General features: G+C 40.8%; 7 protein-coding genes, 1 long non-coding RNA gene and 3 pseudogenes across 21 annotated transcripts; 7 read left to right on the top strand and 4 right to left on the bottom strand.

Annotated features, from left to right (window-relative positions):
- Positions 1-20092: 20092 nt before the first annotated feature.
- On the bottom strand, positions 20093-32293 carry LOC131245241 (riboflavin synthase). Of its 5 annotated transcripts, XR_009170809.1 has the most exons (3): positions 31392-32293; positions 20683-20816; positions 20093-20450 (listed from the first exon to the last, which is right to left on the bottom strand). XR_009170809.1 is itself a non-coding variant. In XM_058244554.1 (2 exons), the coding sequence occupies exon 1, from the start codon at positions 32259-32261 to the stop codon at positions 31398-31400; it is 864 nt and encodes a 287-aa protein (XP_058100537.1). In that variant the 5' UTR covers positions 32262-32293; the 3' UTR covers positions 20480-20846; positions 31392-31397. The 5 variants fall into 5 exon arrangements, 4 of the variants coding, with proteins under 4 accessions (XP_058100537.1, XP_058100536.1, XP_058100539.1 ...); XM_058244554.1 differs by lacking the exon at positions 20093-20450 and having other exon boundaries at positions 20480-20846; XM_058244553.1 differs by lacking the exon at positions 20093-20450 and having other exon boundaries at positions 20480-20816.
- A 31346-nt stretch (positions 32294-63639) lies between these two features.
- LOC131245242 (uncharacterized) lies at positions 63640-73236 on the bottom strand. 8 transcript variants are annotated; one of them, XR_009170811.1, is made up of 5 exons: positions 72798-73112; positions 67365-67474; positions 64356-64489; positions 63916-64122; positions 63640-63757 (listed from the first exon to the last, which is right to left on the bottom strand). XR_009170811.1 is itself a non-coding variant. In XM_058244561.1 (3 exons), exons 1-2 carry the CDS (start codon positions 72984-72986, stop codon positions 67400-67402), a joined length of 264 nt encoding a protein of 87 aa, XP_058100544.1. In that variant the 5' UTR covers positions 72987-73112; the 3' UTR covers positions 63640-64122; positions 67365-67399. The 8 variants fall into 8 exon arrangements, 6 of the variants coding, with proteins under 6 accessions (XP_058100544.1, XP_058100545.1, XP_058100542.1 ...); XR_009170810.1 differs by having other exon boundaries at positions 63640-64122; XM_058244561.1 differs by lacking the exon at positions 64356-64489 and having other exon boundaries at positions 63640-64122.
- Positions 73237-75013: 1777 nt separating this feature from the next.
- On the bottom strand, positions 75014-91007 carry LOC131245240 (uncharacterized). Its single transcript, XM_058244551.1, has 8 exons — positions 90533-91007; positions 89215-89355; positions 81413-81505; positions 81190-81316; positions 78508-78617; positions 77703-77783; positions 75699-75784; positions 75014-75623 (listed from the first exon to the last, which is right to left on the bottom strand). Exons 1-8 carry the CDS (start codon positions 90824-90826, stop codon positions 75410-75412), a joined length of 1146 nt encoding a protein of 381 aa, XP_058100534.1. The 5' UTR covers positions 90827-91007; the 3' UTR covers positions 75014-75409.
- An 11282-nt stretch (positions 91008-102289) lies between these two features.
- LOC131245239 (importin subunit beta-1) lies at positions 102290-107665 on the top strand. Its single transcript, XM_058244550.1, has 3 exons — positions 102290-102448; positions 104009-106432; positions 106534-107665. The coding sequence occupies exons 2-3, from the start codon at positions 104016-104018 to the stop codon at positions 106730-106732; spliced, it is 2616 nt and encodes an 871-aa protein (XP_058100533.1). The 5' UTR covers positions 102290-102448; positions 104009-104015; the 3' UTR covers positions 106733-107665.
- Positions 107666-111417: 3752 nt separating this feature from the next.
- Positions 111418-141828, top strand: LOC131245236 (beta-amylase 2, chloroplastic-like). 2 transcript variants are annotated; one of them, XM_058244547.1, is made up of 4 exons: positions 111418-111895; positions 120901-121111; positions 140622-140741; positions 140904-141828. In XM_058244547.1, the coding sequence occupies exons 1-4, from the start codon at positions 111795-111797 to the stop codon at positions 141309-141311; spliced, it is 840 nt and encodes a 279-aa protein (XP_058100530.1). In that variant the 5' UTR covers positions 111418-111794; the 3' UTR covers positions 141312-141828. The 2 variants fall into 2 exon arrangements, with proteins under 2 accessions (XP_058100530.1, XP_058100531.1); XM_058244548.1 differs by lacking the exons at positions 111418-111895; positions 120901-121111 and adding an exon at positions 139707-140420.
- On the top strand, positions 132515-133140 carry LOC131245238 (beta-amylase 1, chloroplastic-like). Its single transcript, XM_058244549.1, has 2 exons — positions 132515-132938; positions 133024-133140. The coding sequence occupies exons 1-2, from the start codon at positions 132591-132593 to the stop codon at positions 133039-133041; spliced, it is 366 nt and encodes a 121-aa protein (XP_058100532.1). The 5' UTR covers positions 132515-132590; the 3' UTR covers positions 133042-133140.
- A 1012-nt stretch (positions 141829-142840) lies between the features above and the next one.
- Positions 142841-150565, top strand: LOC131245234 (beta-amylase 1, chloroplastic-like; annotated as a pseudogene).
- A 1429-nt stretch (positions 150566-151994) lies between these two features.
- On the top strand, positions 151995-162256 carry LOC131245235 (beta-amylase 1, chloroplastic-like; annotated as a pseudogene).
- Positions 162257-173185: 10929 nt separating this feature from the next.
- LOC131245233 (protein S-acyltransferase 18-like) lies at positions 173186-185736 on the top strand (annotated as a pseudogene).
- A 5639-nt stretch (positions 185737-191375) lies between these two features.
- On the top strand, positions 191376-195782 carry LOC131245232 (uncharacterized). Its single transcript, XR_009170807.1, has 2 exons — positions 191376-191925; positions 195393-195782. It is a non-coding gene; the product is annotated as an uncharacterized LOC131245232 (long non-coding RNA).
- Positions 195783-197541: 1759 nt separating this feature from the next.
- Positions 197542-202560, bottom strand: LOC131245231 (probable polygalacturonase). 2 transcript variants are annotated; one of them, XM_058244545.1, is made up of 6 exons: positions 201953-202559; positions 200948-201265; positions 199878-199998; positions 199513-199687; positions 199313-199383; positions 197542-198486 (listed from the first exon to the last, which is right to left on the bottom strand). In XM_058244545.1, the coding sequence occupies exons 1-6, from the start codon at positions 201968-201970 to the stop codon at positions 197798-197800; spliced, it is 1392 nt and encodes a 463-aa protein (XP_058100528.1). In that variant the 5' UTR covers positions 201971-202559; the 3' UTR covers positions 197542-197797. The 2 variants fall into 2 exon arrangements, with proteins under 2 accessions (XP_058100528.1, XP_058100529.1); XM_058244546.1 differs by lacking the exons at positions 199313-199383; positions 199513-199687 and having other exon boundaries at positions 201953-202560.
- Positions 202561-216461: the final 13901 nt, after the last annotated feature.

Genomic DNA, 216461 nt, shown 5'->3' with positions numbered 1-216461 from the left:
TATTAAAATATTATATCATGCACTTGATATTTAAATATTATATATATCACATGCATCTGATATATATCTGAGCATGATATCAGTGTGGGTCCTACATGGGGCTCACCACGTGTACATGTTATGATATAAGTATACTTACATGTTGAAATAAGAGGCCCAGCGCTGGAGTCCATGATGGACGGTCAGGGATTAATGGAGGTCCAGGGCTGTTTGCATGGATGGATGGCCTGGATGCAGTCCACGTACACCATGCTGTACATATATCAGAGGTGGGTCCACACGTGTAGGACCCACCGGTTATATGCATTCACAGAGGCAGTCACATGTACGTGTTATATGTACATGCATATAAAAATTTTTGTTTACAAAAACATCCAGGGCCTAGCGTCCTTTGATGGACGGCCTGGACGAGCCATGACATCAGGGTGGGGCCACATACATGGCCCACCAACTGTGGTAGGGTGAGGTCCACTTGCTGATGCAGGATGCGGCCCACCTGCGCTTGCACAGGGCCCACAAACTAAGACAGTTCATTAGTTTTGGGTGAGGCCCACCTGCATTCGTGCAGGGCCCATGACCAGCCCACCAACATGCAACGTGAAGGCAAACTCCCTGCCGTTGGAGCAGTTTTTCAGGCTTTGTCGCAGCTGGATTCTGGGAACCATTCACGCTCAACTCCGGTCAGTCCTTGAGGCCGGATTGAAGCTATTCAAGGGCAAATCTGAGAGCTCCAACCCGCATGCACTTTCAGCCTCAACAAAATTGAAACAGGGCCTTCTCTTTACTGATTCCAACCCAAGCAATACTGCTATTGCTGGACTGATATTCCCTGAAAGCATGGCCATTGTTTGACCAGTTTTCTCGGCCCGAAACAGGTGCTGCAGATGGGGTGGTTTTCAGCCCGGAACAGAGCCACCGTTCGGCTGAGTTCCAGGCCAGAAACAGGGACCCAGGTACTACTCCTTTTAGCCTGTTCCAGCGCCATTGATTGGCTTGCTTACAGAGCTAGTTTTAAAGCTCTATAGAGAGCTCAAAACAATCTTAAATGAGGTCTGACATGTGGTTTGGAACGGCCATTGTTTGGCTTAACCCAACGCCACTGTTGCTGGACCGAACCCAACCATTGCTTGACTTGGTTGGTCCAGGCAAATGCCTCTTAGCTGAAACTAGGAAAATGAAAGAAAGAAAGAAAAACGTCCCTCCCGGTGATGGTTGCTGCGCACCTTATCTAAGACAAAACAGGGGGTTGGTCTCCCTATTTTCTTTTTCCTCTCCTTCTTTTTGGCGTCCATTCCATGGGCTATAGTGCCCTTTATATAGAAGGAGGGAGAGAGAGGGGAACAGTTGGGATCGTTCTTACCATGGACGGCTGGGATTTGTCTTTCTCAAAGAGGAAGGGCGGTCCCCTCTTCCTTCTTACCACTAGGCTCTTGGTTGGGCGATTTCTTGGCCGGGATGGACGGTGGCATTCAATCTCCCTCCGCCGCTTACCAATGATCAAACGGCTATACCGTTTTGTTCGTGTGGGTCCCATGAAGAGATTGGACGGCTTGAATGGCTCGGAAAGTCGCCGTGGTAGGCCACCTAAGAGCTCAAACATAGTCGGTTTAAACCTCTGTTGATCGGGAGATATTTGTGTTTTGCAAAATGGTCAGTTAAAGCATACATGACCGAGCTAAAGAGTTTGGTGTACTTCGCACCTAAGTGTTCTTTTTGTGTACATGCATTGTATAGGGGCCCGCCGAGATGTCAGTATCGCAATCCATACCGTTCATTCGCATTGGGAACCCTTCATAGGGACCCTGGCCCATTTTGGGTTGATGGTGAGACCCACGTGGGCCATGCCAACCAGATCTTAACCCTTAACGGATGATTATAATTGTTCTGGTGGTCAGATTTACCTCATATCAATCGTCAATAGTTAAAGTGGCCCAATGGGTTGTCTACCTCTTCTATTGCCCATATAATACTCATAATTTTATTTTATTTTATTTATTTTGTTATGTGTATACATGTATTTATATCATTTTTGTATTTATTATTATTATTATTGTCTGCACACTATATATATAATTCATGATGTGGGCCACACTGTAGGTCATTAGGAGTTAGGACTATTATAAACCAATCCAACGATTGGATTTCCTAGTATTTCATTATCGATAACTCTAGGGGTCCTAATGATCATTTGGGTGAAATTTGGGAGTTGAATAGGATGGATCTTCCTACGGGACGTTGTAGATTGATGAATGGTGGACCTTGTGATTTTGATCCCTACATTGGTTTCATACGGTTCGACTGTACTAAATAGATGTATGATGAGATGTCATCACGCTCAAGATTATAAAAATAAGATTTTCATTTATTTAAATACAGTTCAACTTGTGATAGTCAAACGGACAGATTGATCTCAAATCTTATTATGATGTTGTGAGTTGATATAGTCTAAAATCTAAGGGTTAAGATGAATAGATTGAGGGTCGTTGGATAGTGACGTGTAAGGAAAATTATGTGGGTCAATGCATATATGTGAGTTAATTTGGATCTATGTGGTGACACTCGAGTACTGAAAGTACGGAGTGTTACAGAAGGTGAGCAAGGTGGACCCTAGATCGGGGTGGGGCCCAAGGAAATCAAACCTCATAACTCCCTACCTCTTCTCCAAGAGGAAACCCTCCTCTGCGATTGCCCACTCATTCCGTTGATCGTCTAGGTGAGGTCCATCAACCCTTTTTCTTGAAAACCTTGCGATGAGAAGGGATTTACATGGGATTCTAACACACAAATGTGTGCTTTATGGATTCCGGTCGTTCGACCCCAAAACTCCACATTCCTAGGTCATCTTCTAAGTCCTCAAAGACCCGAAGGTGCGGACTATTACCCTTAGGTAGCCTAGCACCAATTATAGTACGAGTCTGATGATTGTGACTGCTTGGATGATGAATTTAGATAATCAAGAGAAACCCTAGGAGTTGTATGTTTGTTAGAATTGTATGAAATTATATGTTTAGATCTCATATGATGTTGTTCATGCCTCTCACATGATTTGGTGTATGGATGATTATATGCTCATGCCTTGTTTGATTTTCCTATATGGTGTTACTTTTTAGTACGTATGATTTCTTCTCTTGTGCATATGATTCCTTAAGATGAAGGAAGTGCTGAACTTCCTCACAAACCCACACAACTCACATGCACTTTGTTTCATGATAATGATGGTTTGTTTGTTAGGAGTAACTGATTCGCATGATTGGGATGCATGAAACATGATTTTGCTATGCTAGCTGATAACCTAGATAGTTGGCATGTTATGGATCACCTCCACACCCTTGGGTTGGTCAGGAACATGAGGAAAGATGGTAGTCCCATCGATATGACTATGCTAAGACTAGTCCCGTGGGTTTGGGCGGGTATATACGAGTGGTAGTAGTTCAACTGCATGGGTCCCTTGTACTCGATGTCGCTCGTCACGTGCTCGCTTGACTCGTGTTGTCTGGCCTACTTACTGACCAATCTTATTTGTTAACCCTATTTACTCACATATGTATGGAACCTGGAACACCCCACAACCATTGTAGCCCATCATTAGACAGATTGAAATCGATCCACTGCCTCATGAGTCGGGCATAGTGGAATAGAAACTGTGTCCGAGCTGTCAGCCTACGCTGGGGTGACGCGCCTCCTCATAGTGACCGCGAGTGATCCCACATTTCAGCACTCCCCGTGTGCTTGAAGTCGATGACAGAGAACTCGGAGGGATCACGGATCGCGGGGTCTTGGCCTTACACGTTGGGGGGTCTTGGCCTCGCAACCAGTTCAGGGTATTGATACGTGAGGTGTATCAGATTTCCTAACCTGTTGTATGAATAGACTAAACTAAGAACTCGACTAACATTCTCATCACATCGCACTAGCTAGTTGGCGACTAGGCAGTCGAGGTCGCTCTGAGGGAGTATTAGTCATACGCGATCGTTAGATAGAGTCGCTCGAGGGAGAGTTGTGGCGAGGGCATGCATCATATCACCCAGCATGCATGCACATTAATAAGATTAGTTAGGTGTTTATGATTGATTGCTTTTCATTAAATTTGTATTATAACTGATGCTTGTTACAACTTAAGACTAATAGCACCCACTGAGTTGATCACTCACTCCCACTCTGGGACGATGTTTTAAAACACCAACCAGACTCTATTGTAGCTACAGGTGTCGAGGAGTACAAGGAGCCTGCCAACGCGAGCTTAGATGAGGAGGACGAGCTGTCCTGCTTTCAGTTGATGGGCGGCTCTCCATCGGCTTGACGAGGGGACTTTAGACCGCTGAGCTGTGGACTCAGCGTTATTCTTTTGGACATACTATTCATTTTACGATTTTGTTGGGCAACGCCATATGCGACCCATTTATATTCTTTTAGACCCGTATATAGTTGATCTCTTTCATTTCAGTAGACTTGAGTGGTTGTGTTTCATGCTCCAAGTAATTTCAATTTTACGCATTTAAACCTGATTAATTATAAAACCATAAAATTGATGATAAGTGATACTCGGGAACTTGGGAGTCGAGTCTATACGCGACCTCCAATTTTCAAGGCGTTACAAAATGGCTTTTCTACTAGGCCGTTGTATAGTCTGATGCCAGGATGAAACAAGCCATGAAGGTGGCTGGAAAACCAAGCCTGATATAGCTAAAACTCTGCCCAATGACAACTGATCATCCTGCTTAGAAATATTCACTGTGGATCGTTGATACTCATTGTGTATCGTCGATATTTATTATGGATCACCGATAATCACCATGGGTCCCTAATCCCATGAAAATGGTTACAACTTCCTTGTTAAACAACTGGATTTCAGCTTAAAAACTACCAAGAAAAGAGGAGCTGTAAAACGACCTGCAGCTTGGGCCACAAACTAGTCCGAAGTTGGGCTCTCTTCAGGCCCTGGGACGAACCAAGAATTTTCGAAAATGGACTGAAAATTCCAGCCGGAGTCAGCCGAAGTGATGGGTCTCCATGGTGGGTCGCACCCTGCAGCAACGGGTGGGCCACACTGCATCATATAAACGGGTGGGCCACTGCATTCAACCTGGGATTCAAATCTCAGTGGGCCACACCATCTCAAGCAGTGGGCCGCACCTGAGATTCAAATCTCAGTGGGCCACAACGTCTTAAACAGTGGCCCGCACCCGATATTCAAATATCAGTGGGCCACACCATCTCAAATAGAGGGCCGCACCTGAGATTCGAATCTCAGTGGGCTACACTACCTCATTTAAATTTCTGTAGGCCACACTGTATTAAGATAGGTGGGCCCCACGTCGAAGCCAAACTATGGGCCTCGCCATAGAGTGTTTTGGGCTGCACTTGAGCCAGCTCAATGGGCCGCAACAGCGGGGCCAAATCAGGCCAGTTAATGGGCCAGGACGAGCCTAGCTCAACTGCTCCCATGGGGCTTTGAATGTGTAGCAATTAGTGGGCCTAGATGTATCAGCCCACTCAGTTTCTGGGCTTGCTTGTATAACATAAACCAGGCCTAATGTAGGCCTTGGCTTGGAACAAATTCCAGGCCCAACCTGGGCCATCAGTGGAACAGAAATCCGATAGGCCTAGTCACTCTAAAGCGGGCCTAAATGATCTTATTTATGGGCCCTTTCCAAACCCCTCAGATTTCCTATATGCATTAAAACCTTAAGAGTTGTTGTCAATGGAACTACTTGCATAACTTGGAGCCACTAACTACACATGAAAATTCAAATCAAGGGCAAGACTACAACGACTCAGGTGATGACTTCTCCCTTGGGCTTTCCATCTCTAAGTTAGCTAAACATAGTTTGCACTAAACTGCTACTATTAATTTAAGGTCCTTATATTCATTACAAAAATCTAATTTATGATACTGTGTTCACACTATATGATAAGCCCACATGCTAGTTAATCCCTGAGAAATGATTTCTACCCACATGTATTAGTAATGCATCGTCCATAGTTATTATTTAAATTCCATGGTGCCTTCCTACATGTTTTAGCATCATCATTTAAAATCATATGTTACTACATGTTACATGGTTGCCTTATCATATAACTCATAACACTATACGTGGAGGATTCCACTATTGTATGTAAGCCACTCATGGGATGTAATTATACTGATCATGTGGGAAAAAAATAGGACCCATGACCTGGTGTCATTTTGATTAAGGGGTCTTATTAAAACATCCCAAGGTGGAGAACCTCATGAGCCGAGGATGATGGTCATGGGACATTATGCTCGAGTTGTCGGCCTACGCTGGGTGATGAGCCCCCCGTAGTGACCATTAAGTTACTCAAACTGGCTAATTATAACTGGAATAATAATGGGTTGGCTAATCATGCATCCATAGCATATTGGCGATGACGGGTAGTTAATTCTGTATGTTGTAGCACGTACCCTTAGGATCGTCGGGGTATCGTTTCGCTAGCTCCTAGACCACTGACTATCGATCTATTATTCCGACTGGATGATCATTCATAGGTCGATGATTGCATGGGTGGCGAGCCCAAGTCCGACTGGATGAGCATCCCCATGTCGATGTGCATTCATACATCCATGCATTTAATAAAACTGCATCTTGCCTGTTTTGAATTATTGCCTTGTTTTCTTTAAATTATGTCTGTTAAGGCGGCGGTGTGTAATCTTGAGGGGAGTTCACACTGAGCTAATCACTCATTCATCAACTATCCAACCGTACATAGTATACAGAGGTAGATGTAGAGGATGTCAGCGCTGGCCTTAATGGCGCGACCACAGAGTTCGAGGAAGGGTACTATGATGACGAACCACAGCAAGAGGCAACAACATATTTCGGGCTAAATCAGTAGTCTCATTATTTAATTTCAGTTGAGCAGTGTCCTAGAAACTTATGAATTTTGTAACTAAGACCCCCAGCTGGGTGGGTCAAATATTTGGGCTTACATGATTATTCATGCTTTATTTTGCTATCGCACTCTGAATTTATACTTCCGCTAGTTCTCTGATTTATAAACTTTCAGGTTTCTGAAGCGAGTCTCATACTTGGGCTTTAAAAACCGGGGCGTTACAGCCAAGGAGCTAAAGAAGAAGTGATATAGGTGGATGATGATAGAATTTCCATCGTTGATCTTCATTTGAGGGCCCACTTATGATGGGACCCATTTTAATGTATGTGTTGTAATCAAATAGGGGCTTATAGTGGCAAGGTCCCTCCATCATGCCATCTCTCTCTGTCTCTCTCTCTCTCTCTCATTTTATGGTGATGTAGAGACCATGTGGCCCACCCTGATACACCCCACCATGAAGTATGTATTCTATATCCATGCCGGCCACCCGTGGGACCCACCTTATCGATGCCTAGCAAGTGGCTGGACGGTCTAGCGTTGCTGGCACCGTCCAGTAGCCCTGGATGAAAGGAAAATACAAATATCAGCTTATTTAGAGCTGAGGTGGGCCACATGTGTGGACCCACCTTGATGTTGTATATCCAACCATCCATTCATCTGGACGTTATTTTAAAAAATAAAAATAATAATAGTAATAATATTATATTATATTATATATATATATATATATATATATATATATATATCATGTGTATATGGTGGACCCCACGTGGGACCCACCTTTTTGGAAGTAGATTGGCTGGACTACCACACAAGCTATATAGCTGTGTAGTGACGTCAGCATATTCCGTGGGACCCACCAGATTGTATGTATTTCAATCCTTGTTGTCCTCTTTAGGACGTGGGACCCACCCACACGTGCCACATGGGTGGGGTGGGCCCACCTTGATGGATGTATTCTAAATCCAGCCGTCCGTCTAGCGTCCAGGTCTGGACGCTGGACCCCTTTTCAAAAAAATATGTATATAATATAATAATAATAATAATATATTATATTTTATATATATGGTGGGCCCCACGTGGGACACAACTTGCTTTATATATTCTGCACCGTCCATCTGGACCGTGCTGTGTGACACCCACCTTGGTGTATGCATTGTATATCCACACCGTCCCTCTGGACAGGTGGTGTGAGGCCACCTTGATGTATATGTTACATCCAAACCGTCCATCCAAACGGCAAGCTCGTCATAAGGCCTAAGACCAAAAAAATAAAAAAATAAAAAAATAAAAAATAATAAAAAATTGAGGCAGATCTATCAGGTGGACCACACTACAGAAAATAGCGAAGAATTGAACACCTACCATTAAAATCCTCAGGGATCACGGAAGTTCTGGATCGATATGATATTTGTTTTTTCTCTTGATTCAAGTCCTTGTGACCATATGAACAGATTGGATGAAAAATAAAAGTTATGGTGGGCCTTGGAAATTTTAAGGGTGGAAATCATTATCTCCACTATTATTTGTGGTATGGTCCAGATGATCTTCCGATGTGATTCATTTTTGGGTAATGTTCTAAAATGATCTGTTAAATAGATGAATGATATAATGGTGTGGCCCATGTGATGTGGCCCACCTTGATGTATTTATGGCCCATCCATGAGGCCCACCTTGATGTATTTATAGCCATCCATGGGGCTCACCTTGATGTATTTGTGGCCCATCCATGAGGCCCACCTTAATGTATTTGTGGCCCATCTATGAGGCCCACACTGATGTATTTCTGGCCCATTCATTAAGGCCCACCTTGATGTGATGCATATTGGACCCGTATGAGAGGCCCATTATGGTGTATTCAGGGCCCATGTATTGCAGCCCATTTGATGTATATGAGGCCTAATGTGATGCATATGTGGCCCACGAGTGAGGCCCATCGTGATGTGTATTAGGCCCATAAGTGAGGCCCATGACGATGTATATTAAGCCCTTGTGTGAGGCCATGGGCCCACTATACGTGTGACTCTATGTGAGCCACTCCTTGGGAGCAATGTTGGTTAAATGTCCACATTAATGGGCAATAATGATTAAATGTTCACATTGTGACCTTCCTTTAGGCCTTGATAGGCCCATTCTCATCATTCTCTTAATGAGTTAACCCAAATTATTGGGCCCCATTGATATTGCATGGTTCATCCTTGCCTTAGACTCCGTGCTACCGGAATTATATATTCACGGCCGAGGGTCGATTTTCATATTATGGTTTAGATTAGTTCTTTATCTATAAACCCCGCCTTGCATGTAGGTTGATTATCGAGGCCAATTGTCGATGTCGATTATCGATGTCGGTTATCGACACCAATTACGAGTATGCTTAGCATATCATCATGATACATGCTCATACGCATTATCTGTATGCTTGATATGAGATGTGATTGACTATTATATATGTCATTGGGCAGGTTGTTATGAGACTCCCTGATAGGCAGAGATTGTCTCACATGAGCGCACGGTATGCGTAGGATTGATGCATGACTGGATTATATGACTCATGTATCTTGCATTGTGTGATGTGATTATTGTACGCCCTAGTGACATCAGGGTCGTAGCTTCCATAGACACATCGTGGATGGCAGGATTGAACACTGAAAATACTGTTATTAGCATCGGAGCGACATAAATGTCCATGGGTGAAAATTCATAAACCTGACGGTACCGGAAGACGCTCCAATGTAGAGACCGAGTGGATACATGAGCGCACGAGGGCCGAATACCAGGAGACTGCATCTCCCACTTTGTCGTGGTCGGTTGGAAGGGGTGTGGCCTTACTTGCCCAGGGTAAGAGGCAATTGCTAGGCTGAGTATGACCAACTCATAAATGGGTCCGCTATCGACGTGTCGGATAGGTATTGGTAGGCTATTAGCTAAGAAGATACTGAGGTTTCTTACGCCCACTTGGACTGCGCACTTGAGGAAGGGACAATGCCATTTGAAGTGTACTAAACCCCGGTGATTATCCACTGAGAACTGTATTAATATATGATGCTCCAGAGATGAGCTGGATTGATATGTGGATTAATATGCTTGAGCTGCATCTTGCACATGACATTGACTATATAAGCCTTATATCGTATGGCTTTGGTGTGGCCGATAACATTCATGCCGTGCATCGCATAGCCTTGGTACGGCTGATTACATTCATGGACTCATCAACATGATTCCGCGTTACTATGATATTGCATTTTGAGCATGCTCATATTGTGCACACACTTACACCACCCTCTAAGCTTTCTATAAGCTTATGCACGATTGATCATGCGGGTGATGTCAGGACACAGCTGTAACTTAGTAAGAGCAGGAGCGTGCAGTCGAGCTTCAGGAGTTTTCGTTATTATTATCATTGTATTTCTCTTTATGCGCATTGTACCTTAAAGGTTTTTATCATAGTGGATTTTGTGATGGTGTCTTAGTTATTGTTCGTGAGTTATGCTTATAGTTATACTTATTACAAATCAAATTCATGTTAGAAATTCTCCTTGTAGGATCCTAGGATTGGAACCTAGTATATGGGTGTCGGGAACCAAGAATGGGATACTATGGAGGCTGTCGACACTGAATTTGGCGATAGAAAATTTTGTGAGCCCGATTTCCGAGTTTAGGGCGTGACACCCTATCAATGTTGAGTTGAGAAAGAAATTCAAAGGGATTTGTTTTTCTATCTTTCTATTTATTCATCGTTACCTTTTTTACTATCTCCTCTCAAATCATTCATTAGTTTGAATGTTGTTTTTCCACCATCCAATTTATATTAGTAGTAAACATAGTTGTTCGACTCCAACTCCCTATATTAATGTAAAAATAACATTGCCGAGAATTGACAAGGTAGGATTTTCAATTTTTCATCAAAAGATAAGTTCCTCGAGTTCACATGTGCCATCAAGTAGAGGGAGTAAGAGATGTTTTTCTTCTCTCTCTTCATTCTTCTCTTCTCCCTCCCTTCTCCACGTTAAATGTCCAACTGAGAAGAGGACCAAGAGAGAATTAAAGTTTTTAATAGATGTATTAGTTATGGTGCTCGTTCTTATAGACTTTGATATTCCCTATACTATCAGTCTGGAAACATTCCTTATTTATATATGTAGATTACCTTCTCCATCCAAAATACAAAATCTGCATCTGTAAACATAAATTCTCATGTGGGTTGCCCAAGGCATCGATAAACTGATGGTTAAAATCTTCATTGCTAACTCACCATTAATTTTCTCACATAAGATGAGCAATTAACTTTATATAGATTTTCTATTCACACTATCAAAGTAATAGAATTTAAGTACTAAGATCCATGAAATATGAGCCTTCCTTAGCTTATCTTCATTGTATCTGTTGATGCAAAAATCCAGTTCACCCTTGCCGAGCTCTGAGCACTCGTGTCGAGCCCTATAAGCATGCATAGGAGAAGGACAAAAGAGACACTGGCTAGAGCAGGGGACCCTCCGATGCCAAAGTCAGGCTAGGAATCTAGGTTTAAGTAGTGTAGCTGGAGATTAGGGTGTCCGATATCGCGTACCTGTTCCTATAGATATGCCTCCTATTTATACCTTTTGTTTGGAATGATTGCGCCCATCATTCTCGGCACGATTACATCCATTAAGCTTGAATGATATGCTAGTGCTAATATTGGTGGTTACCTCGCGATCGTGCACCGGAAATCACTCCTCACATACGTTACTGGAGTTGATTCCTCAAAGTGATCATTGACCATGTTTTCATCTGAGTCGACCCTGAAATCTAAGTCTCACCCGGGATCATCTGAGCTCATGGGTGAGTTGATCCTGGTCGGAGCCAACGGATGGGATGTGTAATGACTTCTTCCGGGTTTTGGGTTAATGTGGAAGCTCTACAAAAAAAACTTGGGAGCCGAACTCTGGTTACTACCGGACCGGATTAGATAAGTTGTCACCGACAAGCCAAGGTTCAGCTCATTGGCCTTTGTCGTCTGTGCAGCTATGGCGAGTCCGCCCAATTGGCCGAGTCGCGCTTTCCTCGATTGGGGTCGGAGGTGTTCTTGCCTAGACGTGTCCACTCAATCAGTTGAACCAAGTCCGCCTCTTCAGAGGTCAGCGCATATTTTCCCAAAATAGTATCAAAACTCACCTACCTTTATAATAATCAAAACAAACTCTCATGATAACCCATAAAATCATAGATAATAAAAAATTAATATATTAATTACACCATCAATAGGTGTAAACCAAGCACATATGATCAACTATATATTTTTATGATAGTCCTCATCATCGTCTTTCCCAGACACATTACCAAAATACTGCATGTAACCTCCCAAACATACCTGCTGTCAGCCCTACCCATGATACCAAAGAGTACGGTTTCAATTCCAGATAACATGGAAAAGAGGTGGGTGTAAATCAATAAGGAAAGGGTGAGTATAAATTCTTTGCAATTCAATGCCTAGGTGTTAGGTAGTGAAATGTGGTGGACCATACATTAGGAAAACGTGTGACACGTTCACATTGCCATTTAACCTCCACTTTCCGGACAGGACGCTACACGTTCGAATTCCGTCTTTTCCCTTTTTCCTAATTTAGAAAGTAAGAATCACATGCCATTAACCTCGACCGTTCATCTGTTGGCCTCCTCCGTAGATTGGGTGAGCCAGAAAGCATAAGGGTTGGTTCTTCCTAACCATTGACTGGATTAATTCCTGCTTACTACAAAGCGGTTGGGTGGCAGTCTAATAAATGGCCTGCATTCAACGGTCGAAAGTCCTATAAAAGGCTAGAATTTTTCGGCTAGTGTGTATTTCGGCAGGTAAACCGTCCACAATGGTGACACCCAAGCAGACATGCCAATGTGGAACATGTGACTTAGATCGAGGTTTCCAGTTGTGGGACCCACAATCTTTAGATATTTTGGCCTAAAAATCACGATGTTTTGTGGACAACAAATGGATGGCTACAAAACATCGGGTGATCTGGACCGTCCATTGGAATGCGACCGTGTCATTGTTAATCGAGCTAAGACCTGAGCACCATCCGAATGCAAACCGTTAACTAAACCATAAAAACTGATTTCTTGCTGAATGTTACGGTTGATAAACAAGCACCAAGAAAATTGCACACGTGGCGTACGAGTAACTTAGATTATACCGTTCATGTAGTGGGCCCTAGTTTAGATTTATCATACACCATAAGTTGTGCTGATACAAGTTTTAAATGGATGATTTGGGGGACATCTAATCTACGGCTGACATGAAAACGAAGCAACTTTTGCACTGACAACTTGTGCAAGATAACGTGCTCGGATTCGAAGGTAAAATTTCATTAGCCATATTTGAGTAGATCGGACGGTGAGGTATGACGTACTTGCAACCATTTCTCATATTAGTATCTCAATACAAGATTCCATACATCCGAGCTGTTCATCATGTGGGCCCCAGTATCTAGATGCTCTGGCACCCGTCGGATCATCAGGTGGGCCACTTTTACAAAATCAATAGGCGGCTAAATGAGCTTGGCCAACTTTCTTTGCACCGTCCGTTTGCTTGTGACAGTGCAGCTGAGTGATGAGTGGTCGGGTTTTATTTTCGTAATCACATCTGTACATTGAATAGGTGTGGCCCACCTGATGAGCGGACTAGAATGATATTTGTGACAAGTCATCTACAATGTGAAGGACACCGTATGAACGGATCTGATGTCCAACGTACGGGCTTTTTTGGCACACATGTGAAGATGCGTGTACAGACTACAAGACTACCGAGATAGTGCTTGTGGCCTTGTGGACGAGAATCACTCGACCATTTTTGTAATTTTGGCAGAGGTCAGGTCTATTTTGGTGTTCCGCACAAGGGGCGGTATTTGATACCCTGAGCAGAGTATGAAGGTTGATACACGAGCACTCAGAAGTGGATGTATTAACTAAATAAAAGTCACCAAATCGTGTCATCCACTCTAGACAGATTATTTTCCCTAGACCAGAAGAGTTAACAATCTTAACCACTGATTCCCGGATTTTTTTATTGGGGCATTATAGTCGTTGGCTATTTTATCATATCTACCGTCTAAAAGATGTTCACCAATCGGCTACGCGAATTATTAGATTAGTGTAAAAAAATAAATAAACTATGATACATCTAAGGTGGATCTAACATATTGGATGGTTTATTTGAGTCAATTACATTTAAGCGTATATAATTCTCTAATGCTTGCGTATTAACGGTCATACCCTAGCAGAGTATCAAATTTTTTTAATTATGCGAATCAGCAACCATAACTTTTTTAATCACCCGCTCCACCACATCTACCAGCTGACGAGTCACGTGTGGCGGACAGCAGACGCTTAGAAATCTCACCGTGTGAATGTTTGCTCAGAACGTGGCACTATGTTTGCCATACACGTGTCAGCACCTCGGAAAAATCGGGCCTCTGAACTCTCTAGAAGACGTTATGGAAATATCGACTGTCGAGGTGCCGCGGCCTTTACTTTTAGAAAAGACATTCCCAGTTCTACCCCTCTGATTTTTAATTTTTATATTTTTATTGTAAAAATAGAGAGAAAATCGGAAAAGGACATTCTCTCTCCCGGCGGGAGGATTGCGTCCTGTCCCCGCCTTAGACAAACTCGGTCCAGGCCATCTATTTTTTAACCTCTCCAAAATGAGGCAGATCCAACTCTCACGTGGACCACACCAGAGGAAGCAGCGATGGTAATGACATCCACCGTTGAAACCTTCTTAGGGCATGTTTATTTGCCATCTGATAAAAAATTCTATCGGTCCTATGAAGTTTCTAATGGTGTACGTTTAACCACCACCGTGTGGTTTACTTTACCCTTTCATCTGCCTCCTTTTTTGGATCATTTAATAAATGGTGGGAAAAAAATGGATGGACGGAGTGGATAAAACCCATACATCAATATGTGGCCCACATAGCCCCTGCCTGGACTGAGTCCGCTCAGGCGGGGCAGGAGAGGACGCAATCCGCATCTCCGGTGCATTGTGGGTAGGTTGGTGATTCCAACGCCACCGACTCAAATCCCTGACCTGACATAAAAGAATGCTGGCCCATCAATTGGGAGCAAGAAAATGGGAAACGGATTGGCTACTCCCCTGCAACCAGCCCCGTGGCTGGTGGTCGACGCTATGTGGGCCCCACCATGATGTATGTGTTTCATCCATATTTAAAGATCATTTTAGGCTTTATCCAAAAAATGAGAAGGATATTAATCTCAGTTGGACCACACCACAGGAAAACAATAGTGATTAGATATCCACCATTAAAATCCTCCCAAGGCTCACTGTACTATTTATTTGACATCCAAACTGTTGATCAGGTCATAAAGGCCTAGATGATGGGAAAAACAAAGATCATCCTGATCCAAAACTTTTCTAGCCCCCAAAAAGTTTTTAATGGTCAATGCTCATTCAACACTATTTCTGGTAACGTGGTCCACATGAGATTGAAATATAACTCATTTTTGGTATCATATGACACATTGGTGGGACATTCGTCACCATTATTATCATCTTATGTAAAAATTGGACCGATCCAAACCTTTGGTAATGTAAGTCATTACAATAAGTCATATCAATAGTTGACATTGATTTTGATTTTTTACCTGGTAAAATTGTGAATCGGCTATAATTTAATATCAGGAAATTATCACTGCGTGGCCCACTTTTTTGACCGATTAGATATTCTAAAGGTATGATTTTTTTTCGGAAAAAGTACGGTAACATACGATACAGCCGCCGTATAAAACTAGAGAGGGAAACAGTAGATAATTCCGAGGGCATTATAGTAATTTCAATTTGAGAAAGGCGTGGTGGAATAACCCCGCTAAGATTCGAATTTACCTTCGCATTTCTATATAATGTTCTGTATAATGAGACCCAACTCCGTTGAAATCTCTCCTCAAAATCTCTTTCCTTTTCTCTATTTTCTCTTTGCAATCTTTCATTCTTCCGATTTCAAGAACCGATATGAAGAAATCCGGAGCGTTGCTGGCTTCCATGGCAGCAGCTTCTGCTACTGCGATCACATCTTCTTCCTTTGATCTAAATTCAAAGATCCAAACCTCTAGCAAGGTAAAACTCAGCGAAATCCATCTCCTTCTTCCTTGTCATTCCGAAGAAATTATTTTTTTAAATTCTTTTTTGGTCAGGAGATCGTAGATCTTCCAAGAGTTGAATTGCTACAGAGCTTCCTCTGCTTTAAATGCTGCTTTTGTCTGATTCTCTTTTTCTATACTTCGATTTTGCAGGAGATTGCTTCATCAGGTAACGATAGGAATCGAGATCGGGATAGCTCGAGGAATTCGTCTTCCCCGGAGAAATTCGCCCCGAGATTCGACGGTCTGAGATTCATCGAGACTCTCGTCACTGCTCATAGATGAGGAAGGCCGTACATATGGAGAGGATTTCTCCAAAAGCGTGTGGGGAAGGTCTTTTTTATATTTAAAGATTGGAAGGAGGAGAAAACGAAAAACAAAAAACAAAAAAACAAGAAACAAATCAGTTTTGATCGAGGAATTGTTAATGTATGTATATGTTCATGTTTACACATTTTCCCCCAATTGTTAAATAATTCTCTCTTAATAATATCATTATTAGTGTTAATTAATTTCCCATTTCTTCTCTTCCTTGCGAGCGAATACTTAAATGACACGTGTCTCGCACGCGTAGTTTAGGTGAAATCTGACACGTGTTGAGTGGAGACTTGGTGGTTATGGACGTGGTAGTTGATTGAGCTCCCTCATTTTTTGAAAGAAGCAAATGCACTACTTACACCCAAATATGGTGTATGAAAGATGATTTACCCGACTCCAATTCAGGGTCATGAGCATGAATCTGGACCGCCCATTCAATAAACTATTTGATGGGCAGGCGATACCTACTGTTGCCATCGCTTGAAGTTTCTGCGGTTGGACTGTAGAAACTGTGGACGTTAATTTATCAGACGACCTAACAACTTGAAAGGCACTTTGCAGTACATACACCGAGTTTCAGTATATAAAAGTAATAGCCAACTGGCCTAAATCTCCGCAATTGTAAGGAACGTGTGAAGCTAGGCCCTGAACGAACAGTGGAACTCTGTGATAGACCTTTTCAAGTTGGCTGCTTTCGCCCAGGTTCGGAGTATCTTATCTACGCAACATCTGGCAACACTGGATCTGACTTATGTCCAAGACCAGGTTGGCTTTTAGTATTTACCCCTTCCTTACTAGCTCCAATAGGGGTATGTGACATTGAACGACCCCCCTCTTTAATAGTTCAATTGGGCCGAATTCAAACATGCTACCAAGACTCGGCCCGTCTGCCCCTCCACATGATGATCTAGACCGTCCATCTCTGAAGACCCCCGCTACTTATCTAGGCTAGATGAGAAAATCACACTCACTGTACGTGCCAAGATCCAGAAAAGCAGTTTCTAACTCAGATTATCTGTAAACAAAGATATTTATTTACCATAAGATCCATTTAAAGTGGGACATGTTATATGAACGGTAGATCATCAAGAGGTAGTAAGGGGAAATGTGGACTAATCGATAAATCATCTTCTTAATCATCCGAATTTTTCTCATACACACGTGTGGCCAACTTGATAAGTGGTTCAGACTATCCTTGGACCAGGGCATCTCACGGTGGGCCCACCTGATGGGCGCTAACAGATCTATCGCACGTGTGCCTTCAATCTCTCCACAAAGAGGGTTGGCCTCTTCATTAAACCACTCTCAGTCAACTCATATGGTCGTTGGACCGGACCGGATCTTGTTTCTTTCCAAATAGCATTCCAATGAGTATTGTTTTAGCTGGGTCAACTTCCACCATTCAATATACTAATCTCCATTTTTAAAAGGTCAGAAAGGCGCCGTGGGGCCCGCCCACTTGCTGATGACGTGCGTGACGCGATCCTGCACCGACGTTAGTGGCGGACCACGCCTGACTCAACATGGGATACTCCAACGGGCCCACACGTGTTCCATATCGCCGATCCCTTGGCTGACATGTTTTCCGTACAAGAGATGACAACCATTTTTATAAACTAATATCATTAAACCCACGAAGGCCTCTGAGACAACACACTCAATCGTGGAATTGATCTGGACAGCCCATCTACTAGGGCCTCTCCAAGGCCCCACGTTACGAAAGCCTTAAGACAGACATCTTACGTCTGTATTTTATTGGGAAGAGTCCAGATCTTATCATGTGACAAGTCGGATAATCATCACAGCCCTCTAATGGACGTCTCTTATGGAGTAGTCATTTGAAACTCAGACAGCGTTTGACGCTTGATACGCAGGCCCTCCTAAATTATAATTATACAGACGGCGACTAAAAAGTGTAACATTCCTAACCTCCTATTCATGGACACTTGTTTGTTGAATCACGACCATTGTATATTTTTCTTTTTTAACCGTCCAATAAATGACCACCTAATCTGATAATCAGGTAATCAAATACGCTTAGCTTTTTATCCATGACACGTCTAAACCGTAATCCATGATGTGGACAGTTTATATCATCATCTATCACAGAATATAGACATTTATCTCTTTCTTAAGAGGGTACACCAGGCCTATAGTTCTGTGCCCGGGCCGTCAATCTGATTGGACCCCTAGATGAGCCATTCCCAAGAATTTTGTCAGATTCGAAGATCTCAGCCATCCCATCAACTTTCCTCTGGGATCATGCAATTCCGCTTTTTTATTAGATGCGCGCAACTTCTCTTAGGAAAATTGATCAGATGCTACTATGCCGCACATTTTTTCCGTCAATATTTCACGTGTGGGACATCGGAGCCGCACAAAATCGATGAACAGTATCATCCTCCACGTGACATATAAATCAGACCCAGATAAGTATCAGTTGGGCCACACCATTGAAATCAACGAACAGCCGATGATCTAACCCAACATACAGTGGGCCCTGTCTAATCAATGGATCAGCCTGATTTTCACGTCAGGAGATCTCCTGTGACGTGGCTTACCTGTTGCGTGGATCGGACGGCCTACATATGAGATATTAACGGGAAAAAGAATGGCTGCTCAGCAGTTCCAGATCACATCTCTTTGGTTAGATTATCTTTTCTTCTTCTTTTTTAAAATATCGATTCTTGTTAGAATATATCGTGGAGCTCCCTGCTACACCATCCTCATCCTGACCATATGCTCGATAGGACCCACCTTACAAGCGGCTCAGACACACCACACAAGTTCCAGGCTATCAGTGCCTTGTCCCACCACTCAAAAAATATATTCCCAAAAAGAGGAAATATCATGGTACAAATTCAAAACGCTTTATCTCCACTTCGCAAGTGGGATACTGGGGCATCTTCCTTTCGGCCTTCTTAAAGAAGTATGGGACTTTTCAGCTTGCATCCAGTCACTCATGGATGACGATGACAATAACCTGCTTGGCTTTCCACCCAAAAAAGAAATTCATGTAATAGATAAATACGAGGAAATAGGCTTGCTGAGCCCCACCAAGGTTTTAAATCAGTGCATCGACTATCGAATTGTTCACCACTGATACCACCCCCATATCCCCTCTATCGAGCTGTTTCAGGTCCGATGGGCAATGCATACCTGTTTCGGATGAAACTTTAAACCTTGGTGCCCATGCAAGCACACTTGCTGGCATGGAACACTTGTGAATATGATCTTTCATCAGGTGGGTCGCACTGTTTAGATTTTCTTTTCGGTTAAAGATTGGGCTGTTTCGCTCCTCAGGTGGGCCACACTAGACAAAACACAACATCACCATCACCATCACCATCATCTAAACCTTATCCAAACTAATTGGAGTCGGCTATACTAATATTGTACCATCATTCCACTCTATTAGGGACCATATCCTCTGTTAATCAATAGTAAGTCAAATCTTTTTCTTACTACTTCCACCAATGTCTATGTAGGCCTTCAACTTGAACCAACTCCTAATGGGTCTGGGATGCACATGACCTAATCATCTAATGTCTACTTTCCCTGACCTTAATTATCTATTGGGGCTACTCCTGTGTTCCCTAGCCAATGCTTGTGGGTGCCAGTGTAGCCCGGTCACTTGGAGAAAACAACCTAACGTGTGCTTGAAATATCATGTCAAGATTCATCGGATGGATAAAAAGTTTCATACACTAGCCCACCTTAGCAAAACTGCTATATTTTTAAGGGAGAACATATAAGGACTAGCCCACCACCCACCGGATAGAAAGCTCAGAGATCACACATGGACAGCAGTGAAACAAAGGTATGACTAAAAACTAAAATAAAAAAGATACGACATGGAGCATCCACAGACACGTAAACATTCAGCAGTTCTTTGGCATAGTAGAAATAGGAGCAATTTCTGATTAGTAATACCTAACAAGAAGGCCATGAGATGGATGTAGATGTAGAAGATGCTAAACTACATTTGTCTTTTGATAGGTGAGCTGGGACTGAACCGAGCAACCTCATGGTTGAGGCGCCGGGCCACACCGGGGCACACTTGCAACTCAACTAGAGGATCAAAGTAGAGGTCCTAGGTTTACATTATTTCAGCACCTCAAAATTTATTGTCTGCACGAAACACAGATAGTCTGTTTTATGGTTAGTTTTACTACATGTATACCCCAACTTTCGGCTTTTATAAATATAGCTGCTGATGTTACATCATTCTGTGAAAAAGATACACATGGGCAGACTCTGGCAAACTAAGGAGAAACGATAAGCATGATGTCGAGCACAGGTTTCTGTCAGTAGCTTTCATCTAAGTGGCTCTTCAAATTTTCTTTGAGAAATGTAAAACTGTAAACATACAGAAAATCATACCAGGTAGTGGGAGGAGAAGGTAACAAGTCAGAGGCTTTGATCCACCCTTACACAGGCAAACACCGTAAGCTGCTGCGTGAATGCAGTATCAGGTTCCCCCTTCATCCCAAGCCAGGCATCTGTTCCTTACAGCCCTACCCAAAAGAGCATTAGCGCCTGCTTGGCTTTTGACACAGATGGTGATCGTTGGATGGTTATATTTGGCCCCCAGTCTCAACCTCAAATACTTTGAGAATATATAATGAAAATTTTTTGAAAATAAATGACTACATCATTAGATCTTTCAACCGATTGATTTTGAGGAATCACTTCCCTAATAAAGAGGATTTCTCTGTATTTCTCTCCATGTGTAAAAACCTGAATGTCATTCAACCATTCATTAAAGTGTGTTTGCAACTATATATACTTTTCTAGAAGCAAAAGGAAACCAAATATAATCATAGCTATTCATTAATTCTAATCCTAACCGTCTATTCAATAAAATACCAAAAGTGCCTAAATTTTGTAAAATCCTGTGATGACCATCTGTTACTTCTGTAAATGGCTCAAAACTTGCTTAATTCATGTGAGGATACATGATCTTGGGCTGCTATGAAAGCTAACTCAATAGGCTTTCAAACAGGACTGATTTCATGTCATTAGAACATCATTTGGTACCTAAAAGGGTCAGGAAAAAAAAAATGGAGACCCAAAATGCTAAGGGTAAACTTGCAGAACAAGTCACTGACTCTCAACTCTTTTTTGTTTTTCTTTCGAAACATTAATATCTAGTTAAATAATAACTTAATGAAATTAAGGACCCCAATACTTTGACCTTATGGACTTGTAGGACCATGGTTTACTCCTGGGTCCTCTAACTGATAGGACCAGCCTGTAGTCCCATAGGTCTCTACTGGACCACAATCAGAAACCCACAAAACTCTCCAGACAGATTGTGGCCCAGATCACTAATCAAATGGATCATAGGGCCGAAATCTTTGATTGAAAACATTGTGTGGTCACTTCACTGGTTGGATAGGCTGTGGATCCCACTTGACAGATTGGACGAATCATGGGCCCAATCCTCGGTTGCATCAGATTTCTAATTTGTGAACAACCTTTGCAACTATCTGAGCATGATCAGTTTGTTGTTCAAGTCCTGATCTTTGAGTAGGCTATTATTTTCTATGGATTACCTTCTTCTTCTTTCTTTCTTTCTTTCTTTTTTCTTTTTTGTTTCTCTCTTTTTCTTTTTCTTTTTTAAAGCAACTGAAATTCTATGGATTACATATCACTGCAGGCAAGAGCCACAAGACAGCAACTGATGCATGTCCAGGACTTGAGCCTAGGATCTCCGCTCCATAGATTGGCTAAATGAACAGTGGAAGAATAAGCTATTCTTGAAGGACTTGAAAGCCATTGCAATTTTTGAATACCATCTTGTTGATCATTACCTGATCGGGGCTAGGGGAACAGATGAACGTTTGCTAATTGTAGTGACTGTCGAATGCAGGCAAGATGACCACAAGCTAGCAAAGGTAGAAGTGATGTTAAATGTGCAGAAACCCTACAGAATTAAATGGGGGCCAGCTTTCAATCTCATGGGAACAATAGCCACGTCCCCACCTTCTTGGTGATGTTAGTAACATCCCCAAACCTTTTAAACGGCACACAGGCTGCCCTATCATCGATCTGAAGAATTCATTCATTCATAAAACTAGGAGCAAGCCATGGTGGAAGAATCAAGCTGATCGGATGATCCTAACCCTTTTTGAATGGAGTTAATTGGTTACAACTGTCCGTTGTTTACGAGCCATAAATCACATGGTTAGAATCATCAAATCAAAGAGTTACTTTAGAATCGTAATAAATCCAAAGTAGGATCTACTGGAAGTTTCAAGATGATGATTGGACCTATTTTGTTTCTCCAGTCAATCTTGACAGTCCATTTTCATGCTATTGATGGGGAAGCTTAGGATCACCTGATTGGAATGATTTTTGACCATGGTCTGCTCCTAGTGGTATGAATGAATGAATGGTTCGGATCAACAATAGGTCACCCAGTGTGCCATTTAAAACATTTGGGGACGTTGCTAACATCCTCTTGAAGGTGGGGACAATGCTAACTAGACCCAATTTGACCCAAAGCCAGCCCTATTTTAACCAGGTCCAAATTGATGGACCTGATTGAACCCTATTTTTAACCAGGTCAAAAGGTGAGACCCAAACCTGACCAGATCCAATTTCCTATGGGTCCAAGAAAGGGGACTTGGGCCCATTAAAATCAGGTCAGATCCATCGGGTACCTGCGGGTCCGGGTACCCATTAACAGCCCTATTTCTGATCTTGGGCATTTAAGAGGTGGGGCCCACATACATTGGAGCCCAAGAGAACAAAGGTTTGGATCAGCAAACCATGTTGCCACTTATACAGAAAAAACCCAAGGAAATTGTGTGGATACTCAGGTTAATTGTCACATGGTTCCACATGCTATAATCAGCCAGTATATTAGTGAATGCTGGCATAGGAACCTAACATCACGTGGTAATGCATGTTGCTGGTGTTGATAAAAATAGATATTTGAGTTGGTGTCACAAGTACTGCATGTGGCTAACATAGACCAATTATTCACCATTGCATAATTTATTGCAATCCATATGATAGACATAGAAGCAAGAGCCGTCCAAGCAGAGCACCATTTCAAATGTTTGCGACCTACCGACCGTCAACTGAAGCTTATTAAACAAACACATACATGGAATACTTGACAGACGGAAATCACAAGCACTTACAAAAAATGGATGCACTAATATAAAAGAAAAGGTATATCAATATTCCTTTTTCCCAAAAAATTTGCACCAAAGCTGTGAAGGAATTGGGCGAACAGGATGATGTGGTCGTTGCTCTCCAACAAAGGGACAAACTCAAGAAAAGCTCGTGTATAGCCATCATAAATCTTTATAGTATTACCACTAGTTAATGATCAAACAAATGTATACTAGTGTAGTTAAAGGCGAGCTAGGTGCACTGCACATGCATCTGGTGATTAGGACATATGCACTTCGCCTGGGCCCTAGGCAAGAAAACAACCCAAGTTCTCCTGGGTGCATTGTTGCAAATCTCCTCCCAGATGGGCACCCAAGTGCAGCACAAGAAAAGGCAGATCAGTAACCTTGCACAGGCACCTCAAATAAGGGGTATTTTATATATTTTAACACCAATTGCAAACAATTAGTAGGAATCATATAAGCAAATATATATATATATATATATATATATATATATATATATATATAAAAGCAAACACTTTTCCCCTTTATTTTGAATCAGAGCTACGGTTTACGGGAAATACCCCTTCTTCAAAAATTCTTCGATTTTCACAAACCAATGAAATCATTTTGACTTCTTTCTTCTACTAGTGTTTTAAGATCATTTAAGTTGGATGAATTGGTGGATTGGTGGAATTGATTAATGGTTTGATGAATAGATGGTTCCATATACAACTTGCTTAAATGCCTTAGTTTTTAGATTTGATTTTCTACAATGAGTATGATTTGATTCCATTTTAATGGTCATAGACTCGTAATCATGGTTTGTTGCATTAGAATAATTTTGATTTTTTTTTTTTTTTTTTTCTGAGAAGTAACTGAAACTTTTATATATATAATAATAATTTATTTTATTTTTTTAAAAAAAGAGCAATACTGAAAAAAGAGAGCTAATCTGCTGAGATAGCAGATCAACTAGAAACCCAAAAAAGACAAATTACAGCTTTGGAGCTTGATAACGGAAGAGCTCCATTCCGTTATAAAGTAGATCGCCCTTTGAACAGTAGAGTCGACCGACTTAGATGTTCCTTCAAAGCATCTACCATTTCTTTCTTCCCACACTGACCACCAAACTGCCAAGAGAGAGATTCTACATATTATGGATCTATACTGTCCACACCTAGTGCCATACCAAGCTTGGAGCATCTAACTGTCTTACATGCATAATTAGTTGTTTGAGCAGATGTGACTTTCAGGGAGTGGTGTCGAACTGTCTTACATGCATAATTAGTTGTTTGAGTACATGTGACTGTCAGGGAGTGGTGTCTAACTGTCTTACATGCATAATTAGTTGTTTGAGTAGATGTGACTTTCAGGGAGTGGTGTCTAACTGTCTTACATGCATAATAACTTCGAAATTAGTTCTATTTCATTGCATTAAAATTAGTTGTGAGTCTAAAATTATTTTTAAAAATCAATATGGATCTATATCTACCATGTATGATATAAAATACATTAAAAAAGAAATTTACGCCCAACTCTGCAAGTGATGCCCAGCACCCCGGGCATCTTTTGAGGAGTAGAACTTCACTTTATTAGAAGGGGGGGGAACTAACAATGCTAATGTGTAACTGTAATGTCCCAGAAGCTAGGTGCAGAAGTTTTCTCCATCTAATGAATGTGTAAAATAATCTACTGGAAAATGTAATTGATGCAATGAGGAATTTTGTGCAAACTGGACTGGAGAAGGTTTTGGGAAAGGAAGAGACATTCTAATACAGGGGCATTTTCACACCGGGCTCGAGTGGGGTAGCCCGTGGGATGTGGGGACACTCGAGGTGGGTGACCCATGTGATTTAGGGCCCACGGGGGAGGTCTCGTGTTTGAGACTCCTCACCGGGGGTGATTAATGTGCATTTCACACCGGGCTCGAGTGGGTTAGCCTGTGGGATGCGGGGACACACTCAGGGTGGGCGGCCCGTGTGAGGTGGGTGGCTAGTGTGAGGCGGTACCCATGTGATTTGGGACCCACGAGGGGGGTTCGGCCGAGGTCCTAACCCATGAGATGTGGGGCCTGGGTTATGACATGAAGGGATTAATTCGCCATACTCTAACAGTTCGAGCTTTTAGAGCAAGTGGTTAATTGTCCTGCATCAAATTGGTATCAGAGCAGGCGGTTTCGTGTTCGAGACTCCTCACCGGGAGTGATTAATGCAGGGGCATTTTCACACCGGGCTCGAGTGGAGTAGCCCGTATGATGCGGGGACACACTCGAGGTGGGTGACCCATTTGATTTAGGGCCCACGGGGGAAGTCTCGTGTTCGAGACTCTTCAACAGGGGTGATTAATGCGCAGGTGGGCGGCCTGTGTGAAGCGGGTGGCTCGTGTTAGGCAGTACCCATGTGATTTGGGGCCTACGAGGGGGGTTCGGCCAAGGTCCTAACCCATGCAATGTGGGGCCTGGGCTATGAGATAAAGGGATTAATTCATCATACTCTAATAGTTCGAGCTTTTAGAGCAAGTGGTTAATTGTCCTGCATCACATTCAGAATGGAGAACACGTTGTGAGACAAAGAATGGAGCATGATACCGTTAGAAGCCTCTTATGGAACCTCTGCCAGAACCCTATGATCAGGCCCACCCATGGTGTCACCATGATCTGGATTTGGCAAACCCAATATTGGCTATGAGTCATGACCCAAAGGGATCCTAAGAGTTTTGTTGCATCACAAAGGAAGCATTTTAGTTAACGGTACATTTGGATGTCCTTGGCAAGGCGAGGAGCTAGGATACCTTTCCATGCGAATTAGGCCTTGAAATGTAAAGGACAGTGATCAACACCTGAAGAAATGACAAAACAATATCTTGCAGAATGTGGTCATGGTTTTCGAGTCCAACCAGACAGTCAGCAAACCATCCATTCTGACTTCTAGCCATTTATTTTAGCCAAATCCAAAGGCACCCTACATAGCATCCATGTGACCACTCAAGTCAACATAACAAAGAATCACTACTCTTTACTTTTGTTAATTTATTTATTTATAAATATACGGAAGAATGACTTTGTCCTCATTTCCACAGCCGTTAAATCTAAATTGCCTGCCAACTTGCTGCTCCCCATGAAATGATATTGAATATCTCCCACCATTTCAGTTGCATCCGTGTATAAGCACTACAGTTGCCTCATCTACAAAATACATTCAAGGAGATTGTGAGCATGAGGTCTGCGATAAGCTTGTTTCTTGATATTCTTAGACTATTTCAAATAGCACTCGTAGCGTAGCCGTAGCACTACATAGTGTAGCTAAATAGCATAAATCCTATGTAATATATGTTATAGCTACGTAGCATGTAGCGTATGATACAATGTCTTTTTTTAAAGTTTTGTTTTTTTTTTTAAATGGTGTAAAACTCACATATATATATAACTTAAAATGTAAAGTTGAAACCAAATCTTTTTATGATTACTTTCATTAAAAATGGTGGTGATCCTTTGTTAAAGTTGGTGTGAAACTCACACACTAAAAAAACCTTTAAGAGTAAAAAGAAAAAGGTTTCGAAAACCCCTCTTAACCTCTAGGATTATTACTACTTTTCATACTTGTGAGTTGTGACTTATGGTTTCAATTAGACATTATTAATTAAAGTGGTTCGCTTTAAAAGTTGTTGATACGATAATTATTTGATTAATGATTTTTTTAATAACTTTATGTATGTGGATTAGCTTTTGATAAATAATAATTAATAACTTTTTGAACATGCTTATACTTGAAAAAATGAATCATTTGTTAGGCATATATATATATATATATATATAGTGTAGCGTGTAGCTCACTTCTATTTTTAATTTTAAAATAGGAAAAGTATGTATGTATATATATATATATATATATATATATATATATATATATATATATATATATATATATATATATATATATATATATATGCATACTTTTCCTATTTTAAAATTAAAAAATAGAAGTGAGCTACACGCTACACTATTTACGCTAGACGCTACAAAGGGCCGAACGCTACGCAACACACTACTGCTACTAAAAACACTATTCTTAGACCCTGCTGGATCTAGTATCTACCTCTTCTTCTTCTTTTATGCCCCCCTCTCAAGGTGCTGATAATTTTATTGAAAAAGCCACAAAGATGCAACCGGATGACAAGCAATCATCCCATAAACATCAAGGAAAGAAACCCCTAAGGATATTCCCTGGATGGCCCCCTTTGAACTTGGCCCCAACCATGGATCTCTTAGCTTCAACAAGATGAAAAGATGAAAAGATTGGCTGTTACATTCCGGCCACACTGCCCACAGCACAGCTGGTACCGTAATTCTCCACAACAGCAGTCTCTTGCCTTTAAGAATTCAATCATTGATTGCGGTATTACCCAATTATCCTCAAAGACGCACCAAATATTCCACACAATTTCTCAGAGGAAGGTTCATATCTATCTACCTAACCATAGTTATCAAACAATGGGCCGGCCCATCTTCAAGAATTCAACAATCTACGAAATCAGCGAAATAAGGAGGTGTTTGTGTGCCCTAGAATGGAGATGGTGCCATTTATGCATATCCCCACATTTGCACTTGGGAATGCAGACTATTGTGAGTATCCATCAAAATTCAGATGGAAGGATGTAGTGAACACTACAACAATCTGCTCCAAAATGTTCCAAAATGAGGACAAGGTGCTTATTGACTCATTTGTTTACTTGTGCGACTCTCCAAGGGAGCTCAAAAAGGCATTTCACCCCATTTACATACAAATTCTCTTCAAGAGAGGGCCCATTTACTCCCATTTCACTTCATTGTCATGCATTTATGCCCATCCAAACACACCTCATATGCCATTTACTTCCGTTTACTCCCAATTCCCTCCATTTACCTCCATTCACTCCCATCCAAACCGCCCCTAAGTTCCTAATGAGAGGTGCTGCTAAGGCAACATTGACAAAGGAGGAAAATGGCAATTTAACTGTTCACTGTGGAATCCCCAGCAGAATGGAGAAAGTTTGTCAAACCGCCTCCAAATGCCTAAATGAGTTCATTTCTTCAAATGGATGAAACAAGCACAATATCCATTCCACTCAACACAACTATAGCAATTTCCAAGTGCACCCTAAACCACTTATCTCAGTATCAATAACATTTATAGCATCATAAGGCCATTTGTACCAGGCAAATAGATGCATGAATGCAAAAATCAGCAGGGGAAAACATACAAAAGAAAAAGAGAACATTCTCACTGTAACAATATAGTTCTGTCAACCATCATGTCAAAATGATAATTTTTGCTAATTGCAGGAAGTGAAATAATCTAATCTGGTGCTAGACACTTGTGTGTGAGATCTCCAGTGGTTTGTAAGGGTCTAGCCTGATGTGTGCCATCAGTCCTACAGCTTTGGGTGTATTGGTCAGGTACCCAACATTTCAACATTTAGTATAAGAGCCGATGCCTATCCCATGTTCAAGTCGGGGATTTGTGGAAAGGGAGATTCAGACCACTGTGAGAGCCACCACAAGGTGGAAAGGGCTACCTGGACATACGCAAACATGAGTGCTGCCGCAGGGTGGGTCGTCAGGGACGTTGGCTGTGTCGTATGGTAGTGTGTTATGATCTCCAATGTTTACAGGCCTAGCTTGATGAGTTCCATCAATGCTTGGGCTTGTGGCCTATTGGTTAGTTTCTTAATGACTTATGGTTAAGTTATCAAGCTATCTATCTCTATAGATGTGGCACAAATCTACATGATCCGGACCATTCATCTTTGGGCCTCCCATGGATGGGTCATACCCAAAAAATCACAACAATCATATGCTCTGAGTTGCGACCAACTTAACATTAAATGCGAACCACTTGACGAACCTTTACTAACCATCCATTTTTAATAATCAAAGTCCTCTAATTGGCAGGTAGGATCATCGAAGCGGTGTGTTTTTTGGTTTATGGTCCATCCTTGGTAGGGCCCAACAAATGAACTGTCCAGATTGTGTGACAAAGATATGAAGACATGCCACTTCATAGTCAATTAAGATGCAAGTTCACAACACTGTACTCTTCCTTTATGAGAAACCCAACATGTATTTATGTTATTTCTTAAGATGCAAAATACCCAACTCATATAGTCTACCTCAAAATTTTAATATATTACAGCAATAGACCTTTGGACATGGGGCTGTTGACCCACAATACCCTCTTTGCTCTCTCCTCTTACTGTTTTTTCTCCTTCTTTTAGTCTGAACTACTTACTAGTGGTAATTATATTGGATGCTTGTCGAATAACTTTTTTTTTTCTGTGATCTGATGGATTACTGATGCAGGGAAGGACGTGTTGAGGTCGAGCACCATCTTCCTCAGGGTAATAACTACTCTGAATCGACGGAGCTTCTCTAGACTCCTCATAGAGATACCTCGAATCCACGAGGCAAAGAAGAAAATAGAAAATAATTTCTAGAAATTCCAAAATAATTGATTGATCCTAAAAAAAAACGAGTTTACAACCCTTTAAATAATGTTATGAACCCTAGGGATAAGTTTCAGAATCAAACTACAACTAAAACTCCCAGAAATCGTGACTTACTATAAATAGTAAACGTACTATTTATAGACGGTCATGATTTCCACTAGACCTCATGGTTTTCGGCCAAAAATAGTAAGTGTCCTATTTGGCTCAACCATGCTATTCTCCTAATTATTCTAAGCACTTTTCATGTTGGACGCAACTCTTAAAGACCAACGGATGAAGAGTTATAATCAAACTAAAACTTACTACAAATAGGAAAAATGGAAATAAAAACGGAAATTCGTCCGTCGATCTGATGGAATCTCGCAAATTCGGTGTGTGCAACCCAGCATAACAGGTTTGGGTAGCTAAAGTAGCTCATCCTACCCCAAAATCATATATGGCACGTCGGATAACTCATTCCAGTTTGCGAGATACGCCTATTTTAAGGTTCTGATGGTCCGGATCACTTCCGCCTCCGATTGGGCCTTTTCTGGTCCATCTTGGCCATGAAATTGTGCGTGACCCGCTCTAAATCAATTACGTAAAAGAAACTCTAAAAGAGGTTTGCTCAAATACATCCAATGCATTGCAATAAGATATTTCGGGACTCTAGCCGTTGGATTTGACTCTCTTTTAATGACCCAAAGCATTCATTTGATAGGGCTCCCCTTGGATGGGGAATGCCCAAAAAACTCTCAGCTTGAATAAATGAACCTTTGATTATACAAAGGTTATGATCTTAAAATCAACGAGCCAAATTATCAAAGGGTTGAAATAATCCAATATAGAGCATTTATTCGTTAAAATCAGTATGTTTTCAAGCAAACCTCATTCTAGCAATACTAGCACACAGGCATAGGCAACGTTGGACCATCCTTATTTTAGGCAAGACACATACACAGTGGGGCCCGCCCACCAAACAACTTGGATCTTGTATGAAACAATGTGAACTGTTCCTACTACAGAGATGAGTGAAACAAGAACCAACTTCAGATTTGCGCCAGCATAATAATATGAGGAAGATATTTATAACCCAAAAAAAAAAAAAAACCTGATAAAAAGAAAGTCTTCAATTACCAGCATTCTATCAAGAGTTCAATTACCTAAATTCTAGTAACCAGCAGTCCATTTGGATGCACAATTGAATTGGATTGCAATTGTTAATAAAAACTGGAAGTACCAAACAGTGATATCCTTTCTTTGCATTCCAATTAGGGGTCCAATCTCCAAATTACAGCTGCATTACATAGACTAAAATCTGAGGGAAACTTGAAACATCAGTTTTTATTTTTTTCCATTTCCTCCTAATTAAACTGAATGTTGGCGGTTCAATTCATACATTTCACATCAAAATAACTTAAATTAAAACAAGAAAAACCAAGTGAAGGGCTCAACCAAACAAAGACAACAAGTCCGAAATTGAGTGAAATTCAATACCTCCGGTCAAGAAGTGTGAATGGAATCGACAAACCCGCTTCTTAGCAATCTCTCGACATACTTCCCAATTATATCTACCTCCAAATTCACCTTCTGCCCAACCTTCTTGAAAGGGATGACCACATTCTGCTGAGTATAAGCTACCAACATGAAATCAAAGCATCCCTCCTCCTCGAAAACATTAACGACGGTCAGACTCGTCCCATCCACCGCAATATACCCCTTTGGGACAATGAATTTCAACAATTCCGGCAGTGTCCTGATCTTCACCCACAAAGAGTCGCCTTCGGGCACGCGCGACATGATCTCACCGGTGCCATCAACGTGCCCCTGGACGAAATGCCCACCCATCCTGGAGGTCGGCTGGAGGGACCGCTCCAAATTGACGAGCGACCCAGGTTCAAGCTCGATCAGGGAGGTCTTGCGGAGTGTCTCGGGGGCGAGGCCGACCATGAAGTCCGACGCTGTGGTGTCGAATTCAGTGACGGTGAGGCACGTGCCATTCACGGCGATGCTGTCTCCGAGCTTAAGGTCGCTGAGGACGGTCTTGGCCGAGATTTTCATCTCGAATCCACCGTCCTCGGCAAAACCCAGTTGCTTGATCTGGCCCATCTCTTCCACGATTCCGGTGAAAAGGGATCTGATGGGGCTGCTGTAATAGGAGCGGTGGAGAGAAGGGGTTTTGGGTTTTAGGGGATCGACGAGATGGAGTGAAATGGATTGAAATCTGGAATTGGGATTGAATGTGAGATGGTTTTTTGTGTGATTTGGAGGGAGATTTGAAATGGAATTTTGTGAATTTGGAAGGAAAATAGAAGCTGTTGGAGTTGATTTTGGGAGGGAGAGAAAGAGATGGGAAGAAACGGCCATTTTTCGAATCCAGCAGTTGGATACAACTGAGGATACTTTATAGAAATCGGATTGCGTACTGAGTTACTCAGTACGCTTTTATCGTACTGAGTAAACTCAGTTTGGCCTACTATGAAAGAATGTGGGTTATCCACGCCGTCCATCCTTTTTTTCAGGTCATTTTAGTGGTTGATTCCACAATAGAAAGTTTGGCCTACTATGAAAGAATGTGGGTTATCCACGCCGTCCATCCTTTTTTTCAGGTCATTTTAGTGGTTGATTCCACAATAGAAAGTACGCACTAATCTTAAGTGGACTACACCAAAGGAAACAGTGGGAGTACTGATTTCCACAGTGATGTTTATTTGTAATCCAACCTTCATAAGATCACACAGACATGGATTAAGGTAAAACACAAATATCCGCTTATACAAAATTTCTGTGGGCCTTAAGAAATTTTCAACGTAAAATTTCAATTCACAATTTTTCCCGTGGTGAGGTCCACTTTGAATTTGGAAATACTTCATTTTTGGGCTTAAGTGCTCAAATTCTCTATTAAAACGGATGGACGGAGTAGATAAAATATATAAATCACAGTGGACCCCATAGAGTTTACTCAGTACGCTAAGCGTACTGAGTTACTCCGTACGCAATCCGCGATACGCCTAACCGTTTGATTGGTTGACCTAATATTGATCGTTGGGATCTTTCAATCCATACCGTTGGACCCGCTGACCCGACTCTGACTGAATGGAGCATGAACTGAGATCTGCCTCATTGTTTAGCTCATATGTTAAAATGATCCAAGAAAAAAGATTAACGGCGTGGATAAACGGATAAATCACGATGGGCCCCACACAGATCTGCCCGTTCCTGGGTTCTTATTCTTACTCCGGGGGTAGACTCTACCACACACCAGCTATATAGCTGCTGTTGGTACATGTCGTGCGAAGACGAGCACTGACGCTCCTCGATCTCCAAGTTGTACGAACGGTTCAAAGTATATCAAAGTTACATGCCCCCACAGTAATGTATTTATTATATCTAAACTGTTCATCTATTTTTAGATATTATTTTAGAGTATTAACCAAAAAATGAATCATATCCAAAGATCATCTGGACCACACCACAAATAACAGGGGAGATAATGATTTTCACCTTTTAAAAATTTATACGACCCACCATAACGTTTATTTTCCATCCAATTTGTTCATAAGGTCAAAAATACCTAGATTAAGAAGCAAAAAAAAAATTCATATTGATCCAAAACTTACGTGACCCCAAAAAGGTTTCAATGATAGAGGTTCAATCTCCCACTGCTTTTTTCAGTGTTGTCTACTTGGTAGTTAGATCTGTCTTATTTTTAGTCTCAAGCCTTAAAACAAGATAGCCAAATGGATAGACGGTTTGGATATGGCACATATGTCATGATAGGACCCACAGAAGTTATTGACGGCAATACAGCAGCTATATAGCTGTGAGGTACACCAGCTAACGCGCATTTACTTCACAGAGGAAACGGGATTGGCTACTCCTGCCACCGGCTAATGGTCGGTGCTCAGTGCTCAGTGGGCCCCACTATGATGTATTTGTTTCATCCATGCTGTCCATCTATTTTTTCAAATCACTTTATAGTATGAGACCAAAAATGAGATATATCCCAATCTCAAGTGGACCACATTACAGGAAACAATGTTGAATGAGAATCGCCTATTAAAAACCTTTTGAGGGCCATAAAAGTTTTGGATCAATCTGATCTTTGTTTTTTCTCTTCATTTGAAGCTTTATGATCTAATCAATAGATTGGACGTCAAATAAACAATACAATGGGCCTCAGGAAGATTTAAATGGTGGATATCCAATCACTATTGTTTTCCTGTGATGTGTTCCACCTAAGATTTATATCCTTATCATTTTTTAGATAAACAACTAAAATGATCAGTAAAAATGGATAAAGGGAATAGATGAAACACATACATCATGGTACAGCCCACATAGCACCAACCACTAGCCAGGGGGCTGGTGGCAGGGGAGTAGCCAAACCCCCTGCTACCAGCCAATGGCTGGTGGTCGGTGCCATGTGGGCCCCGTTATGATGTATGGACACGATGATCTATTTCATAGCCTTACCTATGTCGTGTTGGCAGAGGGTCGTTCCGTGAGTCTGTCAGAAACTTGGACACGACAGTCTTCCTCACGAGAAATTTATGACTGTGGACCCCACCTTTTATCCAGTGGTTTTTATAAGGCAATGGTTTTTATGAGGCAATACAAACTTAACATACGAACTTAGACCTCCTCGTACGGACACCGAATTTGAGGATGAAAATACCCTTCCTTTTCACTGCGTTGCTTTCACTGCCGTTTCTTTGGAAGAGGATTGTGTTACTCAGCGTACGGAGTAAACCATGTGGGGTCCATCATGATTTATGTATTTTATCCACTCCGTCCATCCATTTTACTAGATAATTTTAGGACTTGAGCCTAAAAACGAAGTATATCTAAACCTCAACTGGACCACACTATAGGAAACAGTGTCAATTAAACATTTATCGTTGAAAATTTCTTGGGGGCCATAGAAGTTTTGGATCAAGCTTGTATTTGCGTTTTCCCTTCATCCATGTCTGTGTGATCTTATGAACAGGTTGGATGAGAAATAAACATCACTGTGGGCCCTAGAAAGGTTTCAACAGTGGAAGTCATTATTCCAACTGTTTCCTATGGTATGGTCTACTTGATCTTTGGATATGCTTAAATTTTGGTCTCAACCCCTAAAATAATATGGAAAAACGGATGGACGGCGTGGATAGACCAGATACATTCATGGTGGGCCCAACAGAGTTTACTCAGTACGATAAGAGCATACTGAGTAACTTAATACGCAATCCGATTTTCATTTCTTTCACCCCCTTTCCTGACTTCGTTTTCAGTAAGATAGACAAAAGGCCCATTTTGTTGTGGCCCTTCCTTATTAACATTGGATTGCATCCTCTCCATACATCAGCATTTTGTCATCTTCTGAAAATGGTCAGTCAAGTGAAGAAAGCACGCACCACAGGTATATCTTAAACTCAGTTGGGCCCACATTGAATGTATGTAGTATATCCACGCCGTCCATTCGTTTTTCCATCTAATTTAAAGGGTTGAGCCCCAAATTGAAGCATATCAAAAGATCGAGTGGATCATACCACGGGAAACAGTGGGGATAATGATTTCCATTGTTGAAACCATAGTAGGCCCAATAGGGATGTTTGCTTGTTATCAAACTTGTTCATAAGATCATACAGACATGGATTAATAGAAAACACGATTATAAGCTTGATCCAAAACTTATGTGGCCCCTAAGAAATGATCAACAGTAGAAGTTCAATTCAAAATTATCATGTGGTGTTGTCCATTTGAACATTGGATATGTTTTAGATTTTTGGGCTCAAGCTATGAAATTATCTGTTAAGTTTGCCCAGTTGATTTTCTACTTTACCCCATTCAATTTCATATTTGCCCTGCTTATTCTCTAGTTTGTCCCACTCAATTTTCAATTTGCCCTGCTGAAATTCAAGTGTGCCCCGCTGAATTTCATGTTTGTCCTACCGAATTTAATATTTCCCCCGCTGAAATTCATGTTTGCCCCACTGAATTTCAATTTTGCCCCGTTGAATTTCATGTTTGTCCCGCTGAAATTCAAGTTTTCCCCACTCATTTTCATGTTTGCCCCGCTCAATTTCATGTTTGTATCGCTCAAATTCATGTTTGCCCCGCTGAATTTGTAGCTTCCCTCCCTCAATTTTTATCTTGCCTCGCTGAATTTTTATGCTTCCCTCGCTCCATTTTTAGTTTTGCCTCGCTCAATTTTCATGATTGACTTGTTCAATTTCTAGCTTGCCTCACTTAATTTTTATGCTTGCCTCGCTCAATTTTCATACTTGCCTCACGTAATTCCATGGTAGATAGTGTCGCTGAATTTAGCGAGCATCACATGAATTCATTCGTATCTTTGAAGCCCTGATCCATATAAGCTTACTCTCTCTATTTGTTTATTTAAAAAATTAACACATATCTTACTCTTTATTTCCTTAAGTTTTTTATCATTCTCATCTATTATGAAACGTGAGTATTCGATCCTCTATTATTTAATCGAGTTGTGTATTTAATCCAGTAAGAAATATAAATAACCCATTTTCTGGGGCCCCCTTCCTTATCAGTATTGGATTTCATCCTCCCTGTACATCAGCATTTTGTCTTCTTCTAAAAATAGTCGGTCTAGTGAAGAAAGCACACACCACAGGTATATTTTAAACTTAGTTGGGCCCACATTGAATGTATGTAGTATATCCACACCATCCATGCTTTTTTCCATCTAAATTAAGGGGTTGAGCCCAAATTGAAGCATATTAAAAGATCAAGTGGATCATACCATGGGAAACAATGGGGATAATGATTTCCACCATTAAAACCATAGTAGGCCCAACAGTGATGTTTGTTTGTTATCAAACCTATTCATAAGATCATACATACATGGATTAATAGAAAACAAAATTATAAGCTTAATTCAAAACTTCTATGACCCGTAAGAAATGATCAACAGTAGAAGTTCGATTCAAAATTTTCATGTGATGTGATCCATTTGAACATTGGATACGTTTAGATTTTTATGCTCAAGCCATGAAATTATCTGTTAAGTTTGCCCCACTGATTTTCTTGTTTACCCCGCTAAATTTCATATTTCCCCGCTGAATTTCTAGTTTGTCCCGCTGAATTTCATGTTTACCCTGCTGATTTTTTAGTTTGCCCCACTGAATTTCACGTTTGCCCCGCTCAATTTTTAATTTTTCCCGCTGAATTTCATGTTTCCCTCGCTGAATTTCATGTTTGCCCCACTCAATGTCTAGGTTCCCTCCCTCAATTTCTAGTTTGCCCCGCTGATTTTCTTATTTGCCCCGCTTAATTTCATGTTTGCCCTACTAATTTTCTAGTTTGCCTCGCTTAATTTCATGTTTGCCCCGCTGATTTTCTAGTTTGCCCTACTGAATTTCATATTTGCCCCGCTGAATTTCATACTTGTCTCGCTTAACTTTCAATTTGCCCCGCTCAATTTCATGTTTGCCCCGCTCAATTCCATGTCTGCCCTGCTGAATTTCATGTTTGCCCCGCTAAATTTCATACTTGCCCCTCTCAACTTTCAGTTTGTCCCGCTCAATTTCATGTTTGCCCCACTCAAGACCGTGACAACCTGAGTGAACCTGACCCCATTTCAAGTTGGGCCAGTTGATCCAAACCCAAGTTGTAGTGAGGGGTAGGTTGGGTTGGGTTAAGGGCAACCTGAGCCCAAGATGACTTCTAAAGGACTCAACATATCAGTTGTGAAACCTGAAGAGAAAAATTACAATGATTAGTAAATCAATTGATTTTGTCATTCTTTTGAATTTCAGATGTTCCAATTGTACAACTATATAGTTCCTTGTTTGATCTTTATTTGTCAACACGTCAACAAACAATATCTTCAATAGGATGTATCAGTGATACAAGTGGGCACTAATTTTTAAATAGGGAAGTGGACCCAAATTTACAAATGTCAAGTGAGACTCAACCATGGATAGACTTTCAATTAGTATCAAGTTCAACTTTGGCATTGTAGAAAGTCACATGATCCACTACTTCCCACCTCTTGTGATGAGTGCAATCATACAATTGATGAACTGATCTGCTACTGAGCTGTGTACTTCGTATCTTCTACAAATGTTTAATGTGGCTAACTGCTCAATGTGTGTTTAATGTGGTTAATTGCTCAATCTGTGCAACGTTCTTCAATTTTCTTTTCTAGTTGTTGGTTTCTCTTGTAAGAATACTTGGTTCCTCAAGAATACGCATAGACAATGAGACAGTCCATGCTAAATTGATGTTTGGTTTCTTCTTACGATCAAGTTTGTGAAGTGTTCATGAAAAAGCTTGGAAGTATGCCACATGAATTATGTTCTTTTTCTTTCATTGTTTGTTAAATTCTTTGTTCATATTGTTTTGGGTACATGAGATTTTCATCGTTAATATTTTTTTCTCACCAAAATACACAGTCAAAACTTCCGTATTCTTATCTTTGATTTTTTTTTCCTTCTTTTTTGTTGTGAAGAGTAGCTTTATAGATTGATTAAATGCTCAATTTGTGCAAAACTTGCCAACTAAATGAAGCAATCTTTTTATGAAACAGATTTTTATTGAGTTTGATCTTGTTCCACTAGAAAGTGCTTCCTTCGCAAAGGTTCATGTTGCTCACATGCATGATGGCAAAAAAGTTATTATAAAGGTAATTTTTTGGCATTCTTCCATTTGCATAGGCAATTAGAGCTTCAAACTCTAGATTGGAAATCTCTATGGCATAAATTTCGAATTTTTCATATTAAAGGTTACATTCTCTATGGTGTCCTAATGCTTTATTTGTTTATTTGTTTTTTTCTTTTTATTTTTCCTTTTTTGTTTTGTTTTATTTATTTATTTATTTTTGCATCAAGTGTGAAGAATAAAGTTGATAAAGTAATAGTACTTGTGGGGAAAAAGAGGAGAAAATGACCGTAGACCTATGGCTACAAATTATAACGGTAGCCATAGATTGTCGATAATATTGACCACGATTCAACAATATCGAAGATGAATGTCGAAATATCCAGCAACAAAACTCAAAAAATTGATAAATTTTCAATATTATCGAGAATGATTTGATAGTGTTGTGCATAACTCATTGTTAATATTGATAGCAATGATCGATAGTATCAATGAGTAATAATAAGTAATGACCGTATGCCTATAGCTACGAATTATAACCGTAGTTATAGGTAGTATAGTCAGCCAACCCCAACATTGGGATAAGACATTTAAAGATTTGGCTGCTAGATGGACTACATTACCTATGGCTACGGTTATAATTCGTAGCTTTAGAGGGACGCCAGATTTTACTTAAAAAGTAGGGGCATTTTTCATCTACAGTTTCGGTGTACATACCAGTAGGTCTAAGTTCGTATGTTAAGTTTGTTTTGCTTCCGATAAAAGGTGGGGTTCAAAGTCGTAAATTTCTCGCTCCTCACGTCCACTTAGTCGACATCACCATTTTGAAAATCGCCGACCATCACGGCCAGCAAGCATAGCCACGTAATTCACGTGGGAGAGAAGATGCGGACTACACGTTTAAGTCAGATATTCACACACACACACACACACTAGCAGTGTCGGTAGTTCATCCACAAGCACTCAAAAGTTGCACACGTGCCGTGCATGTGATCTAAGCAGTCCCAACCGTGAGAACTACTGTAGATGGACCGCAGGTCAAGATTTACTGTCTGATTGATCTCATTATTTCAGTCGCTCGATCCGATGGGTCCCATACTTATAGCCTAAATCCAACGGTCAAGTCTGCAGTGAAATGCATCATTCTAGTCGTGTTTTAGAACTCAGTAGCCTTCGAATTTTAACATCCAACCGTTGTGCCTGTTTGGGTGCCACTTCAAGATGAATGCTCCAACGCTCTCAAAGCATTACATTAGTTCACATGAACAGGACAACCAATCGATCTGAACCGTCTGTTAAGTCCAGAACACGTTTAGTTAGCCATGATGCAAAAAATCACACTAATTGGTTGATCTAATCAATCCTTTATTAGGTGTTATTTTCTATGGCCATCCCTTTTCCCAATCCATGGATGGGATGGTTACAATTGCTTAACATAAGGCGATTATTAGAATTATAAAATCGATGATGGGTCCTGAGAATTAAATGAATCAAATTGTTGATGGGAACTACTTTTGTACAAACGATCTTGACCATCCACGTTAAAGCCCTTCGGGCCCACCCATCCGAGTCATCTTTCAGCCGACACCCAACTCATTTAGACTTTTAGACTTGGTTTGGTCTACACCAAATTAAATTGACTAATATGAAATTAGGTGTAATCAACTGGGTCTCATTTTCGGGCCCAAACCTCTCCATGAATGAATCGGGTCTGCTTTTGCCAGGCCTAAAAGTAAGGGGCTGTTAATGAGCTGGTCAGTGGCATTCTTGATTTGGACCTATTTCCTTTTCGACCCAAAACTTTAGAGCGCGAGCCAACAGCAGCCGAAAACAGGTTGCAGCAGGTCTGGGTTGGAACTCAACAGAAAACGTTCTTGAAATCTAGGACCGAGACCATCCCGTTCGTTTTCGGGTCTCAATCAGGACAAAGCCCATTCCAGGGCCCATCAAGTAAAACTGGGCCCCGCCCATTTAAAGCCCATGTACGGTCTGATTTTGAGTGGGACGTCTGTATAGTAGGCCACCATGTGCACGAGGAACTAGCCATCAATTACATAGATGAGCTGCACATTGGCACTAAGGACAGGACCTGACTCGTGTGAGCACGCCCGATTGACCGGCGCTAATTGACGGCTAGGTGGGGTAAACATGCATCAGATCCACTCCGTCCATCAGGTTCCTAACCACGTTCTCGCCATTCATGCTAAAAATTAGTCCAATCCACGTCTTAGGCGGGCCACATAATAGAACACATTGTAAAATCATACCTAAAACCTCTAAATTCGCGTGATGTGGCCCACACGATTCTTGGAATGTACTTTTTTCGGGGGTTCTATTAATCACGTCAAGTGATTGGATCTGATGAGATATGTAAAACGGTGGACCCCACACACAATTTGGATGATTTCAACGGTGAGACTTCATATCTCAACTGTTTCCCATGGTGTAACCCTCCTTACTGTTGACATAGCCTGATCTCTGGGTCCCGATCCAAACACAGGGTAGCATAGCTGATGGACGGAGTGGATCTTATCCACATTAAGTCGTTCCGTCCACGTCACGGAAGTCACGTGTAAACATAAATGATCGAACTCCACTAGCGTGACTTGCCGTAGGCACGCTGGGGATTGTACCACTGCCATGTGGGTTTAACTTTCAGAAGATCCAACCCGTTCATCATGTACAATGTCTCTCTTTTGCCATACGATTCATAAATCACGGTAATGAAAGTCTCAGGTAGACCACATCGTAGGAAACATTTGGGATGGATCGCCACCATTTGCTTATGTAAGGCCCAGCGTGGTATAGATATTTCATTTAATGCATTCATCTAACTTTCCTCATCGGCCTGATTTTTGGGAATAGAGACAAAAAAGAGGGTCTTTTATCTGATGGACGGGGTGGATCTCATGTAAGTAAAGTCCTTCCAAGGATAGGCGCGCTACGCACGCTTCCCGCATACTTACGCAACTCACCTGCGAGTTTTGGAAAATAATTTCAGATCTGTAGTCAACCTCAGCACGAGGAATGAACAGGTACTGAACCCAGTGCAATTAGCTTATTATGCCCTGCTTTTTTTCCTGCCTATGTATAATACGTGTAAGAAATCTGAGCCGTAAAAATTGTTGGACTCATAATAAATGAAGCACAAATGCACTTGACTGATATGATAGAGATATAGCATATATATATATATATATATATATATATATATATACACACACACACACACACATATACATGACCAAGAAAAATGTAAAGGGTCACACATGGTGTCACCCAACAAAATCACAAAGAATAATATGTCAAAAAAAAGAATAAAGTCGAGCCCTCTGCGCAGCGATCCAACGACCCATCTACTGATCCGACGGGGTCCCGCTCATCAACCGGAAGTAAGGGAACTCATCCTCCTCCTCGAGACTCGCATCACCAGGCTCCATGTAATCTGTATCTCCTGCATCTATGAACTGGTCTGGTTGGTGTTTTAAAACACCGTCTCAGAGTGGGAGTGAGTGATCAACTTAGTGCGTGCTATTAGCCTTAAGTTGCAACAAGCATCAATTATAATAAGAATTTAATGAAAAACAATCAATCATAAACATCTATCTAGTCTTGTTAATGTGCATGCATGCAGGATGATATGATGTATGCCCTCACCACAACGCTCCCTCGTGCGACAACATCTAACGATCGCCAATGCCAACACTCCCTCAGTGCGACCTAGACTGCCGAGTCGCCAACCTAGCTAATGCCATGCAATGATGATGTTAACCGGGTTCTTAGTTAAGTCCATTCATCCAGCAGATTTGGGAATCTGATACACCCCACGTATCAAATACCCTGAACTAGTTGCGAGGCCAAGACCCCCCAATGTGTGAGGCCGAGACCCCGCGATCCTTGACCCCGTCGAGTTTCTCCCATCCCCGACTTCAAGCACATGGGGGTGCTGAATGTGGGGTCGCTCGCGGTCACTACGGGGAGGCGCGTCACCCCAGTGTAGGTCGACAGCTCGGACATAGTGTCCCATTCCACCATGCCCGGCTCACGAGGCTGTGGACCAATTCCAAGTGGGTTATTGTTGGGCTACAACGGTTGTAGGGTGTCCTAAGTTCCATACAAGTGTGAGCAAACAGGGTTAACAATCATGGTTGGCCAGACAGTAGGCTAGACCGCACGAGTCCAGGCAAGTGCATGTCGGAACGACATCAGGTGCAAGCAACCCATTTAGTCTAACTACAGTCGCCCACACGCACTCGCACAAATCCATGGGTTTAGCCTCAAGGCGGTCCTACCAACGAGACCGCCTTAACTTTCCCCATTTTCTTGGCCAACCCTAGGGTTTGGATGGTGGTCCACAACATGTTAACGGACAGGGATATCAACTAGCAAAATCATCATCATGTTCTCATACCTCAATCATATAATTCATATTCACCTAATAAGCAAGCTAACAATTTATGAGCAATGGTGCATGAGTGTTGGGTGTGTTGGTGAGGAAGTTGCTCACTTCCTACAACTCATGGAAACAAATTACACATGAAGTAAATAAGGCATGCAAGCTATAGGGCATCATCACGTGAGCAATCATATGAGCAATCCAACAAGTCATCATCAAATTCGCACCAAGTCATGTAAGAAGCAAGAACAACGTCATGTGGGGAAATCAAATAAACATACAATTCCAAACCACTCTAAATAAATATAAATTCCTGGGTTCCTCTATATTCTCTAAATGCATCAAGGAAGCAGTCAAAATCATTAAGCTCATATTGAAATTGGTGTTAGGCCACCTAGGAGTAATAGTCCGCACTTATGGATCGTTGAGATCTTGGAAACGACCTAGGAATGAGGGCTTTTGGGGTCGAATGGCCGGATTCCCTAATACAACCATTTGTATGTTAGAAATCTATGAAATCCCTTCTCATCACAAGGGTTTTAAGGAAAAAAAGGGGTGATGGATCTTACCTAGACGATCAACGGGATGAATGAGCGGTTGTAGAGGAGGGATTCTTCTTGGAGAAGAGGTAGAGAGTTGTGGGGTTTGATTCTTTCGGCCCCACCTCGATCTAGGGTCCACCTTCACTCCCTTCTTCACTCTCCCTCTCTCTTTCTCCTCTTTCTCTTCTCCCTTTTCCCTCTTCTCTCCTTCCTTCTCTAGGGCAAATTCGTATGGGGAGAGGGGTGCCCCAAATGAGGCCCTTATATAGTCTCAGGTTTGGTGTAAATGGCCCTAAGAGATGGGTTTTCACTATACTAGACCTATGAGAAGGTCTTTCTAGCCTCTAGGGCCCACAATGAGGCGTACAAGTTAATATACACCGTAGGATAGCTATCCCTAATGATGATCTATGTATGGATATGATCGGCCCGCCATTTGAATGCGCCGATCGACAGATATGATAAGAAGTCTGTTCAACGGTCGCCGATGGTCGATCGGGGTCGCGGCTATACGGATATGAGCAAGGAAATATCCTTACTCCACGGGTAAAGTTTGATCTCAAACCGACGGTCCGAAATCCTCAACTTTGCATAAGAGTGGACGACTCAATTCACTTAAGTTTCAACCCCTTCCTTTAGGGTATTTGCACTTCTCATGCACTCGTCCTTCAGCTCAAGTTGACCGGTTCTGGACCGTACCCAGGTCCGATTCCCGCGATGGACGTCAAGCCCAATGAGACGGACATTATTCTATAGTTTTAAAACTAGTGGTCCACCAACGAGCGGTCTAGAGCTTATTTGGAGAATCGGGACAGTTCTGGTGGCTCTCTGACCATGAAATTTATAGGATAGGTGCTCCTTGGCCCGATGAAGGGCCATGCAAAATTTGAGAATGATCAGATATGGGGTTTGGTCGTACAGGTCTGATTTGCGATCAACGGTCACCGTGCCACGATCGGGATCCAGATTTTGTGGGCGGGTATAGAAAAATACATTAGACCCTCATCGTAAATTATGAAGAAATCTGATGGCTGAAATGTCTCACATTTCAGTTTTTATTTACACGTGCCAGATTCTAATTTTGGCATTGGTGGGGCGCATCTGGCAAGTGTCAGATTACACTTCTGGGTGACCACTAGGTCCGTGGTCCGCGATGGTCCCCAAGCCCAGTGAGATCTATGCTCCCCTCAATTTTTATAATTTTCTGACCTTCCCATATCCCGGTATAGCCCGCACGGGCTGCTGCCAAGTGTAAATGTCCATTTGGCTTGACGGCCCGCACTAGATTCTATCAAGGCTCGTCTGGTCTATTCAATTGAGTTAATCTTGGTCTAATCTATTTGTGATACTTCACTATGAGTGACTTAAACGAATGGTCCTGCGGCAAATCCTACGAAGACGCCTCAGTACACTGTTCTGGTTGTACGGGACGTTACATGATTAACCGGACTTGTGCGGTTCTTCACTGGTACACCCTCTATAAACTGACATTGAGTGCTAATGGTCATTAAGTAATATTTAAGTTAATTAAATAAAATAAAAATAAAAATAAAAATTGATGGATTTTTAGAAATCCAAAACCGTGAAAATCAAGGATGTTACAGGTACTGAACCCAGTGCAATTAGCTTATTATGCCCCGCTTTTTTTCCTGCCTATGTATAACACGTGTAAGAAATCTGGGCCGTAAAAATTGTTGGACTCATAATAAATATCATTTGATGTGAAAGTCAGTTCAATCCAAGCATCAGGTGGATCACACCGTTCAAATCAATGATAGGTGAACAATTTGACCCAAGATACACGTTTGCATACATGAATAGATCAACCCTGATTTTATTCTCAAGTAATCTCCACGACGAGATCGACCACTTCCAGGGATTGAAGTCCTACAAATGTGTCACGTGCAGTACAGTGAGCTTAAAGTACAGTAGCAGTATCTTATCATTTCTCTTGTTACCGTTAGTTTAGTGGGATCGAATTGGTCGGCATGGATGTCTAAATCAATGAAGTCACACTAATTTGATGTAATATAGAATTAGTAATATAGAAATGGACGGACATTATCTGTCCGTAACCTCCAAAAGCCATTAAATAGGCAACTCCATGCTCCGTAGGATTTGACATTGACAAGTTATGTGATACTAAGTTGTGTTGTAAATATTATCTTGGATACACTAAAAATATTTAAAAAAAATAATTCGCAAATCAAATGTTTCACTAGGCTGAATCACGTATAAATACGCTATCCTTAAAGCGTGATTCGCCCCCTCATCAACTGCTGATGGGTTACAAATTCAGACGATGGAGATCTTCTAAGTATTTTAAAATGAAGCTTATGAATTATATCTGATTTGATAGGAGAGAGGAGTGCATTGAGATGATGAAAACGGACTGGAATGGTCCAGTTTATATAGGCATCAGGTAGTGGATCATTGCTAGGCTGCTATCAATGGTTCATAATGTTTGAAAAATGTTTCTGGCCATTGTCCATTAATCACAGACGTTTCTGGTTGTCGGATCAAAGGATTTAACCGTTGGATCATCATGGTCTGTCCATTTTCAGACCGTTTGACTTTCAAGGCATAGAGCCGTTTTCTGAAATTGCTGAACGTTTCAGATCTGCAAAGTGCACCATCTAGCGCCACTACTGCCTCACTGCCCACAACCGAGCACGAGCGCGCACGCGTGTGTGTGTTCCAGTGCGTGTGTATCACCTCCTCCAAAAGCTCCAAGTAAGATACTCTTCACAACATCTCATATAAACTACAAAAAGAGTTCAACTATTTCTGATGTAGGACAAAACACACACCACACTTTTTTTAATTCAAAATTTTCAAAAAGCATTTTGGAGGGAAAATCCTGAATTTTTAAAAATTTTAAATTTTTCATTTTTTATTTTGAAAAACCATTGATTTTCAACAAGTTGTGTACGACGCTTGATACGCAGGTACTCAGTAATTGTACACGTGGCATAATTAACTCAAACCCAAGATTAGGCATAACTCTAGGAATATATATATATATTTTTAAAATAAGTAGACCATAATCAATCCATGATAGGGCCCACCGAATGTATTCTCCATAATGTTAATCGCACCTATTTTCATCTTAACCATCCATTTCATTGGCTACTTAGCACATGGTTAGAACCATCGCATGGCAGATTCTTCTGTAGTGGCCCATGAAGAGTGCGCTGGATCAATTGAAGGGACCAAATTCAATTGCCCGTCCACGTGTCCATGGATCACTGCAGCTGAATGGATCTTTTATCCTTGAAAATGTTTTGCTTGCATTTCGATCTAAGGTTAGCTGAGGCGAGCAGACCCCTTGCTTGTCCCAGTTGAAACTGATTTTATAAAAGGCCGCGTGAAAGATGACGTGGACTCAGTATAAAGGTTAGATCCAATACATTATAAAAGGCCTCATTAATTTTATAAAGGTAGCCTGCTTCAACATATGTTACAACATTTTAATTTAAAAAATACTTCATTACTCTTTCAACTCTCTTTACGACTATACTCCTCTGCACTGTTTTCATATTTCTGCACTGTTTTCAGATTTCTGCAGGATCCCCCAAGGTGGTTGGGACCCTGACTGTGGAGCCCCCAATGATGTATGTGTCCTAAATCCACACCTTCCAACCATTTTCAAAGCCCATTTTAGGGCATGATTCCAAAATTGAAGCCTGCCCAAACCTTGGTGGACCACATGACAGAAAGCAGTCATAATTGAATCCCCACCGTTAAAAACGTCATGGAGTCCACTGATATGTTTATTTGCTATCCAACCTGTTGATAAGGTCATAAAGACCTATGTGAAAAGACCATACAAATATCATCTTGATCCAAAGATTTTGTAGGCCACAATAAGATTTTAATGGTCAATTACTGTTGTTATAATTCATATGTGATTTGGATCTACTTCATTTTTTACATCATGCCCTAAAATGAGTTTTCAATATAAATGGAGTACATGAATGTTGCCACACAACATCAAGGTGGGTCTGACAGCCAAGGGCCCCACACGTATCCACCAAAGCTGCACCAGAGCCAAATGGTGTAAGGACTTTTGTGGGGCTGATGTTTGTATTTCATCCGCATTGTCTATATTTTTGCATGCTTATTCTAGGGCATGATCCTAAATTAGAAGCATATCCAAAGGTAAGTAAACCCACCATAGAAAATAGTGGCAATAATAACATGCACAATTGAAACTTTCCTAAGGCCAATTGTAAAGTGTTTGACATCTAACCTGTTCATAAGGTTACAAAGGTCTTGACGAAGGAAAGAACAGGAATATTAGCTTGATCTATAAATTTTGTTACCCTTAAGAAGTTTTCGCTGATAGACCATAAATCCCCATTGTTTTTTATGGCATAGTTCGCTTAAGCTTTTGATATATGCTTCAACTCTAAGACCATGTCTTAAATGGTTAGAAAAACAAATAGACAACATGGATGTAAACATATAAATTACATTGAGCCCCATAGAGTCCTTAGACAGTACAGCTATGTGGTGTTGGGTTCACAACCCCCAATCCATTTATGACTTTATTAAGCAACACAATGCATGCTAGAAAATAAAAAGGCATCTTCAGCTCAAACTTAAAATAGAAACTAGGTGAGGGTTGCTTTTGTTTCCATCCATCCTTTCATATTATCATATCTTTAGAGCCAATAACTTTATATGAGGAATTATTGCACCTAATCACTTCCTTCTTGTAGTGTAGAATAAATTAATTTGCGCCACTAACAAGTTTTTAAAGCCAAACTAAATTTGCAACTTTTCAAATCAACTTCAAAACATAAAACACACTCAATTTAGTTAAGGTTATCATGTCAAGAGCCTGCTCTAAAGGGGCCCTTTTAAAGTAAAAAAAGAACAAAGAAAAAAAAGAGAAGTAAAATAATAACCAATTTTAATTTTAATTGTACAAAGATTTTAAATTTTATAAATCTTCTCACCTTCTATCTTGTCTATCACTCACCTCGCAACGCGTCGTGCTATCTTCTACCCTATACAAATTATAAAGAAAGGGTTCAAATGAAAAAACCAGCAGCCCTCCATGCAAGTTTATAGTTGGACGGATTACAACAAAGTTTTTCACAATATGTTAAAATAAACTTCCTTAATTTTTAATTAGCTGATGTCCTAAAGTGAGCTGATAAAATGGATGATCTGTTTAGACCAGACACGTACGAACCTTATTATTTTATGTCTTTTCTTCTTCCCCATTTTATTTTTGTGAAATTGTCAATGTGGTAATTTTAACTTATGTATATTTTTCATTTTCAATAATCATTACCCATTTACTTACAATAAATATTGTAAAACGTTGAAACTAATAGGCCTAAATTCCTTTATCCGTGGGAACTGTATGACCTTCCAAACCTAGGAAATGAACAATGTCAGTATTGCATGGATGGGGTTCATGAAAAGCTCGATCAACACCATTAGATCTTGGCACTGGGTCATTGTTCAGTATACCATTGCATGTAATTATCCACTGCAATTGTGTTGAAAGGCCAGCGTACGGCTCTGGATATTTTTTTTGGGTTTAGTGGTCCTTGGCATTGCCTGAGGGTCCCACCAGTAGGAAGAGAAAAAGATCAGGAAACCGAAAGGGTGTTTCTTTGTGATTGTTAGTTGATAGACGTGTCAGGACGCAAGTGGTTCCTTCCTTCTTTGTCGTTTTGCGTACGGTATACCAGCCCAACTGTCTCCAACTCCGTGCCGGCTGTCCGAGGTAAAAGAACCAAACGACATTTGCGTCCGGACGCGGATTGGATCGCTGAGGACCCAACACCGGCCTGCTAGCTGGTGTCAAAGCTATGTGGGACCCACCATAGTATATTCGTTTTATCCATTCCGTCCATCCATTTTAAAATATCATTTTACCATGGGAGGAAAAAAATGAGGCAGGTTTAAATCTCAGGTGGACTACACCAAAAGAAAAGGTAGGGCCTGAATGCTTACCGTTGAAAATTTCTTGGGGGCACAGAAGTTTTGGATCGAGCTTATACATGTGCTATCCCTTCATCAAGGTCTTCGTGACTTATCAATAGGTTGGATGGCAAATAAACATAACAGTGGGCCCTAGGATATTTTTAATGGTGGACATTCCATCAACACTGTTTTCCTGTGATGTGGCCCACCTGAGATTTTAATCATCCTCATTTTTGGTCTCCTACCGTTAAATGATATGAAAAAAATGGATGGACTTAAAACACATACATCATGGTGGGATCCACAAAGTTTTGACACCAGCTAGCTGGCTGGTGTTCAGTCAGTAGCCAAACGAATGCCATTGCGTTCTTGTTTTTGTTTTCCGGAGTTAGGATCCGTGATCGAACAGAACATTTTTTTTTTTTTTATAATCCTCAACCGCGAGGATATGCACATCAGGCTCGGCGCTTAGTTTCATACAAATGGGTCCATTAGTTCTGTGATCTGGACCATTGGTCTGACAGATCCCAATGTGGATTGATTGGTCCAAACATCTCAAAATTTATATAACCTTGGACAACTGTCTTGGGCTTTTCAGGCAATAAACTAATGATATGAATCAGTGAGCAGTTGGTCCCACTGTAGAAACCAACGGCCGAGAAATGTGCTTTTGCATATCCTGGGTATGATCCACTATTTAGCTCCTCTATCTGCTCTACATTCTAGTTTTGTGGGGCTCACCTTGATGTGCGCGTGCCATTCTCTCCGTCATTATATGACCTCAGGTGGGCCACACCAAAGGGAACATGGGAGACATTGGCGAAGGGGACACAAACACAGAAAATTAGTGTGGGGTCCACCATGTTTTTGTACATGTCATCCCAGTCCAAACCATTCACCAGGGTGAGACACATACCCACAAGCCATTACAAATTTTGAGGGGACACAAATAAGTTAATGCATATAAAAGTCACAGGTGGGACCCACAAAGCTCAAACATATGATGATTATCTTGGGTTCAAATGCATGTGACCATTACCTTAATAATTAGGGTTGTAAATGGGTGTGTGGGACCCAACGGAGGTAGCCCAATTTTAACAGTTCCAAATCCACCTTTAAAAAACATGTACTACTTGACTTGAAACTTAGATGTATTGATCTAAATGATGGCAAAACATGTACTTGAAATGGTTGGATATTGTCAGGGTCTCTCAGGGGATATTTGGATTGTTAGTTACTTAAGATAAACTACTTATTTCACAAGTACCTTGTCTTAATTAGTTTCTTCTTATTAAGAAGATAAGTATGTTTAGCAAACAACATACTTATTAGCTTCTCCTGTCTCTCATGATGCCTCTTTTTAGCAATTTATGAAACGTAGAAAAGATAAACATATTTATTGAAGTGATTATGTATTTTTTAAGTAAAAAATGTTACTTATAACTAATCATAAATCAAACCTACTTATTTGAAATAAGTCACTTATCTTCTACTGTAAATAGGAAAAGTAACTTATTTGGGGGTGTCCAAACGGGTCCTAAATGAGACATGGACCCAACAAAACCCAAACCCAATTAGCACAAGCAAGGGTGCTATATTGCCATATTTTGGAAGACATGAAAACATAAAACTTTTCAAAACTCTAAATTTAAGATTATTGTCTAAATATAATAAACCATATTCAATGCCTAAACATTACCTTATATTTATGTAGTATGAAATTGGCAAAAGACTATCCTCCAATATATGATGTCTCTCCCTAAAGTCAAAGAGTTGAGAAAATAAAAAGTCATGTTACACATTCACTATAGAGTTGGCCGTATGCGCCTAAGAGTTGTCCACTAGCCCAGGATTTTAAAAACAGCAAGCACCCTATCAATGTTGAGTTGAGAAAGAAATTCAAAGGGATTTGCTTTTCTATCTTTCTATTTATTCATCATTACCTTTTTTTACCATCTACTCCCAAATCATTCATTAGTTTGAATGTTATTTTTCCACCGTTCAATTTATATTAGTAGTACTGAACATAGTTGTTCGTCTCCAGCTCCCTACATTAATGTAAAAATAACATTGCCGAGAATTGACAAGGTAAGATTTTCAATTTTTCATGAAAAGATGAGATCCTTGAGTTCACATGTGCCATCAAGTAGAGAGAGTAAGAGATGTTTTTCTTCTCTCTCTTTATCCTTCTCTTCTCCCTCCCTTTTCCACATCAAATGTCTAAGTGAGAAGAGATAGACCAAGAGAGTATTAAAGTTTTTAATAGATGTATTAGTTATGGTGCTCGCTGTTATAGACTTTGATATTTCCTATACTATTAGTTTGGAAACATTCCTTATTTATATATGTAGATTAATTCAATCCCTTCACCATCCAAAATACAAAATCTGCATCTGTAAACAAAAATTCTCATGTGGGTTGCCTAAGGCACTAATAAACTGATGGTTAAAATCTTCAAGGCTAACTCGCCATTAATTTTCTCACATAAGATAACCAATTAACTTTATATAGATTTTCTATTCACACTATCAAAGTAATAGGATTTAAGTACTAAGATCCATGAAATATGAGCCTTCCTTAGCTTATCTTCATTGTATCTGTTGATGCAAAAATCTAGTTCACCTTTGCTGAGCTCCAGGCACTCGCGTTGAGCCCTATAAGCCTGCATAAGAGAAGGACAAAAGAGACACTAACTAGAGCAGGGAACCCTCAGATGCCAAATTTAGGCTAGGAATCTGGTTTTAAGTTGTGTAGCTGGAGATTAGGGTATCAAATATCGCGTACCTGTTCCTGTAAATATGCTTCCTATTTATGCCTTTTGTTTGGAATGATCACGTCCGTCATTCTTGGCACGATTACAGCCATTAAGCTTGAATGATGCCAGTGCTAATATTGGCGGTTATCTCACGATCATGCGTCGGAAACCACTTCTCGCATATGTTACTAAAGTTGATTCCTTAAAGTGATCGTTGACCATGTTCTCATCTGAGCTGACCTTGAAATCTAAGTCTCACTCACAACAATCCGATCTCATGGGTGAGTTGATCCTGGTCGAAGCCAACGGATGGGATGTGTAATGATTCTTTTGGGTTTTGGGTTGATGTAAAAGTTCTACAAAAAATCTTGGGAGTCGAACTCTAGTTACTACCAAACTGGGTTAGATGAGCTGATACCGATAAGTCGAGGTTCAGCTCATCGACCTTTTTCATCTATGCTACTATGGCGAGTCCGCACAATTGGCTGAACCGTGCTTTCCTCAAGGTGTTCCTACCCAGACGTGTCCACTCAATCGGTGGAGCAAGTCCGCCTCTTTAGAGGTCAGCCCATATTTTCCCATAATGGTATCGAAACTCGCCTACCTCTATAATAACCAAAACAAACTCTCATGATAACCCATAAAATCATAGATAATAAAAAATTAATATATTAATTACACCATCAATAGGGGTAAACCAAGCACATATGATCAACTATACATTTTTTATGATAGTCATCATCACCGTCTTTCCAAGACACATTACCCACATACTGCAAGTAACCTCAGCTCCCAAACCTACCTGCTGTCAGCCCTACCCATAATACCAAAGAGAACGGTTTCAATTCCAAATAACATGGAACAGAGGTGGGTGTGAATCAATAAGGAAAGGGTGAGTATAAATTCCTTGCAATTCACCGCCGAGGTGTTAGGTAGTGAAATGTTGTAGGCCATGCATTAGGAAAACGTGGGACACGTTCACATTGCCATTTAACCTCCACTTTCCGGACAGTTCAATTTCAAGTAAGAATCACATGCCTTTAACTTCGACCGTTCATCTGTTGGCCTCTTCCGTTGACTGAGTGAGCCAGAAAGCACGAGGGTTGGTTCTTCCTAACCATTGACTGGATGGATACCTGCTTACTACAAATGAGCGGTTACGTGGCAGTCTAATAAATGGCCTGCATTCAACGGTCGAAAGTCCTTCTATAATAAAAGGCTAGAATTTTTCGGCTGGTGTGTGTTTCGGCAGGTAAACCGTCCGCAATGTCGAACACCCAAGCAGACATGCCAATGTCGGACATGTGACTTAGATCTAGGTTTCCAGTTGTGGGACCCACAATCTTTAGATATTTTGGCCTAAAAATCACAATGTTTTGTGGACAACAATTGGATGGCTACAAAACATCGGGTGATTGGACCGTCCATTGGAATGCGACCGTGTCCTGGAGCTAAGACCTGAACACCATCCAAATGCAAACCGTTAACCAAACCATAAAAACTGATTTCTTGCTGAATGTTACGGTTAATAAGCAAGCACTGAGAAAATTACACACGTGGCGTACGAGTAACTTAGATTGTACCGTTCATGCAGTGGGCCCTAGTTTAGATTTATAATACACCATAAGTTGTGCTGATACAAGTTTTAAATGGATGATTTGGGGGACATCTAATCTACGGCTGATATGAAAACAAATCAACGGTCCCAGAAAAACGAAGAGAGTTTCGTACTGACAAAGATAACGTGCTCGGATTCGAAGGTAAAATTGCATTCGCCGTATTTTAGTAGATCGGACGGTGGGGTATGATGTACTTGCAACCATTTCTCGTATTAGTATCTCAATACAAGATTCCATACATCCGAGCTGTTCATCATGTGGGCCCCAGTATCTAGATGCTCTAGCACCCGTCGGATCATCAGGTGGGCCACGTTTACAAAATCAATATGCGGCTAAATGAGCTTGGCCAACTTTCTTTGCACCGTCCGTTTGCTTGTGACAGTCCGCCTGATGGACGGTTTGTATCCCGTGGGGAGAGGGGCTGGGATCCACAATCGCGTGGAGTTACCAAACCTTGTAGTTGTAGCTATGATAGAGGTTTGTTGGGCTCATATACTCTACACGTGGAACACATGCCACCCCACCATCTGTGGGGCTCACCGTGCATAAGTGGTCCCCTCCAGCAAATGATTCCGAGCACAAATCAGGTGGATCACATCTGTATTGAATAGGTGTGGCCCACTTGATGACTGGACTATCATGGTATTTTTGACAAGTCATTTACAATGTGAAGGCCACCGAATGAACAGATCTGATGTCCGATGTACGAGCTTTTTTGGCACGCATGTGAAGATGCGTGTATAGACTACAGAGATGGTGCCTGTGGCCTTGTGGACGAGCATAACCGGGCCACTTTTGTAATTTTGGCAGACGTTGGGTATGTTCTGGTGTTCTGCACAACAGCACAAAGGTCGGTATTTGATACTCTGCGCAGAGTATGAAGGTTGATACACGAGGACTCAGAAGTGGATGTATTAACTAAATTAAACTCACCAAATCGTGTCATCCACTCTAGACAGATTATTTTCCCTAGACCAGAAGAATTAACAATCTTAACCGCTGTTTCCCGGATTTTTTATTGGGGGATTACAATCGTTGGCTATTTTTTCATATCAACCGTCTAAAAGATGTTCACCAATCGACTGCATGAATTATTAGATTAGTGTCGAAAAAAATTCATAATACATCTAAGGTGGATCTAACATATTGGATGGTTTATTTGAGTCAATTACATTTAGCGTATATAATTCTCTAATGCTTGCGTATTAATGATCATACTCTAGTAGAGTATCAAAATTTTTTTATTATGCGAATCACCAACCACAACTTTTTTAATAACCCACTCCACCACATCTACCAGCTGACGAGTCACGTGTGGCGGACAGCAGACGCTTAGAAATCTCACCGTGCGAATGTTTACTCAGAACGTGGCACTATGTTTGCCATACACGTGTCAGAAGACATTGTGGAAATATCGACTGTCGAGGTACCGCGGCCTTTACTTTTAGACAAGACATTCCCACTTCTACCCCTCAGATTTTTAATTTTTATATTTTTATTGTAAAAATAGAGAGAAATTTCGAAAAGGAAATTCTCCCTCCCTGCAGGAGGATTGCGTCCTGTCCCCGCCTTAGACAAACTCGGTCCAGGCTCTATTTTTTAACCTCTTCAAAACGAGGCAGATCCAACTCTCACGTGGACCACACCAGAGGAAGCATCGGTGGTAATGACATCCACCGTTGAAACCTTCTTAGGGCATGTTTATTTGCCATCCTGATAAAAAATCCTATCGGTCCAATGAAGTTTCTAATGGTGTTCGTTTAACCACCACCGTATGGTTTACGTTACCCTTTCATCTGACTCATTTTTTGGGTCATATAATAAAATGATCTGAAAAAAATGGATGAACAGAGTGGATGAAACCCACACATCAATATGTGGCCCACATAGCCCCTGCCTGGACTGGAAGGACGCAATCTGCATCCGGTGCATCGTGGGGATTTTGGTGATTCCAAGGACGCGGATTGCGTCCTACCTAATCCGTCCGGGCAGCTCTGTGGGGGCCACCGTGATGTAAGTGTTTTATCTATGCTCTTAATCGTTTTTTTTTATCATTTTAAGGTATGAGCCAAATCATTAAGTAGGTTCACAGCTCCAATGGACCACACCAAAAGAAGCTGCAGTGATAATGACAAGCTGCAGTGATAATGACATTCACCGTTGAAACCTTTTTAAGGGCCACCGTGATTTTTTTTACCATACAACCTATTTATAAGGTCATGTAGACGTGGATGAAGCTAAAAAAACAAATGTCAGCTTGATCCGAAACATTTCTGACTCCCAATAAGTTTTTAATGGTGGACGTTCAATCCCCAATTCGTGGACCAAGTAAGCTTTCTTCCTGCCTATTTTTCGGTTCATACATTAAAGTGAACTGGGAAAAATGAAGAACGGCCTGGATAAAACAATTACATCACGGTGGGCCCCACAGAGCACTACCCGGACGGATTACCGTCTGGGCGGGGATAGGACGCAATCCGCGTCCGTGATTCCAATGCCACCGACTCAATTACATCACGGTGGGCCCCACGGAGCACTGCCCGGACGGATTACATAAAAGAATGCTGGCCCATCATTTGGGAGCATGAAATCGGAAACGGATTGGCGACTCCCCTGCAACCAGCATGGAAGGATGAAAATAGGAAACAGATTGGCGACTCCCCTGCAACCAGCCCCGTGGCTGGTGGTCGGTGCTATGTGGGCCTACCATGATGTATGTGTTTCATCCATTCCGTTCATCCATATTTAAAGATCATTTTAGGGAATTATCAAAAAGATTAGAAAGATATTAATCTCAGATAGACCACACCACAGGAAAACAATAGTGATTGGATATACACCATTAAAATTCTCCTAAGGCCCAATGTACTGTTTATTTGACATCCAAACTGTTGATTAGGTCATAAAAGGCCTAGATGATGGGAAAACACAAAGATCATCTTGATCCAAAACTTTTATGGCCTCCAAAAAGTTTTTAATGGTCAACGCTCATTCAACACTGTTTCCTGTAATGTGGTCCACTTGAGATTGGGATATAACTCATTTTTGGTATCATATCATAAAATTATCTGGAAAAATAGATGGACGGCATGGATGAAACACATACGTCGTAGTGGAGCCCAAAGATCACCGACCACCAGCCATTGAGGAGGGGAGTAGCCGCTCCGTTTTCAAGAAAATGGATGGTTGAAAAAGAAATATAAAGCAGTCCACATTGAAAACCCAAAAAAAAAAAAAAAAAGCCTAAGGATTTCACGGCTAGAAAGTTCGAATCTGGAGAATATCTAGCGCACTATCCATTCATGGTGGGCCTGTCATATCAGCGGTTTGGATCACTGTATCATTGGCCCCACTTGTGCGAACCAAAAAAGCATGTACCCCGGCCGAATGGGGTTCTATCTTTGTCCGTGGCTAGTATAAATATCGTTATCTTTCGCAAGATCCTGCGGATGACTGTGTGGCCCACCGTGTATATAGGCCGGACGCGGATTGCGTCCTGCCTGTGCCAGGATGGACTAGTCCTGGCAGAGGAGGGATCTTTGATGTATTTGTTTTATCCATACCGTCCATTCATTTTAACGAAGGAGCCCAAAAAGAGGCGGTACAAGTCTGCAGTGGGCCACACCACAAGAAGCAGTGGTGATAACGACATCACCATTGAAACCTTCTTAAGGCCCACCGTTATGTTTACTTGCCATCCAACCTGATCACGAGGTTACATGGATTTGGGCGAAGGAAAGAAAGATAAGTCAGCTTAATCAAAAACATATGCAGGAGATCCTTACTCTTGATTCGGTGGTAGACTCTTAGGAGTTTTAACACCTGGTCAAGGGTTAAGTTTCCATGCCTCATTAGAAGTTTTCAAGGGTAGGCATAAATCCCTACTTTTTCATGTGATGTGGCCCACTCGAGCCTTGGATCAGCCTACTTTTGAACTCATGCCTTAAAATGATACCTAAAATAGATGGTTTGCGTGATAAAGCGATTGCGTCCGTACAGGCCATTCATCCGAAAATCTGACTGATTGGACGATCCAGCCCATCTATTAGGAGGGCTTTTGCCAGATGAACGAAGACAGCAAATGATTTTAGTTACCCTTTTCATCCATGAAGTCCAGTCAAATTTGTCAAATAAGAAAAGAAATACTCGATCAAAGGCTGCAATTACCTACCTAATCAACGACCCCACTATATAAACTGCTGTGTATCATGTGTACAGACGGAGTGCTTGTCTGCTAGACTACGAGCATAGATATGAGAATTACTAATGAAATCGTGAATCACGGTCCATGTGACATCGTGGCACACGTGTCCAAGATCCTATCCATCCACTAGGTGGACTGCAAGGTAAACATGCTCTGCCCCAAAAATTCAGGATGGTCCAATAATCACGGGCCACATGCGTACATTGAATGTAGCCATGGGTGATTTTCAGGAGTTTCAACACCCGGTCAAGGGTTCTAGTATCCATCGGTGGTGAAAGCCCACTACGGCGTGAGTGTGTGGGGGCTTGTGTGCGTGTGTAAAAAACATAAATTAAAAATCATAATAATAATAATGTAGCCATTGATGATTTTCCATCTAACCATTTTTATAAAAGCTGGGCCCACCTCATAATGAATTCACCGTCCGTCTCAAGTTGTGATTAGATCGCAACACGTACAGGTCCCATTTGGGTACGACTACTCTCCTCACGCTAATGCGTAAGCATTACTGGTTAGATATTAGCAATGAATGACGATCTCATACAGCGGCTGCATCAGAAGTCACGATTCAGCCATTTTTTCCCCTTAACACATCAAATATTTAGAATATCCTTTCCGTTAAAAAGGTGGACCATAGCATAATTAATATCCTCTAAAAAAATAGGATCAATTCACTCTTTTTTTTTAGTCACACCAGTACACTAAGTCACACCATTGGCTGCCATCGATATTGACAATGTTTTCCTTTGTATGATCGGCCTGATTTTCATACCAGGTGATTAAAGCAATGTGGCCAAAATTTTGTACGGACAGGAAATTCTACACATATGACACGTTGGTTGGACATACCTCACCATTATTATCATCTTATGTAAAAATTAGACTTATCCAAACCTTTGGTAATGTAAGTCATTACAATAAGTCATATCAATGGTTGACATTGATTTTGATTTTTTACCCTGATATAATTGTGAATCGGCTAAAATTTAATATCAGGAAATTATCATTGCGTGGCCCACTTTTTTGACGGATTAGATATTCAAAAGATGAGATTTTTTTGGGAGAAAGTAGGGATGTAAGATAACATACGGTACAGCCGCTGTATAAAACGAGAGTGGAGTAGATAATTTCGAGGACATTATAGTAATTTCAATTTGAGAAAGGCGTGGTGGAATAACCCCGTGAAGATTCGAATTTACCTGCGCACGCGTTCTATATAATGTTCCATACAATGAGACCCGACTCCGTTCAAATCTCTCGTCATAAAATCCCTTTCCTTTTCTCTATTTTCTCTTTGCAATCTTTCATTCTTCCGATTTCAAGACCCGATATGAAGAAATCCGGAGCGTTGCTGGCTTCCATGGCAGCAGCTTCTGCTACTGCAATCACTTCTTCTTCCTTTGATCTAAATTCAAAGATCCAAACCTCTAGCAAGGTAAAACTCAGCGAAATCCATCTCCTTTCTCCTTGTAATTCCGAAGAAATCATTTTTCAAATTCTTTTTTTGTCAGGAGATAGTAGATCTTCCAAGAGTTGAATTCCTACAGAGCTTCCTCTGTTTTAAACGCTGCTTTTGTCTGATTCTCTTTTTCTATACTTCGATTGTGCAGGAGATTGCTTCATCAGGTAACGATCGGAATCGAGATCGGGATAGCTCGAGGAATTCGTCTTCCCCGGAGAAATTCGCCCCGAGATTCGACGGTCTGAGATTCATCGAGACTCTCGTCACTGCTCATAAATGAGGAAGGCCGTTCATATGGAGAGGATTTCTCCAAAAGCGTGTGGGGAAGGTGTTTTTTATATTTAGAGATTGGAAGGAAGAGAAAACGAAAAACGAAAAACAAAAAACAAAAAAACAAAAAAACAAAAAAACAAGAAACAAATCAGTTTTGATCGAGGAAGTGTTAATGTATGTATATGTTCATGTTTAGACATTTTCCCCCAATTGTTAAATAATTCTCTCTTAATAATATCATTATTAGTGTTAATTAATTTCCCATTTCTTCTCTTCCTTGCGAGCGAATACTTAACTGACACGTGTCTCGCACACGTGGGTTAAGTGAAAGCTGACACGTGTTGAGTGGAGACTTGGTGGTTATGGACGTGGTAGTTGATTGGGCTCCCCCATTTTTTGAAAGAAGCAGATGCACCACCTTACACCCAAATATGATGTATAAAAGATGATTTACCCGACTCCAATTCAGGGTCATGAGCAAGAATCTGGACCGCCATTCAATAAACTATTTGATGGGCGGGCGATACCTACTGTTGCCATCGCTAGAAGTTTCTGCGTGTGTAAAAATAAAAATAAAAAATAAAATAAAATAAAAACTTGAAAGGCACTATGCAGTATATACACTGAGTTTCAGCATATAAAAGTAATAGCCAACTGGCCTAAAAGCTCCGCAATCTTCTTGTAAGCAACGTGAGAAGCTAGCCCTGAGCGAACAGTGGAACCCTGTGATAGGACATTTCAAGTTGGCTGCTTTCGTCCAGGTTCGGAGCTCCTTATCTACGCAACATCTGGCAACACTGGATCTGACTTATGTCCAAGACCAGGTTGGCTTTTAGTTTTTACCCCTTAGCGCGAACAGGGGTTTGTGACATTGAACGAGCCCCCTCTTTAATAGTTCAATTGGGCCGAATTCCAACATGCTACCAAGACTCGGCCCTTCTGCCCCTCCACATGATGATCTAGACCACCCCCTATTTATCTAGGCCAGATGGAGAAAATCTCACTCACTGTACGTGCCAAGATCCAGAAAAGCAGTTTCTAACTCAGATTATCATTATCTGTAAACAAAGATATTTATTTACCATAAGATTCATTTAAAGTGAGACATGTTATATGAACGGTGGACCATCAAGCGGTAGTAGGGGGGAAATGTGGAGTAATCGATAAATCATTTTCTTAATCATCTGAATTTTTCTCATACACACGTGTGGCCAACTTGATAAGTGGTTCAGACTATCCTTGGACCAGGGCATCTCACGGTGGGGCCCACCTGATGGGCGCTAACAGATCTCTCCACAAAGAGGGTTGGCCTCTTCATTAAACCACTCTCAGTCAACTCATATGGTCGTTGGACCGGACCGGATCTTGTTCCTTTCCAAATAGCATTCCAATGAGTATTGTTTTAGCTGGGTCAACTTCCACCATTCAATATGCTAATCTCCATTTTTAAAAGGTCAGAAAGGTGCCGTGGGGCCGCCCACTTGCTGATGACGTGCGTGACGCGATCCTGCACCGACGTTAGTGGTGGACCACGCCTGACTCAACATGGGATACTCCAACGGGGCCCACACGTGTTCCATATCGCCGATCCCTTGGCTGACATGTTTTCCGTACAAGAGATGACAACCATTTTATAAACTAATATCATTAAACCCACAAAGGCCTCTGAGACAACACACTCAATCGTGGAATTGATCTGGACAGCCCATCTACTAGGCCCTACCTCCAAGGCCCCACGTTACGAAAGCCTTAAGACAGACATCTTACGTTTGTATTTTATTGGGAAGAGTCCAGATCTTATCCTGTGACAAGTCGGATAATCATCACTGCCCTCTAATAGACGTCTCTTATGTAGTAGTCATTTGACACTTAGACAGCGTTTGACGCTTGATACGCAGGCCCTCCTAAATTGTACAGACGGCGACTAAAAAGTGGAACATTCCTAACCTCCTAGTCATGGACACTTGTTTGTTTAATCACGACCATTGTATATTTTTCTTTTTTAAGTGTCCAATAAATGTCCACCAAATCTGATAATCAGGTAATCAAATACGCTTAGCTTTTTATCCATGACACATCTAAAACGTAATCCATGATGTGGACAATTTATATCATCATCCATCACAGAATATCGACATTTATCTCTTTCTTAAGAGGGGACACCAGACCTATAGTTCTGTGCCCGGACCGTTAATCTGATTGGACCCATAGATGAGCCATTCCCAAGAATTTTCTCAGATTCGAAGATCTCAGCCATCCCATCAGCTTTCCTCAGGGATCATGCAATTCCGCTTTTTTATTAGATGCGCGCAACTTCTCTTCGGAAAATTGATCAGATGCTACTGTGCCGCACATTTTTTCCGCCAATATTTCACGTGTGGGACATCAGAGCCGCACGAAATCGATGAACAGTATCATCCTACACCTGACATATAAATCAGACCCAGATAATATCAGGTGGGCCACACCATTGAAATCAACGAACAGCCGATGATCTAACCCTTCATATAGGTTTGCCCTGTCTAATCAATGGATCAGCCTGATTTTCACGTCAGGATATCTCCTGTGACGTGGCTTACCAGTTGCGTGGATCGGACGGCCTACATATGACATATAACGGGAAAAAGAAAGGCTGCTCGGCAGTACCGGATCACATCTCTTGGTTAGATTATCTTTTCTTCTTTTTTAAAATATCGATTCTTGTTAGAATATACCGTGGAGCTCCCTGACCATTCACCCAGTGGGCCACACTGGATGGACCATAATCAAAGCCAACCCTGCCGAAAAGCTGGCGTACAAATACATGCATATAGATAACTCGTCTATACATTGATCCTCACCTTTCATACGTTACGGTCAGCTCTGCTCGGCCCAACAAGTAGATTTCTTGGAAGAAAAAAGCCAGCCGGTCAACTCATCAACTAGGACCACGCATCAACTTGGACAAGTGGCTGCTACTTTTTAAAACGTCCATCAATTCCTTGTATGGATAGCCTGTTGAAAGTGGGCAAGCCTGCCCTATGCTCGATAGGACCCACCGTACAAGCGGCTCAGACACACCATACAAGCTCCAGGCTATCAATGCCTTGTCCCACCACTCAAAAAATATATTCCCAGAAAGAGGAAATATCATGGTACAAATTCAAAACACTTTCTCTCCACTTCGCAAGTGGGATACCGTGGTATCTTCCTTTCCGCCCTCTTAAAGAAGTATGGGACTTTTCAGCTTGCATCAAGTCACTCATGGATGATGATGACAATAAGCTGCTTGGCTTTCCACCCAAAAAAGAAATTCATGTAAATAGATAGATAACGAGGAAATAAGCTGGCTGAGCCCCACAAAGGTTTTAAATCAGTGCATCGAATATCGAATTGTTCACCACTGATACCACCCCCATAACCCCTCCATCGAGCTGTTTCAGGTCCGATGGGCTGATGGGCTATGCATATCTGTTTCGGATGAAACTTTAAACCTTGGTGCCCGACATGGAACACTTGTGAATATGATCTTTCATCAGGTGGGTAGCACTGTTTAGATTTTCTTTTGGGTTAAAGATTGGGCTGTTTCTCCTCGGGTGGGCCACACTATACAAAACACAACATCGCCGTCACCATCACCATCATCTAAACCTTATCCAAACTAATTGGAGTCAGCTATACTAATATTGTACCATCATTCCACTCTATTAAGGACCATATCCTCCGCTAATCAATAGTTAGTCAAATCTTTTTCTTACTACTTCCACCAATGTCTATGTAGGCCTTCAACTTGGAACCAACTACTAATGGGTCTCGGAGCCACGTGACCTAATCATCTAATGTCTACTTTCCCTGACCTTAATTATCTATTGGGGCTACTCCTGAGTTCCCTAGCCAATGCTTGTGGGTGCCAGTGGAGCCCAGTCGCTTAGAGAAAACAACCTAACATGTGCTTGAAATATCACGTCAAGATTCATGCGAAGGATAAAAAGTTTCATGCACTAGCCCACCTTAGCACAACTGCTATATTTTTAAGGGAGAACGTATAAAGACTCGCCCACCACCCACCTGATAGAAAGCTCGGAGCTCACACATGGACAGCAGTAAAACAAAGATATGACTAAAAAATAAAATAAAAAAGATACGCATGGAACATCCACAGACACCTAAACATTCAGCAGTTCTTTGGCGTAGTAGAAATAGGAGCAATTTCCGATTAGTAATACCTAACAAGGAGGCCATGAGATAGATTTATCTGTAGAAGATGCTAAACTGCATTTTCTTTTGATAGGTGAGCTGGGACTGAACCGAGCAACCTCATGGTTGAGGCACCGGGCCACACTTGCAACTCAACTAGAGGATCAAAGTAGAGGTCCTAGGTTTACATTATTTGAGCACCTCAAAATTTATTGTCTGCATGAAACACAGATAGTCTGTTTTATGGTTAGTTTTACTATATGTATACCCCAACTTTCGGCTTTTATAAATATAGCTGCCAATGTTATGTCATTCTCTGAAAAAGATACACATGGGCAGACTCTGGCAAAATAAGGAGAAACGATAAGAATGATGTCGAGCACAGGTTTCTGTCAGTAGCTTTCATCTAAGTGGCTCTTCAAATTTTCTTTGGAGAAACGTAAAACTGTAAAAATACAGAAAATCATACCGGGTAGTGGGAGGAGAAGGTAACAAGTCAGAGGCTTTGATCCACCCTTACACGGGCAAACACTGTAAGCTGCTGCGTGAATGCAGTATCCGGTTCCCCCTTCATCCCAAGCTAGGCATCTGTTCCTTACAGCCCTACCCAAAAAAGCATTAGCGCCTGCTTGGCTTTTGACACAGGATGATGACCCATTGGATGGTTACATTTAGCCCCCAGTCTCAATCTCAAATACTTTGAGAATAGATAATGAAATATTCTTGAAAATAAATTACTACATCATTGGATATTTCAACCGATAGATTTTGAGGAATCACTAACCAAATAAAGAGGATTTCTCTCCATTTGTAAAAACCTCAATTTGTCATTCAACCATTCATGAAAGTGTGTTTGCAACTATATATACTTTTCTAGAAGCAAAAGGAAACCAAATATAATCATTGCTATTCATTAATTCCAACCCTAGCTGTCTATTCAATAAAATACCAAAAGTGCCTAAATTTTGTAAAATCCTGTGATGACCATCTGTTACTTCTGTAAATGGCTCAAAACTCGCTTAATTCATGAGAGGATGCATGATCTTGGGCTACTATGACAGCTAACTCAATAGGCTTTCAAACAGGACCGATTTCAGGTCATTAGAACATCATTTGGTACCTAAAAGGGTCAGGAAAAAAAAATAAAAATGAGACCAAAATACTAAGGGGAAACTTGCAGTCACTGACTCTCAACTCTTTTTTGTTTTTCTTTCCTTTTTCTTTCGAAACATTAATATCTAGTTCAATAATAACTTATGAAATTAAGGACCCCAATACTTTGACCCTATGGACTTTTTTTTTTTTTAAACACACGCACATACACTCACGCCGTAGTGGGATTTCACCACCCATGGATACTTGAACCCTTGACCAGGTGTTGAAACTCCTGAGAGTCTACCACCGGAGCAAGAGTAAGGATCTGACGCTATGGACTTGTAGGACCATGGTTTACTCCTGGGTCCTCTAACTGATAGGACCAGCCTGTAGTCCCATAGGTCTCTACTGGACCACAATCACAGACCCACAAAACTCTCCAGACAGAATGTGGCCCAGATCACTAATCAAACAGATCATAGGGCCAAAATCTTTGATAAAAAAGATTGTGTGGTCACTTCACTGGTTGGATAGACTGTGGATCCCACTTGACAGATTGGACGAATCATGGGCCCAATCCTAGGTTGCATCGGATTTCTAATTTGTGAACAACCTTCGCAACTATCTGAGCATGATCAGTTTGTCGTTCAAGTTCTGATCTTTGAGTAGGCCATTATTTTCTATGGATTACCTTCTTTCTTTCTTTCTTTCTTTCTTTCTTTCTTGTTTATTTCTTTTTTTTTTTTTAAGCAACTGAAATTCTATGGATTACATATCACTGCAGGCAAGAGCCGCAAGACAGCAACTGATGCATGCCAGGACTTGAGCCTAGGATTTCCCCTCCACAGCTTGGCTAAATGAACAGTGGAAGAATAAGCTATTTTTGAATACCATCTCGTTGATCATTACCTGATTGTGGCTAGGGGAACAGATGAACGTTTGCTAATTGGAGTGACTGTTAAATGCAGGCAAGATGACCACAAGCTAGCAAAGGTAGAAGTGATGTTAAAAGTGCAGAAACCATACAGAATTAAATGGGGGCAGCTTTCAATCTCATGGGGACAATAGCAATGTCACCACCTTCTTGGTGATGTTAGCAACGTCCCCAAACTTTTAAACAGCACATAGGCTGCCCTATCATCGATCTGAAGAATTCATTCATTCAAACAACTAGGAGCAAGCCATGGTGCAAGAATCAAGCTGATCGGATGATCCTAATCCTCTTTGAATGGGACTAATTTCTTACAACTGTGTTGTTTACGAGCCATAAATCACATGGTTAGAATCCTCAAATCAAAGAGTTACTTTAGAATCATAATAAATCCAAAGTAGGATCTACTAGAAGCTTCAAGATGATGATTGGACCTATTTTGTTTCTCCAGTCAATCTTAACAGTCCATTTTCATGCCATTGATGAGGAAGCTTAGGATCAACTGATTGGAATGATTTTTGACCATGGTCTGCTCCTAGTGGTATGAATGAATGAACGGTTCGGATCAACAATATGGCACTAAGTGTGCCATTTAAAACATTTGGGGATGTTGCTAACATCCTCATGAAGGTGGGGACATTGCTAACCAGAGCCGATTCGACCCAACCGAACCCTATTTAACCAGGTCCAAATTGATGGACCTGATTGAACCCTATTTTTAACCAGGACAAAAGGTGAGACCCAAACCTGACCAGATCCAATTTCCTATGGGTCCAAGAAAGGGGACTTGGGCCCATTAAAATCAGGTCAGATCCCTATTTAACCAGGTCCAAATTGATGGACCTGATTGAACCCTATTTTTAACCAGGACAAAAGGTGAGACCCAAACCTGACCAGATCCAATTTCCTATGGGTCCAAGAAAGGGGACTTGGGCCCATTAAAATCACGTCAGATCCATCCAGTACCTGCGGGTCCGGGTACCCATTAACAGCCCTATTTCTGATGTTGGGCATTTAAGAAGTAGGGCACACATGCATTGGAGCCCAAGAGAACAAAGGTTTGGATCAGCAAACCATGTTGCCACTTATACAGAAAAAACCCAAGGAAACTGTGTGGATACTCAGGTTAATTGTCACATGGTCCCACACGCTATAATCAGCCAGTATATTAGTGAATGCTGGCATAGGAACCTAACATCACATGGTAATGCATGTTGCTGGTGTTGATAAAAATAGATATTTGAGTTGGTGTCCTAAGTACTGCATGTGGCTAACATAGACCAACTATTCACCATTGCATAATTTATTGCAATCCAAATGACAGGCAAAGAAGCAAGAGATGTTCAAGTGGAGCACCAATTCAAATGTTTGCGACCGACCGGCCATCAACTGAAGCTTATTCAACAAACACATACATGGAATACTTGACAAACGGAAATCACAAGCACTCACCAAGATGGATGCACTAATATAAAAGAAAAGGTATATCAATATTCCTTTTTCCCAAAATTTTTGCACCAAAGCTGCGAAGGAATTGGGCGAACAGGATGATGTGGCCGTTGCTGCAAAAAGAATTCATCATTAGCTCTCCAACAAAGTGACAAACTCAACAAAAGCTCATGTGTATAGCCATCATAAATCTTTATAGTATTACCACTAGTTAATGATCAAACAAATGTATACTAGTGTAGTTAAAGGCGAGCTAGGTGCACTGCACATGCATCTGGTGATTAGGCCATATGCACTTCGCCTGGGCCCTAGGCAAGAAAACAACCCAAGTTCTCTTAGGTGCATTGTTGCAAATCTCTTCCCAGGCAGGCACCCGAGTGCAACACAAGAAAAGGCAGATCAGTACCCTTGCACAGGCACCTCAAATAAGGGGTATTTTATACATTATAACACCAATTGCAAACACTTAGTAGGAATCATATAAGCAAGCACTTTTCCCCCTTTATTTCGGATCAGAGCTAAGGTATATGGGAAATACCCCTCTTCCAAAATTCTTAGATTTTCATAAACTAATGAAATCTTGTTCATGTTGACTTCTTTCTTCTACTAGTGTTTTAAGATCATTTAAGTTGGATGGTTTGGTGGATTGGTGGATTTGATTAATAGTTTGATGAATAGATGGTTCGATATACAACTTGCTTAATTGCCTTAGTTTTTAGATTTGGTTTTCTACAATATGAGTATGATTTGATTCCATTTTAATGGCCATAGACTCGTAATCATCGTTTGTTGAATTAGAATAATTTTGAATTATGATTTGATTCCTGTAATGGTTTTGTAGAACTTAAATGTTTTAACCAGGATGATTAACTGACTCGTTAGAATGTTTGAGTAGATGTGACTTTCAGGGAATGGTGTCTAACTGTCTTACATGCATAATAACTTCGAAATTAGTTATATTTCATTGCATTAACTTTAGTTGTGAATCTAAAATTATTTTAAAAAATCAATATGGATCTATATCTACCATGTATGATATAAAATACATTAAAAAAGAAAATTGCACCCGACTCTGCACGTGATGCCCAGCACCTCAGGCATCTTTTGAGTAGAACTTCACTTTATTAGAAGGGGGATAAAAAACTAACTATGCTAATGTGAACTGTAATGTCCCAGAAGCTAGGTGCAGAAGGTTTCTCCATCTAATGAATGTGTAAAAGCATCTAATAGTGGCTACTAGAAAATGTAATTGATGCAATGAGGAATTTTGGGCAAACTGGACTGCACAAGGTTTTGGGACAGGAAAAGACATACAGAAAGAAGACCACGTTGTGAGACAAAGAGCGGGGCATGATACCATTAGAAGCCTCTTATGGAACCTCTGCCAGAACCCTATGATCAGGCCCACCCATGGTGTCACCATGATCTGGATTTGGTAAACCCAATATTGGCTATGAGCCATGACCCAAAGAGGTCCTAACAGTTTTGCTGCATCACAAAGGAAGCATTTTAGTTGATGGTACATTTGGATGCCCTTGGAAAGGCGAGGAGCCAGGATACCTTTCCACACGAATTAGGCCTTGAAATGTAAAGGACAGTGATCAACACCTGAAGAAATGATAAAACGATATCTTGCAGAATGTGGTCCTGGTTTTCGAGTCCACCCAGACAGTCAGCAAACCATCCATTCCTCCAGTACATCCGTTCTGACTTCTTCTACCCATTTATTTTAGCCAAATCCAAAGGCACCCTACATAGCATCCATGTGACCACTTAACTCAATATAACAAAGAATAACTACTCTTTTCTTTTGTTAATTAATTTATTTATAAATATATAGAAGAATGACTTTGTCTTCATTTCCACAGCCATTAGATCTAAATTGCCTTCCAACTTGCTGCTCCCCATGAAATGATATTGAATATCTCCCACTGTTTCAGCTGCATCCATGTATAAGCACTACAGTAGCCTCACCTAGAAAATCCATTCAGGGAGATTGTGAGCATGAGGTCTGCAATGAGCTTGTTTCTTGATATTCTTAGACTGTTTCAAATAGCGCTCGTAGCGTAGCCGTAGCACTACGTAGTATAGCTAAATAGCATAAATACCATGTAATATACGTTACAGCTACGTAGCATGTAGCATTTGTAGCATACACTACAATGTATTTTTTTTAAGTTTTGTTTTTTAAAAATGGTGTAAAACTCGCATATTAAAATTTAAATAAATAGATAAATAAAAACTTAAAATGTAAAGTTAAAACCAAATCTTTTTATGTTTACTTTCATTTAAAATGGTGGTGATCCTTTGTTAAAGTTAGTATGAAACTCACACACTAAAAAACCTTTAAGACTCAAAAGAAAGAAGTTTCGAAAGAGGGTTTTCAAAAACCCCTCTTAACCTCTGGGATTTTTATTTCTTTTCATACCTGTGAGTTGTGACTTATGGTTTCAATTAGACATTATTAATTAAAGTGGTTTTCTTTGAAAGTTGTTGATGCGATAATTATTTGATTATTGGTTTTTTTAATAACTTTATTTATATAGATTAGCTTTTGATAAAAAATAATTAATGACTTGTTTGAACATGCTTATACTTGAAAAAATTAATCATTTGTTGGGCATTTTTATATTTTTTGCTTTTTTCACACTAATTATCATATTTTTCCTATTTTAAAATTAAAAAATAGAAGTAAGCTACACGCTATGCTATTTATGCTACACGCTACAGAGGGCCAAACGCTATGCAACACACTACTGCTGTTTAAAACACTGTTCTTAGACTTTGCTGAATCTAGTATCTACCTCTTCTTCTTCTTTTTTTTATGCCCCCCTCTCAAGGTGCTGATAATTTTATTGAAAAAGCCAAAAAGATGCAACCGCATGACAAGCAGTCATCCCACAAACATCAAGGAAAGAAACCCCTAAGGTTATTGATGGGGACATCATGCGCACACGCGCACACACACCACCCCACTATGCACGTACGTACACAGAAGGAGGGCCCCGCCATCGATCTGGCTCGACAACAACGTCCAGGGAGGGCCTTCTAGCTAGAAGACGAAGTTTTGGTTCAAAAGGGTGGGCCCGATAGTCAAGAAAAGCCCATCATGGGATCTCATGATCATGGCCCACTCGTCAGATTGATGTCATATTTTAGGTTTTGCTTATTGTTATTATTTAGAACATTATGAACGCTTTGGATTTCTTTGTTTTATTTTTATTTTAGTTTACTTCACTGCCAAGTAATATGTTTTTAAATGGTGCGAGTTTTGGAGTATAGGATTTTCCTTATAAATAGGCACCCATTGTAGTTCTTTTCATTCATTCAAGTTTAATAAAAATTCCTGCTTTATTTTTCTGCTCTCTTTGTGAGTTATGGAAGAATTCAAAAGTGAGTGTTAAGCCCTCCCTTCTTCGAAGGGCTAACTATCTTGGTGTAAAGCCACATTTATCCCCATCCACCCCTATCCTCTTCCATCCATATCTCTCATCTTCTATCATCATTATTGCTTTGAATTTCTCAACGTTTGCAGCTATTCATTCCCTCTACAGCCAGTTTCCAAAATATGGACCTGTAGGAGGGCTAAAACTTTGGCAGAGCACTATGCCTCGACCTTATGTGGGATCGTCGTCAAACTTGGAGGGATTGGAGGTCTCCCCTGGCCGACCAAGGCCTAGGTGTCACTTTGGAGAGGCAGGCTTCCATCACACGTACGGTCAGCCCACCCACGCACATGCGTCAACCCCAGGTCACCATCTGCATGCAGGAGCTTTTCTCTGAGTCAGGTTTTCCTCTTTTCATTCATATTTCCTAAACCCTAGCCTTAGTTTGCATTAGCCCTAATTTATTTGCCCATTTTTTTCACCCTAAAGTTCCTTGAATTGAAATTGGGAAATCTCTTGGATTAGGGACTGATTTTTATGCATGTGTGGTTAATTTCTATTTCCCTTTAACATCGTTTGGTTTATAATTTTTATTGGTCCAGTCCTAGCCTGTGTCGGCCTGGACCCACATAGATTCCCCTTTTTAATTGAATGATTTGGATTGTCATGTGGGATGTGGAATTTGTGTAACTGTTTTTGAATTGGTATGAACTAAGCCTGAATTATTGCATCTCATACTTAAATTTCATGTCCTGCATCAGTTATCCACTGGATGGTCCCCTTTGAACTTGGGCCCAACCATGGATCTCTTAGCTTTAACAAAAACCACACGAGGGAGACTTGCTTTATCGCAAAAAGATGAAAAGATTTGCTGTTACATTCCAGCCACACTGCCCACAGCCCAGCTGGTACCGAAATTCTCCACAACAGCAGTCTGTTGCCTTTAAGAATTCAATCATTGATTGCGGCATTACCCAATTATCCTCAAAGATGCACCAAATGTTCCACACAATTTCTCGGAGGAAGGTTCGTATCTATCTACCTAACCATAGTTATCAAACAAAGGGCCGGTCCATCTTCAAGAATTCAACAATCTAAGAAATCAGTGAAATAAGGGGATGTTTATGAGTGCCCTAGAATGGAGATGGTGTCATTTATGCATATCCCCACATTTGCACTTGGGAATGCGGACTATTTAGTGTATCCATCAAAATTCAGATGGAAGGATGTAGTGAACACTCCAAAAATCTGCTCCAAAATGTTCCAAAATGAGGACAAGGTGATTATTGACTCATTTGCATGTTGGGGTAGACAGGCTATTTGCAGGCATTCCAGACAGGCCACAGATTTATATGACTGATACGAATTTTCATGTGTAACAGCCACAGAGGTCTCAACCAGAAAAATAAATTACATGAACTTTCGTCATTGCCACTTTTAAACAACTAATAATCACCAAAAGAGTTCCCTTCGCCTATGTTGCGGATCAGGATTGCCAGCAGGTGTTGTTCCATGTGGCCCAATATAGAGATGGCCCGGTAACTGGAACCACTCATCCTCTAAGTGCTATTTGGAATGGCATATGGCCTAATCAATTATGCTGAAAGGATGATTTTATCCCTCGATTTGTGGAATTGAATGTGAGCCATTGGAAACTTTCTTTTCGACCCTCCACATTCAGCTACACATATCAACGATCAAAACCATCCATTCAGCCCAATATTCTTACTGCAGCCCATCTAGAGTAGCACCCAGAGCATGGACGGTCCTGATCATCGGACCATTGCTACATGATGCTCGGAATTCTAAGTCCAGGCATAGGAAAAAGTAACTCTTGCCGAAATTCAATTCAATGGAGAATCAAAACGCAGACACAACAATTCAAACGTATCTACAATGGATCTGAACTACGATTAAGTTCTTTGGAGCGAGGACAGACGCATATATACATTCTCAAGCCCTAATTTACGATCAACGGCTGAGATTTTCAGCATGTTTTAAAATTTTCGAATGCAGGAAATGGAGAAGGAGAGAGAGGGGAAGAGCAGACCTCGAGCTCGGCGGATTTCATGGCGATGGGGATGCAGACAAGGAAGATGCCGAACATGGCGATCGCCGTGTTGCGCTTCCAGTGTACGGGCCTGCAGTATGGCCCACCCGTCATGCTCCATACCTTGTTCCTGAAATCTCCGTGGGCCCCATCTGCTGGATGGCCATGATGATGATCACCTCCGCCCATCCTATTCTTCTTCTTTCTTTCGCCTCCTTTCGAATACAGAGAATGAAATAACAGAGAAGAAAACCCTAATTAGATGATGATGAACGGTGGATATTAGGGTTTAGAGGTGGGACAGAGAGCAAGAGCTTTTACCTCCTATCTGCCGTCTCCACAAGGACGAACGATATAAGCTATGGAGGAATCATATGATAGAGAGACCAGATTGCATGTGACTCCGGGCATAGAGATATACCTGTGCCCGGGGCTGTGCGGGGCCCACGGAGATGTTCGTGACAAATCCACTCCGTCCATATGTTTTGAAAGACCACAGTAGGATGGAATTATAAAAATCAGGCAGATCCAAACTCAGTTTAGCCACTACAAACGAAACAGTGGGAAAGAAAACCTCCACCGTTGAAACCTTCCTAGAACTGGAACTGGAACTGACCATGATTTTTATATGCCATCCAAACCGTTAATATGGTCATTACCACTCAGATAGACTGTAGGAACAATATCATCCTGATACGAAACTTCTGTCAACCCAAGGCGTTCAATCCCCACTGTTTCATGTCGTATGGCTCACATGAGTCTTGGATATGCCTGCTTTCTAGATTCCTATCTATTCTGGTCTTTAAAAACAGATGGACGGAGTGGATTTGTCATGGACATCTTGGTGAGCCCCACACAGCCCCCGGCACAGGTATACCTCTAAGCCCACACGCGTGTACAAGTCAGCTAATGTATACGCCAGCACATTTGCCATCGTGGCAGGCAGGTGAAATATCCAAGCCATCCATCAGGTCGAACACACCCTGCAGGCGCTATTTCTCGAATATAGAGGTGGTCGACTTAGTAGATATTCAATGATATTAGAAACAAGTGGACGGGTTAGAAAACTTCGGCCAATTTTTCACAACCGTACGTTTAGTCAGTTAAATATGGTGGACTGACTTGAATCTTGGGAATCTACGTGGTAGCTACCCTTCTGATGGATGGCTTAGAATATTTCACCGATTGAGACCTTGGAACATGTGGTTGCGTGTGCATTAGCGGATATGTACCCAGCAGAAGATCCTATCCATCTAAACTTTGGCCATTCTTTTTTATCAATTGAGGCATCACGTTGTTGTGTTATCGTGTTTTTTGTTTACTGGCAGACCGGTAACGAAAGTTGGGATTATCGCCTCGAGGATATGTTTCAGGCATAGTACATCTACAGTGGAATCTCTCCAGATCAACGGTCTGGATCAGGGTTCTTTCTCATGCCTGGGTGGTAGACGAAAGCATGGGTTCGAGTACCCATTGTGGTGTGAGCGCGTGTGTGTGGGGTGTGATTGCGTGTAAAATAAAAACGGTCTAGATCACTCCTCCACAGCCCCCAGTTTTACCGCCCTAAAGGAGAATTATCCAGTAACGTGGATTGTGGACCCCACTCTGATGTGTTATGCATCCACTCCGTCCATCATGCGTGGAGCCTCAAGTCTGTCCTGGTGTCCAAAAATTACGCTGATCCCGAAAATCTTGTGGGCCACACCAGAGGGAACAGCATGAAATCGTGCCTAAAACCTCTAAATCCACTTGTTGCGGCGCACTGGAGTCTTGGAATGGTCCTACTTTTTGTATTCCCCTTCGTCCTAGTGAGACACGTATGATGAATGGATTGGATGGCATATACACGTCACAGTGTGCCCCACGAACAATCCGGCGGGTTTTATTGATAAGGAATCCCCACCCAACTGTGCCTGTAATATGGCTACCTGGGCAGATTAACATACTGTCCCATCGAATTTGTGGCCCACTATTTGGACGGTGTGGATTGAAACACATGCAGGGCATGCACACCGCAGATCTACACTTAAGTAAGATCAACCAAACTATCACATAAAACCGTCAGCAGATTAGATAAATGAGAATATGAACACTGAACCCCTATTCAACAAGATATCTCACACATGAGCCATGTTGGCACGCGTCCTTGCATTGGGGATGGGCATGTGGGATTAGAAAAACTCCCTCGAACAGTAACATCAAAATCCACAATGAAATCCACAAAGGCGTATGATTGGACCCAATCATATTCCATCAATACAATCAGGGCCATTCATTTGGCGCAGCTACAGTAGATTAATCAAGCACAAACATTACCCCACTAAAAAGAGAGAAGAAATGGTCATTACCTTAATCTCCACATGGAACAAGACTTGTAATTTTCCAAAATGACATTTCTAATGCAAGGCTGGAACGTCTTCAGATTCATTCCCTCTTTTCCTCATGTGGGTTAATGATATTTTGATCACCATTTATCAAAACAAAACCCGAATGGCCCACCCACCATAAAACACATTCTGTCTGATTGAGATTCTATAAGTCATGATGGACGGACCACTTCACTCAATCAAAAAGTTCCGGCAAAAAAAACTGCACCAGCTCCCACTGCCGCCTTAGATATTGTTACTCCTTTCTCTGCGTGTGATAGATCTGCCCATCCGCAGCCGTCGAGCTGTAAGTGCATCTAACAAAGCATCCAATCCATTCTCCACTGTTTCTGCCTGCTTATCCAATCCAAGCGAACTGAAGGCGGGGAGAAGGTGCAGCTCTGAGAGAAGGCCGATGGCAGCTGCTGCCGTACAGGTACGATCCCATGAAGGCTGGGGCCTGTTGTCACAAGTCAAGAAAATGATAACAAGAGAAGAACTGAAGAAGGATGAGTACAAATGCTATGTTTCTCACCGGAGCTTATGCATCACGGACACACCAGGCATTGACAGGGAAATGCAGGGGAGGTCTCTGTCCCCCCATAACAGCTCCGCATGCTCCTGTAGACAAAATGGCAATTTGGACTGTCAATAACTCGTAAGAACCTCACCAATACGACAAAAGCCCGGGACTGATGCAATGCGTTAATCTAGGCTCTTTAAACCATTTGAGACTGTAAAATTCCACCAGGCTCCATGACAACCCACTATGTCGCAACACTCTAGCCTCTGTTTTTGAGATGGCTCTTTTTTTACACTTGGAGAGCACATGGCAGCTGCACTCTGGTTGTCTAGCAGCCCTTTCTACATCTTGGCAGCTTTGACTATGATCCAGGTTGCCCCCTGACTAGGACGTAGTGTTGGCACTTACACTATTTGTTAAAAACCTAACCAATACACGACAAGCCCAGAATAGATGGAACACATTAAGCTAGGCACTTTAAACCGTTTGGGGTCGTAACATAACTCTTGAAGGGCTGTTTATTTCATTTCTACGTAACAATCAACTGCCGTGGTTAACATGAGATTTGAGTCAGATAATACGAGAATTTGAAGGTAATGTCAGCTAGAGTTGAGCCTCATGATCATGGTTTTAGGGCTTGGAAGAGTTGGATGGGACTTGGCTGAGTCAGATCAGAATCGGTCAGACCCTACCCAGTTCAACACCATGAGCCCATTCCAACAATTCACCCCGACTCAGGCGAGTCAGGCCGATTCACCCTAGATCTGGGTGAGTTGTGAATCAACTCGACCCTGGATGAGTCGGATCAAGTTGCCGAGCCTTTTAAGCATGCTCATAATGTCCAAGAAGCCTTCCTAGTAATATGATTCGAACATTAAACTAGGGGTGTGTTTGGATGCTTGTTGAACTGAATTGCACAGTATAGAAGAGAGAAACGAAGTGGGGGTGGTACCAGTTTTGAAAACCAAAGAAAACCAAAACTGCTAATCATGGATATGTGTTTTGTAAGTCAGACTTGAAATGATAGTAATTGCAATATGGAGGTGGGTAGTTCTTCATGACAAATGGATGGTCATAAATTCCTTAATGATTTCATTTTACCAATTCAATCAAACATCTAAACATAATCACTATGAGTATTTTGGTAACACGATTCAAAGGATTCTTTCCATAGAAAACATGGACATGACAGTGCAAGGAAGGTGAAATGTTTGACTGCTGCTGCTACTACAAATTGTAAAAGTCATCACCTTTACAAGTTCAAACATTTTTTCAGGTGCATGGTAGCTGCATGAATTGTGTATTCAGAGCTAGGAAATTGACAAGTTTATAATGCCGCTTTGATAACTGAGTAGAAATTGCAGTCAATGGCTGGATAAACACGATAATGTTAGTGAACAGAACCATACAAGGAAACGCAAAGAATTTTGGTTTGGTATGATATATTAGAAGTGCACTCTAGTGGCACTGGGCTAATGTGGGGCACATGTGATGGGTGACCACCACCCAACCCATCCATCAAAATGCGTTGTCTCAGGTAAGGCCCAAAAATCATCCCGATCCAAAACACAGGTGGGCCACAGCAAAGGGAACAAGGTGGGAGGTGACGCCTACCCTTGATTTTCACCAAGGCTCAGTTGAGGAGCAAAATATCTTGACTTTTCGCCTAACCCTTCATCCCCCTTCGTCCAGACAGATGAAGGGTCTGAATGGCCTGGATTGCATATGCACAATATGGTGAGCCCCCATGCAAATAAAGGGTGAGTGTTCCTTCCCAACTTGTTCCTTGTGTTGTGGCCCACTTTGTTCATGGATTGGCCTCATTTTTTGCCCCAGGATGGTAACAAGAGCTGACGCATCAGATGGACAGTATGAATTGCATGCATACATCAAATGGGGCCTACCACTAGAGCATGCCCCAACATAATAAACTTCGGTATCTAGGAGTGACAAGAAATTCAAAGAGCAGATATATACACATTGTCTGAAAACAGCATTACAAGCCTTGTGATATACCTTCAAACGCCTGAACATTGCAGCAGAATTACTCCACGTACCATCAATCAGAATAAAGTTTAAAGGTTCATCTCCACGTGACTGTGCAGGGAAACCAAAATGAAGGTTACCACCCTGTTAATCTGAAAGAAGAAACCATGATTTTGAAATAAGAAACACCACGCATGCGTGTATGTGTGGCACACTTTTATGTACACAAGTATATGCATTTCATTGCACAAGCACAGACAGGTGCGGCTGGGTCCGGCTCTATTGCTCAGTGGCTGTTTCAACACTGAGATCATGGGATCGAGTGCCCATGTGGAGTGGTTACGTGTGTGAGTGTGTGTGGTGTGGGTGTGGGTGTGTGTGTAGATTAAAAATTAAAAATTTAAAAAAGCACAGACGGGTGCAGCCATATAATTGGATTCTTGTGTTCTTTGTCATGCCTAAAAGATGCAATAGTTTTCCTCTCTTTTTTCTTGAGAAAATGGCCTAATAAAATTCTTCTATTTTACTCCATATGATAAATCCTGAATCCAGCATCTTGTCAAGGTGGAAATATTCTTCACAAGTGCCCCTGAGTAATTGCCCCTTCTCTTTGACATTCACCTTACAAATGAAAAAAGAAAAAAAATAAAATAAAATACAGAGAGTAGTTACTTTTTTCCTGGGAGTTATTTGATACTCTAGAAGCGTATGACGCTTGTTATGCAGGCACTCAAAAATTGTACACGTAGCATACATTAACTAAAATCAAACCAACTAAATTGAGGAACACAGTCATTAAGTGTGGTATTCAAAAACAGTAACATGTAGAACATACCACTGTCGATTCGCATTCTGAATTCGTTAATGATCCATGAGAGCAGATATCCTGCACTGACTTGGTGGATGCAATCTTATTAGGATAAAGGCACCAAACCATGTCTCTTCCTGAAACCGAAGCATCTTAAAAATTACAATAAGGAGCAAGCATCATGGATTTTGAAATAGTTGATAGAAGAATTCCTACACAAAATATATCCCACACGTATACTACAAGTATATAGTACCAGTAGAGGACACCCAGATCCATAGCTCAACTGGCAGACTGAGTGGAGATACCTCGTTTCAACACTTGAGGTCATGGTATCGATCCCTAGTGGGGGTGGCTAACATGGAGTGTGTGTACTGACATGGGTGTGTACTAACAAGCTAACCCGAAATATATATATATATATATATATATATAGACACACACACACACCAGTAGAGGAGTACAGGTGTTGCATCATGTTGATACTGGTGCTCTGTGAGTAATACTGAGAAAGATGTCGTGTGCATGCATCTCAGTTACAGGAACGGAGAAAATTGTGTCATATACATAAAAGGCAAAGTGGTAGTCAAACAGAATCTTTAGGAGAGAAGAACAGAGTCCCCAATCAATATCAATGGTTTAAATACTTAAGGGTGGCAATGGGCCAGGTAGCCCGCCTGACCCACCTTTGGGCTGGGCTCAGGCCTATTAGCTTGGTCCATGGGGTCCATGGACCAAGCTTGGGCCTCGCATGCATGGCCTGATCAATTTTCGAGTTGGGCTCAGGCTCAAGTCATTTTAGCCCGACCCAGCACTACCCGACTTTGTATGTATGCGTTATGTCCGACCAATATGCCATTCAATCCTCAGTTAGAAAACCCATCCCATCTTGAATGTAGACCATTGTTTCATTCCTCTAAAATGTCTATTTCTTTTTGCATGTGTGGCCCACTTGATCAACAGATAAACTAGGAATATTCGAGTGCGAAATAGGGATTTTTATCAATTTTCAGGTTGGGCCAGGTTTGGCCAGCTTGGGCTCAGGCCTTGAGTCTTAAACGTTGGGCCAGGCCTGCACCTAGCCGGGCGCAACCCAAACCCAGCCCATTGCTACCCCTGTAAATACTCCCTCCATTGATAAGGAGTCAACAATGTCATTTGTCTCCTTGTGAATGTTACAGAAGTATATACATTGCACAAGAGTTAGGTAAAGATCCAAAAAAGAAAGTGCGGGAAAGTTCATGCTGTGGAAGCTCCATGGTCCCTGAAATGGAATTTGTACAAGTTAACCATATAAGCTACATGCTTCCTAGGAGGCTGCTGCAAAAGTAGTTTCTCTGTCCTAGAGCTCTCATGTGTTAAATTAGCCTTTCCAAAAGGTTGGATCTTTTGGAATAAAGGAAAAGGAATGAAAAATGACATTTTTAAACATCATCATGCTCAGTTGCCACTGTGCAACAAGGAAATGGTACTTCCAAAGTTTTTAGTTGTGCTGAAACATCTACAAAACAGATACATGTCACAGATAGGCTTTGGACCAAATTCAACTTAGACCACCCCCCCCAAAAAAAAGTGCAGTTAAAGGCAGTAGGTGCGCCCCAGGCTCAAGTGCCCCTGAAACACCTAGGTGCACCAAGGCGTATACCTGAGAATCAATGCTACTACTTTTTTTAGTTTATTTTATCACATAAATATTGCATATTTAGATACATATTGATTTTTTTAATAGTTAGATGCAATTTCCAAAAATAAAATAAAATTGCATCTACTCAAACATTCCATTGAATACACAAAACCCTAGCATTTCTGACACCCCCAAATTCCGAAGTCTACAAACCCTAGTATCATAAAATTCCCAATTCCTCTAAACCCCAAATCCCCTATTTCCAATTTTCCCCTAGTTCCCCCAATTATGGATGCTAATTTCCCAATTTCCTCAAATCTTAACCCTAAATTTCTCAATTTCCCCAACTCCCCATATTCAACCAACCCGAAATCACTAATTTTTCAAAATCCCTAAATCCTCATTTTCCGATGCTCCCAAAATCCCCAATTCATCCTCAATCTCTTGTATGGACATAGAACACAAAAAGAAGCTTAAATTGCTTTCAAGAAGTCCAACATAGTGCCTAGAATGCTAATAGAAGAAAGAAACCAAGACAAAGATCTCACAAGTTATGAAAATTTTAAGACATTTGGGAGAAGATACATTTTCATAAATCAAAGCTTTGAACTATAAGAAATGGAAAAGAAGTGTCCAGAGAGGTTTTATATTTTATAACCCCAACACACACAATCAAACCCTAAGCGTTTCCGCCTTTTATGGTTGCAAAATATCAAAAAATAAAAAATAAAAAAGAGTGAAACTTATTTTGAGGTACCCATAAGGATGGAAACACCCATGCATCTACGCACACGCCCGAGTGGCCCAAAACACCTGGAAGTGCTCTTCGAATGCCTCTAACTACACTGTTTGTTTTTTTTTAAGTGTTGATAAAATACATTGATGGAACTTTGAGCCAATTTAGCAATGGCAAGATAATTTTCAGATAGATTAGATTGTTGATTGAATCATTCATTTGATATTTACTAAAGAATACAGAAACAATTATCATAGAGAACTACTACCTTCGTAAGTTCGTTTATTTTCAACAATTCATGCATTCCAATATGTGAAAAATAAGTAATATAAATAATATTCATCTAAACCTGCAAGCTTCAGTGCATCCCACATGATCTCTTCATGTTCACGAATTCCAAAAAGGCATAAAGATGATGCTTGAATTCCAAATAGTTGCCACAACAACTTTCCAGTATTATTTTGCCGCAGAAAATCCTGTAGGAGTGATGATATCAATTGAAGTAAATCTTTTAAAAGTACATAAACAGGTGTAACTTGAGCATTATATTAAATGGGTAAAGGCACTTGAACCTTTGGGTGCATATACAACCAAAACCGAATCCCGGGCCATAGAGAACATGGTAAAAGTCTGGAACACATGCAATCTTCCAAAGCAAGCCAGCACTGCAAAATGATATAACCTTTAATGTGAAATGTGACATTGGAATTGTAGAGAAACATCTTAGATATTTTTTGTAGAGTAGAAAAAATGTTATTATTTTTTTTTTAAAGCCAGCTGCACTGCAGAAAGGAGTTTTTTTGCCAATTTTCAGAACAAAGTAGGGTGGGAAAATGACTCACCTGTTCGAAAGTACTGTTACAGATAAAAGATATTTTGACTGACAAGAGGTGAAGTAGACCACAAGAAAAGTAGCCAATTGTGATATTTTACCTATAAAGCCATGCCATCACTGTCATAGCCTTGTTCCAACTATATGTGATTGGGGGAAAATGTCATTCCTCTAGCATCTCCCATTTTGACCACACTAAGGGAATAATACAAAGAGGATGATAAGTTTCTTAGTCCAAAAACAAAATAAATACTCTTAACCACCAATCATAAGGGTTTGCTTCTTAAATGATCTCATATCAGCCAGGCCGCACAAGACAATATTTCTATAATAATTGAAAAAACCCCACCAGAACATGAAGGCCATGGGATACGACTAGTGGTACCATCACAATAAAGCTTTAGGTTTAGGGTTTAGGGGCTACATTGATGCTCTCGAAAGTGTAGCGAAGCCATCTACCTTTTATTATGGAAGGCCATGGACTTGGAGCTGAGCTGCCATCCCACGACTCTTCTACTTAAGAGTGTCATTCCGAGTTCAGGATTTTGCAATTCCAAGACTCATCAGGACATAAAATGATTTAGTCTCGACATTTTGTCATTGTCTTTGCTCCTACATCCACTCATGCTTCCAATCACTTCTTGCAAGAAAGACCCAAGATGTTGATGAAAGTAGTAGTGAAACAGGAGAAAAAAATCACTGCTTAGCAAAACCAATCAAAATTCATGTGAATAATTTGTCATCCCCGACAACCTATATTATCTTATTCCTTCCAACCAGATTGTCATAATATTAATGGAATGAGACATGAGCTCATCTCAAATATTTATGTGTAGAGACAGCAACCCCAATTTTGACTAGAAAAGAAGAAGTGTCCAGTTTGCGGAACGCAAGTATCACATCCCAACTACTACTGCCTATGGGGGTGAAACAAATGCAAGTGGATTTTGGTCTGTCTCAAGGCCACAAGTGACACAAACATCACCCAAAACAACATCCCAATCATGACCGCATGCCCTAGAAGGAAGCATGTCATGCGTCAGTGACTGATGCAAGACATGAAATTTAAATATGAGATGCAAGATTTCAAGCTTAGATCATACCAATTTAGAAACAATTACACAAATTCCACATCTCACATGACAGTCCAAACATTCAATTAAAGGGGAATCTATGCGGGTCTAGGCCGACAGAGGCTAGGACTGGACTAATAAAATTATGGACCAAATGATGTCAAAGGAAAATAGAAATCAACCACACATGTATAAGAATCAGTCCCTAATCCAAAGGATTCCCCAATTTCAATTCAAGGAACTCTATGGTGAGAAAATGGACAAATAAATTAAGGATAATGCAATCTAAAGTTAGGGTTTATGAAAAACTGGTATGAGAGGGTAAAATAAGAAGAAAACCTGAACCGGAAGACAGTTCCCGCACGCGAACAGCAACAATGGCCTAGACACATGTGCGTGTGATCACGACCGCACGTGTGTGGGGCCCACTATTCAGAAAAGGGCCACCTTGGCCCTGGTCGGCCAGGGATGGACTCCAAAACCCTCAAATCTCAGCTCGATCCGATGCACGGTTTGTGCGTAATGCTCCGTCAAAGTTTCAACCCTTCTGTAGGGCCAGATTCTGAAATTCTGTTGTGGGGAGGAGAACGGTTGCAACAAAGAACGAATTTGAATCGTGGATGATTGTATGAGATGAGAAGTATGGATGGTAGAAGATGAAGGCGAATCGGGATAGATGTGACTTCGCACCACAGTAGTTAGCCCTTCGAAAAGGGAGGGCTTCGCACCCACTATTGAATTCTTCCACAACTCACGAAGAGAGCAAAAAAATAAAGCAGGAATTTTTATTAAGCTTGAATGAATCAAAAGAACTACAAGGGGTGCCTATTTATGGGGAAAACCCCATACCCCAAAACTCACGCCACGTGCGCAACCTATTACTTGGCGATGAAGTAAACTAAAATAGAAATCAAACAAAGAAATCTAAAGCGTTCATGATGTTCTAAATAACAACAATAAGCAAAACCTAAAATATGAAATCAATCCGACTAGCGGGCCATGATCATGAGATCCCATGATGGGCTTTTCTTGATTATCGGGCGCACTCTTTTGAACCAAAACTCTGCCTTCTAGCATGGGAGCCCTCCCTGGACGTCGTCATCGATCCAGATCGACGGTGGGGCCCTCCTTCGTGCGTACATGCGTAGGGGGCGGCGTACGTGCGCGTGATGTCCCCATCAGTGACGATCTTCACAACTCGGTTAACGTTAAGTTTTAACAGTTGATTTCCAAAATGCGAATCAATCTGAGCCATGATCATGATCATTAGTAGGGTATTGAATATGGACCCTTAGATCACGGATGCATAAGGATGGATGGTGTCTGCATGGAGAGCGTAATTGTGTCCACATGGATATATAAGGCTATTTTGGCCTTTTCCATGATGGGAGGATAAGACCTTTAGAACTGATTGTTTTAGGAGCTTAGCAGAGTCTACCTTCTCGGCAGACTCTCCCTCCTTTTTTATATTTTCTCTTGTTTCTTCTATAATACATCTATCGTTATCTTTCAAAAAAAAAAAAGACCTTTAAAACTAATTTGGCAAGCCCAAATCACAACTTGGACAAATCCATATCAAGGAGAGACAATGAATGGGAATTGAAGATATCTCTCAGTTGGACAATATGATAAACCTTTAGGTCCGTATATAACGCAGCTCTCTCCATTGAAAAACACAAAAACCGTAGAAATTATCCTCCCGTCTTCTCGTTGGAGAATTCATGGTGAACTTCATTTGTTATCACCTAGAGACACCCCAATTTCTTCGATAACACAGATCAACACAGCAGGGTATGTAATCATGTTATTAATTTCTGCTGCTTTATGTCTCATCTTCTTAAGTTGATTGATAGGATACAAGTTAAAATCCTGTGGCCAAAATTACCAACATCATCTAGACTGAATCAAGCATTTCATCTTTTACTTAATTGCAGTGTCTCGAGATGTTTGGTATACAACCCCTGTGATTCTTCCTAATCTTAGAATTCTAGAATGGTATAAGAAACATACGGAAATAGCGATGACCTATAAAACATTGTTATTATATTAAAAGCATGCTCCCAAATGAATGAACACTGATTACCATGAAAATAATGTCATGAGAATATACACATTCGTGCTTGAGCACCAGTTGACCCTCCTACTCGAAATATTTCTTCTACAGTGAATGAATATTGAGGACCATACAACCCGAAATGGTTCCCAAGAAGACTTGGGAGGCATGAATCATTATCATCATCTAAGCCTTATACCAACTAATTGGGGGCAGCTACGTGAATCTTGTTTCGTCATTCCACTCTATCAAGGACCATATCCTCAATTAAACAACAAGCCATCAAATCTCTTCTTATTACCTCCACCCACATCCTTTTGGGCCTTCCCATTGTCCTTTTATAGCCCTCCTTGAACCAACTCACTCCTAAGCGATGCAGTTTTTGGTCTCCAATACACATGGACAAACCACCAAGTCTACTTTCCCTTATCTTCTTACTATTGGGGCTACTCCCAAGTCCCCTCGATTGTGTTCATTGATGATTATACATACATACATTAAAAGTTGTGTGTGTCTTTTATTTAATTTTTTTTTATGATCTTGAACTGCCTGCCCTAGAGGGCCTAGAACCATTTTTGTATTTGTTCCAAACTCCATTAATTATATCCTGAACCTGAGTTTCACTTTTTTATGATCTCGACTACCTGTGAACCATTTTTATTTTTGTTCTAACTCTATCAATTCTATCTTAAACCCGAGTTCCGCATAGGTCCAATCCACTTCTTTTCTATCTTTCCTAACAAACCACTGAAAGAAAGGGGAGGATTGGTCATAGAGAATTTATTGTATGTCTAATCCACTTTTATTCACACCTGGGAGGCATGTGAAATGAAGAAAGAGTATACCAATACACTTCAAAAATCTTTTTTTTTTTTTAAAGAAAAGAAAAAAAGTGGAGGATAACAAAGGAACGGTTAGGCCTGCGTTTTCTAGCCTTATAAGAGTGAGTGACTCAAACTATATAAAATTCAAAGCCTTTAAGGTTTTTTCTTCTTTTTTTTTTTTCCTTCTTTTTTTTGGGGGGGGGGGGGGTTGTCAAAGATGAAGTAAATTTATTAGGGCCAAGCAACCAAAAAAGTGAAACAAAACAACAAACAAGACAAATTAAAACAAATGCAACAAAAGGACAAAGATACAAGCCAAACTCCCTATAAAGGAAAACCGAAATATATATATATATATATATATATATATATATATATATATATATATATATAAAAGGAAAAAAAAAAAAAAAAGAGCTCAGATTGCCCACTCCGAAATATACATCAATATCTGATTGAGAACCCTAACTCCCTAAGCATTGTAGAACTTTGATTTCGAAAGCAATGGTTGTTTCTTTCCAACCAAGTAGCCCACAGCAAAGCCAAACTCCATTTCAAACGGCCTAAACTCCCGCCCCTTCCCTCCTGCCAAACTTTAAAAAGACGATTGATAGAGTTTAGCATCACCCAACAAACACTTGACATTCGAAGAATCCCCGACCACACTATTCTCGAGAATGAGCAGTGAATGAAGAGATGATCGACAAATTCCTCTCCACTCAAGCACATTAGAAACATATTAGGGAGGAACGTCACGTGTTTCTGAAGGTTGTCCATCATTAAAATCCTATTCCTTCCCACCAGCCAAGCAATGGCTGAGATTTTAGGAGGAGCTCTAAAAGACCACATGAAGGCAGTAAAGCGGGTATCTTCCCCTTGAAAGGATCAAGACAAGAAGTATTACAAAGAGAGAATAAAAAATCTACCTGAGCTCCCAAAGCATCAACCAGAAAGTCATCCATTTCCAGTGATATCAAAGTCCTTTGCAAACGACATAAAAGATAGTAAATCATTACATTCAGACTCATTTAGGTCCGTCCTGCAAAGAGATGCCCAAACTCCAAATTCCTCCAAAGAGAAATAGCTCACACTTGAAACATCTACCACCAGGCATAGCTTGGCCAATGTCAAGAATGATTATCTAAGTGTGGCATCACCACACCAGATATCATGCCAAAATCTGACCCTAGATACCTCCCTTATAACAAGAATGAAGCCCCGAAAAACATCTGCAGCCATTCTCGCCACCACCTTCCACAAGAATGATGCGCAATAAAGAGAAGAATCTCTAATTCACCAGCCATTGGGGGAGGTTCCATACTTAGCTATAAAATTTGCCTCCACAAAGCATAATCCTCCACCCCAAAACATTAGATCCATTTACCCAGTAACACTAAATTCATAACCTCCAAGCATCTGATCCCAACCCCCTTTTCATCGGGCCAACAAACATCAGACCACTTCCAAAGATGGAATTTGCCTTTAGAGACACATCCTTACTACCAAAAAAAAAAAAAAGACCTTCTTAGCTTATCAATACACACGATCACCTATTTAGGACACTAGAAAAGAGACATAACAAAGAGGAAGGTTCAAAAGAGAAGATTTAATAAGGGGTCATTTGGCACATTGTATTTGGAGGTAAATGAGTGTATTCCAAATCCAAGTAGCTACTTTTTGCATTTGGTGGCCATGGATTTGGAGGTGAATGGAATCTGAGGTATTTTAAATACACCATTTTGGTGTGTTTTGAAATCTCAGCAAAATGTTGGGATTTCGGTGTAATCCAAATGAAATGCCTTTTTGGGATTCCAATGCATTCCAAATCCAAGCTCCCAAACGAGCCATAAGAGTCAACCTACCCACCAGGGAGAGCAATTTGCTCTTCTAGGGGCTTTGTTTTCTTTCCATCCTCTCCACCACAATGTCCCAAAGGTGGGCCGCGGGTTTACCCAAACTAAGTGGGAGGCCAAGATAAGTGGAGGTAAAAGAGCCTTCACGACAGCTAAAAATGCTAACTAAATGAGATAGAACCTCCTCAGGGGTGTTTATCCCAAGAATCTCACTTTTTTGACAAATTAATATTAATCCCCAACACCACCTCATACCAAATTATTAAGATCCTTAAATTCAATATCATCAACTCCTCAGCCTCATAGAATAAAATTATATCATCCACAAACTGCAAGTGATTAATCGGCTTGAGGGAAATTATCGACTACCCTCTGGATAGTACTTTGCTAAGAGCCTCAGCTATAACCAGAAAAAAGAATGGGGAAACAGGATCCCCTTGTTTAATACCCCGAGTAGATTTAAAGAAACCAAAAGGGGACTCGTTAATTAGGACCGAGAAAGTAGCCAAAGAGACACAATGCCTCATCCAGAGTCTCCATTTCTCCCTGAAGCCCATCCAACCTAACAAATAATCCAGTAAAAACCAATTAACATGATCATATGCCTTCTTGATGTCTAATCTATATAAAACCCCCTGTTTTCCAGACCTATGGCATGAGTCCACATATTAATTGCAATCAGTGCACTATCAGCAATATGCCTGCTTGCAATAAAAGCTCTCCGATAAGACGAGATGACCTTGGGGAGAATAGTCGAGAACCTCTAACTCAAGGCCTTAGCAATGATCTTATAAGGACTTCCCAAAAGACTGGACTCTGCACCATCCACCTTCAAAATAAGGGCTAGGAAAGTGCAACCCAACTCTTTCAAAATATAACCCAAGGCCAAAAAAAAAACCTCCGCAAAAGCCAAGAGATCGAGTTTCACCATCTCCCAAAAAGACTAGAAGAAAGCCAACGGAAAGCCATTAGGACCCAGGGCTTTATCCCTTCCTAAGTCCCAAACTGTTGTCTTAGTCTCATCGAGAAGAATGAGCCATTCCAAACCAAGGGCATCCTCCCAGGAGATAGAATCAAAGACTAGATTATCCAAGGAGGGTCTCTCGCGGCCCTCATCCGAAAGAAGATCAGCATAAAATTCAACAATGGCATTACAAATAAAATCTTTATCATCAAAATTTAAACCATTAACCTTGAGGGAGGAGATAGAATTGACGTGAGCCCGAGCAGGCGGTCACTGGCTGTACCATGGAAGAAACTGGTATTCCTATCTCCCTCCAAAGCCATCAAGGTTGGCCTAAAGACTTGCTCAAAACTCCTTCCCAAGCCCTTAATTGTGGAAGGTGATTTTTTGAATGCAACTATGAGCTTCTGATTTGAGCATCACTGCTTGGATGCACTGTTTCATCAGCAATGAGATTAAGAAGTTGCCTCCATCCCTTCAATTTCTTTTAGGCATGCTTCAAGAGAAGCAATCACCTTTGCGGATGTTCTAGCAAAGACAACACTGCTAGGTTACTGTTTTTCATTGGCAATGCTTATCAACTATCTTAGTGGACGGTTGTATTCTTTTCACTCTTTAATTAATTTTTGTTGCTACTAGGTTGAAAAAAAAATCTAAAACATGACATGGTGGTGTAACTTTTCTTCATGCCCTAACAAAATGAATATAAAAGCATAAAGAAAACAACAGCGACCAAAAACAATGTTGTTTATATTTCATCAGGGTGCATGAGTACCTTCTGGCAAAGGTATCCCCTACTCCCAAGCAAACGGCAAGCTATCTGCCGGGCAGCAAAGAATTGAAGCTTCTTTTCGGAATCAGTTAGAGCCCGGTACGTCGCTCTATGTTTCTTATCCTCTTGAGCCTTAAAATCGCCCTGTAAGGGAAAGTTGCAAGATGTAATGAAGCATTTCATACAGACAATTGCATCATGTTTATACCAGCAAAAATCAGTAGAGAGAGTAGCAGTATAAACAATAACAAATATAACATAATTGAGCATAAAGAAGGGGATTATATATATATATAAGGAAAACAAAAACTGAAATCAGCTAACAAATGCAATCTTAGATGAAATGACAACATCACCACAGGTGGGTCCTGTGCATATTGAAAAATGCATTTGTTCATATTACTATAAAAATTGGAATACTGAATACAAAACAGAAAATTTATCAAAAGCAATCGAGCAGCTGTGATGTGAATTCCACTAGTATAACAAACTAGGAGAATCCTATCAGATATTTTAAGGAATTAAGTAACAAAAAAATCATCTCTTTAATTCTGAAAATCATATATAACTCTGTAATTCTGGTGAACAATTTGTAGGATTTTTTTCCTTTAACCATGAATGATATTCAACAAATGCCGTGTAAGAAATGGCTGCTGGAATCCATACTATACTGTTTTATGCACGTATTCCCAACATTCCAGCAAATCCCAATCCACAAAAGTAAGGGATGAGAACAACCAATTAACCGGAAATTCCTACACCAGTGAATATATTCGATAACCAGCCATCTTATTTAAAAAATAAAAAATAAATAAAATAAAAACATGAATTGAACGTGACTGATTGATCACCGCCCCCAAAACCAGCGAGTTCTTTCCAAATTACATGAAAAACCCAATTCAAAGAAAGTACCAACTATGCAACTTCTCCACATAATAAGATCACAAGATATTCAAATTTTCAAATAAAACAACCAAACAGTCCCCATTTTGTAATACCTGTCAAAACAGCTCTTGGTGTAGGATAATAACATTATGGAGGTGTGATAAGCTGCCCAGGTTTTTTTATTTTTATATAGTTTGTACAAGTGGGCCCACGTTCCAGTCATCCAGACCATTGATACGATCAGTCGCATTGCCGCTGGGCCATGGACCATATATCTCCTACATCGGAAAATCCTAACCCTTCACTAGTGGCCAGATATCTAGCATTAGAATTAAATCCAGAAAATTTTCGGCGAACAGGGCATCGAAGGTGGGGCCCACCATATGAACGGTCTTGATCAGTAGAGAGTGTCCAACAAGCGGAGCAAGAATTCTACCTGGAGCTTCCCTCCAAGGCCTCCAAAGCTCATCTGGGCATCCATGTCTCGTTCCAGGGCCTTCAGATCGTTGATGATGTCGGCCACCAGTGCTGGTATTGGGGAGGAGGTGCCCCAGCCCTGCCATTCTCGGAGGGTGATGGCATCGCCCCCGTCCGTTTCTTTGGGAGGCGATGGAGCACCAGTTCTGGGTGACCCGCGGGCGGTTTTGGCCTGGGAATCCATGCTCCTGTGGTTGCGTATGGGAGGAGGCGAAGGACATCTAAAGCCCAACGCGCGGGCCGTGTATAGCATGCTTTGTTGAGGTTTTTCGCGGGTGCGCGTGCTGTGCAGTTGGCCTGCGATGGTCCCTTTCTTCGATGGGGAAGTGATACTGGCATAGCCGTTCAACTCCAGGCCCCGCCCACGTGCCAGAGCAGCAGCCACGTGGGAGAGTTTAATGCCATTAGCCAGAGGCCCACTTCGATTGAGCCTGGCTCAATGGGGTTATTTGAAATATAGGCTCCGAAACAGGTCATAAGCTCAATGGGGCCCATAGTGATATATGAGCGTCACACATCTACTCCACCATTCAAATCCAAATTTAAGTGCACCACACCACAAGAAAGAATGGGGATTGAATGTTCATAGTTTATCCTATATATGGGTCACAAAAAAAGGTTTTTGATTAGGCTTATATTTGTGATATACCTTCACCCAACTGAGAATCACCTTACGAAGGGGTTGAATGGGATATAAATATGAAGGTGGGTGCAGAAAGGTTTAAAGGTGACTGTGTGCATTACACAATTCATGTGGAAAGGCATGCTTGAGTTATTGGTTTATCTCAATTTTGAGCTCAAGTCCTAGCATGTGCTAGGGAAATTGATAGATGGAGCGGATCTCAAAAAAGTAGGCATTTGGCCCCACCCAGCTTAGGGTCAACAGCTCGCCGTAACAGGAAGGAAGCTGTTTGGGTGGCATAGAGATGTTGCTCTGGACCAAGGGAGTGTATTTGACCAAATATGCATTTGATGGAACTACTTTTAAACATGTTCCATGATGACAACATCTCTAATAGCGACCCACGCGGCTTTGAAGTAGATTGGATCGGACCTCTCTAAACACTAAGGCCTTAACATAGTGGGATTTGACTGGGTCATATGTGGCTCCTTTAAGTAGTGGCAAAAACATATTTGGAAGTGGTCGGTGAAATACCTATTTGACACACTTTTGAACCCCAAACACTAATCTGTTACCACGTAGGTGATTGCCAAGAGATACACCATGTTTGTAGGAAGCAAATTGCATGCTGAGGTTCACCATAATTAATGTATTAATAAATAATTTTAAGCCTTGAGCTTAAAAATGAAGCATATCAAACGCTCAAAAGGACCACACCATAAGAAAAAGTGTGAAGTGAACATCTACTATTGAGAATTTCTTGAGGGCTATAGAAGTTTTGGATCAAACTTATTTTAATGTTTTCCCCTATCCATGTCCGTATAATCTTATGAATAGGTTGCATGACAAATAAGCATCACCATGGAGCCTAGCAAGGTTTCAACAATGGAAATCATTATTCACACTATTTCTTGTGGTATGAACTGCTTGATCTTTGGATATGCTATAATTTTGGGCTCAACCCCTTAAATTATATGGAAAGGCAGACGGACAACATAGATAGAGTACATACATTTATGGTGGGCCCAATTGGGTCTACACAGTATGATAAGCATATTGAATAACTTAGTATGCAATCCGATTTCATGTTTATCAGGTATGCCACCACATAGGTTAGTTGTGTGCACGGCCCATGGTAATTTTTATACTCCATCCAATCCATTCACATACGCGCCTCTCAATGAACAACAAAAATCAACCCGTTCCACATTACTTAAATTTAGAAAATTCCAGCACTATTTTACATTGTTCTCTATGGCCCATCCCACCTAAGTTTTGCGTAAGCTTGCTTTTTAGAATCAAAGCCGAGAACACGGTGGCCCACTCGATGGAGGTGTTGTCCTCTCTAATGCAAAATTCAGTCACATGTAATATCTGTAGGTGTGCTGCAATCGATTGTACAGCTATTCCAACTAAAGAACTTTTGACCTCGTGTTGAAACCCGTGAAGTCTGCCACGAGGCAAGAATTGGAACCTGAAAACCTTGAGACCATGACGATACTCGGGAACTTAGAAATTACTCGGAAATCACATGCGTGGCATGCAGGTAATTTGAAATAAGCCGTTTAAATTATGAGTCGCTGTTAGATGTATCATGAATCAAAATTACTCTTGTTTGATATGTAAAATCAGATTTGGTAGGGACTTATTGGCCGGTTAAAAATGAAAAAAATATCGACACGGCTTCAATGGATGCCCAAGATTCACCGAGGTTGGTGGATCCTTCACTATGGGGCCCGCCGTGACATGTGTTACTTATATCCACGCTGTCCATCCGTTTTAAACGGGTTGGATGGCAAATAAACATTCCAATAGACTCCGATAGGTTTTTAATGGTGGGTATTCAATCACCACTGTTTCCTATGGCGTGGCTCAACTGAGATTTGGATCTGCTTCATTTTTTAAATCATGCCTAAAATGAGTTGTCAACATCGATGGACAGAGTGGATGTACAGTCAGGGATCCACCGACTGGGTATCCACCAAAGCCGCGTCCTAAAAAATAGAACGGTCCTATTTTTTCTAAAAAAATAAAATAAAAAAAGAACGGTCCTATTTTAACGACCAAGTGACCGCCAATCAGAAGTCAGGATTGCTTAATCAATCTGATTTTGGGTCTGTGACTTAGCGACACTGATTCCGCTATTTAGTCGGTTTTACTCCAGTTGGTGGACACCAAGTCTACAGCTAAAATTCTAGAATACCCGCGTGTCAAGCGTCATACTCCGCCAGAGTATCAATTGACTACCCCGTAGAGTACATGGGATCATCATACTCGAGCGGCAGTGACTCGCCCACTTTGACTCGTGTTGCAAACGTGCCAGATCCTGACTGTGCAACTCAATGTCCCATCTTGGATATGTCATATCCCAAAACTTCACATATCAAACGATCATAACCATCCAATTCGTGCCCATCAAATGGATGGTAAAAATTGAACGTGACAACCAAATCAAACTAAATGGCCGACTTGGATCATTAAGAACGTCTATTAGAATTTATTTATTTATTCCTTCTGATTTTTATTTTTTTTTCGCATGCTGTATCTACAACTCACAATTTGGAGGGTTTGTATTTGCCTACATTTATTCCACGTATTCCTTAAATGACTGGAAACGGATTAGGTGCGGCCGGAGCCGTACCCAAGATGGTGCGACCCATGCAGTGGGGCCCACTTTGATATATGTATTCTATATCCACTCCGTCCATCCGTTTCTAAGGATTATATTAGCTTTTTAACCTAAAATTGAAGAAGATCCAAATCTCAGGTAAACCATACCATAGGAAATAATGGTGATTGAATGCCCTACCATTAAAACTTCCTAGCGCCCACCGTGATGCTTCCATAATGTTTATTTTCCATCAAACCTGTTGATAAACTCACATAATCCTGGATGAAGGGGAAAAACAAATATCACATTGGTCTAAAGCTTTCATGGCCCATTAATGGTCAGTCAGCACTGTTTCTTATAGTATGGTCTACCTGAGAATTGGATATGCTTTATTCTGGATTCAAACTCTAAAATGATCCGGAAAAACTGATGAACGGCGTGGATATAGTATGATTTCATCAAGGTGGGCCCCACGTTAAGTGCCGCACCTGATCCGCTCCCTGGGTGTGTAGTCATTATATGAGAGCTTAAGTTGGAGTCCAACCCAAGAAACCCCGGGTAAAAGGAAATATCGTGGAAACTGCTTTAAAAGCCAAAAGCGGTTTGCCAGCCAGGCTCGCCCAAGAGGGACGCCGATAAGCTAGAAGTGACGTCACCAAGTTATTTGAATCCAACCATGATGTATGTGTTGTATCCACACCGTTCATCAATTTTAGAGATATTATTTCAATTCAAAGAATGAAGCAGATCTGGAGTGGACCCCACCATAGAAAACAGTGGGAAAAGTGACGTCCACCGTTGAAATCCTCACCATGACGTTTATTTGAAATCCAACCTGTTAATGTGTTAAAGCAGACGTGAAAGGATGGAAAACATAAATATCAGCTTGATCGAAAACTTTTTGCGGCCTTTAGAAGTTTTTAATGATGGACGTCATTAACCCACTGTTTTCTGTGGTGGGTCCACTCGAGCTTTGGATCTGACACATTCTTTGGATAATGCCTTAATATGATCTCTCTGAATGAATGAACGGTGGATACAAAACATATATCATGGTGGGGCAGTGACGTCACTTCACTAGCTAATCCGCGTCCGCCCAGAGGCTCTGCCAACTAAGGCAATGATCCAATCCGTTTACCCAGGAGTTCCGACTTAGGTGGTCTCCATGAAGAAAAATACTATTCATCAGTGATCTCATCGTCCACATGCAGAAACTTAGAAAGAACGGTTCTGGAAATGCAACTTATCACTCACTTTTGTATGGACGGTGGGGGATCTTTAATCAGAGATACCGTTCTTTTCCAACAAAAACTATGGCGACTTTTGGATGAATGGTCCGGATCATCAATTGTTTTGAATAGCAATTCTCGGAAAGAGGTGAAAAGAATAAAGAGAAAAACTTTGATACTCGGGCGGAGTATGATGCATGATACGCAGGCACTTATAAATTACTTACAAATTGCTTAGTTGGAATTATTTTAATTCAACCTGTACCGTCCCAATTATGGGATCAATTTTAGGTGTACCACAACCCAAAAATTGCGCTTATTTTATTATGCAACTATCGAATTGGTGGACAATTGGACGGTTCAGAATAAAGGACCTATTTTGACAAACAAGTGTCCACCGATCGGAGCATAGAGACCCATCTGATTTTGGTACGGGGACTTAGATACAAAATTTCCACCATTTATCCTGTTAATTTGAGTTCACGATGTCCCGTGTATAATTTCTGAGCACCTGCGTATCAGGCGGCATGTGCAACGGAGTATCAAATAACTCCCCAATAGAAAAATGGACGCGGATTTCCTGGCTGCTAAACCATTTCGCAGGAAGTTCCTGCGCTCAACAGCCAGGTGGGGCCTACCGTCATGTTTATGAGAAATGAACTTGATCCATCCGTTTTACCAGATCACGTTAAATCGGAAGCAGATTGAGTCCTACCCCCAGACGATAATCCGTCCGGCCAAGGCTGTTTGGGCCAGTGATGTAAGTACTTTATCCACGCCGTTCATCGTAGCATTAATAATGACATTCACCGTTGAAACCTTTATAAGGGCCACCGTTATGTTTTTTAACCATCCAACCTATTCATGAGGTCTTGTATACCTGGATGAAGTGAAAATAAAAATATAAATATCAGCTTAATTTGAAACTTATACTTGAAGATTTTTATGGTAAGCGTTCAACCCCCAATTTGTGATCCACCGATAATTTTTTTTCTACTTAATTTTTGGGTTCATATGCTAAAATGATCTGTAAATATGGATGGAAGGCATGGATAAAACCCTTACATTAAGTGGGGCCCACATAGCCCTAGCCGGACGGATTATGGACCGGGCGGGGGTAGGACGCAACCTACTTCCTTTTAAAAAGAACAGTTTAAAAATAAAGCGCATTCAAAACTAAAGCCAGCCGTACAACGTAAATTATATGCGCGCGCGCGTATACACGCGCTCGTGTATTCGCGCGTTGTGGGAAGCGCCCTCAGGAAAGCTGAAACCTCCCCGAATACACTGTTATGTTTAGAAACGGATTGGCTACTCCCCTGCTAGCCCAGCGGCTGGTGGCATGTGGTCTGTGAGCCCCGTCATAATGTATGTGTTTCATTCGTTCTATTTATCTATTTTTAGATATCATTTTAAGGCTTGATCGCAAAATTGAAAGAGATATAAATTTCAGGTAGAAAACAGCACAGGAAAACAATAGTAATCAGATATCCACCATTAAAATCCTCCTAAGGCCTAATGTACCATTTATTTGACATCCAATCTGTTGATTAGGTCATACAAACCTAGATGAAAGGAAAAAATAAAAATAAGCTTGATCCAAAATTTTTATGGCCCACAAAAAAGTTTTTAATGATCAAAATTCATTCAACACTCTTTCCTGTAATGTGGTCCACTTGAGATTTGGATATACCTCATTTTTGGTCTCATACTATAAAATGATCTAGAAAAATATATGGACGGCATGGATGAAACAAATACATCATGGTAGAGCCCACAGAACACCGACCACCAGGCATTGGCTGGTGTGAGGGGAGTACCCAATCCCGAGGCTGATGGTCGGTGCTCTGTGGGCCCCTCCATGATGTACGTGTTTCATCCATTCCGTTCATCCATTTTTAAAGATTATTTTAGTACCTAGATCCCAAAAATTAGAGAGATATAAATCTCATGGAACACACCATAGGAAAACAATAATGATTGGATATCCATCATTACATTCTTCCCAAGACCCACTTTAGTTTTTATCTAACATCCAATCTGTTTATTATGTCATGCAGGCCCAGATGAAGGGGAAAAATAAAGATCAGCTTGATCCAAAACTTTTATTGACCCCAAAAGGTTTTTAATGGTCGTCACTCATTCAACACTTTTCTGTAATGTAGTCCACTTGAGATTGTGATATATGTAATTTTTGGTGCCATACCATAAAATGATCAGGAAAAATAGATGGACAGCATAGATGAAACACATACATCATGGTGGGGCCCACAGAGCACCGACCACCAGCAATCGGCTGGTGGCAGGGGGAGTAGCCAATCCGTTCCCAGCCAATCCGTTTCCGTAATGTTTATATGCCATTGAAAACACAAAAGATACAAAACCTCTCCATCCCCACGAATGTTTCAACGGTGAACTGCCAAATTTTAGTTTTGAATTTGCATGTGCAGAGTGTATTTCTCACTAACAGCACGGTGGGCCCCACCTAGCCTATAAGTGCAGGCAATCCGCGTCCAAATAAAACCAGGAGTTTCAATTAGGACCACACCTTTTACACAAAACCATCTTTCATCTTGGGAATCGTGATAATACATTTTTGTACCAATTCGATTCCAAAATTTTTTAAATGGGTCCAAGTGACTGACCCTTGTATCAATACAACATTGCACGTGACCTAGCATACACTGGTTTTCTATTTTCCTCTTACCTGTCATTTCCCTTGAATATTCAATCCACAACTGTAGCAGAAATCGGAACAATCCACTCACTGGGTGGGACAAAAATACAAGTTAAGCTTATGCGCTGATTTCAATCATGTATCCCCCACAACGAATGGACATTAGTTTTCATTTTTCTTGATATTTATGATACTTTCCACCTTTTGAACGGCTTGGATGTTAGAAAAATTGGTAAGTCAGCCTATAATGAAGACGTCGTATGTTACTCAACATACAACGCTGTACAAGATATTTCTCTTTTTCTGCGTAGGAACCTTTTTATCAAAAAAATAGAACAATTAGAAGAGTTGTTAGGAGCAACCAGCTAGACAGAGTCTCCAGTCCAACTACAGCATAATTGATAACTTGTCTGCTGTATAAAAAATCCAAACCGTCCAAAAGGTTAGTCCCACTGAAATAATCGAATGAAAAAAATATTTCATACTATCCACTCATAACATAGCTAAAAATGTAGAAAATAATGTGCCACCACCGATATAATTTAAGGTACTCGCCTGGCCCACCTGTGAACGGATTAGTCTCATTTTCTCACTAATCGAGCCTCATGTCTGAACCAACCTTTAGTTTGTTTGGAGGTAACACATACATGGCACGTGTGCAATTATGAACGTGCTGTACGGTAGCTTAGTAGTCCAACTAATGCATGTGAGAACACTAATTAGATAGAGAGAAATGCATGGCTGTCTCAGTACTCGGCCTAGGAAACGTGGGACCCAATGGTCTTCGGTTGGGACTCATTCACCCGATGGCTCGGACCGGCTTTCCAAATGGTTTTCATTGATTGGGCCATCCGTGCCGTACATTTCTTTGCATGGTGTCCCGGCGCACTACGGTTCTTTTGATACTCCGGCGGATTGTGATGGATAACACGCAGGCATTTAGAAATCACTTATAAATTGCACGCGTGGCATGCACCTAAGTCAAATTTATACCGTCCAAATTATGGTTCCCGCTTTAGATTTATAACTGATCATCTGCCTATTGAATCGGTGGGCATTCTTAGGTGGACAAAAATGAAAATATCTTATGGCCGTCTTTTCACAAACAAGGGTCCACTATTCATGGGTTAGAGTTGAGCTTTGCTCGGCAAGATATCTCAGCTCAAACTTGGTCCAATTAGGTTAGCAAATGGGCTTGACTCAGTTAGCAACTTGGTCCAGTTCGAGCCAAGTTTAAGTTTTTCGAGTGGGATTTGATTATTTGATTGGGCCACAACTACCAAGTCAATGGTCGGGCAGGGTCCGCTAATTGTACAGACACTAGAGAATAGAGAGATGATGAGAGGAGCATGAGAGAGAATCTTTCGTTGTTGGTTGTTTAGGTAGATGTTGGAGAATATAGAGAGAGTATAAGAGAGTAGTCGTTGATCACCGTTAGAGTACTGGAGAACAGTGAAAAAGAGAGGAGAGGATAGCAGTCGCCGGTCAAGCGTTGGAGAACAATGAGAGAGAGATGAGAGGAGAGGGATTAATGGGGTCTGGGTTGGGCACTATTGCTGAACGACTGAAGTGAGTTAAAGCTTTTAGGATCGGGCGTTCGCGAATGGCTAAAACTAAAGTGAGTTATGATTTTTTTTTTTTTTGAAATATATATATCTAATGAAAAAATTAAGTCGAGTTGAATCAAGCCAAGGTCGAACTTGGTTCAGCTCGTTCTGGGCTCGAAAATTTTCGAGCTCAGTGAAACTACCTCAACTCGGCCGAACACAACTGCGATCAAAGTCCAGCTAAGCTTTTCGAGTGAATTGGAGTGACCAAATTGAGCTAGCTCAGTTCGTTTACATCTCCAATCATTATGCATGTGTTCATTACACATCACCATCTATTTTGACAGATCATTTTAGTAATGAACCCACATCGGAGACGTAACGATGGCTTAAGTGGACCACACAACAAGAAGCGGCGGTGATAGTGCTGCCAACCATCAAAACCTTTATAGGCGTACCGTGGTGTTTATTTTCCATCGTCTTTTCATAAGGTTACACGTATCCGCACAAAGTGAAAACATAAATACTACCTTGATCCAAATTTTCTATGATTCCCAAGAAGCTTTCAACAGTAGGCGATCAATCAACACCGTTTCCAGTGGTGTGGGACACTCAAGCCTTTGATCTTCCTACCTTTTGGGATCTTGTGTTAAAATGATCTGTTAAAATGTATAAACGGCGTGGATTTAAAAAAATATATTAATGTGAGCCCCACGGAGCCCCTTTCAAGGACCGTCCGTCTATAGCTCGTAGCCAGGTCCGGGGGGGGGGGGGGGGGGGGCTTAGTACCTAATCCGGGCCTTTTAAGTCGAGTTTTCGCATGCCACGTGCATGATTTCTGATTTCCTACGTATCAAGCGCCAGACGCTGCCTGAGTATCATAGACGTCCTTTTTCTCAGGTGGGCCCGTACATGTGGTACGCATGCATATCAATTAGGACCGTGCAAAATCGTGGGATCCGTCGTGGATGGAGCATATCCTGAAAGAACGTTGATCAGAACCATGTGATATTGACCGTTGAAAAATGTAGTTTTATCAGTCTATTTTGGAATAATGGAGTAGATGGTTAGGATCACTCGATAAATGCGAATTTCAAATGTGTACGGTGCATGGTTCACCACCGTCTTAGAGATTTCTTGCATAAGCAGAAAGAAAGATAGGATAAATAAAGAATATTAAATTAATAAATAAATGATAAAAGGTAAATGATAACAATAATTACTGGAAATAATGCCTGTCCTTGTAGAGCACACAAAAAGCCTGCTCCCTTGATGAAAAAAAGATCTTATATACGTAGAGTAATGGAGACAAGATCTGACCGTTAATCAGGTGGGAAACACTGCCTGGGTCAGTAGCTCAAAAAATCTAATGATCAGATGAATGGTCCACGAATGCATGCAAAAAGGGGGTAGACATGCAATTATCAAAGTCCTGATCGGATGGCTGTCGTACGCAGCTACTACGATTTTAACGGATGCGATTTCCTGCCAAAGCTTTTCACAGAAAGTTCCTGCGCTAAGATGCTAAGTGGGCCCACCGCGATGTTTGTGAGAAATCCATCCCGACCATCCCTTTTGAGAGATCATTTTAGGACATGTGGCCGAAATAAGGGGATACAAAACCAAAGTGGGCCATATTAGAGGGAACTAAGGGGAAAGAGTTTCCTATAGTTGAAACCTTCCTGCGCCCCACTTTGATGTATATATTCCGTCCAAACTGTTTATAAGGTCATTCCCACCGGGATAAAATGAAAACACAAAATGTTAGTCTCGTACTAAACTTTGTTTACCATGAAAATGTTTCAACAATGCTCACCGAATCCCTACTTTTTCCTCTCGTGGGGTCCTCTTGAATTTTGGATCCAACTCATTTTCAGTCACGTCCTAAAATGATCTCTCAGGGCAGATGGACGGGGTGGATATCTCACAAACATCACGGTGGCCCCCACCTAGCATCCCAGCGCAGGAGCCATTTGCAGGAAATCCGCGTCCGATTTTAACAACAGTGAGCCCCCGAATGGACGGTCCGATCCCGTCATATCGGATTCCTCTACAACACCGGTTTTGCCTAGTGTATAAAACACACAAGCTCTCTATGCCCCACCATATTTTATATACGAAAATCCGTTACTTCCATCAGGAGCTCTCCTCGATGCTAGATCGTGGGGCCAAATATCAGCCATATCCATAACTAAGGTGGGCCACACCACAGAAAACAATGGATATGGGACAACAAACATAGGTTTGTTTGTGGCGCCACCATGTCGCGTGTACATCATCAAAGCCATTCATCGTATGTGACTCATGAAGACAGAGGAAATAAAAAAATCAGCCTGATTAAAACCTTAGTCGAGGCACAACGGTTGAACATAGAGGTTTAGGTTGTACATTGTTTCGTGGCCCATGGCAAACTTCTATTAGGTTGGTATTTTTCATGTACGGTTTAATGAAGTCTTACCGCCTGATCGACGGATTGGATTTCACATAAAACAAGTGGGACCCCAAAGAACTTGGATGTTCAGGTGTTGTAAATCACATATACGGGTGATTCCAATCAAGGACACGGGCTTTCCGTGTCCATGAAGGACTCGGAAGGCTGGCCCTGATAATAATAACGAGAGGGAAGACACTGATACACTGGTAGAGTACAAACATCCGTAGACATGCACACAACTTCTACAGGCATAGCGTATATTTGCGTCCTTAAAATACGTAGAAACTGTGATGCACTTAGATAGCCATTGATTAAAAATCCATATCTACTGATCAATCTTATTCATAAATTTATTAAATATTCTTTCTTTAAATTTGGACCATTGATATTTGTCCACGAAAAATATAAGATAAATGTACACCATATTACTGATTTTTTAAAATTATTTTTTAATAAATGGTTTATAGGGGGAATGTTTAGACGGTTTGGATTGAGTCACATGGATGTCACACGTACAATAAGTTTTTGAGTGTGTATAGATATCTGTACTCTGTCCGCTCATTAAAACTCCTAAAATAAAAATAATAAAGAAATAGATGTAGATCGTAAAATCACAAATCCAGCTCCGCATTCATGTCTTCTTCTACTTATATTTCTCTCTCCTAGGGTTTCCGAGATTCGTCCCCGCGCCTCCTCGCTCCGATCGTCGATCGCTTTTTAGAGATCTCTCCGTCGTTGATTTCTACGAAATCCATGTAAGTACCCCCAACTCCCCTTTTTCCGATCTTTATCGATTCGATTTGCGGATCCCAAACCCTAATCCGTGGTTTCTGATAAGGGATTTGAGTTGGATTTCATTTTATTTAAGGTTTTTAATTTCTCCTGTTCTTGTTCTGTTGATGTAGTTTTGATGCGTCTGTTTTTAGTTTTTTTTTTTTGAAGTTATCGTCAAGTGATTCAAAGCTTGAAATTAGGTTTTTGTTTGTGTTATCGGATGCCCTTATTTTCGATCTTGAATTTTTTTTTTCCCCCACTGAATCTGGATTGTAGTTTCAATGGGAAGAACGATCATGATATTTACGAAGAGGCTGTAATTTCAATCTTAGACTGGCATCTTTGATTATTTTCTTGATCGGAACTTATCGATGCATTAGAAGGGGTATTTGGGATGGATATTTGTGAAAATGTCGAATTTTTATGTATTTAGATCTGTTTTCTTTGTTCTGTTGATGTAGTTTTGACCTTTGATGTTGCTACTGCTTTGAATTGGGGGTTTTCCCCATTTAGTGCTTAGGAATACGGAATTAGTTTCCTTGTCCTTAATGAATGCTTATTTAGTATTCGAAATTAGGGTGCATTTTTTTTCCATTGAATCTTGTTCTGTTTTTTCTATTATGTTGTTTCCCATGGTTCATTTGTTACAGATTGAAAATTTATTCATGTGTCGGGAGTGTTAGTTCAGTTATAGAATTGAGTAAAAAGTCAAGTTTTTGATATATTTAGATCTGCCTTCCTTCTTGACAATCGATTTCCAGTGGTTTCACACGTTTGGTTTACTGTGTTTGTTGGTTTTATAGAAGGGTGTCTTGTTTGGTTCGTGGATTGTTTCTTAGTATGGCTGTTTGATTTGTATAACGATTTTTATCTTACTATAAAATTGATGGCCATTTTACTCCATGGTTTTTTGAATTCATGATTTACCCAGATTGATTGTTCTGTAGAAAAACATCTGTAGAAAAACAATTTGCATGGCCTTTTGTCGTTATCAAATTTCCTTTGTCTCATCTGAAATATGAATGGGTACTTGATTTACTGTATTTTTGTTTGCATAGAAGGAACTTTATGGATTGTTCTGTCTGTGCTTGTATTAGGATTTGCCGACTTTTTTGTTTTTTTGAGAGATTTCTTTGTTCTCTGCTGTTTCTGAACAATTTTTAATTCTGTTGGATTGCTTAGATCTGTCTAATAAGATAAAATATCTATGTTATTTTTGTACAATTGATTTCATACTTAAAGGTGTCTGTAATGCCCTATTATTACTTTGGTTTGGTAAAATTTTTCATGAAATTAGCTTGAATCAATTTCTGGAGGGTTTTCTATTGTTGATTGATTGGCTTCTTTCTAGAATCTGCTCCCAACATCGTTATCAATGATTTTGAGTTTTTAGAATATGGATTCAGAACACTAATACCCTATGTAGGCCATTTGGCCCATACCATGCTTTTGTATGCAGCTTCTTTTCCATATACTATGTGAAACTGTCGTTAGTTGGCTGCTATATGAAAGCCATGTACTTTTTTTGCTGTCTTTTACAGATACATAATGGCAATGGAAGTCACCCAAATTCTTCTGAATGCGCAATCAGTAGATGGTACTGTGCGGAAACATGCAGAAGACAACCTGAAACAGTTTCAGGATCAAAATCTTCCTGGATTTTTGTTATCTCTCTCTGGGGAATTGGCAAATGACGATAAACCTGTGGATAGTCGTAAATTAGCAGGTTTGATCCTCAAGAACACCTTGGATGCCAAGGAGCAGCATAGAAAATTTGAGCTTGTACAGAGATGGTTGTCTCTAGACACAGCCGTGAAGACTCCGGTTAAAGGATGCTTGTTGCAGACCCTTTCTTCTCCTGTGCCAGATGCACGATCTACTGCATCCCAAGTCATTGCGAAGATCGCAGGTATCGAGTTGCCACACAATCAGTGGCCTGAGCTTATAGGATCTCTGTTGGGGAACATACACCAACTTCCAGCTCATGTCAAGCAGGCCACTCTGGAAACTCTTGGGTATTTATGTGAGGAAGTGTCTCCGGATGTTGTTGATCAAGACCATGTGAATAAGATACTTACAGCTGTAGTCCAGGGTATGAACTCTTCTGAAGGAAACACTGATGTCAGGCTCGCTGCCACTCGAGCTCTGTATAATGCCTTGGGATTTGCTCAGGCGAATTTCACAAACGAAATGGAGCGGGACTATATCATGAGAGTTGTTTGCGAGGCAACTCTGTCCCCTGAGGTGAAGATACGGCAAGCAGCATTTGAGTGTTTGGTTTCCATTTCATCTACGTACTATGAGAAGCTTTCACCCTACATTCATGACATATTTAACATCACTGCGAAAGCTGTGAGGGAGGACGAAGAGCCTGTTGCTCTTCAGGCTATTGAGTTTTGGAGCTCAATCTGTGATGAGGAAATCGATATCTTAGAAGAGTACGGAGGTGATTTCAGTGGTGACTCTGAGATTCCGTGTTTTTACTTTATTAAGCAGGCACTCCCTGCTCTAGTTCCTATGCTACTGGAGACGCTCCTTAAACAGGAAGAGGATCAAGATCAGGATGAAGGTGCTTGGAATCTTGCAATGGCTGGGGGAACTTGCTTGGGCTTAGTTGCACGGACGGTCGGGGATGACATTGTCCCCCTTGTGATGCCGTTCATTGAAGAAAACATAACAAAGCCTGATTGGAGGCAGAGAGAGGCAGCCACGTATGCATTTGGTTCAATCTTGGAGGGTCCATCCCCAGATAAGCTTACGCCTATTGTCAATGTTGCTCTTGGATTTATGCTTACAGCCTTGACAAAAGATCCAAATAATCATGTCAAGGACACCACTGCATGGACCCTTGGAAGAATATTTGAGTTCCTTCATGGCTCAACTGTTGAGACCCCCATAATCACCAATGCGAACTGCCAACAGATCCTTATGGTTTTGCTTCAAAGCATGAAGGATGTTCCTAATGTTGCTGAGAAGGCATGTGGGGCTCTCTATTTCCTTGCTCAAGGTTATGAAGACGTGGGTCCATCTTCCCCGTTGTCACCTTTCTTTCAAGACATCATTCAGGCTCTTCTAACTGTGACCCACAGAGAAGATGCTGGAGAATCCCGCCTCCGGACTGCTGCCTATGAGGCTTTGAATGAAGTCGTTAGGTGTTCAACTGATGAGACGGCTCCTACAGTCATGCAACTGGTTCCAGTTATCATGATGGAGCTCAGCCAGACTCTTGAAGCACAGAAGCTGTCATCAGATGAGAGGGAGAAGCAGAATGAATTGCAAGGGCTCCTTTGTGGGTGCTTGCAGGTTATCATACAGAAGTTGGGAGGGGCCGAATCGACCAAGTATGTCTTCATGCAGTATGCAGACCAGATCATGGGTCTCTTTTTGAGGGTTTTTGCTTGCAGAAGTGCCACAGTGCATGAAGAGGCTATGCTTGCCATTGGGGCCCTGGCATATGCAACTGGTGCAGATTTTACAAAGTACATGCAAGAATTCTATCCTTATCTGGAAATGGGCCTCCAAAATTTTGAGGAGTACCAGGTCTGTGCTATTACTGTTGGTGTAGTTGGGGATTTGTGTAGGGCTCTGGAGGAAAAGATACTTCCTTACTGTGATGGAATTATGACACAACTGCTGAAGGATTTGTCAAGTAATCAGCTACATCGGTCTGTGAAGCCTCCTATATTCTCGTGCTTTGGTGACATTGCTCTGGCAATAGGAGAGAACTTCGAGAAGTACTTGACATATGCCATGCCCATGCTCCAGAGTGCTGCAGAGCTATCTGCACATGCATCAGGTGCTGATGATGAGATGACAGAGTACACCAATCTTCTAAGAAATGGAATCCTTGAAGCATACTCTGGTATTTTCCAAGGTTTTAAGAACTCCCCAAAGACTCAGCTACTGATGCCTTATGCACCACACATCCTTCAGTTCTTGGATAGCTTATACATGGAAAAGGACATGTAAGTTCTGTAATGCATGACTATGCTTTTGTCTTGATTCCTGCATGCCCTGTATTGTTTCTGTTATTGACTCCTCCCTTCACTGTTTGTTTTGTTAGCAGGGATGATGTTGTGACTAAGACTGCAATTGGAGTCCTGGGAGATCTTGCTGACACGCTTGGCGGTAATGCTGGTCCTCTGATTAGTCAAGCTGTTGCAAGCAAAGACTTCTTAAATGAATGCTTATCATCAGATGATCATTTGATTAAAGAATCTGCTGATTGGGCTCAGTTGGCTGTCAGTCGAGCAATTTCCGGTTGATGCTACTTGGTCCTGGTAGAAGTCTATGCATGCATTCGAGTGTGTCGAGTTTGGTCCGGGATTGCATTCATGTCTGGGGTCGCCATATTTGCATGAAGGTTCGGGTGGAGTCGGAGGTCGTCACTAACTCTCGTGTCAGCACCATGGAGTCGGGTTTTTTCTCATGAGGAAGTGGGTAGTGATGACCCACCTCTGCTAACTTTGCAGAATGTGGCTCAAGTCCTCCCTTCCAGAAAGGGGGAGGGAGTTGTGTTCTTGTCAGCAACACAGCTGAAGCCACTTTGTCCTTGCCTGCCTAAGTTTCTTTCTCCACCAACCTCTTCATTGGGTCCTGCTCGCCGAGGCGTCAACAGAACCTCATGGGCTGTCTCTCTTTTCAACAGGTAAGCAGTCAATCAATGGTCAGGCATTTCGAGTCAATGACCCCCAAAAAATGCGGCGCGGGCTTTGATTTGTCCAGAGTCGACCGTGGCGCTAAAATCATCCAGCGGCAAATCCACTTTTTCTTTCCTCCCTTTTGCATATTTTTGAAATCTTGTATTGGTCTTGCATTGTTCCAGTTCTGTCTGTCACAGTCGCGTCTCCCTTCTGTATACTCGGTAGTCGTCCCTGGAAGATCTTTCAGGACTTTTGCATTACTCCCATACTTAGGCATTTCATACCCTGCACTAGTCATTTTCCATCATTATAGTTTTTAAGTAGTCAAGTGTTTGATATTGCTGGATCAATTAAATCATGCTTGCCTTATTTCTTGCATTTTTTTTCCATCATCATCTATTTTGCTATGTGTAGTCATTTATCATTACTATTGGTAAAGGCGATATCATCATGAAATGGGTGGGTTTGGAATGAGGCTGTGTATCCTTTGTAATTCTCTCCCTTGTGTTCAGTTTTCAGGTGATATATGAAAATTTTTATGGGTTTTTGAGGCAACCTCAGTTTTTCCTTATTTCCATATATGACATATGGTCTTCAATAAATGGGCTCTTTTCATTATTCTAATTCTTCACCAGCCTAGGTTTTTTTAGTGTTGCTTTCTACATCGAATGAGTTTTTTGCCTTTTCACCTTCTGCTCCACCACGTGATGATCCTGACCATTCATCCAGAAGCTCACATAGTATATGGTTAATGTGGAAAGCATCCTGTTGATGAATTCATCCACCATGCTAATGTGAGATAGAACGTGCTTTTCGTAGTGATGACGTTGGATTTCTGATTACTGATAGGAAGAATCATTGCCATTCCTGCTAAGGTGAGTTAGAGACTGCTTTTTTGTGGGTGGTTGTTTTTATGCATCTTTGCAAATAGATGATGAGGCCCCTGACAAGTGAGATTCTTTCCAGATGAACCTATGCACGGTGTGGGGATGCATAGATGAACCCATCAGTTGTTGGGGCAGAAGGGGCGAACAGACCGGGCTGGCCTCTAAGCAGAAAGCCTTTGCCATCGATGACCAAACTGCATTACCATGTGTTTATAGAGGTCTTGCTAATCTCAGATCCTGTATGGTTTTACCCCGACCCCGGTAGATACCTCCAGAATGGCAGCAAAGAGATCAAGTCTTTGATATTTGACGTGTTGACCAGTTGGGCTGGTGGCCCTGGGAATTAGGCCAGCCCACTCATCAGGTGGGCCACTCTGTCTAGGACAAATGGGCAATGCTACAGAGGATACTTGGTTTAACCATCCATCTTGTTTCATACGCCAGCATGCCTGATGACTGGTCAGGCCCGATTCTTGGAGGAGGGCAGCTGGGCCACCTGATGGGTGGATAGATAGGAGGTGCCAGATGTGTACAACATTAGCACATGCAGGTGCACGTATTGTGGGTTGGCTATACCCGAGAGCAGGATGAGCAAATCCCCATTGATGGCAGTGTCTTTTTTTTTTGGTCAGGAATCGGAGCATCTGGCAATGCACATCGGGTAGTAGGCCATCTCCTCTAAAATCTCTTCCAATAGAATTATTTTCTATTTTATTTCTTATTATGTTGCAGACATGAGGCAGTGAGTTGGGGTACAAATCATGTGTGATCTGAAAGAAAACGGTAAACAGGTACCAATGGTTGGGTCCTCGTCTGGATGTTGGGTTTTCCACAAGTCACCATGATACTGACGCGCACCTCCAGTGGGATGCGTTTTCCAGCTGCAAAAGCTGCAGTATTTCCCCGAAGGGAAGTGGAACGTAATTGCTTGGTCGAGCGATCTGTCTGGTCTGGCAGTGGGGCAACTATGGACGTAGATTGGGTTTGCTTAGCTACGAACGGAATGGGATCACGGGTTTTATCCACACCGTGCATCTATTTTGCCCTATCATTTTAGGGTCTAAGCCCAAAAATGAGGCAGATCCGGGACTCAAGTGGACCACACAGTGGGGATTAAACACACCTACTGTTGAGAAATTCTTCGGGGCCACTCAAGTTGTGGATCAAGCTGATATTTGTGTTTTCCTTCCATCCAAGTCCATGTAACTTTATGAGCAGTTTGGATGGCAATTAACCATCATGGTGGGCCATTGGAATGTTTCAACAGTGGGTGTGGGTGTCATTATCAACGCTGCTTCATGTTTAATGAGCACAAAGATAAGGTTGATCCAAATCTCAAGTGGACCACAAAGTGTTGATTGAATGCCCACCATTAAAAACTTCTTGGGGCCATGACAGTTTTGGATCTGGCTGAATTTATTTATTTATTCTTCTGTATGACCTGGTCAACCGGTTAGATGTCAAATAACCATTATAGTGTCCCCTAGGAGGTTCCCTGGTAGGTTTTTAATGGTGGACATTCAATCACATGGTGTAGCCTTAAAATTATCTTATCTTTCAAATTGGATGGATGGCTTAAATAAAACACATGCATCATGGTGGGTCCACATAGCACTGACCAATAGCCACATGGCCGGTGGCAGCATCACTAGCCAGACCTTGTCAATTCAAAGGAGATCAAAGTTACATGGGCTCCAAAACGATGTATTTATTATATCCACACTATTCATCCACTTTGAAGATCGTTTTATAGCATTAGTTAAAGAAAAATAAAAAATCATACCCAATGCTCAGCTTAACCAAGAAACAAATAACAGTGGTATAATCATTTTCACCTTTAAAACATTTGTAGGGCCACCTTGATGTTTATTTTCCATCTAATCTATTCATAAGGTCACAAAGACATGGATGAAGTGTAAAAGCAAATATGACATTGATCCAAAACTTCTGTGACTCCAAAAGAGTTTCTATGGTAACCGTTCAATCCCACACTTCATTTTGCAGTGTAATCCACTTTATCTTTAGATGTATCTTATTTTTCGGCTCAAGAATTACGACTATCTCTCCATATGGATGGACAGTTTGGATATAACACATACCTAGTAATGAGACCCATAGAACTTGCTGACGTCAACATACCACTAGATCGCTGGTGTGCCGTGTGTGGTACACCAGCCATTCCGCTTTGTAATTTCCTACACAAGTGGCATATTGGCGGGAAAGATGATGCCTTACCACCAGGTGACCCAATGCGACGTAGCTACATGATGTCGGGACTCTATTGTGGCCACGGTGACGTATGTATTTTATCCACGCCGTCCATCCGTTTTTCCATATAATATTAGGGCATGAGCCCAAAATTGAAGCATATCCAGAGCTCACGTGGAACATACTACGGAAAACAGTGGGATAGTGACGTCCACCGTTGAAACATTCCTAGGGCACACATCGATGTTTTTATGTAATCCAACCTGTTCATAAGGTCGAACAGACCTGGATGAGGGGAAAAATCAAATATAAAGTTGATCTGGCTCTTAAGAAGATTTCAACGGTACGCGTTCAACCCCACTCTTTACTGTTGTATGGTCCACTTTAGCTTTATATACGCTTCAGTTTTGGGCTACTACAGTAAAATGATATAGAAAAACGTATGGACGGCGTAGATAAAACACATAAATCACGGTGGGCTCCACGGAGTCCTGACACCCCGTAGCTACGTGGTGTTAATACGCGTAGCTACGTCGTGTTGGGTCACTACCAATGGGCAACGCCCAGGAAGCATGGGTAAAATCATACACCTGGAGGGGTATTTTCATCTTTTTCCATTTCCATTTATTATGCAATGTCGATGTGCTCTCCCCTTCCATCCATCGTTGTGATTAGAGCTGTACACGAGCCGAGTAAACTTGATTACTCACTCGACTCGATTTAAAATTACTCGACTCGACATGAGTTTAATACGCGTTTTGATTACGATTAGAGTACGAGCTGAGTAACACTTGACTTGATACTTGACTCATGTGCTTGACTCGTACTCAACTCGGTACTTGACTTGTACTATGGTGTATTGATTTATTATCAGTAGTTTTTTTAATAAATTGTTAATATATGTTAATATAAAAATTGCTAAAATGTTAATATATGTTAATATAGTTAATATATGTTAAAATTATTAATATATGTTAATACAGTTAATATATGCTAAATTTGTTGCTTGAAAATCCTACTTGAATTAGGCTCAAATTCAGATTTGGACTCGTAAACTCGAACTCAACTTGGCTCGATTTCTGCGCATGATCGGACAAGTAGAGCACCAGCGGGAAATTCAAACTCATGCTCGAGTGGAGCCGAGTACGCGTAGGACAAGGGCAGTGCAAGCCGAGTCAATACTCGGCTCGGCTCGACTCGTGTACAGCTCTAGTTGCGATTCCCTGCACCAGCTCGGCTTGCTCCGGCACGGTCCAACTCGCCCGAGTCAAGACCATTCCCTCCCTCCGCCACCGACTCGCATTCTCTTCACGCATCTATTCTTCCAAGCCCTCCTCCGGCGGGGATGGCTCCGATCCTCCCGATGACGATATTCCCGGCAATTTCCTCCCCGGCTTCCATCCGCAGCCTCACTCCTCCCGCAAGGCGGTGTCCATCTTCGTGACCCTCCCGCCCGACATCTTCAACTCTTTGTGGCCGGTGACGCGGCGACAGCTGTTATCGATTTCGTTGAGATCACAAGCGTCGTGTGGCGTGGAGGGCGTTGTAGTCGAGGTGAGGGATCGTTGAAAGAGATTCTCCCGGAGTTTATGATTGGGCCGGGTATTCTGACGTTGTACAGTTGGCGCAGCAGTATGGGCGTGCTCGCAATGATGGCTTTCCATCAGTACCGGAAACAGCTCGGCGATTGGTATTTCAACATTCTCTTGCTTTCTTGCTTAGAATTTTGGTTCTTGTTCACGAGATTGTGTTTATTGCTTTCTTGAATTATTGTGATGTGGAAGTTGTCTTTACTGTCCAAAATGTGGACCCCGCCATGGAGGGGCATAGCTCAAAGTATCACAGGCACGGACTATTCTAATTGCGCAATTGATGGTCGTTTCCCCATTGTATTTCGATCCTCGTAATTTTTTTCCCTTTCTGTAACCTGTTTGATGGTCACTTATCTGATGGTTAGAAGAATCCGATCAGTATGAAAATTTGGGTTATGCCTCATCATTGATAGTGAGTCTGCCGTTTGGATGGCTTAGATCGAGTGCATGTTGCCTTACTTTGCCGGAGTGTAGTTTAGTTGTTCTTCCTTTTTATTTTTTTTAGTTGTTTTGAAAAAAAAATAATCTGGCGTTGAAATGATCAAGTCTCTCGTCTTGCTGTCTTCTTCCCTCGCTTGCCTACCAAATTGTTAGTGTGAGAAGATAATCCTGCAGCTGAATTCTACCATGCTTGTGCCAGCATTTCAACAGACGTGCAATCTAGATAAAAGATCATATGATATTAGGCTATTCTTGAAATTACTGCCTCATCTTTCACTCTCAGAGAGGTTGATCCGCCTTGTGCTCCAATGCCAGAACAAGAACCCATGGCAATAAGTTTTTGAATTCGGCCTTCCAATTGCAAGGACTGATTACTGTAGAAATGTTCTAACTATCACCCTGGGCCTAAAGAATGGTTACGACCTTTTAATGGCCAAATGGGTTTTACCATGGTCGTATCTATTCTAATAAAACATAAAAAGCAGGAAAATGGGAATATGAGCTGTGGTGGGGCTCATGGAGTATTGGAGTTTGGAAACATTGATTTTTTATTTTTTTATTTTTACTGCAATTTTTTGCTCTTCTGAATTGTTTTTCAGTGAAATAACAAAATTTATTAAAATTTATTTTATTCATCAGCCTTCATTCTTCTTGCAAGAAGTGGCGTTATATTCCATAACATCACACCATTATATTTGAAAACCATCAAACTGAAATAATAGCTATTACCAGGTCTTCAACACGGTGTTATGACCCTGTAACAGCAGGCCGGTGCTAAAGCAGCCGTGAAACAGAATAACATAAAAAAAAGAAAAAAGAAAAAAGAATAGCACAGAACATCTTGCCCAAGGGAGTAGGTGTTTTTCATTGAAAATGGTGCTATAATCCATTCTGTATTGCTGCCATGGTTTTAAAGAAATGGCTTCCATACATAACTCTCTATTTGTTATAAATTAATATGGGTCATTAATCATTATTCAGGAAGCGGATTGCGTCCTGCCCCTGCCTGGACGGACATCGGTCCAGGCAGGGGCTCTGTGGGGTCCTCTGTGATGTATGGGTTTTATCCACGCCGTTCATCCATTTTTCCAAATCATTTTAATATAGTAGGCCAAAAACGAAGTATATCCAATGGTCAAATGGACTACACCACAGGAAGCAACGGTGATGATGATGCCCATTGTTGAAACCTTTGTAGGGCTCACTGTGATGTTTATTTATCTTCCAACCTGTTCATAAGGTCACATAGACTTGGATGAAGGGGAAACACAACTATCACCTTGATCCACAACTTCTGCAGCTCCCAAGAAGTTTTTAATGGTGAGCATTCAATCCCCAATCTGTGGTCCACTTGAGCCTTGGATCTGTCTCATTTTTGGGTTCATACACTAAAATGATCTTTCATAGTGGATGGACAGCTTGGATAAAATCCATACATCACGGTGGACCCCACAAAGCCTTGCCTAGATGGATTATGGTCCGCGTAGGGGCAGGATGCTATCCGCTTCCCATTGCCTCATTTTTGGGTTCATAACCTAAAATGATCTTTCAACGTGGATGGATGGCATAGATAAAATCCATACATCACGGTGGACCCCACAAAGCCCAGCCTGGACGGATTATGGTCCAGGTAGAGGCAGGATGCTATCCGCTTCCCATTATTCAATAGGCATTTCTTTACATTACACAACTGAAAATGATTGTTCCTGAATTAACAACTGTTGTAGTGGCTGCCGTTATGTTTTTTAAAATATTCAGTCATAATTCTGCCATTATTGAGAAACTGACCATCATTTTGAAAATATGGCTGTCACTTAGCAGGTGTTTTATTAACATGATGGAAGGTGATCATTCCCATTACAAGAACCATAATAATGGGTTCGGTGATTTTAATTTTAATTTTTTATAACAACGTTATCAACCCACTTGGGATGTGCTGTAAGAACTCTATTTAGTGGGCCTCACTGATCAACGGTTTGGATTGTCATACAGATGGACTGGATGATTGAGTAGACCAGTGGGCCCCACTTCAGGTGATGCGCTGCGCAGTCTATCTGTGCAGCTCTGCGTACTAGGGCTAGAATGCTATAGCTGTCTTACGCAGACAGCAGTTTGAGCTGAACTAGGATACTACAATGTGGAGCGTGGGAGAGAGAGAGTTGTGATGGGTTTCAAACTCTCTCTCCACAAACTCTATATTAGAGAGCTGGGTCCCCAATCCTACACCACAGCAGAAATTCGAGTCCCATCTTGTGAATTGCAGAAAGGGTGTGAAGGAGAGGAAGATCCTAAGCTCTACAGAAATTCTGGTATTCTGGTATTCTTATCCGGCTTCCATGGTGGCGTCTCATCTAGGTACGCTATCTAAACCCCTGCTCGCCATGTCCCATGCTCAGACAGATCCGTGGGCCTATTCCGCATAAAGGTTTTGTAGCTAATGGCTCAGAACATTTGGTTTGCAAACTTAAGAAGTCCATCTATGGGTTGAAACAGGCATCGCGACAGTGATACCTTAAGTTTCATGAAGTAATTTCTTCATATGGATTTGTAGAAAACACTGCAGATGAATGTATATACATTAAAACCAGTGGGAGTAAGTTCGTTATGATGATTTTGTATGTTGATGACATTCTGTTAGCTAGCAGTGATACCAGGATGTTGAGCGACACCAAGAAATTCTTATCTCAAAGGTTTCAAATGAAAGACCTTGGTGAAGCTTCTTACGTCATCGACATTGAGATTTGCTGTGACAGAACACTTGGACTGCTCAGCTTGTCACAGAGGGCTTATATTACTAGGGTACTCGAAAGGTATGGCATGCAAAATTGTGCTTCAGGAAAGTCGCCCATTGTGAATGACGACAAATTTGGTTTATTTCAGTGTCTAAAGAATGATTTAGAAAAGAATCGAATGAAAGAATTTCCGTACGCAGTATGCTCAAGTCTGTACGCGACCGGACATTGCCTTTGTCACTGGAATGTTGGGAAGATATCTATCTAATCCAGGAATGCAACATTGGATAGCTGCAAAGAAAGCATTATGGTATCTTCAGAGAAAGAAAGACTTCAGACTCACATACAGAAGGTCTGATCAATTGGAATTGATCGGATATTCAGATGCAGACTTCGCAGGCTGCGTTGATACTAAGAAGTCTACTTCAGGATACATCTTCATGATGGTGGGAGGAGCTGTGTCATGGAAAAGCATGAAACTATCTACCACAGTCTCATCCACTATGGAAGCTGAATTTATTGCCTGCCATGAGGCATCTAATCAGGCACTATGGTTACAGAGTTTCTTCTCAGGTTTGCGGGTACTGGAGCATATCCCGAAACCATTGAGAATATTTTGCGATAATTCGACTGCTATTTCCTTCTCTAGTAACAACAAGCATTCGTCAAGGTCGAGGCACATCGACATCAAGTATCTTGTTGTAAAAGAAAGGGTTCAGAATCATCAAGTGTCCGTGGAATTCATCGACACTAAGCAGATGATTGCAGATCCGCTCACTAAAGGGCTCCCTATCATGCCATTTCAGGAGCATGTAACATCCATGGGAGTCATTGATCCCACAGATGTTTTCAGTTAGTGGGAGTTGAGCGTACTTTGATTTTCACAGACACTTAGAGATCTCGTTTTATACAGTTTGTTAGGATGATTTTGATATAAAGATTTATTTCTACTTCTCTATATATATGCGCAAATTTTGAGTAAGTAGAACTATAGTCGTGTCTCGTTAGAGACATGTAAAAGCTTCAAGACCTCTTAAGGATAGACACATAACATCACACTAAAGTGTGTAATCCTTATACCACATTTCCTAGTTCGTGATCTATGTCGTTAAGATTGCAAGTATTTGTAATCGCGCTTAGACTCACTTCGCCTAAATTAAATGTTGTGATGACTGCCGCGTTTCGATACTGACTATCTTGATGGACCAGATTGAATAGCATTACTCATACTGTCCAACTGTTTTCATTGGTTAACCATTTGAATATTTTCTTAAAAGATCAAAACTTGTTTTCAAAATAATTCTATATGACTATCATCAACGTTGCTCAATGAGGCCCAAGTGGGAGAATGTAAGAACTCTATTTAGTGGGCCTCACTGATCAACGGTCTGGATTGTCATACAGATGGACTGGATGATTGAGTAGACTAGTGGGCCCCACTTCAGGTGATGCGTTGCGTAGTCTATCTGTGCAGCTCTGCGTACTAGGGCTAGAATGCTATAGCTGTCTTACGCAGACAGCAGTTTGAGCTGAACTAGGATACTACAATGTGGAGCGTGGGAGAGAGAGAGTTGTGATGGGTTTCAAACTCTCTCTCCACAAACTCTATATTAGAGAGCTGGGTCCCCGATCCTACACCACGGCAGAAATTCGAGTCCCATCTTGTGAATTGCAGAAAGGGTGTGAAGGAGAGGAAGATCCTAAGCTCTACAGAAATTCTGGTATTCTTATCCGGCTTCCATGGTGGCGTCTCATCTAGGTGCGCTATCTAAACCCTTGCTCGCCATGTCCCATGCACAGACAGATCCTTGGGCCTATTCCGCATAAAGATTAAGTCCCACATGTGCCACATTCATATCCTTGAATCTTAGGGCAAAACCACATTTTTTTTTTCTTTTTTCTCTGATTGGGTGCAACCTTAGGTGCAAGATCCTTCTAACTAGGCATCACCCATGCTTCCCTGCTTTGGACTCTTGCTCCCACTCCCACTCTTGCTTCCTATTTATTTATATTTGTTTGCATTTTGAAGAAGAAGCTTCCCCACTCCTGCACCTGAATTTGTTGCTGCTTTGCTTCATGCTTCATGCAACTATAGGTGCAACGCCAGATTTGATATTTCACAACTTAGAAATGCTCAAAGAAAAAGGAATATCAAGAAGAGTCAGGTCAAATATTTTGTTTTACCTAGCCAATAAGGACATAAATATTGTAGCTTTAGATCCATGAGAAAAAGGGCCCTAATCACCCATCCTTGTATATTGGAAGCTCAATTCCTTTCTGATTTTTAATTGATTCTTTTTTGTTGCTTGCTCAAACAACCAACAAAACGAGGAATCTCAAAAGGAGCAAATGGCTTGTGATGCTAGAAGAATCCTCACATATTTCCATAACAACCAGCACCTCCAGATCTTGGAAACCAAAAAGACCATGAGGTTCCACCTCCAAACTTGAGGCCTTTGGCCCGTCTAAATGCTATAGTTACTTTATTTCTTCTGAGGAACTTTGTCTAACCTTTATACAAATGTCTGTTAGGCATGTGCTTAAATGAATGGATGCACCTTCTCTCCACACCTATCAGTTTTTGACAGAATATGTAGCAACCAAATAAGGCCCCTGTCCCTAAAATTCTTATGAACTCATTAGTATGTAATCATGATTTAATTGTTTCTGCACAAAGTTTGAAAAATGAGATATTTTATGTGATAATGAATAATGATACATTCTTTGCACAAACCAGTAAAGGCAATTGCCAGGCATTTGCTGTCCCTTAGAAGATGGGACATTCCCTTGTGGTAGAAAGGTGTGGGACCTTATACCAGTGAGTTGTTTGGAGCTATGATCCACACCTGTAGGGTAGCTTATTCAACTGTGGAGATGTGATTGCACTCAGCAGGCTTGTGAATGCAAGACTTATGTTCATGTTTTAGCTTGCTGCATCCATGGGATGGTCCTTGTTGATGTGTGTAAAAAACAGATGGCTGTGGGATCACTCATCCCTTTCGATTAATGTGTTCCATATGCCAGCGGGTTGCTTGCAGCCATCATTGATGCCTGTCGGATAGCTTGTTGAACTATGTGTGGAGAGGTGATGGCCGGCTTGTGAGTGCTAGATTCATTTTGTTATTTATTGTAGCTTGCTGCACCCATTGGACTTGTGCTAAGAGCTTTGTGCAATGTCTTTTAGTTCATGTGAAGTGGCATTTCATGGTAAGGAACCGGAGATTTTTATGCTGAAACACAATGCAAATTTGCTGGACTCATCCTTGAAACATTTGAGTTACTTAATCTGATGCATGTCTTGAATATCACAACGGATGGTGATGGATGTGATTCTGCGATAGTGGTCAATTATCTGTTTATTTGCTTGTATAAAGGATGCAATGCAAGGAGGTCTGAGAACCTGATCTTTACTCCATTCCCAATGATATTGCTCCCTTCTGTCCCTTTTTTTTTTGGCATTTCTCAGGGCCTTTTGTGTTTGTCATCTGGAGAATAAAGGCCAAATTTCTTAGCTGTAGCCAAGCTAGTGTACACATTATGTCGATGTTTAAGATTTTATACAGGACAAAACCCTTGCTGACAACATTGAGTTACCTCCCTTCAACTTTTGGAAATTGCTCCTTCCCCTGATCTCATTGTGGACTTTGCCTTATCAACCAAGCTTGCACTTGTATCTAGAATAGAGCCTTGTATGGCATCCAAAGCACCAATGTGCAGTTATAAGTATCTAATCACAACCTACTTCTGCTGGACTTCTCTGTTCCACTTTCCAATTTGTCAGATTGCATATTCATCATCTCAAGAATTACCACCATCTTCATAATTTGAAGCTTCTCTGTGGTTAACATGATTAGCAGTCGGGTTGCAAAACTTGGGGGATTATCCTCAACAAATTTATTATATGAACCTCAACAGAACCTCGACAAAAGGGAAATTTTATGGGATGGCTATAAGACCTGCCATGCTTTATGGCAAAATGCTGGGCTGTTAAGGAACAACATGTTCATACTTCATAGGATGAGTGTAGCTGAAATGAGGATGTTGAGATTGGATTAGTGGCAAAACAAGGACAGAATTAGAAATGAATGCATTCGAGGGAATTTAGGAGTAGCACCAATAGGTGATAATATGAAGGAACATAGAATTTAGATGGTTTGGTCATGTGCATCAGAGACTAAGAACTACACAAATTAGGAGTGAATTGGTACAAGTTAAAGGCTCTAAAAGGGCAAGGGAAAGGTCCAAAAAGATGTGGGTGGGGGTAAGTGAGAATAGACTTGAAGCCCTTTGGTCTATAACTGAAGTTATGGCCAGTGGTAGAGTGGAATGATGTAATAGGATTCATCTAGTGGACCCCAATTAGTGGGGATAAGGCTATGATGATGATGATGCTTCCTGACTCTCCAACAACTCTGGCATCTAACTAATCCCTTCCTGAGGTAGAACTCTCTCACCATTCTGCCATTAGAGAGGTTCATCACCCAATTCCCCATCTTTCCTCAGACTGCGGTATCTGGAAGACACCTTTTCTGCCTGCATTTTACCACATATTCTAATGAATTGTCCCAATTTTCCTCGATATCATTAGAAGCTCTACATCCCAGCACCATAATTGAAGGCAATGGAACCACTGCCATACCCATTTCTTCATTATGCATAAGCCTTTTAATAGGACTGCAATTTTCTCTCAAGTCCATAGTATCACTCTGCTATCCTCCCATAGAACTGAGTTCAGTAAAAGTCTCTAGGTCTTCCAAACCGATGCTTAGAAAAATTCAAAATCTCTGCCTGGTGAACCTTGCAAAATAACAGGTCAAACAGAGATCCTGCGGGATATGCACCACTACAGAGTTGTTTTTGTGTCTCCCACTGGTTCGCTTTGACTGCTCATATAGCCAGCTTTTGCCACATGCAACCTACACTATTATCTCCACAGCAATATCTTCCATCAAGTAAGCTGCATTAGCCTTTTCCATTATAATGTTTCCAGTTTTGACCTCCAACCCATCCGTGCTATAATAGCACACCCCACCCCACCCACCCACCCCCCGAATTTTTATCACTTAATGTTGTACCAATGTGAGCAGGTGGTTTTGAATCGCTTTCTTCACTGCTTTGAAAATGTTTGCTTGAATCTTTATGGCACTCGTTGATTTATTTTGCCATTTTAGTATTTGTTTTTTGTTTACTCCTTGCCTTTCTTTCTAGTAATTTTTGTGCTGTTCTTGGGTCTCCGTCCCTGTTGGTTCTTATCTTTTATGTTTTGCTGTTTCCTTCTTTTTGCTTGTTCTGTCACGAAAATGTTCTTTGGTGCTCCCTAGGGACACCGTACCATTTATAGTAGGGTTTATTGAATAAAAGAGACCAGAAGTAAAACAATCTTTGGTAGCTTCTGAGGTTTTAGGTCCTTTGATTGGTCGAAATGCTTAGAACATTTTTTAATTTGGGGCCTGTGGCTACACATCTCCAGGTCTCGTCTTTTTGTGAAAGAAAAGAATCTGATATTTTCTGCTTTTACTCTGACTTAAAAACAAACTGCAAGCGACAAGAGACCTGGTGATGTGGAGCTGGGCTGCTGGTTGAGGCCTTTTGTGGAATTTTAATCCTTTTTGAGTTGTGACAACCAAACATGCGCTAATGTTGTTATTGTTTTTATCCTATACCTTTTGGTGCATTATTGATTTCCTCAATCATATGAGTTTAGATTGTTTATTGAATTATGATGCCTTGAGTTCTTTCTCCATTTGATGTTATCATTGTTTTTTCTTTGTCTGCATTATTTATCCATCTTAAGCATGAGTGGTTGTTTATGGGTTATGGATTTTTCTTCATTTTTTTTTTCTCTTCCTTTGAAATCTTTTGATATGATGTATTGGGACTGAGGGATTCCACAAACCACCAGCCCCCCCTTTCCACTTCCTACATCAAAGGATCCTTCTTCTTCAATGGGTGCTTGAAGAGATGGACAAGGAACCGGATTTGGCTCATTTGGACAGGTTTGGAATAAGAAACCAGGAATACATATCCCTGGGATGCATTGAAGTGCCCATTCTTAGAGGTCGATCTCCTATTAAAGTCTATTTGGATTTTATGATGAATTTTCGAAACACTTTCAGAGAGTATCTTGGAGTGGTCATAACAGTAAGATGTTATCCGTCAACTCATCAGATTCTGCATTTTGGGTGCACAAATGGGTTGCAAACCATTTCAAATGTAGGCTTCACCAGCGATTGTTACTTTAGTTTGCAAGGCATTCAAGTTGGGATGGGTCCTGCTGGTGAACTGAGATATCCTTCTCGCCCTTCCGAGAAGTTGTCCTGGTCATGGCGGCACTCGTGGGAAATTGGAGAGTTTCGGTGCTATGATAAGGTAGCCAAGTGGATTCGTCTGCATTTGGATTCCCGTCCACTAATCTACTGTTCTTGTGCATTGAAGAACTATTTTGTTAATATTCTCATTTATTCAAATCATGTCTTCTACACCTTGCTTTGCATCGATCTTGTTTCTTCTTTCACATGTCGGTACATGATTGCTTCGTTGAATGCCTGTGCACAAAATGTTGGGATGCCTGAGTGGGGAAATGCGGATCCTCTCGATGCTGATAGCCTGACGCACGCTCCAGAAGATACAAGCTTCTTCCGAAGTGATGATGGTACTTGGAACACACCCTATGGTCATTTCTTTCTTGAATGGTATGCTAGAATGCTGCTTCAACATGGAGAGAGGCTTTCCATGGCTGCAGTGGCCATCTTCTTTGGTACTGGTGTAAAGATTTCAGCAAAAGTAGCTGGCATTCACTGGCACTACAGCACGAGCTTGTTAGACAGACTGAAATATACCTTGTATAGCTAGCATACCTTATATAGTTGGTTTTCCATAGGTAGATGATTCTGATTTTATTTCTTTCCTTGTATAGATACTGTAATCTCTATATATTCAACCCCTTTGGGTTGTCTCAAATACACAAAAGCTTTCAGCTCCTCTCGGTTTACATGGTATCAAAGCATCACTGATCCAAATCCGGCACCACCTGTCAAATCCGACCACCCCTGCGTCGTCCGGCCACCCCTGTTGCGTCGTCCGATCATCCCTCTGCTCGTCCAGCGCCATCTGCTGCTCGTCCCGCGGCCCCTATTGAAGATTCGACCACCCCTGCATCGTCCGACCGTCCCCTGTTGAAGATCCGACCACCCCTGCGCGTCCGACCGTCCCCTGTTGAAGATCCGACCACCCTGTGTCGTCCGACCGTCCCCTGTTGAAGATCCGACCACCCTCTGCCCGTCTGACCACCCGTCCGACCACCACTGCTCGTCCAGCGTCGCCCCTCTGCTCATCCAGCGTCGCCCGGTCACCTCATCCAGATCTGTTGCTCGTTCTCTTAAAGTTCCAGCAACCTCATCCAGATCTGTTGCTCCCATCCAGATCTGTTGACAATCTGTTGCTGTTGCTGCTGCGTCGCCGGATCTACATTTTCCAGATCCAGAGGTCCTGTTGCTGTTCCTATTCCGCCAAGATCCAGATACTGCTACCCGTTGGATATCTCCGGCTGTACGGTACACCTAAAACATTCTTCTGCTGCAACTCTTTGCGTGCTTTATATTAATTCCGATCAATGGACAAGAACTCATCACGTACAGAGGCCCCAAGGTGTAGTTTTGATGGTACCAACTATTCACTATGGGCCATCCATTTTCAGAACTTCCTGAAGGGTCGTGGTTTGTGGGGACTAATTGATGGATCTGTTACTATTCCCACTTTCACGGATGCCTATAAATTGGCTGATTGGGAAATGAACAATGGACGGATTATTACTTGGATTCTCGATTCGGTCGATCGGTCCATTGCTGTTGGCCTCACACCTCATCGCACAGCTAAGGCAATGTGGGACCATCTTCAGACAATTTATCAACAAAGTAATGCGGCCCGGTCATATCGTCTGGAACAGGATCTCGTTAATCTTACTCAGGGTGACGACAGTATTCAATTATTTTATTCTAAAATTGTCACAATTTGGACTGAGATGGCCTTGATGGATCCAATATTTCCTAATGACTTTAGGATTTTCCAAACTATGCGTGAGAGTGCGCAAGTTCGCCAATTTCTTATGAAACTGCGTCCTGAATTCGAGCATTGTCGAGCTGCTCTCTTGAACCGTAGCCCTACTCCTTCATTGAATTCGGTTATTAATGATCTATTGCCTGAGGAACAACGACTGAAAGTTTTATTACTTCCTTCCTCGACTCCGGGATCATCTGATATGGTGCTTGCTGTGTCCACCACTACACCAACACGTGGCTCCTCTCTTTTAACCTGTCGCGGCTGCAACAAGGTGGGTCATGTTGTCGCTCAATGCAAAGAATGGTGCGCTTATTGTCGACGAACTGGTCATGGTATTCAAGACTGTCGTACACGTGCATATGCATCTTCTTCTGTCCGTGGACGTGGTGGTCGTGGCCGTGGCCGTGGTCGTGCTCTTTCTGCTACTACTGCCACTATTTCTTCTGAGCCGACTGTTACTGATTCTCCATCTACTGTTTCTGCTGAAGGTCTTTCATCTCCGTTGACTCCTGTGATGCTCCAGCAAATCGTTCAGGCCCTTTCTGCGGCCGGTATGTCAGGTATATCCCCATCTTCTACATGGTTCTTCGATTCGGGTGCTTCCAATCATATGATCGGTGCTGTATCCCATCTTCGTGACATTCGTCCCTACACCGGCAATCAGGCTATTTCTACTGCGGATGGCACTAGACTACCTATTCAGTCTGTTGGATCATTGACTTTCTCTCCTTCTGCTCATCGCCAGTTCACCCTTCGTGATGTGTTTCATGTCCCTAACCTCTCCTCCAATTTAATTTCAGTTGGTCAACTCACATCAAATAACTGCTTAGTCATATTTCTTCCCAACTGTTGTTTTGTGCAGGATCTGGCGACGGGGAAGGTACTTGGGAGGGGTAGGCGGCATGGTCGTCTGTACGTGCTGGATTTTGATCCATCTGTCACTCCGGCTCGTTGTTTCTTTTCTCCTTCTTCATCAGATATTTCTTTGGTAAATAAATTGTGGAAACTATGACACTTTCGCCTGGGTCATCCACATTCCGATCGGTTACTTCAGTTAATTTCGTCTGGCATGTTAGGGAATATTTCTCTTAATAAAAATGATTTGGATTATTCTTGTTCTTCCTGTTGTCTTTCAAAAAGTAAGTGTGTTCCATTTTCCCTAAGTACTACAAAATCATCTTCTATGTTTGAACTTGTGCATACGGATGTCTGGGGTCCTTCACCAATTATGTCTCTCTCTGGGTTACGATACTATGTTATATTCATTGATGATTTCACACGTTACACTTGGATTTACTTTCTGCAATCGAAGTCACAGGTTTTTGAAAAATTCAAGTTATTTCACTCTATGGTGAAGACTCAATTTCGGGTTTCAGGTCAAACTCTCCGCTCTGACTCAGGGGGGGAATATCTCTCAACTGATTTTCGTACATTTCTTCAAGGGCATGAAATTATTCATCAAACCACCTGTTCTGATACTCCACAACAGAACGAGGTGGCTGAAAGAAAAAATCGTCATATTGTTGAAACTGCCAACACCCTGATGACAGCTATGAGTGTTCCTTGTTCTTTCTAGGCTGAAGCAATGTTACATTCCGTCTACTTGATTAACCGGATGCCAACCAAAGTTCTGAACAGTAAATCTCCTTACTCTGTTCTCACTGGCTTACCTCCTGCATATTCCACATTTCGTGTTTTTGGTTGTATCTGTTATGTTCACTTGGCTTCACGTGAACGTAACAAACTATCTCCAAAATCAGTCAAATATATGTACTTGGGATTTGGGGAAACTCAGAAGGGTTTTCGATGTTATGATCCGGTTTCTCGTCGTGTTCGGGTTTCACGACATGTTGTTTTTCTTAAGCACATTGCTTTTCATTCATCTCTTCCTCCTCCGCACACTCCAAACTCTCCCGGTCTAACTGCCTTTCCAGAAATTCCGTTTGCCTCAAGTACTCTCCCTCGTCCGTTGCAGGTTTACTCACGTCGACCACGTATAGATCCACCACCTATTACTCAACCCGAACCTACTGTACCCGTTGCTGATCCCGAACTTACCTCGATCCGTCGTTCCGCTCGTGAACATCGAGCGCCTGATCGGTTGATTTGCTCTATGTCTGCCATGAATGCTACTCTGGATACCGTTTCTATTCCTCCTTCATACTCTCAGGAAGCCACTCATGATTGTTGGAAGAAGGTTATGGCAGAAGAACTTGCAGCATTGGAAGATAATCATACGTGAGACATTGTCACTCGACCTGCTGACCAACAGCTAATTTGTAGCAAATAGATTTATTCGGTCAAACTCAAGTCTGATGGATCATTGGATCGATACAAGGCTCGACTTGTCGCTCAGGGATACAAACAGGAATACGGAATTGATTATGATGAGACTTTCGCTCCCGTGTCCAAGATGAAAACTGTTCGTACCCTTCTGGCTATATCTTCTGTTCGCTCATGGCCACTCGCTCAGATGGATGTGAAAAATGCCTTTCTTCATGGAGATCTTCAAGAAACCGTGTATTTGAAACCTCCTCCTGGCTCCTTAATCCCTGACAATAAGGTATGTTGCCTAAAGAAAGCCCTGTACGGCCTCAAACAGGCACCTCGGGCATGGTTCCAACGTTTTCACGATGTTGTTACGGGTGCTGGCTTTACTCAAAGTGGTCATGACCCATCCTTATTTTTGCGCATCACTGCTCACGGAATTGTCATTGTTCTGGTCTATGTTGACAACCTCCTACTGACTGGTAGCGATACTGCTGGTATCTCGGCTTTAAAGGAAGTTCTGCAATCCTCCTTCAAGATGAAAGACCTCGGCCATCTTACATACTTTCTTGGGCTTGAAATTTAACGTTCTAAACGTGGGATCCTGGTCAGCCAGCGTAAATATGCCAAGGATCTTCTCGCTTTGGCATCATTGACAGATCAGAAAACAGTTCAGACTCCCTTAGAACTTAACATTCATTATGGCCGTGACGATGGTGATTTACTTGCACAGCCTGACTTATATCGTCGTTTGGTTGGGAGTCTGGTTTACTTAACTATGACTCGCCTGATATTGCCTATGCTGTCCAAGTCGTCAGTCAGTTTGTATCTGCTCCTCGGACTCTTCATATGACTACGGTGTTACGCATCATACGGTACCTACGTGGGACTCTAGATCGATCACTGTTCTTCTCCTCCACGGCGACTCTGGACCTTTGTGCTTATTCGGATGCTGATTGGGCTGGTTGCGCTCTCACACGAAGATCTACCACTGGCTACTGTGTTTTTCTCTGCACTTCTCTCATCTCTTGGAAGTGTAAGAAGCAGGCCACTGTTTCCAAATCAAGCACAGAAGCCGAGTATCGAGCGATGTCTGCTGCGTGTAGTGAGCTTGTTTGGTTACGTGGACTTCTTTCCGACTTCGGCATTCCTGTGCAGAATCCTACTCCACTCCATGTTGATAATCTCAGTGCCATTCAGATTGCCTCTAACCCGGTTTTTCATGAACAGACGAAGCATATTGAAGTTAATTGTCACTTTATCCGTGAGAAATTTCAGTTTGGGCTCATTTCTCTACCACATGTTGCATCCCATGATCAGATTGCAAACATTTTCACCAAGTCCCTAACTTCTGCACGTCACTCATTTCTCGTTGGCAAACTATTACTTGTTGATGACCCGCATTAGTTTGAGGGGGGATGTTAGACAGACTGAAATATATCTTGTATAGCTAGCATACCTTATATAGTTGGTTTTCCATAGGTAGATGATTCTGATTTTATTTCTTTCCATGTATAGATACTGTAATCTCTATATATTCAACCCTTTTGGGTTGTCTCAAATACATAAAAGCTTTCAGCTCCTCTCGGTTTACAGAGCTCTCATCCATTTGAGTTAACAGCCGGCTATTACAATACTTTGACTAGAGATGGCTACTTCCCAATCACTCGCATGCTCAGTAGGTACAACATGACCTTGTGCTGCACGTGCTTTGACATGCGAGATGAGGATGAGTTGAAGATTGACCAGAGCAGCAGCCCAGAAGGGTTCGTCAGACAAGGCATATCTACCTCTAGGAAGAGCAAGATACCTCTCATGGGTGAGAACTCCACAAAGAGGTGCGATGATACATCATTGGAGCCGATTGTGAAGAACTCGAAGCTTTACATGGATGGCATGCCCACAAAGTCTCTCTCTTTCAACTTTTTGAGGATGGATGGACACATGTTTGAGTCTGATAATTGGAGCTGCTTTGTTCAGTTTGTTATGCAGATGTCGGATGGAAGGACTTTTCAGGCCAAGTTAGGTTTCGGAGGGAGGGAATCACACCGATCTTCAGATGCTGAGTTAGGAGCTGAGGAAGTGCGAATAGATTTTGCATGTTACTGAAATGCCTCCTGTCTCTCAGTCTATACACTGTAACATGAGCTGTGTATTCTTTGTACCGGCGCTGAGAAATAATCTGAAATTACATTTCAATACAATTCTTTTGTGAGATTTTTTTACAGCGGCAGAGTTGCAGGGAAAATGCATGCAGAGGTTGAGGTCCCTTTCTTTCCAGTGTTCTTGGTTTTGAGGTTTGCTACAAAGTGGCCCATAACTTGACTCAACCTCTATCCAGGCCGTCCATTTCAAAATTCATCACCCTAATTAATAACAAACTTCCGGCTTTATCAGCTCTGTGTTGAGTTTTCAAAACGTAATGTAAAATTAAATTTCTTTGAAGTCCATATTTTATATGTTAACTTTAAAGATATCTGTTTAGATATTATCATATTTAAATCTAAATAAAAATTCTACAACTAGAATTAATTATAGTTCGCATGTACCTTTGGTTGAGAAGCTTGTCTACCAGATGCGGAGAGGAAAGGAGATGAGCCAACACGCCACTACTTAGAGCGGGACCAGGCAACACACTGAGAGTTGTCTAAAGGTGTTCTCTCTTCTTCTCTCATTCTGTTAGTCACTTCTCTTCCTCTAGGTGGCGATGATGTGTTAGGGGTAATGGACACCTAACTGCTATTTTCCAATCCCTGGCCTTTCTGGGCTCATTGGTTTCATAACCTTTCTGAAGTAGTAAATATTGTTATTATTATCATCCACGGGTCCCACTCTGGATGGGTATGGCCAAATTTCTACGGGATTTGGATGGTTTAGCTGCTAGATTGGTGGGCCATCAAATGGATGGATGAAAATAAAATAAATAAATCAAACGGTTAGGATCATTTTTTCAAAGAGTAAGCACCATGATCTGGATCATCAGGATTGGTGGACGGTATTCCACATGTATAGTCATCGTGTATGGTCCAATATCGTACCTAGTGTTGGAAATGGACCTAGTCTTGGCCAGCTCGATGTCAGCCAGTGGCTGACCCGATTACTAATCAGGCCTAAAAGTCCGTATTGGCCCGGCCCATTTATCTGCGGGCCTTTAATTTTAGGCCCAACACCACCCATTAACAGTGTAAATGTGGGTATTCTCATGTTCGAGTCCAGCTCCAACCCTTCCATTTGCTGGGCTTAAAAAACAGGCTAACAAGAATCCAGTGGGCCTATGTAACAGGCGTAACACTGACCCTTGGGCGAGGGATTACAGAAAAACTCTTAGATTGGATTTCAACCCTTCGATTATGCAGAGGTGATGTAGAGCGGGTCGCGGACAGTTTCATGGCCAAGATGGATCAGAAAAGGCCCGGTCGACGACAAAAGTGATCCGGACCGTCGGAGCTTAGACCAAGTGTATCTCACAATCCGGAATGAGTTATCAGGCGTAAAATATATGATTTTGGGGTAGAACGAGCTACTTTATCCAACCAACCCTGCTACGCCGGGTTGCACAAGCCAGATTTGCGAAATACCCTTGGATCCACGGTCGTTTCCTTATTTTAATTCCGTTTTTACTATAAATAATAAGTTTTAGTTTGATTATAACTCTTCATCCGTTGGGCTTTAGGAGTTGTGTCCAACATGAAAAGGGCTTAGAATAATTGGGAGAACAGCTTGGTGAAGCCAAATAGGACACTTATGATTTTTGGCAGAAAACCTTGCGCACTAGTAGACATCATGACCATCTATAAATAGTAAGTTTACTGCGAATTCTATGAGTTTTAGTTGTAGTTTTCTTCTGATTTCTCTCCCATTGCTTGCTACCCCTATTTAAATTAATCAATTTTGAATTTTATAGAATTTATTTTCTATTTTGCTTGCTTTCTTTCTCGTGGCCTCTGTGAGGAGTCCAGAGAAGTTCCATAGATTCGGAATAGTTATCATTGAGGGAGACGGTGATCGAACTCATCACGTTCATCCCTGCGTCAAAAGGTGACTGTGGCCATCCATGTTCAAATGAAAGAGCTAAATTATCGAAGGATTGAATTAATCTATTAGAGAGCTTTAGTTTGTTATCTGTCCACTACAAAAAAAAAAGAAAAAAAAGTGAGTCTAATCATGTAAATGATTTGGATGATTGGAAGATACCTAGATTTAAAGGCTGAAGTCCCCATGTATCCTATTATAATAATAGATTGGAATGTGTTCTAGCAGACCTCGAAGCTCAGGGGAGAGAAAAATGGAATAAAAATAGGGGGGAGGGAGGTGCTCGGTTTTTGGTGTAAATTTTAAAATGCAATATTTTTTCAATAGCATCCTAACTTAAGCTATGCTATAGATATATGGAATGGATGTCACACGGTCATTACAACACCCTAACTTAACTCGATGCTATGGGTGTATGGAGTTGATGTCACGCTGTCATTACATAAGATAATTTTTCCTAACATAAGTTCATATGGTGTGGCCTGTATAAGTTTTGGATCAAGATAATTTTTCCTATATTGCTCCAGGTGTGTTACGCCTGATTGACAGGTTTAATGAAAGAAGCACAACATGCTCGCCCCTAAGAAACTATAGTTGGCATCCCATCACTATTGTTCCTCCTCGAGTGGCACAATTGAGTTGTTTATCTGGTGATTTTTTTTCTCCTGAGCTTATATTAGAGGATAGAATAGGGCGCATGAAGTGGATTTTACATATACAAGTGGTGGGCACCATAGAGTTGTAGGAGTTGTTTAGATGGGATTAAATGAGAGGAATTATGAGTAAATGTAGTAAGAAATGTATTTGGTGTTGATCGAGTGCCTTTAATCCTAGTGCCAAAAGCAGAATTTTTTATTCAATCGACAAAGGTATCGATTTAATCAACAATGTGCACAAGTTTTATGTAAATGTGGGTTTTGTTTCTAATCAAGTACAGGATGAATAAATACCTTTTAATTATGTGATTAGGGTTAAGATGAATAACACCCAGATCCATAGTTCAACTGGCAGACTGAGTAGAGATACCTCGTTTCAACACTTGAGGTCTTGGTATCGATCCCTAGCGGGGGTGGCTAACATGGAGTGTGTGTACTGACATGGGTGTGTACTTAACAAGCTAACCTAAAAAAAGGAAAAAAAAAAAGGGTTAAGATGAATAAAGTTTGAGAGCTAAAGAGAGTTTTGAAGGGGATAGCTAAGGTTTCCATATACAAGTTGTTCTATCTATTGTATTCTTCTGATCATAGTGGATTGATTGTCGCTTTGTGTTATGTTTTTTTCCCGCAAGAGTTTTCCACGTGATTTTTTTTTTTTTTTTTTTTGTATTATTTGTGTTAAGCTTGTTCTTTTTCGTTTTTTTATTACGTGTTTGATTCATTCTGATGTTGCTGTACGGCTGTTAAGGGGTTTCAATGCCCAACAAGTAGGTATTAGAACATAGGTTGGGTTATAAAATTGAATCTTGAAACATGGTATCAAGGAGATCGAATGTGAAGTTTAAGATAGAGAGGTTCACAAGTAAAAATAATTTTCAACTATGGAGGTCTCTCCTAGTTTAGCAAGGGCTGCAACATGCACTCCTTGGGATGGTTTGTTAAGTTCACTCTCTGGATGTTTTTAGACGTGATCGATTCGATCAGCAAAGGTATCAATTCGATCGACACAGGTGTCAATTCGATTGACAAAGGTGTTGATTCAATTGACAGTCAGATCGACATTGGGCGCAAATTTTGTATAAGTACATGTTTTGTTTCTAATCGGATATAATATGTATAAATACCTTTTTGAAATCTTTCGATATGATATATTGGCACTGAGGGAAGCTCGGTAGGAAGAACTAGGGATTAGCCCTTTTTGCTGCTCTGTGGGTTATTTGGAGAGAAAGGAATAACTGTTGCTTTTGTAACAATAGTCTTTCCTCATTAGGGGTGTTAGATTGGGTAAAGTTGTACTTGAGGGATTGGGTGCCCTAAGGTCCTTTTTTCCTGAGAGGTTTTCCAGCCCATGGGCTGTTGTTCCTGTTGTATTTTAGTCTTAATTTTTTAGGTTTTTTTTTTTTTAAAAATTTCTTCTGATTCTCTTTGTTTTCTAATTGTAGGTTTTTCTTTTCTCGTGTAGTTTGGTTTGCTTTTCTCTCTGCCTAATAAATTGCTTCATCTTTAATAAAAAAAGATGTATTGGAACTGAGTTTTTTTTTTCTCCATTTTGTCTACTTCCTATGTCAAAGGATCCCTCTTCCTCAATGGGTGCTTGAAGAGACGGACAAGGAACCAGATTTGGTTCATTCAGACAGGTTTGGAAAAAGAAACCAGGAATACATATCCCTGAGATGGGATGAGGTGCCCATTCTTAGAGGTCGATCTCCTATTCAAGCCTATTCGGGTTTTATGAGAAATTTTTGAGACACTTTCAGAGAGTATCTTGGAGTTGTCATAACAGTAAGATGTTTTTGGTTGACTCATAAGATTCTGGATTTCAGGTGTATACATGGGTTGTAAACCATTTCAAATGTAGCCGAATGTAGCCTGTACCAGAGAGTTACTTTATTTTACACGGCATTCAAGTTGGGATGGGTCCTACTGGTGAACTGAGATATCCTTCTCGCCCTTCCGAAAAGCTATCCTAGGCACGGCGGCACTTGCGGCAAGCTGGAGAGTTTCAATGCTATGATAAGGTATGCAAGGATTTGACTGCATTTGGATTCCTGCCCACTAATCTACTGTTCCTGTGCTTTGAAGAACTCTTTTGTCCATCTTCTCCTTTTCTTCTCATTTATTCAAATCATTTCTTCTACACAACGCTTTGTATCGATCTCCTTTCTTCTTTCACATGTCAGTACATGATTGCTTCGCTGAATGCCCATGCACAAAATGTTGGGAAGCCTGAGTGGGGAAATGCGGATCCTCTTAGTGCTGATTGCCGGACGCACGATCCAGGCTTCTTCAGAAGCAATGATGGTACTTGGAACACACCCTATGGTCAGTTCTTTATCAAGTGGTATTCTGGGATGCTGCTTCAACATGGGGAGAGGCTCTCCATGGCAGCACCGACCATCTTCTTGGGTACTGGTGTTAAGATTTCAGCAAAAGTGGCTGCCATTCACTGGCACTACACTACGCGCTCTCATCTGTCTGAATTAACAGCTGGCTATAACAATACATTGATCAATGATGGCTACCTCTGCATGCTCGGCAGGTAGAACATGACCTTGTGCTGCAAATGCTTCGACCTCTAAGACAAAGATGAGATAAAGATTGACCGGATGAGCAAACCCGAAGTGTTTGTCAGACAAGTTATGTCTACCACTAGGAATAGCGAGATACCGCTCATGGGCGAGAACTCCACAAGGTGGTATGGTGATATATCGTTGGAGCAGATTGTGAAGAACTCGAAGCTTTACATGGATGGAATGCCCAAGAAATCTCTCTCTTTCAACTTTGTGAGGATGGATAAAAACATGTTTGAGCCTGATAATTGGAGCTGCTTTGTTCGGTTTGTTAAGCGGATGTTAGACGCCAGCACTTTTCAGGCCAAGTTAGGTTTGGGAGGGAGGGACTCACTCCGATCTTCAGATGTTGTGTTAGGAGTTGAGGAAGTGCAAACATATGAAGTGGGAATAGATTTTGCATATTACTGAAATGCCTTCCGTCTCTTGTTTATACACTGTAACATGAGCTATGTATTTTTTGTAACAGCACCGAGAAATCATCTGAAATTCCATTTCAATACAATTCTATAGTGAGATTTTCGACAGTCACAGACTGAGACTCGTGTGGAAAATGCAAGCAGAGGTTGAGGTTTCTTTCTTTCCAGTGTTTTTGGTTTTGAGGTTTGCCGCAAGAAGGTGGCCCACCTGTTGCCCCTCCCGCCCCACCGTGCTATGATCCAAGCCAATCTACTTTGAAGCCTTTGATTTAGATGGTTCATCCAAAAATCTATGTATTCTTTGTTTGCTTATTCTTTTTTATTTTTTATTATTGTTTGATTTGTTCTGAGATTTCTTTTGCACCTGTTGAGGGATTTCAATGCCTAATATTTAAATGGAAGTAAATGGCGGTAACTAGAATGGAGAGTAAATGAGGCTGATTTAAAATCCTAAGAAAGAGTAGAGATTTAAAAGTAATTGGTGTAAAACGCCTTTTTAAGTGTCGCTATGCTCCTAATTCACCATACACTTAGCACATTGATGATGCTTCAAAACAATCAAATTATCACCCGCATCACGAAAATCACACCGATAGAATGATCTAAACTGTCTAAGATTGAATGAACGGTAAAAATTGTTGGCAAGTTGCTTGTGATCCTTGCATTTACAGCCTACCCAAGGTTTGGAATTTTCTCATCTTTGGCCAAAGTCTATATTTCAATGGGCTTATCATAGTCATTTTCTCAAATATCATATATAAATACTAATTTGAAATATTAAAGTTGATTTGAGATATTACACATGTTCTTATCAACATTGAAGAGTTCAAAAGCATTCCATTTCCTGCCCTTTACTCCAACTCAAATATAACTTTAGATTCCATTTAAATTAGAGTATAATTGAAAAATGAATTTCATTTTAACTATATTTACAACCTCCCAACCCAGCCTTTACGAGGATTCCGGTTCTTATCTTGGGATGCATCAGTATTAGCATGGGTTTCGTGGGACCCAACAACGTAATGTACATGTTTTATCCACGTTGTCCCTCCATTTTAACATATCAGATGAAAATGGAGGCAAATCCTACACTATTGGAAAGTGTGAGGACTAAACACTTGAAGGGCATATAAGTTATAGAATAAGATGATATTTGTATTTTCCCTTCATCCAGGTCTACGTGACCTTGTGAACAGGTTGGATGACAAATAAGCATCACGGTGGGCCCTAGGAAGGTTTCAACGGTGGCGTCAAGATCAACACAACTTCCTATGATGTGGCCCACTTGAGCCTTGGATCTGCCTCCTTTTTGGGATCATGCCTCAATACAATCCGTTAAAATGGATGGACAGTGTGGATAAAACAAATACATCACAATGGGTCCCACAAAGCCCCTGCCAGGACCAAGTCCATCCTGGCAGGGGTAGAACGCAATCCTCTTCCCTCCTTTTCTCCCTGTCTAGCTAGCTGGTGGCGCAAAATCATACACTATGAAGGGTATTCTCGTCCTTTTCCCATTTCCACTGATGTCATCTCCCTCCCATTTCCTCTTTAAAATCTCCTCTCTCTCTCTCTCTCTCTCTCTCTCTCTCTCTCTCTCTCTCTCTCTCTCCGATGCAATGTTGATCTGCTCTCCCCCTCCATGCAGCATCGCGATTCCCTACACCCGAACGACTCGCTCCAACCTAGTTCGACTCGCCCTAGTCACGACCGTTCCCTCCCTCCACCAAGGACCCACCTTCTCTTCCCGCATCTACTCTTCCAAGCCCTCCTTCGGTGCAGATGGCTCAGATCCTTCCATTAACGGTTTTCCCAACTAGTTCATGCACGACTTCCATCCATAGCCTCACTCCTCCCACAAGGCGGTTGCCGTCTTCGTGACCCTTCCGCCCGACACCTATAGCTCGTCGTGGCTGGTGACTCAACGCCAAATGATAATATTTTCGTTGAGAGCATTGGCGTTTTCTGGCATGGAGGGCGTCATAGTCGAGGTCTGGTGGGGGATCGTTGAAAGAGATGCTCTCGGAGTTAATGATTGGGCCGAGTATTTGGACATTGTTCAGTTGGCGTTGCGGTTTGGGCTGAAGGTGCTCACAATCATGGCTTTCCATCAGTGTGGAGTGTGGTGCAGCGATCCCTGCTTGTAAGTATTCGAACATTCTCCTAATTTCTTGCTTGGAATTCTGGTTCTTGTTGTGTTTATTGCTTTCTTGAATTATTATGCTGTGGAAGTTGTCTTTACTATCCAAAATGTGGGCCCCACCATGGACGACGGATAGCACAGGAACAGATGATTCTAATTGCACAATTGATGGTCGTTTGCCCATTGAATTTTGAAACTTGGAAATTTTGTTCTTTCTGATATCTGTTTAATAGTCATTTAACTGATGGTTAGAAGAATCCGATCAGGATGAAATTTTGGGCTATGCCCCATCATCGACATTGAGTCCGCTGTTTGGATGGCTTGGATTGAGTGCATGTTGCCTTACTTTACCAAAGTGTAGTATGGTTGTTCTTTCTTGTAATTTTCTTTGTTGTTTAGAAGTAAAAATAAAATCCGATGTTGAAACAATAAAGAATTTCTCATCTTAGCGGTTCGTTGAAGGATGATTTGATGGGTTTGGTTGAAGATTCCTTCCTTTTTAGCCGTTTGCCTTCTGAAATGGGCTATACTTTATTGCCTTAATTCCAAAACTGGAGGGTATTGAGAATCTCAAAGACTTAAGACCTACAAGCTTAATCAATAGTCCTTACAGGATCCTAGCAAAGGTCTTATGTCAAAGACTGAGGAATGCTCTTCCGATATCATCTCCCCTTTTTCATGGTGCTTTTGTTTTCAGGAGAGATTCTAGATAGCATGTTGATTGCAAGGTGGGGGAAAAGGCTTATGACCATGAGGAATGATGTTTTTTGGATAACATGATGGTTTGGATAGGTCTTGGGGCTAAATGGAAGGGTTTGATTTATTTATGTGTTTCTTTTGCGAAGTTCTTTGTTTTAATCAATGGGTCTCTTTTGTTTTCTTTAGAGCTTCCCGAGGCCTTAGACATGGGGACCCTTTATCTCCTTTTCTATTTGTTCATGTTGTGGAGGCTCTCAGCCGCATGCTTTCCAAGAGCCAAGAGGCGGGTCTTTTCCAAGGTTTTAAGGTTGAAAATTTCCTCCAGTGTATCAGTTACCTTCAGTTTGTAGATGATTCCTTGCTTCTTTTTTTGAGTGAGGCCAAGGATTTTATGGTTGATTTTTTTTTTTATTTTTTAATATGACTATAGGGTGGTTCCAAGTTATTTCAGGTCTGAAGGTTAACATTGCAAAAAGTGAATTCTTCAGAATCAATTTGTTTAGAGATGTCACTGTTTCTCTGACAAATCCTTTGCTTGTGGTGTTGGCTCTCTTCCTACCATGTATTTAGCCTTCCTTCTTTGTGTGGGAAAACCAACCTTGCACCTGTGGGACAAAATCATAGAGCATATGGAAAGAAAGGCTTTGATAGCTGACAACCGGCCAACACACCAAAAGCTCCAGAGCTATTGGGGGAGCACCAATTTATCCCAATATTATGGCTCTCCGAGGCAAATCTGGGTGAGTCCTCCCCGTGGGCAACCCACGCGTCGCACGGTTCCCCGAATCGCATGGTTCCACAATGGGTCCCACCCCGTGGCAAGTCACACCAAGATGCCCCCGCATCATCCACTCACATCAGTGAGGAGACTTGATCCCTGGGCTCCCGCTCTGATAGCACTTTGATGGCAGACAACCGGCTAACGCAACAAAAGCTTCAGATCTGTTGGGGGAGCACCAATTTATCCATATATTCTGGCTCTCTTAGGCAAACCTAGGCGAGTCCTCCCCGTGGGCAACCCCTGCATTGCACAAGTCCCCGAATCGCATAGTCCCACAATGGGTCCCATCTCGTGGCCATCCTGCATCAAGTTTTCCCTTGGAAGAGCAAGTTACTTTCTCTAGGAGGTAGGATTACTCTCATTAAGGCCTCGCTCTTGAACCTGCCCTAATATTATATGTCTTTGTTCCCTTGCCCTGAGTCGGTCATTGATTGTATGGATAAACTTTTGGAGAGACTTTTTGTGGCAATGGGGGCTCCTCCTCTAAAAAGTTTCCCTTAGCAAACTATTAGGAGGTTTGCTCCCCCTATGTGGAGGGAGGGGTTGGGCTAAGGTGTCTTGATTTGGTTAATGAGGCTCTCTTAGGTAAATGGCAGTGGAGTTTGCTTTGGAGAATTCCAACTTATGGAGGTCTGTTATTGCAGCAAAATATGGTCCAACCCCAGGTGGTTGGGAGACAAAACCTTCCTCTCTCTCTCTCTATCGGTCTTCTTTTCTGTGGAAAGGAATTGTTAAATTGGCCCTAAAAGTCTTTTCAGAACTTAGGTTTGCTCTAGGTAATAATGAACAAATTGGATTTTGGGAGGACCCCTGGTGTGGGACCTCTTCCCTTGGGTCTTCCTTCCTGCCTTTAGCTTCCCTAAGCTCTGGAAAGGATATTTTAGTGGTGGATTGTTTCTTGGGGGACTGGAGAAGACGGTATTTGGGTCCTTTTGCTTTGGAGGAATATTTTCGATGAGGAATTCCTGCATCTCACATCTCTTCTTTCTTGATTGCAGGGTTTATTCCCTTCTGCTGGAGAGGAAGATGTTCCTACTAAGAATCTGGAGAGCTCAGGAGCCTTTTCAATCCCTTTTTATCAACATCTCGTTTCATTTGATCAACCCCCCCACCTACCCACACACACACGCACACATGCATGCGCGCGCGCGCGCACACACACACTTACTTGCAGCTTTCACCTGATTTGTTGGGAAAACCCGTGTTCTCACCATAGATAACCTTCAGGAAAGGGGTATGGTTTTGCCCAATGCCTGCAGTCTGTCTCCAAGATGAAGAATTCGTTAATTATCTCTTCATCCATTGTTGTTTTTCCTCGGAGAGTTGGAGTTGTGTGTTACAGATGGCTGGGAGTTCCTAGGTGATGCCAACGTTTGTTGAAGGTCTTTTTCGATTGTGGCATGCGGAAGATGGAGGTCTCTTAGGCAAGAAGAAGTGGCACATCATTTTTCTTGTTGTTCTTTGGTCTATTTGGCTTGAGGGAAATAAACGTTGCTTCTCGAATATGAGAGCTTCTGTTGCCAGAGTGTACAACAAAGTCCTTTGTTTAGGATTGGGTGCCTTGAGTTGTTGGGGGTTTTCTTGGGGTTGGCTAGTGGTGGGTCTGGCTGTTGTATAGTTTTATTTTATTTTTTTCTTTACTATTTTTCTTTTGTTATTCTCTTTGCTTCTTGTGTTTTGTTTTGTTTTTGTTGTTTGTTTGTTTGTTTTTTTTCTTTTCTATGGTTTAAGAATATTTCTTTAAAAAAAAAAATCACCTTTTAAAAAATCGACTTTTATTCATTTCAAAATAAATTATAGGTGTTTGATGCCTCATTTGTTCTAGTGAATTGTCCCAAATTTCCCTGATAATATTAGAAGCTCTACAGTCCAGCATTAGAATTGAAGGCGATGGAGCCATACCCATTTCTTCATTATGCATAAGCCTTTTAATAGGAACACAATTTTCTCTTAAGTTCATAGTATCACTCTACCATCCTACCATAGAACTGAACTCAATAAAAGCCCCTAGGTCTTCCAAAACCATGCTTGGAAAAAATTCAAAATCTCTTATTGGTGAACCTTGCAAAATAACATGACAAACAGAGATCCTGTGGGATATGCATCTCTAGGGAGTTCTTTCTGTGCCTCCCACAGGTTCTTTTTGAACTGCACATGTAGCCAGCCTTTGCCACATGCAACCTTCATTATTGTCTCCATGGTGATATCTTCCATCAAGTGAGCTGCAACCTTTTCCATCATAATGTTTCAGGTTTTGATCTCCAACCCATCCATGCTATAATAGTCTAATAAAATCCCCCTCTACCTACTAACACCATTTTTTTTTTTTATCGACCATTTTTATCACTTCATGTTGTACCAATGTGAGCAAGTGGTTTTGAGTTGTTTCATTGTGGAATTGCTTTCTTCGCTACTTTGAATGTTCACAATGTTTGCTTGAGTCCTTATGGTGCTCATTGATTTATTTTGTCATTTTAGTGTTGTTTTTTTTTTACTCCTTGCCCTTCTTTGTGGTAATTTTTGTGATGTTCTTGGGTCTCTATCGCATGTGGTTGTTATCTTTAGAGTTTTGCTGTTTCCTTCTTTATATTTTTTTCCAAGCTGTCAGAGTTGAGAGAATTCTATTTGTTCTGTCATGTAAATGTTCTTTAGTGCTCCTTTAGGACACCATATCATCGGTCATTGGGTTTATTGAATAAAAGAGATTAGAAGTGAAAAAATCTTTGGTAGCTTGAGGTTTTAGGTCATTTTATTGGCCCCCATGTTTAAAACACATTTTAATTTTGTCCCAAGGTCCTTTGTATGTAGTTGTATCTCAAAATCCTTTTGGAATCAAACAAGGCCTGACTATTTGGTGCCTGTGGCTCGGCATCACCAGGTCTCGTCTTTTTGTGCAAGACAAGAATCTGATATTTTCTGTTTTTAATCTGACTTAAAAGGTACCTGCAGCTGCAAGTGACAAGAGACCTGGTGACTTGGAGCTGGGGTTCTGGTTGTGACCTGTGAGGCCCTGTTGTGGAATTTTAGTGCCTTTTTGAGTCGCAACAACACAAACATGCACTAAAGTTGTTATTGTTTTTATGTTGTACCTTTTGGTGCTTTATTGATTTCCTCAATCATATGAGTTCAGATTGTTTATTGGATTATGATTCCTTGAGTTCTTTCTCCATTTGATGTTGTTGGTCTTTTGTCCGCTTTATTTATCCATCTAAAGCACAAGTGTTGTTTATGGGTTATGGATTGTTCTTCAGTGGTTTTTTTTTGAATTCTTTCGGTATGATATATTGGCACTTAGGGAAGCTCAGTAGGAAGAACTGGAGATTAGCCCTTCTTGCTGCTCTGTGGGTTATTTGGAGAGAAAGGAATAACCGTTGCTTTTGTAACAAGATTCTTTCCTCATTAGGGGTGTTAGATTGGGTAAAGTTGTACTTGAGGGATTGGGTGCCTTAAGGTCCTTTTTTCTTGAGAGGTTTTCCAGCCCATGGGCTGTTGTTCCTGTTGTATTTTAGTTTTAGATTTTTAGTTTTTTTTTTTTATTCTTCTGATTCTCTTTGTTTTCTAGTTGTCGGTTTTTCTTTTCCTGTGTAGTTTGGTTTGCTTTTCGCTCTGCCTAATAAATTGCTCCATCTTTAATAAAAAAAGATGTATTGGCACTGAGTTTTTTTCTCTCCCTTTTATCTACTTCCTATGTCAAAGGATCTCTCTTCCTCAATGGGTGCTTGAAGAGATGGGCAAGGAACCAGATCTGGCTCATTCAGATAGGTTTGGAATAAGAAACCAGGAATACATATCCCTGGGATGTGATGAGGTGCCCATTCTTAGAGGTTGATCTCCTATTCAAGCCTATTCGGATTTTATGAGGAATATTTGAGACACTTTCAAAGAGTATCTTGGAGTTGTCATAACAGTATGATGTTTTTGGTTGACTCATAAGATTCTGGATTTCAGGTGTATACATGGGTAGTAAACCATTTCAAATGTAGCCGAATGTAGCCTGTACCAGAGATTGTTACTTTATTTTATAGGGCATTCAAGTTGGGATGGGTCCTGCTGGTGAACTGAGATATCCTTCTCGCCCTTCCGAAAAGCTATCCTGGGCACGGCGGCACTTGCGGCAAGCTGGAGAGTTTCAATGCTATGATAAGGTATGCAAGGATTTGACTGCATTTGGATTCCTGCCCACTAATCTACTGTTCCTGTGCTTTGAAGAACTCTTTTGTCCATCTTCTCCTTTTCTTCTCATTTATTCAAATCATTTCTTCTACACAACGCTTTGTATCGATCTCCTTTCTTCTTTCACATGTCAGTACATGATTGCTTCGCTGAATGCCCATGTACAAAATGTTGGGAAGCCTGAGAAGGGAAATGTGGATCCTCTTGGTGCTGATTGCCGGACACATGATCCAGGCTTCTTCAGAAGTGATGATGGTACTTGGAACACACCCTATGGTCAGTTCTTTATCAAGTGGTATTCTGGGATGCTGCTTCAACATGGGGAGAGGCTCTCCATGGCTGCAGCGACCATCTTCTTGGGTACTGGTGTTAAGATTTCCGTAAAAGTGGCTGCCATTCACTGGCACTACACTACACGCTCTCATCTGTTTAAATTAACAGCTGGCTGTAACAATACATTGATCAATCATGGCTACCTCCTGATTGCCTGCATGCTCGGCATGTACAACATGATGTTGTGCTGCAAATGCTTCGACCTCTGAGACAAAGATGAGATAAAGATTGACTGGAGCAGCACACCCGAAGTGTTTGTCAGACAAGTTATGTTTGCCACTAGGAATAGTGAGATACCGCTCATGGGTGAGAACTCCACAAGGTGGTATGGTGATATATCGTTGGAGCAGGTTGTGAAGAACTCGAAGCTTTACATGGATGGAATGCCCAAGAAGTCTCTCTCTTTCAACTTTGTGAGGATGGATAAAACATATTTGAGCTTGATAATTGGAGCTGCTTTGTTCGGTTTGTTAAGTGGATGTCAGACGCCAACACTTTTCAGGCCAAGTTAGGTTTGGGAGGGAGGGACTCATGCCGATCTTCAGATGCTGTGTTAGGAGTTGAGGAAGTGCAAACATATGAAGTGGTAATAGATTTTGCATATTACTGAAATGCCTTCCGTCTCTTGTCTATACACTGTAACATGAGCTGTGTATTTTTTGTAACAGCACTGAGAAATCATCTGAAATTCCATTTCAATACAATTCTATAGTGAGATTTTCGACAGTTACAGACTCAGACTCGCGTGTAAAATGCAAGCAGAGGTTGAGGTTTCTTTCTTTCCTATATTTTTGTTTTTCACGTTTGCCGCAAGAAGGTGGCCCACCTATTGCCCCTCCTGCCCCACTGTGCTATGATCCAAGCCAATCTACTTTGAAGCCTCCGATTTAGATGGTTCATCCAAAAATCTATGTATTCTCTGTTTGCTTATCTTTTTTATTTTTTATTATGTGTTTGATTCACTCTGAGATTGCTTTTGCGCCCGTTAAGGGATTTCAATGCCTAATATTTAAATGGAAGTAAATGGTGGTAACTAGAATAGAGAGTAAATGAGGCTGATTTAAAATCCTAAGAAAGAGTAGAGATTTAAGAGTAATTGGTGTAAAATGCTTTTTTAAGTGTCGCTATGCTCCTAATTCACCGTACACTTAGCACATTGATGATGCTTCAAAACAATCAAATTATCACCTACATCACTAAAATCACACAGATGGAATGATCTAAACTGTCCAAGAGTTGGCCAACTGAATGAACGGTAAAAATTGTTGGCAAGTTGCTTGTGATCCTTGCATATGCATCCTACCCACGGTTTGGAATTTTCTCATCTTTGGCCAAAGTCTATATTTCAATGGGCTTATCATAGTCATTTTCTCAAATATCATATATAAATACTAATTTGAAATATTAAAGTTGATTTGAGATATTACACATGTTCTTATCAACATTGAAGAGTTCAAAAGCATTCCATTTCCTGCTCTTTACTCCAACTCAAATATAACTTTAGATTCCATTTAAATTAGAGTATAATTGAAAAATGAATTTCATTTTAATTATATTTACAACCTCCCAACCCAGTCTTTACGAGGATTCCGGTTCTTATCTTGGGATGCATCGGTACTAGCATGGGTTCCGTGGGACCTAGCAACATAATGTATATGTTTTATCCACGTTGTCCCTCCATTTTAACATATGAGACAAAAATGGAGGCAAATCCTTCACTATTGGAAAGAGTGAAAGAGTGAGGATTGAACGCTTGAAGGGCATATAAGTTATAGAATAAGCTGATATTTGTATTTTCCCTTCATCCAGGTCTACGTGACCTTGTGAACAGGTTGGATGACAAATAAGCATCACGGTGGGCCCTAGGAAGGTTTCAACGGTGGCGTCAAGATCAACACAACTTCCTATGATGTGGCCCACTTGAGCCTTGGATCTGCCTCCTTTTTGGGATCATGCCTCAATACAATCCGTTAAAATGGATGGACAGTGTGGATAAAACAAATACATCACGGTGGGTCCCACAAAGCCCCTGCCAAGACCGAGTCTCTCCTGGCAAGGGTAGGACGCAATCCTCTTCCCTCTTATTTTTCCCTGTCCAGCTAGCTAGTGGCGTAAAATCATATACTACAATGGGTATTCTTATCCTTTTCCCATTTCCACTGATTTCATCTCCCTCCCATTTCCTCTTCAAAATCTCCTCTCTCTCTCTCTCTCTCTCTCTCTCTCTCTCTCTCTCTCGCTCTCTCTTTCTCACCAAGCCCGATTTCCAAAAATCCAAGATTCCAAGGATCTCTCTCTCTCTCTCTCTAATGCAATGTCGATTTGCTCTCCCCCTCCATGTAGCATCGCGATTCCCTACACCCGAACGACTCGCTCCGACCCAGTCCGACTCGTCCGAGTCACGACCATTCCCTCCCTCCACTAGGGACCCAGCTTCTCTTCCCGCATCTTACTATTCCAAGCCCTCCTCCGGTTCGGATGGCTCCGATCCTTCCATTAATGGTTTTCCCAACTAGTTCATGCACGACTTCCAACTGCAGCCTCACTCCTCCCGCAAGGCGATTGCCGTCTTCGTGACCCTTCCGCCTGACACCTACAGCTCGTCATGGCTGGTGACTCAGCGCCAAATGATAATATTTTCGTTGAGAGCATTGGCGTTTTCTGGCGTGGAGGGCATCGTAGTCGAGGTCCGGTGGGGGATTGTTGAAAGAGATGCTCCCGGAGTTTATGATTGGGCCGGGTATTTGGACATCGTTCAATTGGCGCAGCGGTTTGGGCTAAAGGTGCTCGCGATCATGGCTTTCCATCGGTGTGGAGTGTGGTGCGGCGATCCCTGCTTGTAAGTATTCGAACATTCTCCTGATTTCTTGCTTGGAATTCTGGTTCTTGTTGTGTTTATTGCTTTCTTGAATTATTATGTTGTGGAAGTTGTCTTTACCGTCCAAAATGTGGGCCCCACCATGGACGGCGCATAGCACAGGCACGAACAATTCTAATTGCACAATTGATGGTTGTTTGCCCATTGAATTTTGAAACTTGAAAATTTTGTTCTTTCTGATATCTGTTTAATAGTCACTTAACTGATGGTTAGAAGAATCCGATCAGGATGAAATTTTGGGCTACTCCCCATCATGGACATTGAGTCTGCTGTTTGGACGGCTTGGATTGAGTGCATGTTGCCTTACTTTGCCAGAGTGTAGTATGGTTGTTCTTTCTTGTAATTTTCTTTGTTGTTTAGAAGTAAAAATAAAATCTAATGTTGAAACAATAAAGAGTTTCTCATCTTAGCGGTTCGTTGAAGGATGATCTGATGGGTTTGGTTGAAGATTTCTTCCTTTTTAGCCGTTTGCCTTCTGAAATGGGCTATACTTTATTGCCTTAATTCCAAAACTGGAGGGTACTGAGAATCTTAAAGACTTAAGACCTACAAGCTTAATCAATAGTCCTTACAGGATCCTGGCAAAGGTCCTATGTCAAAGACTGAGGAATGCTCTTCCGATATCATCTCCCCTTTTTCATGGTGCTTTTGTTTTCATGAGAGATTCTAGATAGCGTGCTGATTGCACACGAATACCGTGACTCTTGTTCCATTATGTGTAAGGTGGAGGAAAAGGCTTATGACCATGTGGAACGGTCTTTTTTGGATAACATGATGGTTCGGATGGGTCTTGGGGCTAAATGGAAGGGTTTGATTTATTTATGTGTTTCTTTTACAAAGTTCTTTGTTTTAATCAATGGGTCTCTTTTGTTTTCTTTAGAGCTTCCCGAGGCCTTAGACATGGGGACCCTTTATCTCCTTTTCTATTTGTTTTCGTTGTGGAGGCTCTCAGCCACATGCTTTCCAAGAGCCAAGAGGCGGGTCTTTTCCAAGGTTTTAAGGTTGAAAATTTCCTCCAGTGTATCAATTACCTTCAGTTTGTAGATGATTCCTTGCTTCTTTTTATTTTGAGTGAGGCCAAGGATTATATGGTTGATTTGTTTTATTTTTATTTTTTAATATGACTATAGGGTGGTTCCAAGTTGTTTCAGGTCTGAAGGTTAACATTGCAAAAAGTGAATTCTTCAGAATCAATTTGTTTAGAGATGTCACTGTTTCTCTGACAAAGTCCTTTGCTTGTGGTGTTGGTTCTCTTCCTACCATGTATTTAGGCTACCTTCTTTGTGTGGGAAAACCAACCTTGCACCTGTGGGACAAAATCATAGAGCATATGGAAAGAAAGGCTTTGATAGCCGACAACCGGCCAACACACCAAAAGCTCCAGAGCTATTGGGGGAGCACCAATTTATCCCAATATTAAGGCTCTCTGAGGCAAATCTAGGCGAGTCCTCCCCGTGGCAACCCATGCGTTGCACGGTTCCTCGAATCGCATGGTTCCACAATGGGTCCCACCTCGTGGCAAGTCACACCAAGATGCTCCCGCATCATCCACTCACACCGGTGAGGAGACTTGATCCCTGGGCTCCCGCTCTGATAGCACTTTGATGGCAGACAACTGGCTAATGCACCAAAAGCTTCAGAGTTGTTGGGGGAGCACCAATTTATCCATATATTCCGGCTCTCTCATGCAAACCTAGGTGAGTCCTCCCCGTGGGCAACCCCCGCATTGCACAGGTCCCCGAATCGCATAGTCCCACAATGGGTCCCACCTCGTGGCCATCCTGCATCAAGTTTTTCCTTGGAAGAGCAAGTTACTTTCTCTAGGAGGCAGGATTACTCTCATTAAGGCCTCGCTCTTGAACCTGCCCTAATATTATATGTCTTTGTTCCCTTGCCCTGAGTCGGTCATTGATTGTATGGATAAACTTTTGGAGAGACTTTTTGTGGCAAGGGGGCTCCTCCTCTAAAAAGTTTCCCTTAGCAAACTATTAGGAGGTTTGCTCCCCCTATGTGGAGGGAGGGGTTGGGATAAGGTGTCTTGATTTGGTCAATGAGGCTTTCTTAGGTAAATGGCTCTGGAGTTTGCTTTGGAGAATTCCAACTTATGGAGGTCTGTTATTACAGCAAAATATGGTCCAACCCCAGGTGGTTGGGAGACAAAACCTTCCTCTCTCTCTATCGGTCTTCTTTTTTGTGGAAAGGAATTGTTAAATTGGCCCTAAAAGTCTTTTCAGAACTCAGGTTTGCTCTAGGTAATAGTGAACGAATCGGATTTTGGGAGGACCCCTGGTGTGGGACCTCTTCCCTTGGGTCTTCCTTCATGCTTTTAGCTTCCCTAAGCTCTGTAAAGGATATTTTGGTGGCAGATTGTTTCTTGGGGACTGGAGAAGACGGTATTTGGGTCCTTTTGCTTTGGAGGAATCTTTTCGATGAGGAATTCCTGGATCTCACATCTCTCCTTTCTTGATTGTAGGGTTTATTCCCTTCTTCTGGAGAGGAAGATGTTCCTACTAAGAATCTGGAGAGCTCAGGACCCTTTTCAGTCCCTTGTTATCAACATCTCATTTCATTTGATCAACCCCCCCGCACACATGCACACGCGCGTGCACGCGCACACGCACACACACACTTACTTGCAGCCTTCACCTGATTTGCTGGGAACACCCGTGTTCTCACCATAGATAACCTTCAGGAAAGGGGTATGGTTTTGCCCAATGCCTGCAGTCTCTGTCTCCAAGTTGAAGAATTCGTTAATTATCTCTTCATCCATTGTTGTTTTTCCTTGGAGATTTGGAGTTGTGTGTTTCAGATGGCTGGGAGTTCCTAAGTGATGCCAACGTTTGTTAAAGGTCTTTTCCGATTGTGGCATGCGGAAGATGAGGTCTCTTAGGCAGGAAGAAGTGGCACATCATTTTTCTTTTGTTCTTTGGTCTATTTGGCTTGAGGGAAATAATCGTTGCTTCTGGAATATGAGAGCATCTGTTGCCGGAGTGTACAACGAAGTCCTTTGTTCAGGATTGGGTGCCTTGAGTTGTTGGGGGGTTTTCTTGGGGTTGGCCAGTGGTGGGGCTGGCTGTTGTATAGTTTTGTTTTGTTTTTTTCTTTGCTAATTTTCTTTTGTTATTCTCTTTGCTTCTTGTGTTTTGTTTTGTTTTGTTGTTGTTTGTTTGTTTTTTTTCTTTTTTGTGGTTTAAGAATATTTCTTTTTTTATTTTTTATTTTTTTAAATCATCTTTTAAAAAATTAACTTTTATTCATTTCAAAATAAATTATAGGTGTTTGATGCCTCATTTGTTCTAGTGAATTGTCCCAAATTTCCCTGATAATATTAGAAGCTCTACAGTCCAGCATTAGAATTGAAGGCGATGGAGCCATACCCATTTCTTCATTATGCATAAGCCTTTTAATAGGAACACAATTTTCTCTTGAGTTCACAGTATCACTCTACCATCCTACCATAGAACTGAACTCAATAAAAGCCTCTAGGTCTTCCAAAACCATGCTTGGAAAAAATTCAAAATTGCTTATTGGTGAACCTTGCAAAATAACATGACAAACAGAGATCCTGTGGGATATGCATCTCTAGGGAGTTCTTTCTGTGCCTCCCACAGGTTCTTTTTGAACTGCACATGTAGCCAGCCTTTGCCACTTGCAACCTTCATTATTGTCTCCATGGCAATATCTTCCATCAAGTGAGCTGCAACCTTTTCCATCATAATGTTTCAGGTTTTGATCTCCAACCCATCCATGCTATAATAGTCTGCTAAAATCCCCCTCTACCTACTAACACCATTTTTTTTTCTCCACCATTTTTATCACTTCACGTTGTACCAATGTGAGTAAGTGGTTTTGAGTTGTTTCATTGTGGAATTGCTTTCTTCGCTACTTTGCATGTTCGCAATGTTTGCTTGAGTCCGTATGGTGCTCATTGATTTATTTTGTCATTTTAGTGTTGTTTTTTGTTTACTCCTTGCCTTTCTTTGTGATAATTTTTGTGATGTTCTTGGGTCCCTATCACCTGCGATTGTTATCTTTAGAGTTTTGCTGTTTCCTTCTTTATATTTTTTTTCCAAGTCGTCAGAGTTGAGAGAGTTCTATTTGTTCTGTCATGTAAATGTTCTTTGGTGCTCCCTTGGGACACCATATCATCTGTCATAGGGTTTATTGAATAAAAGAGATTAGAAGTGAAAAAATCTTTGGTAGCTTGAGGTTTTAGGTCTCGTCTTTTTGTGCAAGACAAGAATCTGATATTTTCTGTTTTTAATCTAACTTAAAAGGTACCTGCAGCTGCAAGCGACAAGAGACCTGGTGACTTGGAGCTGGGGTTTTGGTTATGACTTGTGAGGCCCTGTTGTGGAATTTTAGTGCCTTTTTGAGTCGCAACAACACAAACATGCACTAATGTTGTCATTGTTTTTATGTTGTACCTTTTGGTGCTTTATTGATTTCCTCAATCATATGAGTTCAGATTGTTTATTGGACTATGATTCCTTGAGTTCTTTCTCCATTTGATGTTATCGGTCATTTGTCCGCATTATTTATCCATCTAAAGAACAAATTTTGTTTATGGGTTATGGATTGTTCTTCAGTGGGTTTTTTTTTTTTTTTTTTTTTTTGAAATCTTTCGGTATGATATATTGGCACTGAGGGAAGCTCGGTAGGAAGAACTGGATATTAGCCCTTCTTGCTGCTCTGTGGGTTATTTGAAGAGAAAGGAATAACCGTTGCTTTTGTAACAAGAGTCTTTCCTCATTAGGGGTGTTAGATTGGGTAAAGTTGTACTTGAGGGATTGGGTGCCTTAAGGTCCTTTTTTCCTGAGAGGTTTTCCAGCCCATGGGCTGTTGTTCCTGTTGTATTTTAGTTTTAGTTTATTAGTTTTTTTGTTCTTCTGATTCTCTTTGTTTTCTAGTTGTAGGTTTTTCTTTTCCTGTGTAGTTTGGTTAGCTTTTGGCTCTACCTAATAAATTGCTTCATCTTTAATAAAAAAAATATGTATTGGCACTGAGTTTTTTTCTCTCCCTTTTATCTACTTCCTATGTCAAAGGATCCCTCTTCCTCAATGGGTGCTTGAAGAGATGGACAAGGAACCAGATCTGGCTCATTCAGATAGGTTTGGAATAAGAAACCAGGAATACATATCCCTAGGATGCGATGAGGTGCCCATTCTTAGAGGTTGATCTCCTATTCAAGCCTATTCGGATTTTATGAGGAATATTTGAGACACTTTCAGAGAGTATCTTGGAGTTGTCATAACAGTAAGATGTTTTTGGTTGACTCATAAGATTCTGGATTTCAGGTGTATACATGGGTTGTAAACCATTTCAAATGTAGCCGAATGTAGCCTGTACCAGAGATTGTTACTTTATTTTGTAGGCCATTCGAGTCGGGATGGGTCCTGCTGGTGAACTGATATATCCTTCTCGCCCTTCCGAAAAGCTATCCTGGGCATGGCGGCACTTGCGGCAAGCTGGAGAGTTTCAGTGGTATGATAAGGTATGCAAGGATTTGACTACATTTGGATTCTTGCCCACTAATCTACTGTTCCTGTGCTTTGAAGAACTCTTTTGTCCATCTTCTCCTTTTCTTCTCATTTATTCAAATAATTTCTTCTACACCATGCTTTGTATCGATCTCCTTTCTTCTTTCACATGTCAGTACATGATTGCTTCGCTGAATGCCCATGCACAAAATGTTGGAAAGCCTGAGTGGGGAAATGCGGATCCTCTTGGTGCTGATAGCCGGACGCACGATCCAGGCTTCTTCAGAAGTGATGATGGTACTTGGAACACACCCTATGGTCAGTTCTTTATCAAGTGGTACTCTGGGATGTTGCTTCAACATGGGGAGAGGCTCTTTATGGCTGCAACGACCATCTTCTTGGGTACTGGTGTTAAGATTTCAGCAAAAGTGGCTGCCATTCACTAGCACTACACCACGCGCTGTCATCCATCTGAATTAACAGCTGGCTATAACAATACATTGATCAATCATGGCTACCTCCAGATTGCTTGCATGCTCGGCAGGTACAACATGACCTGGTGCTGCAAATGCTTCGACCTCTGAGACAAAGATGAGATAAAGATTGACTGGAGCAGCAAACCCAAAGTGTTTGTCAGACAAGTCATGTCTGCCACTAGGGATAACAAGATACTGCTCATGGGTGAGAACTCCACAAGGTGGTATGGTGATATATCGTTGGAGCAAATTGTGAAGAACTCGAAGCTTTACATGGATGGAATGCCCAAGAAGTCTCTCTCTTTCAACTTTGTGAGGATGGATAAAACATATTTGAGCTTGATAATTGGAGCTGCTTTGTTCGGTTTGTTAAGTGGATGTCAGACGCCAACACTTTTCAGGCCAAGTTAGGTTTGGGAGGGAGGGACTCACGTCGATCTTCAGATGTTGTGTTAGGAGTTGAGGAAGTGCAAACATATGAAGTGGGAATAGATTTTGCATATAACTGAAATACCTTCCGTCTCTTGTCTATACATTGTAACATGAGCTGTGTATTTTTTGTAACAGCACCGAGAAATCATCTGAAATTCCATTTCAATACAATTCTATAGTGAGATTTTCGACAGTCATAGACTCAAGACTCGTGTGGAAAATGCAAGCAGAGGTTGAGGTTTCTTTCTTTCCAGTGTTTTTGGTTTTGAGGTTTGCTGCAAGAAGGTGGCCCTCCTGTTGCCCCTCCTGCCCCACCGTGTTATGATCCAAGCCAATCTACTTTGAAGCCTCCAATTTAAATGGTTCATCCATACAAAGTGACTTGTGAGCATACTTTCGGTTGTTTTCCTTTTGAGGTTCACTGATGGCATGGCCCTCGCCTGGAGGCTCGCTGGTTCTGCCTGATCATGTGATGATCCAGTCCATTCATCTTTGAAGTCCCCACATGAGTGATCGTTCAACGCCTTTCACGCTGACTCATAGGAGCTTCTAGGTGAATGGTTTGGATCATCACGTGGTGGGGCACAAGCGGCTTAGCAGATCGTGTTGAGCCTTCACGGGGCAATGTTTGAAATATCGGTATCGCGTTGCGTATCCCATACTTGGGATACATATATGTATCGTTTATCACACGGGATATATCATTTGTATCGAGGAATTTACCGGACTTTTTGGAAAACACAAGGAAACTGGTTGAATTTTTCAATAAAACTTCAGAGATTGTTAGAATAGATCTTAATACATGATTTTAAATTATAACATCTCAAAAAAAAAGTGCACAAGGTTTCCTTTGTATGGGATCCTAAGCTATGTATTGTCTGATTGAACTAATGCAACTATATTCAAAATAAATGCATAACATTTGGAGTATACATGATGATCATTTCATCAAACACTCTTTAATACTTTGAAATTAATCTCAATTGATAGCTGGTAAAGAGGAAATTTTGAAAAAAAAAATATTTTAATATTTTTATTAAATTTTAATTAAAAATAATTTTAAATTTTCAAAAATTGACAATGACTTAACAAATCAGTAGATCAACCCTCATGAAAGCTTGGTTTCATGTTTGGAGTGCAACATTGCAAGTAATTTGGGAGAAATTGGGGAAATTTCGAATTTTCCCCAAATCAGACCAACTATAATTAAATTTCGAAATTAGAATGTATAAGATGATCATTTCATTAAATACTATTAAATACTTTAAAATTACCCTCCTTTGATAGCTGGTTGAAGGAAAATCTTGAAAAAAATGGAGAACATAAAGAACATACGGAAATCAAAATCAAAGCTCAAACTCCATGATTTTTCATGCAAAAACATGAAGAATCAATGGATTTATAACCATTTAACACTGAATTAACATAATTTCAACATAAAAAAAGAGATTGAAAATTGAAAATGCTCACCGGATCGAACATGTGAGATATATTAGCACTACTTGTGCATTTCGTATCACACAGGTGGAATGCAAGATATATCGTTGGATATATTGGCTGATATCATCAATATTTAAAACATTACTAGGGAGTACAAGAGCTTCACCCTCTAACGCATGGACGCGCACTCATCCCTAGCTAGAAGGGACATGGCTATTAGGAGTCACCGCGATGTATGGGTTTTATCCATAACGTCCATCCATTTTTCTATATCATTTTCTTTAGGTACAAGCCCAAAAATTGGGGCAGATCGAAGGCACAAGTGGAGCACACATTGGGGATTAAACATCTAAAGTTTGAAACTTTTTGAGGGCCACAGAAGTTTTGGATCAGCTGATATTTGTGTTTTCCCTTCATCTAGGTTTATGTGAACTTATAAACAGGTTGGATGGCAATTAACCATCACGGTGGGCCCTAGGAAGGTTTCAATGGTGAGTATTATTATCACGGCTGCTTGTTGTAATGTGGGCCAATTGAGCCTTAGATCTGCCTATTTTTGGGCTTGTAGCCTAAAATGATATTTATTTCAAATGTTACTTTTAGTAAATTGATATAAGTACACCAAACAATTATCATACTTTCAAGTTTTCAAGATACTTCAACTTTCTTTAAAATATCTTTCTATATCCTCTGAATATTTAATGTTTTACTTTATAAAAAGAAATTAATTAATTGTAGGCAAAATTGCCCTCACTACTCTATAAATTAGCTGGCTAATGGAGCTTTAATTCAAGTTAGACCCATTTACTTAAATAGACAACATTTTCTCATTTGCAAAACCTACCACCCATTTAGCATAGAATAAACCCAACTCAAAAGCAGGCCAGGCCAGTTGAACCACAGGCTGATCCACCCCGACCAATTACCACCTGTGTCCAGTGAAAGTGGTGTATAATCATATGCCAGGAAGTGGTATTTTCGTCTTTTCTCCATTTCCATTCGTTTCATCTCCCGCCCATTTCCTCTCTCTCTCAATAAACCCGATTTCCAAGAATCCAAGGATCTCTCTCTCTCCCTCTCTCCCTCTCTCTCTCTGATGCAATGTCATTCTTCTCTCCCCCTCCATCCAGCATCACAATTTCCTCCACCTGCTCAAGTCGCTCTAACCCGGTCCAACTCGTCCAAGTCACGACCTTTCCCTCCCTCCGCCACCGACCCAACTTGTTTGCCCGCATCTACTTTTCCAAGCCTTCCTCTGGTGCGGATGGCTCTGATCCTCCCATTAACGGTTTTCCCAGCAAGTTCCTGTAGGATCCGTAGCTTCACTCCTCCCACAAGGTGGTGCCCCTTTTCGTGACCCTCCGGCCTGAAATCTTCACCAAATCATGGTTGGTGGCTCAGCGCCAGATGATATTGGTTTGGTTGAAATCATTGGCGTTGTGTGGCGTGGAGGGCATCGTAGTCGAGGTCTGGTGGGGGCTCGTTGAAAGAAAAGCTCCCGGAGTTTATTATTGGAATGGATATTTGGACGTTTTCGAGCTGATAGAGCGGTTTGGGCTGAAGATGCTCGTGATCATGGCTTTCCATCAGTCCGGGTCGTGGCATGGCGATCCCTGCTGGTAGGTATTCCTACATTCTCCTCGTTTCTTGCTTGGAAATCTGGTTCTTATTTACGAGATTGTGTTTATTGCTTTCTTTAGTTATTATGCTGTGCAAGTTGTCTTTACCGTCCAAAATGTGAGGCCCACCATGGACGCTGCATAGCTCAAAGTATCACATGCACAGACTATTCAAATCACATAATTTATAGTCATTTGCCAATTTGATTTTGATCTTTGGATTTTTTTTCTTTCCTAATCCTGTTTGATGGTCACTTATCTGATGGTTAGAAGAATCCGATCATATGAAGTTTTGGGCTATGCCCCATTATCTATAGTGAGTCTTTGAGGAAAATGATTATCCGTGTTTTTTTTTTTTTTTTTTTTTTTTTGGTATTTGAGACAACCCTGAAGGGTTGAATTTATAGAGTTCTACAACAACTATACAAGGTAAAATGATAAATACAAAATCTCCTATTTACACATTGTCTATCTTTAGAATCGGCTATACAAGGCAAGGCATGTGGCCTGTCTAACATTCCCCCTCAAACTAATGCGGGTCATCGATAAGTAATAGTTTACTAACTAAAAATGAGTGGCGTGCAGAAGTGAGGGACTTCGTGAGAATGTCGGCAATCTGATCATGGGAAGCGACATGTGGTAACGAAATGAGTCGAGACTGAAACTTCTCGCGGATGAAGTGACAGTCAACTTCAATATGCTTTGTCCGTTCATGGAAAACCGGATTAGAGGCAATCTGAATGACACTCAGATTATCGACATGGAGTGGAATAGGATCTTGTAGATGAACGCCCAAGTCAGAAAGAAGTCCACGTAACCAGATAATCTCACTACAAGCTGTTGACATTGCTCTATACTCGGCCTCCGTGCTTGATTTGGAAACAGTGGCCTGCTTCTTACACTTCCAAGGGATGAAAGAAGTGCTAAGAAAAACACGGTAGCCAGTGGTAGATCTGCGGGTGAGAGTACAACCGGCCCAGTCAGCATCTGAATAAGCACGAAGATCTAGAGAGGTTGTGGAGAAGAAGAACAGATATCGATCTAGAGTTCCACATATGTACCGTAAGATGCGTAATACTACAGTCATATGAAGAGTTCGAGGAGCAAAAACAAATTAGCTCCCAATCAAACGGCGGTATAATGTGGGATCTGCAAAGAGTTCACCATCGTTACGATCATATTGAACATTAAGTTCCAAGGGAGTCTGAACTGTCTTTTGATCCGTTAAGGAGGCCAAGGCGAGAAGATCCTTGGCATATTTATGCTGGCTGACCAGGATTCCACATATATAACGCAAAAATTCAAGTCCAAGAAAGTATGTTAGATGACCCAGGTCCTTCATCTTGAAGGATGACTTCAGAATGTCCTTTAATGCCGAGATGCCAGTGTCATTGCTACCAGTCAGAAGTAGGTCATCAACACAAACGAGAACAATGATGATTCCATGCTTAGAGGTGCATAAGAATAAGGATGGATCATGACCACTTTGAGTAAAGCCAACTCTTATAACAACATTATGAAAACGTTGGAACCATGCCCGAGGGGCTTGTTTGAGACCGTATAGAGTTTTCTTCAGGCGACAGACTTTATTGGCAGGGATTAAAGAACCAGGAGGAGGTTTCAAATATACTGTTTCTTGGAGGTCTCCATGAAGAAAAGCAATTTTCACGTCCATCTGAGTGAGAGGCAAAAAGCGAACTGATGAAACTGCCAGAAGAGTGCGAACAGTTTTCATCTTGGCCATAGGAGCGAATGTCTCATCATAATCAATTCCGTGTTTCTGTTTGTATCCTTGAACGATAAGCCGAGCTTTGTATCGATCCAATGATCCGTCAGATTTGAGCTTCACAGAATAAATCCATTTACTGCCAATTAATTGGTGGTCAGGAGGTCGAGTAACAATGTCCCACATATAGTTATCATTCAATGCTGTAAGTTCTTCTGTCATAGCCTTCTTCCGACAATCATGACTGGCTGCCTGATGATATGAAGTAGGAATAGATACAGTATCCAGGGTAGTATTCATGGTAGACTTAGAGTATATCAAACGATCAGGCTGTCGATGTTCATGAGTGGAACGACGTATCAAGATAGGATCTGGATCGGTTACAGGTACGGTAGGGAGAATAGTAGGTGATGGATCTATACGTGGTCATCGTGAATAAACCTGCAATGGACAAGAAGGTGGACTCGATGCAACCGGAATGTCAGGAAAAATAGTAAGACCAGGAGAGTCTGGTGTGGGCGAAGGAGGACTGGATGAATGGAAGGCAATATGCTCAAGAAAAACAACATGTTGTGATACCCGTACACGACGAGAGACCGGGTCATAACAACGAAAACCCTTATGAGTTTCTCCAAATCCCAAACACATACACTTTACTGATTTTGGGAAAAGTTTGTTACATTCACGTGATGCCAGATGAACATAATATACACAACCAAAAACATGAAGTGTGAAATATGTAGGAAGAGAACCGGTGAGAACAAAGTAGGGAGATTTACTATTCAGAACTGTGGTTGGCAACCGATTAATCAAGTAGACTGAATGCATCATAGCTTCCGCCCAGAAGGAACGAGGAACACTCATAGCTGTCATTAAGGTATTGGCAGTTTCAACAATATGACAATTTTGCGTTCAGCCACCCCATTTTGTTGTAGAGTATCAGAACAGGTGGTCTGATGAGTAATCCCATGACCCGTAAGATATGTACGAAAATTAGTGGAGAGATACTCTCCCCCTGAGTTAGAGCGGAGAGTTTGAATTTTTACTCGAAATTGAGTGTCTACCATAGAATGAAATATTTTGAATTTTTCAAATGAGTGCAAAAAGTAAATCCAGGTGTAATGGGTGAAATCATCAATGAATATAACATAATATCGTAGTCCAGAGAGAAACATAATTGGTGAAGGACCCCAGACATCCGTATGCACCAGTTCAAATATAGATGATGATTTTATAGTACTTAGAGGAAAGGGAATACACTTACTTTTTGAAGGGCAACAGGAAGAACAAGAATAATCCAAATCACTTTTATTAAGATAAATATTCCCTAACATGCCAGAAGAAAAGAGCTGAATCAAACAATCAGAATGTGGATGACCCAGGCGAAAGTGCCAGAGTTTGCACATTTTATTTGCCGAACAAATATCCGAGGAAGAAGGAGAGAAGAAACAACGAGCTGGAATAATGGATGGGTGAAAGTCCAACACGTACAAACATTCATGCCGCCTACCCTTCCCAAGTACTTTCCCCGTTGCCAGATCCTACACAACAACAATTTGGAAGAAAGATGACCAAACAGTTATTGGATGTAAGTTGACCAACAGAAATTAAATTTGAGGAGAGTTTAGGGACATGAAACACATCACGAAGGGTAAACTGGTGATGGTCAGAAGGAGAGAAAGTTAAGGAACCAACGGACTATATGGGTAGTTTAGTGTCATCTACAGTAGAAATAGCCTAATTGCTAGTGTAGGGACGAGTATTGTAGAGATATGATACATCACCAGTCATATGATTTGAAGCACCGGAATCGAAGAACCATGGAGAAGATGAGGTGATACCTGACATACCGGCCGCAGAAAGGGCCTGCACGATCTGCTGGAGCATCGCAGGAGTCAAAGGTGAGGAAAGACCTTCAATAGAACCAGTGGATGCAATATCACTAACAGAAGGCTCGGAAGAAGTAGTCGCAGAAAAAGCACGACCATGAAGCACTAGAATCGAAGAACCATGGAGAAGATGAGGTGATACCTGACATATCGGCCTGCATGATCTGCTGGAGCATTGCAGGAGTCAAAGGTGAGGAAAGACCTTCAATAGAACCAGTGGATGCAATATCACTAATAGAAGGCTCGGAAGAAGTAGTGGCAGAAAAAGCACGACCATGGCCACGACCTCGACCACCACGTCCATGGCTGAATGAGGATGCGTAGGCACGTGAACGACAGTCCTGAATACCATGACCAGTCCTTCGACAATAAGCGCACCAATCTTTGCACTGAGCGACGACATGTCCTACTTTGTTACAGCCGCGACAAATCAAAGTAGTGGAACCACGGTTTGGTGCAGAGGTGGATACAGTAAGTGTCAGGTCAGATGGTCCCTGTGATGTCCCCAGAGAGAGGACTGCAGTCATTGTTCCTCGGCTAATAAATCATTAATAACCGAATTCATTGAAGGAGTGGGGCTACGGTTCAGAAGAGCAACCCTGCAATGCTCAAATTCCAGTCGCAGTTTCATAAGAAATTGTCTAACTTGCGCACTCTCGCGTATTGTGTGGAATATTTTAAAGTCATTTGGGAATTCTGAATCCATCATAGCCATCTCTGTCCAAATTGTAACCATTGTAGAGTGGAAAGTTTGAATACTTCTATCACCCTGAGTAAGGTGAACTAGATCTTGTTCCAGGCGGTATAACCATGCCGCATTACTCTGTTGATATATTGTCTGGAGATGATCCCACATAGCCTTAGCAGTGCGATGTGGCGTGAAGCCAACAATTATTGTTCGATCGACCGAATCAAAAATCCAGGTAATAATTTGTCCATTTTTCATTTCCCAATCAGCCATTTTGTCGGCATCGGTGGAAGCAGGGATAGTAACAGATTCATCAATTAATCCCCATAAACCATGACCCTTGAGAAAACTCTGAAAGTGGATGGCCCATAGATTGTAGTTGGTGCCATCGAAACTACATCGTGGGGCCTCTGTACGGGAGTCTTTTTCCATAGGTTGGAAGTGAGATAAACCACGCCAAGGAAGAAGTTACCTTGCAGCAGAAGAGCCGGTTGCAGGGACAGAAACAGAACAACAACAACACCAGAGGCAGGGATTATGCGCAGTACAGAGGCAAGAGTGTGCGCAGAGGGTGATTGGATGAGGTAGGGATTTGTGTAGTAGGTCGTGTGCAGTAGAGGGTGATCGGATGAGGCAGAGGACGTGATTAGACGGGACAACAGGGTGTAATCGGACGTGACAGGACGCGCACGGACATGATCGGACAGCAGGGCGTGATCGGACGGGCCTGGGAATAGTCAGACAGATTGAGGATGATCGGACGTGAAGCAGGGGCGTGCGCAGGGTCAGATGCAGGGCCGGACGCAGCAATGGCAGGGTCGGACAGGGCTGTTGATGCAGCAGACAGTTGCCGGATGAGCTTTGTGAGGGTCAGATCTGACAGAGGAGGAGCCGGATTTGACAGACGGTGGTGCCGGTGATGAAGAAGATGCCGGATTATGATCGGTATTGCTCTAATACCATGTAAACAAGGCAAAACAATGAAGGCTTTGAGGAAAATGATTCTCCTTTCCTTTTTTTGTATTTGAGACAACCCTGAAGGGTTGAATTTATAGAGTTCTACAACGACTATACAAGGTAAAATGATAAATGCAAAATCTCTTATTTATACATTGTCTATCTATAGAATCGGCTATGCAAGGCAAGGCATGTGGCCTGTCTAACAAGTCTGCCATTTGGACGGCTTGGATTGAGTGCATCTTGCCTTACTTTGCTAGACTATAGCATAATTGTTCTTTCTTTTAATATTCTTTGTTGTTAAAAAAAAAACTAATGGTGAAATGATCAAGAGTCTCTCGTCTTACCGTTGTCTTCCCTCGCTTGCCTACCAAATTGTCCGCATGCAAAGGTACTCCTGGGGCTGAATTCTACCATGCTCGTGCCAATATTTCATTATATGTGCAATCTAGACAAAGATTATACAATATTAGGCTATCATTCAATTACTGCCATTACAGAGATGATTCACCCAATTCCCTTTCTTCAGATTGCAGTATCTGGAAGACACCTTTTTTGAGTGCTTTTTACCTATTTCACCTTTAGGGATCTGAGAAATCTAATTTCTCCCGAGCATCAACTTTCATTCGTTTCAAAATAAATTCCAGGTGTTTGATGCCTCATTTGTTCTAATGAATTATACCAATTTCCCCGATAGCATTATGCTGCTGATCTACCCATGGCTGGATAGATAAATGTTTGGATTTCTGTGATTATTCTTTAACAAAGTTGTTGAGTATCAAAAGCTTATTATGCAGAATCACCCATACCCCTTTGAATGAGTTGGAGTGAGCATTATTGGCGGAGAGGAAGCAATAAATTGGGGTTTATCGGGGCCAATGCTATGAGCTTCTTGAATCCAATGGAATCTTCATAAAGTTGATCATTATGACTATTACAATGAAATTGATTATGACTTACAAGAGACCTGTTGAAGCAGAGCTAGACTGCTGGCAGGCCCTGCCGTAGAATTTAAATGCCTTTTGAGTTGCAACAACAGAAACATGTGCTGATGTTGTCATTGTTCTTATGTTATTCCTTTTAGTGCATCATTGATTTCCTCAATCATATGAGTTTAGATTGTTTATTTGATTATGATGCCTCGAGTTCTTTCTCCATTTGATATTATCATTGTCTTTTGTCTGCATTATTTATCGGTGGGAACAAGTAAGATTAGTCCTTGCTACTCTATGGGCTATTTGGGGAGAAAGGAACAACCGTTGCTTCCATAACAAGAGTCTTTCCTCATCAGGGGTTTTAGATTCGGTTAAAGTTGTATTCGAGGGATTAGGTGCCCTCTGGGCATTTTTCCTGGCCAGTTTTCCAGCCCGTGGGTTGTTGTTCTTGTTGTATTTTAGTTTTAGATTTTTCTTTTTCTTTTTCCCTTTTGTTTTCTAGTTGTACATTTCTCTTTTCCTGTGTAGTTTGGTTTGCTTTTGGCTTTTCCTAATAAATTGCTTCATCTTTAAAAGGAAAAAAAACTGTGGGGTTTTTTTTTTCCCGCTTCCCACGTCAAAGGATCCCTCTTCCTCACTGGGTGCTTAAAGAGATGGATGAGGAACTAGATTTGGCTCATTTGAACAGGTTTGGATTAAGGAGCAAGGAATACATATCCCTGGGATGCGATGAAGTGCCTAGGATTCTAGTAGATTGAACTCCTATTCAAGTCTATTCAGATTTTATGAGGAATTTTCGAGATAGTTTCAGCGGGTATCTTGGAGTGGTCATAACAGTAAGATTTTTTTGTTCGATTCATAAGATTCTGCATTTCAGGTGTATACATGGGTTGTAAAACATTTCAAAGGTAGCCAAATGTAGGCTTACCAGTGATTGTTACTTCATTTTGCAGGGCATTTAAGTTGGGATGGGTCCTGCTGGCGAACTGAGATATCATTCTCGCCCTTCTGAGAAGCTCTCCTGGGCATGGCGGCACTTTCGACAAATCGGAGAGTTTTAGTGCTATGATAAGGTAGCTAACCGGATTCAACTGCATTTGGATTCCCGCCCACCAATCTACTGTTTTTGTGCTTTGAAGAACTCTTTTGCCCATCTCCTCCTTTTGTTCTCATTTATTCAAATCATTTCTTATATACTGTGCTTTTTATGAATCTTGTTTCTTCTTCTTTCACATGTCAGTACATGATTGCTTCGTTGAATGCCTCTGCACAAAATGTTGGGATGCCTGAGTGGGGAAATACAGATCTCCTTGGTGCTGATAACCCAAAAAAGGAACCAGAAAAGACGAGCTTCTTCATAAGGGACAATGGTACTTGGAACACACCCTATGGTCAGTTCTTTCTCAAGTGGTATTCTGGGATGCTGCTTCAACATGGGGAGAGGCTTTCCATGGCTGCAGGGGCCATCTTCTCAGGTACTGGTGTGAAGATTTCAGGAAAAGTGGCTGGCATTCACTGACACTACACTACGAGTTCTCATCTGTCTGAACTAACGGCCAGCTATTACAATACATTGATCGGTAATGCCTACCTCCCAATCGCCCACATGCTCGGCAAGTACAACATGACCTTGTGCTGCAAATGCTTCAACCTCCGAGACAAAGATGAAATAAAGATTGACCGGAGCAGCAAACCTGAAGTGTTTGTCAGACAAGTCATGTCTGCCACTAGGAATAGCAAGATACCGGTCATGGGTGAGAACTCCTCAAAGTGGTACGATCATTTATCATTGGAGCAGATTGTGAAGAACTCGAAGCTTTAGATGAATGGAATGCCCAAGAAGTCTCTCTCTTTCAACTTTGTGAGGATGGATGAACACATGTTTGACCCTGATAATTGGCGCCGCTTTGCATAGTTTGTTGAGCGGATGTCAGATATGAGCACCTTTCAGGCCAAGCTAGGTTTTGAAGGGAGCGAATCGCCGCGCCTATCTTCAGATGCGGTGTTAAGTGCTGAGGCAGTGGATATAGATGATGTGGTTATAGATTTTGCATATTACTGAAATGCCTTCCATCTGTCGGCTATCAGTGTAACATGAGCTGTGTATTTTTTGTAGTGGCGCCGGGAAATCATCTGAAATTCCCTTTGAATACAATTAGGTTGTGAGATTTTCAACGGCCACAAACTCAAAACTATCGCGGGAAAATGCATGCAGAGGTTGAGGTCCCTTTCTTTCCAGTGTTTTTGGTTGTGAGGATGGCTGCATGGAGGTGGCCCACCCGTTGTCCCTCCTGCCCCACCGTGCGATGATTGAGATCGTTCCTCTTGGAAGCCTCCAATGTAGATGGTTCATTCATAGAAAGTGACTTGCTGCTCCCGGTAAAGCATTTTCTAGCTCACCTTTGCTTGAATGCCAATGTACAGAGGTTGAGGTCCCATTCTTTCCGTTGTTTTTCTTTTGAGGTTCACTGCCAGCATAGCTCTCGCCTGGAGGCTCGCGGGTTCTGCAGCTTCTGCTACCCCTTCTGCCCGATCATGTTATTATTCAGTCCATTCATCTTTGAAGTCCCCATATTAATGATTACGTTGACCAACAGGAGCTGCTAGATGAATGATTTGGATTATGGCGTGGTGCACAGCGGGGACCGAAGGGAAGTTCCTGTAGTCGGAAGTTATGTGGGGAGAACATATATGCGAGCTGCACACGAACCGAGTTAGATCGGTTAGCTCGCTCGGCCGAGTCGAGCTGTTTTTTTTTTTTTTTTTAAATTTTTTAAGCTTGGAAAAAATTTCGAACCGAGTTCGAGCTTGCCTGAGCTCGACTCAAATCGAACTTGGATTGAACCAGTTCAGTGACTCAGTTATTTTGATATTGATGTTGCTCACCAAGTGTTCGATGAAATGACTCAATGAAGTGTTAGCTGGTGGTGAGGAAGGTATGTATATGAAACAAATACCCTTGTATCTTAATTTTGACGTTGCATAGGGAGTGTTTGATGAACCGAGTTCGAGCTTGCCTGAGCTCAACTCAAATCGAACTTGGATTGAACCAGTTCAGTGACTCGGTTATTTTGATATTGATGTTGCTCACCAAGTGTTCGATGAAATGACTCAATGAAGTGTTAGCTGGTGGTGAGGAAGGTATGTATATGAAACAAATACCCTTGTATCTTGATTTTGACGTTGCATAGGGAGTGCTTGATGAAATACCTGTAAACTGCTGCTGCTGTTTTACATACCGTGAGAAATTGAAGGTGCATTTCATGTGTTTGAGAAAATGTCAGTAGCATCCCAGTGGGCCCCACATAGCTTTTGACCATGGGGAGTGGATTAGCCATTACCCAGGGAGCAGCCTAATGGATGTTACCCTTAGTGTGAGGCCCACCTTGATGAATTTGTTTCATATCCACGTCACCCATTCATCTGTTTTTCAGATCATTTAAGGATGATGTCCCAAAATTTAAGAAGATCTAAATATCTGGTGGACCTCACCAGTGAAAAAAGTTGTGAATAACTGTTAAAAGCTTTTTGTAGGCCATGGAAGTTTTGGATTAAACTAATCTTTCTATTTTCCCTTTATCCATTTCTGTTTGACCTTATCAATAGGTTATATGAAAAATAAACATTACTGATCTGCTTACCGCCCGCCTTGGGAACCTTTTAATGGTGAGCGTTCAGTCATCATTGTTTCTTGTGATGTGGTCCACCTTAGATTTAGATATGCTTAATGTTTGTAACCATGTCCTAAAATGAGATAGAAAAAAACAGATGAATGGAGTGAATATACAACATACCATCAGATTGGCTTTACAGCAAGGGTAACACCCACTAAGCTGTGTTAGCTGGTAACACCTCACCAGCGCCCTTTACCACAGGAATTTCATGTGGCCAGGGGCACAAACGCGGACTGGGTACTATCCCGCCTGTCCCAGCCAGGCATAGGCAAGGGCTCTGAGGAGCTCACCATGATGTATGCATTTCATCCTCGCTATTCCGCTTTTCTATATCTTTTGGGGGCGTAACCTAAAAAATGAGGCAGATCAAGGCTCAAGTGGAACACAACACTGCGGTGCCCCCAAGAGGTTTATTCCCATTCCCATCGTTGCTTTTGGTGAGGCCCACTTGAAGTCGGCTCAACGGACCTGCTGAGAATCCCCGTGCATTACTTGAATCTAGAAAGAAATAAAAATACATTTTTATTTCTTTCCGATCTGGGTGGATGAGGTTCTCCCTTGTAAGTCTCTTGCAATGATCAACGGCTGGATGGGCCAAGCAATCAGCAGAACCGGACCCATCTTTCAATGATCCGAATAGTTCATCCGGTGGGCCCTGATACTCTGGGGTAGTGAATACATGATGGAATATCTAAAGGCCATGTGCTTTGATTACTGTGCCTAAGGTTGGGTCAGCCAAACGGCCCACCATTTCGGCTCTCTTTGTATTGGTCTTGAGCCTGTAATGTAGGCCCGTAGAGCTGAAAAATGCAATTGCAATTAGTACAATGATTAGCCTATCTACTTATGATTTGCAAAAAAACAGAATGCAATGAAAACTGGGGAGTTGAAATCTGACTTGTCCATCACGTGGATTTTTGGCACAGTGAAGTTTCGTTTGACCGTCCATTGTTTTCGTCTTTGTGGCCAACATGATGAGCCAAGCAGCCTGGCTTTTGGGCCGGGTCATATTGACAGTGGGGTCCACCCAATTGAACGGATAGGATGTACCATGGAGAGGTGTAGGTGGTTTTGTAGAACTCTTGAAGCCTAAGATCAATTTCCTTGTCAGTTACACTAGCCAGTGAAACTGATAACAACGGCAACAATGTATGATGAACGGCAGGGAATTGTTGGGTCCCATGGGAAAGCTGGAAATGAGCAGAAAGAGACGGTTGGATGACACCAGGAGTTCCCCCAAACACTTCAGTAGAATGAGCATGAAGAGCCCAAGTCGAATTACTGAAGTGGTTTAGAGGAACTCTAGGGGACCCCCAACTCATTTTAGCCCTTGGAATTTTTTTTAAGGGTGTTTGTGATGAAAGGCTACCCTACCCTCTTCCCTATTTATACCCTACACTATCTCTTCATTATTCTGCCCAATAACATGTTCGCATGAGATCCGTAGATGGATGCTCTATCGTCTAGGTGGATAAGATCACTGTGATAGTTTACCACCATATATTAAGACACGTCAATCTGGACCTTCCAAAAACTGAACGACCCGCTAGGATCTTCTACATCACAAAACCGTACGGTCAGGATTTCTGAACTTTTGTGCCAGTGAACGGCTGGATGCGACACCACAATTCCAAGAGTATTGTCGGACTATGACCATAATCTGACCCCCTGGTGTGTAAGATACATTCATTGAACGTGGACATTATCAGGACTCGAGTGGGAAGGGGAATAACCGCTGGAGTGGTCACAACAAGCCTAGCTATTTCTTGGCCATTGAAATGGTGGGCCCAACTTGATGGACGGCTATCCACCCCATTCTCTATTACTACATAAGGCTGTCATTTGATCAGTAAGCACACTGCATGAAGTCTCTAATTTTAGTTAAGGTTAGTTACTCTTCTAGTTATAGTAGAGACTATACACACAGCTTATGTGTATATACTACATTCATTGAACCAAGACACTTACAACCCAACAAAAGTGGGCAGAGAATCATAGTCTGGTGGTCACACACACTCCTTTCCATCTCTTGGGCTATTCACGTGGGGGAATTGTGTGACAAGTGGCCGCATCTTTTCAGTGTACGCGGCTTTTGGATTCTGAGAAGCTGGGCTTATAGGATCGTAATCCAGGCCGTTCGTATGCTTTTTTACCTATCTGGATGGACTAGGTCTCGAAAATCACCTAAAGGGACGGTCTAACTAGTTAAGAAGGTAAGCAGATCAAGGGTCCAGGGTCCTAATGTTGTTGGTGGGATCCTTCAATCTAGGAGACTTTTGGGTCATGCTCTATCACCTGTGGGACTCAACTGAGCAACGGTCTGGATCATTGTTTTAAAACCTGTACCAGATGCCAACCCATCTTTACTGGGAACCCGGTCCATACCGGTTCAACCTTGTGAACCGCTAAAAAGAGCTGCCGGGTCTGGTCCAGACTATCGGGCTTGGACGGTTGGAACAGAAAACTGTGTGACTGCATTTCCAATCCGAAACCAGAAGCTATAATGGCCAGCCTGGAAAGGCCACAGATCCTGATCCAAACTGTGACGGGGCGGTTTAAACATTGGTCTCGATTACAAAATGATGATCCCCACTTGTCAGAATCATAAACACTAAAGATGTATGATAACTATGCACATGGACGGTGGATGGACACTTGTCCCACCATCCCACCATCCAACAATGGTATGTGAGAATTTTAACAGGCATTTGAGAATGGACTTTTGAAAATTTTAAATTTTAAATGCTCCAGGCATCATTTCCACCGAATGCCCAATGTTCTTTATTTACTTTTATACTTGACTTGGGTTGGATTGAACGCTTGGAAACTAACTGTCAAATTAATTATAAGATCAGACGTATAAAGGTTAATCTGAGTGTCCAATCACGAATGTGTACCAAATATGCAATTTAAAAGGGAAAGATTAATCCTTCTTTAAAAAAAAAAAAAAAAACCCTGTGCTAATAACTTTTCTTCCAAAAGTGATAGCAATCTCTAAATCTATTCAATTTAAGAATAAAATGAATAAGAAGTGTGGTATTAAATATTGATTTTATTGATATTAAATATAAAAATTACAATCGGCATTAAGAACCAGGCAAAATAAATGAGAGAGATAAAATATCTAAACCAACTTGTATAGATTGACAATTACAGTGAAGCAGTCCGAAGGACCTAATTGGAAAGTGATCTTCCAAGCGTTGACTTGGTTAACCACATATCCAACAATGATGGTCGCAGATATTTAACCTAATTCTAAATGTGTATTGCAACGGGGACACTGGATGGTAGCGAAAATAAACTAAGACCTAACCTAACACTTGGGATGAGGGTTGGACATAAATGAAGGATTCTAAGACTAATCTAAGGTAAAGACATCGTTGTGTTGTATCTTTAAATGATAAGATTGTGTGTTTTGGCATGTGCCCTGAGCTCTCTTTTAAAAACTGCTTTTATAGAGTTGGGAGGTAGTTGTTGGTCTTCGGAAGATCGAACCCCCATATATTTGAGAGATCGTGATTCAACACTTCATCGTGATTCCCTTTCTTTATACAAAAGTCACTTACTTCCAATATATCACCTTTGATTGGGATTTGCTTCTAATATATTGACTTTGATTGCTTATCTTTGGGAAATTGCTGATCATCTCTGAAAATATTTCTTATTTTTAGTAGGACCATGTGAGGTAGCCCACCAATGGTGTGTTGGATAACAAGATACTTGGCATCAGTAGGTTTTTATATAGCTTCTTGTATACAATGTTTTAAATATCGACAATATTGGTCAATATATCTTATGATATATCTTGTATTCCACTTGTGCAATACGAAACACATAGGTAGTGTCGATATATCCCACATGTTCGATCCCGTAAGTATTTTTAATTTTTGATCTATTTTTTTTATTGAAAATATGTTAAATCAGTGTTAAATGATTGTAAATTCATTAGTTCTTCTTATTTTGCATGCAAAATCAAGGAGTAAGAGTTTTAATTTTGATATCCATCCGTTCTTCATATTCTCCATGTTTTTTTCGAAACTTTCCATCAACCAGTTATCAATTGAGACTAATTTTGATATATTTAAGAGTTTGAGGAAATGATCATCACATATACTCTAATTTCAAAATTTGAATGTAAGTAGTCCGATTTGAAGAAAATTTTAAAATTTCTCAATTTCTCGCAAATTACTTAAAATGTTGTACTCTAAACATGAAATCAAACATGTATGAAGGCTAATATGCTAATTTGTTAAGTCCTTGTTAAAATATATATATATATATATATATATATATATATATATATATATATATATATATATATATATATAAAATAGTAATAAAATTTCCCTTCGAACAATTGTTAATTGAGATTAATTTAATTAATTTCAAAATATTTAGAAGTGTTAGATGAAATGATCATCAGATACACTCTAAGTATTATGCATTTAATTTGAATATAGTTGCATTAGTTCAGTCAGATAACGCATAAATTATGACACCACATAAAAGAAACATATTATGTGCATTTCTTTTTTGATATGTTATGATTTAAAAGTGTTTATTAATGTTTTTTTTTTAAAAAAAAAAACAATTCTTAAAGTTTCATTGAAAAATTCAACAATTTTTCTATGTTTCTCAATACAAACGATATTATGTACAATAATCAATACGTATATGTATCATAAGGATGCGATCTGTAAAACTATGCCAATATTTCGAACAATGCTTGTATAGGCTATGACTATATATGCCAAGCATGTGACAACCACATCGCCACTAGACAACATTTTGTGCTTATCGACCATAGACGTGCGTATAGCCCTGCAACACTTCGCTTTTGGCAAGCAACATGTCGCCGAAGGATGTGGATGAAAATTTTTTCTTGAAGCGCGATTAAGATTGTGTTCATTGCTTATTTATAGTGTCAACACATGGCAACCTCCTACTGGTCCACATGGATTGGGATAGGAGGGTGTAAACACAAACCATATCAAAATCATTAAATCTTTTTAAAATTATATATATATATATATATATATATATATATATATATATATATATATATATATATAAGGGAGGGAGATGTGCAACATGAGGGCTTCTCATAAGGTCACCTTTACCAGTGTAGCTTAATAAGCACATTTAACTGTCGAGTACTGACAAGTTTGGTGTATTTATAAAAAGCTCTAAGGATCACCCTACAAATATATAGTCCAAAACATGTGTCACGACACAAGTTCTATTGGGACCAATACATTAATAGAGTTCTAATGGGATCTGATGCATTAATACTTTTCTAGTGGGGATATACCTAAATGCAAGTTCTAATGAGATCTGGCGTATTGATGCTGGTATGGATGGCACACATATTATAATTATTAGTCCATTATCATGCAAGGATTATACCTTGCTTATAAAATATCGCCCCTGCTAAAACTAGAGACCTCACTCATGTGTAAAACACAGGGGCCACTTGGGGACTGGTTGAAAAGTTCATGCCAAAGAAAAAAATGGATGGTAAAAAGTCTAAATGGACCATGATGTTTGAGGCACCTGATCCTTGCTACATCTGGATCGATTTCAATAGCCAGATAGAGAGAGCATGGATTTTGACCACACAAGATATGATTCTCTTCCCACTTGAGCTGCAAAAACGTCCAAGTTCAATGTACATAACTTGCACTCTAGATTCATTCTCATGCAATACAGACTTATCTTCGAGCATTGTTGGATATAAATATAGAGTAGGGGTGGCAAGGCCCTTCATCGAAAACCACAGGAAATCAAGGGCTGAGATGAATTGGGGGTCCCCTGGAGTTCCTCTTAACACTTCTGTGGCAACTCTTGGGGCACTTGCCTGGCTCCACTGAAGTGTTTGGGGGAACTCTGGGTGTCCATGCCGATAATTGGTGGTAAGGAGGAGCTGCTGGGCCGGCTTGGTATGATCATGAGTTTTGGTGGGCCCCCACAAGGTGGCACTAGTCCATGACCTCACGAACTTATGATTGGGGCAACGGTCTCAATGGGACCCACAAGCCATGGACCATTTCTCGTGGGTTGCATGCAGGTAAATTGTGATTGAAATCTACATGCAACTGAACTAGGATCCAAACAATTATCAATACAGCTTTCACCGGGATGGGCGATGTCTGTTTAAGCCCGCCCCACAAAGTAGAACTTAGGCCATTGGCCTGGTCCAAGCCTGAGTTTAAACGGAGCCCAAGTCCGGCAACCCATTTTTGAAAGATTTCGGCTGTTCATTAAGTGGGCCTCCATCATGTACGATGTTTGTCAAATTTTGCCATTGAAATCATATATGGGCCGGGCTGGGAGCAGGCTGAAAGAATTGGCTAGAGTTGGACATGAACCGGGCTAGCTCGGTTAGCTCACTCAGCTCGGCTCGAAAAAGCTTGGCTCAACTGGAAAGCTAGGTTCAAGTTGAGCTGAATTGATTTTTTGAGCTTCAAAGAATTTTGAACTAAGCTCGAGTTGGCTCAAGCTTGACTCGATTTGAAGTTCGGCCTGTACTTGGCTTGAGTTATAACTTAATTATATATATATATATATATATATATATATATATATATATATATATATATATATGGACCATTGGAATGGATTTCTAATGGTCTAAATGTTTTTAGAAAAATATCACATTTTTTTATCACAAAAATAAAAATAAAAAACTGTATTCACTTGCTTACAATAGACGTTACTTAATTAACATATTAGATTTTTTTTACATATGTGGCACTTCATCCAAATACATCACATGTGTATAATTTTTTAATCATCCCTTTTTCTTTGGAAAGAATCATCTTCCTCTTTTCTCTCTCTATTAAATGCTTCTCTCCTGTTTAATGTTATCTCGCCCCGGCTGCAAAAATGGAAATGAATAGACTCCTCAACTTAGAAAGGGCTTTGTGAGGCCCACCATGATGTATGGGTTTCATTTACACTGAGCATCCATTTTGTTACGATCATTTTAGAGCATGAACTTAAAATTGAGGTAGATCCAAGGCTTAAGTAGATCACACAATGGGAATTAAACGTCCAATGTTAAAAATTTCTTGAGAGTTAGAAGTTCTGGATCAAGTTGATTTTTGTGTTTTCCCTTCTTCAGGTTTGCGTGACCTTATGAACAGGTAAGATGACAAATAAACATCATTGTCAACCCTACGAAGATTTTAACGGTGGGTCATTGTCACGGCTGCTTTTCTTGGTGTGGTCCAATTGAGTTTTGGATTGACCAGTCTTTCGGCTCATACACTAAAATAATTGAGAAAATGGATGAACAGTGTGGATATAACACATGCATCACACGGTTGGCTCACAGAATTTGCCACGTCAGCACAGCACCAGCTTGGGTTGCTGGGTCGCTGCCCAATCCGAGTAAGTTTGTAGCCTGGGAAACACTTTGGAGTGGGTGTTTCACTAACCGTGGGGCCAAGTTCATGTATGTGTTGTATATCCAGGACGTCCATTAGTTTTTCCAGATCAATTTAGTACATAATCCCAAAAATGAAGTGGATCCAAATCTCAAGTGGACCACACCACAGGAAACATGGGTGATTAACGATTAGAAACTTCCCAGGGGCTACAAAAGTTTTGGATCAAGCCGATATTTGTGTTTTCCCTTTATCCTTGTATCCCTAACCTTATCAACAAGTTGGATGGTAAAAAATCATTACGACGGCCATTGTGAAGTTTTTTTGTATGGCATGCTCTCAATGTCTATTATTTCTTGTGGTGTGGTCCACCTAAGATTTAGGTCTCCTTCATTTTCCAGACCATATACTAAGATGATGTGTAAAAACTGATGAATGGCGTGGATATACAACTCATACATGAAGGTGGGCTCTACAGTCTAGAAAGCGCCCACTATTTGTCATTCGGGTAACACGGATCGAGTCCTAACTCCTTACCTTCTCGGTAAGGTCCCAGATAACCAACCGCCATAGCAATGCCCACCTTATATTTTGTACTGGGCCCATCGTGATGTTTACTGTTAGATCCACTCTGATCATTAGGTATGTGATTCTATATAAGGCTCAGAGAAAAAAAATCGAACTGATATGTGATTCAAGTGGGCCATACCAATGGAAACAATTGAGAGGGACGTCCACCCTTGATTGTTATCAAGCTCGAAGTGATAAGCATGTAAAATCCATTCCATCCATTATATGCCACACCAAATTCTAGGCCTAATGCCTAAAATGCAGGGCCATACATGATTCGACTGGACCATGCCAAAGGAAACAGTTTTGAAGGTTAGCTTTCCTGCACATTATTTTCGATGGTGTGGTCTACTTGAACCATATATGGATATAATTTTCATGCTGTGGATGTAATGTGGGGTAACTTATCTAATGGATGGGGTGGATTTTACATAAACAGTATGGTGGGACCATCCCAAGCCAGCAACTCCTCTCCCTCTTTAATTAGCTTTTCCATACGCATCATTTATTAACGTTAATTAGCATTTAATTCAGACAGCTAGTTGGACGGTCCAACTAGTCCTGAGAATTTTTTCTTCTAGCTTTCGGAATCTTACTGTAATATGACCTGAAGATATGGACCAATGGCATGGATATACAATACATATGCTAAGGTGACCCCACGGCGAAGGATGCACCATATTGTGTAAGGACCATGGTCCATGCCACACCTATTTTCATTGGTGTCTCTTTTTTTGTTTTTGGCAAATGCCCCTTTTCTCGGAATGATGAGCAGGGAGGGTCCTTTTCTCGGAGCCAACAGCGGGAGAGGGAGGCTAACATTGATTTTTTATAAGGCCCACCATGTGATGTATATATAAGATCCCCTCTGACCATCAGATTTGTCATCTCATTCTAGTTAAAGAGTCAAAATATCAAGCTGATATTTAATTCAAGTAGGCCACACAAATAAAACAATTGATGCAAAGACGTCCACCTTAATTTGTATAGGGCCCACATTTATCGTCATGTGAAATCCACTCCAGCCGTTAGAGGTCACACCAAAAGCCATGTGTGGTACCAAAATATCATGCTTACGTATGATTCAAATAGGCCCCATCAAAGGAATCATTTTGAACGGTGATATTTTTTTTACACTATTTTCAATTATGTGGCCCACTTGAATAATGGATATGGCTAATTTTCAGACCCGAGATCTAACATGAGGTCACACACATGATGATCAGAGAAAATTTTATGTTGACACTATGGTAGGTCCCATGACTTTTGATCTTCTTTTAATAAGAGCCTATTAAAAGCCACTGACAAACAACCGTCTCTCTCTCAGCATTAATTAGCATTAATTAATCAAACTAGTTGGACGGTCCAACTAGTTATGTGTGAGCATTACTCATATATATATATAACTTGAAAGCTTGAATTCAACTCAGCTGGAGCTGACCTGAATTGTTGACTGAACCTCGTATAGCTAGCCAATCAAGCTCAGGGACCAAGCTGAGCTAAACTCAAGTTGGGATAGGTTGCTGGTCAAACTCAGCCAAGTTGTTCTAAGCTCGACCCGATTTGGATGGTGTACAGCTCTAGAACTAGCTTAAATTTTATGCCTGAGCTCAGCTCTTACATCCCAATAATCTAATCCAAGCCCAAATCGGAGTGCGTCAGGCCCAAAACCGTGTTTGGCAGACCACCTGGGATGCCGATGGACTGAGAAACCCTGTCAAATTCACGGTGGGCCGAACAGAGTTTATACTCATCTCGGTATGCAATCCGATTTCTGTTTGGTTGGCCACCTGAGATCGAATGAGCCCACCTTTCGCGTGGGTCTAGCTTACGGAAATGGACAGCCAAATTAATTCATTAAGACGTCCGATTTCCATTCACTGTGGGCCACCTGATGGTCGAACCGACCTAAAATTTAGTGCATGTTATATAAAACATTTGTCCCACATGATCAACGGCTCAGATGGTCTATGGGTGTGCCACATTGGCCCCTGTGGAAGCGTGTACGGGAGCTGGGCTATACACGTGTGTGAGATTAGCATACCTTCCACCAGTAAATACGTCCGTTGGGTCTTGTGAGAGGAGCGTGAAAGTCGATCTCCACAAAAGAAAAGAGAAACCCGCAGCTTCCATTTCTATACAGGAGCTTACACAGCTCTTGATTTTCGAGAAGAGAACGCCTTCCATCGATAAGCTGCCATTTTCCTCTGCAACTCAAGAACATGAGACGCCATGGCTTGCAACGCCGTCTTCACCCATTACAGGTCTCTCTCTCTCTCTCTCTCTCTCTCAGAAAGGGATTTTGTTTTGATAAATCTAATTAGAAACGTTTCTAAGAAATTGCATGTCTTGGACTTGAAATATTTGCTTTCTTGAAGCCCTCCTTCTAAAACCATGTCTCTGAGACATTAAGATCTTGGATTTCTTCAAATCCATATGCTAAATCCACGCTTTAAGACCATGAATCCTTTGATTTCTTAAAACCCATCTGTTAGGATTGCGCGATTTATTCTTTCAATCTGAGATTTCATCGGTTAAAATGAGACATACGTTGCAAAATCGTGTTTTTAGACATTAGGTTATCCGTTTTCTTGAATAATTGAAACCATTAGTCGAAATCACAAAACTTAGACATTTGAATCCTCCATTTGTCATAGCCCATTTGCTTAAATCGTTCATTTAAACATTCAAACACTCACTTTTTTGAAACCCGTTTTCTGATAGCATGCATTGTCGGCATCAGAAACGTTGATTTCATGAGACCCATTAGCTTAAACCATGCAATTTTAGGTATGAAGATCTTTGTTCCTTGGAGATCCATTTCTTCGTGCATTTCAGGTGTTAAAATCTTTGAATTTTTTAATACCCATTTGCTGAAACTGTGTTTTGGATCTTGAAATCTCTGAGCTAATGAATCTTATCTAAGGGCATCAACAATTGCAGATAGTGGGAATGGCTGTATGCAGTTTTCTGGTCTTCGCCTTCTATACCTTCCTGGGACCCTTTCTCGGCAACAGAATAGTCAAGAACACTTTACTCCCAGTGTTTTCCTTCTTGGTATGATCCATGGCTAATCTGATGGCTCCTGCTCTGATTTCATGGCCCCGGCTCACTGATTTACTAGATTTCTCGACTTTCAGGCATTTTCAGTAATGGTTCTATGTAAGGTGCATCACCGATTCACCATTGATCCGTTTGATAAAACTAGCTCCAAGAAGAAAGAGGATAAAAATCCAGTGGGTTCTTTAAGCTGAATTACAGGTTTATTTTGAGTCAGATTGTGGTGAGGTTTTACAGGAAATGGGAGAAGAAGGTCCTCAGGTGTTGTATACGGAGGAGGTGTTTGAATACTTGGAAAACAAGTGTTCAAATGGAGCCACTACTACCGTTTCTGCTTGTTGTGAAGGACGATGCAATTGCACCCGATTTGAAAGATGATGACATTGCATTATGCTTGCTATGTGATTTTGAGGTCAGTCAAAATCTATGGTTGCTGATTGTATTTCTGAGTTTTGCTAAGCTGAGACATATCTTTCTGACACTTCAACTCGACCCACTCTGGTGGTGTCATGGACATCTAAGCATGTGTCAGATTGGTCCCTTAATTCAGGTGAACTGGCCCAACAATCAAGCTGGTTTAGTCATCAGGCGGGCCACTATCCATTAATTTCATCCATGTGTGGCCCACCTGCTGCACAGCTTGGGTGTACCACACACCTGTTGGGTTGGCATGTGTGTTCATGTGTAGAGGTGCATGAGGACTTAGCAAGGGTTTTGCTAGGATACGGTAGTTCCGTACCATCGCATCGTACAGTGGCTGGTTTTCAACCCCAGATTGCATTTTAAATGATGAACTGAATCATTCATGTTCTGTATTGTATGCTATCCAGGTAAGAAACATTTGTTGAACAGGTGATTGTGAATGAATATGTATATTTAATGGCTCATATTCAAATCCAAGATTCAAATGTTAGGATCATCAATGAAGCATGATTATAAGAATATAGCTTATATATATATTTTTGAAGAGTCATGAGATTTGTATTAAAGGAAAAAGGATACAAACGAGAAAGGAGCGGATCCGCTGAGAAAGCGGATCTATTACGCTCCTAGAAAAACAAGATTACAGCCCTTGTAGCTTATATATTATGGTATTGAGAACATGAATGGTTCAAATTAACCTACGGATGCAATCCAAGGGTGGAAACCATCCACCATGCCCCTTATGTTGGAATCGTATTTAGAATGTGGATCGATGGTTACTACATTTCAATTGTAGAGTTCACGCTGCCAAGTAAATCATTCCAATTGGATTATTGAATTCAGTCAATATTATAGTTTAGAGAATTTTTAATGCAGGGGCATTTTCACACTGGGCTCGAGTGGGTTGGCCTGTGGGATGTAGGGACACACTCGGGGTAGGCGGCCCGTGTGAGGGGGGTGGCTTGTGTGAAGTGGAACCCATGTGAAGTGGGGCCACGAGGGGGGTTTGTCTGAGGTCCTAACCCATAGGATGGGGGCCTGGGCTATGAGATAAATGGATTAATTTACCATGCTCTATTAATTCGAGCTTTTAGAGTAAGTGGTTAATTATCCCGCATCAAAGTGGTATCAGAGTGGGAGGTCTTGTGTTCGAGACTTTTCACCGGAGGTGATTAATGCATGGGCGTTTTCACACCGGGCTCGAGTGGGGTGGCCCCTTGGATGCAGGGGCACACTCGGGATGGGTGGCTCATGTGAGGTGGGCCCCACCCCTGTGAGGTGGTGGCTCGTGTGAAGCGGAACCCATGTGAAGTGGGGCCCACGAGGGGGGTTCGGCTGAGATCTTAACCCATGGGATGTGTCGCTTGGGCTATGAGATGAATGGATTAATTCGCCATACTCTAACAGTTCGAGCTTTTAGAGCTTTAGCCTGCGATAACTGAAATTTGATACAACCCAAAAGAATTAGGAACCATACTAAGTTGTAACTTGTAAGAAGGGGGAAGAACAAATATCGTGTTTGGATGCCACTCATCTTACATTTTTCATTAAATCTGCAGTGGACGTTCATTTGTCATTAAAAATGCACTATTGAAGCATTGATTGACTGCGCCTTTGACACACATGCTCATATAAATTGTCCATTGTAAAAAAGAAAAAGAAAAAAAGTTACCCCAATGAAATTTCAAGTCAGTTGGATACTTGGGTTGGCCTTTGACACGCATGCTCATATGTGCCATGTGTTTGAAAATCCGAACCGTCCATCACAAAAAAGGAAGAAGAAGAAGAAAAAGAGTACCCCAATGAAATTTCAAGTCAGTTGGATAGTTGGGTTGGCCACAACATTAATTAGATTCATCGCAACCATTTGTATGCTTTCAAAAGGGCTTAAAGAACTTCAAATTTGAATGATTTCACCAAATCAAGGTGAGTCAAGAAAGATGTCTTTTCTATAGTTATAACCTCAAAGAGAACTAGTTACACCACTACAAGGGAGAAGTTTCTACAATTGTACAAGAGATACATTTCCGTAATAGTTTCTCTGACAATTTAGGATGAGTTTCTGTTACAATTTAACTATTTTTTAAAATTTTACATATCACATATATTGTGTCCTATGATCCGTGGACATGTGGGTAGTAATACATCTTCATCTTGATGTGCTTCATCTATTCGCTCTCGCAAACTGTGCCAAGGGCTAGGCCAAAGGCCAAGTTTGGCCGTAACTGGTCAAAAAATCGGCAAGGTAGTGGCTTAGTGAGATGTCTGTAGCTTGATTGTTGGAGGAGACAAATCAAATTACTAAAGATCCAAGTGCTACATTTGTTAGTTGTAATCAAGAGATGCAATAAGAAAAATTCGAATATTAGAAATAAATAAGATTATAAAAGTTATCTAGTGAGCTGATGTATGTTTAAACGTTGTCTTAAAGACAGATTTGCCCCCACAAGGAAGATCCTTGATACATTCGTTTCAGCAACTCTGCCTTCGGGATACAACAACTCTCCTCCAAGATGAACAAATTCGATCAGGTTCATGCACGATCTCAGCCATACAAATCTAAGAATGCTCTTGTTAATTTGTCTAAAGAAATGTTGTAGAGAAAATCTAAAGAGAGAGAGAGAAGATAAAATTTTTCAGAATAATTTATGGAGTGAGAAAGAAGAGTTTTTATAGAAAGATAAGAAGTGGTTGTTGGGGCTTGAAGCGCATGCAAGTGGCACATTAAATGCATGTCGGCGCATGTTGACTCATCAATAACTGTGTCGGTGCATGATGACTCTTCATGCAAAGTCATTACTAGAGCAGAGAAAAATAAAACAGGCCGAATCAAAGACACCACATCACACTACACCGCATCACACCTCACCTTGCCACGACCACGACCCCTACTCGCATATGTGTGAGGTTGGGCCCATGACATACCTTTAGTTCTCATTACAAATGATTAGTTAAGAGTTCTAATATAAATGCTTAATTTTTTCATCTTCTTTCCAATATGAGACTAAATCCAACAAAGGGAAAAAAACCAAATACTTCAAAATAAGGAAAAATATATTTTTTTCTTATTTTTTAAATCCATTTTCTTCCAACAATTCTCACAAATCCTTGGTTCTAACATTGTTGTGGTAAAAGGCACTAAGTCTTTCTTGAGTTCACAATTTGACATGGACCTAGGAAAGGCTGATGCGATTCTTAGAATCAAGATTATAAAGGATTCCAATGGAATCACTTTATCTTAATCACACTATGTTGAAAAGATCTTGAGAAAATATAATCTTCTTTTGTATACACCTACAAGTATTCCCTTTGATTCTCATATAAAATTGTGTAAAAATGAGGGTGATATTGTAACACAACTTGAGTATTCTAGTATTGTTGGACATTTAATGTATCCAATGAATTGTACTAAACCTGATATTTTATATGCAATTGGTAAGCTAAGTAGATACACCAATAATCCTGGAGAAGATCATTGGAATGTCGTAAATAGAGTACTAAGGTACTTGAAAAAGACTTGCAACTATGGTCTTAAGTATACTAGGGTATCCAGTTGTATTAGAGGGGTATATTGATGCAAATTGGATATTAGATTCAATGGAATCCAAGTTCATGAGTGGCTATGTGTTTACTCTTGGAGGAGCCGCAATATTCTGAAAGTCCAAGAAGTAGACTTGCATCTCTCGGTCCATAATGGAGTCAAAGTGCATTGCTCTTGCAACCGCAGGTGAAGCAGAATGGATGAGAAATCTACTTTCAGATATACCCATATGGGACATTGTGATAGCCAAGCTGCTATAGCTAAGGTGAATAATAGAACTTATAATAGAAAGTCCAGACATTTTTGTCCGAGACAACTTAGTCAAGCAATTAATCAGAGATATGATAATTGTAATTGACTTTATGAGGTCCAAAGAGAAATCTAGCCGATTTATTAACTAAAGTGCTAGCCAGAGAGTTAGTGATGAGTACATCAGGGGGAATCGGGGTTGAGTCTCATTTAGATAAATCATCAGCAATGGGAACCCAACCTATTACCTATATGATAGAAGGTCTTAAGAACTAGGTTCAGTGGGTAACAATAAGTTGCTTTGAGTGATTGGGTACCGATATTGTATTTGCATAAATTGAGAACCTCATTCCTATGATGTAGTAGTGCCATGACCTATAGCGAGAGAGGTCGGACTATGTCCCTAATGAGTTCCATAGTTGTAAAATAGTATGATGTTTAGCTGCAGGTACATCCCTGATGGACTCACTTATATGGGTGTGGAAATAGGGCCACTTCCCATGAGAATTGAGACATTCTCTAGAGCACCCATGGAACTAGGATATAACACATGGCTGTAACGTGCTGGCTTAGGAAATTCAAATTGTTTGTGTGCGTGATGTGTGTGGATTGTCATTGTAGATGTTAGTTCAAAACTTTATATTACTACCACCTGACAAACCAGACATGTTTACACCAAGCAAGATTCAAATATTTTAAGTACCTTCGTCGATGCACTTCATTTCATTGATTTGCTCAAATAGTTTCTCCTCGTCTATCTTTAACGTGTTCTCCTAATTTTTTAAATTTGGGTAATTGTTAGAAGAAAATGGATCTAAAAAATAAGGAAAAATGTTTTTCCTTATCTTCGAGTATTTGGTTTTTCCTTTGTTTGGTTTACTTTTACATTGGAAAGAAGATGAAAAAAAATTAAGTTTTTATATTAGAACTCATAACTAATTTTTTGCATTGGGAATCAACGGTATACCATAGACCCAACCTCACACACGCACGCGGGGGCCACGGTCGTGGTCGTGGCATGGCGATGCGGTGCAGTGTATTGTCTTTGATTCGGCATTTTTGTTTTTATGTTTTAGTAATGACTTTGTATGTGCGTGTGGACAGGGAGCCGTCATGCACTGACATAATTATTAATGAGTTGGCATGCGCCGACATGCATTCCATCCGCTGCTCACATGCGCTTCGAGCTCTAACGACTACTTCTTATCTCTCTATGAAGACTCTTCTTTCTCACTTTAGATATCATTTAGAAAAAATTCTCTCTCTTTGAGTTTTCTCTGCAACATTTCTTTGGGCAAATCAGCAAGAGCATTATTGGGTTCATGCGGCTGAGATCATGCGTGCACTTGATCGAAGCCGTTTATCTTGAAGGAGAGTTATTGTATCCCGAGGACAGAGTTACTGGGACCTATTGCATCAAGGATATTCTTTGTGGGGGCAAATCTGTCTTTAAGACAATGTCTGAACGTGCCTCAACTCTCTAGATAACTTCTCTAATCTTCCTTATTTCTAATATTCGAATTTTTTCTTGCTACATCTCTTTGTTAAAACCAATAACATTTTCCTGTATGAAGTGGTAGTCTATTTCAATATGTTTGGTATAGGCATGCAAAATAGGATTGATCATCATGCATAATGCCAATAAGTTGTCACAAAATAGAGTAGGTGGTTAACTCAAATACAAACCAATATTATGCAAGGCGAAGGATAGTCAGGTAACCTTTGCAGCGGTAGAAGCGTGAGCTCGATATTCTGCCCTCAGTATTGGAGCATACCACAGTCGGTTTTTTCTACGCACTCCATGAGATACAATTTCCACCAAGATATGTACAGTAGATAATGATTGATCGATAAGTCAGTCAATGGACACTTGGCCCAGTCAGCATCCGAGAAGGCATAGAGAACCATCAATTTTTGTTAATATATATATATATATATTAAATTTAATTATCACATATATCAAACATAGATATGAATATCGGTATCGTATCAGCCAATACGGTCGTATCGTATCCATATCGGCGTAAGACGATACACGATACGAGGTCGTATCGGCCCGATACAAAAAAAAACTTACCCATATCGGCAATATGGGGCGTATCAGCACTAATACGGCCAATACGCTTACAAAAGCCAAAATTTAAAAATTTTCAAAATTTCACTCATCTCCTCTTCTTTTTTCCATTTAAATCATGGAAGAAGCTTAAAAACTCATTTTAGGCTAGATCTAGACCTATTTTGAAATCAAAACAAATGATTTGAATGGGATCTGACAAATCGAAGCGAAGTGGACCATTATGGGAAAAAAATGGAAAGAAGGGTAAACCTTTACTTTAATATATATATATATATATATATATATATATATATATATATATATATATATATATATATATATATATATATATATATATATATTCATCTTCTTTTTATTGTATTTCGATGTAATGAAACCTAGTTTACCAAATCATGCTTGATTTGTGTTCATTTAGGGCTCATTTAGTTGACCTTTAACAAGTTAAACCGACAAACAACATTCTCATTAAAGAATGGTTTGATATACCATTGAATGCATGGTTAAAATACAAATTAAAAAAAAAAAAAAAAAGGGATAGATTCTTGGATATCTATTTTTTTTTTCTTCTATTTTTCTGATATTTTTTTCATAATTTTTTGCTTTAAAAAAATTCTAACCGATATGGGCCAATACAACTCTGATATTGATACACACGACGCCGTATTGTATCATTTTTCCACCAGGCTGATACGCCAACCGATACCAACATTCAGAACCATGATATCAAGTATCCTGTGATTTGTAGACAAGTACCAACCATACCATCTCCATCTTGATGTGCTTCTTCTATAGGGCTGATGCCTTTGACTTTTTAGTACCATGCCAACACACCCTAAGATTTTTCCTATATCAGTATAATGCCAATTTCAGCAATTAAGTAACACTTCTTTTGCAGGTCAAAAAGCATAACAAGCATTACAATAAGTGCGTTGAGGGATTTGATCACCATTGTAGGGTGAGAATCTTAGCTATTTTCCAATTTTAAAACTGCGATTGGATGCATTGTCGAATCAGACTCGGATTGGGTAGTGACCCCACCAACACCAAGGTTAGGTAGCACTTCTTTTGCAGGTCAAAAAGCAAAAGAAGCATTGCAATAGGTGTGTCGAGGGATTTGATCACCATTTTAGGGTGAGAATCTTAGCTATTTTCCAATTTTAAAACTGCATTTGGATGCATCGTCGAATCGGACTCGGATTGGGTAGTGACTCCACCAACACCGAGGTTAGTACTGGTTGGTGTTGTGGACCCCACACTGATGTATGTGTTTTATCCATGCTGTCCATCCATTTTGCCAGCTTATTTTAGGGCATTAGCCAAAAATGAGGCATATCCAAATCTCAGTTGGACTATACTGTAAACAATGGTGATTGAATGTTCACCATTAAAAATTTCTTGGGTGCCACAAAAGTTTTGGATCAAGCTGATATTTGTGTTTTCCCTTCATCTAGGTTTGTGTGACCTAATCAACAAGTTGGATGGCAAATAAACATTATAGTGGTCCCTAGGAAGTTTTTAATGGTTTTCGTTCAATCACCACTATTTTCAGTGGTGCGGTCCACCTGAGATTTGGATGTGCCTCATTTTTTGGCTCATGCCCGAAAATGAGCTGGAAAAATGGGTGGATGCAATGGATAAAACACACATACATCATGGTGGGCCCCACACACCGACCAATACTGAGACCTCAGTAGTGGAGAGTGGGGTCATAACTACTGAATTTTGAGTCCTGTCAAATCAAGTTGTGATGACTGGTTCAACTAAGTGGACAACCAAATTGTAGTTAACTGCTATCGGGCGCTCTAGAGTGGTACTGGTACCACCTTAATCTTAAGGTGGTACTGGCTAGATGTGGCCCACATGATGTATTCACACCATCTAATCCATCCATTAGATGCATCACTTCAAAAGCCCCTAGAACTCTCACCCCGATCCAAAACGGAAGTAGGTCACAGCAAAAGGTAACAAGCTGCAAGGGAAAGCCCACCCTTGATATTCACAGGGGCAAAACTGAGTTAGAAAACAACCTGATTTTTGTCCGGACCCTTCATATGGTCTGGATGAAGGGTTTGAAGTTGAACGGCCTAGATTCTATATTTACACCACTTACATTATTATGCAATGGACTATATTTAGTGGGCCGCAGACACTTTCTACATTTTTTTCATTTTCTAATTTCAAGTTTCTTCCTTTTTCACATGCGACTCAGATTCTTCCCTAATGCTCATGTTATGACAGGCGTTCTTGACTTTGATGGCAGCATACTGTTCAGCAGCACTTGAGCAGCTGTTCTTCTTTCATGTGGTTGTTATTCGGAAGGTGTGGTTTCACGATCAATCTTCTTACGTTTTAGCCTCTACTTTGGAAATCATGACCACATATCATTGCTGTTGGTTTCTGGTGAGATTGAAGAAGCTACAAACCCGAGTAAAACCAAAACCATGAACTGCCATGGAAAGAAGGTAAGACGTGATAGAAGATTTTGGCCTGCCATATACTCTTGTAGGACTAGGATAGAAATTCTCTCTTCCAAAAAAAAATTTAAAAAAAAATGTAAGCTTTATTGCCAGGGATAGGAATTAAATAATATGAATCCAATTTTCAGACAGCCAGGGATAGGTACCACCTTTAATGATTTATTGCCAAACTCTAGGTGCATCACTTCAAAATGCCTAATGCGCCCAATGTAAGCTTTGGCTTATCATATGAAAAAGCAGGTAGAATTGTACTAAGAATACAGACTTTATATTCATGGATTTGCATTCGGCAAATCTCAAAGCCCATTGTTGCTAATGAAGCTACAAATCCATGGATTTGATTTGGGAAGAATTTATTGCAGCGGCAAAGCATTGATTGCAAGGGTATTGCTTTCACTGTTTTACCTTCTTTTTCCCCCCCTTTTTGGAGAGTCTCCTATTTTGTGGAATTACCAAGTCTTTAGTTTTCTTGTGGATTTGAGTTTGACCCAAGTCCATGAACTTCTGGAGTGATGGATGGAATTGGAAATCCCTAGTGATAAACAAACATGGAAGATTTTAAATCCATGGATTTCATGGGTCCCTGCCCCAAACCCCTCATCCCAAACATCCTCCTATGTAGAAATCTATATAGAATTACACTCTTCTGTGAATGATTGAGTCATGAGTGGAGCTTCTTGAACTTTTCAGCCAAGAACTCGTAGCTAAAGGTTCATTAAATCTGATGATTGTGGCCTGATTAATTAAGGCCTGTAAGATTTAATTCCCTACACTAACTCATTGACGATGTCCTTTGAAGCAAATCAACAGATAGAAGATCCATCAATGCATGGTTGTAACATCAAGCATTCTCAACTCACATAAGAACATTTTCACATGTTTTCATCCATTGCAAGGGACTCCACACCTCATTGACATTGGTATGGGACTTGCACAGAGATTAGAGAAGAAAGAAAATTGTGGTAGGATAACTGGCAATTCTCAGCTCCTCATTTATTCTCTCTGTGATCATGTTGATCCTCTCATCTAATTAATTAATTAATTTTGTTTGGGCTCCTAACTTGCAACTGCAGTTCCTCATTTACAGTTGAACTAGCAAACTGATCACTGTATAATTGGGCCGCTAGATGGACATTCAGGATGCTTTCTGCTTGAATTTATATCAATTGTCTTATCTAGGAATTCAAGCATTCTGGACATTGATATAGGGCTGAAATAACTGCATCAGATCTTCTTTCTGTTATAACCCAAAAGCACATTCGTTCCGCCAAAACATCCATTCCAAATGGAATTTGGGGTACATCCAAATGCAGCCTTCATTTGATTCCATCCAACTCCTTGGTTCGTGCAGGTTCAAAATTTTCTGGTTGTATTTCTCCTTGGACTCGCATTATAGCGAAAGGGGAAGAAAAAGAAAAGACGCACGTTGGCAATCTTTCATCCTTCAGAATCATCTCACTTCTTACCTCATTTTCATTCTTTCACCTTTTATCTCTCAATTTGCTTATTTTCCTGATAATTTCTGCAAGGGATGCGAACATATGATTACATCTTTGCAATGAGAGAGCCAATCAATGGAACTGTTTGACGTTTCAGATTCATCCTCTGATGAAAGCATTGACTTCGACTCTCTGGAAAAATCCACTTTCGACTCATGTGCAGAGAGCAGAAAACAGATTTGGTAGGATAAAATGAGAGGAGTTGCATGATCCTTGACCCGAGGATAAGTGGGGTCGATTAGATGAGCAATCTGGTTCACCTACCCATGGGCCCTACTCACCGCTTAAGGCTGGTGACACTACTTCCTCGGGTCACTTAATTCCTCAATATAGAGCATTATCTCCATTTTTCTTTCTCATCATCAGTTCCCCAATAGAAACTTGATCTGAAATCCAATAATAAATGTAGAGCATGAAGAGATTGTCAATAAGGATAGAGGGAGAATCTGGAATCTCCACTGAAAACAAGAAAGCCTGACTTCCGTGTGGGCATCCAACCAATGGAAGCTCATAAAGATGAGCAAAGAGAAGGCCAGGGAACGAATCACGAGACAGCTGCTGCCGGTGGTGGAATCTGAGCCGCCAACGACACTGAAACCACTGCCACCAGAGACAAAATGCGGGCCGGCGCAGAAGGGAACAAGGCCAGTGCTACCGTAGACACGATGCTGGTGGTCTCTAAGGGGTTTTGGAGTGGCTCCCCGACAGCATTCGCCGCGTGGCAGTGTCACCGAAGCAGAACTACTGGAGCAATTTCAATCGAAAGTGACATTGGTGTCGAGGTAGCTTGATACTTATATCTCAAGGCAGGTGATGTGCTCTGTTTTGGTGAAAAAGGCGGAGAAGAGTAACCCGAGATAGCCGTTGTGTTTGAATGTTTTGACAGTTTGTTTTGTTTCTCAGCCCCTGAGAAGGGTTTGCTTCCTCGGTCGTATATTCTGTTTTGAGTTTTCGCTCAGCATTTTTCTAAAAGAGAAACGATGATACTCTGACAGAGTGTGATGGATGGATGGAAGGATGATACACAGGCACTTAAAAATTGCACACGTGGCATATAAAAATTTAAATTAATCTGAACAAATTGGGGGTCACAGTTTGGATGTATCAAGAACCAAAAATTACATTTATTTGATCGTCTGGCTATCGGATTGATGGACATATATTAGACGGCCCAAAATCTAAAATGTCCGACGGTCTTCTATGCTAGGCATATGGACAAAACACGGCTTGATTGGGAAAAACAGGTGGGCCACAGCATGGAACATTTGAGAAGGGATCGGGGATCCCAAATAATAAAATCTTCAAAACTTTTTTGTGAGGCCCACCATGTTGTGTACGTGCCATTCAGTCCATTCATTCCACGCACGAAGGAAAATGTCAAAAATTAAAGTAAGGACGTGGATGGGCTGGTGGCCCATACACTAGCAAGCAGGAGCGGATTAGGTGAGACCCCTGACCCACCGAGGTGGGTGGGAATCCCGACTGTGTGGCTCACTGTAATGTATGTACCTTAAATCCACACCGTCCAACCATTTTGAAAGCTCATTTTAGGGAATGATCTCAAAAATGAAGCTGACTCAAATTTTAGGTGGGCCACACCACAGGAAACAGTCTTAAGTTGAATCCTCACCATTAAAAACTTCATGGATTCAACCAGAACGTTTATTTGCCATCCAACCTGTTGATAGGGTCACAAACACGTAGATAAAGAGACCACACAAAAACTTCACAAGAAGTTTTTAATGGTCAACCACTGTTTCTTGTACTACGGTCCATCTGAGATTTGGAACTGCTTCAGTTTTTTTTAATCATGCCCTAAAATGAAAGCAGCTTTCAATAGGAATGGACGGCGTGGATGCATTCACATATATCACAGTGAGCCCCACAGTCAAGGGTCCCACTCGCCTTGGTGGATCCGCATACTCACCTAATCCAATCCAACATTGGGAATTAATTAAAATAATTCTCAATTATGATGTAATAAAGTCTCTAACACCATATTTTAAAATCATAAATTTTTTAGCCCCTTTGGGCATTTTTTTTTTCCCTTTTCGTCTATGCTTTTTGCGGAAGTTGATGGGGTCTTTGAGAATGAGGGTGTGGGTCCCATTAAATCAACAATTGGGCTCACCTCCGTGGCACCCACTTTGGCGAGTTTTTATTATGCATCCAACATCATTCTATCCATTTTGATGAATTTTAGAGTGTTTTTTTAAAGATTTTTTACCACATTTTCGAGGTAGAAGCTATGATTGTCAAAGGTCAGTTTATGTTAAGATAATAATGGTTTTTTTACATTTTTTATGGGTATCAACAGTAGGAGTTTGTGAAAGGGAGGAGGGTGTAGTGATTTCCTTAATAATTATTTTTTAAAGGTATAAATTTTGTAACGGAAGAATGTTCTAATTGATGAATTTTGAAATAGAAGAATGTTATAATGGATGACTATGATGAATGTTGAAATGGATGAATGTTATAGTGGATGAATGTTGATATGGGTGAATGGTCATAATTGTCATAACGAGGGAGTCATGACCGTTTTCATCGGATCAACAATCCACAGTGCATTTCAATGATTTACGGTCTTTGATGAAATTTGGGCCTACTTTTGGGCAATCAAATAGTGTCCAAATGAGATGGTTTCAAAGCTATTTAAAAGTTCATCAAATTTTCTTTCCAACGAATACAAGATTACAAAATCGGTCATGTATTAATTGAGTTATGACCGTTTCGTCGGATCGGCGATCCACAATATGTAATAGCGATGCACAGTGACTATCAGCGATCCTTATTGAATATCGGCGATCCACCTTTAATATCAGCGGTGGATCGCTAATACTCACTATAGATTGCTGATACACTTTGTGAATTGTCGATCCGATAAAAACAATCATAACTCTCTCGTTACATGTCTGATTTGGGTGACCTTCTACTCGTTAAAAAGATAATTTGATGAACTTTCAAATGACTTTTATTATCTCATTTAGATACCATTTGATTGTCCAAAAGTGAGCCGAAAGTTCATCAAAGATTATGGATTGTCAATACACACCGTGGATCATTAATCCGACGAAAACGATCATAACTCCCTCGTTATGACAATTATGATTAATGTTCATCCATTTTGACATTCTTCCACTACAACATTCATCTATTTCAATATTTTTCCACTACAACATTCATCTATTTCAACATTTTTCTACTGCAACATTCACCTATTACAACATTCATCCATTTCAATATTCATCACATTAATCCATTATAACACTATTCCATTTCAAACTTCATCAATTACAACATTTTGCATTTATAAAATTCATCTCTTTCACAAACTCCCACCAATTTTTTTTTTAAATAATTATAAAAGGAACCACTATAGCCTCCTCCGTTTCACAAACTCTCACCATTGATAGCCATTAAAAAAACACACAAAAGCCATTATTATCTAAACTTAAAATAATCATAGTTTCCACGTTGAAGAGTGCGGCTAGAAATCTTTAAAAAAAAAAAACCATAGAAACTCGTTAAAATAAAAAGGATGATGCTATATGCATGCTAAAAGCTCATCCGAGTGGGTGACACAAAGGTGATAATGGTTCTAACGGCCCAATGGTCCCTTCCCGTGAAAAAAAGCAAAGAAGAAAGAGAATTAAAATACCAAATGGCCTTTTTACGCAAAGGATCCACTTATTGAACCTATCCCCACATTGTGTGTGGCTCACTGGATCATCTTGTAGCAGATCTAAACCGTTTATGTGAAAGGAGTTTTAATTTTATATCATCTTCCAAAGTTTTGAAGGCAAGACTCATCACGGATGAACCACACCGGAAGAAATCATTTATAATTAACTCACAACATTAATACAGTTGTGGGCCACAAACGACTACAATTTTTTAAAAAGATCGTATCATGGGTTCACAACTTTCCAATTAAAGTGAATGGATCAGATCGGCTAAAAGATGGCCCCAATCATTAATTTAGCGGGGCCCACACCTCATTCTCAAAAGGCTTTCTTAACTTCCCATAAGCTAACACCATATGAGGGGACGTCTAACAAATGGGCATTTTTGTTTCAAAAAAGGTAAAATATTTCCTATAGCTATAAAAGATATGTATTAAAAATCTAGTATAAACACTTTTATTACATCATAATTAAGTATTATTTTAATTAATATCCCTCCCTACACGAACAAGCTAGCTGGTGTAAAAGCTCTGTGAGCCCATCATTGTGTATGTGTCTTATCTACGTGGTCCGTGTTGCTAGCCTATTTTAGAGGATGAACCTAAAAATAAGACAAATTGAAGCTCAAGTGGACCACAACATAAGAGACAGTGGAGATTGAACGCAACTTACTGGGGCCCATCGCAATGTTTATTGCTTGTTGAAATTTGTGGTTTTTGAAAAAATAATTCAAAAGTTTAAAATTTTGGGATTTTGCCACCAAAATGATTTTTGAAAATTTTAAATAAGAAAAGTGCGGTGTGTGCTTTTGTCCCACATCGGAAATGATAGAAAGAGTTTTGGGGTTTATACATGGATGTGTGTGTAGTATTCTTACTTAGAGCTTTAGAGACTGAGATGCTCGGGTTGTGTGTTCTAGTGCGTGGCATTGGAATGCACGCACGTGGGCGCTCGGGCACAAGCAATGTGGCTGTAGTGACACTAGCTGGCGTACTCTGCAATGAGCTATGGTTTTATAGGCAACTGAGAACGGTCGGATCTTTAATCCGAAACGGTCAGCCGTTTCTGAAAACGGGTAGCTGTCTTGAAAGCCACAACGATCCGAAAACGGATGGGTCGTAATAATCCAATAGTCAGATCTTCTAATCCGATGACCAGAAACGGCTGAAATTAATGATCAACGGTCAGAAATATTTTTCAAACGTTTTGAACCATGGATAGCAACCTAGCAAAGGTTCACTCCATGGTGCTTATATAAACTAGACCATTTCGGTCCAAATTCATCATCTCAACACCAATCTCTCCCATTCCATCAGATTCTCCAGATAGCATCTCCTTCATAAGAATCTCGTGAACATATCCATATTCTGCCAGAACAGATTTGTTGCGTTGAATTGTTCCTAAGTGGATCCATCGTGACTGCTACACGCTGGATCCAGACAAGCTTGTCTTATCCTATAAGCAATTTGCTGTAACCCATCAGCAATTGATAAGGGGGCGAATCACACTTTAAGGACAGCGTTTCATTCCTTTACGTGATTTAGCCTAGTGAAACGAAACAATTGAAATTTATCTTATTTCATTTTTATTTTTCAATACATTCAACCTTTTTCTAGCATTGTCGTCTAACCTATTCATTAGTCAACCCTGTATGAAGGGAAAACACAAATATCAGCTGATCGAAAACTTCAGTGGCCCAAACAGTTTCCAACGGTAGGCATTCAAACCCTATTGTTTCCAGTGGTGTGGTCCACTTGAGCTTTGAATCTGCCTCATTTTTAAGCTGTTGTCCTAAAATGAGCCGGAAAAAATGAATAGACCGTGTGGATAAAACACATACATCACTGTGGGACCCAAAGCTTTTCCACCGGCTAGCTGGCTAGACTACTAGACAACAGCCAATACGCGGTCAAAATTTTGGTCAAGCAATTTGGTTACAATATCGATGTCAGGTTTTAGACTATGAATTAAAGACTCGAAAGTCCCAATATTCTCCCATCAAGATGTTACCGGCCAACGGCGTCTATCTGCCACAGACGCCTTCAGTTGCTAGCTGCATGGGACGGGCCAAGCCCAGCATCGGTGACAGATCGACTATTGGAGTACGCCAGGATATATACCAGGGCACTAAGTGTCGAGCATACTACGATGCCGCCCGTTCTCATTTCGCAGAGTTCCCGGCAGAGGAAAGGGCTGTAGGTGATGGCGCGTTCTGCTTCTTAGAGAGGGGCGCAGAAATCGTTCCTATGAGTTCAGGTGGGCCAGAGGTTTTTGGCATCGGTTTTCACGTTTTCCCTTTTGGTGTGGCCCACTGGAGTGTGTGATCTGGTTGATTTTTGGACCCCCAGAGAACTTGAAGTAGAAAACACGATGAACGGAATGGATGTAACTTACGGTAGAGTTGAGTGTACCAGATGGAGACCCTTATCAGATATAAGTACCCTCCCTGATTCGGGCGGGCAAGACTGCTATTAGGCTTCTCACCTAGGATCAATCCGGGCCCATTTAATGATTGGGCTTAAAAGTCCAGGCCCAAGCCCATCCATTAATACTGACCTGCTGATCTCCATTTCCACGTGCCCAACTTTCAATCAAAGATGTTCATCGGTTGGCCCACATCAACATGGTGGGCACAACCAAGAAGTTTCACACATTCGAGTCATCAGACCATTCATCTAGTGGGTCTTAATATGGACCGTCGGAATCGCCAAGATTCATCTAATGGACCAGCCATCCCATGACCTGCAAAGGGATTGATCGCATAGGTCAGAATACTGTCTGATCTCTTGAAGAAATCCGACCCGTCCATCAGGTGAGGGTGGGATACTCCACCATTGATTTCTTTGTGGGGTCCACCCCATGTTGTTTATACGCCATCCAAACCATTCATTGTTTGCGCCCCACTGGATGAAGGAACAGGCCAAAAATTAGGCCATTCCAAACAAGGTGGACCAAGCAATTCAGTGGTTTTGTGCATGGTTTCACCTGTTGCTGATGGTGTGGCCCACCTAAGTGCTGGACCTGGCTGATTTTTGGGGCGGCGCATTAACTGGACAGAGTACCCAATGTATGTCTGACACCGACCCGTGGGTTTTCAGTTCTGACAAGTGGGGCCCATATTTATGTAATCTAGACCGCTGAGATACTGCATCCCACCGTTGATGTATCATGCCACTGCACTCTTCTCAATACGACAATAGTAAGCTTCCGATTTCTGGCCCACAAATGGACAGTTAAGAAGAGAAATAAATATAGCAGCGGTCCACGTTCAACTGAATAGATCTCGTGGAATGGTGGCCTAATCAAGAAGAATTTTGTGACATGCTCCATCCAAAGCGAGAATCAACAGACCAACAGTCTGGATTACTGAATCATAGGCCCAACTTGTCAGGATTCAAAACCCGCGTATGCAATGCAAAAACCCTTAGGCTCGAGTACGATTAAAGACCCTTCAAGAGCAGAAAGAGCTTCTGGTTTTGAATTTTGCAGAGAGAGAGAGAGAGAGAGAGAGAGTATGGCATTGAGAAGGGCGTTGGGGTGGTCAGATGGGGAGCTGATGAGATCAGACTCGAAACCATGCTCGAGGTTGATGAGACACACGGCTGGGATTTTCTCTGTCGGAGGTGGTCTTGCTTTCTGGGTCCTCTGCAGATTGCACTACGGTCTCTCTCTCTCTCTCTCTCTCTCTCTCTCTCTCTCTCTCTCTCTCTCTCTTCATTCTGTAATTTGGGTTTTCTTTCTTACCCTTTTTTTCATTTTTATGTCTGATTTTTTTATTTGATACTAAACTGATATCGACAACCATCCCTAATGATTTGCATGCACCAATTTTACATATTTAGAATTGAAATAGTACATAAAAATGGAAAGTGGGTGTATGCAAAATCAATCAGGGTGGGTGAAAATAGTGGCTTCCTGTTTCCTATTGATAAATGATCCAGTGCTTTGAGCGAACTTTAACTTGTAGTTCTTGTAGCTGTATAATAATTTGTAGTGGACAGTAATCAATTGATCTGGACTGTCCAGTAGGTCCAGCGTCCACTTTGTGGGCCACTATACGAAAATCGCAGCTATTGGATGGTCCTATGTAGCCGAAAGCTAGGCTTATTTATTTATGGTCCTAGGCCTTGCGATGGATGGATGGGCTGGTTAGGATTTTCTGGTGAAAGTGGTTGTTTAGAACCATATGTGATTCAGACCAGATTGCTTGGTGACCGCAACAACACATAGCTCAGTGGTGTGAGGACACGGCAGGATTTGGTTGGGTTACGTGCCGCTGTTCGAGATGGGACCGACCCAAAGCATGTTTGCAAGTTGTTAGGTCGAGTACATACCCAACTGTGCCCTTCTCTCACAGCGGCACGTGGCCCAATCAAATCCCACTACGTCCCAACACCACTGAGCTACTACGTAATGTTAGGGTCACCACGCAATCCGTGTTCATGTAATTTCTGGTGGTACCCCACCTAATGGATGGTTTAACCTATCATTCATGAATACTCTTTCCTGTTCATTTTATGGGCTCTTGCTTAGATGCTTGTAATACTTTGATCATTGTGATTTTTGAAAATTGGCCCCATGAATTGGGGGCTTGACCTAATGGGCCATCTAGATTGATTGATTAAGTTTCCCGTGCAACTAGGAGCACTATAAACTATATTGCAGGAGTATTGGATCAAACTCTGCTAATGGGAGTTTTGCGCTCATTGCCGATCCCCAAGGCCAGATAAAGGAGGTGTATTGTGTCAGGTTGACAACCAGTGTTAAACTTCCGGTACGGCTTTTTCTCATGACTCCTGACATTTCAAGTCCTTGATGGAGTGGAATGGTGGAACATGATTCGTGTAGCCAACCCAATTAGTTGGGACAAGGCTTGGATGATGATGGAGTATTGTATCATTTCTCTTTTTTGGAACATTGATGAATAGACGTCTAGTTTTAACCAGTATTTTTTACCTAACCCATCTGTTCTATATGGTTTTTTTTTTTCCATCGTTTTCATGTTCACAAGTAATGGAAATATATACCCATTTTATCATTAAATATTTTATTCTTGACTGGTTGCTTCTTAATGGGTTGTCTCATCATTTGCTTGTGTTTCTCAAGTGATGGTGATATGCACATCTGAAATTAGTAGAATTCCTTATGAGCTCATCTATTTCTTTACGGATATTTTTTATCCTTTTGTTTTAAGAGTAATTGTTGTTTGCCCATCTATTTTAGGACGTGTTTGGCTGCCACTTAAAAATAAGTTCACCTCATTAAAAAAATAGCGATTGAAGTTTCAAACTGACACAGTATTTTATGCAATGAAGGGTTTCGAAAATGTAATCTTGTTTTCTGAAATTATAGAATGCTTTAATTTTTCTCTTTGTTTGGCTTCCTATTTGTTAACTATGTCAAGAGGACGTGATTCTTCTAAGCCTTCATCTGATATGCTTTTGTCATCTGGGAAGTGGCCTTTTATTCCTTTTTTTTAAAAAACCTTTAGCCCATTTAACAATTGCAGGATGTGTGTTTAAAGGCCTTTTCTTCATTTCAAGTTCCAAAGCTTTTAGTTGCCACTATAGATTGTTTGGCATACTCAAGGAAAAGAAAAGGAAAAAAGGAAAATCTGAAGTATAATATATACGATGGGGTTTTTCCTCTTTTTTTTTTTTTTGTTCAAATACTCATAAATAGAGCTTCGATAGAATAGCTAATTAATGTTCATCTCCATAAATATCAAAACAGAAATGCTCTTTAGCCGATAAGTTCCTCTTTACCATGTTTCTATAACTTGAGATGTATTGTCAAGAACTGTGATGAATATAGACATTATAGTGCTTTTGAAAGTGAGGAAACTTTGAAGAGAGTTCCTCTCTCTCTCTCTCTCTCTCTCTCTCTCTCTCTCTCTCTCTCTCTCTCTCTCTCTCTCTCTCTCTCTCTCTGTTGCAATGCCTTTATCTTGTATAGGGAATTATATGATCCTAGACCCAATGATATCTATGGCATACTCATCAATTTGAACAGTGGACACGTTAATTGATGTAGAGCGGGTCGCGGATAGTTACATGGCCAAGATGGATCAGAAAAGGCCCGGTCGACGACAGAAGTGATCCAGACCATCGAACCTTAAATCAGGCGTATCTTGCAATCCGGAATGAGTTATCTGACGTAAAATATATGATTTTGGGGTAGAACGAGCTACTGAAGCCAACCAACCTAGCTACGCCGGGTTGCGCAGCCCGGAATTGCGAAAAACCCCTGGATCGACGGTCGTTTCCCTGTTTTAATTTCGTTTTTACTATAAATAGTAGGTTTTAGTTTGATTATAACTCTTCATCCGTCGGGCTTTAGGAGTTGCGCCCAACGTGAAAAGAGCTTAGAATAATTAGGAGAACGGTTTGGTGAAGCCAAATAAGACACTTACTATTTTTGGCCGAAAACCTTGCGCACTAGTAGACATCACGACCGTCTATAAATAGTAAGTTTACTATTTATAGTAAGTCGCGGATTCTAGGAGTTTTGAGTTGTAGTTTGTTTCTAATTTCTTTCCCATTGCTTGGTACCCCTATTTAAAGGGTTGTGAACTCGTTTTTATTCATCAATTAATCAATTTTGAATTTCTTAGAATTTATTTCTATTTTCTGCTTTCTTTCCTCGTGGATTCGAGAAGTCTCTGTGAGGAGTCCAGAGAAGCTCCGTGGATTCGGAGTAGTTATCCTCATCACGTTCATCCCTGCGTCATTAATCTACATGATTGCTGTGTTGGGGCGCGCTGTAGATGGAACATGTCCAGAGAATCTCCTTGATAGAACAACCTTAACCTTTCAATCTGTGGCCTGAAAAAGAGAAATGCAGCAACGGTCCACACTTGACCGAAAAAGGCCCATGATTGGTGGCTGGGATTTTCCAATCCATGAGACTTTTGGGGCATGGTCCATTCACTTGGGTTTCACATCAGATAAAACAGTCCAGACTACCAAGCTTGGACCCCATGTGCACCAACCAAAAACCTGATTATGCTGTGGACTTTGTGCCCTATAATTCCTCTTCACGTAGTTGCTTCTGATCTTGAGCTCGTGAGCTAATTTTTCAATGTTTTACTTGCCTTCATAGAGTAATCGGGTTTGCATACTTAATGCAGGTCCAAGAATAACAGTACCAAGGAGTCTTAGATGGGCTGCTTGTGGGGTGGTATCTATGAGCTCGACGTCAGCTCTGCTGGTCCGCCTCTTTAGTCCTGAGTGCGAACCCCAGAACATAGCTGCTTATGACAAGGCTAAATGAAACCGTCTGTACGGTTCCAGTGACCATCTATTCATTGAAATTCTGTTAACTGCTTGCTAGCAGCAAGAGACTGCTGTAAAACATACATCAGTGTCTGAGGGTTGGAAGTGTTCCAGTGAAGTAGTCTGGTAACTGAGCTGGATTTATTTTCTTGAGTGTAATTTCAGTATTTAGGAAGGAAAAGTAACTGTTTATTCAAACACTGTCAGCTGTACTAAACTTCTTGTTATATATTTAATTCCTCGAAGATGGCCCTGGTGGTCATGAAAAATGGTGAAACATGTCTCGATTCTTATGTCATATGGAGTTATTTTAACTGTAAGAAATCAGGTGCATTTCACCAAATGGATCTCCCTTGGGTTTAATTAGAGTCACGTGCATGAACATCAACTTGGGGTCATTGAGTTTCAGAGAAAAAAACATATCACGAGGCCTTTGTTCGTGGAGTCTGCAGACCCATTTGAGTGAAGCAGCTGTGGCCCAGGAAAAGATGGTGGAATCCCATCCTTTCAGAGGTGGGTTCTGTAGTTCAGCTGATTGGGTCCATCAAACCAGTGAAGGATCTAAGCGGTTGAAATTGCATCTACTATACTCTATATGCTAACAAAATAACGCACCGTAACTCCACTAACATGATGGTGAAGTAAAGCGAATTGTAATCATTGCTTATTTATAGTGTATTTCCTGTACAAATTACCAATCCAAACAGAACCTTAATTACAATAACCTTTCCTTGGACTGTGACTGAGATGCATACATAAAGCATTAGTTTGCAACTTAAATGAGATAAGATAAAGGCCTAGTTTGGCACTGTGGATTTGAAATACCTGGATTTGGAATCCTCTGGTTGTCTTTGGCACCCTAGATTCAGAATCCCCCGCAATCCAAAAGTATCTGTGCATAGTACATTTACAAGGGGTTTGAATTTAATTACTAAATCAATTTTAATACTTCTAATTAGTGTATGTATGTAATGTTTGACATAATGATTGTAATAAGCCCGTTGAAATGTACTTTGGCTGAAAATGATGAAATTCCAAGGCTCGGATGGGACACAAGCATAGGATCACATCCGATCGAGTAACCAACGATTTTTAACTGTTGATTTACATGGACTACGTTTGGACTGCACAAATCATCCTATTAAAGTATTTTTGTGATGCAGTTGATAATTTGATTGTTTTGGGATATCATCAGTGGCCACGTGCCTAATAGATTAGTAGCCTAGTGACACACATGTTACACATGTGACTTATGGGAGGATTTTAAATGTAATCCTAACTTCCACCTTGGATTTCAAACCCTATCAAAGAGGGGATTTGAATTCCCCAGTTACTTTATGGTGCCAAATGGACGGGGGATTTGAAATCCCCTTAAACCCCACCCCCCCCCCCCCCCCCCCAAATCCATGGTGCCAAACGACCCCAAATTGTTTTCATTTTGAGTTTACATAAATTCAGAGTAAGAAGATCCACCATTCTCGGAAGAAAGGAAAACTGTTTGAGAGTGGAGCTTCCTGGCAGCAAGCATTATGGGTGATTTGGAAGGAGCGGAAATGTCTGATCTTGTTCTAGGGGATGCCTACATCTCATCAGCTACTGGTATTCACTTTTCTTTTTGGCTGGCGGCCACCTTGATAAAATCTTTTTGTTGCGGAAAAAAAAAAATCAGAGTAAGAATAGTGGCTAGATTTCATCTGAAGTATCTGTCATATTTGACTCTTGGAGCAGAGCAATAGAAACTCCATTTAGCTTTGGTTGATATAGGCCAAAAAGTAACTCTTATCAGCTATGCTTTTGCCCTGGGATAATTGACTTTTAAGCTTCATATCTTGATCCAGTTTAAAATCTAGTAATATGAAAGTCACTGCCAGAACCAACAGAAGATTTTTGAAGCTCCCACCATCTACTATTAGATGGGAAAACAAGTACTTCATTCATCACTCAGTCAATCCTGATTAAGCCTATGATGTTAACTTCTCACTCTTATTGAAACAAAAACCCAAGTGAGCAGAAACTCAAAATGCATTCTTCAATTCTGATAATTCACTCAATTATTTTTTGCTACACACATCTTACAAAAACAAAAGCATCTCAAAACCACTAACATCATGAACCCAATCAGGCTTTTGTTGGCAACAAAATCCCCACAGAGAAAACTAAAAGTGGTTTCGAAAAGTGGCATCAATCAATATCAACAAATAGGCATTCTCATCAAAGTTTTATCTTCACCATAGCATCAAAGGATGCATCGATTTGAACTTCACATCGTACTAACCAAGCGTCTGCCTTCAGACGGTTTGCTTGGCAAAGGACTAGATGAGTAACAGGCCAATGAATCCTTGGGGAGTCTCTTTCTAAGAGGCTCACAGGACTTGGGAGAGACTAATCTAGAATAGCCTCGAATGTATGAACAGTTCCATGGTGGATCTGATATCACATCCAAGGTGATGTTGGATAAGCATATGTTGTGGAAACTATCCCCTTCTATGCCCTGTAGCTTGCCTGCAAACCTGATGTTTTTTCCTGTTATATCTTTGAAGGTGATCCTCTTTATGATAGGAAGAGCATTTGGGTCGTAATTGTCATCTGGGTGCTGGCCATACTGACCAGTGAATTTAATGGCTACCTCTACATCAGTCATGGTCACATCCGAGATGTAAACGTTCCGAATGTAACCGCCTCGCCCCGGTGATGTTTTTACCCTGATACCATTTTTTGAATTGAAAAGCTGGATGCCCTCCACATGCACTTCCGATATACCGCCTGACATCTCGCTCCCAAGTGCAATTCCGGAGCTAGATGTAGTCTCTCCAGTGACACGACGGATGAATATGTTTGTGCTTGGACGACCATAGGAAATGCCATACTCATCCCACCCACTTTTGATGGCGATCACATCGTCGCCAGTGCTAATGTAACAGTCCTCAATGCAGACATCGTCTGACGAGTCTGAAAGTGTTTGAATAACTTATATCAGAAGCCAAATCATATCAATTTTAATGCAATGCAAAAAGAATGACAACATACAATATTCATTCAGATTCACAGTAACAAAATGTATGGAGAAACAGATGCTATTTAAATCAAATTTGGTCCTAAAACCGTTACAAAGACCAGATTGATTTGAATCATTTTTGAAAAAAATAAATTCAGTTAGAAGATTTTAGGATTCATTTTAATTTTTAAGATGATTAGTCAAATATAAAAGAGATGGAAACAGAAGCTACCAAAACCAGAGATAATAACATTTCACTATCAAATGTTAGTTAATATATATAGCAGTACATTGCCTTCTAACATATAGCAATTGACTCGATGAAGATTGCCTTCTAACATATAGCAATTGACTCGATGAAGATTGCCTTCTAACATAGCAATTGACTCGATGAAGTCATAGTGCATAGACTAATCAAGCAATGAAATGAAATTAGACTTACTGTTCTACCTTGCAGTTCTGTCTTTTCTCATGTCTTTTTTGTTTTTTTTAATAAGTTTGTTGAGACTGTTAATAGTCATGAAATTCTACAGCATCCTATTCTTGAGTGGTTCATGTAGAATTTCATGACATTGGGAGAGAGACTAGGATTCAAGTAGCCTGAGCAGGTCTCATAACCAATTTAGGAGTAAAAATGTACTACTTTCAAGAGAAGAAATTACATCGCTGAACAACAACATTTCTTGACCAGAATTTGTTCTTGTTTTTGAATAACTAAATGGCATTTTCACTTGATTGGGAAAACATAAAACTGTAAGTTTCTAAAACTCATTTTCTCACCTGGATCAATCCCATCCGTATTTGGTGAATTGAGGGGGGCAAGGATCGTAACATCATGAATATGGACTTGGCTGTACATCCAGCAAAAACAGTCTCAACTATCCCCTTACACAAAAACTCCACTCATCCATCTATTAATGAACTCAAAAGTCGACGAGCAAGGAAGAGAAAGGCAATAAACCCTTTTGGGGGTGACAAACCTGCAGTATACAGGGTGGATGTTCCAAAATGGCGAGTTCAAGAAAGTCAAGTTCGAGATAACGACACCCTTCGAGTGCATCAACTCAACAAGATGCGGTCGAGTGAAGTCCAGAGTGTGGTTTCTAAACGAATCCCACCAGACACTACCTTGCCCGTCAATGGTTCCATTGTCACCTGAACCCAAAATAATCAAAGTCAGTCATCAGCATCAAGTCACTCATATTGACCATGGCATCCACATGTTCTTTTACAATTCTCATACAAACCAAATAATTAAGACAACAGAAAACACAAATGGCAAAAGAAGGGGAAAAACAAAAAACAGAACATGCATGTGGGAGGTGGTTTCTCTAACATCACTAACCTGTTATTATGACATCAGTTAGATTGTCCCCGTAAATGAGGCTTTGGTGCCTTCTACCAGGTAGCTCCCTCCCACGACCGTATGAGGGCAACGGATCAACAACCGGCCAATCTCCGGAGTCCTGGAAATCAAACCTTCGTTAGCTAATTGAATTCTGTAAAATTTGGGCCTGCCTCAGAGGGCCTAGTATTGACCCTCTCTGATCATTAAGTTGTCCTTATGTCATTAACCAACGGTTCAGATATGTCACTAGACTCTTAGATTATCTTTGAAAGATGGCCATGCCATTAGTTTTTCTTTTAATTAGTAAATATGCCATTAATTTCAAGTTCTTCAGTACAAACTCTAATATCAAAATTTGCTCTTATACCACCATGAAGTCAATGAACTTATCAGCCACTGTAGTGTATCTCAGTTTCATGGGAATTCAGCGAATATTGAACTGTGTAGATCTAACTAAACACAAACCAAGCAACTCTGTTCGAGTCTGTTTGGATGATTAATTGAACTTTTATTCGATTCATTATGGAGGAAATGACCATAACAATGGTTTCACTATTTTAATTCATAATGGCAATTTAACCCATAATTGCAATTCCATGCATTTCATGTCGGATTCGAAACAAGAATAATTGCACTTTTAGGTGCAAGTCCCTCGTTAGGAATGGAATGGCACCAGCACCATTTTGACTATTTACTCTTTTGGATTGTGTTTGGATGCGCAAACAGTCAGTCTACATAAGGGCTAAATGACCAAAATGTGATCATGCTTCCTAGCATTTGGAATGAGAAAAGCCCTCGCAAAATGCAGTTTCTTTCCTCTTCCAAGTTCCAAGTCCATCTTGAAAGTAACACAATTGCAATTTGGAGCTCAATCCCTCAATACTAATGCTTGTGAAAGTAAATTCTATCGGGTCAACTGATAATTGCAATTCAACTTGATAGGGCATTCAAATGCCGTTATTGAAATGAACAATTGCAGTTCTATCCAACCGCAGCCCCTTAAACCAACCTCCACGCACTAAATAGCTGGACATGCTACAAGAACGGGAAGAAAAAGGCAGGCTTACCATTGATCCGAGAATCACCGCCTCCTTATCCAACATCAATGTGAGATGGCTGATAAGGTTGAAGCTCCCAGTCAACCACTTTCCAGCCGGCACGAAAAGCTGAGCACCACCCTTATTGGCGAATGAACGAAGGTAAAATATTGCATTCTGAAATGCGTTCGTGTTGAGGGTGATCCCATCTCCAACCGCACCGAATTCAGTTATCCTGACGCTGTGGGGTCGGAAAGCCCTTGACCTTGATGGTTTGCAACCTAAGCTGCCACTGATTGCCCATGGAGCCTCACTGATAAATGCAAGTACCAGAAGCACTTCCAGCAGCTGAAAGAAAAATTAAACTTGGATCGATACCAAAATCCCAATTCCCGCATAGCAATAGATCATTAGAAATCAGGAGAAAAAATAAAAACCAAAAAGGCAGTAATGCTTTGAAATCTTCAACATTTTCATTCTCGAGCTCATAGAAGTATGAGATCTATGCGGATGGGCTTTATTTTCCATTAATGTGGTCTATTTTGGATGGCAGTTTCACAAGCATCAGGTTACTCTCGAAACTTGGTTTCCCCTACCAAAAGAACAAGGACACGTATGGATTGCAAAAAAAATAAACTACAACAAAAAACAAACAAAACCCAATTGAAGCATATTCTATCCTGGCAAAGAGAGTTATATTTACCAATCAAAAATCATGTGAAAAGCTGATCTGTTTAACTGAACGCAAAAGCAAAAGCAAAAGCATCAAAAGGCAAAAATAAAAATAAATAAATAAAATCACAATTTCATTGATCCACCCTTATTTTTCTTAATATAGATTCCAACCAAGAAAAGCTGAAAAAGAAAAATTTTTAAATCAAAGAAATCATTTTCCATCAGATCCATAAACTAAGACTCATACACCTAGAACAATAATTCCAAACCAAAAACAACACGAAAATTTCTTTAAAAGAAAAAAGAAAGGAAAAAGAAAAAAAGGAAAAAAAGAAAAAAAAGAGGAGCCAAGGAACTTACAGTTACAGATCTCTTCATCTGACTAAGATCTGCTTTTTTTTTATTGTGTTCTTCTTGAACTTTGCAACCCAAGAAAACAAGCAAAGCTCCAACCCTCTTTCAACCAAAAAACCAAGCCTCAAAAGAAAAACCCAACAAAACTCAATGACAATCTCTGGGTGGTGAGGAGCTGATCAAAATCATCCTCAGAAAAGGAGGATGTCTGATTAGATGCACCTTTGAGAGTCAACACCCAAAGAAAATCATGACAGTGACCATTGCTGCCCGCCAGAAAACAGTACTGGCCCCCAAGCAAAGGACACCAACTGTTTCCTCAGCTCCTACCAAAAAATCTGCTAAAATGAATGATACCCAGATAAATTTGGTGGGTTTTGAGCTCAAAACTCCATGAAAAAAAAATAACTGAAAAATTATGGTGGGACTGGGTCTGCAGAGGAATGGAGAAATTGGGTGCTGTTTTTGGGAGTTTTTGCAGTGCTTTCGAGGGGATTTTCAGAGCCTTTCTAGTCAGGGGTGGAAGTGCATGGAATCCCATGCAAGAATCATATGATTTTAGTTGGAAAATCCGTCCGTCCAACCGCGCTGTAACTCTCTTCCCTTCTCTGAAATATGAAAAATGGAAATATAAAACGGTCAAATTTAAAATACACAGCGATATTTTGGTCATTACCAGCATAAATAAAATCACTTGCCGTAAAGATAAAAATAAAAAAGAGCCACTATTTCCAAATTACTCTGAGAGAGAGTGAACCGATCGCCTAACATGCGAGGTACTACGACATGTGGGACCGTACCATCTCTCCTGCAACTTTTGTGTGACATCAGAACCATGCAAAAGATGGGCTCTCCCATCAAGATCACCTGAAACAAAAATCAGGATGTCCACTCTTTAGATGGGCCACGCCGTTTGAATCATGGTCAGCTGATGGTTTGAATCAACATACAGTTTTGGCTCACCTGGTGATCAGATCATCCTGATTTTTGAGAATTTGGGATTCACGGTGGGGTCCATCATTTTCATGGTAGTGATTCCTTAAAAGTGTCACGTTAGTGAGAAAGATGATATGGTAACGCATGCTACCGTTAGCAGACAAAGAATTTTTTTATTTTTTATTTTTAAAAAACCTACATATACAATATAGAATTTACGGTTTGGTTGGGCTCCACCGTAATGCTTCCGCGAAATCGGACATGGATTAATTAGTTGGTGTTACCAACGCCACCTCAGCAGCAGTGCGTTGATGTGCTGGGGTTGTGGGGTCCAACAAGATATATGTATTTTCTATCCATGTATGTATTTTATATCTACGTTGTCTATGTTTGTATAGCTTATTTTAGGGAAAGAACCTGTGAACGCCTCCCCCATACGCATGCAAGTGCGTAGCGGTGCCCTTGCTTTGTCGGCTTTTGTATTGATTTTTATTACTGTAGGCGATATGTGCTATTGAATGAGGTATAAAATTACATTTGATTTGGAGTCGTCATTAGCTAAATGAAGCATAAAATCTACGGTCGGTTAGGAACCATAGAATCACTTAGGAGTTAGGGAATCTCATAAATTTCCAACTCAAGTGACTCACATGGTTGGTCTGCGGTCATAGATTCTGCGTAAGGAACTCAGTGACGGAAAAAGAAGGGTTTAAGCATTCTTTTTCCACTCTCACAATGTGCGGTCTCTACTTTACAAGATTTGCAATTTTTAAGAATTTAATGAAATTTTAACATTTTATACTTGACCATACTTCGCATAACCCATGTGGGTTGGACAGTCAGATATAGAAAAAAAAGTTATCTAGCCTTACATCACAAAGTAAAGTGGTCATGGGTAGGCAAATAAAGTAAAAATAGTAAATAAGATAAAATGCTAACTAGCCTTACTTCACATGATTTAAAATCCTGGGCAGGCAAATAAAGTAAAAAAATGGAAGATGGAAAATAATACAGAACAAAATGTGGAAGTAATTAATGTAATTGAAATGTGTGGAGTGGAATGCAAATTAAATATAAATGGACAAATTCTTAACTTTTTTGACTCATTTGATGGCCATTTTTGTATCCTATGTTGAGTAGCATGTCGGCACGTTGGAAATCTTTAAGTTACTTTGAGTAATACCTCTAGGCAAACTCCAACCTTCAGACCCTCTCTATATTTTTCTATATTTCTTTCTACTCTCTATTTTCTCTCTCTTACTCTTTGTTTCTTTTTATCTACTTAAATTCTCTACCTTGGCTTCTCCCTCCCTTTGATTTAGCCTCTTTCTCTCCTATGTGGCCCGGGTGCCTTATATAGGCATCGACTCATGTTGCGGACCACCACACCCCCCCCCCCCCCCCCCCCGCCAATACCTCGAGTTGTGTTATGGGTGCTTGCCCTGAATTGTGGGCGTGGAGGTAGTTTTTATATATTATTATTTTCTTCCCTCATGACAACATGCAGATATTGATTTTTATTTATTTATATATATTTCTTTTATATATAATGTAATTATTACTTACATATAATATGTGTGGACGGCATGGATAAAACGTATAAATCATGTTGGGATTGATTTTAAGTCCCCTTGATATAACATCGGGTGATCCACTTGATGGTGGAACTGGATTTCAAATTAACACCATGGTAGGTCCATTCGGTATGGAATTAGGATTGTATAATGAGGTACTCAGTACCCTCTTATCATACTGAGTAAACTCAGTTGGGCCATCATGAATGCATGTGGTTTATCCATGCTGTCCATCTGTTTTTCCAGATCATTTTAGGAGTTAAGCCCAAAATTGAAGCATGTACAAAGCCTAAATGTACCATACAACAGGAAACAGTGGAAATATTGATATCCACCGTTGAAACCTTTCTAAGGCCTCCATTGATGTTTATTTGTCATCCAACCTGTTCATAGGATCACACAGACATAGATGAAGGGAAAACACAAATATCAGCTTGATCTAAAACTTCTATTGCTCTCGAGAACTTTTCAACGGTAAATGTTCAATTCACACTTTTTTCCAGTGTGTGGTCTGACTTAACTTTTCATATGCTTCATTTTTTGTTTAAAGCCCTAAAATTACCTGAGAAAATGGATGGACGGAGTAGATAAAATGCATGAATGGGCCCTATAGAGTTTACTCAGGAAGCTTAGGGTACTTAGTTAATCAGTACGCAATTCGCCTCCATCGGAATGACCAACCTTTGTGACTTGAAATCACTCATCCCTGGTGGTATTCATCTCTGTAATAGAGTGGTGCCGCAGCGCAGACAACCACCCTCCTATTTTTACAGCCCACACCATGATGTGTAAGTAAGATTCACTCCAATCATTAGATGCATAATCTCATTATGGGCTTAGAGCCAAAAAATCATGCTAACCTTTGATTCAATTCAGCCACAACAATGGAAACATTGGGAGAGATGCCCACCCAAGCTCAACATGACAAACATGTGAAATCCACTCCAAGCCATTAAGATGACACACCAAAAATCAATGCCTAATGTCCAAAAATTAGGGGCATACATGATTCATGTGGGCCAAACGAATGAAAATAATTTGGAGGGTGAGTTTTCCTTATACACTGTTTTCAATCATGTGGTCCACTTGAACCATAGATGAGGCCGAATTTTTAATTCACCGTTCTAATATAGGGTGACTCACCTGATGGTTGGGGTGGATTTCACTTTTAACTCTATAGTGGGGCCACCACCACCGGCTACTTTTCCTCTTAGAATAACTTTTTTCTGTATTGGTATTAAATAGCATTAATTAGTCCATGAATTAATCAACTAGTTGGACGAAAATGTAATGTCCAACTAGTTGTGTGTGAGCATTTCTCATATATATAAAATATGTGTACGTAGTTGTATTTGGTTTTCATCTTTTTGTACAAAATATTTAAATAATTTTATCTTGTTCATTTTTCATTCGTTTTCAGAAATCTTAATCTTGTTGGAAAGATGATCAAATAAGCTTTCTAACAAGACTAGAATCACTTCAATCGAACCTCATTTAGTGTACCAAAAACACATCCGTCCAATATATGAAATCGGTTGTTTGCAATTTGACCAATAGTCTATTTTTGATGATATTAGGATCATTGGAAACATCGTCTGATAAACTTTTTATTACAACTGAAATTATCTCAATCGGATCCCGCTTGACTAGTTTAAACCACAGCCAAAGTTTTTTCGATTCTAATCAATTGGCAATACATAATTTTGATAAACGGGCTGAATCTTCCTCATTATGATTCGGATTAGAGGAAATTTAAATTTGTTAGGAAGATCATTTGACCACCTTTACAAGGAATTATAAATCATCCTAATTGGTCAGGATTTGCCTCCAATAATACCATAACCATTTTATATATCGGGATGACCGTATTTTTCCATGATTTTGAAAATACAACTTCTTACACATCAACACAACGTTATTTGGAAGAATTAAATGATACAGAGAGTGATCCATGGATGGATAGTATTAGTTTTATCCATTTTTGTATGTCGGTTGCGTCGTACAGAGAGTTTCAGGGGTTTTGGAGTTTGGATGCTCGGTTGTAACCGAATCACTACTGGATTTGGTGTCATCTGATCGGGTCCGTTGGTTATCTTCGGCACGTATTGAGTATACTCCTAGTTTGATCTGTTTGATTTTTCAATGATTTCCAAGTCAGCAGAAGACAATTCATATAAGTCAAGTTGAAGCTCAAAGTGACATGTCCTTGTTTTAGGTGAGGTGTCTACGGAACCCAAAAATAAAGTAGATCCAAAGCTCAAGTAAATCACACCACAAAACGATAGTGGGGATAATGGCACTCAATGTTGATACCTTCAAAACGCCTGCTCTAATGTTTGTTTGTTGTCCAACACTTGGATAAGGTCACTTAGGCTTGGATGAAGGGAAAACACAAATATTATATATATATATATATATATATATATATATATATATATATATATATATATATAATTTGTTGCAATCACCATTGTTTCTATGGCGTGGCTCACTTAAGCTTCAAATCTACTTCACTTTTTGAGTCCATGCCCTAAAATGAGGAGGCGAAGTGGATGGACAATGTGGATATAGAACACATACTGCACGTGGGGCCCACAGTGCCCACCACAATGGCGCTATGTTGGAAACATTACTCAACGGTGTCTTCTCCCTCCAAATAATTTCTCTTTATGTGTCCACCTAAATCACAAACGAGCCTAATGTTTAAGACTTAGGCATAAATTTTAATGTGGTATCTAATGGATGGAGTGAATTGTTTCTAATTAATTATCACATAGGCCTATAAAATCAAGGGTAGACATCTCTCTCAATTATTTCCTTTAACATGGCTCACTTGAATCAAAGGTCGCTTGATTTTTTTGCCCACAGAGTATTGTAAGATTACACATTTAATTTTCAAAGTGAATTTCAAGCACATCAAATTGGGTTCCTAAAAAAGTAATGTTCCTCTCACAACTCTTTAAAAACATGGAAAGAAAGGGGTATTTTACTGACGCCGCCCTTAAATGTGTACATGATATCTTTTACGGCAGTAAGAGGTGCAATCTCATGTTATGCCCAAGGAAAAATACGACTGACTTGTGATTTAGGTGGGACTTCTACCTTTAATTTTATACGACCCACCAGGATGATCATATGAACCATTAAATGTCATATTAAAATTTGGGTCCTTACTCTTGGTGGTAGGCTCTCAGGAGTTTCAACACCAGGTCAAGGGTTCGAGTACCCATAGGTGGTGAAATTTCACTATGCATAAGTGTGTGGGGTGTGTGTGCGTGCATTAAAAAAAATGTCATATTAAAATTTAGGCTTGGATCCAAACACCAAGCTTATTCATGATTCAAGTGGGCCATGTAAAAGAAAACATTTTGAAGGTTGAGAATTGCCTTGTGCGTTGTTTGTAATAATGTGGTCCACTCAAATAACGGATGGAACTGATTTTTGGGTCTCCAGGCTAACATTGGATGAGACACCTGCTTATATGGTGAATTTCTCAGTGGGGCCCAGCCAAGCTGCTGAACCCCTTGCCTGTACCATCACTTTTGTTTAGAAATGTAAGAGAAGGTAATCCATCTATGATTATTTAGATTCTGTTTGATAAATTGAAAAACAAGTAATAAAAATTAATTTAATTATATAAAACTTAAAGTGTTGAATTATAATTTTGAAATAATTTTAAAAGTATTTTAATCAAAAATGAAAATAAATTTTAATGAACAATCACTTCAAGGATTAATTCAAGCGAAGGCATCTGGGGAAAGAGACCCATATTTTCAACGAACATAAACTTTAGTACATTATAAGTTGGATTTGCCAACCGATCCGAAGAAGTGAAAATTAATGAAAATACCAATTTCATAGATTATTGAAAACCTTTTAAAAAAAGGTATGAAAACTTAATTTCTGTAGTAAGTGGCAGTCTTATTGTAAATTTTCCCAAAAAGGACAAACAACGGGTCCTTCACGTTGAATGAGGAAGACGATGCTCGGCATCCAACACCTGACACGTGGCATGTTAGGAGTTGGATCGAGACTGCCCATCTAGCAGGCATGTCCGTAGATGGCTCTCTATTGATAAATCACAGGGACTGAACATCGGAGCCCTCAGTTTATCTAGACGAATGCATTTCGAGCTTTGCCAACATGCGCGACTACAAGGCATACCATCTACACGCTGCCACATGTGACAGCGTGGCAGACACCTCAGGTGGGTCTGAGATGTTCTCACCCGAAATTAAAGATGGTCCACATATCAGGTGGCCCAGGACATTAGTAACATGTGCACGGGTTAGAAATCATACGTCAAGTCATTTATTAGCCTTACATTTATTTCATAATCGAGGCCCATTTGATCAGTAAACCGATCCGATTCTTGGATCAGTACATCTACATGGTGGTCCCTCTCAGATGGATGGACTGGATCTCTTACCCATATGCATGCTTTCATTAGCTGCGTTGTACACTCGTGTGGGCCTGGGAAAGCTCTTAATTCATATGTATAGGATCATACTTTATGATTCAGTATTGTGGTACCAAAATGTAAAATGGATGGGTGAATATATCAAATAGATGAGTGTAAATAGCAGCTCCCAAGGACGCGGATTCCCTGTGACCGAGATTCAGCCACGTGGGTGCGACCCTCACCGTGGGCCACCTCAATGTATTCATTGTATTCCACGCGGCTCATCTATTTTCTCATATTATTTTAAGGCATGGTTTCAAGTATACCACAGTACAGGAAACAATAATTATTAAACGCCCACTATTAAAACTTCCTAAGGATTACTGTAATGTTCATTTTCCATTGTACTTGTTGATAAGGTTGCACAAATGTATATGAAAGAAAAACACTTGATCCAAAGTTTTTGTGGGCCTAAGAAGCTTTTAACTATGGAATTCAATTCTATGATGTCCACCTGTTATTTGTATCTACTTCATTTTTTGGACCATAATCTAAAATAAGTTGAAAAACCAATAGGTGGGCCCCACAGTTAGGGTCGCACCGATCTCGTTGGATCCCTGTCGCAACTGATCTGCGTGGGATGGCCAGCCTAACATTCAATTGGGTCAGGTCATGATAGTAGGGCCTACCTTGATGTGTATATTGTACATTGATGCCGTCTATCCATTTTTCAAGCACACATTTTAAATCATTGGCCCACAAATGAAGTAGATTCAAATCTCAGTGGACCACACCACAATAAACAGTGTGATTGAATGCCCACAATTAATAACTTTGGAAAATTTAGATCAAGGTAATATCTTCTTCCCTTCATCCCGGACCCTGTGACCTCATCAATAAGTTGGATGGAAAATAAACATTAGAAAGGGTACGGGCATTAAATCACCACTTCTCCTTGTGGTGTACTCTACCTAAGATTTTAGATCTGCTTAATGTTTTTGGGCTCATGCACTAAAACGACTTGGCAAAACGGATGGACTGCGTCGGCATGGAGAATTTTTTACTTATTTATTTATTTTTTCATTTTTTGGGGGTTAGCTTGTTAGTACACACCCATGTCAGTACACACACTCCATGTTAGCCACCCCCACTAGGGATCGATGCCAAGACCTCAAGTGTTGAAACGAGGTATATCCACTCAGTCTGCAGAATATACATCATTGTGGCCCCAAAATCACGGCTGGACCGAACTCATTGTTATCCATGCCTGACCGAATCCGTTCCCAACATAAACATCTCCCATTCTTAAATGACAACAATAACAAATGAGTCTCGACCGAAAGGCCACCTCTCCCACGAGGTTTTGACCAGAAAGATAAAAACGTAGTTGGTGCAAAATGTCAAAATTGCCCTTTAGTTTTTATCCATCATAAGTACCTGATCTCAAACCTGGAAAAAAGCCGATTTTATGACATCGCTTCGGTAATTTGTTTCAGCTCTCCTGAATACTTTCGCACGAGCGGAGAAGCGAGACTATTATGAAATTACAATTTTATCCTCTATACATATCCTAATTGTAATTGCACCTGTTTTTTTTTTTCCAAAATTACAAGACAGTATGCACCCCTAATCCGGGATTATGGAATTCCCTGTCAATCCTTGCTCTGTGGAACTCACCTTAATGTTTTTCTTATATCCACTCGGTCCATCTGTTTTTTTGGTTCATTTTACGGAAATAACCCAAAAGGTGAAGTATAAATAACTCAAACGGTCCACACCAGCAGAAACAGTGGAGATTCAACAGCAGCTATTGAAACCTCCTTGAAGGCCACAGAAGCTTTGAATCAGTATGATACGTATTTGTTCCCTTCATGCATGAGGAAATCACTTTATGAACGGGTTGGATAGCACATGAAGATCACGTGACGCCCTGCTAACTTTTCTGCCGTGGGAATTACCACCCCATTATTTCCTGTGGTGTGGTACATTTGAGTGTCTAATCTAGATAATTTTCTGGTATAGAGAATAGCATGAGTTTGAGAAACAGATGGATGGAGTGGATATAACACAGGAATCGCGTACGTCCCTCAGATCCTGGGGTTACAGGGAATCTTGTAACCCCGGTTACAGGCAAGCCATCCAGTACGGACGAAGGATCCAAAGCTAAAGGGTCACTCTGGTATACCGTACTTTAAAGATAGGGAAATTTAAGACTGTGGACACCACCTTTTATCCATTGGATATTCTTGAAACAATAAAAACTTAACATACTCACTTAGTCCTCTTCGTACGGACAACTAATTCCAGAACAAAAATACCCCTCCTTTTCACATAAACGGATTGGCTGCTCCGCCTGCCAACCGCCAGTGGCCGATCGTGGTCCGTGGTCCCCACCATGATTTATGCTTTTCATCCATGCTGTCCATATATTTTTTCCGATCATTTTATGGTATGAGACAAAAAATGAGGTATATCCAAATCTTAAGTGTACCACATTATGGAAAACAGTGTTGAATGAGGGTCAACCATTAGAAATCCTCCCCCATCTAAGTTGGGGCCCACTGTGATGTTTGTGAGAAATCCTCCCCATCTAAGTTCATTCATAGGGTCACAAAGACCTGGTTGAAGAGGAAAAACAAATTTCATAATGATCCAAAACTTCATTAACCCCTGAAAGGGTTTCAATGGTAGACATTCAATTCCCCACTACCTTTTACAGTGTGGTCCACTTGATAGTTAGATCTATCTTATTTTTTTTCTCAAGCCTTAATATGAGCTCATCAAATAGATGGACGGTTTGGATATAACACAGACATCATGACGAGATCCACGAAAGCAATCTAGCAAAAAAAAAAAGAAGAAGAAGGCCTAGAGAGAACTTTTTCTCTCCTACATTTTTCTCTAATACATAATTATGTAAATATGTATATATAAGTATATAAAAATATTTTTCTATCTTTTAATTCATTTCTTTATCTATTTATTAAGCAAATATATCTCTTAAATTAGAATGTGTTTTTTCTTTTTTTTACCACATGCACACACACCCCCATGCACTCACACCAGGTAAATTTCACCACGTATGGATACTCGAACACTTGACCGGATGTTGAAACTCATAAGAGTCTACCACCCGAGTAAAAGTAAGAATCCTAAACTAGCGGGGCAAGCATGTAAATGGTGGAAATCATTATGCCCATTGTTGGGCCCACTATGGTTTTAATGGTGGAAATCATTATGCCCACTGTTTTTTGTGGTATGATCCACTTGATCTTTTGATATGCTTCAATTTGGAGCTAAACCGCTAAAATTAAATAGAAAAACGAATAGATATGCCTCATTTTTTGTCTCATACCACAAACTAGGAAATCAGCGGGGGAGACATGAAAAGCGGCGGGGCAAACTAGAAAATCAGCGGGAGAAACATGAAAATCAGCGGGGGAAACATAAAAAGCAGCGGAGCAAACTAAAAAATCAGCGGAGGAAACATGAAAGGCAGCCGGGCAAACTAGAAAAGCAGCGGGGCAAACTAGAAAAACAGTGGGGCAAACTAGAAAATCAGCGGGGGAAACATGAAAAGCAACGGGGCAAACTAGAAAATCAGCGGGGGAAACATGAAAAGCAGCGGGGCAAACTAGAAAATCAGCTTGGGAAACATGAAAAGCAGCGGGGCAAACTAGAAAAACAGCGGGGCAAACTGAAATATGAGCAGGGCAAACTGGAAAATCAGCAGGGCAAACTAGAAAATCAGTGGGGGAAACATGAAAAGCAGCGGGGCAAACTGAAATATGAGTGGGGCAAACTGGAAAATCAGCGGGGGAAACATGAAAATCAGCGGGGGAAACATGAAAATCAGCGGGGCAAACTAGAAAATCAGCGGGGGAAACATGAAAATCAGCAGGGGAAACATGAAAAGCAGTGGGGCAAACTAGAAAATCAGCGGGGGAAACATAAAAAGCAGCATGGCAAACTAGAAAAACAGCGGGGCAAACTGAAATATGAGTGTGGCAAATAAGAAAAGCAACAGGACAAACCGAAATATGAGCGGGGCAAACTATTTGATTTTGCTGATGAATTTGGAACTTTGAACATCTTTTCTTTGAGAGTAATGATCTCCTACACCTGGCTGAAAATGAGAGAAAATTCATCTGCTGAAAATCGAAGATAGCGAAGAAAAATCCCTCAATTTCAAGAGAAAATGAAAACAAATCAAAGCTCATGTAAAGAAAATGCCTTAAAAATGCCAATAGAGAGAGAGAGAGAAGAGGGTTTGGGGCTTTGAGGCGCAGCGAGAGGGAGAACAAGAGTTGAGGGTTTGGGGCGAGAGAACGGTTTGGGATTGGAGGTCGAGCACGAATTATGAGAGACCTTTGTAGGAAGTTGGGATGCTAGGTGGGGCCCACTGTGATGTTTGTGAGGAATCCACATCGTCCATCCATTTTGAGAGATCATTTTAGGACATGAGACCAAACATGAGGTGGATCTAAAACTCAAAGTGGGCTACACAAGAGATGAAAAATCCACACCGTCCCTTTTTTTATAATTAGAATGGTTTATAACAGTTTCAAATTTGGAACAGTTTAAAACTATTCCTAAATCAAAGATAGAACCGTTTTAAATTAGTAATTTTGGTGTAGTGACAAAATTATCTGTATGCCAAGAGTCATACTAGAAGGCCCTTATCTCTCTTTTAAGATTTTACAAACGCCTATATGCAACTGTTGGAAAGAAACCTCATTTTTCATGACATGCTCTCTTTAGTCTTTTTCTTCCCTCATCAATATAACAAATCCGTGATACACAACCCAATTACAACAAGCAACCTGCCGACAACCTCACAAAACCATGATCCCTATATCTTGGAATGCTAGCATGGAAAGCCCGTTGTAGAACATCAATCCAAGCTGCAAAAATGGACTCTTTTAACTAAGCCCACTTGAGGATTTACCAATTTACCCCACTATTTTTCTAGTCTGCCCTGCTCATATTTTAGTTTACCTCGCTGATTTTCTAGTTTCCCCTGTTCATTTTCATGCTTGCCCTGCTCATTTTCATGCTTGCCCCGCTCTTTTTCACGATTGCCCTGCTCATTTTCATGTTTGCCCTACTCATTTTCAAAGAGCTTGAAACTGGTATGGATTCCTTCATTGCAGCTTGAATGCCACAAATCGTTCATGCCATTAGTTGGCATTTGAACTACACAAACCTAACTTGGAAATACTAGTTATGTGTAAACCTTAGCATTTGGTTGAATATGTACTCTTTGCTGTGGACATTAGGAGCAAGATAACTCCACCCTTGCCACATGGGTTTGTTGGGAATGTTGTTGTAACAACTTGTGCAAGTGCAAAGGTGGTGGATTTGAATAAGGAGTTTTTGAAATTTTGTGTTGAGAAGGTGAAGGAAGCAATAGAGATGGTGTATATGTGCTAATAGTTTCCAATGTCATCATCAACCATACGGCTCATATCATCTCATATCATCCTAAAAAGCCTGATATAAGGCGACATATGTTGTTGATGTCTCAAATCTTTTTAAAGGAGTAGTCCTATATTAGAGCTTGGTTTTTTAAAGAAAAAAAATGAAGTTCTTTATGATGAATAATCACGTATATAATTAATAAAATCATAGATACAAAAAATAAGTCCTATATTGAAATATAATAAACTAATGTAATAATGAAAATATTAGCACGTATACACCCGACCAACCCAATTAACCTGTCGAGCCCTCTTGGGTTGGGCTTGGGTTGAGAATTCCCAACCCAAGATTGGGTTGGGTTGGGTCAAGGTTTAGGTATAGGAGCCTTGGGTTGGGTTAGGGTTGAGCACCAACCCAAACAAACCGGTTCGACTTTCAGCCTAATTTCATGTTTGCCCTGCTCAATTTCATGTTTGCCCTACTGAATTTTCAGTTTGACCGCGAAGTGATTGAAATTGACCACGAACTGAATGAAATGATTTTCGACCATCGACCCAATGGAATCTTGGAAAATAATTAGGTTGGTTGGCTAAATTAGCTTCTCTTATCCCAAAATCATATGTGGTACGTTAAGTAAATCATTCTAGTTTAGGAGATATGCTTGTTAAATAAATAGACAAAGAAATGAATTGGAAGATAGAAAAATATTTTTATATACATATTTACTTAATTATGTATTAGAGAAAAATGTAAGGGAGAAAAAGTTCTCCATGTAAAAAATAAATAAAAATGTCGGATTATCGCGGCACTACCGCCGATTCAGCGGCCGACAGTCTGTAAATATTTTACTAGAAAATCAGTGGGGGAAACATGAAATCAGCGGGGGAAACTAGAAAATCAGCGAGGCAAACTAGAAAATCAACGGGGGAAACATGAAAAGCAGCGGGGCAAACTAAAAAATCAGCGGGGGAAACATGAAAAGCAGCAGGGCAAACTAAAATATGAGCGGGGTAAACTAGAAAATTAGAATTAAAGCGGAGGAAACATGAAAATCACATTGAATGTATGTAGTATATCCACGCTGTCCATCCGTTTTTCCATCTAATTTTAGCGGTTTAGCCCCAAATGAAAGCATATCAAAAGATCAAGTGGATCACACCACGGGAATCAGTGGGCATAATGATTTCCACCGTTGAAACCATAGTGGGCCCAACAGTGATGTTTGTTTGTTATCAAACCTATTCATAAGATCATACAGACATGGATTAATAGAAAAAATAATTATAAGCTTGATCCAAAACTTCTGTAGCCCCTAAGAAATGATCAACAATAGAAATTCAATTCAAAATTTCATTTGGTGTGGTCCATTTGAATATTGGATACGTTTAGATTTATCGGCTTAAGCTATGAAATTATATGTTAAGTTTGCCCCGCTGATTGTCTAGTTTGCCTCGTTGAATTTCATGTTTGCCCCGCTCAATTTCATGTTTGCCCCGCTGATTTTCTAGTTTCCCCCGCTGATTTTCTAGTTTGCCTCGCGGATTTCCTAGTTTGTCCCGCTGATTTTCTAGTTTGTCCCGCTGATTTCCTAATTTGCCCCGCTGATTTTCTAGTGTGCCCCGCTGATTTTCTAGTTTGTCCCGCTGATTTCCTAGTTTGCCCCGTTGATTTTGTAGTTTGTCCCGCTGATTTTGTAGTTTGCCACGCTGATTTTCATGTTTGCCCCGCTGATTTTCTAGTTTGCCCCGTTGATTTTCTAGTTTCCCCCGCTCAATTTCATGTTTGCCCTTCTGAATTTCTAGTTTGCCCCGCTCAATTTCATGTATGGTTAAAAGTTGGGCGGGTTCAACCCAACCGACCCGACATTGGGTCAGGCTCGAGCAGGATATATCAGGTCCAATCTCAAGCTTGGGCTATACAAACACCAACCTGATAAAACTTAGGTTGGGCTTGGGTTGAGGTCTCAGGTTGCCTGACCCAACCCAAACCCAATCAATATATTAGTTACTTATAAATTATAATTGAGTGTGGATTGTTTGTGTAGAAGGTACACTAGTGATGTCGGGTCTCATTTATCCACGTCATTTCCAAGGACTCAAGCTAACAAGATATGTCGGATTTCTCTCTCCCAAATAGATTGCGTGCTATGTTACATGACTTTTTAAAGGAGTAGTCTTATATT

The sequence above is a fragment of the Magnolia sinica genome, chromosome 5 (genome assembly GCF_029962835.1).
Source record: "Magnolia sinica isolate HGM2019 chromosome 5, MsV1, whole genome shotgun sequence".
In the NCBI taxonomy this organism is placed as follows: Eukaryota; Viridiplantae; Streptophyta; class Magnoliopsida; order Magnoliales; family Magnoliaceae; genus Magnolia; species Magnolia sinica.
This window is presented reverse-complemented; position numbering and strand designations above follow the sequence as displayed.

Bases quoted from the DNA above. Each gene is read 5' to 3' on its own strand.
- LOC131245241 (XM_058244554.1), bottom strand. From the start codon at position 32,261: ATGGCCGTTTCTTCCCATCTCTTTCTCTCCCTCCCAAAATCAACTCCA.
- LOC131245242 (XM_058244557.1), bottom strand. From the start codon at position 72,986: ATGGGCGGAGGTGATCATCATCATGGCCATCCAGCAGATGGGGCCCAC. The intron at 67,475-72,797 runs GTCTGCTCTTCC...TTCTTTTTGCAG, and splicing joins TGAAATCCGCCGAGCTCGAG to CAACGGCCACATCATCCTGT.
- LOC131245240 (XM_058244551.1), bottom strand. From the start codon at position 90,826: ATGCTATACACGGCCCGCGCGTTGGGCTTTAGATGTCCTTCGCCTCCT. The intron at 81,506-89,214 runs GTACTCATGCAC...ATCATTTTGCAG, and splicing joins GGGGATACCTTTGCCAGAAG to TGCTGGCTTGCTTTGGAAGA. The intron at 81,317-81,412 runs GTTCAAGTGCCT...TCACTCCTACAG, and splicing joins GGTTGTATATGCACCCAAAG to GATTTTCTGCGGCAAAATAA.
- LOC131245239 (XM_058244550.1), top strand. From the start codon at position 104,016: ATGGCAATGGAAGTCACCCAAATTCTTCTGAATGCGCAATCAGTAGAT. The intron at 106,433-106,533 runs GTAAGTTCTGTA...TTTTGTTAGCAG, and splicing joins TTATACATGGAAAAGGACAT to GGATGATGTTGTGACTAAGA.
- LOC131245236 (XM_058244547.1), top strand. From the start codon at position 111,795: ATGATTGGGCCGGGTATTCTGACGTTGTACAGTTGGCGCAGCAGTATG. The intron at 111,896-120,900 runs GTATTTCAACAT...CCTACATCAAAG, and splicing joins CGGAAACAGCTCGGCGATTG to GATCCTTCTTCTTCAATGGG. The intron at 121,112-140,621 runs GTAAGATGTTAT...TTTATTTTATAG, and splicing joins ATCTTGGAGTGGTCATAACA to GGCATTCAAGTTGGGATGGG.
- LOC131245238 (XM_058244549.1), top strand. From the start codon at position 132,591: ATGAGCAAACCCGAAGTGTTTGTCAGACAAGTTATGTCTACCACTAGG.
- LOC131245231 (XM_058244545.1), bottom strand. The intron at 199,688-199,877 runs GTTAGTGATGTT...TTTTGGGTTCAG, and splicing joins AACTGATGTCATAATAACAG to GTGACAATGGAACCATTGAC. The intron at 199,384-199,512 runs GTTTGTCACCCC...CTGGATGTACAG, and splicing joins ATCCACCCTGTATACTGCAG to CCAAGTCCATATTCATGATG.